Below are 282,240 nucleotides of genomic sequence, written 5' to 3'. Positions count from 1 at the left end.
TAACGGTAGCAGAACTGACACAAAAATGGATGTTTAGGAGCATCATATCACTGCAGCATCGTGATAAAAACAACGCTGCTGCTGCTGCTGCTGCCTCGAAGAGGGTTGATAAAAATGTTTATCAAATAACAAACGTCAGTCCTTGGAGGCCAGTGTGCTGCGACTTGGTCCAACACCTGAATCAACCTCAGCAACAAATGACTTAATTATTTTAACCAGGTGAGTTGAATGTGAAATGTCAAATAGCTGCATCATGCTGGTGAAACATCTCTGTGTTTCACAAGCAAACCCACAGCAAAAATGAAGTTCCTGTCGTGATCCGGGGGGGCTGTTTCAGAAAAGGACGATTACGAAATCCAGCATCAGAGACAAAGCCAAGCTAGACATCAGTTCATCCTGGCTTTTTTCGTTTCACTAACACCAAACCAGGCTCAGAAGCTGCGGCTATGTCGAGCCAGGCTGAATTAATTCAGGTGAATGCGCATCAACAGATTTCTTCGAGGGAGCAATGAGATCGATCACAGATTCACTGATGCTGCTCTAAATGGAACGTTTTGACAATTTCATGACAAGTCCACTTAAAACCGCTCTCCCCAGGAATGTCTGGCTGCTGCTCCTGCTGGTTGAGTGGATGGCGACAGTAGACAATCACTTGCTTTGTGCCGTTGACTTTACAGCAATCCCCCAACCTGAGCATGCTTGTACTTCAATTTTAAGTTGACTCAGTCTGTGTGATTCAGTGGGCTGTGCATTTTAGACTGAACACTGTATTGCTACAATAAACTTTGCCACATTTTCCGGTCTTTTCGGGCAGCTGTTGTCTCTTGCTTTAATTAAGTCCTCTGTTTTCCTTTCATTGTCACAAACACCTCCGTCTCTCCTCCTCCATCAGCTCTGCACACCACTGTGCTTTGGTGTTTTATGTTGTTCAGATGAACTGATCATCTGACTGAACAAACAGAAACAAATCATTTGTCAGTTCAGATGGCGTTAGCTTGAGTGCGGCAGGTCTACGTGCCACTCCAGCGCAGTAGTTGTACTGAAAATCAGGACTGTCAGTCACAGCACTTGTTCTTTTTCGGTCACCTTTCGTCTTAATCTTAAAAAAATGACAAGAGCAGACTGTGCTTCATGAGGAAGCTAAGGTCCTTTAATGTTTGCATCAAAATGCTGCAGATATTCTATAATCTCTTCAGCCATCATTTGTTGAGGCAGCATCAGAGCCAGGGACCTAAAAAGACTCAACAACCTGATAAAGAAGGCTGGTTCTGTTCTGGAACCTCTGGAGATGATGATGCTGGTGCTGCAAAGAAGGCTTCTTCATAAAATCAGTCCGAGGCTTGTTCAGATTCGTTGTAATACAGACTGCTGCTGGAGATCTTTCCTGCCAACAGCCGTCACTATCCATATTAACTCTTTCATTAAATGAGCCACAACAACACTTAATCCCCCTTTGGCATTAGTAAAGTTTTTTTTTTATTTGAATCTCAGCACATCTCATTGACATGTTGATGCTAGAGATTCAGATGAACTGCGGTTCCCACCGCGAGTGTCTCTGACTGTGTAAATTACCTCTCTACTGGGCCAAACAGGCAAGCCTGTTGATTAGTTTGAGCACTGCTGCCACCTAGTGGCTGGAGGCTTGTTTATCATTCAAGCATGAATAAAGGCACACACACACGCACCCACGCACACACACACACACACACACACACACACACACACACACACACACACACACACACACACACACACACACACACACACAAATTAAAAAGACCTCAACATAAAAGGAAAATAGAACAGAATGATGTATCAGAGATATATGGAGAACCATATAGCTTTGTGACAGCTATAAAGGCAAAGTGCAGCACAAAGAATTTGTCCTTAGGTTATATTAGTGATGTGTGGGCAGTAATGTTATTGAGATAAATTGATAGAAAGCATATTAATCTGGAAATCATAATAATCATAATGGGGGTCTGATCACCCTGTCCTGATAGAGATTTCTGGAGAGTATCTGCTCTCTGTCTACAGCCTCCTTCAGGACAGGACTTGTGTTTTATAAGCTTGTCCTTCTGCCAAGTCTCAACTAAAGGAGTAAAGCAGATTTATACTCACAACTCTGCAACCAAACAGAACTTACTCTGAGTTTTTACCAATCAAAGCTGTCTTAAACAGGCCCTAGAATAAGAGGAGAAGAAAATGTCGCTTGGACAAAACTACTGTCTGTATTAGCTTTTGAAATTAGACTGAAGTGAAGATGCCGAGGAAATCCACAGAAGAAAGCCATGTTGCCTTAATACCAAACTCAAAGTAAGAACGCCATTTACATGGCGCTCGTAGCCACATACTGCACACAAAACTTCATTATTTGTGCGTCAAACAGCCCATTATCTTTGTTCTTACAGGAAGCTGTTCATCATTTTCACAAACAAGCACCTTTAAAATCCAGTGTGGTGAACAACTATTAGAAAACAAACAGTTTTTTTTTGTTTTGTTTTGTTTTTTTTAACAGATGGAGCGAAAACCGATCTGGTGTGAAATTTGCTTCCCCTGAAAAAATCAGTTCCTGCTCTTGGGAAAACACACTGCAGCCAAATACAACAGTCTTCACAGACCACTGTTGTTCTAAGTTGGACAGGAAGATCTTTAGACTTGCATGTGTTGAGGGATTAAAGAAACGGCCTGCAGAGAAGCAAAGGTGTTGCAATCAAGTCAATTCATTTGTGTTTTAAAAAAAGCCTGGCGGATGACTAGCCTCTGTACCCGCCCCCACAGCCAATCAATCAACAGTTGACAACAAACTTGATCCTTACACTGAGAAAATAGGATCAATATCAAAACATGTTTAATAAACCAAGATGCTCTGGCTGCTCCGGGTGAGATTCAAGCTGCTCCTTGTGGAGAATTAACCGTTCTCCATGTCGAGCTCTTGATGTCTGAGGTTACAGAAGTCGGTGAGTTGAATTCATGACTTCCTTTTATTAATACCAAAATACAGTGGGACCATTTCACATGCCACCTTTTAAGAAGTAGTGAGTCAAAATGGCCCCCCAGAAGGGGTTGTGATCTCCTTGGTTACCTAAGTTACGCCTCAAAGAGGGCGTTGCCTCACGCCGAGTAGCCTGTAATCTTATCTTTGAGGGTGTTTCATAACATGTAATTTCTTTTAGCTTCAGCTAAGCAACTAGCTAACAGAGAAATAGGGAAAACGCAGAATAATTTATTCTCAACATCATACCTATTGTACATAACCTGTACAGGAAAATCGAACTTAAAAGCTAATCAGCAAACAGAGCTATGAGTCTTTGTCAGCCTGGTTACAGTGGGATAAAAATGAAGGACGTATTTTTTACTATTACCAGCACTTGGTTTCTGTTTGAAAATAATTTTCTCAATATTGTATAATTTATACTATTTTAGGCAAAGAGAAATTTAGTCCTAAATGAAACTGTCCTGAAGTGTGTTTTGAAGTATGGAGCCTTTAATTGAAACCAGGATGCTGGCCTTCTGACTGGAGCTGAGGCAGCATTACTGCACAGTGCACTCAAAACAAAACACTTGCTAATTATCTTATAATTGGTGTTCACAACAAACTGTGGCTTTGCAGTCATTTGAGCCAGATGTTTTTGTAATAATGAGGACAAGCCTCTGTGGATTTGGGCTGAGCCACAGACGAAGCCTGACGGTCTCTTGTGGTAAGGTGGATGGGGGAAAACTAGCAGAACAAAAAGAGAAAATGGAGAAGGGAAAAGTAAAGCTCAAGGCCAGAAAGCAGACTAATTAGTTATAAGCAAAGGGATAAGAAATTAAGTGGAACCAGCAGTGCCACACTGTACCAAAGAACAGTAAACATGAAGAACAGCCTTTAATATACTGGGAATATACAGACATTTCATAAAGTTACCAGATTGACCCTGGACTTGTTTAGAGAGAGTCAATGATGGCCAGTGGTTGGAAGGAACTAGAGTAACTAAAGTTGTGTACCTCATCAGAACGCTATGTTCCACTTGTGGCCTCTGAGAGAACAGCACAGGGGGCCAGGGAGGGTACGCAAAAGGGGAACTGGGAAAATAAATTGAAATGTAACAAGGAATAACTAGAAATAAATAAGTAAACATAATAAACCTAGAATCACTAAGAAGAACTGAACTAACAAAAATAGAAACAAAACAATTCAAACTAACCAAGACCTGACATCACTCCCCGCATCCTCAGGGCAGATTACAGACGCCAATCAAGTGTAAAACCAAAACAATTCAAACAACCCAGACATTGGTAAAAACATCACTTCCTCAGTAGAAGGTTTTATTATTGCACATTTCTGGTGTTGCTGTATAAAGAATAAACAGCATACTATGGTAAATGAACCCGAGTTAGTTAAAACTAATTAACACATCCCATTTTCCTCATGAATCAATTCTTTGGTTTCAATGGTCAGAATTCATACTGAACTGTGACATCATCACTTCCACGGCTCTACTTTTATGTTTTACAAGTTTCAGTTTCACCATTTCATCTTCCTCTCGGTTTTGGTTGTGTGTGTGTGTGTGTGTGTGTGTGTGTGTGTGTAGTGAGTTGGTCTATGTTTTTTCCAGGATGTGAAGCATCTTGCTGTTCAGGATAAACCCAGTGCTGAACTTTTATGCTTTCAATTGTTATTTTAAAACCTTGGCCTTATCAGGCAGATATGAAAAATAACAACCAAGACTGAACTTTCTAGCTATAATTTATATTTTTCTCAGTAAGAGAGTGGTGCCCTGATTTAGTCATTTTTAATCTAAATTACTAATTTTATTAATAATTGCCATAAGCAATTATCATTTTTCATAGCCAAAGTTAAAGCTGCTGGAAAACATTTTTGGCTCCATGGATCAACTTCCCAACACTTTTGGTTCTGCTTAAACTAGGGAAATGTTTGTACTAATAAAGTAATGAATACCAAATAATCAATAATTACATAAGTCAAACATTTATGCAAATTCAGATTCATAACGGTTTTGAGGTTGCCACAACATGTCTGGTTTGCAGAATTCTGAATCCCAACAAGTGACAAATGGACACTGTGCTGGTTAGTGACTTGATGTTTACTACACAGGAAGCCAAGGAGAGTTGACACAGGAAATGAAGAAAACCAGCTCAAGGTGAAGGCTACCGGACCGGACCACCTCCATCCAGCTCCAAGCAGCTCGATGCTCCAGTGACTACAGCTGCATAGGTTATTTAGAAGCTTACCGTCTATTGGATCGTAGCCAACCTCCCAGACCATGTATGAGGAAAATTGACTGCGGCACAGAGTTGAAGCATGACCTTTGTATGGAGGCCTTTCCCCTCGACGTGGCTGTCGTGGGTTTGAGTTCCAGATGCACATCCATCTCTTATAACCCACTTTCCTGTCTGACAACTGCTAAATAAAGGCCAGTAGCGCCAACAAAATCTTTAAGAAATGATACTCAATTACAGTATTTGTTCCCAAGAACTATTCTTCAGTACATTACTCAAATAATTTTACCATTTGTTATACATATGAATAGGACCCATTTACATTTTTCTCACTGTGGTTGAAATTAATCTGTTACTTGATACGATCCAATGCAGGCAATAATAGATAGAACCACAGAGGCTCTGCTGACTGCTGACTGCTGACTTCTGTCTGTTTTACATGTTCACAGGTCAGAGCTGTGCTGGAAGCCCACAACATGTTAAACTGGTGGTTTTAATGTGTTGAACAACAGTTGTATCTTGTGGCAGGACTCAGTTCTGGAGCCCGGTCATAGACATTTCCCATGACTTCAGATCCCCCGGGGTGTGTGGAGTGGAGGTTTTGCATGTGTGAGAAAGAGTGTGTGGGTGGGTGGGGGACGTGCACAGACCTGCCTTTGAGCTAAACTGAGTATTTTACTGAGAAAGAAGAGCTGGATTAAAGACAGACTAGAAAGATGAGATTATTGTAATGCTGGGATGAAAGGATCCACTGACAGGAAGTGGAGACATTCTGAACTGCTACATTTGGTTAAGGAAACAAAGTGTGGGATAGTTTTTGCTTTTTAATTAATTTTGTGTATTGTGCTTATTTAGTGCACACTTACCAATAGATATTCCTATTGCGTATGTTTTCACATGTTGGTAATCCGTTGCAGCAGACATTCCTGGAAGCCTCCCAGTGGTGGGATGTCTCAGTGGGTGCACAACTTCAACATGTCCAGTAGTGAAAAAAGCTCCCATAGAGCCACTAGGCTCTTAGTTGATTGTCATCTGCAGCCTCATAGTTCAGCTGAACTTGGCATTACTCCCTCCAAACCTCACTGACAAACAGTTCAGAGAAAGCAAATGTCTGACGAGAGGTCGGGCTTCGAAGAGAGTGGCTGGCCGGCACAGGAGTCTCAAAAGAAATTAGAATCAACAAAGTGCGTATTAAAACAGTTTTAACATCTCCTCCTTGTCTGACTCTGGCCTCCAGTCATCCATTAACAGAGTGGCAAGATCTGAAAAAGAGTTGGCAGAAATAGATTTAATCATTTTCCAAAATTTGCGTACTTCATTTGAATCATTTTTTTTTTAAATTTCAGATAGATAACATGAACTTGTTGCCTTTTTGATCAATGCAGTGCATTTATTTTGTAACTGGCAAAAAAGCATTCGGCTTCTATGTACCACAAATCTGGAACAACCTTCCAGAAAACTGCAAATCAGCTGAAACACTGAGTTCCTTTAAGTCTAGACTAGAAACCCACCTGATCAGAGTTGGTTTTGGACCTTAATAGATGCAACATTGACCAACATATTTGATGTGTAGTCACAATGTTTGTTATGTTACTGGTTCCTCAATTGTTGACTGTAGGCTGTTTTTTTCTTATTTTTTTTATTTTTGTACTTTTAATACGTAAAGCTTTCTGATATGCCTTGTTGCTCAAATGTGCTATAAAGATAAGATTGATTGATTAATTGATCCTTTATTGTGCAACAAATGGGAAATTTCAGAGCAGCAAAGTGACAGGCAATTAAAGCATATATTCACCCAAAGATAAAATATTTAAATAATCACATTAAGAACATATGATACAATAGTAACAAAAGCTTCAATATGTAAATAATGTCATTATAAATAACATACTCTGATCCTAGCGAATGTGCAGTAGGATCATTTAAGAAATGTAGCAAAATGTGCAGAGAAGGATGGAGAATCAAACTGTCAACCCAGAGTACCACAGCCAAGTGTTTATTATTATTATTAATATTGTTATTATTTACAAGAAACTGTTCTCTTTTGTCAAAGTTTGATGTTTTTTCTTTATTCTAAAACCTAAAAGCAGAATTGAAGAAATAAAAATCTAATGATCAAATCTATCCATTTGATACTTACTTTTATGTAAAGTCTACTAAATTCTGAACGACGTAACAACTGTGGTAAAGTAGATAATTCAAACCTCAGTTACTTTACAGATTCTCTATAAAACATTTTTGAAGGTCAATTATCATTTGCAGCTCTAGAAAACATGACATGTTCTAGAGAGCATAACAGAACTGAGGGCAAAAATGACTCTTAAGTGTAGAGGTCCATCAAACTTTATTCAAACAGGATAAAAAAAAAAAAACTCCTTGAGATTAGAAATCTTTTACAAGAGTGTCGTGGCAAGTGACAGGACTTTCCCCACTCATCTGGCGCCCAGAGGCCTTGGGAGAACATGGAAACTCTTCACCAAAGCAGACAAGCAAGTTCAAATGCACAACCTTCTTGCTTTGGGGCAACAATGCTAATCAATGCAACACCACCCAGCCCTAATTTACATAAGACCAATTTTATTAATAGTAGAGACATTACAGCTCTGAAAAAAAAAATCTCCTGGTAAAATTAACAGTTTGAACTATTTGAAATCAGATTTTTCTGAAAAAGCCCTGATGTGAAGATGCAGTTTGACATCTACTAACACTGGTGCTCCACTTACACTTATCTCTCTGTTTAGAATCTAAAGTGGAATTTATTAAATTAACATGATTTCTTTCAAAAAAAGATTGTCCAATGTGCAGAATCTGCTAATTGCTGTGTGTGCAAAGTTGAATGTCAATAAAAAGCTCCAACGTAGAACCGTTTCCAAAGTCTCTGCAGCGTCTCACACTGAGAACAGAAGGTACTCTTTTGTCTCACAGGTAAACAAACTTGGTCTGAGTGTTTCCTTTGAACACACAAAGGAAACACTCAGACCAAAAAAATAAATAAAAAGCACAGTGTTAAAAACCAGCTTGCTGGCTGGAGTAGCTGTCAAACAACATGGAGTGCTCTCAGGTTCAACCCACCTTGGCTTATCATGAAAGGTTTCCTCTGTGGCATCCGCTTGGAGGATATCAAAGACTGTTTCTGGTGGAAATCCAGCTCGAAGGACAGCAAATGGAAACAGGGAACCTTCACCGTCCATACGTTTCTCTCCTTGTTTGGCACGGAGAGTGTGCATGAGGAATAGCACAATACGATTTTGGAAAAAGATACCCTTTTCCCACAAAAGGTGAATAAAGATTGTGAGAGAGGCTCCTCTGCAGCTGGTTCCCCCCCCCCCACTACACAATACATGTTCCTACAGGACAAAGATTTCTATGTTTGTAAATGGACTGTGCTTCTGTAGTTCTTTATCAGATCCACAGGCTGTCGCACACTCTGTACCCACCGCGCCCTCTGACCTCCCACCAGCAGGGAAGGCGGGTCAAACAGTTGTGGCAGAATATATAGATTTTTTTTCTAACTTTTATTTGACTTGGTAAGTTGTGTTTAACACCGACCTGTTCAGATAACATCAAAACATCACATAACAGAACACCGCACAGCAAAAACCAGAAGAGTATCAAAACTACCCATTAATAAATGATTAAAATCGCTCTCAATGCGTTCTTCTTGAAATGACATAATGTTGAACATCTTTACTCATTGATTTAATTCGGCAGTTTACAGATAAAATCTGCTTTGACTTGAATAATAAAATATTATCTTGAAAGTTTAATTTATTTGTCCTTGTAGAGTCCCTAGGGCCACATAAAACCTTACGGAGGGCCGGATTTGGCCACTGGGCCTTTGGTTTGACAGTGAGCTGAACACAGGAAGGATCACAGTAGGATGTGGTGAGAATCTGTGTTGAATCCACGCTGCACTTGTAGTGGGAATAATCTCATGTTGTTGCCTCAGTGTTCCCTTTACTTTAGCTTTCCCATGTACTTATGTGGACCAAGCAGCTGTGTGTGCACAGACATGTTCTAAAAGCGCAAAGGACAAGAAAACCTCTATAAATCCACAGGCATAAAAACAAAGTCAATAGATTCAGTGAATTCTAACACATAATTACCAGGCTGTTTCACCTCTGTAGTAGCATGTGAAATGTAAGGACTGTAATTACCCACATGTAGACCTATGGAAACAGAACATCCAATAATGTCAGGTTACTGTCTTAAAGTACAGCTACTGCTGTGTAGAGACATGAATCCGTCTTGGCTCATGCTAAGGTAAGGTAATTTCATTTATATTGCACATTTTTAGCAACAAAGCAGTACAAAGTGCTTTACAGGAATTAAAGGGAAACACAAACAAAATTGCAAACCAAAGGAAAGAGCAAAAGAAGAACAATCTAATATTGATCTAAAGTATGTAAGATACATAGTCCTGTTCAGGGTTGTTAAGTATCCTCTGGTTTAATTCCTTTTCTGGGTTGGGAAGTCTAAAATGTAGTTGCTAAGGTAGTTTTTTCTGGATTCCAAGTTCTGATCCCTGTTCTGGGTTGCTAAATACGTGTAAGTAAGTAAGCACAATAATTAAAGTACACAAGTGCATATCTGTTTATTTTCCTTTACAGCATTTCCTGTTGCATTCCTGCTAACATTCAGACGGACTAAAGGCTGATTGCATTACATAAATTGCTTGATGTAAGAGCGGCAGAAGAACAACAACAACAACAAAAAAAAATGGTTGCAGCTTTGAAGAAATGCAGCACAAAGAGAGTAGAAAAAGAGATGAAGGGGAGTGAGGTTAGTCATCAAAGCCTTTTCTGCCTGATTTTGACTGGTTACTTTGTTGTTGGAGGCCATCTCCAATAGTCTCTTGTTCTCGTTCCAGTGAAAAGGAGGAAAATGGCAGTCTTGTCTGAAAGAACAAATCCCTTGTTGGATCAATACCGAGTAGGCGACATCTATCTTTGTGAGCCAGATTTCCAAATGAAACAGTCATATTTACCCAAGGCTAAGCCTACCCTGATGTTAACAATAGAAATGACAGCACATTTTCCTGTCTAATGTCTTGATGTGTATGAACTATGTGGATAATGTGGAAGCTGTGTGAAGCTTGCATTGAATAACCATGTTTGACTACACATCAGTTGAAAGATGGTCATGAATGTTAGAAATGTAAAGCTTGTAAAATATGTCACTCTCTGAAAGCTTTGTGGATTATAAATGTTATTTCCATTCTTTAGTGTGCAGCATGTGTATTTATTTAGTTCTCCAGTCATTACTCTGTTCCTGTTAGCACCTGTGGCATCACTTTTGTAGCACCTGTATGGATGTATGTGCTGCACACCTTGAGATTTTACTTTGAGTAAAAAAAATTAAAAAATAAATAAACATGCATATAATAGTTATTATAATTATCACTTGTGAGCTACTTTTTAATGCAGTTTGAAAGACTAAAGCTAATTAAACACAAAACAATGTGGATTGGGAATCTTGTCAGAGTTTGTATGTATGCAGATAAATTGGTTCTATTATTTGGGTATTACTCAATAAAGTTCTCAAAAGAATTTCCACATCTGAAAAGCCAAATTACTATAGGACATTTAACAGGGAAAATGAAAGCTGTCCAAGGTAAATATTGCCAGGTCGTTGACTGAGGTCCCAGGAGAGGATACAGAGAGTTGTTCTTCTTCTTTACTTTGGATTGTGCCAACAGATTTGGGGTGGTTTTCCATCTATGACTATTGTGCCATCCAGCATTGAAACTACCTGGAGCATTCCCTGCCTCTGTCCTCACCATCCATGTTTTCTTCCTCCAACATGGATGTAGTGAACACAGAGTCTGGCAGGGATTGAGGGCCTTGTGGATCCTACATAAAGGGACAGGAGAGATCTGCTTTGTGCACATATATTTATAGATCTATTCCTCATTAAAGTTCTAACGGTGCGTTCACACCAAACGCGATTTAAGTGTCGGGTGCATCTGGTTTACTTTCAAAGTCTATGTTGATGCACATTTCACATGTTAAGCGCTGTGCGATTGAAGCGTTTCAATTATTTGGACTGTTTGACGTGCGTCAAGCACATCCGACACATCAGACGCTGGAGATGAAAGAGACAGAGACTCTGCTTTGTGACAGTGGCGTGTGGTTGGTGTCCTGCCAGGAGATGTGGGCAGCGATACTGGTTTGAAGGTCATCAAACTGGACTAAGGTGGGATGAAAACAATGCTGATCGCAACCGATAAATATGGTGCAAAAACATCCAACCAAGTTAAAGGTAATCTCCAGGCCCATCCCAACAACAGCTAAAATGTGATGGCAATCTGACCCGGAGGAATTCTCTAAACAATACCTAAAGAAATCTTCTCCTGCTTCCATGAATACGAGCTCTAAATGGAGACCCATTGCTGGCAGAAGCTGCGTAACCAAGAGAAGCAGGCTGTCCTGTTTACCTGCCACGTGGAGGTTTCTGTCACCTTCTCAACACAAATTGATGCTGAAATTGGTCCCAAGACCCCAGAGCATCCTGCTTGCACAGCCGAAATATAAACAGGCCCACTTATTATGTTTCCCCTTCTCTGCCTCGTTTCATAATCTCAGCTGTGCCTTCAGATGTATGTCAGATGTAGGTTTATCCTCCTACATGCACACCTTGACAGATTACTTTATGATATAAGTAAATAAGATTCCAACTGGCTTCACTGGCTTACAATTGTTTCTGCAAAAGAGTAACAAGATGAAACTCATGCCCATCTTATGAAAATGTAGTGAATGTCTGTGTCTGCCAGTGGTCTGAATGATGGTGAAGAAGGAAAGGAGGTTGAACTGGTAAAGCATCCATTTTACTCGCCACTGATTCGTCAGCGTCAAGTCTCTATTATTACTCTCTGGTACTCCCACTGTCCTTGTTCTGTCTGTGCAGCTGCAGTTCTCGCTGCACTAATCCTCGTCTCTTCTCTGGGTGCTGGAACGCCATCCAGCTATTTAATCACAGCCCTGAAACAAACTAACATCTGTTTGGCTGCTGGCCTGGACCCAGCCGCTGCCTCCTCACTGCAAACTCCGCCATCTTAACCCCCTGGTGCCCAATACAAACACAAGACTACGCCAACAAGCCAGCTGCAGAAATCCATGTTCTAGGATGGAGTTCAATTTTTTTAAGGAATTTTCTTGTATGTTTTCAAACATACATTTTACAGATGTGACTTTTTGTTATTATCATTGTTTTAAGCTTGTAATCTTTAAGATGGCAGGTGTTCATCATAAACATGTACGTAAAGCCTTCAATTCCAGAGAGACAAACTAAAGGTTTTTGAGTTGTTGAAGAGAATTATTTATGAAATAATCAATACGTACATGCATGTGGATGGCATATTCTCAAAAATGTATATATGAATGGCAAAGTAGTTTCACATGTCATTTCCATCCACACGCTGACGATGGCAAGCTATCAGAGAGTAGCCACAGCTGCCCTGACAGAGGAGTCTTCCTCACATTGAAAATGATGGAGGTGGAAGAAGTGGCAATTGAGCTGGTGCCTCACCAACTGCAGGACAAACTCCTACCGCCATCGCCGCCGTCACCCAAAAGGCTTAGAAAGTCTTACCACTATCAGAGCTATTCAGGAAAAAAATGTACAGCCCTTTAGTCCAAAGAGCTGTTGAAATGTATAACCTTTAACCTTCTCAGGAGCATGAAATCATCTGAATTTCTTTCTCAGTGGATATTTAATGACAGAGGTGGGTATGGAGCACATAAAAATTAAGTTTAAGCAAAAGTAGCAATACGTTACCAAAAATATTTTTACTCAAGTGAAAGCAAAACGTAGTTGTCCAAGAAATGACTCAAATGTAGAAAAATACTTTGTAATAAGGGCACTCAAGTATTAACTGGTAAGAGTACTTGATCATAACATCTGATTCAATGTTTTACAATGACGTCATCAGACAAACTAAAAATAATACGAGGAAATGCAGACATTTTAAAGACTTAAATAAAATAAAAAAGCCCCACAAATAACATAATTACAAAATAACAAATTTTGAGCATTTTCAAACCAATTTTCTTCAACATCAAACTAATGAAACTATACCATTTCTCCAGACATTGTTTATTTTGTCCCCTAACTCCACTGTTCTTTGTCTTCTCCTTCTTCTTCTCTTTGGGTTTTCTCATCCCGCCACAAACTTACTCTACTTGACAGCACCAAAGTATTGTAGCATTAAATCCAAGCTAATGCACTTGCAAGCTACAGCTTAGCAGATACTGGATTATTTGACATTGATCCAATTCCAAAATGGCACAGACAAAGAGAAGGTTAGTAGTTAGTTCTTGGGTTTAAACTGATTGGGAGAAGACAGGATGACGCTGAACATGAAGGTCTTGGTTCTTGTCGCATGAAAAGGGCAGAGAGAGTAAATCTAATGTCCAGGAGGGAGACTTAAACAACAGGACAACAAGATCATGCGTTTAGCGTCGGGAGGCCGAAACACATCAAGTGTCGAATAGTCATCTAATGCTGGTCTCTCAGTTGTAGTTGGAATCGGAAAGTTCTGCCTTCACAGTCGTAACAACGGTCGCCCAAGTCAGATTTCCTTGTCTTCGGAGGGAGTCTAATGAAGGAACTCTGACTACTTCCAGTTATCACTTCTAAGGCTCATTTTGTGTCTGTTGAACCACAGGAGTTATCAACTGGAGTGGAGAAGTAAAAAAGTTTACTTAGCATTGCTTTAGTGCAAATTAAAATAGGTTTTATTTTACAAGTAAAAAAAAGAAAAGAAAAGCAAATAACGTGCCACAAGATTGATAGATTTGTATGGATAGCAAAATAAAGAGGTAATCTGACTTACTTTCATTATGATTGTGCCAGCAATTAATTTCTATAGGACAAAATGCAATATCAGGGTTTCTTTGAGTCAAAAACCACATCCTCCAATGCAAGTATTGCTGCGAACAACTTCATTGGAGTGTCCCAACATTGGCGCTGTTGCCCATATTTACTCCCAGAATAATGAGAAACAGACACTCTAAGCGGTCAGACATTGACCGCTTACAGTAATCTAAACAGGAAATGAGCAGGCGGTCAGACAGTAACCACAGAGAGCGAAACTTAACAATGATGAAGAAGGTTTTGAGGGCTGTCTTCTCCCTGATCTTGTTTGTAAAGTCCCAACATTTAAATCACCATATCTCCTTTATTTTTATTTTGATCACTATCTGTTTGACATCACCGAAAAGCTCAGAATGCACAGTATCAGAATTTGTAAATAACTCAAAATGCCCCATGGGAGATTAGTTCCCAGTTTTGTCATGTCCATTCACATGTTTTACCCAATACCCACCACCTGAAACTGGAACCAGTGTGAAGGCCCCCACATACTCAGGCGTACTGATTATCTAAAATTCTCTTGTGAGAAATTTTTTTATTTCACACAACCCTCATGAGAACTACCACGTTTGATTAACTGTTTGGGCGCCTAGCTCTGTTTCTTCTCCATCTGGGAAGCCTTAACTCGCCTCTCAGAGTCGGGCAGAGAATGTCAGTCACACGTTGAGTCAGTGACCCGCAGCCCGGAGCAGGGCGGCATCCTACTGTCCTACTGCGGGCAAATCAGGGATCCACTCAATAAGCTCTGTCTACTATGTTCCAAAAGCACAATTGTGATCGGTGTAATAATTTGTGCAGCAATCGAAAATGAGCACATACGCGATCATTATTCCTTGCCGTTGTTCAAGAAAAAATAAATAAATAAAGTCAGACTCAACTTATCAGACCACCTCTCTGCTCCGCTGCTCATAAAGAAGTCTGGGATGATGTCTTGTTTTTTGCTCTTATAATTCTGCATAATTCGCCATGTTAATATTTCCGTGAATATATAAAGCCTGTTGCCGTTAAGCTTTTTCGCTTACGTGTCTATCACGTCCGTGACAACTTTATGTTGACTGGTTATCATGTTGATGTCAACTTTGAAACGTGAACTCATAAAACCCTTTTTCTCAAACTTATCAGCCCGGTGTCACATGAAAACCAGTTTGATGTGAACACTGTTTCCACCGGGTAGTTTAATGTGTGACACTGAATACGCGGTCATAAAAGTCCAGCGGTGGTCCGCTTCGAGTCCGCGGCCTGAAGCGCGTCCGAGTATGTTGAGGCCTCAACTGCAGAAACTTCAGCTGGAATAAAATCTGTTGCTGTTCCCAAAAAAAAAGAAAAAAAAAAAAGGAAAGGGGCGTTTACACCCAGGACATCTTTAGGTAATGGGTGGAGAAGGATGCTAACATCTAGTTTATTTTGATATTAGCTTTATAAATATTTTGTGAATAGTGAGACCACCAGAGGGAGCCAAACTTTGGGACTTTCTAAATATATTCCTACTAACAATGAGCAAACACTGATGATTATTTTCACTCAGTGAGCGAACTCCTGTGTTCTACTCTGCGCTTTAAGCGATGGTCTGGGAAACATTAGTGTCATTTTCATCAGCTTGTATTCCTATTTTCCCTGTTTGCTTCCTTGATGTTACATCACAGAATTACTTCACTGCACAGCAAGCTGCTGCGGACCAAAACTGACATAATTAAAAATAAAACCACCAGAACTATATGTATTTTGCTTGTCCTTTTTCTGACGCGTGTTTTCATCGAGGAATGTATATTTTCCTTGAACATGCATTTTTGTCAACAATTGCATATATTTTCCTTTGCCTTTTTCTTATACAAGGTTTTTCGTCGGGACATTTTCTATTCACTGCTAAAGTAAAAAGTGTCACAATAACACCATTCAAGAAGTTGCCTGTTTCATTTGCTAAACGGAACAACTTTGAACTTAAAAATGAGCAGTAGAAATCAATATTGTAAAGTGATGCAATTCTGATATCGGATTAACTTACACAGAATAAACATGACAGTCCTGCACTTTGGAGATGTTCCCCCTCCTGTCGCTGCAGAACAACATTTGCATCTATTTGCTTAAGGCAGCAAAGTTCTGGTTCTGGGGATGCAGAGCAGACCAGAACCAGAAGACCTGAGTGATCTGGTGTATTGATACAACAACAACAGGTCATTAATGTGTTTTGGTGCTAGCCGTTCATCCATCCATCCATCCATTATCTGAACACCCTTCTTCCCTAATGGGGTCGGGAGGGTTGCTGGTTCCTCTCCAGCTGCGTCGAGAGGCGGGGTTCACCCTGGACATGTCGCCAGTCTGTCGCAGGGCAACACAGAGACATACAAGACAAACAACACACTCACTCTAGGGAGAATTTAGAGAAACCAATTAACCTGACAGTCATGTTTTTGGACTGTGGGAGGAAGCTGGAGAACCTGGAGAGAACCCACCATGCACAGGGAGAACATGCAAACTCCATGCAGAAAGATCCCCAGCCGGGAATCGAAGCTAGCCGTTCAGTGATTTACTAACAACAGTAGTCTGTTCTCTGAGCTACAGGAAACCAGTGTACAGACTTAAGAACTGAGGTGATGTGCTCTGTCTTCCTGGTTTTAGTGAGAATGTTAGCAGCAGCATTCTGGGTCAGTTGATTAACTTTTTAAACAGCTGCAATGTATGAGTTAATGGATAAGTTTCTCTTGTCATTGCTGGGACATTAGTCCTTTAATCATAGAAATGTTCTTCAGGTGATTGGATGCCAAATTTTCACATAAAATTATAGAAGTTTGAAGCACAGAGCTGTAAGGAACAGATGTGTGTATTGAGTATGCATCTCTTAAGATATTTTGTGTTGCTAACCCATATCTGCTATGCAGAGGTTGAGGCTTCCAGAGCTTTAAGGATAAAAATACATAGGCTACACACACAGACTTCACTATGATGAGTTGCGTAGCGGTTGCAAATTGCAGCTTGGGGAAAGTCTTTCCTTTTTGCTTGGCATTATCCCTCTTTAAAAAGAGCAGAGAGAAACAAGCGAGTGGTAGGGAATTTTGGGATTGTGAGACAGTTTCTTTTTTCTAAGGATCTGGCCTGACCATGCATGCATGGTGTCCTTGGATCTGGACCTCTTCAACCTCCAACCACAAAGCTCTTTCTTTTTCCTTCCAGAACCTTGTTTTTTTTTTGGGTGTCTTCCATTGACATTTGTTCCTATCTGACTTCTATTTTTCTGCCACTGTATATGCTATTATTTTCCCCCAATATAGGGTTGGGATTTTTGGCTTGTTGTTTACTATAAAACAGCCAACTGTCGTGTCATTGGTGGTTGAGTTTGACCCAAATGCAGCAACAAACAGACGCAGCAAGTAGACTTGTTTTTCTAATCTTTTCAATAACTCAACCACACATCTGCTGAGACCGGGTGGAGAGGGTGTCAGACTTCTGTTTCCTGGGAGTTCACATGACGGATAACCTGGCCTGGGATGAAAAGACAGCACAACTGGAAAAGAAGGCCGAGTAGACACTCCTGAGAGTCCTCAGGAGAAACAATATTTCTCAGAAACTGCTGGTGTCCTTCTACCGATGCTCTTTTGAAAACATCATCTGCTATTGTCTCTGGGGAGTCTTTCTTTGTGCTGCTGTGCAGCTGGAGAACCACACAGAGACTCATACAATCAACCCAGAGGACCATCATCTGCTCTCTGCCTTCTCTTGGAGAACTCCACAGATCCCACTGCCTCAGCAGCGTTTCAATAGACTCCTCTCTCCCTGGTCACGATCTGTTCCAACCCATCTGCTGCCATCTGGCTGCAGAAACAGTGGGAGAGAGGCTTTTAGGTAAAAATAGGTAGGTTGATTATTCTGTCACGTGATATTAGTGTGTTAAAATGTTCAGATTAACCGCATGCGTTAGCACGTTGACTTTGACAGCCCTTGGTGTAGATACAATGCTTGGTAACAGAACTGTGTGCTGAGCCCACTCCTGTGGTGCCTCTACACCCTCGACTGTCCGGCCCACAACGACAACCACATCGTTAAGTTGCTGACGACACCACGGTGATCGGGCTCATCTCACAGGGTGGTGAGGCAGAGAGAGTGTTCAGACAATAACCTCACTCTGACCACCAAGAAAACCAAGGAGGTCACCATGTACTTCAGGAAGCTCCTATGTATATCTATTTATTTCTGTGTGTATGTGTGTCCTCATTATGTAAATAACTTTGTAAATATCACCATATTTATGTTTATATTGTATATATTCCTAACATTGTTTGTCCTGTTTTGGAGCTGGCTTTAATCTCATTGTTCATGTGCACAGTGACAAACAATTCAAATTCTACATTCTACCTGTTTTCTGCTACAAAAAAAAAAAAAATTATAAAAAAAACCAAAATCTGAAAATTATGTGCATTTTCATTGGCTAGAGTGCAGCAGGAGGGGTTTGCAGAACTGCATGCTTATTTATATCTCATGCTTACAAAGTTAGGCAATGCAATTAATTGTGATTAATCACAGCTCCAGAGTGTTATTAATCTGATTACATTTTTTAATCGATTGACAGCAGTACTGCCTACGCTAGTCTATCATCAAAGAGATTACTAGTGAGGTGCTGTTCAATATACTCAACCTTATCTGTCACTTGGACAGATAAGTGTGTGTTTTTAAATGAATATCATGAAAGTGCATTGAAAACCGCTGTTCATTTCCTTGCATATTCTCAGGACCCTCGTCTTGTCAGGCCTGAAATTATTAGAGTGGATAATCAGATAAAAACAGGATGAAGGCCCACCATCAACTCGCTTCCCGTGTGAATTTAAACCCAAGTCCAAACTCTGTCCTGGGGATCCCCCTCACAGCAAACCGCACACACACACAAAGCTCAACAAACTCTCGCACCGCTCACCCAGATCCCCCAGTCCCTCTTGCTGCTTTCCTCTCTGACCCCTAATTGCTTTTATGCCTTCATTCTCACAGTGTGAGAATTCTGACAATCTGCATGAACGAAATTCCAGAACAGCAGCAGGATATGGAAAAAGCACATATGGAAGCAGTTTGCCTTTCCTCTGAAAAAGACTGGGGATGTTAAGTTTTATACATTTATTCTGAGCAGAAAATGATGTCACTGGTATAAGTCAGGAGCCTGTTTTCACTTATTCCTTACAGGAACTTAAATCCCTGACGTTTAGACCTGACTGTGGTGTTCAGGGATTTATTTGCTTGTCTCCGATTTCTGCAGGTCAAAATACCCGGTTTGCAAGGGTTCTGTCACCTCATGGTGATTTCTATTCTGTTTGTGATTAAGTGGGTATTAACATGAAGCCACCTGTCAACCAATCCACTTTAGTCTCATTGATTACTGCAGCAGTGTCTCAGTCTGCCTAAAACCTCAGACAGCTGCAGCTCATCCAGAACGCTGCTGCTCACATTCTCACTAAAACCAAGAAGACCAAGCACATCACCTCAGTTCTAAACTCCTTACCACGGCTCCTGTAGCTCAGAGCGTAGACTGTAAAATATTGTTGCTAGTAAGAATGGCAGACGTTTAATGTATATCAGTGCCAAGCCATTGAGTGATTTAGAAGCTGACATTAATCCTTTAAGCCTGGGAAGAAGACCAACTTTACAACTGTCTTTATGTGGCTCTGAAGGTTCCCGTTTCAGTTCATCATCACACCCAGAATTTGGACCAAATTGCTCATTTCTAAATGTAACAACCAAATTTGTGAGCTGACTCTTGATTGTTCCTCTTTAGGTCCAAAGATAATAACTTCAGTCTTGTTTCTGTTCAGCTGGAGAAACTTGTGGCTCATCCACACATTTATCTGTTCTAAGCATGCATTTAGTGTATGTATGGGTCACCTGGTAACAGTGTAAGGTAGAGGTGTGTATCGACTGCGTAGTCTTTATAGCTACTCCTATATTCAGTTATGACCTGAGCCAGTGGGAGCATATGCATGTGGAATAGGAGGGGTCCCAGGACTGATCCTTGGTGTACCCATATGTGAACAACATCTGCTTTGACATGAAATTACCTACCGAAAGAAAGAAATTCCTGTTATGTAAGATTCAAATCAATTAAGTACTGGACTGCACAGTCCTACCAAGCTCTCCAGTCGTTTCAGTAATATGTCATGATCAACATATTACTGAAAATGGACAAGTTTACTATTTGAATCAGATCGGATGAAATGACAGGCAAGACTTTCATGAGGAAAGTTGTGGATAAATGATCGATGCAGCAGGTTGAGGATCTTAATTTGTTTGTAATTTATTCTAACCTTTTGTCGTTGAGTGGTTAAAGTTTTCTCATTTTCTCTGCATTTGTTTTGTTTTCTGCCACAGCATGGACTGGATTTGGTGTTAATGTGCAGATCAACCCTCTAAAATCACAAAATCGGAAAACTTGATGGATCAATGTTTAAAAATGTTTGCATTTTTTCCCTTCAAATTATGAGCCGTAAACTCTCTCTCTGTTTTTTCCCTTGTTAGGGAATTAATTACTTTATTTGCACACTCACAGTTGACATTATGTGGAGGCCTGGACAGTGTTGAACAGCACTTCAGTTGTTTACATCTTTTCTAGTAATCAGGTATAACAAGCAAACTTTTACACACATATATAAAGTTTTCTATTACTTTGTTCACATTCATTGCCTTTATACTTTGTCTCGTATTATTATCTGGAAAGAGAGAAAGAAATGAAAATTATTGTTGGATGGATCAGTCTGTTATTCCAGCTCATTCTGTTGAAACGGGACCCAGCCCTCGTTCAGCTGGAGACAAGTGTATATCCACAGTGTGTGATTACACTGTCTCCTCTACCTTTAACTTACTGAATGCCGACTTCATTTTTCTTGGATGTAAGTGTGTCTCTCATGGGTGCAGAAAAAGGCTGGGAGTAAAGGCTGATATCTTGCTTGCAGGAAACAGATCCTGGTCTCACGCTCCTGCCCTCCGGGGCCATTTTCTCTGTGTTGCCCATCAAAAAGAACCACATGCTTTGCCTGAGTAGCAAAACCGGTGTGAGGAGAATCACTGTCAGAGAGTGCAAAAATGGACTTGGCGTGTGTTAAGATTCATAAACCCGGCGAAATAGGAAAAAAAGCATATTGAAGAATGTGTGAAGTTTTGTGAATTTATATCCAGTCACTCTGTGGTCCAGTCAAAGACCGCATACAATCCGCTGGGTTTCCCGTGGCGGAAAACCTTTTGTACTGATCTAAGTAATAATTACATTGTTCAATGATCCGTTGAAATGTATGTTTGACTAAAGTGAGTTGTTTTGTTTTTGTAAAGTGCCTTGATTTGACCTGGGCCATGAATAGGTGAAGTATAAATAAAATGATTTGAATTAAATAATGGATTTACTGTCAGGATCTGTGCTATTTTGATCCTGTGACTCTGAGTCTCTCCCTGGTATGGAGCAACACACCTGCAGCTCGTTTGATCACCAACCAGGGAGGATATTATATATATATAAATTTAAGCCCAGTTGGATGTGGGCCAGTCTGTCAGGGGCTCTAGGGCAGCTTCTTCTCCTCAGTCCACCCCTAGTCCAGTCTGTTGTCTAAAGGACCTCTGACCTGTCCAGTTGGAGGGAAAGAAATGGGGACAAAAAGCACAGCGCCCCTCGTCAGCCACCTAGAGCCACCTCGAGCTCCTGCAGTCTTTCGGCACATTCCAAGGACTGTGGAAAAGCAGAGTGTTTTCATAAAGAAGGGGGCCCCTGAGATGCAGCTAGAATCCCCTGCCGATCTCTCTCTTTTCACTGAAAACACAAAACAGTGCAAGCAGCCTCTGCAGGACCCTGAAGGAGGTATATTCCCCTCCATCCAGAATCTAATGGCCATGAAGAAACTTGGAGGGCTTTTTTTTTTTCTTTTTTTTTTTTTTTTTACGACAAGCATATCTCTCACTAAATGATGTAGAAAGAAAGCAGGGCGGTAACTGTGAACAGGATGAGTACGGGCAAATGGATCATCAAACCGGCTTGACTTATGTAGCCGTTTTGGAGTTCACATTCGCAATTCTTTCTGAACAGATTAGTTGTTTTCAGCCCTGTTATTGAATTAAAAACTCACTGTCCCATGGTGTTTTCCTGGTTTTTATTGTCTGTAAATAATAAGTGATTTATTGTTCATCCTGTTCCAATATATATCAGATGCGTTTGATGCACTGTGCAATAGATAGGAATGTGTTTTGTTTCCCTGCGTGAACTTTTTCCCAAGGAAGGATGTATGTATGTATGTATGTATGTATGTATGTATGTATGTATGTATGTATGTATGTATGTATGTATGTATGTATGTATGTATGTATGTATGTATGTATGTATGTATGTATGTATGTATGTATGTATGTATGTATGTATGTATGTATGTATGTATGTATGTATGTATGTATGTATGTATGTATGTATGTATGTATGTATGTATGTATGTATGTATGTATGTATGTATGTATGTATGTATAAACTGAGACTAAAATAAAAAAAAATTACAAAAAGAACTGCAGTTGGTTGCACTGTAAAAATTACTTGATAATAAATACTGTCTGGAGGGGATAAGCTGAGGCTTTCAAACTTTCTATTAAGTAGGGGAGGGAAGAAGAGGGGCAGAGGAGCTAGTATTGTTGAGAAGTTTCTACCACTGAGTAAAGCTCAGTGCCACCGCCGTCCCTTCGCTGTGAGCTTTTATTTTGTGACTTGGTCGGGGTTTGTGTCCGACAGAGACAGCAGAAGCTTTGCCTATGGGTTTACTTCACGGCCTAGATACACGAGCTGTCATTGCTTTACTGAGAACACCTAGAGGAGAAAAACCATCAACTGAGCAACTGGGAATGAAAGCCAGACAGCTTTGCAGACGGTGCAGACATACTCTGAAATAAGGTTAATCTACCTTTGGCAGCATTTCAGCAGCCGTCAGTGTAACAAAAAGCCGCAGCTTATTCACACAACCAGGCAGTGTTTGCTTTATTTTATTTATTTATTTATTTATTTATTCCCAGTTACTCTTTTTACATCTAAAATGAAGAAATTACTGAAGAGGTTTTTAATTTTTTTCCCAACATAAGGTTATTATTAAACCATTGAATACAGTTTAATAGTTTTGTTAGACACCATGGTATTACACATTATTTACAATGTACTAGCAGCAGAAGGGTGCATAGTTCTCATAAACTATGAGCTGAACTGTGTAAATTCATCCTTAGCAAAAACTAGTTTTAATATCGACCAGGTTAAAATTAATTCGATTCAAAACTTGAATTCCCAGAGGGAAGTCAGGTTTTCTGTTTTCATCCAGTTATTGTATGACTGTGGACAGGAAGGATCTGCTGTAGCAGTCACTATTCCAGCAATTATGAAGTCTCTCTGACTGAAGTCACTGTTGTTGTTTAATGCTTGGGGTTGTCCATAATTTGTTTTTGATTTTATGAGGAATCCACCTTTGAATCATCATCTCCAGAGGTTCTGTCCCAAAACAGAACCAGCCTTTCTTATCGGATCACATTCGTATCGGTGGTCAGTGCTAATAATACTGACGTCTTAGATGAAAATACTCATCTAACAATTTTCTGATAATTGCAACCATGTGTGGTTGTCCATATATAATGTTGGCAATTAAGTGAGTTAAGACAGAAAATACTTATTTAGTTTAAGCACCATAAGCTTGATCAGATAAATATTCAATTATATTTCTAAAATCCATCCCTGGTCTTCTTTCAGTCATTGGCAGGAATATCAGAAAGACGTTTCATGTTCCAACTCCTCTTCTTTGTCCACAACAAAAAAATAAAATAAATAAAATCTGGCACCAAAAACTACTGGGCTTCTTGATAGTTTCCACTTTTGGAGCTTCACAAACTTTTACTATCTCTGTTGCTCATCCCCATCTAGACATAACGAGCAGACAGAGCATGCACCTTGGAAGGAAATTATGTGGATCTTTCTTTTTGAATCATCCAAAATCTATCCCTAAGAATAACAGTGACAATATTTTTTCATCTTCACTTAGATGGTGTTTTTAAGGTACTTCGTCCTGAGCTGTGTTACCTTCACGTTCTTCGATTAAAACACAGCATCATTCAGTTCAAAGTTCTCAAAAATGTGAACTTAACTCATGAACGGATTCACGCACAACACTACAGTTGCATGCAGTGGTTTGAGTGCCTTTGCACTGGATTGAAGCCATGGCATCTTTCCAGAACACTCAGGCTTTCTGGTTCTGGTTCTGCTCTGCATCCCCAGAACCAGAATCAAACATGGAGAAGCAGCATTCAGTTCCTACCACAAATCTGGAACAAGCTTCCAGCTGAAACACTGAGTGCCTTTAAATCTATACTGAAAGCCCACCTGTTGAGAGTTACTCTTGGTAAATGGAACATTGACCAACTTATTTGATCTGAACTGATGATTTTAATGATGGCACTTGACAAGATGTCAAGTTTCACAATTGTTGACGGTACAATGTCCTTAAAATGTTTGTGTGTTTTAAAGATGACTGCCACGTTGCTAAAATGTGCTATGCAAATAAACTTTATTGGTTGATTGATGACAAATAAATTAAGAAAGTCTTGGTCGAGGGTTGAGAACGTTGGTGGTGGCGTGGCATTTACATGAAGCCTGTGAAAGCTGCATTAATTTGGTTGATTGAAAATTTGAAGCAGGATTGTCGGTGCTTGCCTAAACGTGTTGCTGACACTGTTGGGGACAGTAATATCAAGAGCAAGGAAAAACTTGACAGGTACATAAAGTGCAGCAAAAAACTTTGTGAAAAAAGATTAGAGTTCCGAAAATGAAACAGTTCAGACTAACTTTGTCAGCCAGAATTACCAGTGTGGCCACATTTCTTTATTCCACAGCCAAATTTATTGCTCTATTGTCTCTATATTCAACTCGTATTTAAATAACTTGGACAAGGGGATCTGGATTGATAGATTCTACTCTAAAGTGACTTCAAAAAGCAAAATTGACATTTTTACAGTTATACATGTCACGACAAAGTGACTTTAAAAAATGCTGAAACATGAAATTTGTTTTAAAATTTCATATGCCAGCCTTACTACAAAACACTAGTCAATCAAAGCTGTCCCTGTGGGCTCATTGAACAGGTTACAGTCTGGACCTCCATGAAGACCTCACACCGACAGGCCTCTGTGTTTTTCTTCTGCCCTCTATTCTTCATTATCTAATTCAAGTGTCAGTTTTCAGCCAGCGCCTGTGTTGACCCTTTTCTCTACCATTGTCAGTGCTCAGCAGGGCAGGATGCCTCCTACTTAATCGTTGATCCAATTAATTTGGGGAACCTTTCTCTGCCTCTTTACAAGACTGATGGCCGCTGAATAAAAACGAGCAACAAAAGGCGCAAATGAACCCGGGGCGGCGCTGGTGATTGACACTGGTGCCAAAATGCCTGTGTGCTGCCTTTATGCTGGATAGAGTTATGAAACCTTTGCAAAGAAAGGTGGCCTCGATGAAAGAGATGAACATGTCTAATTAACTTTTGTCACATAAAAGTTTCCAACCCCTCACAAGCGTCTCGGCCCCCTGCAGGTTTTTATGGTTTTTGCCTCCTGGTAGGGTTTTTTTCAGACTGGTGACACTTATTAAGCTGATGTCATTTTATCTTTGTGTCATGAGGACGCACCTGGTGTCTCTATGCAGCATCATGGGACACATCGTGAAACACTAGGCTGACATACAGTAAACCATCACACAGTAGTCGTATTCTGCAAGAAGGTTTCTATAATAAGTGAGCCTTTGGTCAACAATTTTTACATTCTAAATAATCATACTCCCAACACCTCATAACATGCACACAGAGAGTGGTTTCCGTGGTAAAGCTCAAATCTATGCTAATTAGACTTCGCCCGCAATCAGCTCTTTATAAAGGCATAGATTTTCATTAAGATGATTAAAGGCATTTTTCCACTGGCAAGTTGCGCACCAAACGGTTTAATGGTTCTGCTCCAGAAGTGAGCGTCTACTTTATACGGTCTGCTCCTCCTCACAAAGTGTAGGACGTGTTTGGAGCAACATGTCCTGGATAATAAGATGAAAAACAGGAGACGCTCTAAGTGTGTTAAAATTCTGATGACACAATATTAAAACAAAATATTACAACAAATATTAAAACCACTACTGCTACCAGTCGTATGGCTATGTTGACAATGAAGGTAACCTCTCATGAATTTGTCTACAATAATCATCTTCAGACTGCTCAATTGTATTTATTAGCAGCACTCATTACTTTAGTAGTTTTGCTTGATTTTGAAGGCAAATCTAAAATAAATTGTCATCAGTTTGTAGTTGTAGCTCCAGATTGCCATTGATTTAGACTTTGTGTCTTAAGAATGGCAACTTATTTTGAAAATGTCAAGTCTGCTTTACACAAGTTGGCAAAATTTAGCAATTTGCCAATTATTTTATTCGCTAAAATAATTTAGTTTGATATTCTACTTTCAAAACTATGGCTATTAAAATTGTCATGAAATGTTTGTGATCTTTCTTAAAAATCATCATGAGGAAATTGATAATGACATTCTTGTCATATCACCAACTCTTATTGCATTTATAAACCCTTTATGCAGCAGCATAATCTTTTATTTTGGCTCCAATGATATGCAGGTGAATTATTGGTGGACTTTTGGTTATTAAAACTCAAAAAGAAAACATCAAGGAGAACAGATATTTCTACAGCATGTGAATAAAGCTGCTTGATAATCCCTCCTGCACTTTCAATTTCATGTAGTGGAACAATTAATACAACTGTATGCAGCTTGTCAACCCACCTACAAACAAATTCACCCTGAAATTGCAGAGATGGGAGTAATTACGCAAACTCACCTGCAGCCGCTCCAGGGGAAGCCACAAGGGATGAGACTGGAGAGGATTTGTAATTTTGGTAATTCTGCTTTTATTTATCTGGATTTCTCAACTACAGGTCTGTGTGTAAATGATTTTGTTGTCTCGCCACAACCAGTGAATAGTCTATGTGTAGTATATGTTAGCAAATAAAAAAACATCTAACGGGTTCTATGTTAACTGGAAAACAGACAAGTTGTAGGATAAAGTAGTGACAAAAGTGTGACCATACTTGATTGTTATGGTAAAAAAAAAAAAAAAAAACAGAAAAAAAAAAACATGGGGGGACTCCTTCAAGGTAGAATTATAAATTATTGTTTTCTGGAAGTTTGATCGATATTAGAGGAGCATAAAACTGAATGCTGCTTCTCCATGTTTGGTTCTAAATCAAGAAGACCTGAGTAGTGAAACTACAACATGTCTTTAATGTATTTTGGTGCTAAGACATTTAGTGATTTATAAACTAACAACAGTATTTTAACGTCTATTCTCTGAGCAACAGGGAGCCAGTGGAAGGACTTTTGAACTGGGCTGATATGCAACAGTCTGATTTTTGGACAGACTGTTGCAGTAATCAATGCGACTAAAGCTAAACTCAAGGTGTACTCTACGCTTGAGTACATTGCTTTTGTTTGTGCACTCTGTGATAAGAAATACACAACTGTGTCGAGCTGAAGAGCGATTCAATCAGCCACTGAAAACAACTCTGAGCGAGGAGTCAGCAGAATGTAACAATTCATTAAATGATTTGAGTACCTTTATTATTAATTAATTGTCTGGTGTTCCAGCCGTATATTTATTTGTGTTGTTCAATGCTCTCACTTCCACCAGAGAGTTGTTTACGACTGCTAAATACTATTAGCCTAACACAGGGGGGCATACATAAACATGTTGATATCCAATATTAAAACTGAAGTTATGACAGTATTTGCCAATAAAAAAAAAGACCTACATCCTAGCACACTGAGGAGGTGTAATTGACTAGTGGGGACGGTGCAGTGGTTGATACTTCATGCTCAAAACTTGGGCATCAAGTATTGAGAATCAACTGTAAATCTAATTCTGGGAGAATTTTAATGATTCTGCCAGAATCATTTGAATTAGAAATTTCAAATGTGGAGTTTTGATTCCCGGTCCACCAGCCAAAGAAGCCACCCAACAACAAAGAAGAATCAGCAGGACGTGCGTGTCCGGGCACCAACAGTACGCAGCTGTGATTGAGTGATAGTTTCTTAAGAGAGAGCAAAAAGGATTTTAGTGAAACAATTAGATTTTTCTTTTTTCAGTTCATTCAGGAAATAGAAGGGACAGAAAAACAAAAGGATTTCTTTCCTGTTTTTGTGTGGATACGAGGAACAGAGAGATACAAAATGCCGTTCGATCTTAAGGCATTGAGGCTTTCAGTTCAGTTCAAGAAATGTGCATAAACAAGTAGGAACCAAGCCAATAAGAGCCTTGTAAATCATGCTAGATATAGTTCACAGTATTGCACAATGTGGTTGGAGAGAGGCACCTTTTGGAGAGTGGAGCCTGTGGACACAGACACAAAGGAGGTGTTGCATTGACATACAGCCTGATGGCAGCACCTGTCTTCCTCTGAGAATCAGCTCTCCTTTAACGACACCGAGACCGTTAAAGAGGGCGGTCAAGGCCCAGCACACAGGCCTCATTTACTTGATGTGCACCCCTGGAAAATGTGAATATATCAACTTACTGTATTGGAGGCATTACACTGTAGGAGTGGAAAAAAAACCCAGCAAAATAGAATCGAATCCTAAAAGCCATTTGGAAATTATGTAATTTGATAAAGCCAGTAGGGCGCCTTAGCAAAAGGCTCCTACAGGAAAATAATCGGCATCTTGTCACTCAGCAAAGCGTCAAATGTCCATTTAAACTTGCATGTAATGAATTGTAAAGTCAAATTTAAGAACTCAATTTCAAAGAAAGTTTGGTTGCTTTTTCTTTATGCAGTCCATCTTAGAGGAACAAGGAGGTGATTTCAATCAGCTCAGCTGGTTTTAAACTTATTTTGTGGCCACATGTCATTGAAGTATTTAGACTTGTGTGGTTGTCCAATTCATTCAGTCTTATTCTTTTGCCAATTTTAGATCCCTACATTTTAAAACATTGTGTTATTTTGCTTTGAGATGTGATAAATTTAGTGTGCTACTTGGCATCAGGAAGCATTTTCTTAATGTCTCCCTCCATGACTTGCATCAGTGAGTAACAAAGCCCTGAGGCAAATTATGAACCTTTACTTCATTTCTCATATTTTGGCTATTGCTTTCAGTTTTAAGTCATGGTTTGAGTTTGGGCAACAAATGTTTGAGAGCACATTTTCTTAGTACATGCTTAAAAAGTCTTAAATTCATGCATCTAAAATGAAGAATGTCTTAAATTAATTTACAAAAATAAAGTCAGTTGGTCTTACTTTTTTTTCTTGGCAGGATTAGTTAATCTCATATAGCAGTTTTATTTTATTTACTATCTCATGTAGTTTTATTACTTGACCCTCGTCAGGCAAAAGTTTGAGTCGTGCTGTGAAATCATGACTTTCTGTGACTCAAGGCAGCTGACTGCTGGCTAAAGCTGCCCAGACAACAGTGGGCAATGAGAGTTTTTGGAGGTTTAGTGGACTTTAAACACTGTGGTCAAGCACCAGTCTCATCTGTTGATACTATAGAGAAAAATACAGCTGAGAATGAGAAGAAAATAAAAATGAGTACAGAATGGTCATTAATGTCAACTACAGTAAGAATGAGACACGATGTACTATTTTAAATGCCTGCCATCTTTCCTGTATAGTTTCGTCGTGGAACAGATCTTAAAATTCCTTCATAACGGCCTTGAAAAAAGACTTAAATTTGAGTTGGTGAAGCCTGCAGAACCCTGTAGAAAGAAAAGAACCCAAATGAGTTTGGCATTTGCTGGTGTTCAATTTATATAAACCTATTAATGTGCTTGTCTCTTTTGTCTTGTGCCAAACCCTAAGGATATTAATCTTTATTCTGAGAAACTCTCTAGGTCTGATGAGAAAAAAATGTTTAGAACAATAACTATTGCTCAGTCAACCAAGGTTTAAGTCATTTCCATTCAATTCAAAAGTACTTTATTAATCCCAGAGAAAAAAATCATTGTTGTAAACTCATATAATTTTCGTTAGAGAGTTGTTGTAGTTCTGCAGTGGACTGGCGACCTGACCAGGATGGACCCCACCTTAATGTCCAATGGAGACCAGAACAGGACCAGACCCCCTGGTGACCCTGCAAGGATGAGCAAGATAATGGATGGATGGATGGATGAAGTATCTCCTGTAGCAGTCTGTGTTGGAGAGTTACCAGTACAAATAGCTTTGCCACATTGGAAGTTGAAACCTGTCCTAAAGTCAGACACTGTATCCAGTTCCAGGATTAAACTGGATAAACAATAAACTTATTGATTACAAATATCTTAAATTGTTGTGTATGTGAATAATCTGTGTCCTCTGACAGGTGCCTTCAAACAAATCTCTCCTGCATTGTCTGAACTCAGTTCAAACTATTTAAAAGCAATTCATTCACTACAATCAGATGCACACAAAGTGTAAGCACAATACTGACCATTCTTCTGGTAGTTGAGTTATCATTTGCTGGGATGGAGTTGTAATCCCGCTTTAGAGAGCAAAACTACTGACAAGAAATTGATCATGTTTCTAGTTGCTTTGTCAGAACGGTAGAAAGCAAGAAGCTTAGAACGTAACTGAGGCCAAAACAACAGATATTCCTGGGTACATTTATAAAATATCAACTAATGAAAATTTGAATAGGACAATTTGGGACGCACTGCAGAGTTCAATTTGCAGAACACTTTGATCAGGCACCATTTGTTAGGAGACTCATTTCATGAGGGGGTGTAGTCAGAACTGAAATTGATTTGCTTCACTTAACCAAAAAAGGGGGATTAAATAATTCGAAAAATAGGTTTTGAAATCCAGGGTTGCTCATGTCTGGAAGTCACCCACTCATAATGAAACAAGCCAACTGACGACAAATTAAGCTGGAGGGAGGAAGGCAATTGTAAAAGCACCACGAGAACATTCGCCCACTAGCAATATTCAGATGCCATGCTTGGAGTTGATTGATGTCACAGGTTTGGCATAAAAAGCAGATAGGCGAGTCCGTACGTTACTTCTCCTGTCTGCAGGAGAGAGGACTGAGAAGTCCGTGTTCAGCTTTTTCATGTCCACTCATGTGGCTGTAATATCTGAAACCTCGGCCTTGAGTAAATGCTAATTTATTCAAAAATCTCCTAATAAATGTTTTTTTTTTTTTTTTTTCGAACGTTCTGACCAAGAGATGTTGTTCATTAACACTGAAAAATGCAAAGTCGGTCCAACAAAACATCAGCCTGTGAAACCCAGGCATTAGATCAGGGGCAGCCTGCACTTAAATAATTTAAGTACCGGTACTCTGGGAAGGTTTTCAAAGCTGTCAAAACTTCAGGATTCAGAAGTAAAGGTTATTTGACACAAAAGTAGTGTACCGCGATTTAAAAATCATTACTAGAAACAATAATTACTAGAAACAATAATCAGAATGAAGCATTTTTCCTGAAAGAACCTTTACGTGACTCGCATTCAGTCATCTGAATATTCAACATTCACAAATCAAGATGGCTGATAACTTGGGCTTTAATGTCTTGACACAAGACAGGGAAAGGTTGGAGTCAGAGCTGGACGGTAACAATGTAAAATCTACATTTACTTGGGTTTGCAGTTACAGTTGTTGGGAATTTGTACTTTGGGTTTTTACATGTGTTACTTTCACTCATGTTTATTTTAATGATAAAATATTATTCTTTTCACTCCACTACATTTCTATTGTTTTCTGTTACTTGCTACTTCTGTTGACTGTGTCACTTTGTTCCACCGACAGACTGTAAAATTACACACCACACCCGTTTATGGTAGGAGAAGATATGTAGATTTATTTTGCAAGGAGAATAAGAGGAATCATTTTCTCCTACAAGTGTTGCTTTGCACATCGATGTATATCATTACATTACCTATTAACTTCTATGTTGCTAGTGAGGTGCACCTGCAGGCGCCATGTCAACAAAAACATCCCGTTCCAGTGGAGGATGAGCATGAGTCTATCACAAAAATGTTTATACTTCTCTTATTTCTAATCCAGTTTCTAAGAAATATAAATGCTGACATTGTGGTGTAATCCGTCAGTGTCTTCAAGATCCCAATTCAAATTCTAAAGTAGTGTATTAACCCCAGAGGGAAATTAAATGTTGTTGTAACTCATTAATTCAGACTCTTCAAAGAGTTACTGAAGATGGTGACGGCTGTTGACAGGAGAGATCTTTTGCAGTCGATGCTGATGCGGTGAACTACGCCTGAGTGTGACTGAGGAGTGAATGAACAATGCAGAAAATTATAAAGCAAGTCTAAGAGTCTAGAGAAGCACTATATAAGACTAATGGATTATTACATATGTGGAGTTGCTGATCTGTTCCATATAGAATCCATTTTTCCTAGTTATTATTGACTATAATTAAGTGAAATGTAAAAAACAAACAACTCTTTTTTAAGTACTCTCAATACGTATGTATTTCTGAAAGCACATACTGCAGGAATTTAACTTTAGTAATAACTTGATCAGTATTAGCACTGAAACAGAGTACTTTATCTACGACTGGCTGGAATCAAACTCCAACCCTTCCAGTTGTTTGAAGAACACAGAGTTACAGTTTTCAAAAAGGGAGTCCGAAAATTAAAACAACTTCCAGGATTCTTCCATGAAAAGTTGATATATTCCCACAGCCTGAAGTTTCATTCTCTGAGCTTCAGGAGCGATTCATAAGATTTCACTTCTGGCTGAGCGGTGGCATGTTGTTTATCGTTCATACCTTAGCATCTACCATGCAGCTACAGCATAAAACTCATCAATAATAGTGATGTGGAAATTAATGCTTTAACGTCTTATATTTCCAAGGAGAAGCGTGTAAAGACTAAAGTATATTCAGATAATAGATTTTTCTGTAATCTGAGAATTTGTGGATAAACTGGCAACAACCACCAATAATCTCAGGAGACTCTATGTGAAAGGACAGAGCAACATTTAATCCAATTAAATGTGCATTTGCAGCCATGCTGAGGTTTTATCATAAAACTCAATGATCAAGGGTGGAAGTAAGTGTTGTAAATCTTGGGGGGGGATGACATGATTCATTAATTTCCAAACTGAGCACTGTCTGCCATTGCCTGTTTTGTCCTTAGTCATAAAGGCAGTCATGTAGAGGTTACTGCTGCCTTCTTTATATGTCCAACTCTTGAAGGCTTGTTTCCCTCCCCTCCCTGGGGGTTGCACTAATTTCCGTATGTCTTGCTGCACCAACCAATTAGCCCGCCGCGTTAGCAAGTATGCGCCACACAGGGGTGAATATGCCTCAACCTGCCCCTTCGATTTTCACAATCGCACCAAGGCCTCATTATCCCTTTTCGCTAATAGCAAGTGCTTCTTCTGCATGCTTGTTTTGCTTTTGCTGATTGTTTACATTTAATTATGTCAGCTGGTGAAGAGACGGCTGAAGCTCAGCAGGGAGTACAGTTTCCCTCACAACTAATCTGACCCTCCACCTTCTAAAAGCTGTGAGTTGGTTTGCAGCTCTGAGTGCAAGCTGGCTGGCACCAGCCGACGAGCGAATGATTCATCCTGGAAGCAGAGAGGTGGGCAAATGGCAGCGATTGCCTCTTAGCGGTTCATTAGACAGCAATAAGGTGGAGCATTAGCCCACAGCTATAGGATATTCATGGCTGCAGATTCGACTTAGCCCAGCATCTGCTTCTGCTGCTCGTGTCAAAGTCAATCTTTAAACACGCCAAATCAATATGCCAGAGATAATCACAAAGCACTCAAATCACCGTCTGACAGCAGGCTGAGCGAATACAAGATTCTGAGAGGGTCTCATACTCCTAGAGGCCAAACCAAAGGTTACTGTGGGTAAGTGCTTGGTTTATTTTATCCACATATAGGTCAAGAATTTAAAAATGTCAGGGGAACATCGAACCAGAAGTCATCATTAAAAGATTAGAAAAGCAGCAGCGGTGTTAAAACATACAGTACTGATATTTTCAAAGTGTGGCATTCTGTTTGCTAGTATAACTGCACTTAATGCACCAGTCCAGGTCTGGACTGAATCAACACAGCAGGGTTGGGTTAACGTGCAGCAGCAGTGTTCAAACTAACATGTTCAGCCCAGTAGCCTACAGATGCACAATGGTGTGCAGATCTGATGAAGGAGCACAGATGGAGATGTTTGCGTCAGTAAAAAGAAAAACAGAGGAAATAACTGAGAACCACCGGGCAAGAGGCAAAAACAAGACTACTTACTTATGCTGGTCTCCAGCTTCAAAGGAGGATTAAAGCAACTAATATCTAATGTTAAGCCTACCTAAGAGTAAGTGGAAAAGAATAATGCACAACCTGGATAACTGAACAGGTAAAATTTCAGCTTACATGAATAGTTTGTCTTCCATACCCACACAATCTGGACAGGATACCAATCCATTACAGGAGCACACAGGACAGACATTTGGACACACACAGGCCATTTAGACTGTTGGCGTTAAGCTGGAGTACACAGACTGAACCCACACACGCACAGGGCAAACATGCAAACTCCTACATACAGTGGTTCAAAATTGTAGCCTGTAAAGGCTTATAAAGCTGTTTTCTAGTTAACAAACAGGGTCACAAGGTTTAAACCTTTTGCTGCCTTTTTAAGCCTTGAGAACGTTTGATGTTGCGACTGTCCTTGAAACGAGAGCACCTGCTGATGTCAACTGTGTCCTTAGACATTTAAAGTGTAATGAAACGTGACCACAACAGCAGAAAGAGAAGAAATTAGGACAAAGCATTAATTTTGAGCCCGTTCAGCCCATTGACTCAGAAATTGAATCCTTAACTCAGAGGGAGGAAATGTGCACTCGAAGCAGAGCAGAGCAGAAAAACCGAGGAGTGAGACACCAACTCAGAGGAAGGGAGCACACTCCATTAAATCAATTAAGTCTGCATGCTGCAGGAGCCTGGCCAGCGGGATAATTATTTAGGGAGGGTGATCAGAGACTAATCTAATGATGATGCCCTTTGCTACCCATGACTAGACTTGATGAAGCAGAGCTCCTGCGGGACAAGGCCCTGACTGTGAAAATGAGGTAACACACACACACACACACACCCACACACACACACACGCCGGCATGTGTGTGTGTGGGTGTAGGATACAGAGACACACCTCCAGAACCCAAAACCCTGAAGAAATGATTTGTTCCTACATTCAGCCTAAGAAGATGAAAATAATAAGATACAGTCCAGCACTGTGCATCTTTATATGTAGTCAAAATCAATTCAGTTTTGGCTTCTGTGACCTGACAGGTGACTCAAGCTTTGTTCCTGGAGCTGATAACAAAAGAACTACACGATACAAATAAATTAACTAGAGAGCCGGTTGGGTGGAGCGTTTTTACAATTGAAGCAGACAAAGTAGCTTTTGAACTGCACCAACTCGTCCCATACTGTGGAAACAAGGCATTCCTTAACACTGGCATAATTGATACAAATAAACACTTGAAAACTACCAAAATATGTCAGGTTATGTCTAGTTCACACAGGATTTTTATGCTGATTTCTAAAACTTATAACGACACCCAATAATGAGGATGGTAATCTTAAGAAATATTCTTGCTTGGATAGAGAAGCCAGAAATTGTCCAAAGGTAAGACTAACAATACTTCCAAAATAAAATCACTCTTGTAGAGGTAAATAAAAAAAAAAAAAGCATGGTGGACTAAAATTACTCCTAGTACATTTATTGAAAAATTACCTAGGTAATTGTAACTAGTTACTACCCAACTATTGTCGAGAGCTGCTAACAGTTAGCATTCTCCCAACGTTAATAACTTGGGTATGCTGTCTGTCAAACTGACAATACTTCGTCAATGCTAATATCTGCTATGCTAATAACAGACCTTCACACCCAGAACTAACATTGATTCCCTAACCAAAGTACAGACAAGTCAATGACATTTCTTAGCATATAAAAAATATTCTGTGTTTCGATTATTATATTATATTATATCACAGGATCTCATAGAACAAACTGAGCGTGTAATTTTGGTCACCATGACATTACATCTTAACCAGTGCTTTCATCAGCCGGCCCCAGGCAGATCTCTGTGTCTCTGCTGTGCCTAAGGTTCAACAGGCTCCACCACCTGCTGCTGGGAATGCTATTGACGTTACCACCATGGCCGCTCATGTGTCTACAAGGGCCTTTCCAGATAATTAATGCAAACATGTTGCATGTGAAGTGATCCATTGATGCTATCGTGTTTTATGTCACAGGGATACACACATTTCTTTAATTCTACCTGTGAAATCTATATTTGCTTGGCTTGAAAATATCAGTTTGATCACTGTGTGGTGTTTCCAGTCCTAATTAGTGCTTCTCAACTGCACCCCCACAAACCATGCCGTTAAATTCACCCACTCACACACACGCAGCAATACAAACACAGAAAGCAGAAATACAGACGATAGTCCCGGATAGTGCTCAACAGCAGAAGGTCCAGGTCTGAGAGAAAGAGGTTCATATATAAGACATTCATCTGTTGTGGTTTAGGAGACGTTTATCACCTTGAAGGTGAAATTAACCCATTTAATCCCACCAGCAACAATTGTTGCCAGACATTTTTTCTAACTTCTGGAAGCTCTAGAAGAATTGTTTTGACTTCTAATACCTAATTGAAGTATTAAAATAAAATAATAGAGTGTCTAATCCAAGCAATATCAATTTTATGTATCTAGTGTGAAAGGTCACATGACCAGGCCTCTTTACTTCCTGCCTGTAATGCTTGAGTTACACAAACCTGTACAAGAGGAAGTCCGCAAAAAATATTTAAATAAACAAATAAACATTTTGAACATATGTTCTTTAAAGTATCTTCTACTGACACATAAAAAAAATGTTATACTTTCATCCATAATTTGATCATAAGAAGAGTGAACGTTAGCATGGCAACAGTTGTTGCTAACATAGCACACAGCAATGTGCTATGTGTCAATGTTTATTCTATATGCCTTGCTGTTCCCACACAGCTTAAAACTATAAGATGTTTTAGATTTTCTAGGCCTGAAGGAACCTCAAAATGACGTCTTCTACATCCCACAGTTGAAATCCTCCTCTAGGTGATCCTTTCCACAAAATGTGGCCTCTGCACTGAATGATCGCTACAAGATGACGCCACGCCTGTGATTCATCCTTAAAAACAGAAAGAAAACTCATAGAGTTCAGCAGACTTTTTATTTCTAAATGTTTCTTCGGGATTGTTCATGAATTTACCAAAAATAGTGACTGACAGCTGGCAAAACATGCAGACTCTTGAGTTATGATAATAGTTCTGTTATGTGTGTGCACAAAACTGGTTCTTCATTTGAGATATTTTATTTCAAAGGAGATTGAATTGCACATGCTAAATAGATTTTTGATTTGATTCTGAAGTTGTAAATTCTAGATTATTTAAGTTTGTTGTGAACCTCTGAAGCATTGACCTGATGCCAACATGTCATCGTGGCCAATCTCAGAGCCCTGAGATGTTTTAGGTCATGTGGATTTACAACAGTTCTTTGCAAAAGTTCAATTTATTCCCTATTTCTTTATATTTGCTTCTGGGCAGAGAGATGTTCTCACCTATTTTCAGCTCAGACCTTGAGTCTGACCTCAACAGCACATTGTGCAATCTGTGGTTAAAAATGTCAAGTGGAAACTGAGTCTTCACATCTCCAGCAGATAATCTCTTTCTGAAAGTCATCTGTTTATGGAACAGCAAAAAAAGAAGAAAAAAGTACACATTGTCCTCTATTAAATGTCAAGTTTTCTAATAACAGTCCTTTGTGATTACCTTGCAGGAACTAAAATTAACTATGTTGTTGCTTACGCAGTGTTATGTTTTGTTTTTTTTTTCTTTTCACAAATTGATCAAAAGAGATCAGAATTCAGTGACATTTTGTGACGACTACTAAGAAAAAAAAGTGTCTGAAGATTAAATTTAATTAGTTCTTTGCTGTTTGTTCATGTATTTGTAGACATAATAGTGGTTCATTCTTTTACCCCGGAATAATGTCATGGAAAATTTTACTTCTAGTTCCTTTCTGTTTGACCTTTTGTTGTCCCACCTCTCTCTCTTTTTGTTTTGCTCTGCCAATTTGGTTCCACTTTGTCTTTGTACAGCGTTTCTCTTTATTTAACACCCCTTTGGGATCAATAGAGCATTTTTGCATTGAATTTGAATTGTTTTGCATATTTGAGTACCATCTTGTTATGAGAGGACTTGAAGACTGAGTGGAGGCCCGTCTGCTGGTGGCATCGGACTGAACTCAGCATGTCACAAAACAATAGTTTGGGGTGAACTTGTATGGCAAAGGATTGTACATTTTTCAAACTTTAACTACATAAATTCCATGAAATAAATCAAAGTACGTAGAACACGACACCTCATCTTAACCGTATTAGGCTTAATATTTCTGAGAGAAAATATGGAAAACTGTTAACCAAGATTATTTCATAACCTTACGAGACTGCTGGAAGGGAAACCTGAAGAAACGGGGCTGACTGGAGACCAGCGATATACAGGCCCCAGTTTTTGGCTGTTGCAGTTAAACCAGGGAGGATTTCTGCTACCTTCACCAATGGCTTTAAAGCTGCAGTACGTCATTTTTGAAAAATGCTTTTACATATCTAATGCTGTCACTATGCCGTGAACGTATAATATGAGACATGTTAGCATGGCCACCGATGGCAGATAAAGTTTTTTCCGTAATGGTAAGTTGTTTCTCCGCCTTTAACAAATTGAGCAGCGTGTACACAAGCATGATTGGCAGCTCTCCTCCTGACTCTGTTGAGTTGTTTCTGACCTGGAAGCGATGCATTTCTGCAGACTGCAATAGTACTATGATACAAGTGGAGGACCTTAGTTTACTTGATTTTTACTATGCTGTCATGAAACAGTGACAGTTTTAACAAACATGTAGAGAATAATATTTCTTGTAGAAGATTTATGTAGCAGCTTTTAGGTCAAAAACAAATTTCAAAAGCGCTTTCCATCACCGTTCGATAGGAGTCTGTGACTGTCCACAAGCTTTCCTGTTTATTTCTAATCATGCTCCCTGATCCAAAGATCCCTTGACTTTTGCTTTTATCGCACACTTCAGCTCCTCTTTATGCCTGAGACACTTCTGCCTCATGAGAAGACTGAAAATGAGAGCCAACTTTCGTCAGGGAGAGTTCAAAAGCCGCCCTCTCCCTGTCAAGTGGAAATCGCCTGGTGGGATCATCCTTGGCTCCTTTAGGGATATCTGTGCCGAGAAAGAGAGAGAGAGAGGAAAGGACCGAGAGCAGAAACAACACAATGCATTTACTGTCCACCAGGAGAGGGAAGGACTTAACTGAAAGGCACACCAGAGACGAGCGACATCAGTGAAAGGAAACAACTGGATAGACAGAAACCACACTGGTAGCTGTCATAGTCTGAATACGCTGAAGGAGCCTCCTATAGTGACTGACAACATCAGTATTCATTCTGTACCTCATTTTGACTGCGAGACACAGAAACTGAAGTAAGTCACTTTGACTAATAACTGTAAAAATTCTTAGTGACATTTTATTCCGATTAGAAAAGACTTTCTCTAACGATGCAATCCACCACCCTCTTTCAGCTTCTTTCATCAAATTCTTCAAGATAATTATACACTTTAAAATTTTCTGCAGTAAAACATGGAGGTTTTCCCATCTGACTACTTCTTGGGACCCAGCAGCAGGATGTCCAGGAGATTTGCTGGAGCTGTTGTTCAAGAGTAATTCGTCCAGCTTTAGACCGTCTTCATCCAAAACTCACAGTCTGCATTTGTTGATGGGCTCAGTGGCTTGAATATTTCCGAAGCTCTTACTCTCAATTTTTAGATCATACCTCAGATTTATTTTTTAATGGGATTTAGTGGTAAATAAATGTGAGATTGTTATAGTGGTGGATGGCCTAAATGTTGTGTTTAAAGCTTTCTTAGACTTGGAGTTGGTTTAGTCAAAAAATGAACAGTCCTTCCCGGTATGGTTGTGGTGTTTTAGACCAGGGATCCTCAGATTCAGGCCTTCAGGACCAGCATATTGCAGGTTTTAAGACTCCTCTCTGCTTCAACACACAAGAGTCGAATAATCAGGCCATTAGCAGAACTCTGGAGAGCTTGGCTCCAATCAAATCCACGGATTTGATTGGAGTGTTTGGAACCAGGGACACATCTAAAGGTCGCAGGACACCGGACCTTGAGGCCAGGATCTGAGTCCTGCTTTAGACCTTGTGCTGAAACAACACTACTTCCCCATTACACTGTGCTGCCTCTGTATTATCAACCTTTGCGTTTATTTCAGATCAGTATTCAAAACCTCAGAAAATATCCTTATAGAAGATCTTTATCAGACAGTTCTGCAAAAACTTTTAAAGAATCTGTTCCATGTTTAATTTCCCTCAGAATCTCAGAGAGACACAGCTGAAGGCAGCAATTCAATCTCAAACTGATGCTGTAGTTCATAGTGTTACTTCCTCATTGCGTGTGGCATTAGGCGATGTGAAAAAGAAGGAAATTATCTCTAGGATGTTGGCTTCTTGGCGTAATTCAAAAGTATATACTTTGAAGCAGAACACTTGGATGTTTCAGAGAAAACGCTGCACTTCAAATCTAGGGTAAAATAGAAACGTAGTCTACTGCTGTATAAAAAGACCCTTTGTCAAGATAGAACATTGTATATTTCACCATTAATACAGGAGAATAAGAATAATCCTAGAGGTTTCTTTATAGTGCAGTTTCCAAACTTACACAAAGTCAAAGCTCTGTTGAGCCATCGATTCTTCCAGCTTTCAGCAGCAATGAGATTCTTCTTAACCCTGGAGCGATCTTAACCTTCTGTTTACTCCCCTTGTCTTACAGGTCAACAATGACACGCCCTACTAAACCCTAACATAAAGCAAATTAATTGAATTTTAAATCCAAAATCTATTTCGCATGAGGAAACAATCAGTTATTTTTCAATTCAACTCATTTTTTTCATTCATTTTTTATCATGTATTTTTGTTATACAATACAACAGGATTACACACTTTTTTCTTTCTACCACAAACCAAGTGCTGTAGCAGTTTTCTTTTACATGGTAAAGGTTTATTATTGTGTGCGTGTGTGTGTGTGTGTGTGTGTGTCCGTGCGTGTGTGTGAGTCCTTGTGAGACTCTCCTCCTGAACAGCAGGTCTCTGCTGGAGGCTGAGGTGAACCTGCTGTAATTGTAACACCTGGCTTCAATAATCTAATCACCTGCTTGGGTTCTTGCTGGATGATCCTTCATCACCTGTCAGTCAACCTTTTCAGGGCAGACTGAAACCACAGCTTGTCTTTCCTCATCGAGTGCAGATCTGTTTACCTTTCGCCAGCTAATGCCTGGCTTCTCTGTAACACTCAGGTTTAACCTCCTAACTGGTTTCCAGACCGCCTTCCTCTTTCACCTCAGGAACTTCCCTCACACGATTTCCCACAGCAGCGTCACTGACCTATCCACATGCCTGCTCTTCAACATCTCCGCTGTTCAGGAAAAGAGCTCACTAGCCATTTGTTCTAGAACAACAAAGACTCTCCACCAAACCCAGCCATCATCCCTCTCTCTACCTGGATGGTCTCCCCCCCCCCATCAATGTCCAGACTCCAACACTTAGCAGAAAGCTTGTTCCAATTCTCCATCAACATTTGTCTTCAAGAAAACCTCCACTCTTGTTAATTGGTGACAGCTGAATGAAAGGTGGTGTGTGTGATCCACACCGCGGTCAGAAACAAATGCAGTTTGCAACAAGCACATATGTCACATTTATGGTTGCACTAGTTCAGTGGTCCCCAAAGATTTTCTTCTGGGCCCCCCTATGGATTATAATAAAATCCCCCCCAAAAAGAAAAAAAGAATCAACTGGACACACATATCGTTCAACCAGACATAAACCTATACAAAAAAAATTCACAGAATGCAGCCGCACATTATATCAGACTTATTGAATAAACTATATATATATATATATATATATATATATATATATATATATATATCCCTGTATATATGTTGTATTCCATGTCTATCAAAGACATATTTCTTTGTGAGCTATATGTTCTTTCTCAGGGAGCATAAGTTGCATGAAAAAGAATTAGAAAATATAATATTTTATGAACATTTCGATTCTCAAAATCACTATGTTAGCACCTCAGCCTATCTCAGTAGATCTAGTCACTAAAATGATCAATAATTAGCTATTAATAATTACAGTTATGTAACAAATAAGAAGACAGGAACAGATATAAACCATCCATCCATTTTCTGTTCACCCTTCTTCCCTAATGGGGTCCGGAGGGTTGCTGGTTCCTCTCCAGCTGCGTCCCGGGCGAGAGGCGGGTTCACCCTGGACAGGTCGCCAGTCTGTCGCAGGGCAACACGAACACATACAGGACACACAACCATTCACACACACACTCACACCTAGGGAGAATTTAGAGAGCCCAATTAACCTGACAGTCATGTTTTTGGACTGTGGGAGGAAGCCGGAGAACCCGGAGAGAATCCACGCATGCACAGGGAGAACATGCAAACTCCATGCAGAAAGACCCCGGACCGGGAATCGAACCCAGGACCTTCTTGCTGCAAGGCAACAGCTCTACCAACTGCGCCACTGTGCAGCCCTCTAGTTTGACCCAATGTTATCTATTTGCCACTTGAATACACCAGACAATAAAGTAACATACCAAACTACACTGATTCATGTCGGGCCACTCAATGGAAACTATAAATATACATCTATCAAGTATAATGAAGGATTTCCAGGACTTCTCACTGTTTCCTAAACATTAGAAACACAAGCCTTTTTGGTGCTGCTTTAATAAACTGAAATCAGTTGTAATTGACCTCAAGTGGAAATATTAAAAAGAATGAGAAAAGGACTGATTACCAAAATACAGAACTGCTCTGATGCTGGGAACAGAGGCTGTGTGAGTCAGTGTGATTAAAGGATTTGCTGCCATATGCACCACTGTCTCCCCTCAGCTTCCAGGTAGCAGGCGGGAGCAGCTCCTCCAACCCTCAGCAGTGGGCTGTCTGATCGGCTTCCAGCCTCCCACTCTCCCTCCAGGAGCAACGAGTCAACCTCCTCTACGCAGCCCAATTTAGACGCTGCTAACACCGACACAGTGGGGGAGATCTGTCGAGTCGTCCTCTGGAGCTTTTCAAAGGCTCCCTCCATCAAAGGCCTGGATAACAACCTGAAAATGAGGCAGAAGCAGTGGGCAAGTCTTAGCAGGAAAGAAAAGATGCATGTAAGAGTTGGGGGATGAGGGGGGAAGGAAGAAGAGGAGAAAAATTAGAGGATAGAAAAGATAGAAATTAGAAAACACTGGGAAGTTTCACATCTTGAGATAGCTTAGTTAAATTCAAGAAGTCCTTTTTAATGTGAGAGGTTGAAGTCCAGGGGGAAGAAGAATAAAGGACATTATATCATGAAAAATCTTTTCTTTTACAAAGACAGGGTGCTGTTCTCCGAAAGACTGCCAAGCTATAAAGGATAAAGCATAAAACCTTTGTAGAGAAAAGCTGATTGGGATATTTATTACTGCTCTCAATAAATATCACAATCTGACCCAACATTATGCATTTAATCCCTCATCATTAATCAATATAGCTAACTTTCTAAGCTTGAAATATAACTATATCATTGCTGCTTCCTAGCAACAACTCACCCCAGTTTCTGCTGTCTATATCTAATTTTTAGTGCTTTGTTTCTCTGCAAAAACTACTGGAACTTGCGCTGCATAATAATCTAAAATGTATAATATTGGTCTAAATGGTGCGCACTCCACGGTTTTTAAAAGTAACAAAATAAGCTGGACAAACAGACAGGGCAAAAACAGGAACAGGAAAAGGAAGCCCTCCTTAATAACACTGTACAATATTGTCAAACCTGTAAGAAATGCTTAGAACTGCACCAGGCTACAAGACAGATTAAACGCAGGCAGCTGTAAGCACTCATGTCTGAACAAGGGTGCTAAAAGAGAATGAATACCAGACAAACTGGCAAGAAAGCAGTTACAGGAAAGGATTTTGTCACATCCTTTTAGATACCAAGACCATGACTGGAGCGTAGGAGCACAAAGCTTGGCAGACAATCAAACAGAGGTCTGTTCTTTCCTGACAGATACCTTTGTTTGCTACCTCTCATAGATTTGGAAGCATTGAAAATGTTTGGCTGAGGAGAGCTTTAGAGAAATTCACCAGACAAGAGATTAAAAATGAAAACCATAATAAACGCACTAAAAAGATTTAGACTGTTTTTGTTGTCGTGTCGTTTCAGTGAGTAAATCCCCACGGCAGGGATGTCAGCAACGACAAAGGTGTCTGGATGTGGAGAGAGTTCGATGTTCTGGGATTACTTCAGACATCAGTTCAATCTGTTGAACAGATAATAGACTTTTTGGGATTGGGTTTGTTACCGGAAGCCTCTGCTTTACCCTGGAAAATCTATTCACAGCGGTTCTCAAAACAACTGCAGTCGTGTAAGAAAAGGCGCAGGTAAAGTTTGGCAACCTAAAAAGTGGAACCATGGAAAATCATTTCTTTGGCTCTGTGTTTCTGCTGCAGGATTAGAAGTGTCTGTTGCCTCTCTTACTTTTTGATGTTCTACGTTTTATGAATGTGCAGGTTTCGCTTTGAGTGGATAGATGGAGAATGTTTCACAGATATACCAAATGTTGGCTTTAACTTGGATTATAAAAAAAAAAAAACAACAAAAAAAAACACGTTAACATTTGATTTACATTCAGAACAAAAATCATATTGCAGTTGATGGTGGAAAGTTTGGCAACTTAAGTGGAGGGACACTAGAAAAAAGAAAATTAAAAGAAAGAGGGGTCAGAGGTAGTTTTACATTTAGTACTGCTCCAGTGTGTCAAACATTTGGCTCTAGAAGTGAAAGAAATGGACAGGAACAAAACCTGCGGGTGTGATTGGCTGGATACATTCATGTTTGTTGCAACTGTCGCTGATGATCAGATAGGTTTTGTCCTCCACTATGTGGTTTCAGCAGCCCTCTTGGCTCCTACATGATCTGTTAAAGATGAAGAGCTCCATCAGGAGACTCCATGAGACCACAGAGCTCTGTGACGTTTAATAGTTCTCGATGAGAAATGGTGGACCGATAAGAGGCCGTGCTGAGAACTCTCAGCACGGCAAAGTTGCAAACCATGTTTTACATGTAAAAATTGCCACAACAAAAACAAGTAAGCATGTAATTTCAAGTCATTCACTGTTAAAAAAAAAAAGTTGTTCTCTAAGAATAAATGAGAACTTTCAGATTTGTTCACAAATGGCAGCTTTTGTGCGACGGAGTCATCAAATTGTTCCATGTCGTTTCGAGGAGCTTCTCTTTTGTGCGTCACCTGATGTCTCCTCTTCCTCTGTGTGCTTGTGGATTTGCTGGACTCACTCCAAGCTGTCACCTCCTTCTGCCATTTCAGAAGCACCACCTGTCACATACAAGCCGATTTCAATGTCTAATCAGGGCCATTCACTTTCCCCCAATGACTCACGCTGAAAAATCATAGTTTCAGAGGCCTCTTTTCAATACCAACTGCGGATTTTCATAGAGCTCCACGCGCTCATTACCAGAGCTTGAGTGCAAGCTGGGAAATCAGCGGCCTGGGTCAAAGCACTTTGAGCAAAGAAGGCAGCTCTTTGTTGTTCTCTCTTTCTCTCTCTCTGGATACTCTGGATTTGGGTCTGGGTGCACACAAGGTTAGGAGATTAGCATACAACATCAGATGTGCGATCGGAGGCGTCCAAGAGGCTGCTCAGGTCTCAGCTTATGCATATATGTACATGTGTTATTAGCCTACATGTCTTTTAGGTCATGTCATCCTGTGTAATGTTGCACTGTAGAGTACAACATCCCACCTGTCAGTGTGTGGAAGTGCCACTATTTCATGGTATAATATGTAACATTGAAAAAATAAAAAAAACGGAAACAAAAGCTTCAATACACATTATTTCAACCTTCCTTTCACACTGTCAGATCTCCACGAATCAATAATTTGGTCTATATAGGAGGATAAACTTTTGTACTTTTTATTAAATTATTTTTATAGATGTTTTTACATCAAAGAAGCTGCATTATGCAGTGAAGATCAATATCGTAGCCCTACAGCAGCTCCTCTGTACAAAAGGCTGGCGACCTTACCCCACCATCTGTGGTCTTTGCTTTATTTTTCTGCAGTTTCTGCAAAAAGAACAAAATGACTCTCAGACTGAGTCTCATCATAGAGACAATTTGAATTGTTTACTTTCAAACCACTTGGGAATAAATTTGTAATTATGTGGCAACTATAAAAACTGCCTGACTAAGAGGTCACAGTGGTCATTAAAAAAAAAGCTTCCTGCTACGTCTATGTCTACACATCTTTTGTATTTCAACTCAGATTAGTTGTCTGTCAAGAGGAGCATTGCTGCTTTGAGCATGTGTGTGTGTGGGTGGGTGTGTGTGCATGTATATGAACCACAAAGATATGTAATTTAAGAATAAATTACTTACATAGTGCTCCCTGCTACCTTACCTACTGCACAAGTGTCTCTAGTTAATGAGATTAATAAAGTATTTTGGAACTGATTTGACTAAATACCAGTAAATTTTGTTTTTTATAAGTGGCCTGTAAAGAGAGACCTTTCAGAGGCACACTTAGAAACAAAGGTGAGTGAATTTGTCTTGGAGATCTTCTTACTTTTGAAGATATTTTCAGCACAAAGCTCATATTAAATGTTCTGTTATTGTGTTTGACGATTGGTGCTAGTTGTTGTGGTGCGATGGACTGACCACATGTTCACAGCTTACAGTGTTTTGCTGGGATACTATTTTAACTTCCCTCCTTTCACTGAGAATAAGATGTTACATATTCTATACAGAATGGTAGCGTTTTCTTACAGTAGAATATATTTTTACACCTCTGCTTTTCCTTTGCACAAAAGATTGCACATAGTTAGTCTTAGTATATCACAAGTCGAAGCATCATTCAATCAGTAGCATTGTAATTGTAAATATCTAGCTGCGGGCCCTAAGCCATGGTAATAAGCCATGGGGGGGGGGGTGCGCAGTAGAAATGAGGATTTATGATATGAATGGTGATGATGTTAGTGTGCGTAGTGACACAATGGGGCCACATGAAGAGAAGGAAAAGATCAATCCCAGAGGGGTGTAAAGAAGTCAGTCTTCATTGCTGTTAGGCATCACAGATCACAGCAACATGAAGCCCAGATTCATGTTCACCCAGTCAAGTTCTTCCTGGATCACTCCTCCACTAGGAGTGTCCCAATCAAGGAATTTTCAAAGTATGGATGTGAACCTAAACCCGACTACAGATACCTGTTTTTGATCTGCTGCCTAGGATTATGTTTATGCAATAGGACCTGCAGCCTCCTTGTGCACAATCCCAACCTATTTTCACATTAAGGGCAAAAATATGATTAATGCAGTCAACCTTAGCCATGCGGCTGCTTCTTCACTCAATCTTTCACACAGTTTCCACGATATAAAACCAACCAACCTACCACTCTGCTGCTCTCTGAAGGTCCTGCAGCGTTTCTAGCAGCTTCTGCTGGGCTCACTTTGGACTTGGAGATCAGCGACCCTCTCCTCTCTAGTTCACAACATTATCATTTTACATACACAAAGAGTACAGATTATGGCTCTTACTGTGAAAATCTGAAAGAAATGTATCTCAGGTAACTTGAGGTGCCTCCTGTACCTCAAGTTACAGGAGGTTGATAACAGATGGCTGTCCATCTTCTTCAGGTGGGGCGGTGAATGACTGCTCAACACTGAAGGTCAGGATGAGTTCTAACCTCAGACTTTTTCACATCACTTTTTATGCATATACACATTGCTTTTTCTTCCTTATCCAGCCTCCTATGGCAAGTGCTACAGCCATCCAGGTTGGAAAACTAAACCTCCAACTGCATTCTTCCGCTCTGAAATCCGTCTCCACCAAGTCCCTGTCCTCTCCATCCCTCTGCTGCCACTGTTCACACTTCCATCCCTCCCTGAGGGCCATCAATAATGCAGCAAGCAACTTCTCACACAGTGTGCACACCCAGAGTACCGTAACACACACATGCAGTGTTCAGATAACACGCTGTGTGTGATTTACAGACAAACACTGTACGAGGGTCCTCCAGTGTGGGCCATTATCATGCAGGCAGGCGCATCTGCAGACATCAATAAGTGAGGTGGGGGTGGGGGCGAAAGGGTCTACAGGTCAAGGCGGTGGGGTGCTTCACACATCAGCAGGACTCCTCTCTGACTGTCACAGCCTTTCACAAGCAGATCCGAAAACAAACCTTCCACCACGGCTGTCAGTCAGTCTGCTGGCGGCTGAAGAAAAGAGCAAGGGGCTTCAAAGGGACATGTGTCTGAACAGGAGAGAGGCCAAAGAGCAACTCCAAAACATCCACAGACGTAGCACTGCTTAGGATGGTGTGAAAAACTGATCTGGTATGTGAATCTGAAGATCGGAGGGGAGGAAGGTCCAGTTTGCATAAAGGAGTCGAAAAACATTTGCCATCACAGTGATGCCCGGACTGCACAACATCTTCTGGCAGCCAGAGTTCAGTGTTTGTAGAATCAGATCTCTCACCACGGATCCAAAATGTGCTGAAAAGCAAATTACAAAACAGCTGGTTTATCACAAGTAGATGAGTCATATTAAATTATTCTCTAGGGTCGAGAAGAAAATGATGTCAGGAGGAAAAAGGAAGAAAGCAGGGCTGCACTAACAGGAGAAAATGACTGCAGTGATTCAGGGTGTTTACGTTTCAACACACAAAATGAAAATCTGTCAACAGTCTGATTAGACAGCAGCGGAGGTCATATTTAATAATTAGCATAAAAAATAATTCAAATTAAGACAATGTTAATAAAAAAAAATAATCCAGGTAAGAGATACACCATTTAGCTTCCCATGAAAACAAGGAGCTGAATTTACACACAACACCTGCGTACAGCAATCTTTTATTTTCAGCATAAAGATTTCTATGTATCAAAACTAAAGACGTTACAATGTCATCAACCAAGCAACATATTAGTTAACCCAGTTCACTGAAATGGGTAACAAAAACAGGGAACGTCTTTAACAGTGAGGAGGCTGCTTCTTTAAATAAGCAATAATCTTTCTGGCCAGTAATGAACTACAGGGTGGGCCATACGTTTCCATACATAGGAGAATGTAACATGTATATTTCTTTTATATTTCAGATACCCAAGAATATGTGTTTGACAAAATAGCGAAGATTTGAAATTATACTGATGGCTGGATCGGGACGAAAACAGAAAACATGGAACGAGCTTCACATACGACACTGTGGTGAAATTTATTTGCAAGTTTCAGAAAACTGGAAATGTTGCAGATGAACCATGAAGTGGTCCAAAACGTGCAGCGATTACACAGAGTCCCACAAAATATAATATAAAATGTTGATCTTTTCTGGAAACTTATGGCCCACATTTTCACTGTTCATTTTGTGTCAAACATGAGCCAATCTTTGGACTAGGACTAAAAATGTCGATATTCCACTAAGAAAAGCCCAGAGGTCTAATCCCAGAACCTTCCTGTAACCGTGTTCCATGTTACTTTTGATGTGCATTATTTAGGTTACACCACGGTCAAATGGAGCAAGTCATGATCATGTCACTTACGTTAATCCGGATGCCTACATCTAAAAGCTGCTTTTGCTTTTTTGGGATCAGTAGAAGCAAATAAAAGGTTTATTACAGCATATTTGGTAGGTTTGTATGAAATCCGGGGCAACACCTCTCAATGTCCAGTGAGCGCTGAACCCTCACTAACCATGTACAAACTGTGCAGGACGTTCTCCCGTCTCTCCCATCTTCAAAGCGTTCAACAGGGTGATTAAAAGGTACGCTGTAGGAAGAAGAGAAGGAAAAGAAAAAGAGTAGCATGCAAATTGTGGAAGAAATGGGAGAGAAAAAAAGAGAGTCAAGGTCAAAGAAAATCAAAGTAATGAATGTGTAGATTTAGCCTGAATGATGGAGGGAGGAACCAGACTCTGAGTCTGTAGTTTCATGTTGTGACACATTAATTATAATTTCAAATTCTGGTGCATTGATGAGTCTTCAGATGAACAGATGGGACTGCTGGGGATGCTGAGAAGTATTTTTGACTTTTTTAAGGCAGACTGGGACATTCTAGTTTGTAGCCTTCCTTTATAATGAAAAGCGACTCTCAGTGAGGAGTAGGCTCCCGTTGTTCACTTCAAAGAGCCAGCTCTTAAAGCTGGAACGTTGGTGACCAACCCATCACTAGTCTGCTGAGCTTTTTATACAAACTACCTCAGAGCAATGCTCCTTAGAGCAATGTTGAAGGCCGAGGCAGAGCGTATTCAAATATATTTCACTGTGATGAAGTCGGCGTGTTGGAAAGAGCTTCGTGAAGAAACAGACGTCAATTTCAAGGGGTGAAATTAGGAAGTTCATTTTAAAGCATTTCCATAAAAACGGAAGGTAACAGTTTTTGGTTGTGCTGTGAAGTGGCACCATGAGCCTGGAAAATACAAAAAAAATCCCCCATTAAAAAGATTTTTCAGCATTCACCTCTGTTATGGAATGCTTTTTCAAAAGGTGTCGGAGTAATTAATATGTAGAAGTCAGACTAGTTTCATAAACTCGCAGTGCAGAGGCTTCTCTGAGACCCTGCCTGGTGTTCAACCTGTGAGCAGCTGGCTGAGAGGACGACCTGACCTTTGACTCTAAGGAGCGTAGCTGACATTTCAGCAGACGTATGCTTTTTCTTTGAGAGAGAAAGATCCGTATGCCATATCCTTTATTCATCAGCGTTATCAGCTGCACCAACATTTTTTTAATCTTCAAATCTCAACTTAATTTGATAACATATCTATTCACTCAGAGTTTTATTCACCTCATCCACGTTCTCACATCACTATTCGCGCACGTCAGTGAGGGTCTGTTCTGTTTGGATGTGCTGCTGCTCGGTGGGACGGGATGGGGGAACCTGGAGGTTTGGGAAGGAAATCGTGGGGATTTGCAGCTCAATCTGCTTCGGTAGGCACTTCCCCTGCCTGCCTGCCTCGCTGTGTGACTGAAGGCTGTGGATGTGCCGCCTCACTGCAGCTGACAGGAGCCGCCTGCCATAAAATCAATACAAACTCCTTTCTCTCCACTTTCGCGCGTCTCTGCTGGCGGCTTCTCCTGCCGACACTAAATCAATGAGTCCTGAAGCTGATTAGCAGGTTCAAGCGGAGGTCATTTCACAGAGTCAGTTTTATTAAAAAAACAAAACAACAACAACAACAAAAAACAATTACCCTAAACGTATTTACTGTAACGACTCACTAGAGGCAGAGGAATGCTGCTGTCGAGCTTTCAATGAGCTTTCTGACTACAAATAAAAACAGAAACGGAAAGACAACTATTTATCTGTATTTTAATGTTTGGTTGTTTTTTTTGTCCACATTTGGAGACACACTGTAAAAAGAAACAAAAAAAAAAAATATTTTAAATTGTAAAATACCAACAGTTAAAGACTGTGACATCCAAAGCATCATATCTGGGTTTGCTTGAACGGGACATGTTAGTAGAAGAAACCTTTTCTGAATGGAATCCTTGTACTGTGTTAAAATACGTAACGGAAAAACTTTTGTTTTTACTTTTGCATCATAACAACAAAATGCAAAAATCTGCTTGATGGTTGTTAGTTCTGTTGCCCCGTAGCAACAAAGTCCTGGACTTGACTTCCAGCCAGAGTTCCTGCCGCACTGAGTTTGCATGTTTTGCCTGTGAATGCATGGATTCCCTCCAGGACCTCCAGCCTCCTCCTGCAGTCTAAACGTGGCTCTGGTAGAATATTTGGTCTCTCAAAATTCCCCTCAGGGTTAAATGTGTGCATCGATGAATACACCAGGATGCCTGTTCAAAGACAGGATTTGACACACTTTGGATGAAATAAGAATTGAATCTAAAGTGACTTTGCTTGTGGCTTTTTTAGAGCCATAAAAATATGTCTAATCTGGCCTATTTATACACATAAAAAAAAATCATGACATGCATAACTTATTATAACAAAGAATGGTTACTAGAGTGTTCAGAAATATTTTAGAAACATAAAAATTCAATTCCACATCCTGCAGATGTCATTGTCTCAATGTGCCGAATGACCTTTGACCTCATTTGATTATTTCATCAATTAGGCCAAATCAGGTGAAAATGTTAGTATGAACAAATCTGCCTCTGAGAGGACATTGGCCCTGTTCCACCAGACCTGGTCCTGAACAAGGAGTAGAGCCCTGAAAATATGTAAAGACGTGATCATGTTGAATTAATAGGTACAATCATCTTATTGGGCAAGCATTCATTTGATTTAGTATTTAGTTAGAACAACTCATTTTGTTTATGGCTAAGTACGTGCTCAAACTACATTATTTTCTTTTATTTTATAGATTCCTGTCTTGACAATACCCTTTTAAGAACGACACAATGCATGAGGGGAGTTGAAAGTTCATGACCTGTGATTATATACGGAAGGAGAGAAAACTACACATGCTGTATGCTCGAACCAGGGATTTTGTGTGACAAAGTTGTACAAAAGCGAAAATATCTATTTTCAGGTTTTTTGTTTAGTTCTTTTCAAGCATGCAACGCTTTGGTGCATGTCGTGAACTCCAAAAGGACTAAGTAGAATTTTGTGTGCTTTGGAGATGAGCTCATCTATTTCTGCTGAGTACTGGAAATGTTTAGGAATTATTTATAAACCCCGCAATACTGACGGAAAGAAATTAAAAGGAGTTCAGAATAGATTTCATACTAAAGTTCTCATTGTGCTACATTGAATCCATCAACAGTTATGATTTCTAAATTATATCATCACCCCATGTGGCAGAGTCCTTTTATATGTTACAAAATGTCAAGGAAAAAAACCCTTCAGGATGTGAAAAGGAAGCTAGGGGGGTGTGAGATTTCCCTTCCAGTTCTTTGCTTAGTTAAAGGTAAAGCAATCCTACAGCGCCCCCAAGTGGTCTTCCATTGCCATTTCAAATGTTAATGGGCATCTGCAAGATTACCATTTGGCTGTCGGGCATGAAAGCAGGAAAACCTTCTCCTATTGTCCACAGTCCTTTTCATTTACCTCCACAGTCTAACACAAACAGCTCTTCTTCTTATGGGGCTCAGGGTTTGGGCCTCGGTTCTTACGCTGCATTAAATATGAGACCACATACACATGCAATCAAACACATTCAGGAATTTTCAGATAAACTCTGCTGGGCTGTGGTTATTACATCTTGTATTGACTTGTACCATGTAATTTTCAGTGATATATATATATATGTGTGTGTGTGTGTGTGTGGGTGCGTGTGTGTGTTTCTATAGTTTCTCAGTTCTGTTTTTGTTACCCTCTTTCTGCAGGTGTAGAAGCAGACTACACACTGCAGAAACCGCTGGAGACAGGGTGTTGTTTTGTATATTCTTCTTTCTCTCCTCCAGTCATATCTCCATTTCCTTTTAACCTTTTTCTCTCCTATCCTTTTTTTTCCCTCCAGGGGGTCTTTTTGTGGGCTCTAGTGTCCCTTATATGAAAGTAGGATGACAGGAAAGGGGGAAGAAGAGGGGGGAAGACATGCAGCAAATATCGCCGGGTCCGGGAATCGAACCCGCAATGGCCGCGTCGAGGACTCAAGGCCTCCAAACGTGGGGTCGCGCTATCCCCTACACCACCACAGCACGCCCCTCTCCTATCTTTTTCATCCCCTACTCTATTACATTTGAACCCAAAGCAATTTCTAAAGAAATGTTAGATTATACCAAGCGGAGCGTTAAGTCGTAACATTCCACTCATACAAGTAAATCTGTTGGGTTTTAGCTTGGCACTCAGACAACAACAATGCGGGACAGGACATGTTAAAAACATAATACTAATAAAATAAAACCCAATGGAGGAAGGTCATACAAATGCAAGTTACTATTACATTAAAGTGGCTTAAATAGCTTTTTCATATGTGTTTTATTTCCTGAAATACCAAAAGCTGAAACGTTTAAATAAATAAAAAAAGGGTAACAGTCCAATATATTCTGCAAGGAATTAGCATGTTTTTTTTGTTCATGTAAAGTTTCACTAGCTTCCTCTCACCACTGTCCATAAACATTTATCTTAAGTTAGTGAGTTTCTGAGGTCTCTCTTTAGAAGTGTGCGTCCAATCCACCTCCTGTCTAATGGCTGCTGGAGATGGGCAGCATCTGAACACGCTGCCTGGATGAGCACTTATAGACGATACTATATTCCTCAATGTTACTCTAATTCTTTGTGTTGGTCTTCAGCATTTTGATTCCCACCAACTCTTTCATTCTGTGTGCCACCGAGTCTCTTGAGCTGGTTTATGTATCCATCCATCCATCCATTTTGTTACACCCTTGTCCCTGGTGGGGTCGGGAAGGGTGCTGGTGCATATCTCCAGATATTTCGGGCGACCATCACAGGGCAACCATACACTCACACATCCATACCTACGGAGAATTTAGAGAAACCAATTAACCTAACAGTCATGTTTTTGGACTGCAGGAAGAATCTGGAGTACTCTTCTACCCAGAGAGAAACCAGCAGAAAGATCCCGCGCCGGGAATCAAAGCCAGGACCTGTTGCATGCTCAAACTTTGAGTTTGAGTAATTCTTATTTCTGTCTCAAATTCGAATGCGTGTAGTTCATGTGAATCAGGAATGGTTTTCCATGGTGTAGTGAGGAATAACGCTGCACACTTTAAAGGAGGAAGGAAACTGGAATGTTGGAAAGTTTATTTGAACAGTCCGAGGGAAAACAACAGTGTTAATATGAAACACTGAGCTGTGGTGTGTTAGGAGAGAAGAACTGAAGTGTAAACAAAAAAAAAAAACTAACCCAGAGAACTTAGTACTTAGAGCAACTGTCATCCTGAGGTTGCCTCATTTCAATGATCTCAGGGTGTTCTACAAAAATACAAAAAGCACTAAGTAAAAACATACATGAGTGTTAGTACAGAGGAACAGGAAGCTAACAGGAACAGTCAGCTTCTTCCTGTCTGTAACGCTTTTATTACAGCTAGGGTGAACATTTGCTTCATGCTTTGCTCTTATCGGAGCTCTCCTGCTCTGCTCCCTCTCCTCCGCTCCTGAAACGCCGGTGAAGCTCAGATGACAGCACCGAGCAGCAGGATTTCTGGGAAACAGCAGAGGAGCCGTGAAGAACAGCAACGCCACATGACCCGACTCCGCCGCATGAGTCTCTCTGCCTACCTTGCCGTCTTTAGCTCGGCTGCGGGCCCTGGACAGGAGCTCCAGAAGGGCCAGCAGCAGCCCCACGCCCAGGCCCAGTCCAAGCAGCAGGAAGAGGCAGCGCAGGTCGTAGGGCTTCAGCGCGTCCGATGCGTGTGTCTCATCAGAGCCCATGCAGCTGCTGGCCCACCACTTCTCCCGCAGGTGCGTTAGCTCCCCCGACTCACTAAGCTGGAGGATGGCGATGGTCAAGTTCTTCACCAGCGGAGAACCTGGTGGGGTAAGACGTGGGGAGGAATGAGAAAATGAGAGGAGCTGGCGCCTGTCTCCAGAGGTCACTGGGTGAAAGCCAGTCCATCCCGAAACAGCTGCTTCCAATTAGATTCGGTTTTTCAATTCAGAAGAATTAAAACATTATGAAGGGTTGTCTGCAAAGATAAACTGGAGACGCTGAGAATGTGGTGTGAAGTAGCCAAAGTGACTTGCCGTGTAAAAGTTGCTGCATGTTTTGTGAATGCCACTGGATCCATTGGATCCACTGGACTGGTCTGAAAAACAAACTGTAACCCCTGCAGCACGGCTCCCAACTGGAACCGAAGCTTTCATGATTGTGGAGAAGATTATTTAATTAGGAATTGATCTGATTAATCTAAAAATTTGAGTTTTAAAAGTATTTCAGAGATATTTCATATATATATATTTTATATTTTTTTTAAGTTACTCTCATTTCATTTGGGTAAGATTATTTCACACTCAAACCTGTTGTAATTTTTACCATAACAAGTTATGGTATAATAGAGTTTACTTACTCACCTCAGCTCACAACAACAGCCTGCCACATGCATATTAATATCAATGTATCAATACTAATTATGGCTTCATCTGATTCAATGTGCAATGTGATTGAACAGGAATAGGTTTTCTGTTCTTCACCCAGCAGTACAACGTGATGCTGACAGACGCAGACGCCTCACCACGAGGTGCAGCGATGCTGTATGACCTCATGGAGATGACCTCCTGGGCCCGGGTCAGCTTGCAGTACCGAGCCACGGCCAAGTCCAGGGACACAGCTTCCCCGATGAAGGCGAAGCGCCCCTCCTGAGCCAGGCGAACCCCCTCCTGCATGCTGGACACGTAGCTCTTTTTGCGCTCCATGTGCTGGTGGATGCGCCGGTACACGGGGTGGATGGAATTCTGGGGAAATAAAAACGAGTCATTTCATGTGGTCAGCCAGTTAAAGGCGTCGGATCCGCTGGCGGACGCCGGGGGTTCTCTGTGCCTTGAAGAAGAGCATGGTGGAGCCGTTCTCCACTGTCCCGAAGTCGATCACGTCCTGGTTGGCCAGCTCCTCGAAGGTGGTGATGGAGGTGTGCTTGCTCTTGTTGTGCAACACCGAGTTGAAGTTGACAAAGTAGCAGGCGAGCAGCAGCACCGCAAATATCCACCAGATGGCGGCGACGAGCCGCCCAGACAGAGCTTTAGGGTGAGGCCCGGCACCTGAGGGGACGAAAGACGGGATCAGCTCTCCACAATCCGGCTTCCAAAAGCAGGAGAGCTTAGAGTTGACAAAAAATGTTTATGTTTAACATGGGATTGTTGTGTTTTTGTCTAAATCTGCTTGACATTACAGCACCACTGGCTGTAATGCCACACAGGCAGGCAGACAGAGGGGAAGGAAGCGTGAGACTCCCCCTCAAACAAACATGAGAACTATATATCTCGCAGAAAAAAATCCTTGGCCCATCAGAGCAGAGCAGACTGGCTGCCAACACGTTGTTTTATGAAAGAAAACGTCACTTTTAGTTTTGTGGAGAACAGAATAGAAGATCGAGAGACTGGGGTGAGAACCACAGAGAACTGGGAGATAAAAAACAGAACCTTCTGGGTTCTGAAACTGTGCAGTAATAAATTCGAACGACTCACAGGATATGAACAAACAAAGCAAAACTGAGGAGAATTTGAAGATTTTTTTTTTCTCCCCACGAGTCTCTTTGTAAGATCTGATAAAAGTTGTGTTTTACAACCGACTGGTACAAATTTTCTTGCATTCATTTAAAAAAACAATAGTGTTGATAATATCTGTAAGGATATCTGTAAGGCGTGGCTGCTCCTGCGCCTGCTTGATGTCCAGTGTTACCTTGCAGGGTCAGCGCTCCTGTGATGTACCAGAAACTGTGCAGCAGAGTAAAACTGTGCTCGTCTGCTTCTGGGTCGGCCCACTCCATGGGGCTGATTCTGGGAGGGGAAACATGACGGGCGGTGTGGTTAGAGGGGCCCAAATCTAAACCGTTCATATTCACGTAGCTCGGAGAAAACAATTAAATCCCTGCTTTAAATCCATTAAAGTTACAGAGAAATGTTTCTTCTACATTGTTGGAATTTGCATGTGTGATGTTATATTTCGGTTCTACTCAGATAAGCAGAAGACAAGGAATAAATGAACAGACAAACAGACAGAAGGATGAATGGATGGAGGGACGGAGGGGAGCAACCAGATAGCCGAATACTCGCTGATTTGTCTTTTTCTCATTTTATGTTTGTCTTCTGCTTAAGTCTTACATTCTGAAGTGAGATATTTTTAAAAAGTCATTCCCTTGTTTAAGTTTTGTACAGCCGGCACACGCAGACAGGTGTGTCAATTCTACTTGACACACCACAGGCTGGTGTTTGCAAAGGACCCAATCCATGAGGGACATTCATTTTCCTTGGCCCTGACTGGCTGGATCCCCAAGAGAGGAAATTAGGAAGTGTGTAGATGTTACACTCCGACAGTTTCTGTTGTGTGTGTATTAATGCTTATTAATGTTTTCATTAACTCATTATGTGTTTCGAAGTAATATAATAGTAAAACATTCCCACATGTTTGTGAAAAGCTTAGCCTCACCAGAAACACTTTTGTCCATTACAATGCAGAGTATATATAATTTTTATTTTATTTTTCTGAACATTGCATCTTTTGTTTCTTTGTTTTTAGGTTGTGGCCTTTATCGTACAGTTAATAGCCAATAAAAGGATGGATGTGAGAGAAGGGGAAGACGTTATTGAGGCTTATGCACATGCTCAGGACGCTCCACCACCCCGCACCCTGAACATTTTCAAAGCTGAAATCAAAAATAATGTTTGCAGCGTTCTGTTTGGGAGTTGGACTCACCTGCCCACCAAGAACACACAGAGTCCTGTTAGCAGGAAAGCAACGAGAACACCGACCCACATCTCTGTGGAGAACGGGGACAGCAGGCTGAAGGAGTGGTCCTCAGAGTCTGCGCTTTTACGCATGATGAAGCTGAGTCCAGTTTGGATGAAGGGCGTGGTCATGTCCACGAAGCGTTCTCTGACAGCAGTGACGGTCAGCGGGGCCACGGCCAGATCAGCCTCCTGGTACAGATTGCAGCAACAAGGAGAATCACAATTTCAGGACAGGAGGCACGTCATGTCAGCCGAAGTTCCCCAAGTTCTCTCAGTCCACATTCAACCATACGTTTCATACTTTAATGGTAATAATAGTTGATTGTAGCCTGGATTGAGTAGAATTGTCTACTCTGCTCAAGGAGATTCCTCCCACTGAACTGGATTTCTCAGGTTCACAGGTTGCCTTTCATCCTGACCAATCAGCAAACAGAGAGAGGATTTGTAAAAGATTAACGTCAATTTCCAAACTGTTTAAGAATTTTAGGCTTCCTAATTTTAGTTTGCCAAACTAGGGTAGGGTTAGGGTTAGGCTAGGCGCACATTGGAGGAAGTGAACATTGTCGCTCTTCCAAATATTAAGCAGTTAAAATTTGAGCAAGAGGAATGTTTAAAATATTTTATTCCTGGTAAAGATATTGTAATTGTATTCCCCACGCGGTTGTTTCTGGTAACATTGAACCGGCGCATTACATACATCATGAACAATCATTATAGATTGGGTAACATTTAAGATTTCAACACAGTCCCTCCTCCAGCAATCTATTGTTTCTCAATAGTCGAGGTGTCCAGACTCTCAGAACCAAATAAAGCGTAGAACATGGGGCTGATGATTACCAATGGTTGGAGAAGAAACCATTGAGGGACAATGGTGGCTCAGGACATGTGAGTTCAACCTTTAACCAGTGAGTTGCTGGTTTGAACCCCCACCCATCAGTCTGTTGAGCTGAAAAATACTGTGTGTTATGAGAACAGATTACACAACTATTTATCTCCACGGAAATTTCCTTGTCCAAGAATCATTTCAACCTGCTGAACACACAGAAGTGCACAGTATCCCACAGAAGCATTGTCAGTCGGTGCATACACCTTTTATACAATAGATGATGTCAAACCAAGTTACAGGGACCGGTTGAAAAAAAGGAGGGGAGAAACCTCTGGTTTGGACTTAGAATCCCTGCGTTGGAGGACAGGCTAAACCTGGGGGTCGTTGTTCCCATGCAGTGTTGTTTCCCATAAAACACCTGCTGTGTTTTAATCTTTACCCATGTATTCATTCCTCATCGAAACCAAGACTTCCATACTTTCCCATCATTTTGACATCTTTAACTTACCCCTCTGATTACTTCTCCAATCATGCCGTTCCAGTTCCCAGATGAGTCCATGGCTCCATACCTGCCGTCCTTCACCAGGTGGACGTTGTACCTGAAGCCCAGCTTCTTGGACAGCTCTGACATCAGGTCAATGCAGTAGCCCTCCAACTGGGAGCCTCTGCTCATGGCGTACGGCTCATCCTGGGAAAACGGAACAAGTTGTATGCGGTAGATCGCTGTGGGAAAGTAGGTCATAACACGGTACTAAGAGAATGGAATGTGAACGGATGAAATATGAAAATCAAAACAGAGAAATACTTATCTCTGAATAAATGTTAGTTCCATGTAGGGAATAATCTGACTCAAATGGGGATTTATTTTTTTTGGGATGTTCTTTCTAAATAAATATAATACTCTTGATGTCCCGTGACACCAAGGACCTCAAGCCTTTTTATTGTAAGTACTTCATTTATGGAACAAAAGTGTTGCCGTGTCTTTATTTCTATGTCTGAGTTACTCATGCTGTGTTTAAAGCTGCTCATATGGCACATAAGAGGTGCATGAGTCATTTATTCCTGTACACCTTCATACATATTAACATTTGAGGCATCCATTGCAAATGTTAAGGTGCCCAAATCTTAACATTTAACAAAGTAGAACTTTCCAACTCAAAATTACAACCGAAGATGCTTTTCCAGTTGAGTTTTTAAAACTGATCGTCATGTCTTGAAAAGCGCCTCTGACTCTGCATTACACAGCTACGTAATGCTGAAACGACATAGCTTATAGCAATATATTTAACTGTACCTGGGTTAGTTTTTATCACATTCAATGTTTGGTGCTGTACAATCCTGTTGGTGAAGATGTAGTTGGATGCCCCCTAAGCTTTATGTCATGTTCATTTAACTTGTTTATGGCGTTTACACGTTCTAAAATGTGAGGAGTGAATATTGTGCTCAGTCACTATCAGGCTGCAAACACTGCAGACAAAATGTCATGCATAACTTTGAGGTCAGGACTGATGATGAACCTCAGACTTTCCCGACTGGAATTGTAGGATGATCATTTCCTGAATTGCAATTAGACATCCCAAATTCCAGAGGCATTTCCTGTTTAAACACTGGGAAAACAAGGAAAACATATTTTTGTCCAAACTACCACTGTGGTGGGACATTCCCATGGTGTTTATATTCGCATAATAATGTTTGAATAGATGAATCTGGTACAGCTCCACACATCTCTTCATACATGGGCTGATTTCTTTTCATCTTGTCCCACAGTGTGTTTGAGGCGTTGTCTTAAAATACATGCACAGATGTGTCTCCGACTGAGAATTAACCTATAGAAAACTTACAATGCTGTGTGGCTTTCCGGAACCGCTTAAAAACATAGTAATCCCAATGAACGTAAAATCTTTATGTTTGAATTTTGAAATATGACCTCTAGCATAACGTCAAAAATATTTACATGACTAACATAAATTTGCATAATTAATCCAAATTAGGCCGTGATGTCATTGACTTTAGGAGAAGCCACTTTTGTGCCTCCTCCAGGCGTTCATGCTCAATGAAAGGTGGAGAGCAAGGATACCTTTATAGTGGTGATGGATAACTCCTTGGCATCTGGAATGAGAGGGACAAAGGTAACAGGGTGGAGTTGTGATGAAGAAGCATGGTAATGCGGTTGTACATAAACATATGCAGACAATGAAAGGATTTAGAGTTGCCACTTGTTCGGCTGATGGGTAGCAGCTCCTACGGAGCTAATGAAGCAGATCGTCGCTTTGAGCCGCGTCATGTTCTCCTCCAAGCCACAGCGGTAAATTAGCCAAATGGCCCCGCAGAACAATGGCGGTTTTGTTGGAGGTTGTTTTGCAGGAGATTTCAGAAAACAGCTTTATGCTGAGCGGAGGGTTGAGAGGTACAATGAGGGGGTTGACCAGCTCCCCCCCTCCGTGTGGGGATCAGACTGTGGACCCATCCTTCTTGGGCCCCTGTGTAATCAGAGCAGGGGATGGGGGGGCTGCGGGGGGCAAGGCAAACCCAGCCATTTGTTTTTGTCGCTCATGTCACTCCTAGTTGTTTTCATTTAGCCATAACTGACCAATGGCGATACGGCGTGTCCAGCAGGACCTAACATGTGCTGCCAGGGTCGGTCGGAGACGGGAGCGGAGGTGCCAGGGGCGCGGGCCTTTCAGAGCTGCATGCCGTAACAAAGCCGGCCTGGCTGGATCTCACACAGCCCATGACACTCTGTCAGCCTCCTCCGGAGAGGATGGCAGGACGGAAAATCTGCCGAGATGCCTGAGACATCCGGTCGGGTCCAGTCCGGTCCCGTCTGCCGCTGACCCCCTCCACCTAGGGTTAATTGATTCATCGCAGCGTGGCAGCAGCCCCTCCACTGGTGAGAAACAGGACTCTGCCACAGTGGACGCTGCGCCCTCTGTGCTTTGATGGGACTCCAGCAGTCCAGTACAGCCAGTGGAGTAAAGGCTGAGATTGATTTGGGAGCGTGACCCTTCCTCGTGGGTCAGCCAGAGCAGGCTGGCACAGATTCAGGCATCAAGTGTGCAGAAACATGACTGCAGGAGGAAGTGATGATGTCACTGCCTCTGTGAGAAAACTACCAGGCAGAAAACACAAGCTGAAAGACGGGTGTTAAAGGAGAGCTTTACTTAAAGCTTCCATCGTATAGAGTGGCAGGATTGGTACAAGAGAATACAGTTTAAATTAAAGAAATTGATTTAAAGGGATAGATTTTAAAGGAAATTTTCCTTTCATTAAAACTTTTTAAGGTTCTAAAATTCTGCAGTTTGCTTAGATGGCAGCAAATTAGTGGATCACACGGTTATTTATAAAGCACTTCAATGCAGAAATATTTATGAAAATAGAAATAATTTAAAACGGAATCATATGTTGATTATTTTTGAGCCAATCAATAGACATGAAATAATTGTGGCCTATTCCAAGGACAAAATATCTGCTGACCATCCCTTTGAGTTTATTTCAGTGTACGTATAATAAATCACATATTTAGTATAACTAGCAATCTTGAGCAGCACATACACAGGGGTGATTGGCAGTGCCAAGACCCTCCTCCTGGCTCTGATTGGCTGATTCTGACTGAGCGGTGAAATTCTGTTGGTGGCAGTAGGACCACAGGGAGCAGGTGGATTTTTCAAACATGATCTGCCTTATATTATGCTGTCATGACATAGTGAGTTAACCAATATATTTCTATATTTAACAAATACGTAAACAAACAAACAAACAAACAAACAAAAAAAAACCTTCTTCCAAACATTACCTAGTGCAACTTTAGCAGAAACTGTAAATGTGTGTTATGTTTTTTTTAATGGCTAAAACATCATTACTCATCATTCAGTGAATAATGTAGAGGTAGTCAGAGAAGAATTATCTCATCATAATGAGAAGTGCAGTAGAGGTCCATTTTGTTTTTCAGCTAGTTGAGTAAATGTAACTAGTAGTTACTCCTCCTCAGATTTCAAACAGGAGGAGTCTCTCACAGCCTGTTTTCTTTCAGCCATAAACAGAGAAGTTTGGCGTTCTGCCCTGATAAACAGGCGAAGCATCGACACCAACTGGGTTTTCATGATGTTCCCTAACATAGAAAACCCAACCATCCCAACCACTCCAGGTGATAATAATCAACCTCCTCTCCTCCCACTTCAAGACAAACGGGTTTTTTCCCCTCAGATCTGATGGGTGAAGTGGAGTTTTTCTCACCTGCAGTGTGGCTCCACGCAGTCATGGCGCTCACACAAACCAAAGCCAACACCGCTCTCATGTTTCCACAGAGCTGGAAAGAATAGGATAATGACTACGGCTGGGTCTCACAATAATTAATGAAAACCACTTCGGTGGCTAAATGGCCTTGCATGGAGCTACAAAGGAGACCTCTTACCTAATTCCTGCCAGAGATGATGAAAAGTGGGGAGTTCTGTATGAGGAGAAATTCCAGGTCCTGTCCGAGGCGTGTGGGAGGAACTGGGCGCAGCAGAAAGCAGTTTAGGGGTTTATATGGTGGGTCCAAAGAGGGAGGAGATCAGACCCAGGATCACAGGAAGCCGAGTCTGAGAGAGATGAGGAGGTGGTTCCACATGTGCGCAGGCAGACTGTTACCAGTTTGACCAGAATATTTTTGTCTTCAGTCAATTAGTTCAACATCTGTTCACAGTGCTTGGCGTGTTAATCTGTGGCGCACACATTTTGGGATTAGTAGGTTTGAAATGTCAGTCACAACATGCGGACTTTGGAAGGTTACACAACGCAGTCTGAAGTTGTCAGGGTGTGTGTGTGCGTGTGCGTGTGTGTGTGTGTGTAGTGGAGGTGCTGGAAAGTTCAGGAGCCCACCACTCCTGGAGAGGGAGTGTGTTGCAATGGGTCCTGGTGGACCAACAAAACCTGCAGATGGAGGAAGATCCAACAGACTAAATCACCCCCATCCTCATCTCCAAGACTGAACACAGAAAAGCCCCTGAACAAACATTTCAACTGAATGAAAGTCAAGAGGAGAACAGCTTGCTCTAGCTTTCATCTCACTGGCCTAAATTACAATCCAGCCTAAAAAGTTCAGCTTCCTTCCAGTTCTCCAACCCCAGGTCTAACAGTTTGCTGCATTATCTGCAGAAGTCCTTCTTTTTTTTTTGGAAGAGAATCTACCAAATCTGTCCTACAGCTTATGCTTACAAACTGATTTATTTGCTCAGAGCCTCTGAGAACAGGCAGTGGTTTCAGCCTGAGAGCAGAAAGTGCATTCACTCCGAGACAAAAACATTCTGTCAGGGTTGAAGTGCTAGACGGGGCCTTGAGGTTTCAGTTGAGAGGCCAAGTCGTGCCAAATTGTCCAGATAAATACGGCTTTAAGAGGGGCTCGGTGGTTTTCCTGGAATCCTAATGAAGCCGTCTTTTGTGCTTGTGAGCTGGCAGGAGCAGAGTCTGTGGCTCTAAAACAAGCATGTCGTGCTTCACAAAGTCCTACGGATCTGAAGAAGGCCTGGCAGGGTCCGACAGAGCGCTGGAGGTGGCCGTCAGCTTTTCACACCACCAACTGGACAATGGATGAAGCTCTGAGTGACAAACCAGTGTCCTGAGAAAGCAAGGAGGGGCTGAGCCGAGTCTGTCCGGATTTCAAGACTCGGGAGAGAGGAGACGATTTGAAATTCTGTTTATCAGAACTCCAGCTTCAGTTCAAAGGTTGGTTGGACTTCTTTGATGACTCATACAGCGTCCCCAGATTTCTAATGATTTTTTCTTCATTGTTTTTATTATTCATTGTTCTTTTTTTGTGTTTTTGTTTGTTTTCTTTTTTTTTAAAAACCCAATGAACTACAATTATTGGATAACAGGAACATACAGTAGCTTGCAAAAATATCCATACCCCTTTTCCATATTTTCTCCCATTACAATAAATATATTTTATTGAAATTTTATGTGAAAGACCAACACAAAGTGGTATGCAATTATGGAGTAGAAAGACAATTACACATGATTCCAAATATGTGTAGTGTGCAAAAACAACCAATTGCCTTCAGAAGTTGCCTGATGACCGCTAATGACTAATTAGGATACATATTAATACATATTAGGATATGCACTACAGTTTACCAGGCATTTCATTCATCCTCATCAGCCACTTGTATTGAAGTAATTTGAATCATGTAGTAATTACTTATGCCATTCATTTCTATGCCATCTTTCCAGGCATTTAAATGGTCAATTGCTGAATCTTCACATTGGTGTAGTATGTGGAAACCAGTCCTGCCCCAAAGGAAATTTCCCATAGCTCTAAAATCCTTCCAGTGTCTCCCTGTAGCTCAGAGAATAGACTTTAAAATACTGCTACTGAACGGCCCAGAACCAAAATACATTGAAGATCTGCTGCTGTTGTATGAACCTTCCAGACCCCTCAGGTCTTCTGGTTCTGCTCTGTATCACCAGAACCAGAACCAAACGAGGAGAAGCAGCATTCAGCATCTATGCACCACAAATCTGGAACAAACTTCTAGAAAACTGCAAAACAGCTGAAACAGAGTTCCTTTAAATCAGGACTAAAATACTGCCAGTTTAGAGTTGCTTTTGAACCTCAAACATATTTGATGTGTATTGATGATTTTAAAGATGGGCTCCTGACAAAATGTAATGTCTGCTATTGGTTTTCATAACTGTTAACTATACGATGTTTTTGTGAAGTTTGCTTTACTGAAACGGGCTACACAAATAAACTGGATTGATTTATGTGAATCAGGACGTTCCATCCTGTGGTAGGACATTTACAAAAACCGAACATGTTGATTATTCTAAAAAAATAAAATAAAATAAAAATAAAAATCCTCAAATCAATTTATGCAATGTTCTAAAAAGTCTGAACATGGTGAGGAAGACTGACCTTTTCTTGATACACAAGAAATGATTACAAACATGTTTTTTTGTCTCTAAACGATTCGTTGAACTTGTTCTTTTTTGCCCAGTCTCTTTGTTCTGGAACATTCCTTGCTCCTGTGGGGGGTCTGTTCTTCTTTCTCCCCTCCTGCTGCAGAGGCTGGGAGGAGTGACGGCTGCTAAACGAAGACCCAAGCAGAGGACATAATTGGAGCTGCCAACACCAAGGCCAGAGGCTTGTTCATGTCAGTCTGCATCAGCCTCAGTTTAGCTGCTCCGTTAATGAATCCTCCGGCTTTCTGGAACTCGGGCAGCTTCTGACAGATTAGACACAAATGAAGCAAATGAGGTGTGACGCGTTCAGTGTTATCCGAGTTTTATTCATGTCATAATTACACATTGTTTGAACTCAATATTGTCTTCAGAGTTTCTGCTCAAAGAACTTGGACGGCAGGGCAAACGGAACAAACGAGATCATTCCCATCTTCCTTTAGGAGCACGGAGAAACGAAAACAGGGATTCGGACGCGATGCCCTGCTCGCCAACACGAGGTGATCCGAAAAGCGGCTAAAATCTTAAATCTACGTATAAAAACATTGGTAAAATGAAGGAAATCAGTAGTGTGCTTTAAAAGGCATGCGGTCAATGTAAAGGGCCAGGTCGAAGTGGCTCAGTTAAAGAACAGGGTGTCGGCGCCTGGACATGCCACAGACTACAGTCAACAGAATAGGAGCTCAGTCCGGTTACAACAGAACGGCCAGAATTAGTCCCTTAAAAATCCACATTTTTAATCCTGCATTGAAAAACCGGGCCATCTTTTTCAGCAAAGACAAGACTTTCAGCATCAAACGGTACATTATTCTTCATGACATGCTATCATGTTCAAAATATTGCTAATAGATGGATGAGTTGGCAATGCCTCCACATAAACAATCTAATTTATATCTAAAAAGTTCAAGCAAATAATAAAAAAAAAAGTATTAAAATCCTGTTCTCTAGTATCTATTGCTACTGTGAGGTCATGTCTAAAAAATACAGAAACATGAGAGCAGGTCAGATTCAACACAAATATCTGTTAATATATTATATAAAAAACCTTTCACTATAGTCCTTTTTCCAACTTCCACAGGGCAGAGCTTGTTCCTTTAAAAGAAACTGTACCGGGGACGGGGATGGTGAAGAGAACGGGGTTTGTGTGTGTGTGTGTGTGTGTGTGTAGGGGTGGGGGTGGCAGGGCAACCAAAACCTTCTGCAGGGAGACAGTGTGACCGGTGAGTACAGTATTACAGTAACTGCATCCTCAGTGTGTAAGCTTGAACCAGGAAGTGAGCGATGGGAAGGTGAGCAGAGGGGGCGGAGCTCATCCCTGCCTGCAGTTCCTGCAGTGGAAAAGCACCTCATGGTTTCGACAAGTAGTGGTCGTTCGAGATTAACTGAGACGGATCAGATGCTCTGCTGGGTGACACGGTCTGTTTTGAGAAACTGGCAGATATGACATGTAAAAAATAAAAAAGAAAAAGAAAAAAATCGGAGGAAATGGATTCAAATCAAGTTTCTAGCTGCGTCTCCCACCATCAGTTCCAAGTCAGAGCTGCAGCCTGAAGAACAGTTGGGCGCTGTCAGCTGTCATGGGGGGCTGTATGTGGGAGGGGGGCTCCAGCTGACTCAGCAGGTCCAGGCTGCTGCAGGGACTCTGGCCCACAGAGCACGCTCCCTCTGGGTTCCCCCGCTCCTCCATGGGACCAGCTCCACTGCCAGTGCTCTCAGTGCTCCCAGCACAGCTGAAGCTAGCACTCCTGGCCTGGAGCAAACCCTGCAGCCGCTTCCTTTCCTGGGCCTGTTTGGCCCTGTTGGCGATGTAGCGGACCCTGCTCTGGCTCCTGGATGAGGTCCGTCTCACCAGCGCCTCCTCTGCCTCCTGCCCCCCCGCTTCACCGGCTCCGCCCTCCGGGATGAAGTCGCAGGGACTCAGCGGCTCCACGTCGGTCAGCCTGCGCAGCTGCTCCGTCAGGTCGCTCTGCGGCCGGCTCCTCGGACCGCTGCCCTTACGGAGCGCATCTCTGCTGGGCCGTATAATGAAGCTGCGGCTGATGCTGCGGTACTTGCTGTCAAAGTTGCAGGAGATGTCCTCAGAGGTCAGGTCTCCGAGACTCTTTGACATGGACGCAGCTGAGGTTGCAGCACCACTCGGCCTTTTGGGCGACGCCTGCTTGAGTTCTTCCATGTAAAGCCGGCACCAGGTGTGCCTTCTTTGGGTCAGTCTGCCAGGTGACTCATCTGCACCATTCTGGGCTGGCTTCAATGGGCGGGGCTTAAGCTCGTCTTTGGGACAGCTCCTTTGCTGAAGGTTGGGGTTGGACTTGCTCTTGCTGACCCTCACCGCGTCGCAGGGAGCCGGCGCGGTGCGGCGGCAGTCGATCCGGGAGGCGTCGCAGCCTTTACTGGGACTGGGCAGAACACCCAGGCTCCTTCTTGCCAGGTTAGGTAGAGACAGGTCGATCACCGTATCGTTGGAGGAGATGCTGGAGGACGAGGACATGCTGTCTCGGTGGCTGCCAGGCTCCAGTTTGATCCAGAGCCGGTCGTTCATGGTGGCGTCTGTACAGACCTCTGGTACAGCTGACTGGGCCGGCTTGGCTCCCTCCCCCAGAACGTGCCCTTCACTCTTTGCCCGTCTTACTGGGACAGGTTGTGGTGGGGAACTAAAGAGAGCTCTCCTGGCCTGGGGAGGCTGAGCAGCTGGGGGCCCCAGGCTTCCTGAGGGCCGTGTTTCACCCGGGGGCTCTGCTCTTTGATGAGGCTTCCTTTCTCCTGGAGCAAGAGTTTCTGGGGTTTTCCTCTGTTCTGGTATCTTCTCCTCCAAGGCGCCTCTTGTTGCCTGGGCGACTCGGGGGGACAGAGACGGTTCAGTCATCTCTACAGGACTGTTGGAAGGGAAAGAGGTGGAGGCTTTAAAGTCTCTGCTGACTTTAGTGGCACTGTGCGCTGCGTCGTACAGAGGACTGCTGGCTGTAGAGGCTGAAGGAACAGCTAATGGTGGATGCAGCGGTGTAGGAGTGGAGTGATGCGGTGACAGGCTCTGCTCTGGACTGGAGGCAGAGCGGATCAAACAGCTGCTACTGGGATTTCCCCCTTTCAGTGAAGGAATGCGAGGAGGGGAGCTTGATTCCTGCACCATGGAAGAGTCTGAGGAGAGAGCAGCAAAGAAACCTTAGTAACCACATGGAGTGCATCATCCTGTTCAGTTTAATGTTCTCAGCCAGCTTTCATCAGTGTAATGCAGGGGTGGACACTCCTGGTCCTTGAGGGCCAGTATCCTGCAACTCTTAAGAGTCTCCCTGGTTCAACACACCTGAATCCAACAGCTGAATCACCTCCCAAGTGCAGTCAGGTTCTCCAGAGTCCTGTTAATGACCTCATTATTTGACTCAGGTGTGTTGAATTAGAGATGCATCTAAAGGTTGCAGGACACCAGCCCACCCCTGGTGTAATGCTATGGTATGTAATCTTAATAACACAGTTTTATTTACGTGTCTGCATGTGTTTTGATGTGACCAGGAGACGGAACGTCAGCAGAACTATGACAGTACGCCATGTGTTCCCCGTTTCTCACAGTCGGGAGCTGAGATGTAACGCTAAGAGCCGAGGAAATGTAATAGGATGGACCCGCTTCGCGCCCCAGCCTATATGACCCATCACAACACAGCTGGAAAACCTCCTGCAGAGTGACAGCAGTGAGAATGTTGCCAAGTTCCCTCCAAGCATCACAACACGGTCCAGATTCCTACCAGACGAACAAGCAACTAAACTGAAAAAGCAGCAGATTGATTCTACATTTCAGTTCAGAATCAATTCTTAAGGCTGTAATCAGTGGACCAAACAGGTGGTTCTAAAAAAGCTAGCTAGTTTTTAATACACTACATTTTCAAGCTTATTCGGGCATCCAGCTTCACAAACCCTCTAACTTAAACAACATGTGATTCTTAATCCATATGACAGACCATTTGGTCATTCCTACAGAAACGCACCTCTTGGGTCAGACACTGATGTTACACGGATGTCTAAAAGGCCTTGCTCTGAGTTTCTGCACCAATTAATTACAACGTTGTTCAGTCAGGTTGAGGTCAGGACTCTGTGCTGGTCAATCAAGTTTTTTCACACTAAGGATCTCGATTTGAGCTCTGGTGTGTAGAACATACAGTCAATAAGGCAATTCACCAAATAAAACGGAATAATTTCACATAAACTTTGCATCTGGTAATTACAATGAGTTTCTTCTTACGGCTAATGAAAACATGACTATGAACATTAAATCTGACCAATAATAATAATAAATATAAATATACATTAATACAGAAATGTGGATCTAATGAAAAGTATAATAAATACTTGCTTAAAGTTATGCATAAAAAGTACTTTGAATCTAAACCAACAAGCCTCGTCAGAACATATTCCTTCCAGGTGACTCCAGTTGTGTCTCTATAGTGAAGCAATTAGAGTTTCTCTCACTGGAAATCAGGAGTTCACACCCTAATCCTCCCTGAACCGAACTTTATAAGATGCATCCAGGAAAGTGTGGTTCACCTAGCAGCTGCTACAGAAAGATTCCTTTCTGATTTCATGCAAATTACCACTTTGTGGCCGAGTTCCCAGTCTGTTAGAATGAGAGTTTTTAGGTTGTGATTCGAAAGTGAACCATGTCAGTAACTGATCTCTTTTAACTTTAGAAGTGAAGAGCATAGACATGTGTTTGGAACTCCATTTTCAAGACAGCATATCAGTTGTACCACTGATAAGAAACCCATCATTCTGACATTAACATAAACCATTTGACGATTGTTATTAAAACTGGAACTGTGCTGTTGTAATAAATATATTACATCAGTTATTAGTATGTGTGTGTGTATATATATATATATATATATATATATTACATATGATGTAATATATTACACGGTGCATCAGAAGATTGAGTTCTTACTTTATTGCTTTTCCCATTAGAAGCAGAATATATATTTTTTCCAATGTTGCAGCAGTCTGTAGTGTTTCAATTAAAGTGCAAACAGTTCTACATTTACTGTTCTTATGAACACACAAGAAATGATTCACAGGTGAAATAGTGATGAGATGTAAATGGATGATGCCGAGGAGAAAGAAACTATTTGAATTTCTGTATTAGACTGCAATTTTTCTGTTTTTGTGAATAGCAAAGAGAGATTTTAAATATAAAAAATACATAACATGAATGACTTAATTCTATCCTTTAGACAATAAATAAATAAATAAATAAACTTGAGGAACAAGCTCTTCATCTCATTTTTGTTAGACCAGTGAATGTGCAGAGAAAAGCACAGAATGGAAACTTTAATGATTTTGTTTATTACTAAACTGTAGAAATGCAGAAACGGTCACTTTCCAACGGGTTTAACCAGATCACATGGCTAAAGCTAGCACCGCCCTGGATTTAGTCACTATGCTGATTTGAAAGGCTAAAGCTTCCATCAGACATTAATTTTAGCCACAATTCTGAAAATGGACACACGGTGTGTCCATTTTCAGAATCGTGTCACACACCCTTAGATGGTTTGGAGAGTATGGAGGAATTCATTCAGAATGGCTTTGTTCATGGAAATAGTGCTGCAAAAGAAAATAAATTGGTGTAAATGTAAAACCTACAGAAATTCTGATGTTATTAACTTGTTTAAACTGTCTACATGTTGGCACATTTGTGATTATGGTGCTGAAGCTTGCAAGAGAGGAAGAACTCTACACCCCCCGTTTCCATTAAAGACCACCCAGTTACTGAAAAACACCCACTGTGAGCCCACCTCGCCCCTTTAGTACAGAAATCTACGGAGGGTTTGTCCCTTTTTCTCCATCAGTCTTCTGAGTTAGTTTGATTGTCCTCATTCTTTAGGAACCATTCTTCTGTTTTTATTCTTGTTTAAGGCTTTTTTTTAAAACTCCCCCTGAGCCCCCCAAAAAGGAACAAATAAATAAATCCCATCCCCAGGAGCAAAGGGCAGATGGAGAAAAGATGGTTGGTGTCAGAAAGGACAGTGAAGTGAAGGTGTTGCAGTACTGCTAGCATGCATGTAGTGAGTTTACCTGGCTCTGGTCATCCCCTCAATTCTGCACTAGGAACAGAGAAAGCGTGCAAAGAGGAACAGAGAGGAAAACAGGGAATTATCCAAACTGCAACAAGAAGGAGGAAGAGAAGCAGGCAAGCAGCTTGTAGGACAGAACGTAACTCATCAGGACACGTTGCTCTCTAATATCATGAAACAGAAACTGGGTCTGGAATAGGATTACTATAACATACGGTAAACATCTGCCAACATCATATGACTATTATCTACTCCTACTCCAGCGCAGCCAGAACATTTCTAAACGCATTCTGCTTTCCCCAAAAGAGCCATTTGCATTTAAAACATCTCCATCACATGATCTACCAAGAGGCAGAGGGGAAGGGGGGGAGCATCAGGGTGGAACAGCTGGGTCCAACCAGAACAGCAAAACAAGGAAATTTATCATGTGAGCAGGAGGTTTCTCTTGGACGCAGAGGAAACATCAGAAACTCGTGACTCTCAGCTCAGCCCTTCACACAGGAAACCATCCAGGACTCCAGATTATTAGAAACTGTAGAACATGGAGGTACCATGAGGCTCAGGAACGTTACAATTAAATAGGTGGGGTGAAATGAATAGACTTCCAAAATATACAACAGCTGAACCACTGTTATATTAAAACAACAAAAATAAAGCTCTAGTGTGAATGTTTGAGTTACTAGTCCACATTACTGATGCCTTCTCCAACAACCTAGATCATTTCTTCTATTATTGTTCTGGATTTTTATTTTGGGTGTTTTTTCTTTATAGTCTCAAACAATAAGAGTCCATCACGGTAGAGCTGGTAGAGTTCCTTCAAGGCTGGACTACTGTGATTCTGTACTATCAGGAAGTCCATAAAATGCTGCAGAGAGACTTCTGATGAAAATTAAAAAGAGAAATCATATTTATCCTGTTTTACCTTCCTTTCATGGGCTCCCTGTTAAATCCAGAGTCAAATTTGAGATTGTCCCTCTCGCATATAGAGCCCTTAATAATCAGCTCCATCAGCGAGCACTTTGCTCTCTGACTGCAGCTTCCTGCTGGTTCCTAGAATAGGATGCAGATCGTTTAGATCTCAGGCTCCTATCCTGTGGAACCAGCTCCCAGTTTTAGTTCAAGAGGCTAAATTAGGAGCTGCATACTTTAAGTAGACACCTCATTTTATTTAAAATAGGGGGAAAAAAATGTTCCCTTTTGATAAAGCTTTTAGTTAGCTTACAGGTTAGCCTGAGTAATTCTGTAGTTATGCTGCTATAGGCTTAGGCTACTGTAAACTGAGTAGTTTATTTCTCTCTGCTACTTTCTTCTTCTACTACTCTCCAATTTGTATTACTGTAACTTCCTGACTATTGAGCACACCTGACTATAAGTACACTTCCTCTCATCTTGATTTTTCTATGTTAAATTTAACCTACTAACTTTGAAAGTAAAAAAAAAAAATGTACATACATAGGCTGCATCGGTTTCTAAGATACAACTGTCCATGTTGTAACATGAGGTATTTACACTGATTTATTTTTTTAACTTTAAATGAAAGGAGTACGTACTGGAAAAAAAAACAGAAATATACTAGTGTCTACTACACATCTAATGAAAAATACAGTAGTACAGCAGGAAAAGTAATTAATAAACATCTTCATCTTCCTACTGTGCACTAAAACTACTAAAGTCTTCGTCTTTAGCATCAGAACTTCACAGTCAATCTCTTTTTCGTTGTCGCTCTCACTGTCTCTTTCATTAAAGCAAATTCTATCGCAAGCTTGTGCCGTCCTCTTCATCACACAGCAGTCCAGCCTTTCAAAACATGTTGGTAAAAAGCTGCGTATTAGCTGCAGGTGAAAACAGCTTATAGTCCACAAAATGTGGTAGTTGCCACAGTCATTTCAACTGTTGACGTCATGTTTTCTTAGTTGCTTTTCTCTCTTTAGAAGCTACAACCAGTCTGGTGTTCTGCTTGGCTGTGGTACCTTCCAGGAAGGTTTTACTTTTCTTTAAAACAGGAAGTCTTGCAGCCTCTGACGGTTTGCCAGTGAAGTTACTATTACTGACTACTTGTCGAGAGCAGAATGCTCAAGCTGAACACATTTTAAGTGGAGCTGAGAGCAGGCCTGGAACAGCCCACTTCACCCTCTCAGAGAATCTCATCTCGATTTATCTGATCTGAGACTGGATTCAATAAAGGCAGGCCTTGGAGATGCCGTCCCACAGCATCACACCATCTCCACCAAAAACTGCTTGGTATTGACAGAAAGAATTTTTCATATCTGCAAACTCGATTATGTTGCTTAATCCAGATGTGTGTCTTTTTCCAAATGTGTAGATATTTAAGCGAGAAGAAAGCCTTCAATATTACAAAATATATTTTCAAGAGACACTCTTTAAGTGAAAAAAAAAAACCAAAAAAAAACAAAACAATTTTGCTTTATGTGCCAAATTAAAAGAATCTAAGTAAAAAAATCATGCAGTAGAAACGATCACGTCCAGTAAATCAACATACTGCTACAGCTGCTGGCTCTGCTTTTGTTCAGAACTTTAGAGTTCTGAATAAAATCTGAACCATCAAATCACTGGGTTCACAGAGTTGAGAATTAAAGAGCAGCAGAGTTCTCTGCTGGCCGGTGAAACAGATGTCTGAAAGCTAAGCTCTGACAACGACATCAAACTAATCCCAGTTTACAAAAAACTTACCACTGTTCTCATCTGTCGAGCATGTTGGTAATGTTAGGAAGGGGATATTTACAGAAACAAACAAGTTAATTATTAGAAGACTGTTGGAATAAAATATTTGACTCAACGAGAACGGTGGAATGAAGAAAAACAGAGTACTATGACTACAACCACGCTAGACTCATGTTTACCGCCATACTATCAGGGACACAATGGGTGAAAAGGCTTCTCACTACCGAGGACTAAGGTTTGGCCTACATCCACAACCAAACATCAACTCCAAGTCTATAATGGAAGCTCGTCTACAGCTACCACCAGGTTGGCCTCAGGCTCATCTTACCAGCAAAAAACATGGGGGACTTATGGTGCAGCTCTTCCATTTTCTGGGCAAACAGGGCGTTCATCTCTCGCTGCAGGGTCCCTACTGCCCTCTTGCGGCTGTTGAGGACAGAGCGCGGAGGCAGCATGGGAGGCGACTCCAAGCTGCTCAGACTGTCACAGCTGCTGCTGTCGCTGAGCAACAGAGCTTCACTCGCAGTAAGCGCTTTTAATGGAGTGGTTGACGAGCCACAAACAGACCCGTAGTTGGCGGGGGTGGTCTGCTGCCAACATAGGCTGGTCCTACAGTCCGGAGCCATGCAAGGTGCTGGTGTAACAGCGTTAGGGGAGCGCCTGCGTGGAACGCTGCAGGACCGGATGCTCCTGAGATGAGCTTGAGGATGAGGCCGGAAGTGTTGGGGGCCGAGAGTCTGTCTGGCCTTTGATCTGGAGAACGGGGCAGTACATAGGACAGCCTGAGGGGGGCACTGCAACTGGGCTTCCACGCAGGAAGTGGCTTTGGACGGAGGCTGCTGTAAGTCAAGAGGGGCAGCTGCTGTCTTGGTAACTGAATCTTGCTGAACTTGTCTCTTGTCTGGGTCTGAACGAACATTTCTCTCCTGTCTGTCTGCGTCCGTCTTTCCAGACTTGCTTTTTTGTGTTTCCTCAACCTTTCGTTCAGCTTCGGGACTCTCCTTGGAGCCAATCACACAGGTGATGCAGTTGGAGGACATCCCCACCCTACCTGAGCTACTGAGAGCCACTCGAGCAAACACGCCTGGCTTCATGTCCAGTGGCTCATGAAAGCGGAGACGGCTGGCCCGCTTTAAAGGCTCACTCATGGGTCGGCGCTGAGCAAGAGGTGAGCTCTTACCTTGGCTCTCCTCTGGGTGGAGAGCTCCGTTCGTGTCAGGACAGTCCCAGGGGCCCTTGGCTCGGTGGGGGTCCACCGATTCCCCGATGTGATGCTGTGGAGAAGGAGTGAACTGGTAGGATGTGGCCGCAGATGCCTTGTCTCTGTCCTCAAACTCCCGCTCCTCACTTGCCCCCTCCGAGCTGTAATCTTTGGTGTCGATGGCGAGCTCAGGGAAGCCCTTCTTAACTTTGGGCTGGCCTCTGGTGGGGGCGCTGGCGGTGCGGCGCAGGAGGTGGGCACCGAACGGGTGCTTACGGCTGGGGTGCACAACAGCATGGCTGTCCAGGGAAGCCTGCTTTGGGTTTCTGTGAAACAGACCCTTTATACCACCGGCTGCTCTGGCCTGTGGAAGAAACAGGAAGTGGTGTAAAACATTGAATCAAACAGAGGCTGATGTTTCCACATGTGAAGGGACTCACTTGTGTTAGAAAAGAAAAAAAATACACAAGCAATTTTAACACAGTAAGCATGCATGTGCATATTATACACACACACACACACACACATTTACAGAAGAAGCATCTGTAAATGATCAACCATACAGCATTGTGCAAAAGTTTCATATTATCCCACATATCATTTTTTTTTCCTCCCAAACCATTTATCTATTAAACTGGTCTTCATCTACAGTTTCTCAGGCCTTGTGATTTTCTTTCAAATGTTTTCAGCCTAGTATTAGACCGGTGTCTCAGGATCCTTGTAGACGAATCATCTCGGCTACATTCACACAGTAGTAACATTGACACCAGTCTGAACAACTCAATTCTGATCTTTTCACCCAACAAAATATCTTGATTTGTGCCACTTCCGTATGTGGAACTAATTCAGGTACGCATCCGATTGTTTCAAAGCGTCTGCAGTCTGAACAGTCAGGTCTCTTTTTACCCAAATTTTGTGTCACTGATGCGAGACAGACGTAATACCAGCTGAAAATGATAATTATGAAAGAAGTTTGTGTCACTGAAGCACATCACGTCCCAATACCCCACTACTAGTTCCGAGTACAAATCCAAACAAACTTGTCTGGCTGCAGTCAACGCTCCACTACAGGCCGTTGCTATCAGCTGTGCCGTCTTCGTTTTAGCTACCTTCATCTTTTTATGAGTTTGTGACGATACTGTCGGCTCTGAATAAACTTTAAAATAAGATTCATAGATGGCTCCATCCATCACTACTTCCACAAACGTGAAGGGGCAAAAAAATAATAAAATACAAAATCTGATTTCAGCAAGAAAAATCTGAATTGAGCCTCAAGACGTGCTGTAAGTTCTTAGATTTAAGAACTTCTGAACAAATGCAATCCCAACGATTCCTGGATGAACTAATCTGCATGAACAACATTTTTAAAAAATTAAAAATGGTGAAGAAAAAGTGTGGTATTAATATTAATCATTGTTATTGGACTGTAAAATCTGCTGACCAACTTTAACTCTATGATAACTTGATTATTGCACATCGGAATTAATTTTCCAGCTGAACACTGTCTGTTTGTAGAACACCAAAAACTTGTCTGGGAACTAGAAAATGCTTTCACATGCTACATGTTCAGGGCCAGTTCACATTGACAATGAACACTTAGACAGTTAGACAATGATGGAAAATGCTTCTGAAACTCAGTAGGAGATGAATATTACAATTGAGCAGAGCAAACACAAAGGAGTGTTAGTGGGATGAGGTAGAAGGTGTCTTTCCAGCACACGGAAGAGCAGATTGATATCCAATTGAATAAATATTAGTTGAAATTAGATTCCAAAAAGAAACTGCTGTAGATCAAGGCTTTGCTGCAGAGGGAGAGCTCTGAACTCTGCTTTCTCTTTCTTTCTTTCTTTCTTTAGCCCAAAATATCTCATGAATGAAAAGAAATATATGTATTTTTTGTAGAGGACATTTCCCTTTCTTTTTTTAAATACACATATCAAAGTGTCTGACAACATTACTCAAGAAGCATTAGAATAATAAAAAATGTTTGTGTAGAAATGCACCTACAGTGTGTTAAGAAGGTATTTGCTCCCTGACAGATTTTTTCCATTTTTGCTTTTTTCCACACTGATGATTCATTAGTTCATTTCTCCTAATGACCTAATTGTAGTAACAGAAAAAGATACACAGATGAAAATGCCATTAAGGGAAAATGTCATGTGAATTACCCTGACCCTAAACCTAATGTCTGCATCAAGCATTTAAGATAAGTAGAAATCCGTCTTTTTTTTTTTTTTTTACCACTATAGACACATTCTGGCCCTCTTTTCTTTGAATATTGTTTTAATTTAGCCACAGAGGGTTTTCCATCATGGTGTTTTATGCAACCACAAGTCATGCAACAAGTTCTCAAATGGATCACCGTTGTTCCAATAATGTTTAGTCCAATAATATATAACAGCTTTCACTGTGTTTGTTTTAAAGTCCTGCTAATGGTTTGACAATGTTACCCAGACTGAAATAAGTCAAAGACTGTTTCAGTTGTTCTTAGGAAATTTTTTGATGACGATGTGATGCATTTCCTTTTTAGGCCTACTTTGTGTTGGCCGAAAGGTGCAATTCAAATGGTTTCTTGATTCTACCAGTCTGGTAGTGACCAGGTCTGGGACAGTGAAATTGAACTCAGCATTATGCAAAAAGTGGTTAATCGTTCAAAAGCTGCATTTTGTATTGACTCATTTTATCTTTGATTAAAACTTACTTGATGATGTGAAACATTTAGATATGCTAAAAAAGTAAAAACATGAGAAATCTGAACAAAATAAAATGCTTTTTCACACCACTGTACAGTGTACACACAACAACTTTATTTGAATGGAATGAATAAAAAATCCAGGAAGATGGTGAAAAAAAAAAGTAGATCCAGCCTGTCAATGACAGTGTGGTGAATCATGCTGAGTGGAAGACCAGGGACAAAATGCAGAGGCTGAGTGGAATGTGGATTAAAATGAAGACATTTTTATTTGATTTATGTTTTTTATAGCAACAAGACTTTTTTTGTTTTTACTTTGTTGCAAGAAAACGGCTGTACATCATCTTCACATCAATTCTTTTATTACAGTGACTTATTTTAAAATTATCCTAGTATTAGGTTGTTAAATTTACCTAAGGCTCCAAGTATTTCTTTAGTCAGACCAAAGGAGCCTGATTTTAAGCACGTATAATGTAACTGGCCAGGTCAAAAGCATAAACACGTCTACTAGAGAGTGTTTTGAAGTACTCTGAAAGTGTGGATTCTAAGCTCAAATGGATTCTAAGCTCAAACATAAGCAAGTCAAAAATGTAATTAAGACGATATCAAGATATCAATGTTGGCACTCAGAAAACAAGATTTGACTCGTCGGATTTGGCTCTGACCGTTTCTTCCGAAGCATTTTCCAAAACCTGTTCTGTAATATGTGGTTGTTGAGGTAAATGTTAACTTGCATTACTTTGTAATAACCCCATTTTAAAGAAAAGATAGGACTTTTTCTTTGAGAGGAACCAAATTTTCAGGGTCCATTCACTTCGAACAGCTTGAGATTTTCTCGAATAAGTAAAAAAAAATTAATAAAAATGTTAGACAATGTTTTCTTTCGGACTGAAGAAAACCCAACAAAAATTATTTTATTTTAAGTGAGGAGATACACTTAGTCAGCAGGGGCAATGAATGCTAAATGCCTCGTCACCATCGCATTACACTCAGCACAGTCGCAGTAGTGCAGCCCCAGGCCAGGCAGATATTTATCTGCATGTCAGTGGCATGCTGTGTGTTGCAATAGTCTCCAAAAAACAAACGTTGTGCAACTCGCCCCAAGAAAACTAAAAATATCCCTGCAGACATGGATTTCTCTGATCATATGGTAGTCCTGACCATTTTAAAATCTCTGAAACTGCTATTTAAAGTATGGAATGGTATCTTCAATAGTTGAACTAGTGGGTTTACCAAAAAATAAAAAAATAAAAAAATAAAAAATCCCTATTTTCTTAGAAATGAATGATTTCTATCATTTTTTCTTCCAGTTCTGCTCTGCCGACTTGTTCATACATTTGCCGTGGCGCGTCACTTACACAACTATCTAGAATAAAGGTTCAGGTATATATAGAATATTCAACAATAATGATGCTAACAATTTATATAGTACTCATTAGATTTAGTGGCAGTAATGAATCCATTTTTTTTCCAACTTCCATGAGACAGATAGAGAATGGCAAGCACCACACTATAAAACCTGAGTTTTACTTAGTCTCTAAAGTTCTAATAATAAAATAAAAACAAAGACTAACCGTGTAACAATTAACTACGTAACTATCCTAACCCTTGCCAGAAGGGCTGTGTTCGTGGTGCTAGAGATGGTGTAATGGTGGTGTGAGATTTGGCAGTATTTGAATCTCCATCTATGCTGAGTGAAAGCTGCTGTTTTAACTGAGTGTCTGGAGTATTTTAAAAAGGACCTTTTGATGTGTCATGATTACCAGCTGGTCCTGCCCAGTTTCAGAGCTTGTTGTAAATTTCACCTTGATGTCAATTAATTTTTTAGTTGAGGACTAAAAGTGAAGACAGCCAAACAGATTTCTTGAGATGGTATTTCTAAGATTGGATCTACTCAAGGGTAATGAATGCAGCCAGTTCAAGGCTTCATAACTCATGTGCAGCATGAGTTGGCCTGAGTTCCTTATGCAGGAATTTGGCTGATAAGTGTTTTGGGTGGTGGATTATTAAGGTGGAGGTTGTAGCTCATGCAAGATGCCAACTGGAGCTCACAACACCTGAGTTTTAAGGTGCAGCTTCAAGGCTCCTAAAACTGTCCTGCCGTTAGAGTGTGGTAAGAGGCGGTTCCACTGAAATCAGAAACAGACACAGGAAGAAAGGGAAAAATCTGAGAGAGGATGAAAGAGGGGGGGAAAAAGATGTGGGGTGGACCGAGACAGAAATCACAGCAGGAAGCACACAGAGACAGCAGAGAAAAGGAAGTTCAAAGCGAGGACATTGTGAAGAACAAAGCGGTCATTCACAGCATGGCTGGAGACAACTGAGAGCATCCAGACAAACCAGACAAAATAAATACAATGAAAAGCCAAACTGTGATCTAGTGCTGCTTTATATACTAATATTAAACCTGACACTTTACTTAAAAAGAAATAAGTTACCATTCTTCAGTCTACCAAGTTCATTGAGTGTTGAGTGCAAAACTCTTGGCCATTAATCAGAAAGCATCCAATCACTCCACAGACCAATCTATAAACACTGAATGAAAACTGAAGCAGCAGAGTTTACAAAACATGTTCTTTTAACTGTCAAATCTTTGGCTGTGCATTTCTTAAAAATCCAGCAGACAGCATGGCCTGATTGGTTAGAAAATGTTCCCCAGAGCATTCTCTGCAGGTCAACTACTACTAGCACACAATCAGGTGTGAAAAGACCCAGGCCTGCGCCAAACATAGAATTAGAGAAGAGGACGGCCTCCTCAGGAAGTACCTACCTTACCGGTGATGTCATTCACAGCCACATGAACAAAAATGGAAGCTTCCTCCATACCTTCCAGGTAAACGTGGCGATAACCTGCACACAAATCATTAATTCTGAGGAAATACAAGAAATACAGAGTGGCGTTGAAGTCAGCCTACTGCATTGTATCAGCAGATTTGTATGAAAAAATGATGTGGTTTAGGGCTCCAGTGTGTGATGCAAGCATTACAGGGAGCTAGTGAGGTCCAGACCAACACAAATAGTGGCTACCTCATTTCCAACCATCAACACACACTGAACCAGAAGCTCTGAAGAGCTTCAAGACCGAACAGATCACTAGACTTCAGCCAAGTGTTCTCTCTTCAGTAGCAGTTATGCTATTGAGAACAAAAAGAGCATAGCACCAGCAATGTTTCACATTTTAGGAGTATTCAGGGAATTATTTCATGGACCATGCTCTACAGCAGCTCTGTTGAGGTCCGCTTCATGAGTCATGTGATTCTGGAGTGCCGGCTTGGTCTTTGAAAGCCTAGATGTGCAAAATGTCACTGGCTTGATTTAGGACTTATGTCAGAATGAATAGAGGCAGAACAGAGAGGCTGGGTTGGGCAGGTTTACATTTATTTTTTGCACTGTCTACAGTTTTCACCCGGTTCATTTGCCCCAGTTTTACATTGTCATTATGTCAATGAGCTATTCAGCAAAAACAGAATCATGCAGTTCAAAATTCTACAATTCGTTTTAGATGGAAACTTTGTTTGGTTTTATGTGTAAAACATCAGTTCTTTTGCCAAATTATACTTATTGAGATTTTACACTGACAATACAATCAAGTACGAGTAAAGTTCTTCTATAATTACTACATGATCATAACATACAAGCATGAGCTATTTTTAGGGTTAAAGTAATCCAAAATGGGTTGACATTCTTACAAAGAGAAAAAGCTGTACAGTCTTTCTCTTTGCAGACAACAGGCTTGCTTATACCTACAAAAGAACATTTTGTTTAATGAAAATGATCCTTTTCAGAGTACAGCTCTAATAGGACCCAGTGTAATCTGCTTTGAATTTTATTTTTAATTATGTCAAAATATTGCTCTTTCTTAAACATAAACTTGGTAATTAAAAGAGCTACTGTTTAAAATCATTTTCAGAGACTGGAAGTTTGGATACTGATCTCTTTAGAGAGATAATAATCCAACCATCACAACAGAATTTAAAAAAAGAAAACACTATTTGCAGACAACTATCCATTTGTCTTTCCATTAGATAGTAGGTCAAAGAGAAACATTTTGAACCTGGCTTTCAGAGATAGATCATGCTTTAGCTAAAGGTCATTGTCTCTGATTCCTACCTGGCAGCATGCTGTGGAACGCAATGGTCCGCTGTCCGATGAAGTCTTGGCCGATGGGGTCATGATCCCACACAAGGAAACGCACAAGGGCCAGCTCCGGCATGTGAACCGTGAAGACCAGAGTCTCCTCCCACATTGGATTGAACCCTGGAAGAGCCAAAAGTGAGGCCAGGTGAAGGTGGATGTAGAGGTGGGCAAAGGAAGAGATGGAGGCAAGAGGAGTAAGACACGAAGAAAGGTGTGAAAAATAAATGGAGATTATGAAGGAAAAGAGAAAAAAGGGTGCAGAAGACAAACAGAAAGTGAGCTCTGTGCTCATTCATTATTCAGGATCTTGTGCCTCTCAGTCAGAGACAGCAGACTGAGAGGTGCTGTCGCTGCACATTAGGCTGTGGTATTCAGTTCTACATCAGGAGACAAACATGCAGTTCCAACACTGAAGGTGAGAGTCTGATTCAGCAGCAGCACCACAAACAGGTCAAAGCAGAGCTCCTCTGTCACCATACACACCGTCACACCAAACGGGATATTTATGCACTAACACAAGCATTAACTGGAGCACGCAGAGTGATAGTATGCTAGGATGATCAGGTGTGTGGTTACTTATCAGTCAGCAAACAACTCACCGTTGTCATCCACCACTCTGGTCTGCTCTTTGCAGCAGTCCACTGGGAGGCCGATGATCTCCACCTCCACAAATGGATCGATAATCTGACAGAAAGATGTCACACAGCATTAAAGAGAGAATAGAAAAACAACAAAACCCCTCAATAGAACAGACAAACCAATGATATTATTAACACCGTTGCTATGGAGACAGAATGTGCACAGGTGGACAGGTTTGACGTGCGAGATCTGAAGGAAAATTACTTTATCAATATCCTCTGGACAACATGTCTCTCTCTCTTTATTACACACACACACACACATATATGTATATATATATTATATATATATATATATATAAATAAATAAAAGCTAGCTAGCCAGGTGTAAGCGTATATCAGTAGTCAGTTGGGAGTAACCTCGACTCAAGTCTCAAGTCATAGAAAGCAAGGAAGATGTCTGCATGTCACAGAAGCGGTGGCGCACCACTAAAACTTTTGCCTGACAGAAAATTCCTGTGGTAAAAAAATATGACATTAACCTATCAGAATATACAAGTTTAAAAATTGTGCCATGACAAAACTTAAAATCCTGTGAGTCACGAATTGAATACCAGCCTACATTTCTTGAAATGAATTCAAGATATTTGCAGGCCTTAACTTTAGATACATTAATTTAGGACTTTTTAAGGATGCGAGAGCCCTGTGGTTTATACACAGTTTTAGCAAAAATAAAGTACAACAGTATAACAGTAGCTCTCCACTGCAGCAATGACACGATGCTCCTCACTACAATGCTTCCTCTGTTTGCTTTCAGCCGCTGCAGGCGACTCTAGAGCAGCAGCGGAATCTAGAGGATGAATACAAAGTGCTACAAAGATGAGTCTGACTGATTTGTGTCCATATACACGAATCACAGCAAACTCTGTAATTTTGCTGTGAGTTGTGCATAATGCTGCCCTTTGGAGGTGGCAGGGAGGAACGACCCCTACAGAGCAGTAGGAAGGGTGTGTGTCTAGTAAACAAAGAAATCAGGCCCACCTCTCCTCTGTCTCCCAGCATTGAATCTTTGGGTTTGGGCAGCTGTTGTCCACTGATTATCTTCAACACCAGCTGTTTCTTCTTGCGGCCTGGCAGGGGGTCCTCCAGGTTTGGGTTAAAGGCACCTGAAGCGGGTGGGAAAGATTTGTTCTAAAGCTCACACAAAACAGTACTGATGAACCCACTGTGAAGAAGTGGAAAGGTTACGGAGCACATGCAGGTCGAGAGTAAACTGCCTGAAGGAATATTTCCTGAACAGACCTACACACATGCAGGCGGGTTTGAGGATGTAGCCACAGTTGCCATTGCTGTAGAATTTAGCTCTGTTGAGCTGAAGGACCCGCCCCTCAGACTGGTAGTTGAGAGCAACTGAAATCAAAATAATGTAGAGTAAAATAAGATCTTTGATATTACACTGAGGAGAAGAATAACTAGATAATGTGTTCAAGGTTGTGGGAGCAGCAGAAAGCAAATCTGAAAATGTGGTGCTGTTGGCTGAAAGTCCATATTCATCCAGAATGGTTGGCTGAGCTCTTACCAAGCTGGCAGCCGGTGCTCCAGAAAGGCTGGGGGTTGAAATTAGAGGAGTCCACCCGGTATGAGGACGGGTAGATTCGGGACAGCTGCCGCTGGTTGAACTGGATGAAGGATGCAGCTTTCTGTTGCATCAGCTGATGGGCTTTGGTCTCGCTCAGAGACGACACCTGCCAGCTGCAGTTAGCTGCCACACAAAACAAACATCTGATTCGCAGAGAACAGTGCAACTCACATGGTTTATGTAGTTTAGAGGCATGAATTGTAATCCGCTTCTTTACAGCTGAGTGGAGTAGTTTTGAACAGTCAGCGTCTTTCCTACAATAAGAGTCTAAGGTTTCAGTTTGGTGAATCAGAAAGAAATCGAGCTGTTGTTAGTATGATGACTGCTTAGTGAAGATACTGTCTACTCACAACTAACCAAAAAAAAAGCACAATAAATAAATCCAATTAATGCAATTAAATGGTGTGCACAGCCTGCATCAACTGGATGATTTTACACTCACCTTGGGCCTCAATATCATATAGACCCACAGAGCAGGTGTACTTGACCAGATCAGACAGGGCTCTAGAGAGCTTCATGGTCTTCTTCTTTCTGTGGGGCCAATGAAAGGGTTAAAATGTTTGAAATCAAAAAGAAGAAGAGTTGATCAAAGTGCAGCCTACACATTAACCAGAAAAGGTTGCTTCAGCGTGTGCAGCTGTGACTTGGTGACTCAGCATGATCACATTTCTCTCAGAGACCACGGGAGTTAAAACAGGCAATGTAAGAATGGCCCTTGCTAGTCACCGTCAGTGCGCGCAGTGTAGTGAAGGTGTGTGTTTCTGGGAAACATACTTGTTGTGGTGGGGTGGGGCTCGAGAAGCGCTGCTTGTGCTCTCCTGGTCCGTGTCTGTGTCTTCGTAGCTCGAGGCCTTCTTCAACTTTGACGACTTTTTCTGTGAAAACACTGAGCAGTGGACACAATTCAATGAGTTGGTGTTTCCCACACCTTTGTTGGTGTTTAAAATGCAAGTTCCATTTGCATTTTAAGCTTAAAATGCCAAGAGTTTGCAGGGAACTTATTTGTCTGAACGTTGACACAAACTACTTCCTTTGTTGTCATTTCTAGACTGACTGAGGAGTTCGGAGGGTGAAACATCAGGGCCAACCTTGCGCTTAGAGAAGCTTCCGATGAAGGAGCGGCTGGAGCGCTTGGTACTGCTGGGGTTGGTCTCATCAGCTGTGTCTGTCCCCTCATCACTCTTACCCTTTAGCCGGAGAAGAAAGACATTTTCTGAGAAGCACTTCAAACAGGAATGGAGAAGTCCTGAAGGAACCAAACAGTCCAGGACTCTGTTCAGATCCTGGTTTCACAGACAGCATTACACAAACATCATGTAATATCAACAGTTTTTAAATAGTCACTCTCAATGACATGTCATGCAGTCATGTCACACCTGAAAGGAGGAAGTGGTGCGATGTTAGCCACATGGTTGTGGTCATTTTTCCTCATCGGCCGTTTATTGGTCTCCATTTATTGGGCAAGAACTCAAACTGCTTTAAGCCTTTGGCTCAGACTTATTTTGTCTCAAATCTAAAAGCATTAAGAGACATTTCTCATTACAGAGCTTATTTTAGAGCTTACATAAAGAACTTACTGCAAAAGTTTGAATAACCTAAATCTAAATACTGGTTACATTCAAAAAGTACAAAAAAAACCCCACTAAATAAAAGTGTATAAAAGTCTGTTTTTTTGTAAATAAGTGATTTGCAAAAATTCAATGGTATCCGCATACTTTTGAAAGGTAAGTCACCCAAAACAGGAGAACAGTACTGGTTTGCAGTAATTAGGAAGTGGGAGAGTAACTGGTGCTTCACATGTTGTCAACATAAAAATCTCCAACAACAGAAAAAAGTCGCAAGATTTGTCGCTCGTCGCTTTCTTAAAATATGTCACTACAGGGGTACCAAGCAAGGGTACAAAGTTGGCAACCGTGTTTCTTCTGTCCTCACCACACCTGTTTCACCTCACTCTCCACCCACTCTCCACCACACCCCTTAGTGTCTCCTGGCTTTGAATTTAGAGGAATTACTATAAATCTGTCAGGGCCAGGGTTTTGCTTTTACAGGGAGAAGGCCTTAGTTACATGTTAAGGTTTCAAACGAGTGTGGGAAGACTCAGTATTTTACTTTAGTCTCCCAATATTTTCTACATCTGTTATAAATGTTTTTTTCAAACAACCTTCTGTTTCTTTAATGTGTTTCAGCTGAGGAAAAAAAAAAAAAAAGGTAATTGTCATGAGTAAATGCATAAACCAGTTGACTGACACCACTCACCTTTGTTCTCCATAACAACAACAAGATGTCAGACATTGCGACCTCAACATGATGATCCTGACTGAGTTAGCTGGGTAAATGACAAGCTTGTCCTTTATATTCTGTGTTTACCTTGATGTCACTCTTATCCAGGGTCTTCCCATTTGGTGGGAGGCCAGCGATGGTGAAGCTGTCTGGATCCTCCCGATCTCGGATCTTGGACTCTTTCATCAGGTTGTCCAGTTTTTTTTTAGCCATGTTTTCCACCTGCTTCCTGTTAGCTGATGTCTGCGGGATAGAGCGGCGACTGAAGGTTACATAGTGAACGACACTGTATGAAAATTATTCATGATTAAGCATAACGTTCAGATTCAGTCTGTAAATGTTTCCTCTTAAACAGAGAACAGTACATTCCCACTGCTGTGTCCAACAGATGTTGCTGCAGCTCTGGCAGAGGTCGACAGATTGTCAGCCTCCAACGGATAAATCAAAGGCTGTCTTCACAGACACAGCTCTAGTTTGAGTACAATGCACATGCACAGTTCAGCCACAAGATGGCAGATGTGATCAATAATTCACAAACGTCAAATCCACATGAAATTAAGTCGGAGGAATTATTTTTACATTGCATAAATGTTTCACTGCAGTGATAACAAGATCATTTCATTGAAACGTTTGAAAGAATTGTTAGCTGAATGCTGCATTTTCTTCTTCCTATAATAAATGCAATGAATCCTGGAAAAAAAAAATCTTCATCCATTAACTGAAAACGTAACAGCAGATCCTCAGAGGATTATCTGTTCTGATGCGTTTAAAAACCGCATCATTAAATCGGCCTACTTCTTTTTTTACTTTTCACACTGAGGTGCTAAATTTAAGCACTTCAGTAATGTCGCTGGAAAAAGATTAAAATGGTTTCTCTTAAACAAGTGTCGTTTCGGTCGGCTTCATGTGTCTAAATGGTTCCTTCTGAGGAGAGCTGAGGCAACGTTTTGACACCCAACAGCTTGGAGCTAAACAGGCAGGATGAGAGCGGATGGAGCATGACTGAGATGACTAAAGATGAAGTCTTTGATACGATACCTTCCACTTTAAGGAGTTGGCACATGTTCAGGAAAAGAAGAGAGGACAAAAGAAGAAGAGAGGAGAGCAGGAAATAAGACCAAACAGGCACATAAAGGAGGACCAAAGCCAACCAACAAAACACTTTCAGCAAAGCTCGATACTAACATGAACACACGGCAAAATTAATGTTTCGTCTACTGAGCACAGGGACACGTGGACTGCTGGAAACAGACGAGAACACGGAGGCTACGTACGTCTCCGTTCATCAGCTTGCAGTCGTCCTCCATCTCATCGGCACTGTCCTCATCCGACACGTCTCCCTCCTCTGCGTCCTCGTCGATATTAGGCGGCAGCTTCTTGCCCTGCAACGGAAGTGAAAAATATATTTGAATAAACAGATGCAACTGTCTCAAGAGCATTTTGACACATTATGTTAGAAGAGGGCACTGTTCGCGAAAGTCCAACACTGAGTTACTGTAGAGCACTGACTTCACTTACACAGAGAGGAAGCCAAAGGAGAGCTGAAAAGGGTTACAGTCATAGCGAAAAGTAAGCAGACCCTGCTTTAAATCGAGGGCAAAGACGAAGCTAACATGGAAAAACTTGTAAAACTAGACAGCAGCACTAATATCAAGTAGTTGTTTACTGTCTGATTGTATTTTCTGGACTTTCAGACCACTCTTCTGACAACATTGCTTCCATGCCCCGGTTTTGTCCGTCTCTAAAGTGCCAAAAAGATTACAGGTTGCCTCAGATTTGAGTTGAAAATCTCTGCGTGCAAAGGAATCCATGAACCAGCCCCAACTTAACCGCTCCACCACCATGGCAGTAATTTGAAGTCTTTATTCTTTTAGGTTTAGTTTAATTTTAACCAAATTTTTATGCTGGGATTTAAAGTCAGTTGTAAGGCTGTGTGCAACAGCCGTGGTCAACTGTCAGCTTCATCAATGGAGAGCCTGGAGGTTGTGGTTCTGATGGACTCAAATAAATCCAGATATGTTAATTTGTCTTATAGAAATTCATTGCTGGCACAAACATTATGATAAAGACTCAGATCAGCTGATTATTTCGCTATACATATAACCACAATCATGAAATCCTGAGAAGTAAAAGGATGTTTGATTATTTAAATTAGGGATGTGGAGCAATGAGCAGCAGCCCAGTCCTTTTTCTCCTTAGTCCTGCAGATGTCATCTCTGGCTCAGAAATGGCAACATGTGTAACTCATTTACTCTCCTCTAAGCTCTCGAATTGACTTTTCTTCACAAGCTCACAATTACAATTTTCCCTGTGCATCTTTTTCTTCTGCTTAAATTTCTTTCCACTGAATGTTCCATTAATATATTTGCATACAGCACTCTGAAATAGCCAGCGTCTTCAACAATGACACTGTGCAGCTAACCCTCATTGTTTCAGTGACTGTCACAATAAGTGTATAAATAAATATTTACACACGTCTTGTGTAAATAAGTATCAATCTCCTTCTTTATGCAAATTAACAAAGTTTTTAATAATACTTATATTTCCCTAGATGCACCTGTGTTTTCTCAACATAACACAAATGAACAGATGAGATGAGTTACAGTTTGGTTCAACTGCACACAAGCCCTCTAGGAGGAAATGTCCTTCCTACAGCGAGGCAGGTTTCCTCTCCTCTCTCACACACTCCTCTCCACACTTCAGTCCGCTATTCTGCCTTTGATTTTACAGTGAGAAGATCAACCTGCAGATAAAACGGAGGGCTGTCATAACAACCTGGGGACCGAGTTTCCGAACTGTGAAGAATGTCAGCGATGGAGGTCGTCTAAACTCTGTAGCATCTAAAACATCAAGATTCAGACTTCACCTTCACCAGGATCTTGCCCCTGAGAGATTCTGGAGAGGGTAGTCTCCCAGACTCCTCTGCCTTGACGCTGGATACATCTAGTTTGTCCCCGAGGATCTCCACCATGTACTGGGCCATCTTCTTTTGCTGAGAAACACTGCAGTGGTTCTCGATGGACAGGATCACCGGGTAGCTGAGGAACGATAATGAAAGGCTGGATGGGTGACAGTTCAGGATGCAACAGTCAGCTAATGCTACCACGTGTAGCATAGTGCTATTATGTAGAAGGTGTTGGAAGAGCCAGGAAAAATCAGCTTGATTCATGTCGACCACTTTAAACTTCTTTTTGCTTCTGATTTGACCTACTTATCTAAAGGATTTAAACTGGGTGGGATTATTGTTACAATACGGGAAATTTAGGAGAAAATACTAATATGGGAGAAAGCAAAACAGGAGACTTCGCAGGTATTATATAGTTTCCAGTAAATTCTGGTAAAGTTGGTCAAATTGTAATTTCCATCGCAATGAGTTATCAAGTCCAAAATCATTGCTACCAGAATATTAGAAATACTCCTATTAACAATGATTTCAGTAACAGATTATTGTATTTATTCTAACAATCTGCTTAAAAAAACTTGACATTTTTTGTTTAGCCACTTATGCCTTTTGATACAATAATAGAAATACATTAACAAATGCATTTAAATAAATTAGTAACTTGCTTTTTAAATATAATAAACCTTTTATTGTCTATGATGCTAAAACAAAGAAGACTATAGTAAAGATGAATTTTTTTTAATTAAATGGATTTTTTTATATACTTCAGAGAACTGAAGTTTTGTCTTCAGTACTCTGTGCTCTTGCAAATGGCTCTTTTTGAGTCTGTGTACTCCAATTAATCAGTAATTAATCATCCAATCAATCATCACTGTAGGATGATGAGTTTTATTAGTCACCTTACCTTTGCAGAAGTCATTCATTCTTGTTACCGATCAATGCTGAAGTATTTGTCATGTAAAGGTGAAAGTTTAAAAAGAAAGGACCCTCACAGAGTTCGGCTCCTTTAAAATGAACATGAACGGCTGCATGTTGGCGAACTGAGGTCAGATTTTAAACATGTAGTATCCAAACATGAACTCCCTCATACTACTGTGTTCACTGTGTGGAGGAACACAGTGAACCATAGCCACCATGGATATGGAACGCCAGTGTGTTTTTGCATTTCAAAGCCTGTCTATATGCAGCATTACCTCATCGTTATGTGTTGAGTATTTCCAGTTATGAGACACATAAATAAACGCTGGCAGGATAAACCGGAATGGGCGCCTAATCTAAGGCAATGGGCAGCATAATCACGTTTCACTGTAAGCAACACACTTCATTAGTGCTGGATGGTGGTGCAGCTGCCCTGCAGCAAGGAGGACCTGTGCTTGTGTGGGTGATTGTGTGCTTCCTCCCACAATCCCAAAACAAGACTGTCAGGTTATCTAAATTGCCATTAGCTTTGAGTGTGTGCATAGTTGTGTTGTCCTGTGTTGCCCTGCAATGGGTTGTCGACATGTCAAGCGAATTATAGGAGAAAGTCTCCCCACCTTCCACGATGATAGTGAGATATAGTCAGTGGACAGACACATTTTAACCATCCTCTCCAGACGGTGTCACACCATCACTGTAGTGTCAGGTCAGTGTTTTGTAGGCACAACCGATTTAGAAGTGAGCACTTTGTTGGATTGAGGCCCCTTAAATGTGTTTATTGCTTAGATTTAAATCTTGCTTCCAGAACCATTTGCTGGGGCATCTGAGGAATTACAGAGCTAAGGTGTTTTTAATGATCATGATCATCCATATAAACCCTCAGCATTTGCATATTTCTTTCTGCTCTGACTCCAGTTGCAGTTGGCCTGTTGAGAACCATGTGTTGTACACAACCGCAAGCAACAGCTATTGTAACATTTCATTTTATTGATATTGCTACAATCCATAACAAATGTCTTCAGGCATGTTACAAAACAAATGGATAACTCATTCCAACCATACTGTATCACATAATAACATTTAAATGCAGATGTGGGTTTCAGACACCATTTGAAAGTCACTAAAAATGTTCATTCCATCATTTACGCATTTCTCAGGTCCTCATTTCCTAAAATGAGGACTCTCTCATTGGATTCATGTTTGCTTGTGTCAGAGTGTTGATGGTGAATTTACACAAACATGATACATTTGGCATAATACTGTTTTCGACCAGCGGGATTTATTTATGCTAACTGTCAGGACTGAAGTGAGATGCCCAAAGTGAAAGTTTTCAACGTTGGATCACAACGCCACAGTGGAAACCTACAATGTACAAAATACATAAAGTTTAGTACTAATTTTATCATCATTATAAGCTTAGGTCAATAAACTTGTAATTGTTCTTTTCCAGACTTTTATTCAACATCAAAGAAACTAGAATGAAGACTGTTGTGAATAATTGGAATTTAAAGATGCACTATTGTTGAAAGATTAATATTGGAAATATTAACCTAATATTTCTAATATTAGAACACCTGCTTAAGTTCAATTTCTCAGTCATTGCAGCAACAGAAACTTTTTGTTGGGAGAAGGAAAGTTTAGCAACAAAATATCGAGATGTTAGAGAAATAGATTTGTTTCTAAATTACTCTATTTTCAAAACAAAATAGTTCTTCTAGCCTAAAATAAGGACATTAATGGAAAAAAAAAAAAGAGTTTGGTGGCCCCATATTACAATGTTTCATAAACCTAAATAAGTTGGTTAAGCTCCTAAAAATGGATGACTCAAAGTTGGCTGTATGGTCAAAAGGTGGACAAATCAAACACCTTATTTAACCATAAATCAGTTCATTTGTACCTTAACTTGTACAATAGTCATGTTATAAAGGGTAACATGGCGTCAAAACCTACTATGTAACCTACCTAGTGATGTTTCTGACCACATCTTTTTCTATTCCACTAAAGGAGATAATTTGTAGTTAAAAAGGCACCAGTACCAACTTAATGCATGTGAGAAATTGTTTTTCTAAATACATTATAAGCTAAGTATGCACTAAAAACGATGAAAATGAAAATCTAATTCAAACTGAAAATAAAGACAGCATAAATGTTTAGATTAAAAATGTAAATTGATTTTTAACTCGATTGCCTTGACTGAATAAAATCTACCGGTGAAAAAACGTAAGTGAAGGGGAGAATTTATTCTGGGAGAATTGCATAGGAAGGCAATGATCAGGTTAATGTCTGGATAAACAGCATTTCAAAAGTTGAGGCACAGCAAATTATGAGTCTCGGACACAATACCGAGTACAGTGAACAACTCTGATGGTACATCCACTGGTATATTTCCATCCCTGTCAGATGGAGGATTTTTAGTCCAATCCTGTCTTGAATAGGCCTGTCTTTATTTAGCACCCTGGAAAATCCAACTCCTCTTTGAAGTGGTACCAGCCATTCACTCTGGGCCATTTTAGCCAATTATCTGAGGAATATGGAGTCCACAATCATCCTTTTCAAAAGCATATAGTAAAAGGTGAAGATGCACACAAAGGCAGTGCTTCGGTATCCTTTTCTTGAAGAAACAAGATCTAAAAATAGAGTCGTAAAAATTGAGTCGGCGTGCAAATCAATGGAATGATTACCTTTTGATGCAGCGTCAATAAAAGGAAGCAAGGTGTCTGTGTGAAAGCTTTCATTTATCTGTGCACCGAAAGGTGGAGAATTTCAGGGAGTTACATGAGCATCTCTAGTATGGCTACAGTCTAAAACAAAAACAGGGAAAATAATTAGTTACAGCGAAATAATAACTACAATTTTCTCCATCCAGAGGCCTGCTGGGATGTGTAGTCAGAACCAGGAGTGGTGGTACTGGGATGTGATGTGCTTCACTGACTCAGACTTCTTTCATGAGTTCATAATCATAATCTGACTTCCCTCCTCTGCCTTCTGCTGGTAAAGAATTATGACACGTCTCTCATCAATGAGATTAAATGCAACTTGACCGTTCTGACTGCAGACGGTTCGAAAACAATCCAATATGTATCTGAATTAGTTCCAATTAGAGGCACAATTTGGACTTTGGGGGGATGAAAACTCTGGAAATGGCCCATTCTGACTGCCATGGAGAAGTCAGATATACGTTGCTTTTGGGAAAAAAAAGCAAATTTGATTGACATTTGTCTGCTGTGTGAACAAAGCCTAAATTTATCAGAAATGCGTTTGAAAGCTAATTCAAAGGTTGCTACACAACTGTCATGTTTGCATTAGACAGTTATTGGCATACAAGTACATTTGACCTTCCCAGATAAGAAGAATGTGCAAAGTGTACTGGACAAGAGTAACGATCCGTCGGATAGTTTGTTCTGCTGGATACGATCAGCACGTCACATTTGGCACAAGATTTCACATTTCACATGTTGTTGACTTCAGAACAAAACTAAAATGGTCTTAGTAAACAGCAGTCTGAAGTCTGAAATGTTTGTGTGAACCAACAGAAACCTTTGAGAATGGAGCCGTCTCTCAGTATTTCACTCTGTACTGAAGTCAGTTTAGTGCTACAGGGTACAGAGCTGTTCTGTACCCATTCAACTGTGTTCCAGTGCCAGGTCTAAAACAAGTGGGACTTATTTATTGTTGCCTCAAGTCAACTACTAGTATTAATATCTGTGAATAGTTATGCATTTCTCTGTGTTTTATGTAGTCAAACACTGTAAAGATCTATTCATAAATGGTTGTGCTGTCTTTTGTGACAGTTTTGCTTTTCAAGTCCCTGTCGTTTTTACTATTGGTTTGGCAGGTGGACTTTGAGATTAGAGCTGGGGGTAGAAATTTGGACTCGGTGTGAAGTTCCAACTGATTTTTTTCCCCAACTTGAAACAAGAATATTTCTATTTTTGAGTAAAAGTGGAATGAAGCATGATTGGTAATGTTGTGGCTTCACATGGGACAATATCAGTATGTAACTAAGCATCATCTACAAAGAAATGGTAACGCATGTGTAAAAAATCCCCCCCAAAAAACAGATTAGCACTTCAGTAAAAGCATTAAAAATTAATAAAAGCAGATTTACAACTACGTATTTTTAAGTGGTTTTTAAAAGACCAAAATATAACAAACAAGTAGAAGAGACTTCCAGAGTCTGGGGGGGACAATCTCCTTTTGGTATGTGGAACCATAAATAGGAGCTGCACCACTTATGTCTAGGAGATGAATAACTATTAAATGACAGGTTTTATTCTGAGAAGTGTGGGATGTGGCAAGGTTCCTAGTAATTTGAACAAAACTTCAACACAAGAGAGACAAAAACACTGATGCCCAGAAGCAAAGTGCATATGTAAGTACTCTGAGAATGTCTTTCTCATTCAAATAGATGGCATGAGGAGATAAACCCTGATTGCCTTTGTTGTTAACATAATGAAGGTTAATACGATTTGTATCAGGAGCAACAAGCCATGTAAAAACTTTTTCTTTTTCTTTTTTTTTTTTACTATTCCTATCCTGGTACATTTTTACTAAATAGTTGAAATGACAAAACACCCAACAAGATCAGACTGCTTTAAAACCGAGTCTAAAAGTTCAAAGTGGAGCAGTTTTTATTCATAATCCTTACAGTGCAGCATGGCCAACAAAAAGCAGCTCTACGGTTAATCCGTTCAGAAAAAGCAGGACTAAAGTATAAGGGTGAGCTCACCGTAGCTATAAACAGAAATCATGGCCCCGGGGAGTTAGCAGTCGCTCACGGAGGAATTTGGTCCATGTAAAAGTGAATGATTGAATTGTTCTCTAAGAACTGATATATTCACAAACAAATAACTGTAATTAGCTCTTACAAGGGAACACAAAATTGAACCGATGTGCTCGATGTGGAAAAAAACGAATATTTTAAACTGACGGGGTTTTTTCTGCAGCAACTTCTCCACCTTCATAATACATCAAATCCACCAGAATTGAATTTGAAATGATAAACACAGCTAGTATCCAGCTAGATGAATATTAACAGAGGTTTTTTTGCCATATTTATGAAGCACGTCTAATGAGCCCAAAGGCTCCACACTAATGGACAAGTTTAAGAAAAAATGACATGGGCCTGACACATGCAATATAATAAGTGAAGACAGTGAAGTGGAACAGACACCATAAATAACTCGTACCTTCACGATTTGATGCCTGTGTTCTCCATCTGATGCTAGGTATAAGTCAATAGTTCAGGAAGCTTACAGACAGAATCCTAAAAATCAGGATACAGATTTTTAATATCTGCTGAGAATACATAAAATCATTGGAAACAGATGTATTTGAGCAGGACCAAAGTCGAGGACTTCTGATCAAAAACACATCTGAATATTTCCCTGGATGGCTGAGAGGTTATCATTAACAAAAGCTACCAGATAACAAAAACTAGAATTAAGGAAATATTTTTGTTAACTGAAATAAACAAAAAAAATTGACTTTGCACAAAAGGGGAAACCAACAAACTGTAATGAGCATTCCCCAAACCAAATTTTCTTTTACTGAATTTATATTAAAAACGCATTTAGTTTTTGTGTGTCTCATTTGTATGAAGTCTGGTGTCTTGCGGTTTTGCTTGTTCTACTGCATTATTCCAGCAGAGGGCAGGTGTGTAAGTAAAGTCATCTTTCTTGGTGCTGGTCTGTCAACAGCTAGCCTCGTGTCAGGAAAAGTCAGGAGAATGCACTAGAATCCAATGTGTGATTACGGTGAATATAACTGTGGAGAAAAGCAGGAGTCTTATAGTGGAACCAGATCAAATTTGTAGAAAATTAAAACTTTCATTAAAAAAATAAAATAAAATAACTGAAACAGTGTTGAAAAGATGTTTGCTAATTACTTTAGAATGACATATTTACTCATTGCATCGTTACATTTGCTGCCTTTGTTTTGTCCATCTTCTGTCCAGCGTTTGATACTAATCTGTATTAATTTATCCATGTTACTCATTATATCAAGAATCCATTTGCAATTAATGATTACATTACTTTTGATTATCAGTATTATCTTGTTATTGTACATGATGTTCCTTAGAACAGAGTGTTCGGAAAATTAGGTTCATTTCCTGATAATGAGGCAACAAATGTCTGAGATGATGAACAATCGTTTCTAGGAGTGCAAAAACACTCAGCTCACATGTTTGGACAAGGCATACACAGTTCTTTTAAGCAAGATAATTTCCTTTGTTAGAAAGGCGCCGACATGCACATTTTGTGTATCTCTGTTCTTTTTGTTAGCAAATAAGAGGCCCAAATGCTTGTAATTTCTGTCTTGACTGTTCTTTATAACAAACTGGACGCTTCTAACACTATTAGAAACTAAAACTAAGGATTTTCAAAAAGCAAAAAGCTCCCAAACTGCAAAACAAAACTGTGGTCTGCTGCTCTAACCGTCTATAAAAAGTTCATCTCATGTTTTGATCAGAGGAAATCATTCGTGAAACATCCCTCCGTACCCTTTAAGCACTGAAATATTAACTGACAGCACCGACGCCTCCCGATAAACATGATTATCAGTGCCAGACAGCCACGCTTCACGCTTTGTTAGCTACCATTACCAGAACATGAGGAAAAGACACGGTGAGCTGCTGAAGTGCTCAAACTGCCTCAAAGTGGATTTACGGGCCAGGCGATGAAAGTTTCAACGTACTCTGTCTTGATGAAGGCGTACTTGTTGATCGTCTCGATGACGTCTTTGAAGAGGATCTTGGAGGTCAGGGTGTAACCGTGGTGTACGATGGGCTCTCCATCCTGGCCGTCCCAGCAATCGACTGCGGGAAAATGACAGCACAGATATATAAATTTGGCTTAGCCATTCAGTGGCGATGTTCGTAGCTGATGTTTTTGAGCCTGGGAATGGTTCCAAGGTGAAAATAAAAGAGCTTTTAGGCCTGGGAGGTAGCAAAATGTAAGGCTTTCATGTAACGTTTTGCTATTCAAAAATATATATTGAAATTTGTTTTATTGCCTTTTTACTCTTAGAATTGAGTTTCTTCTCGTTCAAGTTCTCAATTTTGCATTTTCCACCAATCTGAACAGCAATTACAAACCAATCTCCTCACTGGAGACAGAGGCGCCTAATGATTTCCATTTGGATTACATATTAAACGTTATATGAGATAAAATGTCACTTTGCACAGACACTCCATTAGATCCAATCAGACTGTTTCACATAAAACAAGTCAATATGGCCTCCATCAGTGCATCAATATACATTTAGAGCATCACACTGTAATGTTTAGAAGCAAAAGGGCTGCTTTGCTTCCCCATCACAAAACACTTCTTAAACTGAAACATAAGCTAAAAATGGCTTTATGCTCAAAGTTTCTCAGTTTTCTTCATGATTTTTAACCTGGATAAAACAGATTGGTTATAACAAGTAACAGTGCACATGCACTGCCTCCAACAGAGAAAACTCTGAAAGATGCAGAAACTATACAATGTTTTATTAAAACCTGGAAGTAAAGAGGAGAACCCTCATCTTCCAGCAGAGGGAGCTGCTAAAAACAAACCTGAAATGTATTTATATGAACAGCTTCTCTATCTTTAATCATCATATGAGTGGGACTGAGTGTTGGATGATACAAATGTAAAGTGGGAAGGGGTTCAATTATAGATCTGCCTTCAACCTGCTACAAAGACAAATTAAGTTCTAAATCCTCACTAGACACAACACTCTTTGTTCTTCTAGTCCAACGCATTTGGAAGACAACAAGGAACGTTCCCACACACCACACTTCCACTGAATGAAGGCAGACTGTGGGGGAGATAAATGCTAAATACTCTGAATTTAGCCTTCAGTATTTGAGTCTCTAACAATCACAAGCACTATGGCAACATAATGTTTGCAGATTAATTATCTGCTCTCCTGAAACACAGATCTCATATTACAAGTCTGTAGCCATAACATTCTAGATTTTGTTGACGCAATAAAACTTGTGTCTTTATTCCAAAACAAACCTCAAATAAGAAAAATAAAAGATGCAAAACATTTTAACTGGATATGTTAATTTTGAATGAAAATGTGGGTTAATTACAATGTAAAATATTGTCCCTATGTTACGGTTTCCAGCCAAACAGGCCCACGAGCAGAAGCAAATCTTCTCCCGTGCTTGCTGCAGAAATAAGAAATTATTATTATTATTATTATTGTTATGATAGCTACCTTCCACACAGCGACAGCCTGCCTGCAGCACCCAGGCATACATATCCACCCTGGACTGGGACATCAGCTGGTCTCCCATCAGGTAGGTGTTGTGCGATGAGGCGATGAAGTAGTTGCACAGCGGCTGGGTCATGTCCTGGTTCACATTGTAGTGCTCTGGGTTGAAGATGTCCCCAGCTGGACTGCGCATGTAGTTTGTAAAACCTAGGAAAAAAAATCTAATCGTTTCAACTAAACTATTTGTAAATGTTGGAAAGTTCTACAGGCAGGTGCACAAATTATCATCATGGAGTCTAACGTCACTTTCAATATTTCCAAGGTGAACTTTTAATAGGAACACCTTTCAGGCAGAGCTGTTGCAGATTCTGTCCTATGGTTTTATAGTTCATAATAAACAAAGTTTATTTATCAAAGCTGTTCCAGCAACAGACCAATAACCAGCGCTATAAAAACAGAACCAATGTGAGGTTCCAAAGCCAGAGAACCACATCTCATCTCTTAAAACATCTTTTCAGTCTGGTTTCTGAAAACACTACACTGTGACCTCAGTGTAGTGTTGATTTTGGGCTAATATTTAATATTTTGGGCTTCCATCATCTGAAGACAGCAACGGTGAATAGAGTTCAGTAAGACAATGCCCTCTGCTTACTAATCTTTATTAATTTAACACAATGTAGGAAAATAATGTAGATAATTTTACTTACAACAAGACCTTTTTCCTATGAACTTTTTCATTAACATGAAGGAATTACTGACTTAAAACATAGTCATATATCTTGTTGAAAAATTACTTTTAAGTTAGTTTTGTCGTATTTCAAATGGACTAAGATATCTGTGCTAGAAACTGAAAAACAATACCTAATGCAATTTTGTGTATTTGCCATATATATTTATACACATACATATATATATGCTCATATATACATATATATATGCTCATATATATATATATATATATATATATATATAAAACTATTATGAAATTATTATATATATGAAACTATTATGAAATTATTATATATATGAAACTTAAGTTAGAACCAAAACTAAAACAAAATGACTACATGTAAAATTCATGTATATTTACCATCAATTCCCAAAACGCCCTGCTTTTGATTTTCAGAGCACGGCTCAAACTTGTTGATGATCTCCAAGCAGTGGTCCTTGGTCACCTTTGTCATCTGCAAAATGAGGAAATGCCATCTCTAAAAGATCTATTATTCTTTTGTTTCCCAAGAGAAAATAAAGTTGTTTAAGGTGCATCCATGTCATTGTTCCATCCATCCTGACTGGTAAAAAAAAATAAAGTCAGCCTGGTGCCTGGGAGCTGCTGTTTGAAGCTGATGATCATTAAAGAGGAGTGGCCAGTCCTCTGGCAGCACAGACTCATTTGTCACCTTGTCAAGGTCAGGATTATTTATGTGGCACTTTTAAAAGCAGGTTAAAACTGTGCCAAAGTGCTCTACAAAGACAATAACACAATAAAATAAATTTAAATTAAAACTTTAAAAAAATCACAACAGAAAAGTTGCAGTATTGGGCCTCAACTAAACACCAACAAATAAAAATAAGTTTGGAGTAGCGATTTAGACTTTCTGACCATCAATGTGGTTCCATCACACAAAACATTCATTCTACTATAGAGCTCTCAGTAATCTAGAGGAAATGAGCCCATTCCCATCATTACTACAATCTGCATCAAAGGGTCGCCAACTTAAACTTTTGATGATGGCAGTCAACTAAATGTAATGTTCATTACAGGTTTCTCAGTTGGTGACTGTCTTTTTGTTTTTTTATGACTTAAGGCACTTTTGAACGGCCTTTTTGATAAAATATACAAATAAACTTGATTGATTGGACGACTGATTTAGCCCCTGAATGTAGAGCTGAGAGCTTCCTGAATTTAGAAAGAAAGCAACCTCTATGAGGTTAGACTGCTAAAGATGCTGGTTGTTCAGAGCGACTTTTCAAAGCATATTCAGTGGAAGGAAAAGGTCCCACAGAGGAAGCTGCACCTTTGAGAGGATGGCCAAGCAAAATTACTTTGAAGACTTTGGTGATGGGACATTGCTTGGTCCTGGTCCACAGGGTTTTCTTAAGTCCACAGCCATCTAGCTGGATAATTCAGAGTTACCTATGCCTCCTTCTGCTGACAAACAATACCCAGATGCTGATTACATTTTCCAGCAGGACTTGGTACCAGCCCACAGTGCTAAATGTACCAACAGCTGCTTCATGGTGTTCCTGTGCTTGATTGGCCAGCAGACTGGCCTGATATGAGCCCCACAGAGTGCAGTCGTTAGGCTGTTGTCAAGAGGAAGATTAGAGACCCCAGACCCAACAAGGCAGATGAAGGCAACAGATAAAAGCAATCTGGCCTTCCTGCATACCTACACAGTGCCACAGACTGATCACTTCTCTGCAACACCACACTGATGCAATCATTCATGCAAAAGGAGCATTTAGTGCAAAGAAGTCAACAGACTTTTAGCATCAGCTTTACTTTCTGAAATGACCTTTCCAAGATAGTCCGATTTTCTCTGATGTCCCCTAAATATAGGAGGCTTTTGTGTACTCATTTACAGCCACTGTCCATCAATATTGTAAGACATTAGCAAGCTTTTCACTACCATAATGAAAGCACATGTTTACCTTTTGCTCAGTCTCCAGGAAGCGAGTGATGTCATCTGTGTCCAGGTGGTCTTTGTGGTTGCTGTAGGTGAGCATAAGGAGGTACAGATCTCTGCGGGTCGACATCATCTTGTAGAAGGAGCAGAACTCCTCAAACCCCAAAGTTCCCTGTTTGTCATCTGTGTCTGCCTCCTGCAGCAATCATACAGCAAAGTTGTTATCCCACCAGTTTAACATCCCAGCTAATGTTTTATGTTTATCTCCATAGACCTAGAACACAGTATGGCTGGGGTTCTGCCAAAATATAAAGTTGGTTTCCTATGCAATAATTTCCCCAAAAGACATCAACAGTTTTAAGTAATTTCAAAGTTCATCTAATTTATAAATTAATTGCAGTAAAAAAAAAAAAACCAGGAAGAACTGTAAAATACAACTCAGTACATATATAGACTCATTATCTAGTCTTGATTGATCACTGACAGGTTATTTTGGTAAGACTTAAAAAGGAGGTTTTCTCCACTTGTCCCATCTGTTCCCTGACTTGATATCAGTAAGTAGGTATTTTTGGACTATAATCATAAGCAACACATTACTCTACACTACTCTTCATGTGATCCTGCCCATAAAGGGTCCATATGCCAAATAACACTAGAGGCAGCCACATACTGGACACTGCTGACGTCTGTGCCAGCTGGAGTTTGGAGTCCGAGTAGCACAGAGTGGTTAAAAACAAGAACACAACCGATCCAAGAGCAGCAGCTACTATGTGTAATCTGGCATGGCTAACTCCTGCAGACCCAGAGCAGGCTTGCGGAGGAGTTTCATTAGCTGAGGGCTTTAGTTGTAGTTTACATAAAATGTGTAGATCATACAACAATTTTGAAGAATATACTGCAAAAATGATCTTTACATACTTTTCCTGGTGGGCGGAAACCTTCCAACGAGACACAAAATTTCTTTCAGACTGAAATGGAGAGACTGGACAACAGTACTGCTGAGATATTTGCACAGCTTGGAGCACATCGCACATAGATGCTGCTAAGTTGTGACAGTCCAATAACAAAGTGACAAGCACAGCCCAAGTAGATATTTTCCACGAGTTAACCGAGATGTTGCACTCTCACTTTGTTCTATTCTGGAATACGGGCAAAATTCAGTCAGAAGTTGCACTAAAAGGAATGAAAGGCATAAAAATGTGTTCATTTGCATACATATTTACAGTTATTGTCACTCAGGACACATCATGGAGCCAGCAGGATAACAAAGCAGTGGAAGCACAGCTGGGGAACACCCACAAAGCTTCTGAGCCTTTTTGCTTCCACCATGTTTTATGCATGAACTTAAGTGCTAAGAAGGCTTGTTCTTTGGGAGCGTTGACAGAGGTAATAATTCACCACTTAGCAGAGCTGCTGCTGCAGCTGCCTACAAAGTCTAACTGACCCTTGAACATCTAAGCTGTGGATGTTACTTAGTGCTGCAAGACCATGTTTCAATTGGTCACTACAACAGGCTACGCCACAAGGAAAATCATCATGGTGACCCAGGTGATGAATTTGACCAGGTTTATTGAATTCTTCTGATATAACTTAAAGTAGGTCTTTGAATTATTGATATGTCTATCAGTTACAGACCCGGTTCTACTGGTATCAAGTGGCTCCAGTACCACAGAACTTTGTTTTCAGAACATTCCTACAGTTTAAAATTCTTCAATCTCCAGATAAAGTGGCAAACTGACCTGAGTTTTCTCTACCAGCAATGAGCAGAGCAGCACCGCTCTCTCACACCTATTCCTGTGCAGAGTGCTCCTGCACATGTTCCTTCCTCACAACACATGTGTGCAGTATGCCTTTTAAAAACGGGAATAGTACTCTGCACAATATGGCCTCTTAAAAACTGCCTGTACATGTAAATTCAGCAGGGGTTTTCCTAGATTGCTACGGTTTCAGCTGAAATAGTCACACTACTTGCAACTGAAGCAGAATTTAAGAAAACCTGAACTAGGAATAGCTGACTCTTACTCACCATGCAGCCATCAGTCAGAATCATACATTTTACCAATAATATCACAAATCAATTATATTTTAGCAGTATAAGGAATTGTAGCTGCTCTTGTGTTTTGAATAAAATGTACATAAATTTTACTACTTTGTTTTAAAGGTCCAGTTTCCTTCAACAAGCTAGATATGTCTGTTGCCTACAAAACATGTTCATTACTTTTAATACACAAAATCATTCTCAGACATTTGAGATTTCACCCGATCAGTTCTGCCTGTTTTGAGCTCATTAAGGAATGCACCGTTTTAGAGCTACATGATGATTATGCAAATAAGATGCTGGTGCTGGTCATGCACTCCTAACTCGGTGTTTACATTAGCACCTCAGATACATGAAAATGCCTCCAAACAGATGAACAGTGACACAAACATACATCTTTGACCCTGAAGCAGAAGAAGAGGAGCATCCTGAATAACCATTAACCCCCAACCACTGAAGGATTAAATGCTGTGGCGCTGAAACACATTTGGATCGTTATTAATTCAGACTCTGAGGATTCTGCTTCAATGGGCTGAAATGTGAAGTCCAGCAGCTGACATCAGCACAATGATTCAGCACACAAAATGTTTTTTTCTTTCCCCGCAAACGTGACCTTTTTTAAAATGTGCATTTGCGAGGGTTAGAGGAGAAGCACTTCTCTCAACAAGCAAAAAACCCCAAAATAAAATAAAATAACTCAGTGTTGGCAATGTCCGAGCGTCCGACATGTTTTCACAAACACTGCATCACTATAAGTCCGACAGTAAATGCGCAGATATTGTGGATAAAGTAACATGAGACACAGGACTAGCAGAGGCTATTGTTCAGTGTTAGTTTGTACTAAATGTCAAATGATGTTAATGCTGAGCAACAATACAAAACACACAAGATGTGCTTACATCACCATCATCTGCAGAATTGTGAAGAACAGTAGGGACACAACCTCCCTTCAGTCCAAGTATTTTGGTAAATCCTGCTGTGTAATGTTGGTAGTTTTCAAAGGACTCCTTCCTAAACTACAACTTTCTTTGGCCATTTGGCAAAAATAAAATGAAGCCACACAGCTCTGTTCTCTGTGACTGGGAGAAAATGGACACATGCTCTGTACTGCAGCCGATAGCAAAACTTTTTTCTTTTCCAGCGGCCATTGTGCAGCAGTAACATAACATCTTCTTGTAATGAAGATTACAAGAGGGGCTGGAATTGGCTTGGGGTTACTAGATAGTAAAATTTTCATGCAACAATTTTGAAATTTTAGAAACATGCAAAAAGTGAATTTTGCATTATAGTGGACCTTTAATGTGGTCAACTAATGAGAACAATGAAGGGAATATGTGAGGGAATTACCACCAGGAGCAACATTCTAATCTCAAATTAGCCTAACACTGCTCAGCTCTGCTGTAAAGCTACTTTTGCAGCCATTAAATTAGATCACAAAGTAACTAGATTGATACTTTTTTTAATTCTATTTTACATTTCTTGAATTGCATATCGTTGCATATTAGTTTACATTATGGCAGAGCCAATCTACAGAGAGGTAAAGACTTTAATAAGGTTAAGCCAAGAAAGTAGCCTAGTGACTGCAAGCACACAAATCTGCATAGATGTCCACACACACACACACACACACAGAGCCAGATTGGTGCCCAGTGCGTTTACACGGCATTACAGAGCAGGCCATCTGTGTCCCAGGAGCAGCATATGGAGAACATGCTCAGGACACTGGTCTTAGGGGAAGCCAACTGGCTGCCTGCTCTGGAGGAAGAGGGCTAAAACAACATGTTTAACAGGTCAACATGCTAATCCCTGTGCTGCGTGTCAGCCAACATCTGCAGCAGTCAGTGTCTTCACTGATCATTCACAATCTGTCTGGAAGGAAGTACTTATAGCAATTTCAAGTCACTAAATAAACCCCTTGACGTTAGGAGTCAGTCACTAAAGTCCACTGTTACTGTAGCATCCTTTAAGAAATAGATAAGACATTCAAACAAAACTGAGAAAATAATTAGGAAGCCTGACTATGTTTATGGTCCTACATGCAACCCTAAAGTTGAATGTAGGACTGTAGTTCTGCGTTCCTGAGTCCTACACTCAGAGACACCCGTTAAGAAATAAAACATTATATGTATATGATATTACTTTACAGCTTAAAGTAATATCAACATTAAGATGATGTTAAACAAGTATTAAACCAGCATTTCTGCATTACAATGTGCTTTATTGATCTGATGTATTCTACTCTTCAATTGGTTTTGGGTTTAAACTAAAACTGATCATAATAAAACAGAGATGAAGGCTTGTGCACATCAGTGCAAGTGTACTTGTGATGGCTGAAACTACAGCCACCCAAATGAGGTAATATTTAATCACACAATAGGTCAGCCATTCTCATTACATTTATATTTGGATTTCTTTAAGTTTAGGATTTAATATACAGAATAATTTGGTTTAAGGAAAGGCATAACACTGTATTCTGGAATAAGTGCGCACATTTTAGTTTACACTGTTATGTTCTGCTGGATTTAACCTTTGTTTGTTTTTAAGTCACCTCAGTGCTGGCTGCTCCAGTCCTTCAGGAGAACAGAGGTGGAGAAGGGGTGGAGCCAGCCTATTGAAACTGCAAATTGGTTTACACCACTACTCATCAGCAAGAGGGGGGGAATGGGATTTTCCTTTGTTAGTTATAGTTGGTTTTTTGTGTGTTTCCCCCTTTGTGTCTTCTATGTGGCCTGACCAGCCAGTATTTAAGTTTCCCCTTCTGTGTGTTTCAGGAGGTCTGTTTGTTAACCTGAGTTGAATTTTGTTACTTTGACCTCTTTTATGGGCCCAAATTTGTAATTTGTTCATTATTGACCCATGTTCGTTGTTTTGGGTTCAATAAAAACAAAAAGAAAAAGACACTTTTGAATCTAAACCTGTGCTTGAATCTCCTTCGACTGCTCAGACCATCACAGTACTAAAACTAGAAAACCAAGAATTTTAGTGTCCACTTTTATCAGTACCTTGAACATCTGTTTGACCTTTTGTCGAGGCAGGTTGACGTTGAGCTTATGCAGAAGCTGAAGAACCTCATTGATGCTTAAACTCCCGTCGCTGTTTTTATCAGCCTCAGTGAACGTCTGCTTCAGCCACGTGACAAAACTCTGGTTAAGGACAGCTGAACAAAAAATGTGATGCATCGATTTGAAGAACAGAAGCAGCAACACAAAATGTTCCTCCAATGTACATTTTAGACATGTTAATAATGTGGGACGAGCCTCATCGGTGTTGCAGTAGCTCTAATTGATGACTTGGTGAAGGATATTGATCGCGAGTGCGTTGCCTCTTTGCCAAGCTATCCTCGTCACTGATCCCGGCCATCAGGTACTTGAGGCCAGTGATCCAGGTCCGGGCCTCCTCTCCTGTTCCAGATACCAGGTCAAGGGACTCCATGTGTTCACCGTAATACAGACTGAAGCAGCAGTTTGGGTCAAAGCTGCCATCTGCATACCGCTGGAAGATCTCGGATTGCTTTCCCTCACGGACCTCGCGGATGGAGTCAATGGAGACTGAGAAAACAGGAAGTTCATTTTACTGAAAATGATAGCCTTAATACAAAAGCAATATTTTTTTTTAAAAAAGGAGACACTTGTATCAAAACAACATAAAAAAACCCTCAAAATTAAACTAGGTGGATCAATGGCCCTCTTTAATGTTGGCTCTAGAATATGGACACACCTTGCAGTAAAACTGCAAGATACACTGCTTTCTAATTGAATTTTAAAAATAACCTCTGACCTCTCACTTAAATAAATAGACCATGTGTGGTAGTACCGGACTAGCTACAGCTATTTACAGTGCATCAAACAAGTCCCAAAGTGATTGAACGTTATTTTATTGCCATTAAATATCAGGACAGTGTTACTGAAATATTACAGCAAAATTGACAGAGATGTTCTCCTACAAAATTATTTTATTCACTTACAAAAATCAAACCAAATCTCTGGTAAGCTGGCGACTTTATGAAATTCTTGAAGATATTGAATACTGATACTGATTGATACTGAATCTCAATCTTACCTGCAAGGCCGTTTATACTGCTAACTTAATGCCATCTCAGCCAGACTTTTATGACCCTAAAGTGACCCACATGCACAGAAGAACATTGACGCCACACAGCAGTGCACCATTTACAGAAGTAATAATGTGAGCAGCTGGTTATGGACCAATTTTAGAGTTTATTCAGCAATGGGAAAAGACAGTATCTGTACAAAATCATAAGCCCAGATAACCGCAATGGCCAGTAGTGGAGCACTGACTGCAGCTTCTGTACAGAAACCTGTTTGGATGTAGAGTCGGAGCAGGACTGGTGGGATTGGAATGGAAAGCGCTTCACGTTTATAATGTTCAGCAATTGTTTACCTCCTGATTTACTGTGTCTGGCTTCTTGTGGCGCAGAATTCGGACACGTTTCACATCAATGACATGAATGTCAAAATGAGACATGGCCATTCTGATTGCTGATGCTTTGAAAACTAATGGACACTTATTGGATTTAGTTCCACATATGGAAGTGGCACAGATCAGATTTTGCTTCTGGAGAAAAGATTAGAATTGGGCTGTTCAGACTGATGTGAAAAAGCCGGATCGAGGTCGCATTAGCCTGCTGTCTGAACGTAGCCTTACTCACTCATTCTCGCTAACCTAGCAACAACCTGTTGAGTAACTTGCACAGCAGCAGATTCAAGTTTTGTCAGCGGCTTTGAAATAAAAATGGCCTGTCAATGAGTAGTTATATTTACCTATATGAAACTCTTACACTGTGCTGTATCACTCAGCCCTATTTACCAGCACAGTGGTTTTCTCCACGTTATTCTTTTGCTGAGTTATCTTTCTGGCATCTATAGTGGAAGCGCAGAAAGAAAAACCTTTCAGAGTGGTAATCACAAGCACTTTGTTTTAAAGTCTTTAATGAGGTCATGGTGTTAACACTTTGCATTTTTCAAATCCTCTCTGGGCTCTAATAATTGGTAAATATCCAGATTTTCTCAACCATAAAACAGCAAGGCTGACTTTTTAGCCTTGTTCATTCATTATCCTCTGATGCAGCGAGAACGTCTGCTCACAGACACATTTAGAGGACATCAAGAGTCTTAATGAGTTCGAACCAGCCCCCCCACCATCATTTACTACCTCAATTTAAAACAAGTCTGCAGTTCTACTGGTGTGCCAGTGAAGTGTGTGGGTTATTTTTCTGTTAGGGCTGGTGTGTAAAACACTATTTGGACAGATTAAAGCTGATGAATAATTAAACTGACTTAAGAAGCTTATTATTCCCAGGACTACAGAGGAGGGGGAACCACAGGAAACTGATCCCCTGAGCCCCCGTGGGATTAAAAGTACTTTTGATATTTTTGTGTATTCCTATGCAATATTATCTTATAACTGTACAGCCATAAAATATGCCACTGCTTTGGTTCTGTGATTTCACACTGCCTCCTCTCTAGAACAAGAAATGTTTTGGTTTGGTGGTCTAAAAAAAATAGGAGTTTGTACATTTCAATGCTGTCTTTGGTGATTTCCATTTTACTTTTCTTTTCCAATTTTGTTTTCACATATGAGGTTGAATGTGTTTTTTTATTCATAATCCCCTTATATAGTCATAATATAATATTCTCTTTGGATTTTGCCTGATATGAAATTAGTGTTTTATGAAGCACCGATTCCTGCTCATCCAGATGTCTAATAATTTCCAGATTATAACTTGTTCTTAAAATTTCTTATTTGACCTTAATCCATTATTGAGAAATGTGCTGTTATACATTTAAATTATATTACACTGCTTTTGTAATTTTCTTTGGCTAACTTGGCCCCAGATTCATAGTAGTTTTTGTTTGGTATTTTTTCACAATTCTTGTAAATACATTGCATTAATTTTATTTTTTTAATATTTTGAGCTTTCACTACGTTCCAGTTTTTGTTCTTGCTTTGTCTCAGCCTCTTCGGATAATCTTATTTGTTCTCTTATCATTTTAAACCTCATAACTGTTTTTTGTGTCCCAGACTATTTCTGGACTAACCTCTCCATTAAGGGTTTCTTTTAGAAATATATTTATGTCAGATTTGATTAGTTCTGTAAACTGGAAGTCATTCAGTCATATTTAATCTCCACTGTGTATTTGTGAGGTCCTCATCTAATTTTAAATTTAATAATAGGGGGCATGATCATAGAGGTCAGTGTTGCCCATCTCACAGTTACAAACCCTATGGTAATCTTTTTTAAAAGCAAAAAATTATATATTTTAGAGTATAATGTATGTGCATGGGAGAAATTAGTATAATCACGGCTTGTTTGATATAAACTCATCCAGATATTTGTAATGCCGTATTCCAACATGAGAACTTTAACTTTCTTTTGTAAAGACGTTTGGGGAATTTGATTTGAAGCCATAGATAGAGTCTTGTGTCCCCTCCACAGATAAATATACCAGTTGATTAAATCAAATAGTTTTTTTTAGAACATGAAAAGTCGCTGCCTGGTGGAGCCGAGTAGATTTGGATAGCTTTCCTTTAATTATTACATACAAACTGCATTTTGGTTTTGTAAGGTGAGGAATACTTTCACATTGTACGACACACATAAAGAGGATGTGAATCTCCATCTGACGGTGTGTGTGTGTGTGTGTGTGTGTGTGTGTGTGTGTGTGTGTCAAACTTTCTATTAATCTGCTGCTCCAAGCTCTCAACAGTTAACAGTGACTGATGACAGTATCTCCTTCCAGAAAAGGTTCAAGTTCACATCCTCAGGGCCTCAATGTAGACATTTATGACAGGACGGCATATAGCAGCACAGGGAGAAACTACACTCAGCCTGGTTGCATGGCAACAGAAGTTACCTGAAGTTTCCCATGCATATGAACGCTATGGCAAGGCCCTGACCCTACGGGAGCAACCCATTTTACATCTACATCACTCACTCTTGGCCTTCTCGTTCTTGCGTGACGGCCGCCAGCGGATGCAGGACTTGTGTTCGTCCAGGTAAAAGAACCGCACCAGTCCCTTGGAGCCGCCACGGAGCTTCACCATCTGGGTCCCGATCTGCATCGAGCTCATGCATTTCTCCACTGCAAGAGAGAACACGGATGGAATGAAAACATGGTTGGAAACTCAAAGGGAAACTGTTGGAGTGTGTGGTAGAGTTATTCATGCATTGTTTGTGTACGTTTTTTTATTCTTTTATTAAATCCTCTCACTAGGATGAACACACAACAATGTAGTGCTTGTTCACACTCAAGAGTCGTTCTGCAATAAGGAAGCAAATGATAGTAAATTGAGAGGCATTTCTTCATGACTGCTCCACAAGGCAGAGACAGACACCAGGACAAAGCAAACAATGTGTGCAGATGTGAGGATGATTCTGCAACCCAAACATCCAGAACTGGTCATTTCCTACAATAAAATCGTACTGTTGAAAACACAGATTGTCTGGCAGGAATTCTGCAGGAAGCATCGTGCATGAGCTGCAGCGGGGCTCCAACAGCCCCAGGCTGCAGTTACACACACTGTGACCAAATTATCAATTATCAAGTGTCTGTCACATCTGATCAGACACTTCCCCTGCAACATGTATGAAAGTAGGCCACCTCAGCTGCACACAGGGCTGACAGGCAGCTGACAGACAGAACATTCAACTAAACAGTCATTACTAGGGAGAAGGTGTGGGGAGAAGCATTGTGTATTTTCCATGCACATTATGCTATGAAATGGCACAATCAAATAACTATGTTACCTTCAGCTGCTGTTATAAAAATTCTGCATCAAATCTAACTAAAAAGAAATTTGACTTTCCAATTTGAAACCCTGAAATTGGGCCTCTGTCGCTTTAAGAAGCTCCTTTTCTTTCCGACATGCTGTTTCTTCAACATGTCATTACAACAATGTTTCTTCATTAAGCCTTAAAAAAATTTTCTTAGGCGCTTAACAAAGAGAAGTAGTTCATAGTTCCACCAGCTGTTTGCTAACTTCTGCTGCGCTAGTCTGGAGGAGCGGAGTGGTGGCGGATCAGGGGAGGGCGGCTCTGTGAGGCAGAAACTCAGCTGAGACTGCAGCTCCAACAAAGAATTTAGGCACCCCTGAATGGTTGCCATGGGAGATTCAAGAATTTCGCAAACATGCATGAAAGAACAACTAACAAGTAGACTAAACAAACCCAACTTATACTCATTTCTTCTGTAGATGGCTTTAATATTTTCAGAAGACTTCTGACAATGTCAGGATGATATTTTCCTATATTCTCATAAAAACTATCTTCATTGGGAGGTGTCCCATGATCAGTGAGTTGCCGGTTTGAGATCCCAATTTGTCCCTCTCTGTCATTGTGTCTTTGGGCAAGGCACTTCACCTGCCTTGCCTCCTGGTGGTGGTTATAGGACCCGGCGGCGCTGATGCAGGGCAGCCTCAACTGCCAGACTTCCCCAGGAGAGCTGTGGCTACTATCCTGTAGCTCACCACCATCAGCGTGTGATTGAGAGAAGAACTGAATGTAGAGTAAAGCGCTTAGAGGTCCTGTGGACCTAATAAATGGTAAATACAGGCCATTTATAATTTAAAAGTCATCATGAATACTGGTTTTTATCAGCAGTAAAGATACAGAAAAGTCAAACTAAAGATATTCGGTCCCATTTCTCCTAAATGCATATTACATGAAAAGTTCAAAGCATGGCTCTGACTGAGCATTGATTTGGCTTTACTGCACATACACTCCAACCCCCTCCCTCAGGGTATGGTTAATGTAGTCCAGTCCTGTTCTCTTGACCTCTGCTAGTGGATTCCTGCACAGGAGTTTGTTAACAGACTTCACATCAACAAACAGGGCTGGCTCATTTAAACGGGCAGGACGTTGCTCCCTGTAGAATCCCACTCACATCAACTGGTGTGTTAGCCTTCCTCCCACCTGCAGATCTGCTGCAGACTGCAAACACCAACATCAACAAACAAAAACGGCATGCTGTAAGCTGAGGATTTCAGTGCTGCACATTTTATTACATTGCCTTTTAAGAAACAGTTAAGAGTTTTATGTGTCTCTTAGAGGTTTTAGTAATTAGTAAAATAAAACATACAAAACATAGAAAAAAAGATAGCTTTTATCTGAAGCAAATGTGATAATGGTTTAAAGGTTTGTCATGAACAGCCATGAGGTTTTGTTACTAGAGATGTGCAAGTCGTGGTCCTGCTGACGCTAATTTCTGAAAGGTTTTGAGTATTTATCAGAACTGGGATTGTTGAGAGAGTTATTTTAACTCTGAACAGTTAAAACAACTGTAAACACAGCAATATGTGTTTAAAACGTGCCTGTTGTTTTAAACACGTAAGCGTGTGTACATGTAAGTGTAAATGTAACTGATATTACTTTAGCATTACTATTGTTTCCATGAGTTTTAGGATCTCACCCAAAAATAAAAAAGTATATGCTTAGTTATGGGCATTCAGGCCAGCTAGAGTCCACACAACAGACAAAACAAATCATCAATATGTATGGTCCGAACACTTCAAAAGGTAATATATAAGGTATATTAAATATTACTTTGACCAAATTTATGAAAACTACATATTTTAACATTTAAAGTTTCTGATGGGCTATATCAGAAACTATTTTTCCCCCTTTTTACACAAAAGCCTTTTCAGGTGACCGCGTGTTTGTGAGCGAGGCTGTGGGAGTATGAGGTGCCATTCACAACAATGACTGGGTGGGTTTAGAGATTATTTCTGGTATGAACATTACAGTCAGAGGGGAAAAGTGAAATGAGAATTTACAATCCAGAAAGTTAGTCTGACTGCAGGGGTTGGTGGTGTATTTTCAGTCACAAAGTGAGGCAGTAAAAGCTATGTTTTATTTTACATCTCCCTGACCTTTATGGAGGGGAGCTGTGGTGGGGGGCAGCTGCTCCACTAGCTCCATTGTTCAGATGGACGGCTGCTGTTACATTGTGCAAAATCAAAGCCCGACGCTGCAGGCATCCCTTTAGATAAAAACACATCTACACACACTTCACGTACACTGTTCATGAATGTGCCTGGTCATTCATTAAACAACAATATTATAGCATTGAAATGCTGTCATTTGGTATGGCATAGACACTTCACAATATTATTCTGGAAGGTGTAGTCTGATTAACTTGTGCTGAAATTATTTTTAGACACTAATGCATTCAGCTCTGATTAAAAATAGCTCTTCTACTTTACACTGTCCCACTCAACCCAAGCATTCAGTCTGAACACGGCATCAATGTTTAGTCATTTGCTTCCAGCGTGAGAAAAGCCAACAGAGCATCAAATCTATAAGCAACTAAACCTTAATGATTTTACAGCTTGTGCTCATGCCAGATAAATGGAACACGGCTGTGAGAGAGCTGGTATTGTTTTCAAAGAAAGAGTGATTATCTGTGCATGCCTGCTGAATCCGTCCATAGTGTAACAGAGCCAAGGATTTGCACTTGTTCAGCCTGAGAGGAAGCAGCAATCCATGAAATAAGCTGCTGAGAGGGTTTAGCTGCAGCGAGCCCATCCGGACCCCGCGGGTTGTCGGGTCAGAGTTCCATCCCCCGGCCTGACAAGGATATAAACAGCCTCATCCGTATCGCAGCAGGGGCGGGATCCTCACCTGGATGTATCACCAACTCACACCAGAACCAGAGCACAACTTTGTCGAATGCTAAGGTCAAACAACTCTTTATTCAGTTTGGAGAGAAATGAAGAGAAAGTGTCTGTTTTTAAGAGACTATATTGTTGCAAACATTTCCGTGTTTCTATCTATGACTTGATTTATGTGTTTTTCAGTAGGACTGGGCAATGAATCAACAGCACAGACCAGATCAATATCAACAGAAAATACGTCCGATAGAATGGTCAATAATTTCACTGAATTCCGAAACAGAACTGCAAAGCATTCTGGGAGATGTAGCTAGAGGAAAGGATATAGTTACTCAACCTTTCATATCCAGCTAGCTAATCAGGTTTGGTGGCTTCAACTCTCTCACTGACTCATTGGTTACTTAGCAACAACCTGTTGAGTAACTTGCACAGCAGCAGTTTCAGGTTTCACAAGTGCCTCATAACTGCTTCAAAATAAAAACAACGGCATGGAGTGAAAGGCAAACATGAATAGAACAGCCGGAGAGGAAACTGGATAAAACAGGAAAAGTTATATCACCAGTTTATCAGGATTTAATATATTTAAAATAATATCTTAAATATATCTTATGGTTATGCACATGTGGTGACTGGATTTATGAAGCCTGCAGACAGAGGGCGATCCTCTCTGGCTGCAGAGAGCCTAGAGAGATTTACAATGTGGTGCTAACAAAATGCAGCACACAGAGAAATTAGAGAAACAAGTTCACCTTGTTCAATAGGAATTCATGATGAAGCCATTCTAATCAAAGGCTGGGACTGATAACAGAGGAGATCATTTAAATAGGTTAGATAGTGATACAGTCAGGCTGAAAGATGCTGGTTTAAACACTGCAGCAGCAGCAGCAGCAGCAGCAGCAGCAGCAGCAGCAGCAGCACGCATCAACACCTGGTACAGGTGCAGAAACAAAAAGTGCATGGGAATTACATAAAAGATAAATAAATAAATAAACTCGGCACAGGCGGGAATCTGGGCTTGTTGCCATGGTTGCAACTTCAGATTTACAAAGTGAAAATGTATGATATATCTGGAAATATACATCCAGAGATACATCTGGAAATATGCATCTCCATATGTATATCTGGAGATATATATCTCAGGATATATATCCCCCATATATTTTCTAATATATTGGGCCCACATATTGGAAAATATGTGGGCCCACATGTGTTTTAGAGCATGAAAAATTTCAAATCCACACGTAAACATGCTTTTCATGCGACTGTCATGATTCACATGTGAAAATTTGTGCGCACCATTTGTACATTTTTCGTCATGGTTTTCCATCCATCCATCCACCCATTGAATGGATGGATGGATGGATCACATGTAAAAAATAGGAGCCACATGTGAACCCATGTGAAATTGATGGACTGTTTCTGTAATTCCATCAGAACAAGGAAAAAATCTGATTAAATTGATTGAGGCTCATTGCTAAATACATATTTCAATAATAACAGTATTATTAATGGAAGCCCCAGAAGCAGAAGACGGTGAAATTGTTCAGGATGGCTGTGTCCACTGATGATGAAGAAATGTAGAGAAGAATAACTTCTGGTTGTCAAAGATTTGTTTGTTTCCAGGTTAGCTCTGATGTTACAGTGGAATACATATTTGACGTGCAACATTAGTGTTTAACATGCAAATATGATATGGATGCTGTGTTTGGAAATGGGAGTTTGTTTAAATGACCCTAAATGTTCCACCGCTCTGTAACCTACTTGGTAAAGAGGTCAAGTGAAGCACAGACGGCAGGTGGTGGCTCAGAAACACAGCAGAGGTCAGAGGTCAGAGAAACAACTGAACGTCTCTCCATGGCTGACCTACTGCCACTGGGAAAATGTGTGCCAAGGAGGTGGAATTAGCTCCTCGCCTCTTCTGTCAGAAAACCAGGTTAAGCAGGCGAGGAGGTTGTTGGCTCAGACCTTATGTCCCAAACAAATACAAAAACAAACAGGGGATTCTGTAGGATCCATGGCATTTTTGCGGGCAAACAAAAAGTGGTGAAGATAGTTTACATCTTTAGGACACAAAAAGAATGTCACTATGCTGAACAAGTAGCGTAATTAGTAACCAGGCTCCTGTTGTCAAGAGGCTCCATGTGAAGATGCCAGTTATGAGTCTGTGGTTAAGATTAGCACAGAAGTGCTGCAAAGTCAGTGTAACATCATGTGGTACCCTGTGACTTCAACACCTTCCCTACACGGCTGCAGTGGGAAATTTGCAAACCGTGGAAGTGTGAAATGTAATCTTTATAAAGCAAAGCAGAGCAAGTGTGCTGTATTCCAATGTGTCAACTCACTATACCAGACGCTGCAGTTTAATACTTATGCACTACTTTAGTTGCAGCGTAGTGACACTTTTCTGTTGCTAGATGAGAAAGCGTGAAAGGCTACAAGAAAAAGGATTGTGGATAAATGGAGGTGAACCATGACACCTTCCTCAACCGGGGAAAATGTCACATTGCTGCTAAATTTCAGGTTTTATTTCTGTGCTGGCCATGACCCATCAGAGTCAGCTGGTATTATCCGTTCTTTATTTCAGTGGAGATTTTTTGTCTAGAAAGAACAAAAACTTTATGTGCAAAAAGAATCTGTCATTCAAAATGGCTTCAGAGGTTTTTTGAGTTCTGTGAAATAATAAAGGCCAACTTGGTGAGTGAGATCTGAAACCTCAGAGATGACTGCATAAAAAAGGACTGCAGAGCAAAATGGGAGTAAATTGTGATCAAAAACATAATAACATTTAATAGTAATATTTAATAGCTATAAAACACTATTTCTGGACAAATTCCATTTGTCACAAAGTCACCTCTGACAGCTAAATAAAAAATAAACAAACACATCAAAATCAAATCCAATTTCTTCCAAATCTTCACAATTAACTTAAGTGGTAAAATTATTCATTAGTTGTCCAGTTTTGCATAAACTGAGACCATAAGGTGATGAAGATCTACGTCTTTCTGTCAAACCTCATCATGTCTCCCTTGCTCAGCACTCTCGCCTGACCCAATGCAGTAGACTGGAGACATGGAAAAAATGAACCTTGTGAAGACTAATTTCTAGCAATATTCAGTTAAAACTATCCTACTCTCTGACTCAGCTTACCCATGTAGCCGAGACGCCATTTGGAAAAAGCCACAATGCTGGTTCCAATCCAGAAGAACTCCTCCAACACACGACCAACAGAGGCCTGTTCCTGCTTCTCACAAGCAATCCCATCTTTCTGCTTCTCCTCCTCCACGGAGAAAGCCCCTCTAGCAGGGGGTCCGGGTTTGTCTCCGGTAGCTGCTGCCGCAGAACGCATCAGGGCTGAAGGTACCGATCCAAATGGACTGAAGCTGCTTCTCTTTGCTGTGCTCATTGCACTACAACAAAGGGTTAAAATACTGCTGTCAAAACCGGCAGCAAGGGAATCAAAGTAGCAAACGGTATCAATTAAATCAGTAAATAAAATCTTTAGGTAATTCTCTTTCATCTAACTAAAAAAGCAACAACAAAGTAACAGTTTTTTCCGGGGTTTAAAGGAGACCTTAGTAAGAAAACAAAGAAAAATCCTTTTTGACTCAAAATGACATCAAAAGTTGGTTGATCAGCTTCCTCCTGCTTATCTCAGTTTCCTTCCACGTCAAAAACAAAAAGGATGCAGCCGGTCATATTTACAGCCACCACTGGCCCATATAACACACACACAGTTTGGTGTGAGACACCAGCAGGTCTGAAAAAATGCTGGCTGCTCATGAGAGAGACAATTCTGCATTAACAACACAAGAGCACAAAGCACAAAGGTAACTGTGCAACATGTGTTGGGCAGGCAGAGATCCTAAATCCCTCTGATGCAGTAATCCTGGTCTGGGAGATTTACTAAATGTGTTGAGTGAAACGCATTAACCCACAGAAAATGAGACAGCAGGCACAGGCGGACGTGACAGGCCCCTGATTAGATGGAGCTGCTTTTCTAGTTAAAGGCCAATTAAAAAGTTGCTTACTGAAGTTCCACCTGAAGGCTTGGTGATGAGGAAAAGCTGGAGTCTGATGTAATGTTGAAAGGTAGAGCTTTTTATAATACACTTAGTGTAAATGTATGAATAGAGGGGAATGGAATACTACTGGAGTATGGAGGACCAAAAATGACAAGATGAAAGAGGCAGTATGTGTTTTCCAGCCACATAGTGCCATTTTGTAGCATAATCATTAAACTACGTTACCTTCAGCTATTATAAAAATGTTGTATGTATATCAAGTATGACTTAAAAGAAAATTTACTTTGCAATTTAATAGCTTAAAATTGGGCCTCTGTCTCTTTAAAAACTCATTCTACTCTTTCAGGAAGTCCTCACAACATGGCTCCTCTATTAACCCTTTAATAATGTTTTTATCAGCGTTGCACTGAGAAGTAACTCCTATGTTGAGCTCAGCAGGTGCACAGCCACACCAGGTATTTGCTAATTGCTGCTGGCACGTCTGTAGGAGCTGAGAGGGAGAGAGTTGTGGGGGAGGCCTGCTCTGTGAGAAAGGAGCTGCTCAGAAGACGAGCTGCACCTCCAAGGAGGAATCCACCCAGGCGTTTTGGGCTGCTGAATGAAAGGATTTGTCAAACATGCATGAAAGAATCAATGCAACACTCCAGGTATGTTTTGGATGAAGACATAACATTGTAATGTGATGCAAAGCTCAAAAAAGTACATTTAACACTACACTGTTGGTTTAAGGATAATAGCAGAAATGATTATATGGCCCAAATAAATCAATGTACTTCAAATGTAATTAATTTTAAAGAAACTTTGCCAAATATTTAGAATTTAATTCACCTTCATATTTATTTTTTCAGGTTAGCGCCAACAAATGTTATATTTAAGCACAAATGAATCGTTTAATTTTTTTTATGTTTCTGAAGTCTTCATTTCCATGTGTTCTTTTTACATTTTTCCGCACACATTCATCCAGCGGCCCATCATGTTTTTGAGTTAAAAAATGTTTCAAGTTGACAGGAAATTTGAAAATATCAATTGGTAATTATGTGTTATTGAAAGACTGGAAGATTAATACCTGAACATCAACTGTAAAGCCTTAAAAATTGCTAACATTTTAAAAAGATTTAGTAAAATAAGCAATGCTTAGCCTAGTGGGGGCACAAGTAAGGCCTGGTGGCCCTACTTGCCAGGCTTATAATACACTGAGGGAAAGCCTGCCTGACAGCTACCATTCCCACAGTCGTCACACAACAGACAAAACTTTAAAAAACATGTGAAATAAGGTCTTGACAGTACAGTGAGTTTCTACTTTTAAATCAGCTTCCATGTGAAACAGGAGAAAAAGAGCTACATTGGTTGCCTGTTTTCTCTCATTGAACATCTTGCTTTTTCCCCATCAACCTTCATTTACTTAAAAGTGGAAAAGGTTATTTTCTTTTGAATACAATTATACTAATCAACTTACATTGTTTACATGACATTACTTGCAGTTCTAAACGATAGAAATGGTAAAGACACTGATTTATTGTAACAATGTGATTGCCTTTTGGGAGAGCTAATCACTTTGTAACCAGAATGAACTGCTTGCTGATGGATAACAAAACCAGGGTTACTGAATTGAACAGTAAATACAACGATACCCCCAACAGCTCAACGGAACACGATTAATTTGTCAAACCAACATCTAACACAAGCTTTGTTCCAAGAAACCGTTCTGAAGTTTGCCTTTATTTTGGTAGGGTTTCCAAATGAAAACTGAGATGCTCTCAGTTCTATTTTTAGCTTGATGATCTTCCCTCACCTGTCTGCATACATCTCACAGTCCTATGTGAGCTCCACATAAAACAATCCTTTCATCCGTCACAGTGGGCTCACTCCATCTCCGAGGCTGCTTTATGATCGGTGAAAACTGAAAAATCCATCAGTCTTTCACTTTTCTGAGAAATATTTTCTCTCTCTCTCTCTCTCTCTCAAACGCACACACACACACACACACACACAAAATAATGCTGCTATTCCTGGACTCAAAGTTCAGACACCTGATTGTGAGATTCAGCAGTCCGAGCACGAGGAGAGCGTCAGACGCTGTCAGACCTCTGCTCCTTTCTGCTTGACAAATAAATATTGAATATGGAGGAGCTTTAGCCGACAGCTCCCAGACCACCAGCTAGCTTATTAAACGTCCAATCAATCTGTTAAATGACTCTGAATCTGCACAGTTTTACAATCCAACACAGATGACATACATGTATATGTCGGCATAAAACTCAAGCAGCAGAGGACTTCCTTATCAGTCAAACTTATTTGTGACATTTCGTTAATTTTCAAAGATCGGTGATCAACTGACATGTGAAGTCAATTTTATCTCCTGATCTTATCTATAGCAAAGGTCAAATAATCAGACACTGTCCTCTTCTGCTCTGCTGTGAGAGAGCTTTAACTGCTCTCAACATGTCATGTCTGCATGTTTGCAGTTAATAGTCGCCCCCACTGTTACCAACTCAGCAACTTTCTTGCGTAATTTAGCAACATTTCAGAAAAACAGTGATACCAGCCAAAATGGGGATCGGCAGGTTCAAGCTTTTAAAAGATTGGTAATCTGTGATCAACCAGAAATCTGCAATCAGTGCAGCTCTATTTGAAAGTACTAGTATAAGAATGGCAGAAAAATAAACGAAACAAAAAAGCCTAATTAAAGCGATCATAAACAGCAGAGCACAGATTCTAGGTGAGGCAGGCAGTTCTCTTACCTCATGGCAGGGGGCGCTCAGGATCCCAGACATTGTGGCTACACAACTGCAGAGTAAGAGACAGTAACAGGGAGCTAGTGATACAGTAAATAAGGGAAGCTACACGCAACGAGTCTACATGTAGCTTGGCTAATACAGAGAGAGAGAAAAAAGTGGTTTTGAGTTGTACTTCGATGGGTTTCCCTTTGCTGTGCAAAGTTAATAATATTATTAATATAATTATATTATAATACTAAATCAATAATATCTGTATTTTCAATTTTCATTGAGTTGACGGAATTATTCTACCTTTGCAGCGCGACTGTGGATGACATGTGAAAGTATAGTCTTTTTGCCCTTCAATGTTGTCCGCATGCTCGAAATTTCCACATGTAAACAATAACATGCAGGGGGTCTTATGATTTTGATAAAGGCAGTGCCTCACCAGCCATGAACCTCACGTCACATTGGCACACACGCACACTGAGCATACCACTACTGAGGCTTAGAGCGCTTTCCCCAGTGCAAACAATCTGCCTACCTACAACCTACAACAATCTGGAGTTCATCTGACTGACAGGCCTACGGACACATTCTTCTCCAGATTGCTTCACTTATCACCATTTCTGCATTACTAACCCTATAAACACTCATTAGCTTCCAAAAGTTTACCAAACAGTCTTCATGAAGAGGTTTCAGTCGGAAAGCTAAACAAACTGTGTTAGCTATCTGCGGCTGAATATTATCAACAGGACCTCTGAACCGAGTTTTGCTTTTTTTTTTTTTTTCGCTGGCGGAAGTCGGGGTTGGTAATGGCGGACTCACCGAAGCCTCTAGGACGCCTCCTCCTTTTGCCGCTCCTCTCAGGAGCGTACCTCAGACCGCATGTTTCAAACAGCAAGTTGGCTCTGCCGTGAACCCTCTTACGCACTCTGGACCAGGTCACGTAGATGTGGATCTTGGAGGATCTCTCCTTCAGGTGCCAGAGAGTAAACGGTTCATGGAAGCTCGTGAGTTCGGGCGTACCCGTCTGATTTTTATCAAATAAATAAAACATTTAAACAGATGAAGGTTCTACTGTGTGCTACTGGGTTTATTTAGAAAGTTCGGGTTTCGTCCATGTTCGCCATGTAAACGTTAACCAAACACCTGACGCGTGTCAAATCCCACGCACGTGCACGCACTCGTGTTGCTTTCATGAAAACTCTGAAAAATTTAGATTCTTTGCCAGTTCCCGAACATTTCAAGTGTGCCATTTAATGATATTTTAATGCTTAAAAATCCATATTTCTAATAACAGAATCTTGTGCAGCCTGCTTTAATGGAGAACTTTGTACATTTAATAATTTATTTGCTCTTTCTCTTGCTCAAATAAATATGGCAGTGTTAACCATCTGTTATTTGCCCCCATTAAGAAGTGTAAAATACACTGGTTTTAGATCAAAAGTCTGGGGTTAATTATTTCGTACAACATAGCTATAATTAATCTTTTCAGACTGAATAAATGTTTTTGTCCATTTTTGTTTGTTATGAACTACACTGATGTCTCTGGGACAAAATGCCAATTTATTCTTGTCTCTGCTCATGATCATTTTGTCCATTCATTTCACACATGATGGTAAACTATGGAAAATCCCTCTGTTTTTATTTGTGGAGATAATCCAGTCTCTTTGGAGAGCCTTTGCATTCAAAATAAAATAAATGAATGAATAGTTTTATTAATAAATTACTAATAAATAAATAAACACTGCTTTGTGTTAAATGGACCTTTGAAAAACCTGTTGCCCCCCTTGCCTGTGGTGGAGCTGCACCAAAAACCGCTCAAGGAACCAATACAAAAAAAAATCTGAAGAAGACATTTAAGAAGGACGTTTCATAAAATGTGAACAAAATTGGGGTGGTGTCAGACTTTAGTGGTTATAGGATTTCTCCACAAAACATTTATCCCACTATCACGAGCCCATTTGTTTTGGTCATATTTAACCAAATGGCTGGCAGTATAGTTTTCTTCCTTAGAATGGTCTTTGGACTGCTTGCATTCACACATGCATTTGAATTTCACTATATTTCACTTCAACCGAACAGAGACCTAGACTTTTAGGCGGACCACAATTCAGCATCTAAGATTAATTATGCATTCCCTCCAAACAAACTGGACTTTCAATGCAAACAAACTAGAGTTTGGTTGAAGCTGACTAAACTGGGCTGGTGTGAATAAACCTACAGTTAGAGAGGTTTGGGAAGAAACTGCTCATGTACCCAGTGTAAGTCACTAAATCAGGAGTGCTTCGGAGGGTTTTCTTGTTCCAGTTTGGGTCTGACTTTGATTAAACAAAATAAATATGTAGACTTTGCCTTCTGGTCTAGCATTAGTGTTCGGAAGCACATAGAGAGACATTGGAGCAAATCCCAACTGAGATAGGAGAAAGAATGGTCAAGGCTGGTACCAAAATCTAAACATGAAACATGGATCATGTAAATTCCCCACATTGCTGTCCTAATAGCGGCCAGTGAAGGCTAGTACCTGACAGATTTCCACATTTCCTTAATTCAGCATTTTGTGAGACTCCAAGAAGTTTCCATGGACTCCAAAATATGGCTCAGTTTGTTGCATTTTACAACCTTCTTTCTCAGAGCATTATAAAGTTCATAGCTTGGTACAACAGGGCTCAATATATGTCCAAAACATAGAAGTAGGTCAGTGGAAAGTGGGCCAAAGCCCAGGTGGCCAATTTCCAAGTGTCTCTTTTTAAGGTGGTACCTGTTAGTGTGATAGTTAGAGCAGTCTGTGGCGTCGCTGTGCCGTCCATTAAGGTGGACTCTCTGGGGACTTTGGAGAGTGATTACAGCTGATGGCAGGCAGTGGGAACATTTCATTAGGAATTCAGACATCTCTACAGTTTGTTGTACAGGTGGTATCCCTAAACAGGGACCAACCTGCACGTTGCAGCTTTGGATGCAGACAGGGCTCAGGATGGGGAGCTAAAGGATCACAACAAGGTCCTGCACAGTTGTTGTATAACTGAGCTTTAAAGAAGCCAATCAAGCTTCATGTAAGCTATTTTGGAATATTTGATGCAGATTTGGATTTTAGATCCATTCATTGGCAAACTCAAACCTTCCATTGTTGTATTTCATGTTCTCTTGCTTTTACACAGCAGCTACATACACAGTACAGAACGCAGCTTGAGACAGCAGGTGTGAACAGCTGTACTTAAGGTTGTCTACTTGCATGTGAATGAGTTTGGGCAGATATTAATACCAGAAACAGGATGTGGCATTAGTGTTATAGATAACTTTTAAAAAAAAGTTCTTTTATTGCAGTAACATAACCTAGAACAGAGAACCTTGGAGATGGATGTTACCTCTTCCCTCCTTCTCCTCACTGCCCATGGTAGCCAAATGAATAGTGACTATGAAAGGTTTGTGTCTGAGTCAGGGTAAATTTATTACTTCAATTTAATAGTCGTCTGTATCTAATTAAATGTTTTTAAGTCAACATTTTTTGTTTAAAAAAAGGACAAATATTTCAATAAAGTTTTTAGCATCTCAAAAACTTTGAACTGTGACTGCAAATCCCAGAGGAATAAAAGATGAGGCTTTAAAAAGTTGGAATAAAGCCTCCAGGTAGGCTTTATTTTCATGAGATGACAGAAAAGTCCAATAGTGGATGGAATTTTATTTAATTGCTTACTTTTTTTCTCTTTTAACTAAAAGCTTCAATCCTCTTGGAGCCTGCTTGGAAGAACTCCTTCTGCTTCTTGATGGTTGAGATGTGTTTAGTTCAGCGCACAGAGGTGCTATATTTTCTTGCTGTCTGTAAAAAGTTATTTTTATTTCTTAAAAGCCCAACTGGAGTTTTCAACCGGCAAAACAAATGAGCAAAACGAGACTAATTTTGCCAAAGACAAAAGTATGATTTGTTTCATCATGTAGCCTCGGAGATCAGACAAACTGCGAATAAAATGATATAAATTCAACACAGATTATTTTCATAGTCATGTTATTTTCACACCTCTTTTAATAGCCCATTTTGCACTTGCACTTGGTCTGATTTTAGGCTCCTGCAGGCTTGACACTAATGAAATCTCTCCCAAGCAGTTGGACGTAAAAACAGCTGGAAGAGGAAATAATGGGATACAATAAGGACGTGCATGATTTAAACCTTGATTTGTGGACAGTGGCTGTGAGGAAAGACTCCTGGAAGCGCTGTCCTATGTGTAACGAGAGCGGAGCTCTGCAAAAACCTCATGCCTCCGTGCTAAGATTCAGGGTGAAAGCCGCACTGAGAGATGCACCAACAGTCAGATGAGATTTACCTCCAAAACTGCTTATTACATCCCACAGCCAGGAAGGAAAGATGGAGGGAGAATACTTGCTTTCTGTGGGTTTGTCTTCAGCATAAATGTGTATGTTTGTTTGCGTGTATGCGTGTGGGCGTGCGCGTGTGTGTGTATGTGAGAGAGAGAGAGAAAGAGAGCAATCAAGTCCCCGTTTGCAGCTATAAATAACAAGAAGAGGATATTACATTTACCTCTGCATGGGTGCAGACATATTAAGGCCAGAACAAGCTCAGTCGGTGGAGTTTATGATGCCCCTGTGCTCTTAGTGTGATTGCTGCTTATTGAATGGACGAGTACAGCAGGCAACAATTGGATGAACATGCAGGAAGCTGCATCGACTACGACACAATGTGTCAGCAAAGCATTCAAAACAACAGGCAACATGAGACATTTGACACTTTTTGTGTCCTACGGGGTTTTTTACCAGTTGACGTAACGATTTTGACTGAAATGGATAGAAAAAACAGGGAAGAACCATTAAGGTTTAGTTCCCTGTTTTTTGAAGTTACTTACATCCCTAACTTTGGCTTCACAGAGCCTTGGCAAGGGGTTGGCGTCAAACTCTGATTTGGCCACTAAAGCGCTCATCTGTGTGATGATGTGTGACAAAAATGAAGCAGCTGACCACTCAGGCTGACAAAGTCATTAGCATATTAGACATATTCTTCAAAGAAAAGGAGCAGCAGGAAGAAGTGACAACAGTTCTTTCTCTGAGAGCTACATTACCTACTGGCTTCTGCACACAACAGAAAGTTAAAAGTACTTCCCCTAGTTTCAACTTCGGTCTTCAGTCAGAGGCTTCTTAGGATTCGCTGAAAGGCCGATACAGAAAATCTTTCCTGCCCACAGCCGTCACCACCTGCAATTACTCTTTGACAAATTTGAATTACTGTAAGTTACAATAATATTTAATTTCCTTCTGGGATCAATAAGTGTTTTGAAGTTTTAGTTTGTTTGTTTGTTTGTTTTTTTCAAGTTTTCTTACACAATGCTTTCTACATTTTTGGTGAGATATTCAAACATTAACTCAGCTGTCTTTCTGTCAGGTTGAAAATGGAAAAGTGGCAAAGCAGATGAGATGGAAGGAAGAAGGCAACAGAGGAAACTATTTTTTTGACAGTCAAACTTATTTTCCCTGAGCTTTACTTTACCCTGGCTGGATTTTTTGTTGGTTTGCTAACAGGCTAAGATCCACCGATATAAAGAGATATTTCTTTTCTTCACACTGTCTTCAGAGATTGATCAGCAGCGTATAACAACCTACCAAAATTTGCACCCAAGCAGTCATGTCTGATTCTGACATTGCGTTTCAATTTTCAGAGTAATAATGAACCTTTCCTGCAGGTACAGATTGCACATAATTTGACTATTCCATACCAGCTAAAGGTTTAAAATAGATCTTTCTGGAGAGAAAGATTTCATGTTTTACATTGCAAATTTTTAAAGAATTTAAACATTTTATCGTCCAAAGAGGTTCACATATGTGTTTCTTTGTTGTGTTGCAAAACCCACCCACGACTCCTCAGTGTAGATAAGGACGTCCATTAGCCAACAAGCAAAAACAAGAGAGGACAATTCTTCTGCCCACACAGGCACAAGCCAAGTGAGAGAAGCTTCGTTCTGCCTACTTTCTTCCTCATCCTCACTGCCAGCGGAAAATGATGGAACAGCATATTTCTAATCCATTTATAGAAGGAGCCAAGGTGGGAAAAATGTAATTAAGGCAGCACTATTTGCGTCATATTTGTGAGGTGAAAACAAATCCAGTTGCAAAGACTCTATAACAAATATTTTGGAGATATTTTTTAAATTTATTTTCAAAACAGCTCTTGAGCGGGCCTTGGTTATATGTTCTGTTCTCTCAGTTCCTGGTGTCGTTTCCTTAATGAGAAGCTGGAGCCGCTCCTTTCGGATGCTGCTCCACTCTCAGAGGAATGCATGCTAAACTTCCTCCTGCAGTCTTCTCTTCTTCTCCAAGCCCAATTTAAATCTGAGGCCACATGAAAAAAAAAAAGGCTCTAGTTGTTTCAAGACTGTGTATATACATAGAAAAAAGAAATCTGTCTCTTCACATTTACACTGCTCAGACTCATTTTTGGGTATTGTAGAAAACATATGCATAACAGTTTTCATTAGTCACAAATAACGTTCTCACACAAACCGAATGCAACCAAAGCCTGGGGCTCACACAGCAAATACCGAGCATGTAATACAAGGAATTTCCTGGAATTTCCTATCTGGTTAATCAATGTGTTCTGCAAGAGATCTTTGCTGCTGCATTCTCAGGAGTGCAGCAACAAAGAAATTGGGCTTGAATTCCTCACACCAAGGTGGTGAGTGACGTTGCCAAGAGTTATGGACAGTTCCAGCTGTTATGGGACGTTAGCGGAGACGCTAACCAGGATAAATAAACTGTCACCTCGAACACTGATGGCTTTCCTCTGATATTAGAAACACATCCTGGAGCGGATGTGACTTTTACAAGAAAAGAAACCTTCTACACCCTAAGGTGCAAAGTCAGCCCTCCAGAGAAAGAGAGACAAGTTTAATAGGCACAGGAGGAAAATATAATAAAAATATAAATGCAATTGATGATTTAATAACAAAAATAAAATCATTTAGACTGGAACCTGTTTATGTTCTCTACAAAGTCACTTTTGGTTATGGGATTGATTGACTTTGCTGACGCAGCATAATTGGCTGTTTAGATCATTTCATGACTAACATTTATTCCCAGGCCTTTTAGGGCATCATGTCATCCTAAATCTTAAAATATGTTCTCAGTTGGACATCCTTTGTATCATGAGTACAGTATTTCTATTCAGTGTTTCATAGGGTTTATTTACTCTATAAATACTCTATAATATAATAAATACTCTATAAATACTCTATAAATTGGTAAAAATTACACCGTTTGAATCTAAAAGAACCCAAAAAAGCCCTTTATTTTTATCTAGCAGAAATTGTTGTTATTTTGTGTTTTTGTGCACATTTCCAGCACTTTTTGATTTCCTGTAAGAACCCACATGTCTTGATGCTGCTGAACTTCCCCACTGAGGGACAAGACAGGCTATTTCCATTTTATTCTACGTAACTTAACTTTTACCTTTTGGAATTAAAAAAAGCTGTTTCTTTAAACACACATTTTTAAAACCGATTCTCCTCTTCTAAACCTTTGGGTTTGTATTGTCGATCCCCCTGGATGAGGGCAGGACCCTCATTCGGAGCTCCAGAACCATCTGATCATGCCAGATGGTGAGCGCGGCTCAGAGGAAGGTGACACTCTGCTCCGTTCGGCGTGCAAATACCAACCAGCACTGATGGTTAGAGTCTCTGCCAGAGCAACATTTCTATCCTTTGGCAATTTGTAAACAAAGACTTGCTAAGGGAGAAGGGACACAACTTTGAAACTTTTATATCTTTCATTTGGACCTTTTTATTTTTAATGAAAAATGATAACATATACATACATTCACAAAGGCAAACAGAGTAAATTTGCTTTTGTTATGAATCATTCTGAATGTTTGTGGTGTCCAATGTTAATATGAGTTTAATGTAATACTGTAGTTGTGAAGAAGATTTGCCTGGTTCCGCCCGTCCCTGAGGTCAGAGGCCTTCAGGGAACGTCACAGTTCTAATAATCCAGAAGGAGGACGAGCATGCTGAAGCCGTATGTAATGGTGCAGGTTTGACCGATGCGTGCTGTCCATGAAACCGAGACGGCGTCTTCGCCAGCTCCACTCAGGAAGAAAGCACAACAAATGATCAAACTTCTTCTACAATTTTACAAATAAACTGTGCAATTACGGGTCTTTCTACAAATATTCAAACTGATGGCAAAGGTTCTTTTTGAGATGTGATCAAGAAAGTTTGAATCTAAAAGAACCAAAAAAGGAAAAGAAAAACAAAGGCCTTTATCCTTGTTCAGCAGAAATCCTGACATGAAATAGGTCTCCAGATATTTTCACTTAATGTTTTTGGTTTTTTTTCTCATGAGACACATTACTGTATGCAAAGCGGGGCCCAGGATGAATGGAGATAGGGACAAAATCCAATGAGCAAAATGTTGAATTTACTAGCTGGAGAGGAGGGAATTGAAAAGGCCTGGAGGAGATTCCTCTGGAGAGCGATTGAGATCACTTTCTAAGAGAGAAATAAACCTTAGAGAGGAGGCAGCAAGTAAGAAGACGGACAGAGACGGGATATATTGCCTTCAACTGATAGCTTAGCGTAATAGATTTGTTTAGCTTTATTTCCCCCCATTGCTTTTCGTTTATCCTGATCATTATTAACGGCCTCAGCTGGAGAGGCTGTCACTATACTGATGTTCAGTCAGCTTTCCACAGAAGGATGTTTGCAGGGCAGGCAAAACAGGCAAGAATTAACAGCATAATGCTTCATTTAGCTAAGAACATTATTAGAAATAAGAAACATTGGGCTAACTACAGAAGTAAATATGTGCCATCAGTATTTAAATTAAAAATGCCTCTGAAATTTGAATGTTGTATATTTGTACTTACTTTTTCAGTGTTCAAAAAGATTGCAATATTGAAAGAGCTTTATTGTTTTGTGTCCATAACTCTTCGCCTTCAGTACTTTATAGAGCCACCTTCTGCAACAGTTCCAGCTCACACTGGATCAGTCTCTGACACCTCGCCACATCTTGCCACTGGGATTGGCTGGCGCCATCGCAGCTCTTCTACTTCATCTCTCCCCGCTAATATTGACTTCATTCCATTCCTGATTGCGGATTAACTTCCAGATGTTGCAAAAGACCAATGGTCATTTTTGATTTTTTTGTTGGAATTAAGACTTTCTATGCTGACAGAAGATCCAGGTATTGTTGTCAAAGCTAGGTTTGCCCATATCACTGAGATAGAAAGGATCTGACAATTAGACAGTGAAACACTAGAATCTCAAAGCATTGCCTTATTCTAAACTAATCCATCAAATAGACATGGAACAAAATGATCAGCATCCAAAGCAGGAGAGATCTTTTTCCAAATGAACTCCCTTCAATTCCACTCTAGTGGGCACATAACCTGTATCTGACAGGTGCTGCTGGCCATCTCCTAATCCTTTGATCCTGTGTCTGCACCCTAACAGGAACTACTCGGGTTTTCTAGTTTTATCACAGTAACATCACTATCATTTTACATCTGTTACAAGCGAGACAAAAAGCTGCAAACACCTCAAGACCTGCCTCGATGACTATTATTCCTGGTTCTATACACACGGAAACTTTGCTAAGCAGCAGACATTTCATATTCTAAGGAATTTTTCTCACGTTCGTGATAATGAGACACATGCACTTGGAGCTATCTTGCAACTGAATCGTGTCCTTGAGTTCAGAGTCCATGCTGTAGCTCCGCTTAACCCTCTTCTTTGTCAGACCGCTTTCAGGAGCCACGGATTGTCTCTTTAAATTGAATGTTAAGTTGACTTTGAATGGCTGAGATTTCAAGTTGTGGTGACAAATCAACTTGTTTTCAGCTGCAAAGACAAAGCCAGTAAACAAGAAGCAACAACTGCAGTCCTTAGAAACAACATCTTTGCATCGTGCAAGTAGACATGGGCCAGCTATCCAACATTAAGAAAGTCCCATACAACATCGGATTATCACCAGTGAAAGGCACGACAGAAAAACTAAACCAAAATGTTCAGAAAGAGATCTTGAGATTGAAACCTTGACAGCCAATCATTGAACTCTTTAGGAGAACTGATATTAAAAGTGCCAAAAGCAAAATGAATGACTTAAGGTGCCAAATTTCCAGGAGCTAAAATATAAAGCACAGGAAGAGATGTTTACACTTCACACACCGTGTATGAGGCATAAGGAGGTCCAACAAAGTGAGAAAAACGATACAAGAACAAAAATTGTGTCAATAAAATCCTGCTTTGCTTCTATTTGGAGACGGCCCTCTGGCATTTCTGCCCTCTGACCCAAAATCTAATGTGACATTTCAACAATGGCAATTTGCAGAGAACATTTCCCCCACTTCCCCCCCACACACACTTATGCATGACCGCTTACAAAAACAGGTCATATCTCAGTTAAACCAATACTTAGCTTCTTTCATTTTTGTAAAACAAATAGTGAGACAACAGTTATTATTTCTGTGTTTTGTGCAGGATGAGGTGTCGGTGACAGAGGCGGCGGCCCAGGGTGCCAGCTACTGAAAGCGGCGGTGGCGCCTCAACGCAGAGAAAGAAAGGCAAAAATAGAATGACATAATTAACAGCAACAATTTTCAACTGTGACTGACACAATACACTCATGCTGTATTGAAGACAAAAATTCAGAAATCATATAAGATCCTGCACGTTGTGCCTTTAAAGTTGTTTCTCATTTTGGTGGAGCTCCTACCACAGCCAATTATATCTGCCCCAAAGGAAAAGTACCTAAAGAGGAACTATCTAAAGTCAGCAGAGAGCTCCAGTCATTACAGACAGATACTAGTGATCAGGCCTGAAATTTGGGAGTAGTGATGGACTCTGATCTGAACCTTCAGAGCCACAGAAAGACAATTACATAATCGGGCTTCTATCACCTGAAGCACATTTCCAGCATTAAAGGACTAACGTACAAACAAAATCTAGAGAAACTCATCCATGTGTTTATGTTTAGTGACATTGAATACTGCAACAGCATCTTCACAGGTCTATCTAAAAAAAATCAGGCAGCTGCAGCTGATCCGGAGCGCTGCTGCTCACGCTCTCACTAAAACCAGGCAGATGGCGCACGTCACCCCATCACTGTGGCTCAGAGAATAGACTTTAAAATACTTGCTTGTAAATCACTGAATGGCTTGACATCACGCTAAATTTTCCACCCTTCCAGATCACTCAAGTCTTCTGGGTTCTGTTCTGCTCTGCATTCCCAGAAACAGAACCAACCACGGAGCAGCAGCATTCAGCTTCTATACACCACACATCTGGAGTAAACCTCCAGAAAACTTCAAAACAGCTGAAACACTGAGTTCCTTTAGATCAATGCTAAAAACACACCTCTGTTGTTTTCTTTTGCACTTTGGCTCATCAGTTGATTCAGCATTTAAGCATCATTATAGTCCATAAATGTGTCTCTTCTTATGCTCAACAATGAATTTTTGCAATTTGGTGATGCTAAAGTGGAGCAAGGCTATGTTCGGTTTGTGCGGTGTTAGGGTTATAACTGAAGTCACGACAAAAACAACTTGTTGAACCATCGACAAACCCAAAATTAATTATTTGTTATGCTGTGAACAGGTAAAATGGAATAAACGCTGAATATTAAAACAGCAGCTCAAAAACTACTTCATGTCATTTCTCTTCAGTCGTCGGCCTTTTCTACCTCAGAAATCGTTGGTTTCTTCACCTTCAGGCTGACAGACAGATGTTCACAGTGCAAGGGAGGTTTCCGCCCAGGAAGCAGGCTGGTTTTATCACAGACTGACTCTGACTGGAGTGTGTGTATCTGCTGGGTTTGACATGTCCCTTAAACTCATTCTAGAAAGACATGTGCACAATGATAGAGCAGACCTGCCACAAAAAAAAACTTTTATTATACTACAAGTCTCATTTATACTTCAGTTGATACATCACAGTCCGCAACTCAAAACATTTGAGATCTTGTAATAATTGTGAAAAATATTGCATTTTTTTTTGTAATTTCAATGAAAATGTATTTCTCCACTTTATTAAGTTTAAAAAAATCAAATATTTGATAAAGTCAACCTGTCAAACAGGTGAGCCAGCCCAGCATGGGGAAAGAAGAGTTCAGCGAGCGAAAACACGCGGCAAGCCTCCAGTGTGTGGCTCCGTGTCTGATTATTGCTCTCTGCAGTCCTTTCTGCTCTGCTCCTGTGAGCCAAGCTCATCCAATACTAATACCTGGCGCTATGGTTACGGAGGCTTGGGGAATGATATGGAGAATCAGAGGGAACGCGGTGCAGAGGGGAGGATAACTTGGTTGGTCTTGACGGGGAGCTTGAGAGACAAATAACTTCATTACTCCTAATCTGGTCCTCCTTTCTCTGTCTGCTCTGTTCTTGTTTGCTTTCATTTCTGCTTCTGCCTCACAATGTTTGGGTTGAACTTCTAGCAGAACATTTTCAGATCTACCTACCATAAGACATCAGTGGACTCTGGAGACATAAGGAGTTTGGGAAACAAAGGGACACAAGCCCCTGAGGCTGAGCTGGACTGTGGTATTCTCTGGCCCCTGATGAGCTTCAGTGGCTCCTCATCCTGAACTGCCCCACTTCGCCAAAGCTGCATGCAAGTTAAGAGAGAACGCCGGCTCCTCGCTCGTCTTACCTTTCTCCCGGCTCAGGCTGCGGATATTCCCAGGATCGTCCATTGATGTGTTCCCAAAAGTAACAGAGCTCCATGTGTTGCTATAACAAGGACAGAGGGTTTGACTTCACCCTGACTACCATCTGGAGAGCTGCTGCTGTCAGAGGCATGCCTCCCCCTCTAGGTGCCATCATTCTGGGTGGGACAGAAAAGGCTACCTATCTTCTCTTCCTACTCTCAGCACAGTCTTCCTTCTCCGCCTGCCTTTTGTCTTTGAGTAAGCTCATCCTTAAGTGCCAATGTGGTGGGAAGCAAAGCCAATAGTGTAATCTTACACACTACTTCTGCCTCTACTGTACAAACTGAAGGGAGGAGAGTAGAGGGGAGGGGAGCGAAGGGGGAGTTGTCGCCTGAAGAGCTTTGGGAGTGCAGTCGACCACTCAGCTTCAGTACGAAAGAGGAGGGAGCAGCGCTCTGCGCCGATCACCTGGGAGAATCCTCAGAGGAAGAACGGAAGGAGAGATGGGAAGACAAAGAAAGAAAGAAAAGCAGGGAGGGAAACTGAGGACGAAGGAGGAGAAGGAGGAGATACGTCCGGAGGGGAGAGCAAAGGGAAGGGAAGCAGGAGAGAGAGATGCAGCGGAAGGCTATAGGTGGCTGAGATTCGCGAGATGCAGAGATCAGCAGCGTGTGGCTCGCATGTTTTATTCAGCGACGAGCTGCTGGAAGAGAGGAGCAACCAGGCAGGGATGGGTTTGTCCCAGCAGGGGGTCAAGAGACAGAGAGAGGCGACGACTGTATCAATCTTTCTTGACACTAAAACCTTTAAAGTCTGTCAGATTCGCCACGGATTTCCAACAACCTCAGTTCATCTGAGGCCTTTAAACGGATCGGAACGCCACTTTTCCTGTTCACACTGTGCAAACGTGATTCAATTCATGTTTCTCACCTTCAATTTTAAGAAAAATGTGATTCAACAGTACAAATTGCTGCATAATATTCATTTAAATGTGCATATTTTAAATGCAGACAAGTTTTGACTATTTATGTAAGAAACTCAATTTTATCATTTATTGTGATTTCATCGTCTGAACTTTAGCTTAGTGGTTACCTGGCTGTATGCAAAAACAAATGGTTGAAAGTTTTGTATTTTACTAACATATTTTACTCAGCGGGCAATCTAAGAATGGAGCAAAAGATTAGGGTGATGGCAAGGAGGCTGTCCAAAAACAAACAAAAACATGTAAAAGGTTGCTGGGCAGATTTATATACTTTAATGCCAATTATAAAATTTTATTGATGATTAAAGAGGGATAGAATAACTTACGGGATGAGATTTTTAATACAATATAAAAACGCAGATCAATAATTTTTGATAAATTTTTGGGTTTGCTATCTTTTGGTCAGTGCCTGTTTCAGATGCCGCCAGAAACAAACATCCTGACTGAAAACCGAAAACTCATCAAAATCTGCCAGCGCTATGAAAGGGCAGGTCTCCAGTCCATTATATGGAAACACAGAGACATCACTGTGGGATGTCAGCAGAGTACCCAGAGCAAACCCACACATGAGCAAGTGGAACCTGCATGTTCCACAGAGACCAGCTCCGTTTGAAGGCAGGATCATTTTGTTGAGAAGAACAGCTCTGTGGTGCCATTTAAAGAGTTAGACGTAAAATACAAACTTTTGCATGTGACATTGTTAAAAGGGGATGAAGTCTTTCTTGGTGATTTTAGTTTATTATGTTTATTTCTAGTATCTAGTACCCTAGTTTAATTAGGTTCCTTATGTCTAGTTATTCTTTAGTGTTAGATTCACCTCTTAGTCCCTTGTGTACTCTTGCTCGCCCCCTATGCCATATTCTCTGACTCTGCCTTGTGCTCTCTCCCTTTTGTTTCTCATTTTGGTAACCAAGCTCCCCAGTATATATATATATATATATATATATATATATATATATATATATATATATATATATATATATATATATATATATATATATATATATATATATATATATACATAAAACTCATTCCCAGTTCCTTTTTGCTGGTTCCTCGTGTTAAATCCTATTACATTCCATTACTTCCCTGTTTTATCCTGCTGAATTTTTTTTGTTCTGTTTTTGTTTGTCTTTGGCTCCCTGTGTTCCCTGTTGTTTTTGTATTTTATTTTTTTTCACCAAAACATTCTTCATTTACAAGCAGCCTCAGCCTTTCTGCATTTGGGTCCAAATCAACGAACATCATGACAATGTGATCACCAGAACATGCTAAATGTTGATTCCCTGTCAACATCAGTGTTTGTGGGAGATTTCAGTTCGCGTTGTTGTCGTTTTGGAATTAAAGGGGGCGTGGCTTAAACTTCTAAATCTTCACCTAATGGTCACTGAAAAAGAGTTCAATACAGTTGTAGTTGTTGCACACCTTTCATGACATGTACTTCAGATTCTGTTTCCCAGATCAGATGAAAGGTGGCTGACGTCATCCCTCCTTTCACAACCACAGACTGAACAACTGCAATTGCAGCTCATAGAGGCTGCGGGTTTGACTGCAGTAGACTGGTGCCTATTTGCAATTCAGTGTTTATGGATTTTTTAAATATATTTTTGAAATTGATATTGAAATTGATATTATGTTGTGACAACATAATATAAGGTGGCCGGTGAAAAAATGTTGCTCCCATTGCTAACTGGTCGGTCAGTAACAACAAATCAGAGTTAGGAGGAATATCTTAGTACTGTAAATCACCCAAGTGTATGTGCCACTCACAACCTTTGCTCTGCTATACTACGACAGTATAGCAGTACCACAACAAAACCCCACCATGAAACTTTGGGCTAGTTAGCATGGCCACCGATGTAGTCTGATCAACGGTTTTTCTGAAACAGTCAGTTGTTTCTCCACCATGAACACATTTAGTAGCACATACACGGTTACTGGACAGCACTAAGGCATTCGTCCTGGTTCAGATTGGTTGTGGCTAAAACAAATCTTAAAAGGGTGACTTGGATGTTTGTCTTTGTTAAATGTTTATGTAGTCCTGGACTCTCGACCACTTAACTTGATCAAACTGTGCTTCAAGAGAAGCTTTAAATTTCTTTTTTTTTTATTGAAGACTTGAGGAAAAGAAAGCAGTTTTAGTTAGAATGTAATGGCATAATTTATCATCGCCAAGCTGCTTCTCTAAATATGCCTCATAATTTGAGTGCAGAATAGCTGAATCAGCTATAGTTCCTCATCAAACAGAGCGCACAATTTTAAATATTTTCAGCAACATCTAACTCTTTCATGAATAATACACGCTGTGAGCTGCCTCCCCTCATGCATGTTTCATGAAAGCAAGAACAACGAGCCTTCGCTCTTTTGTTCATCCTTTTTCTAAGTCAAAGACTCTGGGAGTCCGGGAGTTGACCATAAAGTTGAGTCGGAACCAGAAGTCAAACTTCATCTGTTACGTCGCGTCTCCTTCGTACATTGGCATGCGACACATCTTGATGATGAAAGGGTTTCCTCATGCTAATCTTCTGAGTTTCACTCCGTTGTGGAATCTAAATGACAGTCAGGGTCAGAGCTTCTCTGACACAGCAGGAAGTTGTCCATGAGGAGGAACGTCATGGTGAATAGATGTAGATTAGCTCACAGTTCACCAGGGGCTCAGATGTCTGCATGCTGATATTTGCAACAGTGCCTCTGTGGGTTTTTGTTGAATATTTGATTTAGTTTACTTGTGAAAGCAGTAACAATCTTTGGTTTCAAAATTCAATTCAATTGTCAGGTATGGTTGACCCAGTTGCTAGGTGTGACGCTCTCTTGTTGAGACTGTAAATATGGTTCTTCTTCTTCTTCTTGTTTAATTGTGCACAAATTAACATATATATATTGCACATAACCTTCTATTTTTCTGTCTGACATTCTTTTTAAAAAGTAAAGGTCTTGAGCTAATTTTTTTACAAACCACTTTTTTCCTTTGATTGTTAGTTTTTACATTTGTATGAGTTGTGTTTTGATAGCGCTAATCTCACTCACCTACCTCTGCTAACAGATAATTGAAAACATATTTTTTTTGCTTTGAATTTTCCTTTGTTTTCTTCCAGTTTCTTGGATTAGTGAGAGCATTCTCAGCTGAAACTACAGAGTTTTTGAATAGCTTGCTGTAATTTTAATTTTGTTCAATCAGCATGGAAATAAACAATACAGCTCTTAAAATGCTCTGGTTTTTCAGCCTTATGATTAATGTTTGCATAAGTGACCATGAAAAACACAGAAAACAACAAGCTTTAGTGTGGGATCTGCTTATTTATAAAGTGTGATGGTGGGTGCCGAAGCCCGACTACTTGAGAATCCCTAGTACAAGAAACCGTCATGGCTTGTCACTTATTATTTCCTTTTTAACTGTAAAAGTAATACATTTCTAACACGCTGTTGTAAAAAGCCTTAATTACATATTTCTAACAATTCTGGGAGCAATTTATCTTCATTTACTGCCTATATCCAAAGGAAGACAGGCTAAATAAATAAGTAAATATTGACTCGGGATCAGTGTGCATAATACTTGCACACTGATATTTGCACACTGGATAGTACAATATTTCCAAGGGTGTTGCAGAATAGTTATGTTTATGTCTTGGCTCTGGGGAGAAGTACAAAGAGAAAGGTAAGAACCGATCAATCCCTCGCTGTGAGCCTCGTAGAAACACACCTGGCCTCTTTCAGGTGATTCTTTCCACCTCCAAGCAGTGCAGCTGGTTATCTGCTCAGCTGCTGTGAAAGCACAAGATTGATAAAAAAAATTATAATATTAAAAGCTGCGGAGAAACGATGGCGAGAACAATGGGAATCAATAGGTCTGCAGGCCACCACAGCTGGCTCTTTCAAGCCTGATAAGAAACTCGAGAATGTCTCAGAAGCCGTAAAGACTGGCTGCCACCGCTGGCCGCTTTGTGCTTCAAATGTACAAAATATTGAACTGAATCACTCACAAGAGAAGGTCAAGCATTCAACTCAGAAACAAAAATGACCACTTTAATTCAAGTGGATGTTTGGAAAGGACGTAAATGTTCTCCTGCTTTATTTTCAGGCAGGTCAACTTCTGGGTATTGCTGTGGAGATGTTGTTCAGATTCTGGGCCCAGACTTTCTTCAGGACAAAACTTGTAGATGGAAGGTGACGCAGCTCTGTGAAGTGGAATCCATTCAAGAAATAGAGCTGAAGACCTGTTAAGCAAACTGGCTGGTGGATGTTATTGAAGTGGATGGAGGAGGGGCTGGGAGTTAATAACCTCAGCTGGATGGGGCAGCTGCGTCCTCACTGGATGTCTTATGCCATGTTTCTCCGCCGAAGCAAATAGAAAAGCCATTTTTTCAATCTTCCAGAGGGTCACTTGGTTCAAACACAAAAGCTTTAGTTGAATATATAATACTAAATTGGGTTGTGGGACTTCAGCAGCTGCATAAGGAATGACGCACACCTCATATCCAGCAGGAAGATGCACTGCAGTAATGAGCCGGAAGTCGGGGGGAGGATTTGTCATGCAGGTTGCACTAGGTTTGGGAAGATTCATGCAATTTCTAGTTAATTTATTGTTAATCTATCAGGTTGTAATTGTTCTGTCTTTAGCCACATCCATCCATCCATCCATCTGTCAGTTTCTTGATGTTTTGATGGGCAAGACCTCCAGGCCATCTCACTGAAGGAATGTTGCCTTCAACTGTGCCACCATGCTGCACATTTTAAGTCCATTTCATTGTGTTTTGTCATGTCGCAATCAGAAGCTTATAAATATTTTAATTAGAGATTAATGTAGCAAAATGACAGACTCATTCACAGTTGCTGGAGAAAAAGAGAAGTTGTTTAATTTTTTTTCACAAATACAAGTCATAAACGTCATTCAGATCACTCATCTACGTTGCAATGCCACCTATGGTTTTGATATGCACAGTAAGTCTCAGAATATCTCTGTAACCGCTTGGCTGGGTGACTTTCCTCTCACTTCCAATGCAGTAATGCAGTATTTTGTGTTGCGTTGTCACAGAAAGCTAAAATAAAATAGAATAAACTGGTTGCAATATGAAAAAAGCAGAAGAAAACAGGCGTGTAAATACTTTTGTATGTTGTCTTTTTTAAATTTTTGTCAACTCTTTTTAATTAAGTAAATCATTATTTATGCATTGCATACACTAACACAGCCCATAAACAGCCGATGATGACCCTCTTACAGATTTACTAGTCAGAAATGCTCTGTTATTCAGAAGAGTTTAATGATCATTTATTGACCAGTTATGAATTTGGGTAATTTGTAACACTTGGACACCGATGGGGGAAGATGGAAATGTATTAAGAGGCTTCCAAACTCAGGAGCATCAGAAACATGGAACAGTGCCCTCTAGTGACAGCAGCTCAGCCAACTGTCAGACATCCCGGTGAAATCACTGATCAACAGTGACATGGGTTCTTTTCTTTACACATCATAAATACTAAACCCACTGGTCAAACCGCTCACATGCGAAGCATTTCTTCTCACATCATGACTTGATATATCAGTCTAAATAATTCAGTAATTTTGCTGAGCGCTTGTCATACAGCCGAGAATATCTTGAACCGCTACTAAACATCAACGTATAAACAGTAACAATAAACAGTAACAGTAATAATGATGATTTTAGATTTTTATTCTTTTTCACTCATTCTGATCACTATTTCAATTCAAGTCAGATCAATTCAAGTTAAAAATGCTGTATTTATGGTAAAGAGAAATCAAATATTGCCATCCAAGTATCTTCAAAGTGTTGCTATGGATGGTAATGCTGTGGGCAGGAAGGGTCTCCAGTAGCAGTCAGTCTTACGACATCTGAAAAGATGAGACGCTACCCAGCATTTCGGATTTGTAAAATCAATACCTTGTTGCCATGGTTAAGCATTAAAAAGTAAAACAGTGAGAGCAAAACTCCTTCCTTTGGCACAGCATCATAAATCAGAGGGAATAATTGTCCAAATGTGCAATAAATCAACCAAAAAAAGTTATGAACTAAAGTCTAGAAACGAATCCAAGTTCCAACGTACTGCCACCATGAGCTGTGCACTTCTAGAATCACAAGAAGTTAGTAATTCACCATCAGTAAATGTTTATTATTTGTTGCTCTTAAGGCTCAAATAAGATTTTGTCTCAAATTCCTCCAGTTATCGCTTTGTGCTTCACATGTGCTGTTAATGCTTCCTGTTTCTCTCTCTGTCTTCTGCTTGTGTTTTTGTTTGGCTTTTTTCACTAGAAAAACGTACAGACCAGCTTGCTAGTGTTGGAGTTTGTCTTTAGTCATGCCCTAGCTTCCATGCCATAGATTCAACAATGCGTCGAAAATTTTCCTTGGAGATTTTGGTCCATGTTGACAAGATAGCATCACACGATGCAGCAGATTTGTTGATGTGCTTCTCTTATGTGATTTTCCTCTTTCCACATGCAGAAGGCTCTCTGTTGGATTGAGAACTGGTGACTGCGAAGGCTGCTTGAGTTCAATGACCTCAAGTTCATGTTCAAGAAACCAGTGTGAGTTGATCTGAGCATTGTGACTCGATGCATCGTCCCGTTGGAAGTGGCCATCAGAGGATGGAAACACTGTGAGGATGGGCAAAGTGAACGACAATGTTCAGTTAGTCTTTGGGGTTTCATCTATGTTCAGTGAGTCCAGAATTTAACCCCCACACCATGACGCTCCCACCGCCAACCTCAAGCCCTGAAGAGAACAGGAAGCACAGTAACATTACTGCTACAGAAGAGAGTGAGACCAAGGAGGGGTACCAAGCATCTGCCCTCTCTGGGTAAGAAAGAAATGCAGACAGGAAGGGAGTGTTGCCAGGGAAACAGACATGCCCATTGAGAGGGAATGTTGTGTTGCCAGGGAAACAGATATGTGCCTTCCGCGTGCGGTCAGGGGAAAAAAGTGGGCCAGTTAGGAGTTTGGTATCGCACAGATCTTGCGTTTGCTGAGACAAATAGTCCAGATAGGAAGAACTGACTGGAGGACTCCCTTCATAACTTTTAATAAATAAAGTTTGATATTGAGCTTTTCAAGTTGCCCTCTTTATCTTCAGAACCTGGCCAAAGTCATGTTGGATCCAACATCTCTCCAGTCTGTTAGGTGTGAACTGTTGCGTTAGCTTTCTGTCCTCAGGTGAGAGGCATGCCACCCAGTAGGGTCTTCTGCAGCTGTAGCACATCTGCTTCAGCCGTCAATGTGTTAACCATGCAGATGGTATCTCTTAGTTGTAATAAGTGTTTTTATTTTTTATCTTTTAAGTTACAGTGGCCTTTCCGGAAATTCTGAAATCCCAAAAAAGGATTTTCAAAGCGCAACACAAATAAAAGAGAGAAGCAAGACGAGAAACAGAAGTAGAGAATACTAAAATAAAGTAAAGAAATCTGTGTAACTCTGCATAAATACTACAACATAATGAACTGTAATTTATTTATATGTTTTAGTCCCATCCATGCCCTGGCTGTAACCTTTTAACGCTGCTCTCTGGAGACAACTTGCTTAAACAGCCGTTCTTTAATCGAATCTCCTCCCATGAATGAAGCCGTGATGTCAGCACATGTATCCCCTCCACCGAGACCCAGAGAAAGCAGCAGCTGACTCTGGGTCACAAACACACTTGGTGTTTTTCACCATATTGCTTCTTTGACATATTATCCATTTTTCGTATGGGCATTTTTCCTCCATCAACAGTAGTTAGATTATAAAAGCGACAGGAAAGCTGCTGAAACTGGAGGTCTGTTGATACCTGCAAGCGTTATAAAAAAAATCTGATCTGTGAAGACCTGGAAGAGGCTGCCAGTACTGCTCTGCTCTGTTTTTGTACGCGGCAAATCCAATTTTTTGGTCTCGCTTCGCTGCCAACGCAAATTTAAATTCCAGGAGGGAAATGTTTCCAAAAATACGAGCACGGTCACAGAGATACTCCTCCAATCGAGCTTGGCAGGGAACCTTGATCATGCATGTGATTGTATCTAAAGGCAAGGCTGGTTGAAGAAATTAACTTGTTCCCTTTGGGGGAAAAAAGTCAGTTCAGAAAATGTCCCACATACGACTATCTCCGGCTGAACCAACTGAAAACTCAAACCAGCTTTTATTTAACTTATTTACATCACAGATTCAGGTACAGAAATTTTTTTCCCTGACTGACCTGTCACTGCACACTGACAGCCATCTTGCGCCCCCCTTGCACTCTGGTGAGCTGTCCGCGGACAGTTGAGACTTCGTACTCGAGGATACTGATTGCCTAAAACTCTTTGAAAATTTCTTTACTTCCCACAATTTTAATGGATACTGGCAAGTTTGATAAGCTAGTTGGGCGTCTAGCCTTATTTCGTCTCCACCAGGGAAACCTCAACATACCTGTCAGTGCGGGACAGAGAGTGGCAGTCTCTCTGTGCGTCCTTGCGACTGGGTGGACTGACTCGCCACTCCAGGTGTTGTACCAACTGGTCGATTCTTTACTCTACAATCACTTTTTATGTGGCTAGTTTTCCAGTCGCAATCATGAGACAAAACTGATTTTCCAAGAAGATGAAAGAAGAGGAAGTAGGTGAGTTCCTCGGATAAAAAACATACAATTCAAACGATCTTTGCCCCCTTTGGTCATTTATCAAAGGGGCTTTCCAAACCCTGGTAAAAGTTACTGTAACGGCTTTGTGTGGTGCAGTGTTTAGTGCAGGCGCCCCGCATACAGAGGTTTAGGCTGTGATAGTCCTGAGTTCGACTCCCTTCCCTGGTTCCTTTGCCCCACACCTCTGTCTCAAACAAAGGCAACTATTGCTGAAATTATTCTTAAAAAAAGACTACCTGGATCATGTGAAGCAATGCGCCGTAATGTCGAGCTCTTCATCCATCCAACTGATCAAGTCCCCATCCGTGTTGAAGGTTCTAACCTGGCAACTGTGCGCTCTTATAAAAATACCATTTGACATCATCTGCATATCGATTCATCCTGAGAAGTCAGAGAGCCACCGCCCCAGTGAGTCAGCGCGCTTTGTAATAGAAACAAAGCTAGTGTCTCTTGACGTAACGTTGTCAAAAATACAGAAAATACAGAAATCCACAAACAGGAAATCAGAAACATCCATCCATTTTCTGTTCACCCTTGTTCCTTTTGGAGTCTGGAGGGGTGCTGGTGTCCATCTCCAGCAAAGGTTTCAGGCGAGAGGCGGGGAACAACCTGAACAGGTCGCCAGTCTGTCACAGGGCAACACAGAGACATACAGGACACACAACCATGCACACACACTCACTCACACCTAGGGAGAATTTAGAGAAACCAATTAACCTGACAGTCATGTTTTTGGACTGGCACTGTGAAGCCTGAAATCAGAAACACTGTTTGCTAATAATATTTAGTGGAGGGCCATGACGGCAGCAGCTGCTAATCGCTTTCTCTTGACTGAGCAGAGAAAGCAAATAAAGCAGTTAATGAGCACCATTGGCATCATTAATATGACTGGGATCAATCTCTACGGGACAGGAGCAGTTTCCATGTTCCCACACACCCAATCATGCTCCCACTCTGCACCATGAAAGCTCCCAACCTGCTGCTATCAGCTGCCTCTAAGCTCATCTTTATGAACTCAACCAAAGTGTTTTACGGTTGAATGCTGCTGAGAAAGCACATTGCTGAAAAGTGAGAAGCTGGAGAAAGTAAACTGTAGCAGTTGCCACGCAGCAGGGGTGGAGAACACACATTTCACCTTGAAGACTGGCAGTAGGAGGTGCATAACCTCACATGGTTCTCCATCTTGAAACATATTCTCTGACAAGAGATTAAGCAGCTTTTGGAAGATGCAGGCCGGCATGGCAACCGCACAAAGGCCGTATGACATAAATCCGGACATGTTTGGTTTTGTGAAGTATTTATTCTAAAAAGAATCACATTGGAGCACATGCATGTCACAGATGGTACATAAAAACCAAACTGTTCAATGTTCGGCCACAACGTGAAAGACGAATCAGGTGTGTGTTCGCACTAAGCAGCAGGAATCACCCCATGCATTCACACAGACAGTCCTGAGATCACAATATTGATTTCTTTCATGCAAGGAATTGATTTATTAATTTATTGGCTTACTGTGAAGATGCAGGTTGAAGAGAATGTCATTATCCACATTATTGACACGATGTCCTAAAAGACCACTCAGGGAGGACGTAACCATTACTCCAAAATCACCTGAAAAATTTATTTTAGAGTTTGAAAAAAAAGAGTCCTGTGGTCCGACGTTAAGCATGACAGGGTGAACGCATCATGTTTTGTGGAAGTAACTGGTGCACGTTAAAATAAAAGCTTTAGTGAAACCAGAGCAATTACAGCCACTTATATCTGGTAGCTGAACAAATGATTGGGAAACACATCTGGTCTAAATAAAGAAAAGCTGTGCTCTAATATTTGGACTGTTGGAAGAGGACTGGCACACTGACTATATTCATCTGTCAAAAACTGTACGGTGAACCAGTGGTGTTTCATTCCTCAGAGAAAGGCCGGTCCACACAGTGGAGTGTCTGGGAACCGACATGCTGAGGGTTGCTACCACTTCTCTTACATCACTGATGACTCTACTCTAATCCAGACAGAGCTATTACCATTAACAAAGGTGTCAGCATGTGCCTGGAGCAGGCTCACTCTCTAAAAGCATCAGGCTTTAACACACAGCAGCCACATACAAACCAGACTCCAGCTGAGATGAAAACACTTTTGGACTCGTAGCGGTTATTGACAGCTCTAGTGAATGAGTGCTTCATCACACACACAGTACTAAATGTTCAGTCAGTGAGGGAGTTTTCAATTGATTCAGGGACATGATCCAAACAGGGTCTGGATCAGTAACAAAACAGTAACTAATCAAATAGATCCAACTGGAGTGAGGGATAAGTGACGAATATCAGCGTCAGCACAGCAGGCTGCTTCAGATTATTAGCTGAGAGTTATTCAACTTAGCTCTGAGTCAGAAACAATTTGACATTTTTATCTTAAGAAAAAAAAAATACATATTTTTTTTTGTTGTTGTTAAAACACTAAAGGTAACTCATCTTCTCAGTGGCTGACACTACAAGACTTGGTGAACTGTAGCACCTTTTGACTGGAAAATCACTTGAAATGGAGAGAAAGAGATTCATGTTTGAGGCTGAAATGGATACACAGACCTGGTTTGTTACGGTAAAGATCAAGCTGATTCAAAAAGTACAATTCTCAACTTTTCTGACTGTCTTTGTTTTGACTCTGACCAATGACTTATGGGTTATGATCAAAACGATAACTAGATCCAGAATACAAGTGGCTATAATGAACTTTGTGATGTGGCTTGATGTTGTTATTACATCATGTTCTTCATGATTCGTGCTCATTTTACCAATTTTTTTTTCAATTTAAATTAAAAAAGTTTGAAATTCCAATTGCAATGGAACTCGAATGTTGTTGTTATGTTGACAAGTGACTTGACTGAAACATTCACTTCCTTGTGCTTCCTGGTCTTTGCGGTCAGACTCGAGCAGTTCAATATTCTCAGTGTTTGTGATATTTCATACATGTTGAATCTTTGCCTGGTCAACCACAAAATCTGATCAGTTGCAGACAAAAACAGAGCTGAAACGTCTCAGAGAAAATAAACACAGTTCACAATATAAATATTTCTTTTCACACTTGAAAGGATTTCTTCCTCCACATAATGAGCTGCTGGGAGCAGACACAGTGATGCATGCACTTTATTTTTAACTATTGAACAGATAAACTGGAGTTCTATTAGCAAATAGTGGATATAGAAACTGCAACTGCTCTGTTGAAAGATTATATTCAAAGGGATCTCTTACGCTGAGGGACACACACACCCACACACCCACACACACACACCCCACTCTGACAAACTAGCTGAGTTGGGGAGGTTGGTGCAATTTGCACTACCAGGGCATCCAGTCTGCAGAATTTTTTCAGTGAAGCACTTGATCAACCAAGCATCAAATTGCCACACTCGCATGTGCTCATAGAGTGGATAAAAATGATTTTTAATTTATTTTCAACAACACCACAGGTAGAAATGTCTCCCCCCCTTTCTCTCATTTTCACTTTGTATTCAGTGAAAACGCTTAAGCAATGCAAAATACACAAAAACATTCAAGTTGGATTTACTTCCAATTTCTGACAAAGCAAACAGGTAGACAACTAAATTGTTCTGACAGAAGCAGATTTTCCTTCCAAGTAATGCAGCATTGCACTTGGTTTCCAAGCTTTCCTAAACTTTGTGACTGTTTTCAGTCACCATAAATACGCTGTTTATGAAGAAAATATGTATTTTCATCTTTCATCTTTAAATTGCCTTTTCTTTATTAAAAATAGGGAGGGGAGAGGGGAACTGTTTCTTATGTGAGAATATCTCACATGAGAACATAAAGAGAAAACACATAACTGAGGCACAACAGTACAACAATAAAGAGCATAACCTGCCACCAGTGTGTAAGAAATAAAAAGATAGACATGACAGTGGACATTAAAACGGTCCTACGTATACAGTGAACCCAGCATATTCATAAGGGATAGAGAACACAGACTGCCCTCTAAGAATGTATAAATCTGCCTGTGTCATGAATAGGTGTGGTGTGAGGTGAGGCAGACGCAGCAGACCCAGGTAAAGTGCGATGAAAGAGGAATTTAATGATGAGTAATCCAAACACAGTCCACAAACAGTCCAAAACACCGGGCAGCACGGCCGAGCGGAAGCCAGGGCTCGACGCCGGTAGCAACCGGTTATATGAAGGACTAAAGATGCACTCAACACACTGACGACAGAGACAACTTAGACACAGGTGACACTAAATACACAGAAGGCAGTCAGGGAATGAGACACACCTGGGAAGCAATCGAGGAGAGACAGGACAACATGGAGACTCAGACACACAGGAAACTCGAAATAAACACACAGAAAAACACAGAACATGACAGCCTGCTTTAATAGTTCAACCACCAGATATACCTTAGTGCATTAATGCACACAGTGGTCCCTGTTTCAACACTGCAGCAGAAACTAACATCTGTGGTCTTTCTTATCTCTACTTGTGAGGTTTTAGCCAATCAGCTTCAAGGAAAATGAATTGTGTTCCTGGATAACATAAAACTAAGACATCAAGTAACTGAATATTTAACGTACTCGTTGGAAACACATCTAAATGTATTTGTCTACAAAAAGATAAAATGATCTTTTTTAAATTTAGGTCTAAACATGAAGTTACTGACTTTTGCTTCAGAAATCAACAAGGTCTACTTTTCTAATCTTTTTTTTTTTTATAACTATAATTACTTTCACCAGAGGAGCAGCAGCTGCTACAGAAAGGAGAGAAGATCTACTAAACGGCCATACATGGAGATATATATAATGTGCTGAACTATGACTCATAACTGATATGACAGAGCAGAAAAAATATTAAGGATTTCTGTTTTTAGCTTCCTTACTTCTTTTAAACATTTGCATTATGTTTTACAACTAAGTGTGCAGCCAACACCGATGTTCCTGCTAACGGCCTAATTACACATGAGCCGGTAGCGACGGGCTTGTGGGTCATATGAGGTTAATAACCTCAGAGCTTCTATCAGCCCGCAGAAGATGACATTTACATTTCAGAACCGAGTGGCCTTTGTCTGTAAAAATGAAACCTATGATAGCATTGGAGAAATCCCAGCAGAAAAAAAAAATATTTTTCTTCTTCTTCTTCTTCCTTTTTTCTTCTATAAGGTAGAAATTCTGCTGTATATTTATATGCTAAATAACTATCTCCGACTTGTTTTTTGTGATTTTTAATTGTCAGCTTTTCCATAAGCTCTTCCGTCAGCATTTCAGTGAAATATTCAGAGTACTTGTCAAGAACACAGTTCAGAATCTAACCTGCCAATAAGAGTCAGAGAGTCTACGCTGCTGGCAGCAGCTTTGTGAGGAAACACTGAGATTATTTTACTCGGCATGTCCAGAGGGAGCAGTTCCTTCTGTGCACTGTGCGCATGGCAAAGTGCGCATTTCATGCAATGATCCATAGCTGTCAATAGTAAATGAGGGGAAACACTATCTGGTCCTGAGCAATGACTTCTATCTGCATAGCTTCTCTAAAAAAGATAAACGGATGCCTGATGGGACTGGAAGGCAGCCTGTCAGCAAATACTCTTCTTGTGTATTTGATTAACTAAGCATTGTTCTCCTTATTTTGAAAACCTGATATATTCTCAGGAAAAACTGCAATTAAACATAAAGAAGGTACAGACAAGACTGTTGACCTCATGACCCCAACACACGGAATACCCATAGCAGCATCTTAGCATGAAGCTTATTGAATCAAAGGGAGAAATACTTCACACACTGGAAGCAGCTGTCTCTACTAATTGTGATGATTTGGATGGGGTGATGACAGGATAGTTGATATCTCATCTAACAAGGTGAGGCTTCATTTCCAACCCATAGATCCGACCTGGGCATTTTGCAGTCCGTGACCTTTGACCTTTGAGCCATTTCACCAAAGCCACTTTGTAATGGTTGGGCTCAATAACAATATGTTTCTGTCACCATGTCATTCATCAGATATTGTACAAGTCAGTGCTAAAATTGAAGCGTGCTGTTGATGTTGCAGCTAAAATAGTTCATTTCATCAGAACAAGAGCACTGAAAGGTCAGGACACTTCAGCTTTAGATTCACCAGAAGCAGGGCTGAGGATTTCAGACAAATGATTAGAGGTGAAAACATTGCTGTTGCTTGTGCCTAACCTGGCGAGAACCGATTTTTGTACCTTGTGAAATAGCAGCAATCTGAAGAACAATGATAACAAGTGACAGAATGAGGATCACAACATTATGAGCGGACGGTACTTTGACCATCGACATGTCTCACCTTTTCAAATGCCAAGAAAACAGAACTCTGTTACAGCATGAACCTCTCGCAGACTAACATCGGATAACACATGTTGGCTCTCAGATTTCTCTACCTGATAATAAACCAGACATCCTCATTGATGATGTAACATGGATGTTGAAGAGACAAACATTGTGCTGCCTCTGTTTGTGATGCATCCACATAGTTACGTTCCTGTTTTCCTTTCTTCTTCTGCCTGCTGATGTCTTCTGCTCAGCGCTGTATGTAAATTAATTCATGCTGGTAAATATTCATGTATCCCCTACAAACGTCACCCAGTTTAAGTGCATTATGGGTTTTGTAACACATGCTGGGGAGCGTAGAAAAATCAGATCAAAGAAAGGAAAAAAACAGGCCAAATGACATGTTCCAAAATAAGTACTGTGCAAGAAATGAACAAACTATGTAGGAGTAATTCTGTTATATTAATTCTGAATTTATTTTATTTTTTTAAAGTGTCATTTCTCTTAATCTGGCTTTGCCTTTTTGGACTTTTTTTAAATCCTTGCTGGGCACCTGGGAGGATTTTTATAGATATCTTTTCCATTTGTACAATTGTTGAAAGAATCTGTTTTGTTTACACGTGGGAGTAGTTCTCAAAAACTTCAACTACAGCCTGAAATTCCAGATACAGTAAGTTGAAAGGACCTGCGAAGGAGGCCAAGCAGGAGCAAAGAGGAGAGAGGAGGAGAACAAAACGGGCTCCTTGGGAAACAAACTGGAAGAGTTTCAAGCACTAGCTAAGATCCAGCCGGGATGCAGTATTACGTCCTGCACATATTCCCAACCGAATAGGGAGGAAAGTTATGACAATTGTAAGGACCCCTGATCAACAGGGGGCCCTCCACAATTTATTTATTTATTTTTTGTTCATAGAAATAAAAAATAAAAAAATGGGGCCCTGCCAATTGCAAAATGAATCATATGGTATTTTTTCAAAGATTGTTTTCAGCAGTAAAAATGTAATGTTCCCACTCCCAGACCAAAAAACACACATCCATATCTGCCCTGAACTCTCCTGGATCTGCATGAAATGGTTCATTTCTGCTTGGCGCTCTAGACAGTGACGGTGTTCAGCAGCAGTCAGTAGAAAACAAGAACGACTGTAGGAGTTACTATGCTACTAAGAAAAATGATAAAGTCAGGTTTCCAAATAAAAATTAGAGAGACGCAGACAGAGAAAAAGGCAAGAGTGTCGATTTGTAACCCATGGAATAATATTGACCAGTAAAGTAAAACTTAATTTTTGATGTTTGGGTCTCTCCTAACCCCTCCAGTCCCAGCTCTGTTATCTTCGTGGTTCATGAGCTGATCGTCACATAGGACAGTCCACTGGTTAAAGGGAACTGCAGTAACTATCATCTGAAATTACAGTCATTCTTTCTTGCAGTTTCATATCCTCGGCGGCCCAAAAATTCAAGCCTACTGAAGCTTTATTTGTCCTGAGCTTCAAAGTTATTAAATAAATCTCCTCAGGCTTGAAGGAAATTTGTTCACTCTCTGTTTATGCTACTCACAGTTGGAGTCCTGTACTACAGAGAAAATATTTGGATGAATTATGTTCGACTCTAATTTACCTTTACCTGGATCCTGTGAACCTGCTTCCTCTCACCAAGGAAAATTAATGAGCAGATAAATCACATTTGCCACCTCCTGCTGGGCTCCAGCAGGTTAGAAGATGCTCAACAACACCAACTGGGCCTAGTAACTAAACTACGCCATGGATTCTGTGTGACATCTGAAGGGAAAGCAAAGGATTCTTCATGCTAATAGTCAAGTTTTTTCTCTGCAAAAAAACAACCAGCTCTACTGGAGCTGCTGTGCAGGGGCTCCATTAATTGGCCCTCAGCTGCAGCGGCTGATGGCCCCATCAGAAAGCTCAGAGATGGAGCACATTACTCAGCTGAAAACGAGGTGCAGCAAATGTGACAGAATATGTTGTATGTTTGATAGGGGGACAAAATGCTTCATGCTTTAGGAGAGGAGATGTTGTGTGGATTTCACAAGACGCCAGTCTGACAGAACGTGAACTAAACCAAAAATAAAACTTTTTTTTTTAAGATGTTCTTAAAACTAAACATTTTAAAAAATGTTTTTTTTTATTTATTTTTTTCACCTTTTTAAAACATTTTTTGCTCTTAGTTTTGGTCATCAAAGTGACCAAAACCTGATCTAATTACTAACTCTACTAGACTCAGGTTATTTATAATCATATCAATTCCATTATCATGACAGGAACCCAGCTGGTCACATCTGGTAATTCAATTATCAGAGTGGGCATGTGGTGAAGCGGATGGATAATCACAGGGATGTTGGTAACCACCATGACGGTATTGTTTAATGTTTTGTTTGCATTCATCGTCTCTAATCTGGACAACCACATTTTTCCCGTACACCTGCAAGTCCTGCAGCCTGATGTTCACTGATAGACATTCCCTAATTCATCGGCTGTGGTCCAGGTGGGAGAGATTCTGTTTAAATGTCCACTTCTGATTCCCAGGTCAAAGGCCAAGAACAACCAGTAATGAGCAAATAATTTGTTTAAAATTGACTTAAATTTTTTAAGAGCAAAAGTAACTAATGTTGACAACAGCTGTGATTTTGAAGCATGAATGCTTTGAAGTTTTTTTCTTTAAACTTGATCAACTTAGCTACTCTTCATGATTTCATGATAAAGTTTTTTTTTTGTTGTTTGTTTTTTTACATGCAACAGTAAAGAAACTAAACTGAATGTTTAGCTGGGGACAGTCGTAGTGGAACTGTTTACTTTGCTTCAAATAGAATGGTGCTCATTTCCTGAGAGTGAGAAAGTGAGTTAAACACCATGAAGGGGAATGAAGAGTCACTGCAGCCACAATCAATCACCCAACAATGGACTGCAAATTTGGCCGGGCAAGCTGGCCTGAGTGGTTCTCGGGGTTCCAGAGAACCAGATCCTACGGAACCGAAAGGCACCGTATAGCTGTTGGCTGAACCCAGTTGATCGTTCTCTCAAAGCATATCTGTACTGGATTCTGATTAACCTCCCTGTGAGTCCAGGTCACACGGTGGTCAGCAGCAGGACTGTACCACTAGTAGCTGTGCAGTAAAATCAACTGGTTGTGTCAAAGTGTTTGTATTTTCAGATCAACACTAAGACTCAGGCAGAACTTATAAAACCTTGGAAATTCCTTTACTTAGTGAGAAGTACTGACTGTAATTATGTTATAATGATGTCTTCATGGTAGAGATTATTGTTCCACAAAGACGTGTGTACACACCAAGGACACAGGAGGACACCGATGCTTTAGCTGCATTCAGAACCTGAACAGAACCGTTCTGTCAGGCTTTCACTGGGTTCAACTCATTCAGCGCTCTGAGCCCGAATGCTCTCTGAGCCACCTCAGGCTTTGTGTTCTGATTCACACAATCCTTCATAAACGCAGGAGAGGAATGTTATAACAATTTACCACAGATCAAGTTAACACAAAGCTCGCTGCTTTAGTCTTTCAAAATCACAAGCTTTCATGAATGTTGATCTTATAGAAAAATGAAGGTTTTATGTCACAGAGAGTGTGTCGCAGTGCAGATGGTAAACATCTTTTGTTATTTGAAAACTCAACCTTGACGGCTTTCTGGAAGCTGGGTAACTTTTCTGAATTTTCCTCATACTCACACAAATGGGAAGAGTGTGGATCTGCAAACATGACCACACAGCTTAATTAAGCCCATCCTGACTGAAAAGAGAAAGCCTTAACTGTAATTACAGTGTTTAGAGCTGATTGAATAGTTATGCATTCAGTTAGACTGACTGTGAATCATGAAGAGCTGAAATTAAACTGCCTGTGTGTCACTTTCAATTGGAACATCCAGCTCATCCTCCCACTACTGCTCATAGCTTACAGCGAGTTGGTGTCAGCACTAACGTCGTCTGGTATGGATGGGTTATGGTGGACAAAACGAAGCTACACCTGCCTTGAGTTTTGGTCTCTGATTTGTATCCTCTGCTCCCTGACACACACACACATGCCGACACACGCACACACACACACACACACACACACACACACACACACACACACAAAACAACAAAATAAAAAACTTTACTTTTCTTAAACATGTTTGGAAAAAGTTCTTCCAGCAGATGAAGCAGGAACGTTGGTTTTGAAGTTGCACAGGATGAAGTCGTAACTGTTTAATGTGAAGCTCACCCCAAAATCGACTTTTTTTCCCCCCACTGTCAACAAAACAGACATTTGTTTTTAGCTTAGGGAATGCATCAGATAAATAAATCTGACTTGATAATCCGGATAGAATCTGTGAGAAAAAATATATGTGGTGTATTGAAAATAAATTATCAAATGACATATTGGCAAGTTTTTTTCTGCTGCAACTGGAATGAAGTTCATCATTCCCACAATTATCACCTTCAAAACAGTTAGTGCATCTCATTTTGCAGCAGAGTGGACGGACTGGCTGGTTGTTTGTTTCCGACACAGCGGTGTATTTCTGCAGATGGCAGTAGATCAGGGGATCATCCTACGTCCTGTAGGTTAGCTGGATGGATTGTCATTCCTCTCTGGGACTTAATCATGTTTTCTTCACCCACTTCCCATCAGTTATTGATGCTCAGAATAAAATGGAAACACTCGCTTAAAATATTGAGAGAAAATTAAACATTTAAAACATCGCAGCACCATTATTTTTACTTGATGACACGTCTGTTGGAGTCACAGATGTCACCAGTGTCCTGATTGTTCTGCTGTGGAGTCGAAGCTGCCACAAGTAAAGCCTTTTGAGAACAGCTCTATCTGGCTCTTAATGACCCTGGCAAACTCAACACGCCCAGCGTGGCACGGAAAATTAAGGTCTCTCATCTCCATGCCTCGGCAGCCAATTACGCTGTGTAAATAGACTAATAGGCTTCGGCGAATTCCCCGGCTCCGTGGTTGGCCGACTCGCTCACATTTCGCCCTGACCAAATATCCAAACTGAGGATGAGGTCATGAATATTAAAACTCCACAAAAGTAGATTTGTGCACTCAGAGAAAAGGAAGCCAGGAAGCTGCTCTTCGTTCCTCACTGTCACATTAAGAAAGCAGTATCGATCTACAGCCCATTAGGAGCAGAGAAACCTCCCGTACCACCTGGGACTGATGAGACACACGTTTCACACTCAAACAGATCCCGCCTGCTGAAATTGTGTGTGAGACACAAAGATGCTGATGTTGAAAATTATATGGACACGAGGAGATGGATAAAAACACACTAATTAACTTGGAGGAACTATTCAATTCACTGGTTTCCTCAGCGACTGCCAGTCTGTCCTCCATACAGCAGAGGCAGCTACATGAGCTCTTCATCGGTTCCAGTTCAACCTGCATGAAATAAGGAAGTGGTGCGCGAGCAAAGGGATGCTCAGGAACCCAGCTGCTAGTTTAAAATGTAATTGGTCTCTTAAGTGACAAGAGCTGACAGGAAGTGGATTTATGAGCAGAGAAGAAGTTGTCAAGTCAAATAAAATAAAAAAATAATAAAATAAAAAAACACAAATGGTAAGAATGCAGCGTTTAAGCCAGACTGCATTCTGCTGCTGAATTTAATATAACAAAAATGCCCAATTCTACATGAACGGATGACTGATGTTGTTTTTGTTGTAACCAGCTTCACTGTTGTGGTGTTTTTCAGTTCCAAGGTTCTTTTTTTGTCTCCAGCTGGTTTATGGGGGGAAAGAAATGCATCATTGTTAAAACCAGAAAAATAAATAAAAAAATTGTGATTTTTATGACGCAGTGCGGTTCAGCTTCCAGCTTTTCAGTTTGAATGAGGAACTTCTTTCAACCTTTTAACAACACCGTCCAGTTCAACCCATAGCCAAACTAGCACCGTTTTTTCCCATCCCACTTGTCACAGTGTGACTTGTATGAAAAGTGAATTTATTTGAAGGCTTTTTATGCTTCTTTACTGGGAGCTGTATGTACGTGTATTTTAGGAGAAATTTGCATTAAACAACGTGTTAGTCCACCAGACTTTCCTGTTATAAGCCATATCTGAGCAATAAATCACAGGACTCCACATGTAGCTTCCATGCTGTAACTTTGGCAAGAAAATCACTTTTGGCCAAAAGAAATTAATTTTTAGGAAGGTGGCGATTTGCAAACTCTGGCCATGTGGAATTGTCAAACTTATAGTCTTATCTAAAATACTGCATAGAGCTAAAAAAAAACAAAAAAAAAAAACAGTCTTCTTCTCAGCTGAACTCTGAGTCTGTAGTGAGCTGGCCTCAGAGAGCCTGACTGAAAGTTGCATCAGTCCAAAGTTGTGGTTGCTGCTGCTTTGGATTTCTTGCCTATAAGAAATTCAACTTCTGGCAGCCTTGCAGCTGTCTGACAAAGCTCTGCAGCACAAAGGCAGTCTGAGCAAAATCATCTTTCTGTTGTGTGTATTCCATTCAAGTACATTGCATTTGACGGAGGACGAGTTTAAACAGTGACCAATTTGAGACTTATGACTTTTACAGTGGTTGCAGTTTTTTGAAAATGTCTACTCCATAAATGATGAATCTGTTCTGAAAAAATTGACACTAAAGAGGAAGCTTTTCTAAAACAATAACAAGAAAATAATGAGCCTGAATCCCTTATTGAAAATAAAAAAGCGAGCTGCAGACACTTGGAGTGAACCAGAGGCAGAAAGTCTTTCATTACAAACACTCAGGCAGATTGTTATTTGTACTGCGTATTCACAAATAGAGCGTGAATCGTTCTCCTGCTGCTGCCGTTCAAGGTCTGCAACCAAACAACAAACCTTTCATTAAAACAATTATCAAATGATTATTTTCATTTATGGCTTAAGAGTTTAGATATGTTTGCATTTAAAATCAGGAGATTTTGGCTTCTCAAACAGCTACTATTGTCCAAAATCTTTTAATCAATCAATCAATCAATCAAAACTTTATTTGTATAGCACATTTCAGCAGCAACGCATTTCAAAGTGCTTTACATCAAATCAAACACAGAAACACAATGCAACATAGAATCAACATAAAAAAAACAATATCAAGTCAGATTCCGTCAATAAATTTGCAATTGATTACGTTTCAAATACAACTCTAAACAAATGGGTTTTTAGTTGAGATTTAAAGGAAGTCAGTGTTTCAGCTGTTTTACAGTTTTCTGGAAGTTTGTTCCAGATTTTTCATAGATGCTAAATGCCGCTTCTCCTCGTTTGGTTCTGGTTCTGGGGATGCAGAGCAGAACCAGAACCAGAAGACCTGAAAGGTCTTTAACAAGGAAACCATGCCTTTGTAATATTAAGTCAAGCTCTATGGCATTTAGTTAACTCTTGAAAAAAGTTTTGGATTTCAGAGAACGTGTCTGGCTTTATTATGTTAACTTATTTCCTTATAGTTATTGTTTACTCCCCTTAGTTTTGACCTTTTCTTTGGTTATAAATAGCATTTTTAATTTTGATCATCTAAAAATTTCTGCATTCCTGTCTAAATGTTTCTCTCTTGCAGCGACGAGCCTCCATATTGGTTTGCTCTTCAGATTTATTACTTCTGCAGTTCTTTTCTCCAAGTAACGCTTAATTTGAACTCTGGCATTTATTGTGACGTTGCTTTTTCTTAAAACTATGAGAAGCAAGAAACTGTTTGATCTGATGTCATTTTGTCATATATTTTTCACATATTAGGTATCATGAGTTCACGTCAGAATGCATACTGAAACTCAAGAGAAAGACCATATGGTACGCAGCTTGGATGAAAGCATCCGGACACTTTAAATTCCCCGTTCACAGTTGGAAGCTGAGCAGACTCTGGAAGAAGACAGAAGTTCAACGGCTCGCTGCTCTCAGATCCCGGCATTAGGACGGCGTTCCAAGGTTTCTAATCCCAGAAACAACTGATCCCACTCACACAGTGTTCCTCCAGAGAGCGGTGGCATGAGCGATGATGTGACGCTTCCAACCACGCCAGGGTGAACTAATTACAACATCAAATAACAGACCTTTATGTCCTTTAGTCTGGAGAAATAACTGCTGAACCCTAGGGATTTGTCCTATAATTTCCACTAGAACACCCGATCATCATAACTGGAACCATGGGGTGGAAAAAAATCCATGTAATCACTCTGACTGCTTTTAAGGACAATGAAGTAAAATTGATGCAAGTTGCTCCTAAACCAGCCATAAGCAAACTGGGCTAAAGGTTATTGTTAACATCTAAATAATTTTTTTTCAGTTGCACTCATGTAACAACTTACTTCTACATTTTATTATAAGTAGGAAATACGACTCAAAGTCAAATGCCCATTTAGCAAGTGTTTTAAAAAGCAAGTTGTTAATGGAGAGAGTTATTAGAAGGTGAAAAAAAGACGTTTAGATGCCAGCTTGGGTCCGTCTCCCACCAACTTCAACACAGATAATTAGATCAAACATGAATTCAGTTCCCTGTACCTGTCCTGTAAATAGGACAACAAACCCAGCAGAAATGGATCTCTCCTCTCCACCTCAGGTTTCACGTAATACATAAGCCAATAAGTTGCAGCCAATTAATTTCCTGTCACTCCCAATACTGGAGCACAGAGCAAAACAGCAAAGTGTAACTGGTGTCACTGGGGCCAAAAAAGAAGACAGTTTTGTTTCTCAGTATTTGACTGTGACCTGAATGTTGATTTTATTTCAGGAGGGAAACAAAGAAATGCAACAAAGAGCCACTATATAAAAAAATATCTCTTGAACAGGAACGACACGGCTTCACCTTCCTGGAGCATGTGGATGTAAAACACCAGCTCATTATTAATTCTGTGATCTCCTTTAAACACAGCTGCACTGATCTGCCTTTTTATTTAAGCATGATCAAAACAAACCATGTGTTGCTTAATTGATCGATCAGTGCCTCCTTTGCATGCTGAACACTAATTGGATTTAAAATGTACTGCTCTTCACTCACTTTCTTCATATGCTGCTGATAGAATCATTCCTTGATCTTCTCAAAATGTCTGTGTTTTCCAAAGCTTTGAGCTAATCTCAGGTTTTAGCAGTGTGGTTTTTGTCACACTGGACCAGCTCTATACCCTCAGCAGGGTCTTGCAGAAGCTGCTGTAATTTATAAATAATGTTGGCTTGACTGCATCGGCTTTTTCAGCTCTGTGTATTTCTCTCACACGGCACACCACTGCCTGCCTGCTGGTGACGATGAGGCCTGTTAATATTCATCTACAGAAAAAAAAATGTCCCTTTCATCAAATGTTATGCTTAAAAGAAAACAGACTTGAGAAGAAGTAAGCTCCGTTAAATGTTTTCATAGGTCGTCAATGATCTCGGTGAGTTAGAGCTCAGGCTTTCTAATGTTGCTCTTTGGGAAATAAAAAGTTTCAATTTGGGTCAATTTAGTGCAGGTTCATTTAAACATTCCCTTCAGCAGCGTCTCATTTAAGATCATAATGGGACTGCAGCTTATTAGGTGCAGATTAGTACTGCAGGGCAAAGCAAGGGTTGATCAGGGTTCACAGAACGCAGGAATGAGAGTCGAGAAGCACAAAATATTCACCTCCATGTCTGTGTTTTTACTCAAGGACTTATTTCAAATGCTTGTAATATTTTTATGGTAAGAACTTCAAGTTAGATGATAAGGGCCTTGTGTTTTTGTCTAATCTATTGAATTATTTTTTAAATGTTTTCTCTTTGCACTTCACTAATGTTGAGCTGGTATTTCAGAGTTGTCTTTGGAGTCGGGTCTGAGGAACAGATCTGCTGCTGTTCAATCCACACGCTTCCTCCTAAACCGGAGAAAACTTAAGCCTGTACGACTAAAGAAAGTTGGTGTTTACGCCTGAACTACCACGTTGCCTCTTCACTGATCATCAGTTCCCTTTAGAGCTCGACTCAAACTCTGGAGGCCATTTCAGATCTACAAAGGGTAGATGCCAGCTCTCTTCTTTGACGTTTTTGGGATGGAGAGCACAATTTCAGGGGAGTTTTCAGAATAACAAGCGGAAAATAACTTGGAGATTGAAAAGCTGCCAGTTAGCGTGCCATGCTGCAGCTGCGAGGATGGATGATTCCTGGGGTAAAACCATTGAAAAGAAAGAAGTCATTAAAGAAGGGAAAGCTGTGATGACACTGTGATGTGTGGGGCTTGTGGAGGAGCTTAGTTCCCATGTTGAACAGCTGCCTCCCGCTTTGTCGTGTGCTCTGTAAGCTCTCTCTTGCTTTGTGTTTTAGCTGTGGGGGGGTTCATCTTTATAACGGCATTAGGCCACGTCCGTGCAATGCTCTGCTCTTTGTTCAGCAGAGCCAATACAGATAAAAGTGTTTCTGCACTGCTGTAGTTCTTTGGCCCAAAAGCTCCAATAAGACTTCATTTTAGACCTTACACTCAGACGTTGTCTGGAGCCTCTGCTTTCTGCTCTAGAAGTCAATTTTGTTCTCCATGGGCTTTGTGATTTAAAAGAGAAAATTAACATTTACATATGTTTAGCTTATAATGCTTTGTGTGCCTTGTAGCTTGCTTTTATTCTGTTTTATGTATTTATTTAATTATTTTTTGACTAAGTAGACGGTGCTTTCTTGTTGACCTCTGCTGGCCAAACTAAACCTTTGCTCCTCGTTTCATTGAGTTTGGGGATAAAATACAAATACTCAGTGTTTCACAGCATTATGTAACTTAATAGTCACTGGCTTCATCAGCACTGTAACAAGAGTTACATAACGTTTTCCACATGGTAAAATCAAGCGAAGGTTGTTGATATCGAGTGTGGAGTTACTTCTGCCCGGTCAATTATGGATACATAATGTGAAACGACATGAAAAATGAAAATCTCTTGGGTGTTAATGTCGCCACCTGAGGCAGCACTGCAGTTTTCGGACTGACAAACTGCCCAGCGAGTCGTGAAAAAGAAAAAGAAGGTTTAATTCAAAGAAACATTTCTTTCTTTTGGCCATTTATTTTGTTATTGAATTGTTTCATGGCCCCATCGTTGCGATGCATCACGGTGTTTAACACTGCCTGTCCGCATTGCCCCTCAAATTTGGAGCAGAGCTAAAGTTGGTCTAGTCAAATCAAACGTTTGGGTCAAGTGGATCCTTTTAAAATTTGGCGGATCTGTGTGGTATATGTTCTATCTATCTATCTATCTATCTATCTATCTATCTATCTATCTATCTATCTATCTATCTATCTATCTATCTATCTATCTATCTATCTATCTATCTATCTATCTATCTATCTATCTATCTATCTATCTATCAATTCATTTATTTGGCATTAGCTTAATTGGTAATGTTCTTACTGTAGTTCTGCTTTTGAACATGAACTTTCACAATTCTGTTGTGAAATGGCAAATGCAAATATATATATATATATATATGTATATATACACACACATGTGGCAGAGGTTCAATTAGTTTATGAATATTTAACCAGGTATTAGTGGGAGTGGATGAATATGATGCAAAGGTTAAATCTGCTGTGGATTTCTTCTGATCCACTCATGATCAACGTTACACATTCCTGCTCAAACGTGTGTGTAACTCTGACAGAGTGGATTAGAAAAAAATCCACATTAATTTCAACCGCTGGATCAAATTCTCATTAACATAAATTGGATTCTGTTTAAGAAATACAGCCATATTCTATTCAGACTTTGTTTGTCAGATTAGGAAAATATTTTGAAAATAACAGACTTTATCAGCCATTAAACAAAGTTTCCATTAAGCTCACATTTCTGTATGTGTTTTCTGTGTGTGTTTTATTGGTCTAATGTAATATTCTAATCTTAAATCTCTTGTTTTTCTTAACTGTAAGTGGAAAATCAGCATAAATAAAGGCATGAAAACATCACTGTGTTGTATTCAAACAAATGTTCCTCACTTAGTGAATGTAGTTAGCAGAAATACATTGACTTTTTCAAAATTATTGTAATGTATTGAATTACATAAAAATACATTACTTTACTGGTTTAAAGCAAATCATTAAAAAGTACCACATATTGTTATATTATTTAGTTACACTGATTATTATTATTTAGCTATAGTGTTATATTATTTAGTTTAAAAACTTGCTGAAGTCTTTTTCAGTGAATCATTAACAGTTATTCAATTTAATGTATAATGTATGAAAAAAAATCTCCAAGCCGATTTGTTTTGTGCAACAGAAACATAATCAAAAGATCGAGTGGTTAAGAAGAGCTTTCACTTCCTCAGATTCCTCCTGCTGAGAGCAGAAGAACATGAGAGACACAGTGAAGGTGGAAGCCATGAACAGAAAGTGTTCACCAGATTCATCATGTTTTGGTGGTGCGACTCTCTCCTCGTCGCGCGCAGCCCCCACTTCTCTGTCTTCTTCTTCATCACTACGCCTGCCAGCACCCAGAGCCACACACCGGCTTTATTCTGCCCCCATCTTCACCTAACGACGGAGTCTTCAGGATCAAACACTTATTTTATTCACGGTGTCGTCGCGCTCAGACTAAAAACACACAACACACACTCTGGCACTGATGCTCTGCCCGACTGTTCCTCATTAAATTTGGATTAGCCGACCGGTTGGGTAGAGAGTAACATATTATCTACTCTAATTCAGTTACTGAGAAGTATACAAAAACAAGCAGAAGTTCACAGCCGTGATGAGAGACGCTCCACAAAGTATGGCAAGCATTTCCATATTCTCCTGAGTTTATCTGCAAAACGATGAATTTCCTCTCCTTTATTATCTAAAGTTTTCACCGTGGATTTTCAGTTCAGCAGGATTCTCTCTGTTTTGAGGAGTTTGTCCAAATTTATTCCAACTTCAATTTTTTTTTTTATTAATATGTTCGAGTTGCTCTCGAGTTTGTGAGGGGTCTGAAGATGGAACCCTTCTTCCTGTTCCTCCGGTTTCCAAATCAGTGCAAATATTTTCTTGCCTAAAGGCTCCATTTGCAATGTGAGCTTTGAAACCACATTTTACCCAGCTCACTGTATTTTTGTGAATGGCTTCATAGTCAGCTTTGTGTTCAGCACATATTTCTATTTGATCTAAAAGAGTCTGTCAGGAAGCCTGGAAGACATTGAAACAAAGACAACATTCTGTTTAAAGCAGTCAAAAACCATAAAAAAAAGAGGAATTGCATCACAGATATAGAAAAATTAAAGCTACATCGACTTAGTCAGCGTGTCCAGTAAGAGAACAGTGTAAATGTCTCCATTTTCTTTTCTGAATCTTTCCTAGCCGGTCCTATCCAGGCCTCCAGTCATTGTCTCTGATCCACATGGATCAAATTTTATTTGTATAAGACATTTCAGCAGCAAGGCATCTATGGCAAGTATTTCCATATTCTCCTGAGTTTATCTGCAAAACGATGAATTTCCTCTCCTTTATTATCTAAAGTTTTCACCGTGAATTTTCAGTTCAGCAGGATTCTCTCTGTTTCGAGGAGTTTGTCCAAATTTATTCCAACTTCAATTTTTTTTTTTATTAATATGTTCGAGTTGCTCTCGAGTTTGTGAGGGGTCTGAAGATGGAACCCTTCTTCCTGTTCCTCCGGTTTCCAAATCAGTGCAAATATTTTCTTGCCTAAAGGCTCCATTTGCAATGTGAGCTTTGAAACCACATTTTACCCAGCTCACTGTATTTTTGTGAATGGCTTCATAGTCAGCTTTGTGTTCAGCACATATTTCTACAGTATTTGATCTAAAAGAGTCTGTCAGGAAGCCTGGAAGACATTGAAACAAAGACAACATTCTGTTTAAAGCAGTCAAAAACCATAAAAAAAAGAGGAATTGCATCACAGATATAGAAAAATTAAAGCTACATCGACTTAGTCAGCGTGTCCAGTAAGAGAACAGTGTAAATGTCTCCATTTTCTTTTCTGAATCTTTCCTAGCCGGTCCTATCCAGGCCTCCAGTCATTGTCTCTGATCCACATGGATCAAATTTTATTTGTATAAGACATTTCAGCAGCAAGGCATCATATCAAAACACACAAAAAAACATGCAAGTCATGCAACATGGACTCAACAATCAAACCATGACATTAAGTCTAGTGCCATCATTAAATTTGTTATCGATTACTTTTCAAATAAAACTCTAAACAGGTGGATTTTTAGTCGAGATTTAAAGGAAGTCAGTGTTTCAGCTGTTTTACAGTTTTCTGGAAGTTTGCTCCAGATTTCTGATGCATAGATGCTGAATGCCGCTTCTCCTCGTTTGGTTCTGGTTCTGGGGATGCAGAGCAGAACCAGAACCAGAAGACCTGAGAGATCTGGAAGGTTGATAAAACAATAGCAGATCTTTAATGTATTGTCGTTTTATTATTATTATTATTATTATTATTATTATTATTATTATTATTATTATTATTATTATTATTATTATTATTATTACTTAGTGATATTTTTGGCTCGACTTTTGTTCAAAACATGAAACAGGAAAACCTGAAGTGTAAACAAACAGGCCCCTCCACCCCTGCCTGTGTTGCTGCAGTGCGGCGTCCTCTGTCATCAGACAGGAAAGGACACATGTTTTCTGTTTGACACACAGTGATAAAACAAGCCTGGTATCTGGAGCAATTTCTGCTGTGTGATATGAATATGATTACTCTAACTGGGTTATATCTTGAGCTGTAGTCATTAACATAGCGGCATCAAAGGATCTGCAGTCGCTCCAGTGTACATGCTTTTTGCCTTGCAGTAACAGGAAGTCCAAGAAGAACCCAGAATTACTCCACACAGTTTACACCTGCATCAACTATTTCATTCATGGCTTTTTGCAACACAGATGGACACAGAGAGAGAGAATAAATGCTAAATGTTAGTTTGTCCCTGCACTGCATTTACTCTAAAAACTGCAGCCGTTTGCGTCACAGAGAAAAGGGAGTAATTATCTCTCACCCTGGTGGATGAAAGGGAAGAAAAAAAACATCCAAAGCTGCTCTAAAGAACGAAAGTAAAGGTGCCTCAAAGCTCTGACCTCTACTCATCCAACGTGGTCTCTACGGACAGCCGTGGCTGCGCTCGGATTATTTTTATACGAACAAATAAAGTTAGAAGCAAAAAAAGAATTTGGGTTAAATGTGTGAAATGTTATTTGACCAGTTTAAAGAGTAAATGTCTCAGCGTCGGGTCCAAAAGACTCAATTTGATGTCTATGTTGTTCCTTATATTTTTAACCCCATTGTGATTACGTTTAATTTCATTACCATTATCAGTGTCTCTGGCATGGTAGCTTGATTTTAAAGTTTGCTCCAAATCCTTTCAATTTCTTTTTTCTTTTTTCTTTTGAAACAAATGTCTGTGGGTAATAAGTACGAGGACAGCCACTCTGGTCTCCATCGTCTTCACCTGATCTCATAGAGGTGGGTTCTTGTTACTGTGCCAATAAGAAATATTCCCCCCTTTGGAGGTTTGACCCTTTTTATTGCTTTTACAAATCAATCAGGATCAACAAAATTTAGATTTTAGTTGACAAGAATATTCACAAATTAATATTTACATTTACCCAGAGACACACTGACTGCACTCAGCTGATCATTGCTCCACTGAATATTTATGCTATTATTTATCTTATTCTAAACATGTTTATTTAATTGTTTTTCTGCAGAAATCAGTTTTCATTTTGACATTAAACAGGTGTTTTTTGTCCTTCGCTTTTGCCAAAAAGCCAGATTTTGTTGATTAAGATAGATTTGTAACAATAGCAAAAAGCATAAAACATCCAAGAGGGTGAATACTTTCCATCTCCACTGTATTTCCCCAGCTGAGAATTATGAGTCAAGGTGCCCTCATTTCCCCGGCAGGTTTGTTGACCCGTTTCCTCTGCCTGTCCTTCATAAAGTCCCCAAATCGCTCTTTCCCAGTGTCTCTCATACTTTCATAAAATCACATTGAAAGTTTGCAAAGGCGAACTTTTCAACTCTAAAACGTCTTGGTATGTTAATACCAACAAATATCTACATAACTGTTAACATCCCGCCCAGTAACAATGGAGAACGACAGCTTTTAGCAAAGACTTTTGGGTGATAAACATTAAAATAGCATCAACTAGCAGGTAGAATACAGCTCCAGGAAATGCTCTAATCTATGGTCAACACTCAAGGCTTGATAAAGATTTGTTAGGAACTCCACAATGAATTAATTATTTGATGACTTTTTCATTCAGAAATTCTCAGCTCAAAGTAGAAACATGTAACGCTAGATTTCTATTACATTATTTATCCACTGAGGAAAAAAGTGTCCACCAAACTGGACTGGACTCGTCATGATCAGTGGTCGGGAACTACAGCACAACATTCCCCTGTTTGGGAATCTCTTAAAGAGACAGAAACATGTCTGTCTCTTTAAGAAGCTCCTACTCTTTTAGACTCTGTGCCTTCAGTATGCCATCTCAACAGTACTTCTCATTATGCTATTTACATGTTAGGACTTTTGATAGTCCATATGATATGCTCAGTAGATGTGCAGTTCCACCCAGTGTTTGACTGATTGGCGCTGCTGCTAGTCTGGAGGAGTTAAGTGTGGCAGGGATGGGGGACGGGTTCTCTATGACTTGGAGCTTTGTGGAAGTAAGCAGTGCTTGGAATACACTTATGATCTTGAATATCTGAATGGCTGCTGTGGAAGATTAAAGAATTCCTCAAACATTTCAGCAACATTCCAGGTATGTTTTTGATAAGAGAATCCTGTCATAACATGATATAACCCTCAAAAAATGTAGATTTTATTTCATAAACCTTCTTTAAAGTTCTTCATTTCACTTTTTTTCTGCATGATGAACTGTGTGGCTACACATTAGTTCTCTCTACTTTATTTCATGGACCCCCTTTATAAATATTTCAGTTTTTTTTCTCAAACGGATCTGGCGTTAATGTCCAGAATCCACCGGCAAACTGCCCAATCACGTCTTCCTCCTGTGAGACACAACTTCCCCGAGCTGAGAAACGTCTGCCTGAATTCATTTGAGGCCTTAGTGAGACATTCGTCGGGGCGTTTGAAGGTTGGAGCGAGATCAGGGCATTGAAACGGGTAGCATGGTGGAGCGGGAGGTGCACTGAGGGTGGATGTCTCCTGAAGGCCCACTATCAACCTTTGCTTTAGTAATTAGGTCTGTGACGTGCAGCGCAGACCAAGCCCACCGTGAATTCAGACTTGTCAATTTGCACTGATGTTTGGGTCATTGCACACACCGCAGGTCACATTTTGCAAGATGGCAATTAGGAGAGCAGAGAGGAAAAGGAACTGTGAGAAGATAACAGCCTGGCAGAGGGATTTTGGTTTTGTACCAGACTTATTAAATATAACCGCATATTTTTCAATGAATCAGTCCACTGATCCAACAGATTGTTTTGCTTTGAATCCAATGTCTCTGATGAGTTGGCTGAAAAGTCGTTTACTTGACAGCAGATGACTGATAGGAGCTGCACCGACACAGGTGGATAGAAGAATCCCCAGTTAACGTCCCACTGAGACTTCAGTCTCTTCATGACACTCTGTGAAATGGTTACACATTCTTTCAAAACTGATGCTCTATAAATTACATAGATTGTAGAACGAGTTCTAAAATTAAGCCACTCATTGTGGCAGCATGTTGGAGTAACTCTGTGAAAGTTTTATTTTGGTCTATTTGCAAAATGTTGTTAATTAGTTTTGTTGACAGCTTGCGTTCCTTCTGGTTTTGGATGCTCTGGAGTCAGCGGAAACTTTGCTCGCATATTTTTTTTTTTTTTACTTTTTAACAGTTGACTTGATGCATAGCAGAGGAAACATAGTATTATTTTTGCAGCCAAGGAGTAGCTGATTAGCATCTCAAAAGCTAAAATAATACCAGAACTCTGACCCCCAAAACCCAGAGGAGTAGAAAATGCAGAGAAGGACGAGAAAGCAGAGAGAAGGAGGAAGTTCAGATCATCTCTTCCATCCATCATAATGAACCAGGATTATATTCCTGAGTACATCTCTCCCCTTGGCTTTCTAACCAAACGGTCAGGCAGAGATTTAAAGAGGAGCAGCAAAAGCTAATGAGGTGGTTTAGCAGTGCTTGCTGAAAATTGATGCTGTTATCCAGGACTTATTATTGTGTAATATTATCTTTACTGTTGAGCTGTTGACGTGTCGTGACAATCAGAGTATCAGTCAGAGACCTCTCTACCAGAAATCCTGCCTGCCTACAGCATCACCATTCACAACGATGCTTTGGAGATACTTCGACGATATGAACACTTAACTTTCATTTGGGACAAATAAAGTATTTTTCAACTGAACTGAATGCAAAGTGGCAAATTAAGAGTCGGCATCACTCCAAATCCCCGGCTCCAGAGCTGACAGCTGCGTGTTCTGTGAAGCCAAACTAGACAACTAAAATGTTGTTTCCTCACAGGGCAGAAATTATAGATGAGGGAACAGATGAATGAAACTCACTGGAGTAACTCCATACATACAGGAGCTTTGTTCCTCTTCCAGTCCTGCGGTCTTACTCAGGAACCAAGCAGCGGCTGTGGATGATGCTGTCATATGTTGAAACACAGCATGGTAATTTATGGAGTTTAATCAAAACCACTGAGCATAACCAGAGGGTCAGGATGCTGGCTGTACTTATCACCTCATTCAGAGCAGGTCAAAACGTTCAGTAAGATCTGGATTACCTCACTAATATCCACAAATTCAGAGCTATCACAAAGCTGAAATGTGAAACTCAGCACAAACAAGTAGAATAGTATTGGATGCTCCGTACAGTTTTGATGTTGTAGGGCGTTTTTGAAGGCATCCATTGAATAAACAGTATGAAAATATGTTTTACAGTCTGGATAGGTGCAAAGCCAACAAATAGTAGGCAGGTCAGATGTTGTTTTCAGAAAACAGTGGGACAGATCACCCATCACCAGGTGTGAACATTACTGATGAAAACTGGACAGACAGATTTTGTAACAGTTCAAACAGGATCAGCACTGATGCTGTATGTAACACTACTGTTCCACTTTATCGTGATCAATGGTGTCTGCAAGCTACGCCCAGTTCCAAACACCTACATGCCTTTAACAAAACTGTTCCAAGATCAGTTGTGCTTATTAAAATAAAAAATATATGTAAAAAATATAGCCACTAAAAGATGCAGCTGGTGTGGTCCCACTTTGAGCCACGGCTGTGACACACCGAGTCTCACCGCAGCAGACCTCCAGCAGCAGCAATCTGAAGGAAGCCGGTGGATGTTAGCCTCTCTGTGTGAGTGCGAAGCTTTTATTTATCATTACTGGGAGCAGCTTGAGAACAGCTCCTCAGATCAGCCATCAGAGGAACCGTGAATTTGGACTTTAATGAAGCAGCTGACTAGCAGTGTCCCACAGCAGACCTTAGAGATAAGCCATTTAATGTCAGCTTAGACTCTTCCCTGTTGGTGGTGCAGATGGCTTTAGCTGCAGAGCGTCTCCTATTATCTCGGCTTCAGCTCCCGTGGTTTAATTCAGCTCTATTCCGTTTATTTACAAAGTGCCAACTCACAGTAAATCTCAGCTTGACAAGACTGGCAGGTCCAGTTCAGGTCGTGATCTTTGTCAATAAAACTTTGAGTTTTATTTTTGAAAAACTTCCTTTCTTGTTATTTCTCTGTTTCTCTCCTGACTTCAGTTACCGTTTGCTCCATGCGTCACGTTAGTCATAATTGTTGTTCTCTCTGCAGTCTTGGGAGAAAGACAGTTTCTACAAGAGCCAACGCAACACTGGCGAAATGCAATGACAGCCAATAATCCCAACACGTGTGTCGACCTCCAGTCCTTGATGGCCAGCTGTATCCTGCACTTTTTTTTTTTTTAGAAGTGCCATTGCTGCGACATACCGCAATGAAATAATGAGGTCATTAGCAGAACTCTGATAAACTTGCCTACATTCTGAGGTAATGTTCGTCTAACGATTCCAGTGTAATGGACCAGGGGCACATCTGACATGACTTGAACAAGTTGAGTCCAACACTTTACTTCCAGATTGTTCCACCGTGAAAAGACACATCAGTGTGTTTTCTGTGTATTGCATAAGCAGAGGAACAAAGGGAAGATTTCGCTGTCAGCGTCCTTTTCTGCTTCATTAAAATCTCCCAGCCGACAGAGAAACTGAGCGTTTTAGTCAGTCACATCTTAACATCTGTTGGCCGTTTAATATTTTCCTTTCAGCCCAATGCATGAGGGGAAAAGAGACACCTCCTCCCCTCACTCCCTCCTTTTGCCCCCCACCTCCCTCAGTCTCTTCACAGCCTGGGCTCTTGGCAGCAGCTCTCTTTTACACAACATCTGGGGCGTCCCAGTTTACTCTCTTAACATTTCTGCTGGGGGAAAGCTAATGGAGATGGTCTCTGGTGGAGTTCTCTTTCTCCACTCCCCTACACACACACACACACACACCCACACACCCACGCACACACACACACACACACACACACCTGCACACAATGCAGTGGAAATGAATCCCTGATGAACCTCTGTGCCACTCCCCAGACACACACACACACACACTGTGGTTTGCAAACAGCCCTGCAGGCCTCCCTGCAGACGCAGCCTCCACAGCATGGCGGCTTCCCTCACACAATGACTTCTGCTATTGGTGGTTGTTTTCCAGTCATTACTGTGGCTCTCTGTGTTCATCTGCCTCTCACAAATGCATTTCTCACCCAGCCATTTCTTTTGAATGCTTGAGAAGCTGTGTGAACAGTCTGTCCTGGCATCTGATGGAGAACGCATGGCGCATGATGCCACCTGTCAAGGACTTCAGGAGCTGCTATCAGCAGTGATGGCCCAGACTTTGGCAGAAGCTTACAGTTTCTTCCTTTTGTCACAGCCAGCATTCACCACTCTGATCTTTATTTATCAAATTTTCTCAGGATTCTCAGTGATAGCAGTTCTGGGGGAAAAAAGCACAGCTGCCAAAAGGAAACGGATCCCACCACTTTGAATTGGAGTGAGATCAGCCTCCCAGGTGCAGCATGGAGTGGAGCGGAAGTTTAGTTCTCCTCTTTTCACAACTGTTGCGTGGATCCCAGGTTTGCTTTTATAACACTGTGAAGCTGCAGCTCTCTGGAAGCAGTTTGAGGGGCCTGTGTTTTCAGTTTGGGAGGAGAAAAGGGCATGTCACAGCGATCTGAAACATTTTCATCAGACTCCTCGGCTGGACGGCTGAGAAGCACACACCCAAAGGTGGATGTTTCTTTGTGGAATTGAGTTGGAAGCATCGCAGAGGAGAAACGTTTCAGACACTCTGAAACTTTTAGCAGGTAGAAAAAATCTCAGGGTTTGCTGTTCAAAAACTTTGCAACTTTGTAGAAGTTTTGAATCTAGAACCAAAACTAGGGCATGATTCTGTTCATGCGTCTCAGATAAGAAACCAGCAATCTTGAGTTGTACAACACCAGCCCAGCTTCCCACCCCCAACATGTGAAATGTCTGCTAGCACTCTAAGACAACAGGCTTCTTTAAAACAGCTAAAGAGAAGCGACTTATTCAAACGTAACACTGTCAGTATTGTCCCTAATTGCTTTCCGTATTGGATCATCAATACAGAAGTAAGTAAACCTAGCTTACTTGCACATCATACTGTTCACAGCGGCATGGGGATCAGAACAGTTTACTGCAGAGCATAAAATGTCACCAGAATCCATGGACTAGGAAAAGATTTTATATGAAGAGATGAAGTGAGGATCGCTGTCATCCAGCTGGAACTCCATGTCCCATCAGGCCTGGGAATGCCTCGGGATGAGCTGAAGGACTTCTCTGAGGAGACAGATGTCTGGGGTTCCCTCCTAAACCTGTTGCCCTGGCAACCTCATCTCAGATAACTGTAAGACAATTTATGCAGCTAGTGGCAAATAGTCTTGCTATGTAATTTCAAGGCTAAATATGTAAATATTTTGCATTTCTTAGATTTTTATTTTCGGAATCATGTTTTGCTATGTAAGGTTAAAAATGCATAAGAAATAAGACAGAAATTGAAATTTTCAGCTTGGATGGAGCTTAAACTCAAATCTGCTGTTGTGGATGTTGATCGTTGTTCAATAACACACACATAAATACAGACTGTGGAAAAACCATACAGTTCTGGTTCTGTTGGACCTCAGTGCAGCATTTGTCACTGCAGACTGACATATTACTGAACAGACTGGGGAGCTGGGTAGGACTCTCCAGTCCAGTATTCAATTGGTTTGAACCTTTTTGTATATGTAACTTCTCACTGAAGCGGAGCACGTTGAACTGCGTTGGTACCCAAATGTGCTATACAAATAAACTTGACTTGAGATATGAACTTTTGTGTGCACGTATTATTATTATTTTTTTAAAGGAGAGCATTTCAACATTCATTATTTTCTATTAACTAACGCATGTTGTTTTAGAGAGACCAGAAGATCCACACGAATCCCTAAAACACTAGAGGAGAAACATTTGGGACACTCTGGAGTCTGTGTCTCAAATGTCAAGGGTTTGAGACACAAACCCAAATCCTTCAGCCATTTGGTTCCCAGTATTTATTATATAAACAATGAACGAGCGGAGAACTCTCTCAAACTTTTCCTCGTGTGTTGGCATCTTCTTGCCCTGAGCTTTGTTTGACCTACAAGTGGTAACTCCTGTTTGCAGAGAATTAGATGGCCGAAACGTGAGCCATTTTCTCAGAGTCTATCCGCCCTGCCTGGCGACTGTCTGAGAAGCCAGGCAGACAGTAAGGTCAAACATGGAGGGCGTCACTGACAGAAACCTATCAGTGACTGTTAATGTAGCTGGTCTATGTGACTGTGTGGCTGCTTTAGAGCATGGAGTTCAAATTCCACATTTTTAAACTAGTTTGTATCATCATGTTTTTACATCTTAAAGGAATTAAAATGAGCAGATGTGAAGAAGAAGAAATGATTCTCAATCAATGCGATGCTTTCCACTGGGGAGCTGTTCACCCTCCGGTGCTGAAACCTCACCAGAAGCATCAATATGGGAAGTTTTCTTCAAAAAGCAAAGTAGTTTTTCTTTGTTTTCTTTTAGTTTTTGTGCTTAATTGGAGACCACCAGAAGACTAATGTGTTGGAAAAACTGATGATTTCTATGTAGTCCATTAGAAGATGTAGGTTGGACCCTTTCATGAACATAATCTCAAGATGTCGGATGATCGTGCAGGAAGACAGATCATAATATTTGAGGCATCCGTACAAACAGATGCCTCAAAAGCACTTCATTCGTATCAAGTGGTGCTTGTGAACGCTTCACAGTCCCATTCAGCTGAGATCTGAAGCTCCAAAACACGACATATGTAGCAGGATTCATCAACACTGCCTGACATGAACCACAAAGAGCTTAAGAACTAAGTAAGAACCAGTGTTTGTATTGAATATCAGCAGAAAATATTGTGTACAACCACAGCTCTACACCTTGATGAGAGAATGTGAGCTTGTGTGATTCTGGTGCTGATCCAAAATGACATTAATGTTGAAGCTCAGTGTTTTTACAGGTTTTTTTTTTCTTAGCTCCAGTTCTTTTAGGCTTGTGGTGGTGAGAAAAGAAAAGGACCGGTTCTAAGCAAACACCAACAGCGCTTTAGCACTGGAACTGCTTAGAAAGGTTCTTATGTTGCTTCTTTCAGATGCTGTGGCTCTGTTGACGTCCTCAGACCAACAGAGCCACAGCGAGCTGCAGGGCTTTCCAGCGGACTGTGAAGCAGCCAGGATGAGAGTTGGCTCTCCCAAAGATGAAAGCTCTGCTACACATTCAAAAAACTGGGAAGTTCAGAGTCCAGCCTCTGCCTCATAGGACCAACGTTTCCAAACCCGCTTATTAAAAGTGACTTTGGACTTGTTTTTTATTTTTTCTAAAGTCTCTTGCTTCAGAAGGTTTTTGACATGAAGTTGCTTACTTGGGTTTGACTTTCTTTCCAAAAAGAAAATTATGTCCAAGCACAATAAAGCAAAACACCAGTGGTAGGTAGGTGGCAGTGTGTGGTGAAGTAACCACAAACACACCGTCTTGAATGCGTGTGGTCACTAATGGTTGTCATGGAAATGCACTGTAAAACACTGTGCTCTGTTTGATAAAAGATTTCTAGTGAACACGAATAAATTCTCATCAACTTGTCATTTGTGCTCATTTTAAACGTGTGGCGTAAAACTTTTGGATAAAAAGTTTTTGATAACTTAATCTGTGTAAAGTGAGTAACGTATCTGAAAGAACTTCGGACTGTAAAGGGTTAATAACGCTTAACGTTCAGGAAACCCTCCACTTCTGCTCAAGCAAAACCTGCGAACCGAAGAGAAAGCTTTGAACGTTTGTGCAACTGATTTCAGTGTTGGGAAATAAAACATGTTCTGATGACACCATGTTTCTATAATGCATGTAGGTTAACAAATATTATGCTGTTGTAGGTGATGTAGGCAGACAAAAGAAAATTGCTGAGGATAACACTTCAGATCACTTCAATAATATTGTTCACCTTGGAAAAGTCTTGACCAAATAGATATTTGAAGGCAGTTGGTTTATATGTGACATTAGAGATTCCCCAGCAAGATTTGTCACAATGCATTGCACCACCAACAGCAACTGATTAAATCACTTTTTTTATTCATTTTAAGATTTTTTTAAGGCAAAAATACTCTAAAGCTTCATCTTAGAGGTCGGTTTGTCTAGAATGATCTCATACTTTCAGAGCAGTGCAGCTCTTATAAGCTAGTTTTTGACATTTCCATTTGTTAAACTGCACCATGAGTGAGTTGTACGCTCATTTCCATGACCCTGCTCTACACAGCTTTGCACATCATTGATTGTCTTGATAAAAAAAAGTGAGCAAACTATCACTGCTTTCTATTTTTTTAATTATTATTTTTCTTTTGTCAAAGCTTGAGTAGAAAAAAACTAAACAAATAAAAAGCAGGAGCCAGGATTCAAGAAATGCTTTCTGAAAGCATTTCAGATTTTGTTGTGAAGTTTACTTGTGTGCTGCCATCTCTGGATATGAAGGTCAACTGATTCCAGCAATCATTTCATTTCTGTCCTCCGTCTTCATGCTGCGTTGCACCCAATCAGTCCTACATGAGCGCATTAAGTTCTTGATTTGTTCACTTGTCTTTTCATCAGTTCATCTTGACAATTTCTTTTTCCCCATTGAGTCTCAGATTTTTATCCACTATTGCTTTGCAGTGTTCATCCCATTCTGTAAGAGTTCGTTTAATGTTAATCTCACTCTGTTAAATAAAGCTCTAGGTTCCGGCTGCCACTTTTAAAACTTAAACAGAAAGAGGGGAACAGCTTGTAAAATACCGACAATAATATTTAATTAATTTTTTCAGCTGAGCTCTGCTCTTATTCGCACTCCGTCTTTTCATAATTGCTTTTAAACAACTTGTAAATAATATTCAGACAGGCGTCTCTTTTCTGTGTGAAGTAACAAGCAGAAATGTCAATTAGTTTAGAAACCAAGCCAGCCTTTTTGGTACCAAATTGAAGATGAGGATGTTTTTTTTTGTTGTTGTTTTTTCCAACAATAATTCCACGGAAGACATTTCATAAAAAATGCATAAACCCAAGCATTTTTTGCTAAATAATGAATAAGCCATTGCTAAGTACTCCAAACAATAATCATCAGCGCTGCAGGTTCCAGCTGCTTGGCGGAGCATCTTTCAACATATTGGTTTTGCTTTTTATTTTTTTTGGCTGCTATTAAACGGCTGGAATAAACTCTGATAGACCAAACAGCAAATACAGAGGAAGGAAAATCCACCTGAGGAGATAGACAGTTTAAAGAAAATGATGCAGGAAAGCAAAGCAGAGCGTGAATGTGGCACATAAGGTGGTTTCAAAGGATTGTTTCAAACAAGAGTGCTTTCTGCACCTGCTGAGGGCTGAAAAAGACGACCGGTTAGAATGAGAACAGACCACATGCATATTTAATCACGACACAAGGCATTTATTATGAATTAAACCCAAAGTAACACGGTAGAAGGACTTGAACATGGAAAAGATATTGCTAAAACTTCAAGTTTACATCGAAGGTAAATCCTGAGCTTTTCCCTCTGTCAGTCAACAGTCCTGAAACAGGATCTTAGCGTGAAAACATATTATTGGCAATAAAAATACCCATAGCTGTCAAAGCAGATTGCAATAAAATTTATCTCCTTTTCAACAACTGTTTGACTTTAAGAACTAAAAAGGCCCAAATGCCATGTAGAAGCTGCTGAAAGTAAAAAATATATATATATATAGTTTGCAACACTGCAGCATCTGAAGTGTTTTCTAATTAAAACTAGCACAACCTGTTCTCAGGCTGCTCCAAAAGTGTGTTTAAGTCTCTTAACTCTGGTGCAGACAAGTTCCCAGCTCTCACCACTAAATGTCAAATGAAACTCCACTGAAGATCTTTCTGGAGCTCTTATGAAGCACATCTTTGAAACGGAGACGTTGAGATTCATTTATTGGGATTAATTTCTGCTCTGTGATCCGACCTTTACCGAAGAAACAAAATATCTGTCAAAGAAAAGTTGGACACCACAACAGAGAGCTTTCACTCCACTGCTGTGAAAAACATTTCCATCTTACATGGCCTTGATGACTTTATTAGATTTTCACTATTACAGCTACATCAGACCTTCAGCTGTTTGGCTTGTTTTTGGCTTGCAGAGCTCAGTGGATTCAAACAAAAATTCAATACTTATGTTTATGCTTTTGACAGATGGATTTATCGAAAACACCTTATAAATAAGGATGTAACAATCGACTGAATATGAAAGCTGACAAGAAGCTGCACTATTTATGCCTTAAGAGACTGTGCAGTGTAAATGAAATGCTCTAATATTATTATATTGGGCTAAAGAAAGCAGTGGTGCATTTGCTCTATAAGAAGGAACGAAACATTGACAATGACTCTGTTCATTTCATGCACCTTTGAAGTGTTAAAGTAGAGTTGAGTTTAAAAAGAAAACAAAAAGCTGAGAAAACTAGTGAGCCATTTTATCTGTAACATGAGATTGTGGCAGCATGAGTACTTTGCATATAAATTAAGCCATCTTTTTAATAAAAATCTAAACCAGGAAGAATTTTTTTTATTATTTTTTTTTTTTTTTTTACAAAATCCTATTATCCTTTTTCTGATAGATTAGATGGCCAATTACACCGGAGCTCCTGTGAAGCTGCCAGGATGTCAGAAAAACAAGAAACATCTCAAATGAAGGTCCTCAGTTTGAGAACAAAAGGGTTTCTTTTCCTGTTTAAACCAACATTAGTATAATCATTTCCATTTTCCCTTTTGGCACAAACGTTGATACAAGGTGAGATATTAAAGCTGCAGTATAATAAGATACCCTGTGTGTGCTTTGTCTGTCATTTTTGTCTCATCTCCCATAAAAGAAGAGTATAGAGCCACAAAAGCCTGTTTGACACTGAAAATGAAAGATTTACAGAATCGTCCTATGTTCCATATGAATATGCAGACAAATAATAATAATAATAATAATAATAATAATAATAATAATAATAATAATAATAATAATAATAATAATAATAATAATAATAATAATAATAATAATAAAGAGGATATGCTAAAGTCATCTTATTGCCATGTTTGTACTTTATGGTTGTTCCTGTTAGAGCAGGATTCTGTGTATCTTCCTTTCTACATTTTCCTTGGATGAGAAAATTGTTGTTTATAGATTGCTGATATATCTATCTTTTTTTTTTGTGCAAGATTAAAATCTCGAAGTTAAGAATTACATTCCAGCAGAGGTCACAAAGGACTTTTTTTGTTGTTACATAAAAAGAAATAACAGGTAAAATGTTACATATTTTACCTGTCATTTAAAAAAAAAAAGATAATAATGACATATTCAGTTTCATTTTATTGTAATTCGGTTTGTCACATGTAAATTATTCACTATGTAAAGTAGAATTGCAGTGCTTTGGTCTGAATTCCTCGTCATTGGTTAAACCCTTGGTTTACGCTGCTCTGAAGTTCGTTTTAGAGCAACTCAGTCTGCTATGTTTTAATTTTTTTATGTGAATGAGACATTTCTCGCCCCGACCCCCTCGAGGTTGCAGTACATTCCACTTCAACCCATTTTGTTGTTTCATAGCGGCAATTATCTACCGGCAAAGAAACTTTTTATTCCAAAGACTACTAAAGATGTCAACGACGGAGGACGAAGCGCAAAGGTGTTAACCCTCAACATCCGTACCAATCAAACTATCAAACCAATTACCAGGACATCATTATCAACACACCAAATGTATGTCTAAAATAAGCTTTCCTGTCATTTCAGTGTCATTAGCAGCTAATGACACTAAAATGATGTGTTCATCGTTTCTGTAGAGAAAAGGAACAGACGCCTCAGTCAAACAAACTATTTTGAAAAATCCCTCTTGATTCTGGCAGGGGCTGCTGAAACAATCTTCCTCAAGGAAGACAGACTGATGTGGGTACATTCCCAAGAAAAAATGTAAATTAACCAGACACTTAGAAACTCTGATGATGGGGATGATATAATGAATCGTGTGGATTAATAATTGCCAGAACCGAACATTTTGTCTTGTCTACCTACAACTACTTTTTGTAGTCCAATTGAACTACAAAGCTGAACTGCAGTGATTTTGCAATGATTGGACTACAAAATCACTGCATGAAAAATAAAATAAAATGGCAAATAAAAAAAAAACGATTCATCAGTTTAGCAGTTCCACAGCAAATGCAGTGATGTCATGGCCAAGAAAACGTTGTAGCCATTAAACAAGACAGAAACGGAAAGCCCAAAAAGAATGTAAAGACATGTACGCAGCGCCGGGAGAAAATAAATGTACATTTTTTACGCTCTGCTAGACATTCAAAGCACACAACAAAATGTATTCAAGGGCTAAAAAATTGGGATTTTGCATGAGATGTCCCCTTTAATATTCAACAACCTGGACAGAGACCTCACATTATGCCATTATACATCAAGCAAATGAATGCACTTAACTTTTTCCCCACATCTACATAAACATTGAAATTAAACATCCATCCATTCTTTTGCTAACACCCTTGTCCAGTGGGGTCGGGAGGTGCTGGTGTCCATCTCCAGCTAACGTTCCAGGTGAGAGGCGGGGTCACACTGGACAGGTCGCCATGTCTGTCGCAGTGGAATTAAACAATTGTACTTAACTTGTATATTAAATGTGGGATTATTATACACTGCATCAGTGGGGCTTTTTTTTATAAGTATGCATGTTCAAAGGGTTGAATTCATTTAGCACTTTTCTAACAATACTGACAACTCAAAGCACTTCAAACACACACACACACACGCACACGCACACACACACACACACCCACACACACACACGCATTCGTACACTGATACGCAGATCAGTGGGGTTAAATGACTTGCCCAGGGGCACATCAACGTGTGTCAGAGGGCAAGCTGGATTCAAACACACAACATTTCAAATCCAAATGAACTCCAGCCACCAACGCTCCGTTTCGTTACCTAGAAAATCTTTGACGTAAATAGTCAAGTTCCTTTCATTTTGTGAAATAGTCGCATGAATTTCAGTGAAACAACTTTAAGATGCAAATCCTTTGAGGGGAAAACAGCTGGTCACAAATACAAACACATTCAAACACATGCTCAGTGTCTCTTCAACATTTTGTGGCGAAATATACGATAAGAGCTAGTAACTGGCATTGTAACACGACAAGATCTGCTTATTAGCAGAGTTTGGTCTCACAGCCAGATAACTGCATGTCTTCATCAAGCTGCTGATGCAATGCTCTCCTTGAAAGCCGTAACTCACCAAACTATAGAGATCAACAATCATAGCATGATGAGAAAAACACAAGTGAAATATTAAAAAGATCACACAGTTTAGCAAACATGATCATTTGTTGTAAAAGGTTCAAATAGATTCAAACAGCTGAAAAAGATTTACTTTATTATTCATAAATATCTGCCGAGTACTCCTTGATCCAGAATGGATTGATTTGGCATTTTTACAACCTGGGCAGTGAAATGATGAAAGAAACAACTTAATAATCTGATGTGATACAACTTCCTCATTTATCAGACACCCAAAACAGATTTCCTCCCAAAGTTTCTCCAAGTCGTTATCACATCAATAAGAAGCTAATTAAAAATCGCAGCAATTAGGAGAATAAAGACCTTGATCTGCTGGATGTCTCACCTGAGGGATGGATGCTAATATAATAACTCTTGTATAATGAACGAAAACATGAAGCTGAATCCAACTGCAGCTATTTTTCACATTTGACAACTTGTACAGAATAGCCACTCGGATTAAGTGAAATCTCACACTTAAAGCCCAACTTTGGAACGGTACACACAGTCTGCCAAACAGCAAAACAACAAGCCAACGTCGAAAACCTAACACACACTTTGATGAGGGATGAAAAGCAAAAAGCAGCAGCAGAAAACATCAGGCTGGAAAGAGTGAAAGCGTACGTACTGAACCTCTGAGGCTCCATCTCCGTGCTGCTTTCTGCCGAGACGCTAAAGCAACTGACACCAAAGAGACGGAGAGCAAGGACTAGTACGCTTCCAACCCTCTCCCTGCAATCCCTCTCTCTCTCTCTCTCTCTCTCTCTCTCGCTCTTCCTCTGTCTCTCTCTCTCTGTCATGTTAGTGGTAAGCCATTTTTCCCTTTTTTTTCTCCCCGCATCTCATTTTCCGTGTGTGTAACGAGTCTTCCTCACCTTTCCGCTCTCCATCTCCTCTTTGTCTCCAGCGTCAGCAGCCATGCTCAGCAGCTGGCTCTGAAACTACCAGCTCCATAGTGATGATAAACTCTTCCATCATTTTGACTCACAGCAGCTCTGTTTTCACCATCAGAACATGGGATTTGTTTTAAAAAAGACAACAAACATATCATTCTTTATAAATACCAATTTCCTATGGAATTATCAGAAGTGTGATCTGGTAATAAACTTATTCAACATTAGGAGAAAACTGATGGACAAAAGGGTTGCTTTGCTTGAATCACACATCCTCAGACGGATGGGAACTGTTTACATCATGGCTGGAATCAGAGCAGTGCTGACTTTTCCAGACTCATCTCAGTTCGTATCTCTTATGCAGCAGCTGGCAAAATGAAGCCAAATGAAGCCAAATGAAGCCGACTGTCTTTGTGGTTTCTGATGATCAGGACTACAAACCTGAATAAAAGGCAAACACAAATGCAACAAATAACTGGTTGCAATGCAAAAATGTCAGATTTCTGAACATAATTTAACTGCCATGTGAGAAAAAACAATTCACCCACTTTGCTTTATTTATTTACTTTTTTTTTTTTTTTTTACAGATTGTCAATTTTTAGAGACCTTCCTTTTCATGTTTGAATAATTTGGAGCATGCGGGATCAACTGTGTTGCATGTATGACTGGACTGAAATCACCTTTTTTTTTTGTAAAATGTGTTGAGATGACGCGTGATGAATTAGTACTGTGTAAATAAACTGACTCGAAACAAATAAGCGTAAAATGGCGACGTTAAAAGATAATGCAGAAAAGACAGGAATCAGACAGGTTTGCGGAGATTCCAAACTGGCTCCAGAAAAAAAAGTAAATAAATCTTATTAGCTCTCATTTCAAAAGAACTTTTTGTTATTCACAAGAACATTTGATCAAAAACAGTCCCCTAGCAAAGAGAACAAGCTAAGTGTAAAATATGAATCAGTCTCTTCTTAACAGTGTTATATTCATTGGTTTCTTCTGGACGGACTCTTGGATTAATAATGGAACGCCTGAAAGGTTCACCACTGCTCCATGGTTTCTAAATGGACATGAATAATGGCTCTCATTGTGGTTCTCTTGTGTCCCAAAGTCTTACAAATCACTTTCCAGAATGATATCTCATCTGCTTTCAATTCCTTTAGGCCGGGGCATAATGTGTTGTTTTATATAAGCTACTTCATGAAGTCAGACTCTTTCTGGAGGCTTTATGTCGGACGGCAGTCAGACCCTCATCTGTTACATTTCCTCCATTCTGCAAATATATCTGACAACAATTTATGGCTTGGACTTTTCATGAGAAGAATCTGTGGAGGACGCTATCCTGGCATCGCCCATTCTCTTGATAAAAGATTAAAGCAATCAAGCTTAATTTGAACTGGTAGATTGCCTGTAATTAGAGCCAAATGAGAGTTGTGAATTGGGATTGTGTAAATTAGCTAATTTATGAGGTTCAGACCAGCTGTTACTGTCAACAGCACTGCTGAACATGAAGTGGACATTAGGTAAACATGAAGTAAGGATGTTCACAACCACAATGACCCCAACAAACATCCAGGGAGCTTAATCTGAGACAGTGAACGTAGAAGCACCTGGTTGTTCAGCTGAACAATAAACTGGACTGGAGTCACAACACGAATGATCTTCATTGGAAGGGTCAGAGCAGATTTTACCTGCTGAGGAGACTGAGGCCTGTTGGACTGTAGGGGGCTGTGTGTACTACACACAACATATATATATGTATATATATATATTTTTTTTTTATTGGTGTTTTTTTTATTTGAAGTGTGCTGATAAGGTGCCTAACCTTTGCTGCAGTTTTTGTGCACTGAAACATCCCTAGCTATTACTAATAATGCCTTTACAGAATCACCATTGTGGCTCTTCGTCCCCTCACAACTGACTCTTGTGGGAAATGCAACCCATGAACATGCAAACACAAGGTTGGGGGACCTAGACTGAGATTTGATGTAAGGCGTTATTTCTTGATGAAAGTAAGTTATTAGGACTTAAGCTTGGTGAAGCAGATTCTCTACAACCCAAATGTTTTCCTGGGTCAAAGTGAATGACAGGACTTAACTGTGTTTTACATGTTCGTCTTTAAACGCTCCAGTCCTCCCGGTGATTATTATTAACATTAATCTGCACGGCTGAATGAAGCTGAGAAGGTCTATTACGAACCTTATTTCCTAATTTAATCAATCACATGACAGAAACCAGTCAGCCCTGAACGGCTTAAAGAATGTAGAGCAAATTGACACTGACTAAAGACGACGCCATGTTCACTTCCCAATGGGAATGCAGGAACAATTGTATAATTACAGAAGCAGCAAATTATTTTAAGACTCATTCACAGCCTGCATTTCTATCAGCCTGGCATCTAAAGACATGGAGGAAAAGAGGCACCTTTAGACTTGTGCCACATCTTGAAGGAAGCAATACTAGCAACAGATGAGGCAGAGAAATGAAAGGCTGCAGCATTCCTTCACAAACACTACAATGTCGGGATATGAAGTGAGACCGTCTCCATGGCAGGATGCCACAAGGGCCCGAAGAGACAGATAAGTCTCCTGTTTTCCTGTGTAATCCGTTACCCCCGAGGTTTTCTGACAACAACCTGCAGACGCCCAGAGGGAGCGGGGTAATTCAAAGCACCAACTAAATCTGACACTTTCTCTGTGACTCAGTCAAGCTGCATTTAATCGCAATGTTACGGTGTGCGTCGACTCCCAAGCAAGCAGAAAACCCATAAGGGGGAAAACAAACAATCTGGCTTCAGGTTTGTTCCAACTAAAAGAAGAAGCAGAATACGCTAATGTTCTTACTGCAGCGGAACCCACAGAAAGTTCAAATGCGTAGAAGAAATGCAATGTGTTTCAACAAAAACATATACCCTGAGGAAATGGCTGAGCTCAGCGCTGTCGGCTTGTATCTAGGATCGACATTTAGCTCCATCGAAACCAGGAAAGTCCTGGAAATGGCTCAGTCAGTGCTATCTTCAACAACCAGGCAAACTAATTCATGCAAAATGTCGACGAATGGAAAATCTACTGTGCTGTGTGTGATTGTTTCAGTGTGAGAAAATGTTACAGAAATGCAAATAAAAGCTCTTTCAGAGCAGCTGTCACTGTGTTCCCCACTGACTGGGTGAGGAGGGAAGGTGCTTGATTCCACCTCCCAGCACAGGCCAGACCCTGAACCCAACTTCCCCTACAGATCAAATATGCATGTGAATATTACTTGCAGTGATGAAGGTCTTCAGGTGGACTAGAAAAAGCATATATGTAGTCTACCTTCCAGAGGCTTTTCTGTGAATTATTCCGACTTGCAAGATAGAAATCATGACTTCATTTTTTATTTTTTTTGTATTTTTTTTGGTGGACCTCTCCTGAATTTCCAACCATTCAAAAGTAATGATTTAAAATTGTGTTTACTATGAAACACCCAACTCCAAGTCTAGAAATAAACAAATAACTAACTAAATGAGTAAATAGTCATCAATATGAACTGTCTTATTTGCCCCTAATCTGTTGAATTCAGGCGACGAGCTCCAGCTGTTTCATATCACATCAGCCTCACCCTCCACAGAACATATCAAACACACTCCTCCAATCGGAGCCGCTTCGCTACACACACGTTCTGCTGCTGCTTCCTTCTCTTCAGCTGCCTCACCAGCCCAGCGTCCAGCTCTGGGCTACACGTTTGCAGATACTCTGATTGCTTCCTGGCGTACTGGACGTGAAGCGATGGGAACAGTGAAACTCTCAATTCAGAATCCTTCAAATACAGAATAAAAGCTCATTGCCATCAGCTCTTGTTTATTTTTGTTGTTGTTGTTGTTGTTGTTGTTGTTTGTTTTGATTGTAACAGAGGAAGTACTTGTGTTTCTTTGAGTGTGTGTCCACTAACACTTCATTTGGTGGAGGCAGATGAGATCCTCAGTAATGCAGCAAAATGAACGTCTGGAATCAGCGGCCTGCTGTTGTTGAATTATAATCTACAGCATTGTTTGGTTTATTTGTTATTTATTGTTGCTGGAATACAACAGCTCGGTTAGCTCAGTAGTGACAGTTCTGCGCTCCAACAAAGAGATTATAAAAAGAGAGGGAAAAATGACTTACTCTGCGCCGATTACAGCAGAAAACCTTCAAATTTCATTAGACCAATGAACATAAAGATGACAGGGAAGACAAGCAGTCAGAGAAACAGTAAAAACAGCTGTGACAATATTCATCTTCTTGATAAACCTGCAGTCAGTTCACATTTAGAAATACACCCAGTCGTTGTGGAAAGACCAATTTATTGTGGCATTTCTGAATTGATGATAATTATTTTCCCTGGATTTGCATGAGTCTCTCTTCATATTTCCCTTAAATTAGCTCTCATGTGGCTCTATTGTCCAGACAGGAGCAATGATTGGTTTTTACTTTGCTCTAAATGAACAGCAAGCAGAGGAAAGACGGACGACACAAAGGTATGCAAGCTTTTAACTCCGATTCTGAAAACTGATTTCATTTCATTGTGCGGCGTCAACTTTCAAAACAATGTGACGCTCCCGATCTCACACTCACACACACACTAATTCCTGCACTTGACGTGATTGGGGTCACAGTTTACTTTGTGTTTACCTGTGAATGTGTGCATAAGGTAAACTCTTGAGAGTCGCTGATTTCGTTCCTCTTTAGCTTTGGGTTGACACAAAGCGACGAGCAAAACGACCGCCGTCATATTTTCAAAGAGGTATTCACATTTGCATTTGAATCGTTGATTAAGTATGCTACTTTCGCTGTTACTTTCTCTGAATAACTATAGAGTTTCACTCGTATTTGTTTAAATATGATTAGTGAGAAATCTGCTGCGTGCTTTTGTACTTTTGAGGTCAAATTTAAATAATTTTAGAACCTGACAAAGATCAGATCATTTTTATTATGTCCTGACACATTGCACTGCATATCGTTTTTTCACCATCATGTTATATAATTATAAAATTATAGTTTTAAGAAAAGTGCTGAAGATTAAAGAACTATTTCTAATACTGATTTCTTATTTTTCAGGCGCCTCATCTAGTGAAGAAGGCTTGTGAAGCGATGCTGAGGCGAGCAAATGAAGTGCTTCTGCTGCAAGGAACCTTGATCTCTTCCTGTGTGTTGAGATTTTGTTTCTAAATCAATGCAGCAATAAACAAATATTTCCTTTTAGCATGAAGCTTTAGAGCCAACAGCAGAGGAAGTCACCGAGCAGTCAGGAGGGTTAGGGCCATGACGGGCAGAGCAAATGTAGAAACTGGGAAATCGTGACATAAAATCGAATGTCATGTTTTATTTATTTGAAATGCACTAAAACACTGACTGGAAAAATATTTATTATATACTCGTAAAGCCCTCAGGTTTTAGGAAGTTCCTAGACAGAAGTTGTTGAGTCTGAATATCAATTGCTCTGGAAATGGAAATGCAACTGGGTGCAATAAGAGCGTGATCCAACACAATCCTGGACTCCCTGAACGCTGACGGGTAAAAACTCACAAACGTTTCAAGTTCTACTGTCCTCATCATTTCCCGCGGCTGATAACTAAGGACCTCAGTCTGCCGTGGATCTGGATGAGCTGCAGCTGATAACAGAGTTTAGACGAGGATTTCATGCCAGCACAACACAACAAATACATAAAGCATGATCATATCTGGAAGACCAGAAGGAGTCTAATGGTTCGGTGTATCAGCCTGGTCTTGTTCTCCATTAGCATTCACCTACAAATACTTCATATGCTGCTACACTGCAAAAACAAAACATCTTACCAAGTAGTTTGTCTGGTTTCTTGTGAAAATACCTTATTACACTTAAAATAAGACAAAACTAAATTACAACTAACTTTTCAGAAACATGTAGGAGCTTGTTTGAACTCTATAATGTCTAAATAATGAGTTTTTAAAAAATTCCAATGATCCTAAAAAAGAAATCTCCAAACAACCAAATCTCTTTTGTTTCAGGCTGGAAAAGAGCTCAAGGGTTTTCTCCAATTTTGGGTATCATATACGCCTGGATGGTTGCTCACAGCAACGGGCTGGTCAGATTATGTATTCTTCTCTGGGTCAGGATCTTGGGTTGTTTGTGTTGTTTAGGGTTTGTTCATTTCTGTGTTGCTTAGCTTCTATTATTTAATTAAATAAGCTGTTTCTGTTTTCTTTTGCTTCAGTCCTTTCTTAGTTGCTCCAGTTTATTTATGTCTCTTATTTAATTATTCTTTATTGTTAGAATAATTTTTCAGTCCCCAGTGCAGATCAGCTTTGTTCTCTTCTACCTTAGTTCAGTCTTTTGGTTACTTTGGCTCTTTATATCCTTTGATTTGTTGGTTGCTAGTGTTAGATTCATATTCCTAGTTACCCAGTTTGTGCGCTCTCTCTCTCTCTCTCTCTCTCTCTCTCTCTCTCCCTCTCTCTTTCTCTCTTTCTCATCGACCTCCCCAGTTTATAAACAACCCATTTTCAATTATTCCTTTCTGGTTTGTCCTGTAATCTCCCCATTATTCAAATGTTACTTGCTTGTCAGCACCCTGCTGTTGTTTCTCCTGGATTTATGTTTTTGGCTCCCTGCAATTCCTGTGGTTTTTGTCGTTCATTTTCCATTACACTTCGAGGATCTACTCTATGCCTCTGCCTGCTGAACTTTAGTCCACCATCACAACACACATCATGTCATGACATGACATTAACCTACTGGAGAAAACATCACTGTCTACAGAAACTCATTAAAAAGATTTTAAACCAAGAGTACGTAGAGGAAACAATGTATACAAAAAAATATATATATATATATTTTTTTTTTCTTTACAGCTGATGTTTCATTTTCCTAACTAGGAAGACAAATGTTAGAGCATTACTAAGACGAGGAGCTCTTCAACGTTTCGAAGCAGCAATCGTCAAAACCACGATCCTGCTCCCAGCATTCATAATACATGCTGCTGCTTGTGTGAGAAGAACTTGGAGCACCGTAATATGAAGGTGCAATCGGGGACAAATTCTCTTTTCTGTGCTCAGATGGCAGATGCTACACATTCCCTCCAGGCCTGTACAGAACACTGGAAACATCCTCTTTCTTCTCCTCTGACGTTGGTTTCTGTTTAAGATTTCACATCCGACCTCAGTTTGTTGCTCGTCCTTTCTGTCTCCCCTTATTACCCTCAGATATTTTCATGGGATTTACCACTACTGTTTTTTTTTTACTTTCTTCCATCTCTATTTTTATTTTTTTTTCTGACGTCATTTTCACACACCGTCAGCAGTATCAGTCCAGTATCAGTCCAGTATCAGTTCAGTATCAGTTCAGTATCAGTTCAGCTCTTAGCTTTTTACATAGTTGGGGAATTTCTAAATGCAGCTTTCCTCCTGAGTCTTTATCCCTTATCGGAATAATTCAATCACCTCAGAGATTAAACATGAACTGAATGGCTTCGCAAGATGCAAATTCTTTAATGAGCTTTTATTCTGTACAATTGAACTCTAAAACAAATCTGCATTAGTACGAAGCCATTTTGTCGAAGCACATTTAGGCTTCTTTGTTGGGAGCATCTCTACATCCAACAACTTGTCTTGGCTTTCTTCGCCTGCTCAAATGTTCTCCAAGGATCTCGGATTGGGAGGGACTCTCTCTCATGTAACCCCATTCCAAAATGGCTGAAAACACTCAAGGTTTCCAGGTTGGGAATAAATAATTCTGTGTTTTCCTTCTATCCTGTTTAGCTAGTAGTAAAGCTAAGGGAAATGACATGATAAGAAACACAAATGAGAGCTGGGATTAAAGGATACAACACACTAGGGAACGCCCTCTTTATGGCGTAGATTAGATAGAAGCTAACAAAAGAAATGGAAAACTTTTGTTGCCATTTTGTTCTGCTAGCCCTTGAGGATAGCATGAACAATGGATCGGTTGTATTTTGGTGTTAATAAATTAAATTCATGAATCCAACTTCTTCAACCTCATACATCACGAACTCAGCATGGAGAATGGATAAATTCTCCACAATATTCATGCAGATTACGAGTATTTGGAACTTCATAATGTTGTTGATCAGCACAAAAAGAACCACAGAATGATGCTGCCAACACCGTATTTCCCTGCAGCTGTTTCCTTTCTTTCTTAATGTTGTAACAAAAATATCTTTTGAAACTGTGGCCCCGAAAGTTCTGTTGGCTCATTATTTTCCTGCATTAGACTTCAAATTTCTTTTGATCCTTTGTCTTCAAAACATGGTTTTGCAGAGAGCTTTAGCTTTAAAAAGGTCAGAAATAAATATCTCTTGAAACCCCAGAATTGACAGATAATTTTATTTAACCTGAAATATTGAACTTTGCCTGTTCTACAGGAAATATGTCCATGTCAGATTTATTCAGAAGGCTTTCAGACACAGATATATCAAAACACTCGCTGAATGTACCTTTGTCTTTGTGTTGTTTTATGTTGTCCAATCACATTCATTTTCAGTTTAATTCAGTCTATTTATGTGGAGCCACTTCACCACACATCATTTCAACACACATAAAAATGTTAATTCAGGTTGTTGATGTTGCAATATGCCAAATGTATCAAAGGTGTCAAACAACGCAGTCGATTCCTGTTTATTATTGAGATTGGTTTAAGATGTTTTGTATCTAAGGAAACCCAGGTTGCATCAATTCATCGACCAGCACCAGTCACTCCTGCTGGACTGCTGGATTTTATTATTTCTGCTAAGAAAATGTCAATATTATCAGCAAAATATATATATATATATATATATATATATATATATATATATATATATATATATATATATATATATATATATATATATATATATATATATATATATATATATTGTCAAAAACTGCATTGGGCCACAATAATCCACATAATTTACTGTAAAAAAAAAAATAAAACACCTCCCTTAAACAGTTTCTACCCCGTATTTCCATGTCCTGGTATTCATAGAAAAAATTCCCCCAGAGATCAGCTTCGTCAGACTATAATTCAAACTTGGAAGCAATCTCACTACATGTCCACGGCCGTGGTAGAGAAAATGAGGCCCCTGGTGGATCCTGGCCCTGTGAGCTGGTCCAGTGACAGCAGCTGAAATGAGGCTGAGCTTTAGCCGCGTCCTCCCTCAGCAGAGCTCCAAGCTTCTGCACACAGATAAAGTTCAATAAATTCATTGCTCTTTCATTAAAATGTATGCTGGCCAGGATTTTGTTTTCACGTTGTTCAGGCTTATGGTTGCAGGAAGACTTGTGATACTCCGGTGAAGGTTGTGTTTCATTTTAAAGGAGTCTGGGTTTGCATGGTGTGGCAGTCTGCAGTGAGCTCAGGCTGCCTGCGTGGACGCCTCCCTTCCAATCACTGGAGAAAAAGGATTTATTACATGTGACTGACAGCCAAAAGAAATCACTTGACTCTCTTTTTTTTTTATCAGCTGCTACTTTCAGACATGAATGCGCTGAAATAATTACTGTTTCTTCCCGTACCTGTGCTTGACAGTATTTGTTTAATAAGCCAAAACATAAAAAGTATGAGAGTCTGTCTGGTTAGAAAACAGGGAAATGTTTGAACAATTTCTCCGCTTGAAGCCTTGAAACTCTCAAAAGAAAACTCCTTTTAGCAGCTTAAATCTGGATTTTAGATATTTTCAGGCACTACAGCTCTAGGGTGGCTCAACGAGGCGCATCAGTCAAGTGACTATTGGGCCAAAATCCTACTCAGGCGCCTGAATATGAGGTACAGGTGAGTTGTGATTTCACCGTAGCAGAGTTGCTGTTTGGACCAGTACGTCAGGATCATGATTTTTTTGCTGTTTTGGGTTTGTTTTTTATTCCTTCATTTCTATTCTTTGATTAGATCAGCCATTTTTCTGGTTTTCCGTAGTTACTCTAGTTTATGTTTTTTTAGGTCTATATAGTCGCTCCTTGCTTGTTAACAATAATATCACTCTGTTCCCACATAGAGCCAGACTGAAGTTATCCTGTGAAGGATTTTTCAGGAGGGTTTTCCCTTTAGGGTCTCGCCTGAACCTCAAATGAATTTGCTTCACTAGATCTGTTGATGCTCTCGCTCCCCAAAGGATCGACTAGAGCAGGTCACGCAATGTGCTACGTTAGGTTGTCCATCGTCTCTTGAGGTTTGATATGAATACATCTCATTACTGTTGATATATTCAGGGAACAATGTGGAGCAGAAGTCTGAATAAGAGTCATTATTGGGTTTTTCAGCATTTGAATGATCCAGAAAATGTTCAGAATCAAATCAAAAATGCATTACTATGCACAAAATCAACTTTTTGGCCTCTCAGACCTCTTACCACTGGTCCTCAGGGTCCACTGTCCTGTTTTAAGCGTTTTCCTTCTACCGCAAACCCGACTTATATAAATGAATAAACAGACTTCAACAGCTTTCAATGGCAGTACCAAGACATTCGCATTCTGGGCTCAGCGTCACAGTTCAGAGGAAAATTAAACTGTGCAGTAAAAAGTTGTGGGACTTTGCATTGACATGGAAATTCACTGGTTATGATGACACGCTTTTACATTTAGAAAATAATTTAATGTACAAAGCAAATGAGAAAATTGAATTGCTATCTGAATATCAGTACTACTGTCGTGACGTGTTCAGGTAAAGTAGGAGAGATGATGTGAAACTAGAATCAATCAATCAAAACAACCCAGGTCCTGACAGGTACAGGTTATCTCTGTGTCCTTTCAAACAGGCTTATGAAACTCCAACTGTTTTGTGAAATACATCACAGCAACAGAATCCCAATCTTTTTAACGCAACAAAATTTCAGTTTGCTGCAATTTCAACCATCACTATAAATAGAGCGGCGTCCGGAAACGGTTTATTGCTGCGGTCAGACACTGAGGGAAGCAGCTCATTAACCCTGGAGCTCTTCATCCAGAGAGAAGGCAGAGCGACGAATCTCATCCAATCAGCCTTTCATCATGAGAAATCTGAATTATTTAATCACAGCTCTGTGTTTTTTCCTTCCTTTGTCAGATTACACTGAGAGGGTTTTAGGATAGCAAAGTGTCTGGCTTAAAAAAATATCCGCTTAACTGAGGGAGTTGCACTGCCTCCATCTGGCTGTTTTTGTTTTGCAACACATTTAAAACTCATTTCCCCACCCTTTCTCAAAGTAATGCAACATATTCAAGTTAATCATCTGAAATCCTACAGATTTATTGCAGAAATAATAACAATTAAAAAAACAATAATATTTTGAATTAGTTAAAGGAACAATGAAGAGTCTGGTCATCAGGACAAAGTTGCTTGGCTGCACCTATCATAGAGTTCCAGTCCTGAATGTGGAAGAGAATAAAATAGAATATAACTTATTGATTCCCAAGGAGAAATTGCTTATTAGTTGACAAGCTACTCCATCCATGGTGTTAAGTGTTAATAAAACAACATTTATTGATAGAAATGTTAATATAAACAAGAAGTCACTTGAACAGAAATTAACTCTGTTGTGCTTCGGTACAATAACCACAGCAAAGTGTTCAATTCAATATATTTGTTGGTTTGTTGTTTACATTTCAAATAAATCAGTCATCAACCTTTCGAGAACCGAATGATGCTGCAATCAGAAAGCTTGGTTATAAAAAGACAAATACTTTGTGTCGTACATTTTCCATTGTAATGAATTTATGTCTGTCATAATTTTGCCCTGATGTTGAGTAAAAAGTCTCCATCGGCCTCAGGCCAAATTTGTATCATGTATGGAGAATTTATTTGTTCTCCCTGCTGAGTTCTTGATGTCTGAGGTTGAAAAAGAGTCGGTGAGTTGAATTCATGAATTTCATTCATTAATACCAAAATACAGCCAGTCCATTTCTCATGCTAACTTTAGGAGTTCGTAGGACAAAATGGCATCAAACAAAAGTTTTCCATTCCCTTTGTTAGCCTCTATCTAAGCTACGCCATAGAGAGGGTGTGCCCTAGTGTCCTTTAATCCTAACTTTCATTTTCATTTCCCAACATGTCATTTCCTTTAGCTTTAGCTTTGCAACTAGCTAAAAGAGATAAAAGGAAAGCTATTAGGAATGTAGGAATTATTCATTCTCAACACATGACTTTCAGGGCCACACAAACATAATCGGAAGAGCAAAAAAAGGGACCTGCTCAGTTTTCCGTGGCTGGTTTAGATTAAAAGATTTAAGCCTGTCCCTCTTGTGAAGCGCATTGTGGTGGTTGTTTATTCCTGCCACAGAAATGAACCAAAGGCCACAAAGAAGGCTAATTCTGTGACATTCAAGCACAAAGCAGAAGGTAAGACGGTGAACCGCTGACTCACACAGTCCCATAGAACACAACAACAATTAGCAATTAACATGTAAAATGCCTTTTAGCTCTATTATGCTGAGTTAGATAGTCTAGGTCTGAAAGAAAGTACTTTCGGCACTGCTCAGCTTTCCGTGGCTTCGTTTCGTCTGTGATCTGTCAGCAGCAGCTCCTCAGCACACAGCCTCAGACTGACAGGCGACCAACGGCGCTGAAACGCGGCAGATGGATTTTAATTACATCTGAAGCAGCATCAGCCTGCAGCGGAGGCAGCAGTTGGACGTTTTGGGACGGAGGTAAACACTGCAAACGTCTTCAATCGCTCTTCACGCGCCTTGCAGACATCACCTCCAACCAGAACCAGAATGAAGGATTTCACAGATGTGCACACAGGGCTTCAATTCATTTTTTTTTTTAAAAGGATGATGAAATTAGATAGTCAATCAGTGAAGGGTGAACTATTCTTTACTTATTCTTCTGCTGCTCACCCTTTTCCACAAGCTGCTGCATTACTAATCCCTTCATCACCTTTAAAAAATCAATTTGTAATCATTCAGATCAATAATAATCCCGGTTTCATTTTGTCGAATGCATACTTCTTGCTAAATGCCAACAAGTATGACAATAAAGTTACATTTAATTTAGTTTAGACATGAATAATAATTTGAATCCCTTTTACTGTTGCACCATACAAAACAAAATGTGTCTCCATATTTTTCTATTTTCACTTTTATTTCCTTGATTCCTTTTTCACAGAGAGAGTCAATAAATCAGTCACAGAATAATAAAGTCCTGACTTTACTCTGAGAATATTGAGAATAAAATTTTTAATATTGTTTATTTATTTTTGACATCACAGAGCTTTGCCTTGAGCACAAGGCAAATATTAAAATTTCTATAGTTTTAGAGTAAATATCTAAAATCACCTTAAGGGTTGTGAACATTTTCAGAATGCATACTTTTTGCAATTTAGCAGATTAAAATGAAAGCAGACAAAAGCTCTTTCTATTTCTGCTGGTTTTCTTTATTCCTTTAATTCGAGTTATTAGATTCCTCCTTGTTAATATTCTCCGGTGTTCCTCTACCTACAAACCCCATTTGAAGCCAGAATGGGAGTGTTGGTGTATTCAGGGCATGCTCTGCTCTCCCTGAGGTGTCCCTGCAGCAGGACTCCACATCAGACTCTCTGACTGCTGCTGACTGACATTTGTGTCCTTTTCAGTCATGCAGACAAACAAAGCGATGCGACTCCAACAGCAAGAAAATCAGTCTTTCCAAGGACCACAGATGCTACTTCTGCCTCCTTGACCTTTGCAGTGATTTCATTATTTAGGCAGCATTCAGCTCTCCAACGTCTCCACATATTTTGGCCTGATTAAGCAGCAGTTCAGGGTTTTACTTTATATTCATCGAGTCTCGCTGATGCACGCGGCTCTTCTGAACTAATGGTGCTGTGAAATCCTTGATGAAACTAAAGGTCAAACTACTAATCAGTTCTTATTTGTAGTTTAACGTGACGATGCTTGTTCACACTGACACAGAATGTGTTTTTTAAAATGTGTTAAATTCATCTGCTGCATATTAGCATGGGGCCTGCTGTTTAGTCAGCTGATGGTTGTATTTACATAATCAATTCTTTCCAGATACTAAATCTGTGAAATCGTCTAAAGACGGTTTTCAAAGGCTGTTGAATAAAATGACGTATTAAGGACATTGAAGATAGAAAAAAAAAAAGTGTAAATCATTGCCTAAAAACTCTGAAATTTTGAGATCAATTTCAGAAATTGTCTAGAAAAAAACATGGAAATTCAAAAAAGTAAGATTTGTCTTTTTTTTAGAAATTAATCTCAAAATTTCTGATTATTTGGCCAAAATTGACCCTTTTTTGGGTTTTTTTTTTTTAATCTCCATTGACCTTAATAGTATTTAAAATAGCTTGAGTTTATATTTATCTAAAACCAGGAAATGCACTGAGAGACGGCAAAGCCAATTCTGTCTTCTTAAGAATTCATTCAGATTGAATGAATTGACTGAATTCAATAGACGGTTAATTAGGAGGCTTCTGAATTTGGTGTGTTGAACAGGGAAGATGTTTAGACGGGGATCTTTGAACAGAATGACAATAGAAACTTAAGAATATTGCCAAGATCATCTACAAACCTCTAAGTAGCAGGACATCAGTGTTTATGAGCATAAAGTGCTTTGATATCACTTGGTAAATAGTAAATGATCTGTATTGATGCTTTACCTGGTCTGAAGGATCCTAAATTCATACACACACATTCACACTCTCATTAAATTATTCAAAACATCAGAGTGATTATTCTTGCATGGATGGTTCTGGACAGGAGAGAACAGGGATCGGAGCCCCTGTACTGAAGAGACCAAATCAGTTTCTCGTGATATTATGCACACAGGTACATTGAGATAAGAAGCTCCTGTGGACTCAGTTTGGTTTCAGACACAGTTAAACCCTTCCCTCATACCAGCACAGTATGTCAAATTGTCAAATGGCTGAAAAATATGCATTTCTTCTTATGAGTGAAACTCACAAAAACTATTGCCAGTCTAAAAGAGCAGCATTTGGGTCACCAGTCAGGCTGGAGTCAGTCTGCTGTCTTCCCCGACCTCATCTGTTTCTACACTTACATTAGCTTCATTATCACAATCATTTGGAACTTTATCTAAACATGAGTGATTAGGGCAGGAAAGCCATCGCAGAGGCTTTTGGAAAGACCGAAACGATGATGCAGGTACAAACATGTGTTTGTATTGAAGAAAAAAAGTAATTACACTCACATAGACCATGCTGCCTTGTTAGCACTGTCTTTGCTCCGGCCAAAACTGAAATAAAGTTCTGCAAAGTTCATATTTGTAAACCGCAAGCATCCGCATCCACCAGACGGCCCTCGAAGCTTTTCAGCTCTGATTCTGACCTTCTGAGCATGAATAGATTTTAGAATCTTTCCAGCAGAGAGCATCAGCAGCCCTGACAGTTCCTTGACCTCTTGACCTCAGCACACAGAGAGAAACGTAGAGCCCACAGAAATACACAGAAAACAATCAGATGCATTCAGAGAGGGAGAATAGAAGCGGCGTAGCTGATGGTTTTAGGAGGTCCGGTTGCCTTCATTCTTGTGATAACACATTCATTAGCAGGAGGTAGATGGTTCAACTGCAGCTGTGGAAAAACGTGGATTAATCCAGCTTCTTTAAGAAAACTTAAAGAAAATAATCAGAAATAATAATCAATAATCTTTGGGTCAGGAATGAGTTCATGCTGCCTGACTGTGTCCAGATTTGTTGTTTAGGCAGCTGAGATTGTTTTGGGTTGGTTCTCCTCCCACATTACAGACAAACTTGTCTTTAATTCCTCTCATGGGAAAAATAAAAAAGAAAAACTTCTCATGGAGGGAACCATCACTTCAGAAGCTATTGGCATTAGAGAAAAGTTAAACACGATAATTTTATCGTTAGACAAGTGGTCGGCTCCAGGAGACAGAAGCATTCACGTTAGGAGCTTCAGCTTTCTTCAACACTTAAAAATCCAGTAACTTTAGCTTGATTTCATCAAGATGGCTGCCATCCAGAAAGCTACAATACATCTGGTATCTTCAACATCTGCTCCATGATGTAGAAATTATTCGCCGCAACTTTAAATCAAGCTTTTAAACGCAACAAAAGGCTCACTAGGTGTTGTGTTAGTTTAAACATTAGCTTAAACAACAGCTTGAGCTCACCACAACACTCAACTTCACAGGTCCACACACACACGCACACGCACACACGCACACACACACACACACACAGAAAGAGAAAGAGCTTCAGCACATTGTCTGGCTTAATTAGAGAAGCGAGCACTTATCATCACACTCAGGTCAGAGGGGCAAACACTCACCAACAGCAGTGAAGTTCCCAGACAGGAAGTGGCTGCAGGGAAGGCTGCTAGTGCTCACAAAAGAGTCTTCATCTGTTGTCATGGTAGTCCTAGATTTCAGCGACGGGTTGGGCGAGTCGGTCACCATGGCCATTCTAGCCGCCACAGATTCCATAATGGCTGATGTACAGAATGACTGGCAGCTCTGTGACACCGGGGGGTCAAACGCTGTTATCAGGTTGGAAGTGTGGCAGCTGACTTCACACCCCAAATAACCTGTCAGCACATGTGGACAGTGTGATCCAGTCAAAATGTCTAAAGTCACTCAAGTCGGAACCCAGCAAACACCGGGTGGCGCTTTCAAAAATGTTCTCTTAAATCTGGAAACAAGGTGGAAACAAAACGCACATGGGGGTTTCTGATGTTTGAGGCAGGATGAGGAGACTGAACAAGTTTAGATTTACCAAATAAGTTCCAAGGCAGGTATTTTGAAATGGAAAATATGGAATAGAAAAATTAATTCTCGGAGCAAAACATCCCAAACGTCATCCAGAAAGTGTTGATCCATTTTTTGAACTTCTCCATTGAAATGCTGATTCGCGACCAAATCAGTTCCTGGAGAGTCCTTTCAGATGACTGTTGAACATCGTCAGTAAACTTGGTCCAAAACTGGCAGCTCAAGCAGTTCCCTTCTCCTACAAATGAAACAAAACAGAGTTCAAAATGAGACATTCTGCAGATTGATTTTTCTTAGTAAAAACAGCATTTTGAATTGAGTATCACACATTTGTTTCCCTAACTCCAACTCATTTTGCAAAAGTAAATGTCAAGGAACTGGAGACATTTCTCTAGTGTGTTGTGACGTCTGTTTCTCAAAGAGCCCTGGATCCCTCCGAATACAGACCAAATTGCTGGACGATGCTGACAGAGGTTCCAATTTTCCACCAAATATTGACTTCTCCAAAACTAAAGTATCAAGTCTGTGATTCATAAATGTGTCTCAGAAATAGTTTTCTTCTATTCCACACTGGAAACTGTCCAACAACTAATTCCAAATCCATTTCTCTCTTTCAAGGAAGTCTAGCCTTTACCTGATTTAAGGCCTTTAAATTGTTTGTTGTGTTTTTGAGCTCAATGAAATTTGAAAATACTGGTATGCTGATGTAGCTTCTCGGCTACACAGAATGACCCAAAGTGTTTAAGTAGAAGGTAGCTGGACTTCACAAGTTTACAGAAACATGTCCCTCACCTCGCCACGTCCAGTTCCACCTTTCTAACAACTAAAACAATGACGAGCTTTCAAGAAACATGCGAGGAGTGATCTGCTATCATCTCAGTTTATTTCTCAGAGACAACAGGGATACAAAATGTCCTAAAGTCCTGGCAGGGGATAACATCATTTGGGGGGGTTTTTTGTTTGGTTTTTTCTGCGTCTATTTTGAACAGACAGTGGGAAGAAACAGGGTCTCCTCAACCATCATGAGGCTGTAGTGGAAATGAACTCTGAGTGGAAAGCCGCACTTCACCTGAGATAGAAGCTGTATGGATACAGGTGTGCGCTTGTGTGGAAGGTCCAAACAGCTAACATTCATGGACACAGAGCTGTGCAAAGGCCATCACATGCCTCTGCAATAACAATAATCGTGGCATACTTCCATGCTGATTTCCTTTTAATTGAAAGCCTTGAGGCAGTGACACAGATGCTTCCTGAGCTTCCACGGACTGTGATATACGGGGTTCCGGTGCTGCCGAAATTCGTGGCTGCTGTGTGGTGTTACTGGCTCTGTGCAAAATACTGAAAGACGGAAAGCACCTCATGACATCTGCCCTTAAATTACACTAGATTGAATCTTATAATCTTAGAACTGCCATCCATTATAGTCATGGAGCTAAAACTATTTAAAAGGTCATCAACAGAGGCTGAAGGCAGAGAGGGTAATGATGCAAGACTATGTTAGAAAATACGTGTTGTTATCATTAATGCAAAGTTTTCAAATGATCTCTTATCAACTTTTATTGGCGCTACCAGGGAGGTGTTTGTCTTAATCAGGACACAGTTTCATCAACCACATCAGTGTTTTTCTCAGACTTTTTAACCTAATCAAATCCAAAATATGTCCTTTGTTATGGTTTGCTTCTGTTACATGCAGAAAAAAACTGAAGGTTATCTAGCAAACCAACACCTCTTTCACACTTTTTGCCCTAATTGATATAAAAAATCTGACCAGATTGAGGAAAATCCGTACACAAAACCGGACAGGTGTAAAGACCTGGATTGAACACATATTCTCACCTCTCCAACATAAGCTTCCTCTGTCTACCTACCTTCCTGCAATCATCCTTCTGGAGAATCTGCCGACACAAAGATGAACACACGAGGACGCAGCTGCCTCCCAGAGGGAAGGTTTCCAGTAAAGCCACACCATGAGACCTGCCACCCTGCTACCGACTAGAGAAACGGTGGACTATAATGCTTAAATGATGTGTGGTGTGGGTGTCAGCTAGAAGTGGAAAGTTGGCTGGAGAACATGTTGGGATTTGTCACAGGGAGGTTGTCCGTCAGCGTTCAGGTATGGGCACGTTTCCTGCCGGAATCCAACACACACACACACACGTTTGCGCAGCTATCTTTGCGGGGACTTTCCATTCATTTCTACAGCCTAAACCTCACCCTTACCCTTATCCTAACCATTACATACCTAACCCTAACCCTAACCAAAACTCAATTCACACCTTAGTCCTAAATCTGACCCCTGACCCAAAACCAGCGTTTGTGGGCTTCGGTCACCACAAGGAGCAGTTGGTCCCCACAATGTATTAAAAACAAACACACACACAGCCCACCTGGACACAGGACTGGTTGTGTGTGTATGCGTGTGTGTGTGTGTGTGTATGTGTGTCATTCATGTGCAACACTTCAGCTTGTTTCCTCTGGTTAGATATTTTTTTGGTGCAGATGTCAGTCTGTACCACACAGCTATTTGAGTAAACAAACACACACTGTGATGCAATGTGTCCTAAACAGCAGTAAAATGTTAGAGAGAATTATTATTTATTGATTGATGACTGTTTGATTAACCCAGGCTTGAATTAAGATGATGCACTATGCAGTGTAATGTGGGCTACATTGATAACTTGCAGATATTTTGGAGGCAAACCTGCTGTGATCCAAATCGACAGCATCTATCCTACTTTGGTTGTAGGATAGATGTTTCTTCTAGGAATTATTAGTTCTCCAAAACCCTGACAGCTCAGGGTTCAGACCAGGAAGCTTAACATCACAATCATTGAGTTACTGGAAAAAAAAAAAAAAGGAGCAGCCATTTTTCACTCACATTTCTTAATTCATCCAAGGCCAAAAAAGAGCAAAACGTAGTTTTTCTCTTCTAAACTGTAAAGCAGTACAACAGCTTCTGATGGTGCTTACAATTCAATTTTATCTCAGTTATCACATTTCTTACCTGATTGAGAGTTCACAGGACAAGAGCACAAGTCAGATTATCCGCTCTCACACACAAAAACAGCAACACTAAGCTACTTGGGACTCGGTGTTTTGACTAAAGACACTTCGATGTGGTGAAGAAAAGCTGCAATCAAACCTCCGGCCAGACAGAGACCTTCTCTTCCCACCGAACCCCAAACTATACACATCCCCATGATCTGTTTGTGCTGCACAAATCTGTCTTTCCTGGAGGATTATTTCCATATTTATAATTGTCAGATATTAAATGCACTTATGTTACTTTTGTACATTTTCACCACATATTTTGAATAATATATATAAATATATATATATATATTTATATATATATATATATATATATATATATATATATATATATATATAAAAGAAAACAGATTAAACATGCTTACATATTTTTGTCAAATGTGTCATTCCTTTGAAATCAGCAACTGGGTAGAAGTTTTTTAAGTCTTCAGCAGGGTTTTTTATGGAGATTGAACAAGGCTTCTTGGGAATTGCTGGCACACAAGAGCTCTCAGGACATTCAGTGTAAAAGAATCGTTAACCAAAAAGCTTAGCTTGCATGAGCTATACAGATAATTGATAACTGCAACTTGGTTAACTTTGCGTCTTAGATTTTTCCACACCTCTTCATATAAGCTCTAGATCATCATTAGGGGAAGAAGGTTGCGTTATTTAACTACCAGCGGGATGCATCATTTCCAGAGAGATTTCCAGGCTGCTGTAATGATTCTTACACCACTGGCACATGTTTAGCAAGGCTGTTACGAAGAGTAATGGCTGTCATCTGGAACAAAAGCTTCTGAAGCTCTTGGGTCAACACCCTTTTGTTGCACCGTGTAACAACTTCCAGGCAAGCTCAAGCATGGTCGGGCTCCTCTGTTTCACAACCTCAGCTCTAACTAAACCTACACGGGGAAAGACAGTTTGACATTCATTTGATTTGAGAAGGAAATACAGACATACCAGCACCATACAGCCTATTATAGCCTATTACCTACAGTCCTATTAATCAGCCAGGATACTGATAGATTCTGAAAGCATAAGAGCTTTAGAATAATGTGTTGGGGGTGCCGTTGGAGGGAGAGTCAGCCAGCTTTAGAGTGTTTCAGCTTGTAGCTCTGATTGTTGTGACTACCTGCTTGCACACTCACTGTTTTCCTAAGCTGCAGAGAAATGAGCAAGAGGCATGTGCAGACACACACTCACACAGGAGACACACACGGGGATGAAGTGAGAAAGCTGCTAACTGTGTTTGGATGATTAGCACTCTGGCAGATGTTTCATTCATTTGTTTACAGGGCTTTACATTTTCTCGGTCAGCAGTATAGACTGGGTATTAAATGCAACAATGACTTCCCAATTCTTCAGCTGAGTCGATTGTTTGAAAAGCACAATTAAAGAGTCTCAAACACACGCAACGGGGGTTAAAAACTTTGGATTTTTTCCATGTTGGTTCTGTGGAGCCTTAGGACAATAATCATCCTCCAGGCAGTATGTATCTGTCAGAGAAATGTCTGCCAAGAAAAACATGAAGAAATGTCTGTAGAGAAGTCAAGATTTAGTCGGCCACAGTCTTTGACACTTCAGCTCTCGCTCCTCGCTGGTTCCTCCGGTTAAATCCCGTTACGTCCATCTCACCATATTTCAGCTTCCATCTCTGTCACACCGACGACCTGTATACCTTCCTGTCGTTATTAATTAACCTCTTTTGTCCTTTTGCTTTTTTGCTCCTCAGTGTTCATCATCCTCTGTCCAATATATCAACTCTAACTCTTCTGTCCAAACCGTCTCAGCTTTGACTGGATCTACTCGCTCTAAAACCTTCTGCATGCTGGAGCTCACTGAGCTACAGCAGACTAAATGTTTCTATCTCAGCAACAAACAGAAGGTGGCGCCGTCCTGGTTAAATGAAGCCTTCAGTCAGTTTCCTTCTGCAACTCAAATCCACAGAGATCAGCAGTAACAGGTGGCTTTTTCCCCTCTCTGCCCTTTTTTACCAGGTAAGGTTTTTGGTTTCAGTGTTGTTAAATCCCCACTGACTGACCTGAAAGCTGCTGCAAACCAACTCCCAGCTGAAGAAAAAAGAAAAGAAAAAAAAAACTCCACAAAGGGACACAGAAGCGTCTTTTCACATCAGGTCACACCAGAGCTTTGAGCTGCCAGAGCTCTGGTGACCGTCTCCGTTTGGTTCAGAAAACACGCAGAATACTTTCAGTTTGATTGAGTCTTCAGACGTGTACGTAAATGTACTGGTGCAACAGGAAGGAATATATTAAAATCCTAGTAAATCTGCAGAAAAAAGGAAAAAGAAATTGCACAATTACAATAAAACTGACAAAAGCCAAGAATAGTATGATGTAAGGACTCAATTGCAGGCATTTAATCACTTGTTCATTCTTTTTAACAAAAAATAGTTTCCCTTTACAGCAGAATGAAACATAAATGTATGACTGCTAAAGCTGCATATCCAGTCTGGATAACCGAGGACAGGGAACAATCAAAAATCCCCAAAACTCATTTTACTGTTACTGTTTACAGTATCAGACGTTTGACAGCCAAAGGAAGTTGTGTCAGAAGTCAGATGTGGTTTTATTCGCCTGGGGTCAGAACAGTCTGCAGTGAGCAAAGTGCATCTGAAAATGTCAAGCCAACTGGCGAGCAGATGGACGAAATAAAAAGTAGGAAGGATTTGATATATAAAAAAATTACAATAATCTGCAACACTGAAAAGGTTGTGAAATGAGCCTAACACTTATCGGAAAAGTGTAGATATGTGTGGTTTGGAATAAAGTTTAATTATAATTCCCTCTAATATGTAGAGAAGAAGAAGAAAATCCTGTGCCGTCTCTGCATGTCAAAGCAGTTGTCATGTTTGAACCTGCAGGAACTTTCATCCTCGCTGCTGTTTCTTTTCACGCCTCAGTCGTGTTAAGTGCTTGCACTTCGTTTAAGCTCAGTAAGACTGACTGTTGTGATAACCGCAGGGTGGCGGCACTGCAGTTTCTCAATGGACTGACAAAATTAGTGCTGATGACAGATACATGGAAAGCCTTGTGAAAACATTTCTCAGTTTTGGACTAAGCAAAAGCTGAAACAGCCGACTTAGAACAATATGTTGTGATTAAAGCAAACTGGAGGTGAAGATTCTGCAACAGAGGAATTATTTAAACTGCTAAAAGCAATGGAGGAGGAAGACTTTGTGACTTATAGCTTCAATTGGTCATTTTGTTTGCTCCATAATTCATCTCCTGTGGTTTCTACTCTCTCATTTTTGAATTTGCATTTTATTTATCTATAATATACTGATAATATATACTGAAGCCAGACTCAATCCAGCTGGATGCTCTTGTACAGTATTTGACTGGTGTGAGTGTTATTATCTAGAAAATAAAGACTTCCTTGTGTCAGTTATTACAACTAGAAACTAGTGATTAGGCCTTAAATCTGGGTGCACTGATGGACTCAAACCTGAAACGTCAGGTTAAAAAAGTCAGCCTTCTATCAACGGAAGAATATTTCCAGGATTGAAGGATTAATGTCTAAGATCCAGAGAAGATCTCTGCTTCTAGATCTTCTCTAGATCTTGGACTGTACCACAAATTCATAATTCATTGATTTTAAAGAGGTGGATTATTGCATTTGACAATAAAGATACTTCAACTCAAACTAGTATTAAACAAATCACACAAACAGAAGCTAATGCAGCATAAACTTAGAAAGAACAGCTTGGAAAGCTCTGTGATTTACATAATACACCTCAGAGCTTTATTATTTCAAAAAACGTTCTGAGTTTTATTATCTCTGAGCTTAGTTTTCTGAAACCTAAGAGCTAATTTAGATTTTTGCTTTAAAAATCTAAAGCAAACCTCCAGTTTGCTTTAATCACAACATATTGTTCTAAGTCGGCTGTTTCAGCTTGCTTTAGATTGCCTGACTGCCTGATCATAAGCAGCCTCCTGAAACATCCCGTTTTGGAGGAATCATACAGACATAACCCCGTCTCTGCAGCAGCACGTGAAAGTCCTATCGGCACACAATGCTTGTTTGTTTTATCTTATGGCCTAATAAAAGTCAGATGACAGGACGCCGATGAGGTAACCTCACACCGTCTGCATGGAGGATGCAGAGCAGGTCTGCTCTTGCCTCCAGTTCACTGAAATAGGCGACTCACATTAAGCCAGGGGCTACATAAGATTTGCAATGAATACAGGCACTGTCTGCATGTTATGACTTTCCTGCCTCTGGGTGCTGCAAGAGAAGAAGTCGGTGGTCTAACACAACATAATTACTCAGGATGTAAAAGATGCACTTGAGTGAGACTCCGTGATTCATGCGTCTGCAGTGGCACGTGACCAAAGAGGCAGAATGGGAGGATAAAACCTTCTAGACATGACTTCTTCAAAGTTAGAGATTGCGTTCCATTTGTGAAAGTTGACGATGGGAGTTGTGGAATTCCTTGACAAACACTTCATGAAGTGCAAATAATCTGGTGTCCAAGCACACATGAAGCAGACAGGGAGTTTTTAGGGGCCATCAGATCAAAGAGAACAGTGCAAATACTACTGTTACCGCAGAGTCATCACTTTGTCAGAGCTTATTTATATTTTCAGACAACTTTATATCGTCCTCATGATTATGACACCTGAGCTGAGGTTACGTGGGCTCAAGATTATCTGGTAAACACAAACAGGAACTACCTTAGAAAACAGCCATCAAGAATGAAACGCTGGGAAACTGGGAGGCTGTTTTTGTTTTTCTAATCTGCCAGCTACAGCAGATCACTTACAGAGACATTTTTCGTTTCATAAAAAGCTCTGAAACAAGACTCCAGACATGGAAAATCCCAAGATATACCTGTAACATCATGGCTCTGGTCTGATTGGCTGCACTCTAAGCTTAGTGAAAAGCATGCTGACGTTCATGTCATAGTTTTACTTTTATTCCAGGTGAGTCGTCATGAGATTCCAAAACAGGAACGTCAAAGAACAGAGACCATTCAGCAGAGCCTCAGAGTGGACAGCATTCAGCCTAAACCTCAGCATGACTTGTTCCGTTCACGGTGGGACTAAATGTAACGGGCTCGGAAAAAAGTTCAGAACAAAACAACAACTCGAGTCCCAGACGTGATGCTTCATGTGAAGCAGATGTTCCTGAGGTCATGAGGGAAACGTCCCACTGCCAGGTGTTGCGCTTCTTCCTTCTGTCGGGTTTTGTAGGTGCATTCGTTGTTGTTTGTTCGTGTGCCAGAGAGGCTTGCTCAGGATTTCCCTTTTGCCAAGTTCCCAAACAACTGCCCACCTTCACACAATCCACAACAGTTTCTGTACTCTGCTAGCATAGTGTTGTATAATACAATCTCTTCAAACAGAGGTGTTAGCAGCGGATGTGAAAAAGTCAAATTAATCAAAAGCAAGCAGGAACATCATTTTATATGAAATTAGCAACAATAAAAACAAAGAAAAAATGTATAAGTGAAGAAGTGTTTTTCTGATAAATCTGATGAAGATGAAAGCGATGTATAATTTCCTTTTTTGTTTGTTTTTCTCCATTGACTGTAAACACAGAAGAGAATTTGAAAGTATTCTTCTTACATATTGTGATAATCAATCTCTTTCTTATGTCAGAGGTCTGATTGGACCACTTTCCTTCCAGACTGCAGGATTACTGCGGGTTCCTGGAGGCTCTAAAAGCAGAATAGGAGGCAAATCTTTAGTTATCGCACTCCTCCATAACCAACTCCCAGTTTTATTTCATAAGGCAAACATCCTGTCTTAAAACATTCATTTTTGATAAAGTTTATGGTTAGACTGGCTCAGCCCTACAGCATTAGGGCTGCTGTGGGGCAGCTTGAGCTGCTGGACAGTTTATTTTTATGACTGTTTTTTCTCATATTGCTCTCCATTTATATATTGTTCATAGTCATTGTTGAGATTGTCTTTATGATCCGTGTTGTTTGTTTTATTTCAGGGATTATTTCCTTAAGCATGTGTATTTCCTCTTGAAAAAACAATGGCAATTTTACTGAGATTGCCAATGTCAACCTCTGTTTTTTCTGGCTCAGCACCTCTCTTTAATAGAGTCCAAAATGAAGGAGCTAACAAGGGAACTATTCTTGTGTACATGAGCGAGAGACAGAAAGAAAGAAAGAAAGAAAGAAAGAAAGATTATGATGAATTAATTGGAGGCATCCAAAAGGATGCAGCATCCTCAGCCAGCCAGATACCAGCTGCTACCTCAGAAACACCATATGAGACACCATCAGTAAAGCTTGCTATGCAGGCTGAGCCTCAAACTGGTCCCCCAGCACACAACCCATTAGACTGACACCAGACAGAACTCTGAGAGACTAAACCAGGGGTCCCCAAAGTGGGTCCTGGAGGGCCGGCCTCCTGCATGTTTCAGTTCTCTCCCTAGTTTAACGCACCTGGATCCAATGACGGCTCATTAGAAGAACTTTGACATGTTGAAAAGGTTCTTGGTATTACCAGGGAGAGAACCAAAACATGCAGGACGCTGGCCCTCCAGGACCCACTTTGGGGACCCCTGGACTAAAGGGTGAGGGGATATTACTTTTACCTTTCCTTCAGGTCAGCCAGCTCCAATTAGGTCAGGAGGGAGGGACTTCAACAAGAGCTGCTAGCTTAATCCCAACAGGCAACTTTCAGCCTGATACATCCACAACATCAAGGTCACCCAATGGCAACTAAATGGTCGGTTGCCATTGGGTGACTTATGATCTGAGCACCCACAGAATCAACTCTACACCATGCAATCAGTGGGGTTTCCTGTGACTACATAATCAGCTGACTGTAATTACACACAGACAGCATGGAATTGGAGCTAAACGCAACATCATCATGGATTTAACTGGAATAAACTGGAATTTTAGAGTTTTACTCTTCTGTAAATAGGCGTGAAGAAAATATCTGTTGTAAATGTGCGATATAAATTTAAACTAAATTGAATTCAATTCTACAATGAAGACATCATCTTTGGAAAACAAAAAGACTTATTGTCTAATTACAGCGTTGCATATCCTCCAAGAGCAGATTTGCATCGAGTCGTTGACTTGGAGCATTCTCTCCTACTAGATCAGCATGTAGATGATCGATTGCATTGTGTCGCTGACTTTGCACCAATCCCTTATCCTGTGCATACTCCCCATTAACAGGAAGAAACATCCTGCAGAACCAAAGCAGTGTGTGCAGCCATCTGACACAACTGACCATGATCTGTGTGAGTTGCTAAAGCTTCATTGATCAAATGATCTATTGGCAAAGATGAAATATTCCTCTTGTGATCATGTTGTTATCATAGAACTGACAGAAGCCAACTAACTGTACATAAAGCACTGCACCTCCTCTTTAGTCATAAGCTGTGATGAGTTCCAGCTTAAACTTGACATCTTCCCAGACAGCAGCTGTTGATTTTGTCTTATGCAGGAGTTGTGTACCAAAACTTGGTCACAATAGCAGTATATGCTAAACATCTGCAGAGAATCCATTGGTCCCTCATGGACAGTTCAAACCTGGGACTCATTGCCGCATTCTATTAACTATTGAGGAATCATCAGGGTAACGTGATGAAGCATGCAAACCTGTTCCACAAATCAGTGAATTTATGAAATGTGCCCCCTCTGGTGGTTTTTCTTCAATCAGTCTTACTCCAGAAAGTCCCAACATTTAAGATGTTTGAGCTCAAACTACTTTAGAAAGCATTCAGTCAGAGTCACGTATGTTTGCCTTTAAAACTTTCCCAACAAAATCAGTTTCTGGAGTTGACTGTTGTCTCTCTGACTAATACGTGGATTCTCTTGACAGCACTGTGTGGCAACGCAATCACTGTTTCCCATTTGATCTGTATGTCATTTTACAGCGTTGCTCAAACAAAAAAGAATTAAGTTACTCATTCAGCAAAGAAATGTATGGAGTTAACTTCCTAGCACATGTTTCTTGATGAATGGTTGTTTCTTATTTAGAAAATAATTTACACCATTGACATTTGTAACTTTATATGTTTAGAAGTCTGTTATTGTTATTCCTCCTTGTCTAGCTGTCGATGAGCTCAAAGATGGTGAATAAAACACCTTTACACTGAGTCATAAACATCCTAGAAGCTGAAGTAACTGGCTTACCTTTCCTCAACACGACTGCAGCAGGAGCTCAGGTATACGCTGCAGGTATACCGCTGCTGTGATCAGGAAAGCATTCTGAACCCTAAGGCTTTAAGGCAGAAACCTACATGCCATTTCATACTGATGTCAACTGGATTGAACACAGAGATGAACCCGAGAGCCTTACCTGTAAAATCACAGACTGTTCCATGGACGGTTTATTCCAAACACTGAAGCACTTCCCACACCTTCCACCTTTCCTCTGCAGCAACTTACAATTAGCTGCCAAGTTGAAGGGAGGAGGGAAAGGCAATCCGTTGACTCCTCCCCCCTCGCTCCGAACAAAGTTCAGCTTCCTGGTGAGAGGGATGGACGGGGTTGGGATCCAAGGGTTGATTCAAGTGCTCTGAAAAGTGTCTGCAACAAGATAGGAGTGGGTTTATAATGGGATGGAGGTTGTAATACACCACCCTGGCAGCTCTGACAAGACAAAAGAACTGGTTCTGCAACTTTCCAAGCAGATCTCAGCTGCTCTGTTTCAGCTCAGAATGAATGTATGAGTGAATTAACAGAGAGGTGAGCAACTACCGCCTGGCAACAGGTTCAGAAAGCTGGGCTGTATATCTGTAGAGCATTTTCTTATTTTATTTCACCCCATTGATGTTTTTACTTTATCTCAAACTGATATTAAATCTAACCCCCTGCTTCATGACTTACATGACTTGGTTTAACAAACACAAGTATTTGGATCTTAACTATTCTTTGATGGAGCAGAGACACGAAACAAAACGTTCAGGCAAAGAAAAAAGCTTTACCGTTTCCTGCAGAGGAAAGTCTCTGTGTCTCTGTGTTCAGTCCAGGTGAGATGTGATGTAACAGTGTGTTCCCTTCATACTCCAAGCTGGGGAAAGTGAAATTTGACCAAACTTGGATTCTCCATAAAACCTTGACGTTAAAGCCAATATGGCAGACCATCTCCCCTTGGAAATTGCCTCCAAACTTCTGGAGTTAAATCATTTCTACTCACCAAGTCACTTCATTACTTGTTTAATTGCTTGTCAGCTCAAATGGTTATGGCTAATCACTGTTTGGACTCAGACATGAAGGACTGAGCCAGACCTTCATACTGAACTATGAGATTACAATATATCTTTGAATGAGTTATTTCGTGTTGTATTCTTAGATATTTTGGTGCTACCGTGTGAGTAATTCACAACATATTTTGCAAACTAATCTCATTCAACTTTCATCTAATTTGACCTCATTTCCAAATTCCTCTGAATAAACCTGTGACATCATTGCATCATTTTTAATTGGTAATTGGTTTTATTCTTATTTTTGTTTTGGATTATTTCTGTTAATTAACCTTTGTAGGAAAGTTGTCGTTGTTTATTCCTCACACGTCCAGAGGCTTACAGTTCAAGAATGTCCGTTCTGAACTTAATCCTTCTTTGTTGTTTAATGCCTGAACCCTCTCAGGCAGGTATTCTAAAGCAATAAGTTAGACTGAAAACTATTTGGTTAGTTATTTCCAGATAATCAGGAGGTGACTAGTAATTAGTAATTTTGTTAATTATTCCTTTCAGCATTTATTATTAGTTATTCACAACCAAACAAAACATTTTGTTACACAACATCACATTATGGCAAATGATTAAAAAAAAAAACAACAACTCTTCCATAAGAAGAAGGAAGTACGTTCTCTGTACTTCCTTTATGCCTGAATTCTCACACCTGACTGAATCTGACCAGTGATCATCCTTCTAAGTAGCTTATTGCTAGCTTTAATATTAACACTGTGCTGCTATGTACTGGGATTAAATTCAATTATCCCTAATTCTGCTCATTTGGATGGTTATTAACATTTATATTTGCTGTATGTGTTACATTCCAATGAACCGACTCTCCCTCATTTAGCATCTGGAATACAGCAGTCAAATGAGAGCAAAACAAAGACACACAAACAGCCTTTAAAACTGCTAAAGTGATTTCATCCACAGTTTGACTCCCTCCCCCCAACCACCACCACCATCACCCCTCTTCCAAAGCTACAAGGAGTTCTCTCAGATGTTGTTCATGTTTCATTTTGCTCCTGATTTAGGGTGGGGGCTGCATGTCTTATACTGGTGGGTGGGTGGTTGGGGTAAAGAATAAGAGTTTTCAATTTTCTGTGGAAGAAAATCACTAATACAAACAAGAAACAGTCTGGTGTTTCCCCAAGAAAGATTTTGGGAAGTCTGTTCTGTCAGAGCCAGATGCTATTCACACTCGAGTGCCGGGTTAGTGAACAGGTAGGGGCAGTGAAAACCCCTCCAGTGTGTACTGTTAAAGGGTGATACAGGGGGACACGAGCGCTGGCTCTGCAGAAAACTGCTGGAGGCCAGTTAGTTATCAGCTAAATCTAAGGAGACATGAGGCGAGTCCTTCAGCAGTAAGCAGCTTAGAGGCAGCCGGAGAGAGAGGAGGAAAGCTAAGACACTGACTTTCCCATGGATATGCGAGAGACGTGAAAACAAAGGAAAGGTTACTGAATTTTAATTTTGCCCACCGGTGTCCTGGGAGAACAACAGATGAATATAAGGTACATGTGTGGACATGAGGCCACTGAATGTCTAGTATGACTAATTATTTTTAACACTTTAACCACCCACTCCCTTCCCAACTGGAGGAAAAACCCTTGTGATTCTGGTGAGGTGTTTTCTGACATTGTTTTACACAACAGCGACCAGAAGGCCTGAATACGAACAGCAAGGGAGTCAGTTTATATCTCACAAAAAATTAAACAAATTAAAATATATAATATAGTGCATAACATCATATAAATGCCCAGGGTCTGCTTTGTTAAACAATTTTTTTTTTTGTAATGTATGTAGCATGTGGCCAAAAATAACTGTAAGTTTCTCATAATTTTGGTGTTTTTGAAAATCAGCAGTAAATTAAATTTGGACGTGAATATGATTGTGAATCCTAAATGCCATCACCAATACAAACAGATGTTTTTTTTTTGTGTTCTGGTTATCGGGAAACTCACTGAATGTTTTCCATATAGGCTGAAAAATTATCATTTCACTAACAAATTAAATGAAATTCCCTTCCAGAAATAAGTAGGTGTATACAGTCACTAAGAGAGAAAAAAAAAAAAAACACTATCCAGTGTTAGAGGCAAAAAAGAAAAATGACGACATCCACAAATCGAAATTGAATGAAATATTTGGCAGTAAATCTCCAGTTTTCCATGTACGTCCAGTAGATGGCGGTAATGCTCTTTAAAGCTGGCACATTGCTGCCTAAACGGAAATAAAATTTTATTAAATACCCTGTATTTATTGCAAAATGATACAGGAAGTAAAGGTTGCCTCGACATATTTTATTTTTTAAGACCGTGTAGTGTGTACGATAGCATATAGGTTTATTATTATTATTGTTATTATTATTATTATTATTATTATTATTATTATTATTATTATTATTATTATTATTATTATTATTATTATTATTATTATTATTATTATTATTATTATTATTATTGTTATTAGTCTTATTTTACTGCTCGTTATTTGGTCCACACTCCTTACTAGCTGGTGGCGGTAGTGTTTCCCAAAGCTGCTTACCAACCGCCAATAAACAAAAAGACGAAGAAGAAGTCAGGAAGTGACGTCAAACCACTCCGCTGTGTGTGGATACAAACAGGAGATTCTCCAACATGTTCGCCCCGCTACACGGGCGTTATGCCCGGAGGACCTGACTGTGTTGCAGTGAACCTTCCTGTCTGAGGTTCGGGGAAGATGCCTCTGGCTCCTGCAAACCAGGCCCAGCTGATCCGGTCCAGTCAGAAGGATGAATTCTACCGGAGCCTCCTGAGGAACAGCGCTAACGAAGCCTGCCAGAGTGTCGCAGGTAGCAGATCTCTGGCAGTTTCTCCTCGGTTTGGATCCAGAGCCAGGAATCCACGGAAAGATCAGGACAGTAAAACTGTCTGCTTTACTCAGAAAACCCATCGGGTTGGTCTGTCAGTCTGCCCGCTTTCCTGTTTTTGTAGAAGGAGCAACAAACGTTTTAGTTAACTTATCTTTATTGTCTCTTTTGGGGAACATAGTGTAGGACATTCAAAAGGGAACATGGCCTTGCTACGTGAGCGGTACCTTGACTTGATTTAAATGGATCAAACAGAGATATGTAACATTTGCAATTTTATTTCTTGATTCACATCCTTTCTTTCATCACAGCGCTCCAGGACATTACAGGATGTCTGTAAACAGAGGGGATTTTGGTCAATGCTGATGTTTGAACAGGTTGGCTGATATCTGGTGTTTCATGCCGAGTTGTTTCCACTTCAGTTTAATTCAGAGCTGCTTTATTCACCTCAAAGGTAAATGAGATATTGTCATATTTCATATTATCCAAGCACAATCAGAGTCGTTGTGGATGGTGATGCTATGGGGAGGAAGAATCTCCAGTAGCAGTCAGTCTTCCAACGAATTAGAAGAGGCCTCTGACTGAAGACTGTGGTTGTATGGCAGTCTCCCAACTGTCATGACATGGTAACAGCTCAATATCAGGCAGCAGAGACGATGTTCCACAGTAAAAATGTTGGTTCTGATGAAGCTCTGCTAATCTAACTAATTTATTTTTGCTGCTCTCTTTGCTTTCTCTCTCTGTCTGGTTAGAAAGCTGAGCAGAGAAACATCGGAGTCGGGATTTGACTCTGTTTTTCATTGTGATACATGGAAGAGATGGTTCGAACTTGGTCCTCATTTTCTACTTCTCCTGGATTTGGGGCCACAGTTTACGTTTTTGAGCTTTGAGATGCTCCCGGGTGTAAATACCCGCGGGGACAGATTTCCCCCCACATGAGATCTCTGCAGTTGGTCCAGCTTCTGGGCAGCATCTCTGACCAGCGGTCTCCTTGTTCACCCTGGAAGTTTAGTTGGACAGCCTCGTCTTGAACAGCACTCTGTGAAATCTGACTTACGATGCTGTTTGCTCTCCATTATTCTTTCAGCCGACCTCTGATGCAACACAGAGGAGTTGGGTTGATACTGAGATTAGATTACACAAAGGTGGACTCTATTTAGTCATTAGCCATCATCAGGCAACTGATGGGGGGGATGAATACTTTCGCACACCACAACTTTCAGTTTTTTATTTGTAAAACATATTTTGAATCATGCATAATTTTCTTTCTACTTCACAAATGTATGCCACTTTGTGTTGGTCTTTCAGGTGAAACTTCAATGGAATATATTTATGTTTGTGGTTGTAATGTGTCAAAATATGGAAAAGTTCAAGGGGTATGAATACTTTTACAAGCCGCTGTAGCATTTCCTTACAGTGTGTTTTTAGCTGGTAATTTCCAGATGAAGAGTTTTGGTTTTTTTTCCCCCTCTTTTCCTGCAGGAACCAAACACTGGCTGGACTGGAGGAGGGAGGTAGAGCTGCTGTCAGACTTGGCGTACTATGGTTTAACCACGCTCTCAGGTCATTATTGAATTGAAAAGTTGAGCTCCAACCTCATCGAATGACTGAAGCCGGTTAAACGGTGGATCCGGACTGTGCGCAGGTTATCAGACTCTGGGAGAGGAGTATGTGGGGATCGTCCAGGTGGATCCCTCCCGGCGGCAGATCCCGTCCCGGGCCAGGCGCTGCCTCTTCGTCCTCTGTCACGCCTTTGTGCCGTACCTCCTGGAGAAGGCCCTGGTGTGTCTGGAGAACGAGCTGGAAGGCGGGCCGGAAACGCGGAGGCGCCAGGCGGCGTCGGGGGCCTGGAGCCTGGAGCGCTGGCTCAGGGGGGCGGTGCAGAGGGCGGTGGGGCTGCTGACGGAGCGGCAGAGGAAGGCCTGCCAGCCGGCCGTGTTTGTGATCCAGCAGAGCGTGGCCCTGCTGCACCGACTCCATGTTGCTCTGTTCTACGTCAGCAGCTCCTTCTACCACGTGTCCAAGAGAGCAGCTGGAATCAGCTACGTAAGTCAGACCAGACACCGACTGCCCACCAAATACTTTCCATCAAACAAACAAGTCTGAGTCAGAACCAGGGAGCATCAGTCTTGTTGATTTCCATCTATACATTAACACTAGCATTCAGTAAATTATTGAAGCTGAATGTATTTTTTCCCCCTATTACATTCCCTATACATTAGGAGTTCGGGAACTGCAGTTATTCTGGAAAATCGGCGATTACCGATCTTTTAAAAAGCCTGGACTGCCGATTCTGATTTTAGTCAAAAGCACTTTTTTTAGTCTGAAATGTTGCTAAATATAGTAAGAAAGTCGCTGAGTTGGCAACAGTGAGTTGACTATTAACTGTAAACATTGGGACATGACTAGATGGGCGGGGCTAACAGTCAGACCAAAGCAAAAGAAAACGGCGGCTGATTTTAAGCCTTTGTTAAGGTAGATAAGACCAATACTTACATGTGAAGCAGATAGGCTTCATATGCAAGTATCGGTCCATAATTAAGGAAATCGGTTAGTTAGATGAACTGTTCATATTTTTTACTGCGTGAATAAAATAATAAAAATGCAAATGGAAAATCTATTTTAGATTTTATTTTATTGAAATTATATTTGACATGCCAATTTTTATTTATTTATTTTTTTCAAATTAACATTCAGTTGTTAGTTTTATGTAATTAAATATTCAACTGGAGGTTGAAAGTACTATCCATATGATTCCATTTCAATATATTTCCTCCTGAAAGAAACTACTTCAAACTAAGTTCAGTCTTCTACTGCTCCTTGTTGTTTTTGAGGACGTAACTTTCAATGTTTTCAGTCAGATGAAACCAAAACAGCAATACTTATGAATTTCAAGATGCTTCTAAGATCAGGGAACTAAATGTTGAGTTGTCAGTTGTGTGTGTGTGTGTTCAGCTGTGTGTGACAGGGCCGAACGCTGATGACTCGTCCATCAGGAGAAGCTACCGGTTGCTGGGTTGCGTATCTTTTCTCCAGCTGCTCGTCACGCTGAGTCTGCAGGTCAACAACCTGAGGCAGAGGCAGAGAGCCAGGCAGGAGTGGCAGCTGTACAGGAGCCTCAGGTAGAGCGCCACAACACGACACGCTCACTTTCCTGGTTAAAACGATTCTCAGCCATTTTGGAGCTGCTTTTAGGTAGAAATGTGTTAATCTTTCTAATTAACTGAAAACATTCTTATAAAAGTCCTTCATAAGAGCCTCCTGTGTGTGATTAGTCCTCGGCACCCAGTGAGCTCCGCCTCCACGCCCCGACCTGCGCGCTGCATCCTCTGCCTGGAGGCCCGCAGGAACTCCACCTGCACCCCCTGTGGACACCTGTTCTGCTGGGAGTGCATCGCCGAGTGGTGCAACACCAAGGTCAGTCTCTCTGGTCAGCTCCAGACCTGATGGACGTCACAGCTAACCCACCTCCATCAACCGTCTGATAACAAACACCAACTTCACTTCTTCTGCTGTGAACTCTCCTTTTCATTACATGAATCAAACATTTTATGTATGTATAAAACAGGAAATATATATATATATATATATATATATAGATATATATAGTTACATATATATATATATATATAGTTACATATATATATATATAGTTATATATATATATATATATATAGTTACATATATATATATACAAACAACTGATCACTTAAAATGATCAGTTGTCTTATTCTGTGAACTACTGACAACATGAAAAATGTTGTATTTATTTGGGGAAAACGAGAAATTACCAAAATAAAGAAAAAGATGCAGAGCCTTTAGACCTCAAATAATCTAAAGAAAACCAGTTTGGATTAATTTAGTTCATAAATCAGTATTTGGTGTTATAACTGAGAGGTTTTCAATGCAGGGGCCTCTTAATTTTCTCCAGAGCTGTCTATACCAAAGAATCATCCGGACGTGTGAGGATCAGTTTTATGTTGCATGTGAATTTAAAGGATCCGCAGAAGGAAAAGCAACTGAATAAAGGTTCAAAAAAGTGAAATAAGGTCCAAATGTGATGGGAAGACATTTCATTCTGCACGATATCAGAGAAGCTTGTCATTCTGTCGCTGTTTCTTAATCTTACAATGACAATATCAATCACAATTAACCTTTATTTACAGACACTTTTTGTGTTAAATGTTAATAAATAAATGCAAAGATAATCAAAAGTCATCTGATTGAGGTCGATCTCTGCTTAGATCTGGGAACATTTTCAATAGTTTAATGGTTGTGCTGTGTGACATTCACAACAGCAATAAGATGGAAATAAATATTGTCTACAGAGACGTCATAGCAGGTTCTACGACACTGAAATGTGTGTGTGTGTGTGTGTGTGTGTCTGTGTGTGTGTGTTGTGTGATCCAGGCGGAGTGTCCTTTGTGTCGGGAGAAGTTCCTGCCTCATAGACTGGTGTTTCTAAGGAACTACAGCTAGACGTGCAGCTGGAACACACACGGCTGAACTGAAGCTCATCCTAAGTTGTGTATTCAGTCGTCATGGAGACCAGAACCTTCCAGCCTGCTGAGACTTATCCGTCTGTCCTAAAGAGAACGGGGTATGTTTGGATTGTATCAATCAGATGATGTAAATGTCAATTTCTGTGAATTCCAGCGGTGATTTAAGTGTTTAACTTCATCAGATCATTTCTTCTGGTATGTTTTGTTTGAATATTATTTTATGCACTCAATTTATGCTATAAGCATGTGCTTATAGTCAGCAATACTGTTTAGAAAAAATACTGCATGGATGATGAGACAATTGTTTTTAGCTTGTTCTAGTTCTAAAGTGGACCTTTTTTGGATCTGCTGGAAGTTCAGGAACTGAGAAAAATTATTCATGAAAGATTCTGATAAAAACACGTAATTTTTCTTTGACTAGCTAATTAAAAGATTAAGTTGTCACGATCTAAAGGAATCGTAAGGATTTAGTTTGACGGATTGTTCTTGTGGAATATTTTCGGCGTCATGGTAACGCTTCTGCTCCATGACGGATAAACTCAGATCTTCTTGTGTTTTTGTTGTGAAAAACATCTAACATTTCAAATTCCTTTTTAACCTTCATGGAAAACTCCATTCTGCAGCTAATAATTATCATTATTAAATAAGAGAGAAATTTATTTTCTAAAAGTGAAATGTTTAGTTTCAAATAAGATTTTTTTTTATGGTTGAAAATCTTTTAATTTGCAAGAGCAATGTACATTTTAAATAAATGAAACCTTTGTACTGTGACTCTGGTTTAAATAACATTTCCACCATTTTCATGAAATCCGTTTTGATTTGTATTCTCTAATAGCAAAGATGCTGACATTGGCCACAAGTACGCCAAATATGATTCTACCTGATTTGAATTTAATACCTACAGTCAAGTCCACAATTATTCATACCACTGGGAGGCTTGGCATTAAAGTAATCTTTCTATTTTACCAAAATGCTCAGCAGTTACAACTAGGGCCCGATTGCCGTTTTCACAAATTTTTGATATTTTCTTAACATTTAAATGATAAAGCTTTGATTGACATTTCATTGAAAATTAACTGTCAATCAAAGCTTTTTTTTTTTTTTTTTTTTCCTCGAGCTGATCTTTAATTTACATTACATTATGTTTTGAGCAATCCAAACAGAAACCAACTTCTCGGTCAAATCTGAGATTACTTAATATCTGGATCATCGAGTGTCTTTCAATGTGTTGGATATGAAGGCGAATAATAAATAAATAAAAAAAACTCTTTTGAGCCAATAAAATGGCAGGTGGTGTTAAATTGGCTCGACTTGCCCATGAAAGTCAGTGTTTGGTTCTGCAGTCCGATCCATACGACTGCAGTCTGGTGATGTAAACACACACCAGAGTCCCCAGTAACTTCTGATCCCGATCAGAAAGCATGGGAATGAAAACAGGAGGCCAGATTAAGTGCAGAGTAATTCATTGTCAAATAGCAGAAAACAATACACCAGTCACACAATACATACCAAGTAGTTTAAATATTGTACACTCAGCTTCCCAAATCCCATCCGCCCCGCTCAGACGCAACATATGTTACATGCACACATGAGCAACTTCTGCCAAAAATAAAATAAAAATAAAAAAAAAGAAACACTCCACACAGACCCACATGCCATCCTGTCCCAGAGACTTAAAATCTCAGCCACACGTTTTTCAGAAATCATTCCAGGTGTTGTATTGCTCTCAGGGTACATGCTGCTGTTCGGTTAAAGCCTGAAAAGCAAGAGCTCTTCAACAACACAAGCAGTTTAAAAAATAGATTTATATTTATATATATATATATAATTAAATAAAAATCTCCACCACATACTTCTCTAAAACATTGTATAATGTGCTGGTTCCCATCTAAACTCTACCTGAACACACTATTGCGCAACTTATATGGAAGACCATTCCTGCTGGACTGGATAGATTTAAAAAGTAAAAAAAAAGAAGAAGCAGTTGGAAATTAGACTAAAAGATACACCTTTCTGTTAGCATTGTCTCTTTAAATATCTGGAAACATCAGATTGTCACCTCCTAAACATTTTTCATTTCGGTTTCTTTGTCGCTTTTTATGTGGGGAAAACTCAAAAACATTTGACAAAAATTAAAAGCTTTTCCAACTTCCTGCGTCTGCTCGTGTCACTGGGCGGAAATGGGCTTCGACAGATCTTCACCTCATAACTTAAAAAGTGTCAAAGTCCAAATAAAACGAAAACATACGTGGTCCAGGCTTCATTTACAGCAACAAATTTAAACTCCTGTGAGTAAAACTAAAAATCAAACTGCAAAAATTTACATTCATTTGTAAAAAAAAAAAAATTAAATAAGACAGCATATTGGATATTGTGTTCACTGGAAAGTTTTCAGCCCTGTGCTACTAAAGAAACATCCAAACTAGATCTTAGTTGCTGTGCTTGAAGCGAATGCTCCGGAGGATTTCTTAGGAACAAACCAGGAACATGTGCAGATTCTCAGAGAGGCGACGCGACAGCTCGACGCAGCTGGACCCTCAGCTGGACCCTCAACTGGACCCTCAGCTGACGTCCCGGCTAGCTAAGCAAACGTGAGCAGGTGGAGAACGACTGCAATGCTGCGAGCAGTAAGAGGTTAAAGCAGCAGAAAGAGGGCGGGGATTAGAGGAGAACCAGGAACTCTCTGCATGTGGAACCAAAATTTTTCTTTAGGGGCTTCATTTCACATACAGTCACGCTGAAAATTATTAATATGCCTGAAAGATTTACTGGTAGTTCTTAGGTTTGCTTTATAATTGGAAACTGGCACAGGCACTTCCTACAGCCGGGTCACCAAAATGGGAAATGAAATAAAAATTTTTACAGTTTAACAAAAAAGAAAAACAAGCTTGGTAATCCACGGAAAAGCCTTTACTGGCTCTTTTTGTATTTGTTGACCAGTTTCTGCGTGTTTTCGCCTCCATCTGTTTTGGAATTTTTAAGGGTGAGCTTCACATCTTAGAGGTTGGCGGTCCTCTGCTCCATCACCCTAATCTGTGGTTCTGTCAGATTCACATCCGGTTGAGACGTCCAAAAGATCGTGTTAAATCAGAACCTGCCAGGGTGAGTAAGTCGGAGCCTAACTGGACGTGTTTCACTTTTTGTGGTTAATAAAACCCAGCAATTCATATCTTAGGTCAAAACAAGTCAAAGTAGATTTTTTTTCTTCTTAAATCTCTTTACAGGTTTATTAATTAGCTCCAATTAGCCATTTATCAACGAGTCAAATGAACTGTTTTAAATTAACTGAATCCCTCAGATGACTTGTTGGAGAACAGCGGGGTCGGTGGTGTGTGTGTGTGAGAGAACGTTCTGCTGGGAGAGCTTCTTAGCTGGAAGGCAGCCAAGCCGTTTCCTAGGCGACGAGCAAGTCTAAGATGTACGTTTACAGAAATGCATTCACGTGTTTATAAGCCAATCTGGGATCTGATGTCACTTCATGAAAGTAAAGAAGAATGGTAGAAGAGTATTTATCTTTTTCTTTTTATTTTATTGAAGCTTCTTCAACCAGGACCTGAACTATGAAAGCCTCTCGTTTCCATAGCGACGCTATTAACCACTGCCCAATTTAAAATAATGAAATCCCCCTACTTATTATTAAAAGGTAGTATTTTTAAAAAGCTTTTACACAATGCAGGATCTAGCAGGCTGGGTGAGGTGCTAGCTGTGCTGGATCTTCAGCCACTTCACCTAGGGGGCTGAAGTTTACATGCTTCAGCTCAAAAATGTAACAAGACCTTGTGTTCGTTCCACAAAATGCATAATACGCCCACTTTTTGCATTAGTTTAAAGAGCAAAATCGTGCAAATCTGGATCCTAGAAAAATACAAAGTTGGAAGTTTAGGGAAAAAAAAAAGTTCCAAGAGGAAGATGGAGCAGAAGTTCCTTCAGTCTTTGGTTAGGTGATGTTGAGAAAGAAACGAACGAGGACAGAATCCCTGAAGAGCGCCCGGTTCACTTCAAAGCGATGACTCGATACGATGTCTGAGCTGATGAAGCCCCCAGAGCGAGGAGACGACGCTCCCGTCTGGAGGAAGAGCCCTTGGTAGATCCGAGCCAACGATGCTGGTACAGAGAGGGAATGTAATGATGCTGGTTACCTGGAGACAAAAAGCACCGTTCCCTGGTGCAGAGGAAGAAAGTCAGACTCATCCCAGTTCAGTCTGTGACAACGGGAAGTGGAGAGGTACCCTCAGAAGCTTGGACTAAAGTGAAGGCAGCAAGTTTCCATGAAGGTTCCTATGGAAAGCAATGAATGAGGATGAGCTGCGTTGGTTCTCTGCTGGCTGCTGCTCTGATAACTGAGCAGAGGTGTGTGTGTTTTGACACACACACACACAGCAGCAGCATTCCTTCAGGGTTCGCTTCCAGCCAGTCATCTCTTCCCTGACTTCATGTAGGATGGAATGGCTCCTCGAGCCGTCAGACCCTCAAAGCGCTTGTAGGTGTAGTTGATGAAGACCCAGTCCTTGTTCTTCAGGTCAGCCTCGCTGTGATTGGACACTTGGGTGGCTGAAGGAAAAAAGAAAAGATAACAAAAACAAAGGGTGGTGAGTCACTTTCCCGTTTGGGAGCAAAGCGTAACGTGGTAACCAGAAAACGGGAGGCTTACTAGTTGGAGTGAGGATGTCCGACTCGGGGAACTCGTCGAAGTTGGACGTGTCGTCGATGCTTTTGATGTTTATGGTAATGGCAGCAGGTCTTTCTCTGCAGGACGAGAGGAGGAGAGGGTCTGCTGACTGGGAGACACGGCTCATCTGAGACGCAATCAGATTAAACGAAACGCACAGAGGACTGAAAAACGTATCGCCACAAAAGGGTTTCATATGAGGCCAAATCCAGAATTGTTCATTATTTTCATGCAATAAGCAATAAATCGATTAATAGCATGTAAGGGTTTCATATCATCATTTCTATCACGTCAATAGAAATTAAAACAATTTCTCTTGACATGATTTATTGTTTTACTCTTGTCTCTCTCTCTTTCTACCAAGAACTGGATGATAAAAGTCGCCAGCATGGTGCTTCGGCCTCATCTAAACTTTTTTTTTTTTGATGGGCAATTTGTTTACAGGAACTTCATAATTCATTTATGAAGCATGGCATTTGTTGTTTTGTTTATTTTTATTTTCGACTTCTTGCTTAACCCTCCCCTGTCTGATGCCGCCCTGGGCATGTGCCAATCCAGCCCATTTCAAAAACCGCAATTGTACTCACTTTTTCAAAAAAAAAAAAAAAAAAAAACAAACGTGCGCACGGTCTTTTGAAAACGTGCATACATTCTTAATGCGCATACAGCTGAGAAACTGTATTATTGTCTCAAACTAAACATGTCTGAAGATTCTCGGTTCCTGGGTTTTGTGTAGACGTCCACACACAGGCTAATGGAGCAACACAAGAAAGTTGAAAAAGGTTCAACTTTTCGCTGTCGTTTGTCATCCATATCTGAACTGAAGGAGGCAGCCCTCCATGGGAGAGAGGCTTTTAGGTCAAAACAGGTAGTTTGATTAATCTGCACTATGCAAAATTAACACGTTGAAATTTGCAGGTTAATGCGTTCATGTTGACCGGCCAAACAAAACAAACAAACAAATAAAACATAAGACATCCATGTATAAACGGCAAAGTCCCAATTATACTGAATAACTGGAATTAAGGAAAAAAATGGAGCCTGAAATTCTGAACATCAACATTCATTTCGCAGCCAGCTGTCCTACCTGATGTGGTCGTAGTCCACCCCCTCAAAGAACGGGTTGGACTTGATCTCCTCCACCCGGGCAGCACCAATCCTGTGCTCCTCCTCACAGCAGAACCTGAACACGCACATCTGATCAGCAGCTGGAACGCTTTACGGCACACTCTTTCACAAATCAAAAACTCATTATTCAGTAGAGGTGATGCAGAGTGAATGTTCTGTTCCGCCTGCCTGAGAATGAGGTCTTTAGCCTTCTCTGAAATTGGCACTTCTGGGGGAAAGGTGAGCGTCTCTCTCCAGTTCATCACCTTCCTGTAGGTCTCCTGAGGCGTCTCGGAGCAGAACGGAGGATACCCTGCAGCAGACCAGCCGCACGTCACATAACACCCCAACAACACACTGGCACACGGCGGCAGGCGGCCCCAGCATTACCGATCAGCATCTCGTACATGATGACACCAAGGCTCCACCAGTCACACAGCTTGTTGTATCCGTTCTGCATGAAGACCTCAGGAGCGATGTAATCTGGGGTTCCCACTGTGGAAAACGCCTGAGGGAGAGAGAAACGATTAAAACACATTTGTTATCACCCATTTCTAGTCTAACAGCAGGTCAGATTGGAAATGGGAGCGGAGGGAAACAGCTGTAACTGAGTAATGAGCCAGAGTTTCCTTGACATTAGCATGAAGACCCTCCCTCCTTCAGAGAGCAGAAACCTGCTCTGCTTCAGCAGAAACAATAAGACGCACAGACAGTATTCTGTGGTGCAATTACCATAGAATACTGTCTGTTGAGTTCCTTCTTTGAGTAATTTGGCTTCATATAGTTCCAAGGAACCCGAAGGACCTCATCAGGGTCATAGATATTCTACAGCTTCAGATTTTAGATGTTGGGGTTTCCCCTCCATCGCTGCGTAATCGAAAGACAGCGAGAATAAACTGTGTTCTGTCAAAATGCGCTACCTGTCGATCATCGCTACTTTCAGGTGATCCGATCAGCTGCTCTCAGCCACTGGCTAATCACAGCATGACTGTTTACACATTATTCTGTGCGGTTCTTACTTGACCTCAAACATTGGTTACTTTCTCACACACACACACACCAGTTCAGCCTGGAAGTGTGAATAATAAAGTGAACTTGATGCACTGTTTTGTCACCAGGTCCAACTGGATTTGTATGATTGAACTTAAGGAGCCTTGATATGATGTGTTGAATTTGTATAAATAAACTGAATTGACTTTCCTTTACATTCCACAGTGCATAGGAATGCTTTAATTTTTTGTCATATTACTAGCTATTATTACTATTAACAGATCATTAACATAGTAAACAATCTGTTAATAATTCAGGTTTTGCTTTGTAAAGCAGAGAATTGGATCAGAAATCTCTGCTCCAAATTGAAGAAAAATAAAAATCTATCTGGTGAGAGCTAAATCTCATTTTCGCAACCACGTAGTTTTCTGTGAAGCTTTAAAAGACATTTGGTGGTTTGGTTCAAGACAAAATAATATATAAATGACGTAGCATTGCTCATGTTAGCAGGTATTTACATATTCTTATAGACAGTCTAGACAAAATACCACTTCCTGTAACATGCAACCAAAATGTAAATGAGGTGTAGTTAGATCTGTTCAGACCTACCAGCTGCCTCCTGTTCCTCTTCCAGGTCTCGGCTTTCCGCTTAGAGTTCATGTTCTGAAAGGCTGCACAGACAAAACATCAGTTTCTGAGGATCAACCTCACTATTAGTTAAAGGACAAAACAAGTTTGTTTTCCTTCTCTTCGCCTTGTTTGGCTAACTGAAAGAAAATAAAAACTTTTTTTGTTTTTTAAATCAAGCTTATGATTAAATTTTTCTCTTCCATAACCCATGAGAGTGATTATTAGCACTGGCTCTTCTACAGTTGCCAAAAGCTGCAGGACAAATTGTCTAACACAGGGGTGCCCAAAGTCGGTCCTCGAGGGCCGGCCTCCTGCATGTTTTAGTTCTCTCCCTGGTTTAGCACACCTGGATCAAATGATGGCTTGATAGAAGGCCTAAGAAGAACATTGACATGCTGAAAAGGTTGTTGGTACCACCAGGGAGAGAACTAAAACATGCAGGATGTCGGCCCTCGAGGACCCACTTTGGGCATCCCTGGTCTAACAGGATCAATCTAAAATGTTTTCAGAATGACTGCAGAAAGCACATAAAGCAAAGCAGCCACTCTGTTTACACAGACAACACTAGAAATATAAGAAAGCACCTGTAGGAACATTATAGGAAATAGATGAGGCTTATTTGAATGCAAAATTTTATGAACGTTGCCTCTTTGGACAAGCTGAAATAAAGCCATGTTGTTGCAAATTTTGTTAAAAAATAAATAAATAAAAGTTAGAAAGCCTTAAACATACTCACCTTTTGAAAAAGTCTGACAAAGGTGACAAGTTACCACTGTTCACTTAGTGTGTTTTGTCCCTCACTACAAACTCACATTAAATGATACACCATGCACAGACGCAAGCAGCTGAGGATGCAATGACGGCGGCGGCGGCTGGAAGAAGTAAAGTGAAACGTTGCCTGACTTTGCTTACTGAGGTCACTGGGCAGGCTGTGATTCAGGTTTTTGTAGAAGTCTGTGCGGTGAGCCTTCTTCAACCCGGTGCACAAGCCGAAGTCCGACAGCTTCACGTGACCCTGAACCAGCACAGAACTCTCCGTTAGTGGACGAATTACAGGTGGGGTTAGATACGAGTCACAAGCTGGAAACAGCAGAGCTGCACATTATATCAGTGTCACTGTATGCATTACACATAATGCGAAAGGCTGTGTTGACCATAATAAGTGTTTAAGTAGCCAGCATCCAGACTGAGTGTGCCTCATATGCCTGGTGACAAGTGGCTGAGCTCTACAGTGTGCACAATTATTAGGCAAGTGAGTATTTTGACATTTTTAGAAACACTTTCTCACTTCAAGCTGGATTAACTTTAATATTAAACATAGCAGACGATGTGTATCTGTGTAATGGGACGTGGCGTGGCCTAAAGAGATCAACATCCCATATCAGCACGTCTATAATTATCAGGCAGCTTCTTCTCCTCAGACAAAATGGGCAAAAACAGAAGACTTAACCGATTCTGAAAAAACACAAGTTACCAAAAGTCTCTCAAAGGGATGTGGGGCTACTGAAACTGCTAAAGATATTGGGGTTTGGTCACAGAACCAAACATTTTGCTGTAAATTGTCAACAGGGTGACAAGAAAAGTGTTGAGGAAAAAAAATTAATGGGCAAGGATTCCACGAAAATCAAGTGTGAAACTATCAGGAAGCGAGGTCTCTGTCGAGGTTTGGATTTTACCAAATCGCTAAGGTTTGCCTGTGATATATGCAATGCACCCGTTTGACGCAGTGAGAGGCTTACCAGAAAATAACTGCACTGTAAACCACCGTCCTCCACTGACAAGAGAGAAGAGCCGAGCCAAACAGAGCGGCTGTTTAGGCCAGCTATAGAATGTCATAAATATTCTTCTTGCTCTGACTTTAATGCTTTATTGTTTGGACAACATCTTCTGGTCAACAATTAGCTGTGAGGAAATGCCTCCTGAGGAAACCAGCTGATTGAATCAGATCCCGGACGCAGGCTGCCAGGAAGCCATCATCTTCTACTTCCATCAAATCCTAAAACTCCAACCTACCTGGAGTAGCTACCTGAGTGAAGTCACCCCCACCCAACCCCCACCTTGTTCAATCATGCACACTGTCCTTCTCCCCAGAAAGCCAAAAACTCCATTTTATTTTCTTAGACACTTGTGTGCGAGGCTTATCGACATCTGGATTAACCAACAGCATTGTAGTTGGAAAGTAATAAAAAACAGTCCTCAAAAATAAGACTTGATTAATAATTGTGCACAGTGCATGTCTGCAATGTAATCAAAGTAGAAAGACATCAACACTGTATATTAATTTGTTAATTGCAACAGTCACTCATATAATCGCATTTTGCACATTTTCCTAGTCAAAAGATGATTAGTTACAATCCTGAGGAGGCGATTCAAACTGAATAAAGCTGAGGGCGTAAAAATTACAGACAATGTTTCAATTCTATTTAAAAGTATTTTCATACAAGGTAGACATGTTTGCAGAAAATGCCCATAGAGACATTGGTGTTCCTTATGACTCTATACAGAAATGCTGGTAGATAATGGCTGGACTGGACTCACTCTGGCGTCCAGCAGCAGGTTGTCAGGTTTGATGTCTCTGTGGATGAAGCCCAGCTGGTGGATGGAGTCGATGGCCAGCACCGTCTCTGCAATGTAGAACTGAGTGGCTTCCTCTGACAGAGTGTCCATCTTCATCAACAGAGTCATCATGTCTCCTGCAGCAGACAGGAGGATGCAGACATATCCAGTTACGTCTCTTCTTCCCCTCAACAAGTCGAAAAACCAAACTTTGAACTGAAAATGCAGAAGCTATTTCTTTCTCTGAATGAAAGATTGCTTTTAAAATAAACATTTACTTAAAAATTAAATTTTCTATGCAGGATCTATTAGTCTTCAAGAGGACAGGAGTAAGGAAAGTAACTTGGGACGTTTAGTCCCAAATTTTTGATGTGTTTATTATCCCTTACTTTACTTTTCCCGACTATTATTGTTGCCGTTATTGGTTAGTGAGGACTCCAAAACCATGTTCAGAACTACATTTAGCGTCATTCAATGCAGAGCATTACAACTGAGTCGGCATTCCGTTTTTTGTTTTTTTTTGTAAGAATCTTCACAAAGTTGTACCTCCAGGGAGAAACTCCATGATCAGGTAGAGGTTCATCTTGTCCTGGAAACTGTAGAACATTTTCACCACCCACAGGCTGTCTGCTTCCACCAGAATGTCCCGCTCAGCACGGATGTGGCCCACCTGCAGGCAGCCGATGCTTCAGGTAAACCCAATTCGTGCAAAGGAGCATACCTGAGTGTGTGTGTGTGTGTGTGAGAGAGAGTGTGTGTATACCTGTTCTTTCTCCAACATGTCAGCTTTACGGAGTATCTTCATGGCATAGACGTGCCCCGTGTCTTTTTTCTGTACCAGGCGAACCTGCAGACAGAACAACACAAGTGATGATCTGAAACAATTTTGTGAAAACAAAATGTCCTTTCTATAAGAGACTAAGCTGTTGCAGACAACAGGATCTCAAGAATAAGTTGCTCAGCATGCTGATGATGGATCACAGCAACTTTGCTAGTATAACAAGAAGTGAATGTTTGACATGGGGAAACCCTGCACAGTACAGCCCCTATAGAGCATGAGGCCTGTCCACACCGACTCTCTACCAGGGTGCAGCTGCTAAATACTGGTCAGAAGGGGTGCATTCCATCGTTACTCTTGTTTTTTGCTGGTCTTTTAACACATTTCGTTCTTGAATCTTTTGTCACAACCTACATTCACTTAAGAAGTAAAAATGTACCTCTCCAAAGGCTCCTCTGCCAATGACCTTCAGGGACTCAAAGTCCTCCAGTCCCAGCCGAGTGCGTTTTAAACGCAGGAACTCTGTTTCCTTCCGGGCATGCTCAGAACGCCGGACACGTTTCTGAAAAACGAGCACTTTCAGAATGAGTTGTGTTCAAACAATTACTGGCATGCCTGATACACAGAGCCTGGAATTTTTAATGATGAAAACTTTATTTGCAATTGTCCAAACCAGCATAAATTAAATAACCCTTCGCAAATTAAAATACATAACCGCACCAACACAAAAACATTCCTGCCACTATCTTAGGACATTTAGAAGAACGTTTGTCAAATTTACCCACCGTCTACTTTAGATGAAACTTGAATGCCTGTCCCATCAGGGATTCATACTCTGATAGTAATAAATGTATATTTACAGCTCAGATGAATGACCAACGGTGAATTCATCCGAGTTGTGTTGTAGAGTCTCACCTCTTCATCAGCCAGCCCCTCCTGATCCATCACCTTCTCCAGCTTCTGCTGCCTGTAGAGATCAAGTTTATTTGTATAGTACATGCTTTACACCATAAAAGCACAAGACTACAGAGTCATAAAAACAACAATAGTCTTTTAAAGTCTATTCTCTGAGCTACTAGCACCAGGAAGACAGATGTGCTCTATCTTCCTGGTTCTAGTGAGAAAATGAACAGCAGCACTGTGGATCAGCTGCAGCTATCTGACAGATTTTTTTAACAGATATTTGAAGACTCTGTTGCAGTAATCAATGCCTCTAAAGAAACCCATGGATGAGTTTCTCTAGATATGCAGAGACATTAGTCCTCTAATCCTTGAAATGTTCTTCAGGCGATAACACATCTATCTGTTCTACTCATCTGCTCAGAGCTTGAATGGGTTCAGTCATCTGGTGACATCGTAATGTAGGATTGTTTATCATGTGAATAGTCATGATAGCTAATGTCCTGTTATAAACTGAGCTAATGGGAGCATGTAGATATTAAATAGGGGAGGTCCCAGGATCGAGCCTTGCGGTATCCCACATGTGACTTCTGTCCGGTTTGATGGGACGTTACCTGTCGAAACTAAGAAATTCCAGGGTTTTTAAAGATATATATTTATTGTTTTCAACAAAACAGCAGGACAGTTATCAGGAGACATTGACATACAAAATGTCAATCAGTCTGCTAAGACCAGTCAGTGTGGGCTGATGCTGACAACTCGGGGATCTTCTACGTCATCTTCATCTGTTGATGGATCCAAAATTGCACTTGGACCAGAGAGCCCAGTACTCTCTGGTACTGTACTCTCTGTATTACATACTACTGAAACTCTCCAGCAATTTCAGTAATATGTCATGTGTCAAAAGCTGCACTGAGGTCCAACAGATCCAGCAACGTGGTTCTTCCTCAGACTTTATATGGGTGTTTATGTGGGTGTTAAAGAACACTTTGTGTCTTCCCAGACCTACAATTAAAGGTCTGGGAATACTCAGACCTGATCTCAGGTCCATCTCTGATGTCACGACTGACACAAAATCTTCTTCAGTCTTAAGTTCTGATAAAGCACAAGTTCATTCATCTTCATTCCGCCTCTTAGGTGTAGATCTGAACTTGCATTACACTGATTCTTTCTGTTTTCAGATTTGGGATCATTCACTTGTTTTGGGCTATTAGATGTATTAATCGAAATACACTATGATAATTGGCCAAACGTCAATATTTTTTAAATAGCTCATAGTTTTTGGTTTTTTTTGATGAAGGTTGTTTTTAGCAGATGTTAAAGCCGTTTGCTTCCAGCCTGCAGCAGCCTCCACATGTCGGTCATGTTCGGCCCCAGTCACTGATCGGGTTTAGAAACTCATTTGAGCAAACGTGTTGTATAAAGAATCTGATTGGACACCAACTGATCTGGATTGTCAAAGCGGTGGACAGAGTTATGAAATCAAGTTAAGCAATGAAAAGCAGAGGATTGGGAAGCTCTGTGTCAATTCTAGCTGGTTTGGCAGCAAAACAAGCCCACAGCATCAGCCCTCCATCATAAAGCATTAAAACATTTTACTTGTTGCAATGGCTATGCACACAGTTTCTGGGTTTTTCACTTGGTGTGGAAAAGATAAAACAATAAAAATTAAACAACTAATAAATTATTATAGCACATTTTTAAAGCCTCTTTCAACTCTCTTAATACAGCATCACTGGTTAGTTCAGGTAATATCTACATTTTGAAAAAAAATAAATTCCTTGCATGTATTGCAGAAACAAAAGCCAAAAGGGATGACGAGCAGTGCACTCTGTGATGCAACCTGCCAGAAGAGGAAGCAGCCCTGCCCTTACTTCATCATGACATAGCCCACATCCTGATGAAGCATGTTCCTCGTTTAAGCTTAAAAAAGCAAAACAAAAACCCAACTCTGTTTTTTTTAACTTAAGATGGGTTTCAATAGAAATTGTTTACATGTGAGATTTTGCTAGAACACACGAGCATCATGTGCAGAGCTAAAACGTCTGAGTCTCACCTCATCTCCCTCTCCTCATGCTGAGCAATGAGGTTACTGTAGAAGTTCTCCAGGGTCACTTTGGCCATGGTGACCCGTTCCTTGGTGTGGTTACTCATCGAAGCACACGAGCTCTGGCCAGTCATCGCCATACTTCGTCTGTGAACATACAAACGTTCAAGAGAGGAGAACAATGGAGACCAGATGTCTTCACAACCACAGCTTTCATTTTACAATTATACTGGCTAACAAGATAGATTTTTAACTGCACAATGAAATAATACAGCAGTTATATTTAGTATACTGAGTTTATTTGAATCCTATTTAAGTCCAGGACAACAGACACGCAACCAGGGATGCTCTCACTGATACCCCAAGGGCAATTTAGAATATTTAGTTAACATAAAAATCATGTTTGGACTGTGGAAGGAAGGCAGAGAACTCAGAATGGACAGGGAGAACATGCAAACTCCATGAAGAAACTCCAGGCTGGGACTCAAACCCAGGACCGCAGTGCCCTAATAAACACTGCGATAATACCACACAGGTTTTATGCCCATTTTCACTTTTCCTGATTTCATATTTTCGAATATAACCGCAACCGTTTCAGAAAAAAATGTGAAAAAAGTAATAATTTTGGTAAGACACAGTGGCACTTGAGACAGGTGTGAACACCTTGAACTATTCTGCTTTTAATACCATAACAAAGGAAGACAATAGAGGTCAGTAGGTATGTTTCTTTGGATAAATGAAATATTAGCACAACACCAAACCTGCAGAGAAGTATTTAGCAACAAATTGTTGGAAAATGTAGAAAGGTTTCAATCAGGGACAGCTAGCCCAATTGGTTTCAGATAAGCTGAAAGAAATCCACTTGTATGATCTGCTACGAGCTTTCAGTCCTATTGAATGTTTTGAATTTTGGGAAGAATGTTAAGCAGATGCTGGAAATGAAGCTAAGATCTCGAACAGACTAACAAGGGTAGATAACTCTGCATTAAATCAGACATTTTGACAAATGTTTAAAGAAGGAGAAGTGGAAAAAAGCTGGTTAGAGTCAGAGATGAAACAATAATGTTACACAAAAATTAGGAAATCTTTTTGTGCAACACCTGCTGCTAGCTCCATCCCAGAGAGATAAGACGGGTTCACATGCAAACACAGAAACAAAGAGGTAAAAGACAGAAAATCAATACACCAAATCTTTTAAATTAGTGGGTTCCTAAGCACTTACAGAAATTAAAACTATTAAAAATACCCAGCTTCCTTAAACAGGAAATACAAACTTATTTTATGACCTTTTTTGGAAGCTGGCAGGCTTCTTAAAAGAAAACTGAAACCAAGCTAAGTCCCAGCTCGATGATAAACTAGAGGAAGAAGCTGGGCTGCTTTATGGAAACAATAAAACTGATCCAGCCACTCTTAACAACACGGAGCTAGTTTCGGTAGCAACGGACCAAAAATACTTCTCCGCTAAGTTCATAAACGTGAATTAGGTAGCAGTTCAAATCACCATTTGACGCCCTTTAGCACCCTTAATCATATTCAGAGACAATAAAATGTATATTTTCACAAACTTCCAGGTTCAGAAACCACTGTCTTTACCTGCTAACATCAGTTTAGCTAGCTAGTTAGCGTCTAAAGTTCCTGGCTTTAAAGTTCACAGCAGGCGTAATGATGATTCCGGAAAGGCAATTCAAAATAAAACCGACATGCAAAGACTTCAACCTGCTTTCCTAATTTAGACCATTATTTTGACAGTCTCCAAGGGAAGCTCTGCGTTTATTTCGGTTAACTGCAAAAGTTAAAGTTCTCCGAGCAAACAGCTAAGTGAAAGTTAGCTGATAAACGTTAGCTACCCAGTAGCACACCTTGGAAAACAGACAACTTTTATTTTTTTCGACAGTGAACTACTTTAAAAGTTCATCACGCTAACTCGGAGCGCCTTCCTCTTGTTTCTCCATGGTCAGGTCTTTGTTCGCTTACCTTGATCGAAGGTGCGGTATCGGCTCTCTCTCTTGTTCTACTGATCGTCAGGGCGGCGATCGCCCGGTCTTTGAACTCAGTAAGACACCTAGCGGCTCCAACCCGCCCTTTCATACGATTAAAGACCTGACTTGTCAACACTGACTTGTTAGCGCAACCTCTACTCTGTTTCCTGTTGGGGCAATCGAAAAGCATGTAGGTTATTCAACAGGAGACCCATGCCGTTGTCCTCAACAGCCTTCCCTGATAAAATTATTTTTTACAATATCCAAATATGCTCAGGAATGGCACATAAAATCCCAGTTTAAGATAAATAAAAAAAATCAAGATAAAGTGAAAAACATTTTAGAAAGCAAATGCCTGTCAGAAGAAGCTCTGTGTTGCTCCAATTAAGTTAACAATTACAGTCTTCCTAAAACAGGCCAAATGATTTGAGAGTGGGGTAAGATTAATGTTCTACATTATCTGAGTTCATGGCTAAGCTTAATCTCACGATTTACATCAATAGTTGTCAGAATCTAATATACCGGCTAGGGAACTAAACCTTTCAAATAATTGTTAATATCACTGATGCTGACTTTGTTCACACGCACATTGTTTTGAAGGCCTCACAAAGTCTCTAAGCAACCAAAAAGAAACGGTAAACTAAAAGATTGGAAGTCAGAACTTTAACTGCGCACCACTAGAGGGCGCATGTGTACCAGGGATGATTGTTTGTTCAGTCGAGCTGCACAAACGATCAAAAAATTACCTTATTGATCTCCAGCAGTCAGGCAAACAACCAAAAACACAACACACACACACACACACACATATATACCTAAGGGCCATTGCAGTTCAATTAAATTAAAAAATACCTAATGGATCCCAAAGGGAAATTAAATGTTGTTGTAGCTCATATCAATCTGATGTTTGTCGAAGAGCTGTTGTAGATGGTGAAGGCTGTGGGCTGGATTGATCTCATGTAGCAGTCTGTTTACAGCAAATTTGAAGGAGCCTCCGACTGATGACAATGTTGTTGTTTTTGGGGGGGAGTTTTTTAGGTAAAAAGGATGTTCCGGGTTGTCAGTAGTTTTCTTGATTTTATATATTTTTTTAAAATAAATAAAAAAATTGGAGGGACCAGTTAAGCTAGCAGTCATGTTTTTGGACCGTGGAAGGAAACACGTTGGGAGAACCTACACATGCAATCTCCATGCAGAAAGACTCCAGGATGGGACTGCCAAAGACGCAACAGTCCTGCCAACTGCTTCACGGTGAAGTCCATGACCCAATATGTAGCTATATGCTTACATAAACTGAAAAGTGATTCATAACATTTTACTATCTTGAATAATAATAATTAAAAAGTCAAACTTAATAGTTTTATTGAAAGGAAACCTTCTTATTTTGCTATTTTATATTGAATAAAAGGGTCCAGATGATAGAGCTGGTCTACCTTCTGAGATGCTCAGAAGGAATTAAACCTGTTTCCACTCAAACCAAACCTATAACAGTCTTCCTCTCTTGGGCGCTTACTGCAGTTGTGGAACTAAGTGACCAAAAGCAGCTTACATTTTACTTTATTATCAGTTTTATATCAGACGAAATTCTGCAATGTGTCAATTCATAGACATTCATAGACATAGAGATCAAAAAAAGTCAGTTGTTAGATAAAATTTGAGACTCTGCTCAGTTGCGAAGAAGCAGAAAACATGAGCTGCTTTCTTAAACTGAACTCCTCAAGCCTTAAAATCACAGCAGGAACGTCAATGGACTTAAACTAATCTTTATTGGAAATGATTTTCCTGTTCATCAGCACCGCCATGGAGGCCACAGGCTGAGAACACCACTCTCCCATACACCAGTGTTTGACACTGTGAGTAGCAGCAACACAGTCATACAGTATTCACACTTTGGAACATAATTATTTAAAAGCAAACTTAAAAATAATTACAAAAAAAAACACAGTGCAATATTCACATCTTTTCCTATGAAGGTCTTGAAATACTTATATGTCTATACATATTTATATCTACACCCAGAGTCCCAAAGTGTCAGCTAGTGTTTCTTTGTTTTCTCGTTTTTCTTCTTCTGATATTCAGTGATCTTTCTGTGAAATATACCTGCAAGAACAAATGACAAAGTTTCTGTTAGTGCGGAGCAGAAATATACAGCTGAAACTTTAATCATTAAAACGTATGATATTTAAAGTAAACCACGGTGTTTCTGAAGTGAAAGATCACCCTTTTCTGTTAGCTCTGTCTGACAGCAATTGACTAGAACTCCACCGAAATGTGATTCAAGCTGAATTATCAACCATTTACAACATAGTAAAACGGCTCATTTTAGCCAAACACTGCAGGTTATGGTTCTGATTGACAACTTTATCAAAATATGAGTTTATTAGATCTGGATCCTCAGCTTAATGACTTACGCAGATACATCCTTCAATTTGATCATCTAATACTTGAAGCAGCTATATCCTTAGAAATAAATGATGAAGCGTGCAGGTTAAGGTGACGTGTCTTCAGATCATTACATTGGCTTTCCATTACCACTGTTCCCATGTTGATATCAGAGCAAATTTTAATATTGGTGTGCCCTTAAAGCTACTAATCTATGACGGCGTGGAAATCTACAACAGAACAGAAAGAGGAGAGGGTCAAAACTCCTCTGCAAGGTACTGACAATGGTACAGAAAACACTCCTGGATCAAGAGATGGGCCGTTTTCACAAATTCCTCCTTTGTTTTGCTCATCCACAGAGTGAGGAGAAGGAGGCAGGGGAAGAGTGGGTTAGAGAGCTTAATGTGTGACTGTCATCCGTTAAGATGGACCTGTGATGAAGTAAGAGGGCCTTCCTGGATGCTCTGCTCTCACCTTGCTGCTGTCCTGACGGCTGCTGCTGCTCCAGCTCCTGTATGAACAGGTCAAACATCTGCGTCTGGATGAACTTCTTGACAAAGTGTCGAGTCGTCTTGGACTCGATGGCCTTGTAGAAGCGTCTTTTCTCAAACACGCCAGGACCGCCTTTTGTGTACTTGATGTAGGAGCTGTAATGGCCGACTGTCCTGACAAAGAAATGGAGGAAGGCTTCAGACACCACCCGGTTCACCTCCTCCACCTTCTTCGCCTCCTCTACATCTGAAAGAAAAGAAGAGAAAAGGGATGTAGGGATCTCCCGCGCCGACGCTCCAGTTTGACCTGAGTTTACTCACCTGACACCTTTTTCCTCTGACTCAAAGCGTCCAGTATTTCTGCCTGAAGCTTCGGGGGAACAATTGAATCCTCATCACCAATCTGCACAGGAAGATTTCACTAAATGCAGGGACTTAACAGTTTTGATAAATTACATATTAAGATAAAGCAGTTATTGTAGCACTTACAGTCACCAGAAAAGTCTTCTTCTTATTCTTCGATAGGTCAACCAGCAGTAGCTGTCGCAACAAGAAAGTTGAAGCTATGAGTAACTCAGACTGAGGAATCACTGAAACAGCACAGCTGAGTCATCTAGCTGAGTCATTAGGCTTTCAGAAACACAAAACCCTAAGAAACTTTTTGGTTGCTTACTTATTTATTATTTCTCAGGTATTTTATATTTTAAGCTACAAATGAGAAAATGCCACCACCACTGAGACCTCTGCTGTTTAATTGACCTACTATAACATGGATCCTCTAAAGAAAGTGTGTCTGGAGAGACAAACCGGTTTAAACAATTTAAATATTGCATTATATATTACCTTTTTTTTCTTCATGCTAACCCATAAAAACACGCTAAAGGTGTGACAAATTTCGAGAATACTCACAGTGTTACAGGAACAAAGACATAATAATATCAGTTTTTGTCGTCTAATCACATAATTATCAAATCAGTTTCCTGCCATTCTTTTGCCATTTTTATAGGGGTTTTTTTGTTCTTCAATTTTTTCATTAAATATTCAATATAACTCGACATTTAAAGCTCGCTGCGTTTTGGGTCCATCTATAAATTCACATCTTGATCATTAATTCTGAACGGATTCCTTCATCTACTGGATTCCAAAGTAGATGTAAAGTAGACGGCTCCTCTCCCATAATAATAATATTGTCATTAAACAATAATTGAGTCAGAAAATACTTTGGCTATTATTTCCTTATTAACCAGATGGTGCCCTGACTTGGTCATTATGATCTAAATTATTAACATAATTCATAACTGCCTTCAGCATCTGTCAGTAGTTGTTTGTAGCCAAACCAAACCGTGAGTTGCAGAACACTTTGTTCAGTGAGCTACATAAACACATGAGTAACACATTCAGGTTGAAAGATGTGATAAACAAAAGCGGACTCACGTCACTCTGGTCGGTGACCAGGTCCAGCAGGCGCTTCTGGACCCCCAGCAGGTAGGGGGTGGGCGCCATCACCACGTCGATCAGGATTTCTGGAACGATGGAGATGAAGGTGTGCTGCCAGGAGAAAGGATAAAGGAGGGCTGCTACTGCATGAAGGACCTGAGATAATGTGCTGCAGACAGACAGACAGACATCTTCATCACCAAATCTGATGGCACATCAGATTGCATTAATGTGTGCACCTTAATGCACAGCTGGATTTTCTAGTTTGCCATGATTGTTTTCACACACACACTTAAAGGGGGAGTGTTATGCATTTTTCTGCCACATAGAATCGTTTTAGCACAGTCAAGTAACTATGTTACCGTCAGTTATAAAATTACTGTATATGTCAAACATAACTCAAAAGAAATTTGACTTTGTAATTTAGCGCCTTGAAATTGGGCCTCTGTCTCACTAAAAATTCTGGCTCTTTCTCAAACTCCACCTACATGGCTCCTCTATTCGCTCTTTAACAGCGTTTTTACCAGCGTTGCTCTGAGAAGCAGCTCCTATAATGAGCTCAGAAGTACCAGTTGCTAATTGTGGCTGGATAGTCTGAAGGAGCTGAGAGGGTGAGTCACGGGGGGAGGAATGCTCAGTCGGAAACTTGGAAACTGAAGGAGCTGCGTCTCGAAGGAGGTGCTTGATCCACCCAGGCTATTGCACAGCTGAATGGTTGTCATGGAGATTAAAGGATTTTTCAAACATGCATAAAATAATCAAGGCAAAACTGCAGGTATGTTTTCCATGAGGGATTAACATTATAACATGATGTAAAGCTGAAAAAAAAGTCAATTTCACATTATAAAGATTCTTTAATATTTTTATAACACTTTTTTCATGACCTCAATACGTTTTATGCTTAATAAAGGTTTTGTCTGTATATGTTAGAATTCCAATTCAGTGTCATGAGGCCTTATTTTATCTCCAATGATAATTCATGATCAATTTTTTGTTTCTCAAGAGTCGAAACAATCTTTTTTCTAAAGAAGAAAAACTACCAAACTCCTCTGATTGGTTAATCAGCACCTCATGACGGCTCCTCTCCCATAATAAGAACACAATGATGAGATCTAAGCTGTATCTAATTCTGTATCGCTCCTTCATATTTGTAACACTGATGTTTTATTTATCTACCCTGTCATTTAATGCGGCACATCGTTGCTACAATTCCTTCCAGAGAGTTCTCCTCTCAGCGAGATGAGCCCAGAAAAAACTCCAAAGGGAGAAAAGAAGGAGCCATCCTGAACGAGGTCCACCTGTCCTGATAAATACCTAACACTGAAATAGTTTACTGTGTGAGTTCATTCACCCTAGTTCATCTGCAAAGAAAATGATCCGTCTCTCGAGAACGGCAGCAGCAAACACCTGCAACACCTCCTCGTCTGTCAGGCAGTGGAACAGAGTGCAGAAGTTGACGTGTTCCAGCCAAGAATCCAACGGTCGGGTCAAGTGTATGATCTGTGGGAGAAAACGCTGCAGTCGTTATTTAAACCACCACAGGTGACTCATTCAGAGTGTATATAACTGGATGAATCATGTGTTCACACACTCCAAATGATATTTCTTTTTGTATTTATGAATTATTAGTTATGCCTATCTCAGGTATTCAATCAGGAACTGTCGCTGGGTAAGTTAGATAACTTGATGAAAATTCTCATTTCCAACTGGGTTATGGACACTGGCCACACATTGGACCCCGTATAAAACTCATTGGCCAGTTTCAGGTGCAGCCTTTTTCTGTTGTTATTTTTTGAACATTTTGAAACGATAATAATGCAACGTCTGAGACATGCCCACAACACAACAGGAAGTTATGCTAAAACTGTTGTTTTTGTATTTTGTTGACCCTTCTGAGCCACCGTATGAACCAACCAACCATCAATTTGTATCAGCTAATGTGTAAGCCTACCAATAAAATGAGCTGTAATTTCCAAGAGTAAACTTTTTTTTTTGGATAGAGCAACAAAACCAGCTCTGGGAGCCCCTATTCTTCTACATTTGGTCTCTTTTATAATAGTATGCTTTGTTTTTGGGGGCGGGGTTTAGATACTTGGACCTCAGAATTCACCAGCACATTAGCAGCACAATGGAAGCAAGTCTTTACAAAGGCACAGAAGCGTGTGTGTGTGTGGGTGTGTGTGCGTGTGTGGGTGCGTGTGCGTGCGTGGGTGGGTGTGTGTGTGGGTGTGTGTCCTCCTTTCACTGCGGGGGCTGGTCACAGAAAGGAACACGATCAATACTTGAAATGGCTGTGAGATGCTGAAACATGGTATATGACCTGATGCAGACAAGGGTTAAGCTTTAGATCAGGAGCTTCTTGGGTAACACAGGACAGGTTCAGACAAAGCTGCATGTGAACACACCCGCCTGGAAGATCTTATATAAAAGTCACAGTGTTTTCAGGTTTGAAATGGAAATTGTTCTGCAGAGTTTTGCCATGAAAACAATCTACCTATTTAATCTCTTTATCTGTTTTGCTTCATGTTTTTCATGCTTGGAACTAAATCTTTCTCCGTCAAGATATCTGAACGTTTCAAACATAAATGTTACAAAAGGAGTTCCTGCATACACTAAGTATTTTAAGTATGTTGATTTCCATGACATTCTGCCTGCAATGCAAGCGCCTGACATTCAAGAATTACAGCCACGGTTCTGCCGTTGTGGATTTTTTTCAAACTCTTTAAACCCCTTAAAAAGTTCTCATTTCCAACTCTTTAAAAAGTTTAAACTTTTTAAACTTAAACCTACGGAACGTAAAACACAAAGCTGACATTATTTACTGTAAGAATCGGGATTTGATATCAGCAAATATGTAAAGAAAGTGTAAAGGTCAGGGCGGTGACGATCCTGACTTTCAGTTTCTGTTCCAGTTTGACTTGATTTGCAAGATGCCTGATCATGTGGCAGTTCAGTCTCCTCTGACATGTGCATGTTGATTCCGGATCTCGGCCATAACTTTGACAGGACAATGTTATCACAAGCTGATAACAGCAGAGCCTGCTGTTTGGACTTCTGTTTGTAAAACAGATTGTTTTCCCTTCAAATGACTGAGGACATCGTTTTCTGGCTGAGTAAGCGCTTAGGAAGTGAGCTGGTCAACACATGAACTACTGGTTTTATGTTGAAAACTTCAACATAAATCAGAAGAGCTGTTCTGATTCAGCCACCGTCCTGCAGAGTCGTGACGGGAGTACAAGAAGAGAAACAGCCCTTAGACATTTTCATCAGGAGAGGTGAAGTGCTGAGTTCACAGCAGGTGGGGGAGGGGGTGATTTTTTTTTCTTTTTTTTTTTTCTGACCTCAGTGCCCGACTCAGGAATGAAGCTCTTAATCTCCACTGTTTGTCCTGGAGCCGGGAATGAAGCCTCTCTCAGCTTCTGCATGAATGGGTAGATCAAGGCCATGGAGATCTGCCGACGCTTCTCCACTTCATCGAATATCTGCGCACGAGATGTTGTTACACACCACGGTTACATACTTTATGTGATGTTGCTAGGATCCTGTTTGTGTTTGTTGCTCCCACACAAGTTGCCAGGATCCGATACAATATATGATTCCAGCTATGAATGCTCTTCCAGGGCGAGTTGCACCGTACCTTGGAGAAGAGGCCGAAGCAGGCCAGCGAACTGATGATACAGAAAGCCTCTGGAGGTCGAGCTCCTCTTCCTCCTGGCTGTAAATGGGAAGAATTAAAGCGTAGGCATTTTTATTTGGCACTGGACGTATTTCCCAACAGTTTGAAGAGTTTAATCCTCAGACTCACCAGTAATCTCCTGCAGTATCCGTTTCGTCTACTGCCGTCGATCTCAGTCAGAACAAAGGAGAAGGTCTCACTGCATGTTGTCAAAAGGAAAAGAAAAAAAAAAAACTGTATTTGACGAAAACAGCAAAAACATAAATAGGAGACAGCCGGATGAGTTGTATTCACCTGGGGTACTCTGTCAAAGGAGCCCAACTGATGCCCTCTGGGAAACAAAACAGTGTGATTGCCTTTAAGGTCTTCTCCTCTTCCTCCTTCTGATATTTGGCCATGACGTCTCTCTGACAAGAAACCCACATGCTGTTATAAACACCTTCTATCAGACATCCTGTACTCACTTGAAATTCTTACAAGCGTTATGCAGGAGTTACATGCTTTCTTCCGGTCAGCCATCCAGATTTTAATCATTTGAACATAGCACTACAATAAAATTAAAAAAGAACAACTTGTTTTCTTCACTCAGGCAGGTTTTTGGTTTGAATCATTTTCCACCTATCTTAAATTTTGTAAATTAATACGCTGTCACTGGTGTATCTTAGCACCAATGTTTAGACAGAAGAAGAGTGTTCTGGGTTCAGAACTCTGTTTGTGTGATGTTTTTAAAACTAACTTTAAACTGGCATAAGAAATGAATAAGATTCCAATAAATATTACTTATAATATTATAAAGGATTTAATACATTAAATATTAACTTAAATGTTTAATATATTAAATCCTCTCCCATGTTCCCTGCAGTCACTCCTCCCAGATGTCCCATAATAAATTATCGTCATGCCTTGTTGACTGATAGACAAGCTGAAAAACTTGAAATGATCAAAACAAGACACATTGAAGGCATGGACCACCACATCAAAGTCATTAAACTGCATAACTTAAAAATTTGCTTTCATCATAAATAAACAAGATTATTTTATATATACACTGAAATAACTAGTTAGAAGGTTAAATTCTCAAACAAATCTCATGTTTCGTTTTCATTTACAATGATAAATAAAACATGATAATCAGAAGGTGGTAATAAAGTACTTAAATAAGTACTCATGTCTAGTATATACACTGTTACTTGAGATGAGATGAGAAAATTGGGAAAATAAAACAAAACATAAATTTCTCTTACAGTAGACAGTTGGTGTTGCAAAGTTTGTTCACAAAGTTATAAATTTAAAGCTTTAACAACTTTTACTGCAAACCTGTTTGAGTAAGACTAACACCAGTTCAACACTCTGACCCACATTATTTAAAAGAGCAAACCTGTGTAAACTTGGACTTCACTGTGTGACTGACCTTAGGAAACTGGTAGGTGATTTGAGGCTCATAGTTGCTGCCATCTTTGTTCTTCTTCAGGCTGACCACCACTAGATACTCAAAGAAGTACTGGCCACTGACACGGCGGGGCTGGATGGGCACATTGTCCAGGACTGGCAGGTTCTCCCTCGTCTCTGCAAGATCAGGCTCTTTGATTTCTACACAGAAACACACAAATATAAAGTGAGTTAGAGAGCAGAGAGGGAGGTAGGCTGATGTCGCCATCTGATGCCTGAACTAACGATGGCTAAAATCAGAACAGCTCCATTCTCTGCTTACAGGTGGAGGAAGATGCATGACTGGGGTGGATAAAAAGACCATGGGGACATAAAGTTGACGTGAAGAGATAAAGGATATATTACATTTTAGAACATGCTTTTCATCCACTTGAACGATACAGGCCATGTTAGAACCCCCATTTAGGGTCTTCAAGTCAATATTGACTAAAGTAGTTCTTAGGATAACAGAGCGTAAAATAGGGTTTCACTCGTCGATGGATGGATGACAAGAGGAACTGTGTTTATGGAGAAATTTAAAACTGAATCGCACTTTGAGCTTATTCACTACGAATGATCAATCAATAGATCGGGACTTGACAAAGTATTGCGAATGGCAAGAACACCATTGGGTTTCTTTGCAATGTGTTTGGTGTCAGACTTTGTATTTTTGTAATTTGTATTTCAAATGACACATCGTTACTCCACCCAGAGTTTGTTAGCCCACTAGTGAACGTTGGCCAAAATGTAGAGCAGCTTCAGATCCAGATTTAATCAAAACCAAAATCATGTTTCCGGGTCTCAACAGGGCTCTGCGTTTCTCACTGAATCAGTATTCAAGCAATGTAATTCTTGTCTGAAGGACAGAACTGGTTTCAGTCAGTCATGAGTAAATGTTCTTCATCTTCCACAGAAAAACACAGCCACTGATGTTGCTCTTTCTGGATCTGATCTTATTGATCCCTGCTGCTGAGCACTTTATCGATTAGTAAGTACCAACATGCCAGAGGATGAGGATGGCGTTCCTGAGCTGAGAGCTTTCAGGTGGATGCTGTGGTGGAACAGAACCAGAACCAGCAGCAGAGTGAAGCAGGAGGTCTGACATAGAGATCCCTAGTTGGTAAGGTATGTTCACATGTGAAGCAGTCAGGACTCTCAGCTTTGAGCCGAGTGCCTGAACAGGAACACTGTTAGTTCCTGCATTCTCCCTGAGCGCCAACTTTACCTGCAGGTAAAGATCTGGGCCAGGATGAGATCAATGAAGCCTCAAATAAAAGTTACTGGTTAACGTAAACAAAGTTACTTCAATAATCCATCTTTATAGACTTCTTAAGATTAACATAAAACCAAAAAAAACCTAAAAAACAGTGGTAGTCTTTGTAAAAATAAGCCACGTTTGTATTGTAGAGCAGGCTGCGAAGCTGCTAGTGGAGATAAAATGTCGGCGTTGACAGTTAAAAATAGGGAGTCCAAGGAACAGCTGCTGTTTACAGTAAATGCTACCAGTGCCACCTCATTAGGTCAAAACAAAAGCACACCTATTATAGACGGTGAGTCAGAGGGCTTGTGGACACCGTCAAGCAGAGTCTCAGAAAAACAAGGTGCACTACATTTTTACAGTATGTCATCTCCAGGTCCATTACCAACCCCCACTCACCGTTCACATGTCCTTTACTCACTTTTTTTGACTAATGTCCTCTGACATTAGGGCTGCACAATATTACAAGGTCTTGCAAAGGCGATAACATTGGCAAATATTACAATCACAATATCAGATGCGATATATGCCTTTTACATGCTTCCATCACTCTGTGACCTTTCACCTTTTCTGTATTATCCTTTGTGTCTGACGGGGGACTCAATGCACACAGTGAACAACTTATGAGCCAACAAATATTGGACTCCAAACAGTCCTTTGTGATGTAAATATTGCACACACTGATATCTGAGTGTGAGACATAACACTCTGCAGAAGTACAGGAGAAGAATACGAGCTCAGCACAATAAGAGATGATGTACCATTTAACCACCAACAGGAAGATGACGTACATTCTGACATGTTTGTTACACCACTTTCACAGCATGAACTGATTCCTACTCCTATACTGATTACATCCTGGTGTAACTTCAACAAAAACGTGGATACCTTTTTTTTTTTTAAAGTGCCGGTCTACTTCATGTGGAGATGACCTCTCTCTCAACTTTCCAGTTTCTGTGTGAGCGCACGCCCTAGCACTCTCCTACCTTTTAAGGGGTTTGGCAAAAAATCCCTCTGTGCTTTAAAAGCTACAGCCAATATTTTCCACATTTACGATTCCAACCGCCAAAAGAAAACAGGTGTAAAATCTGTAAAGGGCTTAAAGATGTTATAAAGCTGTCACTCCTATTGTTGCTTTTTCTTTTTTATATACAATGCACAGGAACAGTGTTGAACTGTGGCCGATCAGTTCCAAGTTACAACCTCTGACATCTAATAGGATGCATCCCAACACTCATTGCAAATGATCTGCATTCTGTGGGATATGGTCATTTGAATGACAAACACTTTTCCATTTAAAAGGAGTCACTTCTTTGCTTGAAGTTCATCTTAAGGAATTTTCAGGAAGTTCAGTAACTAATAGTCCTACGCCAATAAAAAACAGTTTTCCATTACCACTGAATATCAGCTCTGGTGGGTGGGGTCGTCATATAGTGGTTGGGGGGGTCAAGAGTCCAAAGATTAGCGCAACATACTCTGTATGCAACACAAACACAACGCAGCACTGGAGAACACATAAGCTGTGCTGAACATTCAACTCAATCTGCAGCTTTTTGTCAGACTCAGAAACTAAGTCAGAAAAGGGCTGTGGGTGGTGAGACACAACACTGCAGAACTGTATGGGAGACTGTAAGACACAACACTCTGCAGAACTGTATGGGAGAGTGTGAGACGTAAACAGTGACTTCACCCTGAGCCCAGCAGTGATCCACTGTCTTCCTTTCTTACTTACGTTCACATTTTCATTGTGAACGTAAGTAATCTGGTGGTCATGTAACAGATTTTTATGTTCATGCAGATACCACAATGTCATGAATCCACAGTACTCAAAGTTATCATACGACTAATGCGTTCTCTGAATGAAATAAAATAAAATAAGTTTTATTTTCAATTGAAAGTTCCTTACTTTGGCACTTAGGCATCATTTTGCTAAATGTGGTTGTCACAGTGACTGCTGCTGCTTGTACTTCTGGCTGTTCATACATGGATCTTGTCTTTGCAGACTGGCATGGAGGTGCACCTTTCACCCACTCCATGCACTTTAGACTCACTGAGCCCATTCAGCCGCTGCTTTACTGAACACTCTGCTCCATACTCAGAGAACAGGCTAATTCTGACTTCCTGCACTCTGGCATCAAAGGGAGGAAATACAGACGAAAACCACCTTTAGCAACATCAACAAAACCAGACAAACATCCACTTGACATGATACTCACTGTCCTTTCTGCCTTTGCGGAACGATGGCCACATAGCACTGAACCGCTTGAGGGCCCCTGGTCGTCCATCATTGTCCCCTGGTGGTGTTGCACCTACGAGGAACAAAAAAAAAAAAAAAGCAGCTCGACAACACCGAAGCCGCACAGCAGCTTCGCCACGCTTCCTGTGCGGCTTTCAGCACTCAGACTGTTTGCAGGTAGTGCACCTGAACGCGCTGCACTGCCTTATGCACCAACAACCTCTAACACGGGCGACTGTCACAAAGACGTTGAATACCAGTTGGTTCATGAAGGATTCCCGAAAGATGGAGTCACAGTAAAAAGAAAGCACATTTGAAAAGTTTTCCACAAGCCCGCGGTTCTGGAGTTTGCAACTTTTGCATCTAAACAACTAAGGTTTTGTGAGGTTGAATTTAATAATTGAAGTAAATTAATTCAACCTTTAACAATTGAAAAATTAATAATAATTGAATAATCTTAAATAAAAACAGCTCACATACCTATACATAGTGGATTTATTTTATTTTTTTATTACCATGAAAAGACTCTAAAAACATCAGAAACTCACAGCGTTTTCCAGGCACATCGGCGGTGGCGAGGTTCTCTTTGGGCTGCTCACCTGCACCACAAAAACAGTCTGCGGTTAGTCAGGGTCCACATTTAACACACCCATCCTCTCACATCCCAGTTTTATGTGAAACTAACTGACATGGTCACCATGAGGCTACAGCCAGGCTGCAGATGGTTGGGTTTTCACTGTGAACACCTCCTGGCCTGAGACAACGCATTATGTTGCATTATGCAGAAATCCAGCATAACGATTGAGGCTCAGAGTATCTGTGTCACAACTGATGAGTTGTACAGTCTGTCCTCCCTTTGCCCAAGTTGAGAAAGACGCTGATTGGTCTCCTGTCCAGCGTGTCTTTGTGTTGCCCTGTGATGGATCTGTGGCCTGTCCAGATGCACATGAAGATACGGCTCACAATTAACTAGACCAGGACTGAGCTTGTTTGGGGACTTAATCACCATGGTGACCACTAAAACGACTAATCATAAAGAGGCTCAGGTTAATAAAGTTTGGCTCCAGTCAGTAATCCTGCCTCCTGAAGAACCGAACAGCAGACAATCTACACGGCGTGTAGATTACTGCGCAGCTGGAAGCACTGCTCTGTTAGAAATGCTTTCAGGTAAGCAGAAATAAAATCAAAACATTTTTTCATACTAGATACAATTTCAATCTTTCAGAAAAGGAAATTAAAAATGCCTGACAGTATTTTCAAAGAGTTACTTTTATTTCAATCATTCCTCCTGTGAGTTGTACAGCAGAGTATTAGGGCCGGGCTATGAGCATTTTTGTGTAATCGTGAGGATAAAGTCACTATATTTGCAGAATAATAAAGACACAATTTTACCCGGGGAATGGCAGGGAAACCCCCTCCTGAACAAAGAAACTAGGATCTTTTGTATCTGCTAGGTGATTCCAGAAGAACTTGGCAGATTCCAGTATCTTTCCCAAAAGATTTTAATTGCACACATAGAGAGGAAAAGCAAATAATCATTTAATGAAAGGAAAAATATCTGCATTATTCTTCTGCTGATCGTCTGACGAATCTTGTTGGAGAACCGCCTTGCCGGGGCTAATATTTGATCTTTCTCTAAACTGTTTCAATGTTTGTTTCATAGATTTAACCAAGTGGATGGGAAATAACTGTGTCAACAACATATTTAAAGATATAGTAGCTGTAAGAGAACGTGGAAATATGGTAGACACACGACTGCCATTGTTTGTTTCTATACCTAAATGATTCTGGGATGAAAATGGGCCAGATAACAGGTCCAGATAACAGGTCCAGATAACAGGTCCAGATAACAGGTCCAGATAACAAGTCCAGATAACAGGTCCAGCTCAACTGCAACAAACCTAAATTAATGAGTGTTCGCTCAGGATTGTGCACAGCAGAGTGGAGCAGTAAATAACACAAGAACAAGCATCATACCAGCTCCCGGTTGCCCAGCGACAAACCTCTGTCCACACTGTTTCTTCACCACTCATCTTGTGAGCGCACTGCAGTATTAACAGTCTGCTGAGTCGTCTGTTTACTTCATCCTCCAGAGAAAGAATTTTCATTCTTGTGTTGCTTTCAGGTGATGCAGAAAAAAATATATAACATTTTCTATGTGAATTTGGGTGGGAGTTCATTTCCAACACAGTTTACAGTTTATCAGAACAGGTCTCTGCAGCTTCTCACAGGCGAGAACTGACATGCAGACATGCCTCTCATGCATAGCTGCCTTCAGGGAAACATGGGAAACTACAGCATCTGAGTTTTACTTACAGTGTGAATGTATCAGCACACACACACTCTGTATAGATTAGCAGTGTGAGCGGAGCTGCATTAATTTTACCATGCTGTACAGCTGCAGATGCAAGGAGCGCTGGTGTTAGCAACTCTTTTTACAACCTAAAAGTAGGCTTGTGACTCGGTGACTAATTTATTGTCTTAGACATGTTTCAGGGAGCAGATGTGGCCTTTCTCTACAGGAAAGGCAAGAGGATTGCAAAGAAACATGTTTTTCTTTTAAGGGTGAATAATTCCCCATCTTCTACATTTATCTTCTCCAACATCAGCATTGTGAGGCAGGCAAAAACTCAACTCCTTAATAAACGGCTTAATTACTTTCAGTTTGACGTGACTCAAAGACTTTCCCTCGTTGAGCTTTCCAGAGAAAAGGGGGATAATGGAACAGAAAGAGAAAGCTTTCAGAAAGACTCACAGTCTGGTTTATCCTTCGAGTTTGCTCCAAAACTAAAACCAAAACAGACCTGAATCTGTCAGGTCTGTTCCACTTCGGCTCGCCTCCGTTTCAGTTCTGCTTTCTGTCGTTTTGAGAGGTTTACACAGGTAGTCTTACAAGAAGACTTGTTGGAAATCGGTGCTACATAAATAAACTTAAATGTTTTGAATAAAGTCTACCATCACAGTCGGGGATCTTCCCTGGGCGCCTGGTTATTTTGTACATTTACAGTTTAATTCTTCTGGACCCGACATTTCTGGGTCCCCCGTAGTTAATTTCTACCGACCATGTGTAGGTATCAGGTAGACTTTACAAGCAACAACTTGAAATCATTTAGAATAATCTACACTCAGCTCTTACGACTTGCTGCTAAACAATAATAGCATCACCCTTTATCATATTTCATTGGAGCCAAACGGTCTGGAGGGTCAGAACCACAGTCAACGGAAAATAGCAACTTACATCTATAAGGATTGTCAAAAAAATGGTCTCGATATAATCAACACTGGAAAAATGAATTATTCAAACATGCTTGCGTCAAAATCAATACAAACAGCTTGTTGTTGGCCCCGCCCACCAGGTCATGTCTGCAGGTTTGCAGATAACAATCGTCATCCCCCACTGTTACCGACTCAGCAACTTTCTTGCTATATTTAGCAACATTTCAGACAAAAAAAGTCTGTATCGGGAAAAAAAATTTTGAAACAAGCTAGCCCTTTCTGCTGAAATATTACCTTCACAGACACAAACAGCAAACTGGCGGCGTTGTGTCGGCTTTCCAGCTTTGGCTCAAGTGCTGATCTGACTGTGTTGGTCTTTAAATAAGTGGCCTGCTTGGTGTCTACATACTCCAGTTAACGATAAATCAATTATTTCAACAGTGGCAAACTAAACTTAGGAAAAATGTTGAGAATATATTATTTTAAAGCATCCTCTCACTGTTCAGCTCACAGAGCACATTCTTTATTTTGAGATTAATAAAAAAACTGGAAGATAAGAAACCTGGACTACAGCCTTACTACCAAGTAAGTCATTTCACTTCAAAACTTTGTTAGCACATCCTGCAGTTTGGGTTGTGCTGAAGCTGCTAATGCAGAGTTTGTTTTGACAAATTACTTAGACATTAGACATTTGGCTATACACACAAGCAGAGTAACAAATCCCACTGGGTTCCCTCTCCCCCTGGCTCACTCTTTGCTGAGTCTAAGATCCACCATTTTGCTGGCAACAAAAGGTGTTTGCACTCTGTTGCAACAATGTCAACATCAACAGCAGTGCTGCTGCTTCTCCACCCACCAGTTGCACAACTCTGAATTTCAGCAAACACGAGGAAACAGTACAAAACTCAGAAGCAGAGAATGCTCTCTCCCAGGTCTGATTTTGAGTGCAATTCCTCTTTAACAAGCAGGCTGGGATCCTGCTGAGCAGTCATGCTAACCCTGAATTGTGTCTCCTCTCAGCTATGAAGCCAGTGGGTGGAAATAACAGTCCTGAGTTAAGAGCTCCGGGCCTGAGGCTCCTAAACAAGTTTCAACTGAATTCTGTTTGAAAGCTTGAACGCAGCGCGTCACTCCTTCTCAACAAACTGAAGTCCAGATTTGATCCGAATCTGCTGGTGGATCTGGTCACTGGGAAAGTTTGGTTTCATCATCATGTTCTTGTGTCACCAGATCTAATCTAAAAGGGATGGCGTGGTTCTGGTCACACAGGTAGGAAGGAAGGGATCCAGTCGCTCCTCTGATGTCAAATATTAATATTAATAATAATAATCCTACATTTCCATCCAACAGCCAAGAGATGGTGATTGAGTTAGGTCTGCAGACGTTACAGATGCCAGGCTGAAATGACAGATGTAGAGAAAGCCACCATATCCGTCTGCCCTGGATCTCACTTAACATCACGGTGCATTTTAAAGCAGCGCAGTAAAGAAAATAGAAAAACAAAGATTTGGGTAACCGTTCAGACAGGTAACAACTAAACATCCTCTACATTTACACACACATCTGGAAGCGCCAATAATCAAAAACACTGTTGAAAATCCACCCAAGTAACTTTTATGGGGGACTTTTTAAAATTATTTCGCGGGATTCCCACACCAATAACACCCCGACAGTTTCACAGCAGCTTTAAACTCACTCCATCTTTGCCTAAAGTTCTTCAGCCCCACTTCTTTTCTTCTCCGCGTCACTTCACTCATTGCTGCTGAGGTCCACCGACACGCCGTTCACCTCTCAGCGGCTGGTCTCTGACGCTCCACAGCGACAAGTCATCGTCTCCATCCCCGCTCAAACCACGCATCCGTCCGGTTTCGCAGTCAGAGCGAGCACCGCAACGATCTGTGGGGAGCACGGCTCCTCTGGTGCGTTCAAAGTCGGGCGGAAAAACGAAAACTCCGCTCTCCAGATTGTTCTGCAGAGCTGATGTTGTTGTTCACCGATTTAAGTGCAAAGACTCGATTAAGTAGAACAGTTATATATATATATATATATATATATATATATATATATATATATATATATATATATATATATATATATATATATATATATATATATATATATATATATATATATATATATATATATATATATATATATATATATATATATATATATACTCACTAGGTTGGAAAATATGTGAATTTTTTTTTTTGCATAATTTTACACAAATATTATTCCAGAATCCATTCACGTAATCTCTTTCAGAAAGTGTCTTACATTTCTATGTATTTTAAAAACCTAAACATATATATAGAATGTTTAAAATTACAGCAAATTTCCTACATCAAAAATCAGAAACTAACAGAGTAAAGATGACCCTCAGTTCAGAATGCTGTTCATGTGCAATAAACTGTGCATAGCAGTTTTGCTTAGAAGAGCTACAATAAGACATAAAGCAACACTGAACTGAATATGGTTCCAAATATGCTAAAAGTATGCAGAATTACATATGTTTAGTGTAACTGTGATTATCTGGAAAAACCAAGTTCTGGTGCAAATATATATGACATAGCAAGAAATACTTATAACTTTGCTGATTCATTTTAGTGGTGGGATTCAATTAATTTGTTTAATCAAGTTTATTCCACAATCTGTAATTAACTAGTTACTTTTAAATATATTTTAAAAATTCTATCAAGAAAGTAAGCAACATTTTATTTCATTTCAAAAATCCTTTGTGCTGCTAAATTATTGAATAAAAAGACATATGAGCTCAAAAACAAATATACTCATTGCTTTTAAAATGTTGATTTGTTTCTTCAACCATCAGATTAATGTAACATTCAGCTTTCCAGTGTTTCAGGAAGCCCTGATCATTCATGGGACAGTGGACGCTGAGCGTTGGGGACGTCTCTGCTTTTAGTATTGAGATGCTATTTTAGGCTTGAATAGCTTTAGCTAATAAGCTAATTAACATTAGGTTTGTGTTCTAAACCACTAAAAGGCATTCCATGATATCTGAACCTTTACTTTCACTGCAGCCACTGTGCAGTCTGGTTTGATGTGAACATTGCTACAATTCACTACAATGTTGCTCTGGACTTTTGCCAACTTCTGTGACGTTTGTTATAATGTAATCTGCAGATCAACCCTTGTGGACGCAGAGTCACAGGGAGAAACCAGTTTCATCAGAGGGTTTGGAGGCACCTCAGCACGTCTAAAACTAAAATCTTAGCTCTGATGATATTCTGTTTTTCTCAACTAACACACCATCCATCCATTTTCCAACACCCTTGTGGGGTCAGGAGGGTTGCTGGTGTCTATCTCCAGCTAACGTTTCAGGCCCTGGACAGGTCACCAGTCTGTCACAGGGCAACACAGAGACATACAGGACACACAACCATTCACACACACACTCACACCTATAGGGAGAATTTAGAGAGACCAATTAACCTGACAGTCATGTTTTTGGACTGTGGGAGGAAGCCGGAGTAACTCAAAAACCTTAAACTCAAAAAGTTTTCTTATCACAACATTTAACAACCCACACCGAGTCATTCTTTACAGCTAAACATGAAGCTGTTTACGATGCTGTCTGTGAACCATGTGAATTTATCCTTCATTAAACTGTGTGTGTGAGCTGCCTGCAGAGCTGTGACCCTCACTGCTTAGAGTTCTCACAAACACCACCTGTTGTTAAAACAGCATCTATAATGTAGGCTGCTGATATTAATAATATTTATCATATCTGTTTGCGGGGATACTGCGATAAAAGCGGTGATTTGTGCAGCCAAGCTGTCACCCTGCTCTGTGTTCCTCTGCAGACGACAACAGAAGAACTGTTAAACATTTGCAGGAAGAGACGCTGCTAGTGGCAGGAGGATGTGGCTCTTACGTCGCTCTCTGGCCTCGGGGAAACCGGGACGGTTTTGTGCTGTGTTTTAGAACCTGTTAAGAATCACTTCACTGAAAAATTTAAATGGCAATGTTTACATTTTGCGACAGACATGGCGACCAGTCCAGTGTGACCCCGCCTCTCCCGGAACGTTAGCTGGAGATAGACACCAGCACCTCCTGACCCCACCAGGGACAAGGGTGAACAGAAAATGGATGGATGGATGGATGGATGGATGGATGGATGGATGGATGGATGGATGGATGGATGGATGGATGGATGGATGGATGGATGGATGGATGGATGGATGGATGGATGGATGGATGGATGGATGGATGTTTATATTTCAGACAGTCGTACATCAGGCCCGTGTCAGCTGTAGTTATTTGTAATTCACATTTAATTATTACTCTCATCATCCCGGGTCCTGCTTGAGAAAAACAGTAAAAACAGCCTCAATCTTTTGATGAAAGGTTTTCTTACAACATTTGGTTTTAAAATGGATCATGACATGCTGCCTGGAGAAGCCCTCCGTTACAGATGCATAAGGTAGAAAAATATTGTGTTAATTCCTGTTTTTGAATGTGGTGAAACTGTTTGGTCACTCTAATTCTTTTAACTTGATCTCATTTGAAGTTTATGTGACAATTCTCTATTATTCTAATGTCTAAGCACGCTAAAATGCCTGTTCTCTCTTGCTGCACTTTATATTTGCATTTGTGTAACAAATGGTTTTTCTCAGCATGCTCTTCTCTGGCCGAGTCTCCTCCTCATCATGTCAGACTGCTACTCCTCTCTCTCCTTTACTGATAAATGAAACATTTAATAACATAGTGATTTTGTGGCTTTGATGGTGAGGGTGTGGCGATCGAAGGCATTTTAAAGCCTTTGGTTTAGTTACAGCAAGTTTTCTGATAAAATGTAATCTCATATCTTAGCTTCTCTTCACTGGGTCTTTGTTGCTAAATATAATTTTAAAAAATTCTCTTCTCACATACAACGCTCTTAATAATCAAGGAAGCTCCGTTATTCATCTGCCATCTGACTGAAATGCAATGAAGTTGTTTGTCTTGTAGTGCCTTGAAGTGGCTGGTGAATTGTGTTGTGACGTAGTTTTGTTTATGGACAGGTTTTAGTAAAATACTGCACTCCTCAACTTTCCACTATGGCATTGGCAGTTGCTGTTTTACACACCAATCGTTTGATGTTTCAACACACACCACTGCATGGATTTCTTTAGAATTGAAGAAAACAGGCTTGTGTTACTTTGGCACAGCTCTTTGTCTTAAATGAATTTCCATAACTTCTGTGATTTGGTCATGTAATCCTTTCCCCATTGTTTATTTTTAGAGAATTTTGGAAAATCATTTCCTTCAAAAGTAAGGAAATGAAAACATTTCGATATGTTTCTGTAACCGTGTCTGCTGGGTTTCATCCAACCCCTCAGACTGTGAAGGACATGCACAGCATCTGAGGCTCTGACACCTATAAGATCAGATATCCACTATCTCTTTCTCACGTGATGAGGTTCAGTCAACAAAAACAGGCGTTTTTATTTCCCTGACGAAGCAAAGGCAAATATTAGCTTCATACGTACCAAATTTTTTCAGCAGCTCTTGAACCCGACTGACTTCTGCAGGACCCGCTTCGTCTGCAACCGAGACGAGGTTTGAAAGTGAGAAAATACGCAGGTGTTGGCTTTTCTTATCGTAACTCGTTAAGCATTTTTGCATAATACAGTCATTTTCAATGAATTTTCCTCATTTGTCAGATTAAACGTACCTTTGGAAAATAATCTGGTCTGTTCAACCGGTTGGCGTCTGGTAGGAGATTCCACAGGATCTGCTGTAGGACAGGCAGACTCAGAAATAGTTACCTCCCATCGACCATCAGATTGCTCAACACCTATAATAACCCCACAAAGAGTGCATGAAAACGCTAAATTATTTACATTTATACATTTATGTATTTATAGGCACGATTGTGGTTTTCCTGTGTTTTTTCTGTGCGACAACATTTTGTTGCCAGTTTCATTGTCGGGTCTTTGTGTTACAATAATAACATGAGTCTAAGTCTAACCTTTAAGCAGGTATTAAATATGCTTTTCATGAAGCCACATTTCTGTGTTAGAAATTGGTCTGAAAAACCTAATGTCATTTCTAATCTTAAATCTTGTGCTTTTATTAGCTGTAAGCAGAAAATCATCCTAGTTAACAGAAATAAAGGTTTGAAAATGTCACCCTGTGAGGAATTAATCTATGATATGTGTTTCATTCAATGAACTGACTGGCTTCAATAATATTCTGATTTATTGACTACGACTGTATGTTTCTGACTGATGATTCTGTTGTCAGTCAGAATAAGTACAGGATGAACTGAAGGCCTTGAAATGTAAAATTGATTCAGAAAGTCTTACTGCAGGACTTTGTCATGAGGCTTAGACTTTGTCAACACCACTGTCACATTGCTTTGCCTGGTTGCCTACAAAGAAGTGTGTGGTCTCGATGAAGATTGTCAGTCTGTGTCTAATCTCCAGTTTGTGTCAAGACTTTCCCATATGAAACACGTGAATCTGGATTTAACAGAAGTTGTAAGGTAATGCACAGAACAGAAATCTGAATAGAAACTTATGTGTTTTGTTTAGGTTTAACTTTAAAAACAGACACATAAACAAAACCCCCACAATTATCGAATATTGCTTACTGATTATTTTATATTTAACAAACTCTCAGTTTGTGTTTGATTGTTGACGTAGTTGTTTATTTCATAATAATTGGATGAAACTCAACCACAACTGAACCACTTCCCTGTCCCTCTCTATGTTTTACTTAATTTGACATTTTTTTGCACAATGAAGCTTTTGTATTTACCAACAGGCGGTTTGGTCGCCTCCTCTTGCTTTCTTTCACAGACTAAACTCATGGAGGTCTTAACGACCTTTCATACAGACTTGATAAAGGAGGCTGGTTCAGTTCTGGGAACAAATTTCTGGATTCTACGTGAAGTCAAGAAAAACATGGACAACCCTGAACATCTTCTTCATGAACTCTTCAACAACTAGATAATGTCTGAAAAAAGTGTTATTTAAGAAAAGAAATATGGAGGGAAGTAGGTCAGTTGTTTGACCTTGGCAACCAAAAATCACTCAAACATGTCCCACACAAAGAACAGAGCATTCAGTCTGTTACAGTTTTATGTACTTAGGGTTAATATTTACAGTATTTTGCGATTATTTAGAAGCGTTTTTTGTGCTGCCACTGCTATTAGCTAATCTAACACAGGGGTGGTAGATTAGTTCACACTTTACCGTTTCTGGATGATTCTCGAGCTGATGAGAAAGATCTCAACCCCCTCCGGCGCTCAAATCCACCCTCGTCCTCACTGTTGTGCCGTTCTGTAAGAAAAAAAATCAGGTTTACAAAAGGTATGAGCGAAGCTTTTACTGAATAACAGAACATCAGCATGATTGAGCCTCACATTGATCCACTATCTTACTTTTGATACGAAGAGATGAAAAACTGAAAGATCTTCGAGTGTTTGGAGAAATAATTTGTCCACTTTCCTGAAAGGATATGAAAATGTTGTTAGGAAAAATGAAAAACAAAATATCAAAATTAATTTGATGACAACCAAACAAATACGTATGAAATATTTTAGCCGCCCTTGCAGGAGTACATTCATTAAAAATAATCACACACCAAATAATTAGTAGATGATTGTTAAGTACTTGATAAAATTGTAGATGTTTCTGTCCAGGTTTCATCTGCTAACAGTGATAACTAAATAACTAAAAAATTGACTGCTTCAGAGCCAAATAAGAAATGTTTTTAAATATAATGGTGATACAAAAGTGTTTTTTATTATTATTATTTCAACTATATGCTTTGTATTCTTAGTCTTTTTCCATGTCATTGTTTATAGAAATTGTTCATCAAGCTGACTAGAAAAAAGTTTTTCTTTTCCCTTTGCAAACGCCCGATGATCATGGTGAGGAATTTCTTTCACCAAAAACTGAAAATAACCAGAAATAATTAAGTTACAACAACATTTATTTTCCCATTGAGAACAATAAAGCGTTTTTGAATTTGAATTGAATTGATGGAGTTCCTCTCATCTTGCTCCTCATTCCTTAACTCCATTGAGGATTTTTTCTCAGTCTGGAGTTGGCAGTAAAAGTATGTGAACCTTGTCTAGTCTCTATTTATTTCCCATAATTACAATTTACAGTTGTGCTCATCAAAACTTTGGCTATAGTGTGTCAAAATATCCCTCCACAGAACACAATTATATTGACAACATGACTAAAAAATTTGATTGTCTTATCCACAAGAACTTGTCATTCTGAAGATCTGAATGATGCTGATCAAATATTTAATGCTGAGAGACGAACTGAGGGTTTTGAGAAAGAAAACTGGCTTTTACAGGTAATCCACGCTCTTTTGCTGCTTGTACAATTTTGAGAAAGCAACTAACTGTTCTGCAAATGTCGAGAAGGATTTGACAAATGCACTAAAACGACTGAGAAGAGCCGTAATATCATGAGTAGTATCAAGATTAGTTTTATTCCTTTCATTAAATGTTCCACCAAAAGATCACAAGCGTAATATCGAATCAGATCACGAATGTATCATAAATCAAACGCGATGAGGTCATAACAATTTCAGCTTTGTTCAGTTTGACACAGTCATCTCAGGGTTTATAAGGATTTAGTGGCTCGTTCTGATTTTGAAAATCTGCCACTACTATAGTTACTCATTTATTCTGGAAAGTCTCCAAAAATAACTGGACAACCAGCAACGCTTCCGTCTCATAAGGCTTGTAGAGAGCGAGGCTTTTCTGTGCCGACCTTTATGACTGTCGTAATCGGAGGATTTCTCCTGAGTGCGTTTCGTAAAGCAATAATTTTGGGTTGGAACTTGTTCATAACGCAAAACCATTTCTTAACTGTGCGCAAAGAAACGTCCCACATTGTGTTTCACTGCAGATGCGTTCACTCTGAACTGGATTTCTCAGCCAGATTCTCAGCCGAAGGCCTGTGTTGTCGACATTGTAAGCGAGCCTCATCGGTTCTGGATGCGAAGACACTCTCGCTGTTTATAGCACAGAAATGACAGGACGCGTCCCTGTCCTCTGGGAAAACTCCCCGGCGACATAAACCTCTACTCTACAAATGGAATGCGTCAACGGAGAAACGAAGAGCTAGTGCAACTCAGAAGAAAAGCAAAGTGTTTCACTTAATTTCTCATTCCCTCCCCCCTCAATTTAAATGGTTCCAGTTTGCTGTCCAGTGCATCAATGACCATTCTTGGGAAAATTCCTCTCCGTGCAGGAAGTGATGAGTTTTGTGTTTCTTATTTGTTTTGAATGAATTACTGAGCGGAAGGTCTGAGAGAGAGGACTGGATAGTAAAGGACAACCGTTCATTATTTATGATGCAGTGATCCAGATGCAGTGTTTATCGAGTGCTGCAAATGCCACCAAATTATTTTTGTTATTTAAACAGAATAATATCCCAGCAGTCATTAGTGACAGTAGCTTCAGGGACCTATGATCCATTTCTCACTGATTACTTTACCTGCGGCTTGTTGTGATTTGAAATTAGTACAAAAAACGACAAAAATGAGAACGTATAGGCTGTGATGATATAAGGAACTGGAATTGAACCTGTGGTTTGAGAACAGATCAAATCCACTAAATCAGTATTTCAGGACAGACTTTAGTTGTTTCAATGCCATTTTTATGATTTTTACTTTGAACCAAAGAAGCCAAGTACTTCAGAGCAGCTCTAGGAAATATCAAAAGTAACTTTCTGTCATCTAAAAACTCCTTCCTGATTGTCTGCAATAGATATTATTGCTTTAAAAAGTCTGTAAAGAACTAATCTTGAAATGTTTCAGGAACTTATCGCAGTGGTTTTGGATGACCAAAACCTTTCAGAAAACTGCTGACACTTGCATATTTACACAAGCAATTATCTGCCTGTTGTTTGAACAAATAAAAAATAGTTTAAAAAAAACCAAAACACTCCAGTTTCACACAACACTACTTCCCTAAGAACAGTTTCATGCTAGCTGTGTTGCAGTGCTAATGCTAGCTTTTGAATGAACAAAAAAAATTGACTAATTAATTTGTTCTTTTTTAATCTACAACTATTTTATGGCTTTTCGCATTTCTGTTGGTTTTTCTACTTATGAATGCATCTCTTGCTGCTCCCACACAAAGCAAATGTTAATTTAAATGTCTGTCTTTCAGACACACAAATACAGACCCAATTCCCAACGACAATCCTTTCAACAGATTTTACATTAGCGGATTATCTTGCTGACCCTCCAGTGCATTATGGAGCTGTAGCGTGGTACAAATGGTTAAAGCTCATGTGCAGTAGACTTGGTTTACACTTCCAGACTACATTTAGAAAAGTTAGGTTTCATCATAGATTTTATCAAGCAGGTAAACGCAACATTCAGTAACTGAGGAAAGCTATAAATCATCCACGATCACCCAGAAATAGGAACGCTAAACTCGTCTCCCCAAACTCAGCAGCTACAAAGCATGCTCTTGTAATTGTCACCGCAGGAAGTAAAAGTTGTCAAGATCAAAGTTCTGTGTTCCTCGCGTCATGTGATACAGGGCAGGAAATGTCTGAAGGTGTCATTGATCATAATTTTAGATTTCTACAGCATGGGTCTGTTTTCGCTATGACAACCGGACTAAGTTTCTAAAGACAGTAATGCTGCAGGCTTACTGGGAGGCAAATGAACAGCCTTGACCTCTAAACACTGTGACCTATGAAGGAGAATACTCACCACCTGTGCTTTCCCTGAAGCTTTGTCCATTTGTCCTGTGTGTGCAGAGGAGACAAACGTGTCCACTGGATCCAGAGAAAATGCTACAACCGTGGCATGAGTCTGCTTTTATCTGCTCAGCAAGACACATGTAGAGAAATGCATGGGACGTGCAGAGCTGTCTCGAGTGCTAATGAAGAGACAAGTGCACACGCATCAGGAAGTGCAGCTGATGAAATGTGCAGTTTGTGGACTTCACTCTGATGCCAGGATTTCCTCTTTTAATGTTAAACCAATGCGCCGCGTCACAGCCTGGGTGTGTTGTGAGAAAGTATTGAGAGGAGAAAACCTGTTGAGCAGCTTTTGAATCCAGTTGGGCGAATGACTGCATATATAATAAACAATAGTCTTTATTCACCCGGAGGCTGGTTCTTGTTCGCATTCAAGCAAGGTGAGCAACTGCACCATTCACTGTGGGCAGCCAGGTTAGGAGACGGAACAGGTAAAAAGTTTCCCATTTCACAACATAAAAAAAATAAAACAAAACAAAACAGAGCTGGCCCTCCTTCCATGGGACACACACAGAATGTGTAAACAACACACACCCTGACACACAGGAATACTTGTGCTGCATATTCATTTACCAACACAAAATGTACTTTTGAGTAGATAGTTGAATTACTCAGCTTTATGTCCATTTGAAAGAATCTGTTCTATATTTACTATAACGCTTTGTGTTTGAAGCCACTAATTCTGAGGCATCTTTCAATTATTATGTGTATGTTACAGTTTTGTCTTGATTGCTGTGACCTGCTCAAAGGAACTGATCCACTCAGTTTTCATCAGCAGGAGATAATAGATACCCCCCTTCACTCTGATTTGGCACAGTAAAGACAAACAGGTTATTCCAGGGAGGGGGTGGTAAATGCTTTACTTTGGTCTATCAGTGTTGGGGGAGGAGCTGAGGATCTAGAGGTGAAATCAGAGAGCGTTGAGCAGGCAGGCTCTTCTAAAGCTTCCTTTTAATTAGTGCTGAGGAGGATGAAGGCCCAGGGGGCAGGCAGGTCAGACTTTGATGGATGTGGTGTTCAGGTTTCAAATCATGACTAAAAACATGTTTAAATAATTTACTTGAGTCATTTTTGTTGCAAAATCTAAAAGTGTTTAATTTTGAAATGAAGCCACTTGCCCCGTTGCTCTTATTCTAACCCTGGATGTAACAATGACAACAACCACAGCATCAGCAGCACTAATTCAGTCGACAGCAGTGGGGTTTTTATTTGTTTTGTTTTGTTTGGGCTTTTTTTAGAAATTACTTTCAATTAGCATCCTTGGCTTAAATGCATTTCATATTTTTGTCAACGTGAACCATTTGTCTCATAAGAGAACCATCCTCATTAGACAGCCCATCATCCAAGGTCGCATGTTGGAGCCGGCAGAAAATTGTCCAACGGCTGCCTTTCTTTTATCATTTAGTTAATAACTGTGGATTCACAAACACCATCATTTGAGCACTTTAGCACACGTTTATGTGCAACAAGGTGCTTGCATAAAAAAAGAAAGCTTGCAAAGCTGCAGAGACACTTTGAAACAAAGCCTGGCAACTGAGCCTGTGTAGTGTTTTTTATTTTTTTCTTTTCTGACGCTAAAAGTGAAGATCGTATTCGGCCAAAAGACAATCCTAAATAAACAAACAACAAGCCCAGCTAATCCTCACAAAGCTCTGCATGAGGTGGGATGTTCAATTCCAAGTGATTCTCCACGTGTCACCGCTGATGTCATTCCTCTCTGTCATCGCCCCGACACGTTGCTGCAAAATACCAACACAGTCATTTCATAGAAGTTGTTAAGCTGGTGAGCATTTGGTCAGTGGCATAGCGTGTTGCTGCTATTTCCTGTATTCGTTCTCATGTTTTCCTCACCCTGTGCTTCTGCATTATGGTTTGTTAAACTGCAGTATCACCATGTAACGTGTTAATACCACATTATTGGGCTAAACAGTGTTTTCACAATGCGATGGCCCGTTTGTCGGCCGTTTGGTCGACTCGTCACAAAAGAGTTTCAGTTACAGTTGTGACGCTTCCTCTCTGATCTGAGGTCAAAACTGAAGTAATATGGTTACAGTTACAAAAACAATGTCAGGGCTGACATCAGCATGCATTCCTTGTGTTTATAGTTTATATTGAGAGCACATGTAGCTGTCCCTACAGCCATTAGACATTACACTTTCAAAACCAGTCTTGAGAATGATTTTTTAAATCAAGTGAAGAAAGCAGCCAATGAAACTGCTTAAGGTTCATGGCAATATTAAATGAATATGAGTCACATTGTTATTCATATCAACGATGTTATATTTAAAAGTTATCTGTTAAAACCCAAGGTGTAAATGATGGTAGAAAAATACCTGATCAACTGTAACCTTAACTCCATTTTCAAAAGTCCTAAGATAAAAACCAACCTAAATATGAATCTTTGAAATTACAATAGACCAAATTCTGTGTTTTGTTTTTAGAAACTGTTGACATGTTGGGAGTGCGGCAGAGACAGGGACATGAGTGAAATCCCCGGATATTTCCACAAACACCTTTGTGAAACGCAGCATGATGATGACATCACATGAAGTGTCGACAACACCTGAAGGTGGAATCTAAGTGGTCGCCACAATAACACTGGCAAACCTTTTTGGTCAGTTATTTGAAAGGAAACCAACTGGTAACATTTCAGTATCTGATCTGCATAAACAAGACTTCATCCCTTGGATGACACCATCGTCTGTTACTCACAAGCACTGCTAATCCACCTCCTTTGCTTTGCTGCTGCTTATTAACTCTCTGCTTGAACGGTCAGAGAAACACTGGAGTCAGGGTTATTATCCTACAACCATTTTCAGTGAAACACATAATGCTGCAGTCCAATCTTGCAGCTCTTGTTGGGCTTGAGTTCATCTGATTTGCTATCCAAAGGTCTCACTTTGCCAACTGTGATTGATTGAAGCAACGATTTGAACTTCGTGTTTCTCTCTCTGCTTTTTGCTCCTGTTCTGTCTGTGTCTCCTTCCAAATTTATGTAGGATTCAAGGCTGTAGAGGACTTTGTTTTGTTTTGCTTTGGGGTTTTTTTAGCTTTTGAGATCTTGATCCGCTGCTTCTTGCTGAAAAACACTTTGTTGTCATGGTTACACATTATAACAAAAGTGAGAAGTTATCAGAAAAATTCCTTCCAGTTGCACAGCATCTACACCGGAGGAAGCAGTCATCCAGAAAAGCAATGTTTCAGGCAGAAAAGGAGGAACCGAAGTTATTAAAAATAATAAATCAGAATGAAAGTAAGAGAGCTACTCCAACAGGTTGCCATCTTGAACAGCACAGATATAGAGTTGCTTCATAAATTGTGGAAAGCAAATTTTGTTCCTTTGAGTTTGCAGTTCTGCGACAGACTGGTGATCTGTCCAGGTTGAACCCCGCCTCTCCCCCGGAACGTAGCTGGAGATAGACACCAGCAACCCTCGTGACCCCATTAGGGACAAGGGTGAACAGAAATAAGATGGATGGATGGATGGATGGATGGATGGATGGATGGATGGATGGATGGATGGATGGATGGATGGATGGATGGATGGATGGATGGATGGATGGATGGAGTTCGCAGTTCACTGAGAAGCCATCTGAAAGTATCAGGGGAGGGAAAATGAAGCGAAGGGAAACAAAGAACCCCTCCAGATTCAGTCCATGTTCACAGGGTTGGGACAAGGATTTGATTTATTGTGAAGAACATCAGCACCACCAACATCCTTTCAACACAGATGTAATAGAAGAGCATCTTCAGTCAGAGGCTTCTTCAGATGCAGTGCAGTACAGACTGCTGTAGAAGATCTTTCCTGCACCATCTTCAATAACTCTTTGAAGAGTCTAAATGAAGGAGTTACAACAATATTTTATTTCCCTTTGGGATTAATAAAGTCCATCCATCCATCCATCCATCTTCTTCCGCTTATCCAGGGTCGGGTCGCGGGGGTAGCAGCTTCAGAAGGGAGGCCCAGACTTCCCTCCCCCCAGCCACTTCCACCAAGGCGTTCCCAGGCCAGCCAAGAGACATAGTCCCTCCAGCGTGTCCTGGGTCTTCCCCGGGTTCTCTTCCCGGTGGGACGTGCCTGGAACACCTCACCAGGGAGGCGTCCAGGAGGCATCCTGACCAGATGCCCGAGCCACCTCAACTGGCCCCTCTCGACGTGAAGGAGCAGCGGCTCTACTCTGAGTCCCTCCCGGATGACTGAGCTTCTCACCCTATCTCTAAGGGAGAGCCCAGCCGCCCTACGGACAAAACCCATTTCAGCCACTTGTATCCGCGATCTCGTTCTTTCGGTCATGACCCAAAGCTCATGACCATAGATGAGGGTGGGAACGTAGACCCACTCTACCCTTTTCCGGCTCAAGACCATGGCCTCGGATTTGGAGCCGCTTAACACTCGGCTGCAAACCGCTCCAGCAAGAGCTGCAGATCCCGGTCCTTTTGGACCGTGATCCGCAAAAAGCAGAGATGCAATCCAAAGGCCACCAAAACGGATCCCCTCAACACCCTGGCTGCGCCTAGAAATTATGTCCATTAAAGTAATGAACAGAATCGGTGACAAAGGGCAGCCCTGGCGGAGTTCAACTCTCACCAGAAACAAGCCCGACTTACTGCCGGCAATGCGGACCAGACTCTGACAGCCCATATCAAGGAGCCCGGTACCCCATATACATACATAAATATATATATATATATATTTATATATATATATATAGATAGATAGATATAGATATATATATAGATATATATAGTATGTATATGTATATATATATATATATATATATATATATATATATATATATATATATATAGATAGATAGATAGATAGATAGATAGATAGATAGATAGATAGATAGATAGATATAGATATATATATATATATATATATTTATATATATATATATAGATAGATAGATATAGATATATATATAGATATATATAGTATGTATATGTATATTTTTTTATCTTGAAAATTGAGTGAATTTTATCAAATATAATATCTTGCCTTGATTCTGAATGTAACTCTTGAATACTTATTAATTTGTTTAGATTTGTTTGAATCTAAATAAATTAAAATCTTCCTCTCTCTTGTCTCCTCAGTCCATTCTAAAGCCATTAAAATTGCCATTAATTCACCTACACTGTCAATTTATCTGTTATTCTTTAATTTCTCATAATATTTAGATCTGGAATTACAAATGATATATCTACTTTATCATTTTAACCTTTTAGAAGCATCTGTATATATTTCTATATACTCTGAATATATTCTTTCTATATAACTTTCCACCTCCTTCTTTTCTAACTGTCTCCCTTTTTTCAGCAAGGGAGACATGGGGGTCCAAATGGGGGACCTCTATGGTCCCCCATTTGGACCATGGGGGATCTTTGGACCCCATCATGGTCCAAAGATCCATGATGGGGTAACAGGAATCACAACCACAGGACTAATTAGAACGTTTTCTCTTACTTCATTGATAATTATCCATCCAAAACTATTAATTTGTTTCTTTTCTTTTTCTTGGCAAGGTTGCAGCGTAATATGTGGAGGAAGTTCTAAAAATAGCCTTTGTCTTTAGGGAGCTCTGCCAAAGAAATCATTTTATTTAATGTTTCTACATTGAATTAACATTTGTTTATATTTAGATTTTTTTTTTTAAAGTTAATTACAAAAAATGTTTAAAATAAATTGCTTTATGTATAAAACTCTCTTCTATGGTCAAAGTTCAGAACTATGCGCAGACGCCTGCAGGATTTTATCGTAACAGAAAATTTAATGGTAACTCCGTTGTGAAAAAGTGTCCAATCCTTGTCAGAGTGTTTCCAGAGCAGTGCGTCAAGGTGAGTCCAACTAGTTAAATCCTTTCAACCTCTCTCACCAACTTTGGCCAATTTAACAAACTATTCCCTAGAAAGGAATTTCAGTTTGTTCATAATAGTTACTTGCAGATTCATAAATCGTTGTGGTTATCGCTGCTTGTACAATTCCCAGCAGGGCGTATTTACCTGCAAAGCAGAGGCCATCCACACACATACGCCACCAACTATTACAATCATCAGTACAAGTCTCACACTGTCTTGATTCGTCAGCAAACGATTTAGGCTCCTGGGCCAAAGTTTGAGTGTGAGTAGATTTTGTGGAAGAATCTTTAGCATGCCTACATTCGCATTTTAAAGTTCGTGTTTCAGATAATGTTTCATATGAAGTTTGAAGCTGCTCTACTTTATGAGTCACAGTTTCTGTCTGAGTCCATATTTCCTTTGTTTCAGATGTCCAATGTTCTGTCTGTACAGATTTGTCGGCAGCATTTTCCGGCAGTATTTCGTCCTGCTGTTTCAACTGAAGTTGTATTTTCAATTCCCTATTTGAATTTCTCAGAGTCTCTGTCAATTCATACAATTCTGCTATCATGCCTTCAGATTTTGCAGTCAAAGCAATATATTTTTGGTTCTCCTTCTCCAAATTTGAAATCTGTTCCATAAAACTGTCGCATTTGAGTTTGAAATCTTTAGTTTCTTCCATCAGTTCTGAAATTCTCCTCTCATTTTTTTTGTTTTCTGCTTTCCATCTATCATTTTCTTCTGTCAAAGAGAAAACTGTCTTTATTCTTTCTTCTTCAGTATCCATTATGTGATCATTAAGTGTTGTTAATCTCAACACCTTATGTTTCAATTCAGCTATGGTGTGTTTAAGATTGTCTATTTCAGATTGGTGTCTATTTTCAATGTTTTGTACATTAATTTCTCCATGAAATATAACTTCTCTTAAACGTTCATTCTCCTGCCTGTATTTTAAACACATTTTCTTAAGTCCTTTCATCTCCTCAGACTGCTGCTGATATAAATATTGATATGTTTCACCAACCTGATTGTTTTCCATTCTCACCGTAAAACTAGCAACAATCCCCACTATATGTGTCTTGACAGAGAAAACTTTTCAATGAATGCACACAGTATTCTGTGTTAGTGACTTTACAAACATTTAATGCGTCATAATGACATCCGGTTCTGACGATCTGTGCTACTTTGTGCGTCACGATAGCTGTCTGCTGCGTACAAAGCGTGTTCTGGCATCGCTCTGAGCATGCGCAGTGACACGATGTAGGCTTGATAGTACGAAGAACCAGCGCCATGGAGATGAAGAGAGTCAAGACAGCCACTGAACGCGGTACCGGACCGTGTAGCTCTCAATAGGTCCAAACATCTCAGCGCTGTTAGTCAGTTTGAATGTTTTCTGCCACGTCACGCAAATAAACTTCTTTTCTTATTTTCTCCCACAACGCCGGTAATTATTGAGCAAGAATGAACTGATTCCTTCACCATGCATTTTATCAATGCACTTTTAGACGCGACGGGGATAATTATCAACGTTATAAATTTATAAAGAAAAGAGACTAACACATCGTGGACTAAATCAGAGTCTATGAAATACACTTTACATAGGCGTGTCTACAGTGTTTTATAATAACGTTATGCACGTAAATATAAAAAAACAGGAGTAACAATAACCATTGTAGTTTCTGATGCCCTCTGTACATGGTAGCATGAGACTGCTATAACTCATCGTCTGTGCCAGCAATTAGACCTATTACAGTTTACCTTCAGATCTACATTCTACAAAGAAATTTATATATTTAAAAAATCCAGTTATCACAGATGGAAAATTAGCTCAATGGACAGTTAAATTAATTAAAGTTTTCGAACAACGTGTAGCTGTAGATGTTTTGACTGAAGACCTGGGATGAATTCTTCGTTTCTGTAGAATAATGAATCTATTTTTCCAAATGTAAAGTGAGTATCTGGATCTGTAACAACTTATTGTGATTGTAGCCTGACAACTTTTGTAAAACTGGAATTCACTCATCATTCAATTATCATTTTTAGCAATGAGCTTGTTATGCCGAGAAACGCATGCTTGCCAAAAATTGCATCCCCTGTCGCGGGAGCGCGCATCGCTCTAAACTCTCGCATATTGAGGAGGAAACGGACAACACCATAATATGACCGAAGAGGAATCTTTTAAAGATATTCGTAACATTATCCCGTTTCTTAACAATGTAAGCCCTAAAACGGTGGGTTTTATTTCACAGATTAATTGAAATAAATACGTTTTTTACACCTTTATTGAGTCATGTGATTCGAACGTTTTTCAGTCAGTGTCTGAAGAAAATGCTCTCCGCAGATGGTTTGAAATTTCCCGATTTTTCTTTTAACACCATAATAGCTTAAAGTATTACAAAACAGAAACCCGTTACGTAGAACATTTTATATCATCCTTAACTGTCTAGTCTATTAATGTAGAGGGATGCATTTTAATTACTGAGCCTGCCAATATTTGTATCCCCTGTCTATCGTCCTGTTGATATGAAACGTATAGCAGCAGCTCAGAGAATAAGTGTCATTACGTAGAAAAGGTGAAGTCCCTCTTAACTCTTCATTTCTTCAAGTTAGCAGAGGGATGCAATTTTTGGCATAGCAAATTATTAGCTTGCCAATATATGTAGGCCTTATATATTTTCCACAAATATAATTCTACTGATACAAAACTTATACCAGCAGTTCATAAAACAAGTGTGATTATATAGAAAAAGCAATTTCACTCTTAACTCTTTATTTCTCCATGTTAGCAGGGGATGCATTTTTTTTGGCAATATGGATGTTATTCCTTCCAATATTTGCATGCCCCATTCGTGAACAAGATCCCGAGACACTTGAGCTCCTCCACTTGGGGCAGGACATTCTCCCTGACCTGGAGAAGGCACTCTTAATAAAGTATGTTTTTAATTAGAAATTGAATTTCCTGTCATGTCTTTGCGAACAGCTCAGACACAGAGAAATTGTTTAACTCACTGCACGAGATTGTCACTATGGTAACACCACAGGCCAAAAACAAGTTTGTATATATTGTATATATTTGTATATTTTAAAAAGTAAGCTTGTTACTTCACTGAAATAAAATCTAAATAAGTCTTAAACATTTTGAGACAAATTTTAATTGATCTCTAATGAAACCATTTAATGGTATTCTCCTTCTCAATAAGTAAAAATAAACATTTTGGATTAGCTGTCTGTGCTAACACTGTGGCATTTATTGGAGTCCCCTGATGGTTTGGAAGCCCTCGGCAAGCGGCTTAGTTTGCTGGTGCTTTGGGCCGGCTCTGCATGGACATCTGATGAGATATGATGTTCTACTAACCTCCTGTATTTTTTCTCACACGCTGTTTTAATGATTGTGGTAAATGACTTTTCCTTAAATTTTCTTCCAAAGTTGACCATCATTTGGCGTTGACCACCAATGATCAGGTGGTGCCAGTATTTTCAGTCAGTGCATCCAACCTTACAATTGATGTAACTTTAGTAAAACTTTTTACAGCCAGCACTGTATCGTAAAATAAGATTTTTTTATTTATTTTTTTTTTTGCGCATTCGCTTAGTGAAGAAGCAACTTATCATTCCCAGCAGTGCTGTTTGTTCCAACCTGTATTTATTCAGTATGTCTAATAATGAGAGATTCTTTTATCTCTTAGTAATCTGACACCTCTGTGTCATGCAGCTGCTGCCACAACATCCTGGAGATCGTGTTGCTCTTCAGTTTGGTTGCATCTCTGCCAGCTTCACCGAACTTCTTCTTTCATTTCCCAGTCAGAGAACGAGTGCCTCTAGTCTGAGGTCTTTTCCTTCTGTATGATACTGTGTGAAGCCATTTTAAACGATGGACGCAAACAAAGATTTGACTCACTTTGTCTGGTTGCTATTTCAATCTGTATTGTCGTGTTTTTATAAGATCTAGGCAGAAAGAAAGGAACTGATGAAAATGAGTGGTTGTTGCCACTAACAACAGGTCAAGGTGTGTTCCTGTCAGCTTACAGGCTGCAAGCAGGGCAGGGAAGGTAAAAAAGAAAAATGAAAAAAATAAAACTTTATCTAGCTGCTCAGGCATGTTGAGGCCTGCCCAGAGGGTAGAGCTGCATGGACAGGTTGTGTCAGTATGAAACCAGTACAGTCGGAACCAGTACAGTTGCTGGAGCGACAGGGTTCATGACGCATGGATAGAGTCTGGTGAGGGAGAACAAAATGATGATTCATTCTACACATTCTCAAAACAACAACTAGACACTCACACAGAGCTACACTGTGATGCTGTGCTGGATATTCTCAAAGAGGATGAGTTTTCAGTCTTGTTTGAGAGATGTTTTCATTGCCAAATTGGTTTTATAGCAACAAATAAAAAGATTTTAACTGACTGCAGTATAAGCCAGTTTAAACATGTTAGAGCCTTTGGGTCTATAGTTGAAGCCGTCTCAATTGTCTATAGTTTCTTAGTTAAGACATCACTGCAAAGATAGAAAGTCAATGTCCAGGTGTTCAAGAACACCGCCACCTGTTGACGCAAATGGAGATATTTTTCCTGAAAATGAACGAAAGGGATATATGGGAACTGTGAGCACAAAAAATATCAAAACAAAACTATATATATATTGTTACAAAATAAATAAAATCATATATATATATATATATATATATATATATATATAATTTTGAGTTTACAATTATTGAGTTTACAATTTTAAAGATTTTTTTGCCTTTAAAAATCTTTTTTAAAGAAAATCCTTTTAAAATATTTTTTAGGTAAAAAAAAAGTTTTTACCTTAATAATGTTTACTTTTCTGTTACCTAAACAGAAGTTTTTTGTTTGTTTGGTTTTTTAAGGTAACATAAATCCAATATGAAATGACAACATGTTTTTTTTTTTTTTTTGGATAATATTACTGGCTATTGCAAATAAATATTCTTATTTTTTCTTCATCTTGTTTTATTTATATTCTGCCATTATTTAGTTTTTAGTTTTTAGTTTTTTTTAGAAGTTTCCTTCCTCCTACTTTTAAAGTCCCATCTATATAGCACAAAGGATATTTTTGGGAGGCATATTTCCTGTTATATTCTGCTATATTTATAATAGAAAATCAATTACCAACTGCGATAGTGACCTGTACTTCTTTGATATACAGTCACTGAGGTTAAAACCCCCTCATCAGCACTGCAGATTCAACATCATTTTCCCCACATGGGCTCCAGGGATGAGGATGACAGGGAGAAGGTGGAACGAACACAGCATTGGTGTTGGTTGGCATGGCGATGAGAGCAACAGTGTCATCCAAACTGCATAAACTGATGGTGATCCTGTCAGAGGCTTTCACTCAGTCCCTACATATTATATCCCTTTGATATTTTTTGCAGGTAGAAGCTGCATGCTACGCTTTTGCTCCACTTGTGGTAGTTGTGCCCTCTGGTGGTCATTTCAAATATGGAATCATTTATGTGTTCACAGCTGGAATGTATTTTGTCAAGGAAGCTCCCTTTACAGAAGATAAAAAGAAACCAGTTATTCAGCCTTATCGTTTTTTAACTTCAGAGAAAACAAACAAAAAAAATCAGTCCTCAGTTTGTTGGTTGTCAACTTTAAATCCCACATACTGCTATAAACCTGGACATCAGGCCCAATGTACAAGTCAAGCACGTGGAATCGTAAAGTAAGTTCATATTTCAGATTTGTTTAAGTCCTGGAGAGACTTCAAGTCAGAGGCTAGTATTGCATTATGCTTACGTTAATATAGTAACTAGTATAATGCATTTTACTGAACCTGAAGAGCGGGACAACATATGACAAATAATCAATAATCGGCATCATTTTTCCTACTGACTGTCTTCAAAGTTATATTCAAGCCATGTAATTAACATTAACTGAAATTTCCTTCCATGAAAAATCTAGCCCTATTCAATCCTTTCAAATTTAATCCAGTTCTGATTCTGTCAGATTATTAATTGTTTATATTGAGATTAAAACGAGGAAAAAGGAAGTTGACCCAAAAATCAACAAATGTTCATTTTAATGATAAGCTAGCTAAAAATTTCAAAGCTTTTTTTAAAAAAAAAAAAAAAAATCATGACATATCACTTACTAAGCTTCATTTATTTCGACTCAGCCCTTGAAATCCCTCTGCAGAAGTATATTATTTGGGATATTACAAATAAAAAATTTGTAGGATAATAAGTCAAGCAGAGAAAGTTGGTGAAAACCCCACAGATATCCCAAAGACAGAGTTATCTCTCCCTCCAGGCGCTTCTGTCGGTCAAACTTACAGTGCGGTCCAGATTTGATAAGGAGCAGCTCAGTCCGAGATGCCAGTCAGAGCCACACAGTCTGGACATTTACAGAAGCAGGTCACAGAACAAGAACTAATCACAGAGTCCTTGCTCCACATCCTGATGCTTCATCATGTTTCCATCATCCGACAGCACAACACTGTGCACACCACAGATAAAGCTCTACATGACCCTTGGTGAAGTTCAAACATGGCATCATATCAGACAGTCGAGTCCACTTAGTTTTGTTCTGGATCTTATCAAGCTCACATCACTGGAGATTTGGCTTGTTGGGAAAATTTCAACCAACAAACTCATGATTCCAACTGTTTCTGAAATTGCTTAATTTAACGACGTGTTTAAATGAGTTTTGCTTTTATTCAGACCAAAGCCATCATGAGGAAACCATTTTACTCAAAGCAGCATAAATGTTTGAATGTTTGCAGAGAAGCTGAATGCTGCTTTTCTGTGTTTGGTTCTGGTTCTGGGGATGCAGAGCAGAACAGAACCAGAAGGCCTGAGTGGTCTGGAAGGTTAATGTAACAACAACAGATCCTCACTGTATTTTGGTGCTAATCTCTTCATTGATTTAGAAACTAACAATAGCATATTAAAATGTTTTCTCTGAGCTACAGGGAGCCAGTGGAAGGACTTCAGGACTGGGATGATGTGCTCTATCTACCTGGTTTTCATGAGCAGCAATGAAGTTCTGCATCAACTGCAGCTGTTTTTATTTTATTTTATTTTATTTTATTTTATTTTATTTTATTTTATTTTATTTTATTTTATTTTATTTTATTTTATTTTATTTTATTTTATTTTATTTTATTTTTTATCCAGACCTGTGAAGATTTTATTGCAGTAATCAATGTGACTAAAGATAAATGCCTGGATGATTCTCTCTAGATCTTGCCGGGATATTAGTCCTTTACTCCCAGAAATGTTCTTCAGGTGATAGAAGGCCGATTTGGAATCGTCTTTATGTGGCTCTGAAAGTTCAGGTCTGAGTCCATCCCTCAGATATTAGGGCCTGATGGTTAGTTTCTGGCTGTAATAACTGAAGCTGGGTGCTAAGTGTCATTTTTCTTTAGGTCCAAAGATAATAACTCCAGTTTTGTTACTGACCAGCTGGAGGAAGTTGTGGCACATTCATCTATAGATTTCTTCTATAAATCTGCTCAAGCTTTTCTACTGTAAAATTTCTACATTTTTAATTGTAGAAAAAAAAGAAAAGCAATTTCCATTTTTATTAATTTATTAATTTTTGTCTTTGTGTGCTGCCATTCTTGGCTATGTCTTCCTTACAGAACAATGAGATCAATGGGATAAGCCTGGTTAGATAAACCTTATTGTCATTATTTCCCTCCTTTATGTTTCATTCATGTAAAAACTGTCTCTATAACAAGTAGTGACTCTATCAGCCTATCAAGCAGAAGTTTAGCTGAGGGAGGTTTCGCAGGGATAGGCTGACACCTACCGAGCTAAAGAGCATGCGTCTGGCTGACTGTCCTGAAGGTCCAGGATGTGGCGAGGAACACACAGTAAGCCGTGTTTACCTTGGTGTGGGCCTAATGAGGGGGCAGTGGAGTGGAGCAGGTGTTGGAGGCCAGGTTTTCCCACTGCCTCCATCAGACACCACAGACACGACAAGCTGTAGCCTCACGCAGGAACAGCATGTGAATTCAGATTAGACTCAGCTTTTGTTTGACTGCTGTACAGTACACAGCCAGTGTTTTATTTAAATATAGCCTCACCACCAGTTTTATGCTAAACACGTCTGAAGGTGATCGGTCCTGCTGATTTTTAAGAGTGCCATTAAAATTATTCTCTTGTTTTTTTCTTTTTGCAAACATGAACAGTTTGAGTGTGTTTCCATTGCTAGTGAAGCTGATATTCCATATTTCTGGTCATGTTTGGTCCCCTTTTGGTTTCTCCAGCGTGTATGTTTGTATACCTCTGCGTTTTTGTTTCTACTTTTGAATTTCAACCCTTCCCTGTTTTGCAATGGCACCCCCAAACATGAGCCCTGGCAGTCCAATAGAGCCCACTGCACTGGCCTTCCCGGAGAATCACCTTCTTCAATCAAGACTTATATAAATAAAGAATACCTTATTCTTAAATTCATCTAAATTTAAGAATGTATTTATTTATTCTTGAATTCCCTGGTTATAGGCATTTTTTAATCTATATTCAAAAGTTATTGACCTAATAATCTTATATCTTGCTGAAAAGTTACTTTTAGTTAGTTTCAGTGAGTTAGAATTGTTTCATTTCAAGTGCACTAAGATATTTGCACTAGAAACTAGAGAAAAACACTTGTTTTCAACATCACTTGGTTTATTTATGTCAGCTTCTCCTTCAGGTGGGCAAAAATCAGATAAAGTCACTTCACAAATATTTGTCTTTAGCACAGTTCATATTCAGTAGAATACGTCTATGTCCCCAGTCCTGTCTTTTCTCTTGTAAACATGATAATATTGTACATTTATTGATCCCTTTACTCTCCAGATAGATCCTTATAATGGTCTGATATGCCTGCATGGTTGCCCTAATAAACATTAAATGGAGTATGCAACAGAGGGATTATTCCACTGTAATCTGCCCTTAGATGAGAAAGGCAAACAGACTAATTGTTCTGCTGGCCTTTTTGGAGTTTTGTGCAAATAACACACACGCACATGCACACACACGCATACACACACACACAAGCCCACTTTCTCAGTGTTCTCTTGACTTCACTAGGAATCTGCGAGAAAGCAGGTGTTCATACAACGTTTGACGGGAACTTTTTCGGTTCCCGTGGACAAACTCCACCCACATTGAGTGACACTCAGCAGAAGTGGAGGAAAACATAAATACTCTCTGCATGAGTCATTCATCTTGATTTTAATCAGTGGGTCAATTTGACCCTGAACAGTACACGTGTCTCAAGTTCAATTATAAAGATCATCCATTGAAAAAAAATCAAAATGTTACATAAAAAGTTTGACAAAAGATCAATTTCAAGGAAATTATTGTTTTTTGTGTGTTTAGGTTTTTATCAGTGGACATAAAAAATGTAAATTCCATTTTTTATGTCCAAATGAGTAAATGAGTAAGTTGTCGTCGATAATCCTTAATTTGTGAGAAATAAAAAAAACATCACTGCACAAATATTGATTGAAATGGTTTGTATTGGAGTTAATAATCAGATACAAAAATATTTTGGAGGAATTTTTTGGTTTCTGACATATTGCATGACTAAATACTCCCTGGGTCAAATTGACCCATGAATATTATTGATGTACTTCAGAAATGAACTTAACAGGTGGGTTTAAAAAAAAAAGACAAAAAAACCAACATCCTTTTAAATAGAATCTTACAGCCTGAATGTCATGTAACATGACATGTTACATTTGGTCATGTTACATTTGGCAAAGTCTCCAAAACCGAGACTTTGTCTGTTTTAACAATCATGACATATTTCCGTCATGATTGTTTAGTCCATATCAGTTAAATAAGTTTGTACTGAAGTGACTAATGTATTTTTTGATTCCAAAACCAGATGTTTATTATGAAGCTCATGGAAACAGAGGGCCTTGGATATTTTTTGTTTTATTGTCTTGTTTTGTGTGCTGCAGCTGAGTTGCTGCTTCCAGATAAAGGATTTGTGATGGTCTGTGCTGAATTCTGCCCTTTTATTTGGCATCTCCTGTTTGCAGCTGCTCTGCTGCAGATGTGACCCTGCTGACACTGCAGCAGGAAAAAGGAGAGCATTCAGTTCATCCAGCAGCCTTGACAGAGAGATAAAGGTCTGCCTCAGTGGACTATCACAGACACGGACAGGTGGACCTCCTGACACGCTGTACGCAAACCTAAACTGCAACAAAAATGCAGAGAAGCAGTGGAAGTCAACATTGTGTCAGTGCCGAGTGAAGACACTTTAGACGGGACTGGATTTGGTCCAATTCCCAAGAAAACACGTTTAAACAGACTAATGCAAAGACAAAATGTTTTTTCTGGATGTACAAGTAGAAAAACACTCAGTAAAGAAGACCTTGTTCATAATAATTAATATATCTGTGAGTGAAGCAACACAGAGACCGACTGTAGTTTCAGATCCAAATTCAGTAACATATTTCTTAGAATCAGAAATGTCAGAATGTCTTCTGAGCACAACTCTAGCTCTGGTTTCCAAATGTTCTCTTAAAGTTACTGAGATGATGGCTAATGGCTATGAATTATGACAAAACTCTTCTTTAATAAGAAACTTATCCATTATTACATGATATTTCTGTTGGTTTGAAACAAATCATCGAGACAGCAATGTTATTCTGTATTTGGATTCATAGTAGACAGTTTGTGTGCGTGTGTGTGTGCGTGTGTGTGTGCGTGTATGCGTGTGTGTGTGTGTGTGTGTGTGTGTGTGTGTGGTGAAACATGGCTCATAGCTGCAAGGAAACATAAAGAATTGGACATTTTTTAAAATAATTTTTTGCACTTTAACTTGACTGCCGGGTCAAATTGACCCGAACGGTATGAATGTAAAAAGTAGACGCAGGTGGAGTTACAAATGTGTATAGATTTTCAATTTATATGCACAGTGCACCTATTAAGACAAATAGAAAAAGTTTCATGCAAAAAAAATACTTTCAGCTATTTTAAAAACATTTTTAAAACGGATCAATTTGACCAGCAACATAACAGGAAGGTTAAATAAACAAACAAAAAGAAATGAATTAAAATCAATTTCAGCATTCCGACCTCTGTCAGATTGTTCTGGTTGTTGTCTTGGCTATTTCAGAGCTTTTTCTGTTTGTTCGTTTGTTTGGACTTCCTGCTATTCTGACTAATTCATTTCCTCTTCATCCTCATTATTTTAGCATTATTTTAAGGATCTGGATTCAGACTCAGGTTTTAGGGACTGCTCATAACTTCCTTCACCTTGACTAAAACATCAGGTCCGTTTCTTTTGGTGATGCAAAGTCTTGGTTTTGTCTAAATATATCTTTAGACCCAAAGGGTCAAGTTTGGTTTTATCAAATCATGACACATCTGTCTTGTGATCTTCCTCCTTTGTCCAAAGAGGACAAAGGAGGTTTTTTTATGCAAAAAAAAATATATACCAACCCTGTGAATACCCTTGTCTGTTTCGGCACAAGATGCTTTTATGCTTTCAAGTTAGCTGCTTATTTAATAAAACAAGAGAAATATCTAAAAGACCATCACAGAGTTTAAACTAAAAGCCCTCTAACTGTAACACAAGCCCCTTTCAGACTATCAGAAAATAATCCCGCCTCTGTTCCAGGAGCTGCAGGTGACCTTTCCAGGTGGTGGTGTCAGAGTGTATCATTCTACGACATGAAAGGAGTAAAACACTTTTAGCCTTCTTGCGAAGCACAGAGGGACTCACTTCTTCTGCTGTTATTGCAAAACAAAGAAGGAGACGCACCGCTTAAAAGCCGAGCGCTGCAAACTGATGACGCCACTGACACAGGCTACACTTTCCACTGAGCACAAAGCCTGCTAATCTCCTGCCATAAAAATATTGTGTGCAAAATGTTACCAGCAAATAGCTGAAAAAAACAGCAGCCTCTTGGCCATGAGAATCAAACGGTGCGTGGGTGTGTGCGTGTGTGTGTGTGTGTGTGTGTGTGTGTGTGTGTGTGTGCGTGGTGGGGGGTTTGCAGCATGGCTGCATGGGAAGAAGTGGGAGTAAATATTGTTATCACGTGTGACGCAAGCTGCCCCAAGAAGAGAGTTCTCCACACTTCTCCTTATCGCTGCCCAGCTGCAAAAAGCTCTCTGAGCACAAGAGCTTCATCTCTGGGCTGCTGGCTGCAGTCAGCACTGATCCCCAATGAATTCATAGAAACGAATGTTATCTGTTTTCACATTAAATAGTGTTGTTGCAAGAAGATTGTCTGTTTGATAGTGAGAAAAACAACAACAACAAAAACAATACTAGTTGATCTGGTCTGTAATAATGAATCACATTACCAGAATTGGGTAGTAACTAGTTACATTTACTCAACTATATTTACTTGAGTAACTTTTTTGAAAAAAAAAAAAAAAATATGAAAAAAACAACAACAAAGTTTTAGGAGTACTTTTACCTTGCTGTACTTTTAACTTTTATGCGAGTCATTTTATTATGATGTATTAATGATATTCTAAAACCTCTGGATTCTCTACCCATTGAAGGGAAACAAATATTCTCCAGACACAGAGATGAACCTGCAGTTTCTGTTAGTTTCCAAAGTTTTATACTGAAAGAAACTGATTTGGAAAAAATGTTCTTTTGCCTGGTTTGGTTATTTTTTGTTGTTGTTATTTATAGGACACGTGAACTGCACAGACACACGCCCACACACGCCCACACACACACACAACACAAGTTACACAAACAAACAAAACCCACCCTCTCACATGCTCACACCTTCATAATACATAAGGTCAAAGGTCATACCAACGCCGGTTCACATTTCATTATTCAACCTGACTACTCTACTGCCAACCCTGATTTATGAAAATCAATCACATATTTACGATAACATCGACAAAAATGGTTTAAAGTGCTGGCACGTCTAACCGGACATCTTTGTCATATGGTGGGTCTGGAATGTTGATGTAAGATATAAATTTAAAAACAAAAGAAAAGATGAACAATAAAACAATAGAATCTACTTAACTTGATGCCATAGATTAATAACTAAGACAAACCTGGTGAATTTTTTTTGTTGTACAGTGCCTTGAAGCAATATTTGTTGTTAATTGTCAATGTAGAAATGAACTTCGTGTCTTTGGACGTTCCTCTTCAGCTGTCGCTACAGCTAGTCATCTGTCAAGTAAACAATAAATAAAGGTGTGGATTATTTAGGGTTCAGATCTTCAAGGTGGCTCTGCAGAAACAGACTGTTTCTCTGACAAACACAATCAAAGTCTCACAGCCTGAGAAGTGAAATGAATTAGAATATTTGCATTATTGTAACCTCTCTAAAAAATGTAACATCCATCCGTCCGTCCATCCATTTTCTAACAGGCTTATGCCTGGTGGGTTTGTTGTCTGCAGCGGTCGACGGGTGAGAAGTGGGATAAAATTAATTATTACTGTACGTGTAGAAATATATTGCTATTCTCATATTTTATTTAACTTCTTTCACAGTTTGTATATAAACTACTGAGTTAAGCTTTGAACGAATAATGAGAAAACTTCCGAAAGGTAAAAATTAAAACTTAAGTGTAGAATCAATGGACCAATCAAAATGATGCAGTGATGGCAGCTCAACATGAACACTGAATGTTAAGAACCAGGTTTATTAGAAACGTCTGAGGCTTTGATTCTCATATGATCTTAATTCCTGTTGGGTTGAGGTATTCTCTGTTGGATTGAGGTATTCTCTGTTGGATTGAGGTATTCTCTGTTGAAATCTTTAGTTCTAGTTTTCTGCTTCAGTTTAAAGGATTTCTGGATTGTACACAGTAATCAGACTTCGGTGCAGCTTTTCAAATTGGCCTCTGTTCTGGAATAAATCTGGTTATTTGCACTTAGTTCATGACTTCCCTAGTGGAAAAAAATATACTTTAGTATATTTCAAATATACTTACATTTGTGTAAGTACATTTTAAGTATACTAAGTATTACCTTTACTACCTATAAATATATATGAAGTATACTAACAGCCTGCTTGTACCAATTTTGACATTATAACTTTAAACATCCTTAAATATAATTATACCACAATACACTTTTAAGACATTTATTAAATAAAAGTATACTTTAAGTGAACAAAATATGTATTTCCCCAAGTGTAGATATACATTTGCTCAAGTGTATATTTAAAAGATATTTTAAATATCTTTAAAATACATGTTTTAAAGGTATTTAAAAGACATCTTTGAATTTTTAAAAATTCACTTAAAATTCACTTAACACTTACTTTGAGTTATTAATTTCAGTATGTTTTAAATTGCATCTCAGTGTATGGTTTAGGCTGATAAAGTATGCCTTTTAGGTGCCTTAATAATCTTTTACTATTTTTGTTAAAATGTCAAAGAAAAAAAAAATATAACTGTCCTTATAGTGGAACTTGCTCAAGTATGTCCAAATTTAACATGCTTAGTATGTTAATTTTTCACCAGGGTTTGGAGGAGCATTTACTTTTTCACATCAGTGAAGGTAGATTTGACAAAGCTTTCTGCTCTTGATTTTCAAAATGTTCATGCTGAAAACAAACGTTTGCTCTATGCAAACATGGTCTGACTTTATGACTACAAACCTGGAGGTATAGACTTGACATAAATATCAACCAATTCAATGCAACCGAATAATTCAACATTTTTTAAAGTGCCTGGACAGAAATCGCCCCTTTTGACCTGTGAAGGCTGCTAGTGAAGGCAGCGTGTCACCACTGCCCTCCCGACGCCTCCTGAAATCAAAACGATGTCGTGTTCTGCGTCTACTCTGCATCAGCCCGGCTCTCCTGAAGCTGAACTCTGCTGACTGGAAGCCCGGTGAGATTCCAGCTGCAAGTTCAAGTTCACGCCAGGTCACTGACAGGCTGCCTCTGCAGGAATGCTCCAGCTGACACATGGATCACTGCTTTCTGCCAACAATTTGGAAGAAGATTGTTTTTATTGAGTGTCTCACCTCTAAATCAGTGGACGTTTTGGGGTTTGAGGGAAGCCGTCACACAGACAGCCACGCCGTCACCCGTTGCCTTGCCTTTATGTTGGCATAAAGGTAAGGTCGAGACACAGAGGTGAGGCAGAATTACTTTCATTCTGGCAGATTTACTGTTGATATTTAATTCCAATATTTATTAACCAATGACTACAAAATGTAATAATTAGTGATAATTCATAGTATTAATCACCAGGCAGCTTAGGAAAGAAAGGATTTGGGGATTACTCGATTACTACGATTGTTGTTGCTGCCTGTATACAGCTGAAAAGTTGTTAAAAAAATAAAAAAGTGGTAAAACTTTCATAAAAGGTGAACAGAATAAAGGTATATGGTTAATAAATGTCATATAATTATCTCCAGGCCACCAGTTTGACTTATCGAGGAAATTATGACTAAAACCCCTTAATGAAGTTCCTTTTTCAGCCCATTTTCCTATTAGTATTATCTGGTATTAAATTAAGGCAGAGTAAGATAATCTAGAAGTGCAATATAATATTTGTGGTTTTTATATTGCATTGCTTTTGTAAAAGGTAACAGTTGTAATTGCTGCTGTTTGCACAAACTAGTCCAGTGAGTGATTTTGACCAGTCACTGACGTCATTTTGACTTTTCAGAAGTCGGCTTGTGTCTGTCTGCTTGGTCAAGGAGTTGATGCAGAGTGACTGGTCTTCTGCAGGGAGGATGTTTGCTGCCCATAAACTCTCAACCAAACCTGAGAGCTGCAGTGTTCTTCAGTTGATCGTCAGCTGCAGCTCATGTTTGTAGCAAGCTAGAAATGTTCTGCCTGTCAAACTAAGTTGTGTTTGGTATTTCTATATAAGACATTAGAACAAATTGTCTCCAAAGACTGAGTTGAAATCCCCTGGGTTTAGGAACCTTTTTGTACTGAATAATAAAATATGGCGCGTTACGGAGAAACATTTGGATTCAGGACAAGTAGTTGGAAAACATATTACATGAAGTCCAGAGAAAGAATCTCAAATATCTCCAGAAAGGGTCCTGACCTCTTAACCATGAGGACATTTAAAAATAAATAAGGACGTTCAGCTGCTTGAATCCAGACCAGGTCGGAGAATCTGCTCCTGGGATTCTTTAGCTGATTCTGTTTTCCACTGAACTTCATTTCCTACAGTTTTGAGGCCAAAAGAAAAATACAATTATTTATCTTTTCTTTTGTGGAGGCCATCTGAAGGCTGACCTCAATACTGGCCTTCGCACCGTCTGAGCAGTCAGATACTGACAGCCTTCCACAGCACCTACAGCCTTAACCAGAGCAGCTGGAGATGAATCCACCTCTGGATTTGTCTTTCTGTAGAGGCTTCAGTCAGGTTCCCACCACAGATCACCTTCCATTAACTGATGATGATTTGGACAGCGATGATCCTGTGTCTTTCATATTTTTGAATGCATCCATCCTTTAGCACCTTGATCAGTTCTTCAACTTTTTGTTTGGCTTAATAAGGGTTTGTGGAAATTGTCCGTCATTAGAAGACTACTTACTTTTAACCAGTTTCATTTTCTTTTTAACAATGTCATCACATTGTTTGCAAAAAAAAAGAAGATAAATTACAAACATGAGCTGGTCCGTTCATACACTTAAAATGATGCCCTAATATGGCAAAAGTGATGTGACTGCTTATGTAATCATAACCCCAAGTGTTATCTTGGGCCTATCTTCCTATGTCAAAAACTAGATTCAGGAGTTACGGTTTATATTTGTTTAGTCAGTTTTATCAAATCACTTTAATTTAAGCACAATAACAATGGTGGTCAAGGTTGAATTATCTCAGCAGAAAACCCACGAGCTGCTGCAAATTCAATTTCTATCAATA

The 282,240-nt window shown here is 40.1% G+C and overlaps 5 protein-coding genes across 16 annotated transcripts; 1 reads left to right on the top strand and 4 right to left on the bottom strand.

The window, feature by feature from the left end:
• Positions 1-54,913: 54,913 nt before the first annotated feature.
• Positions 54,914-63,967, bottom strand: si:ch211-251b21.1 (uncharacterized protein LOC571720 homolog). Its single transcript, XM_044097080.1, has 10 exons — positions 63,810-63,967; positions 63,632-63,704; positions 61,476-61,507; positions 59,907-60,086; positions 58,538-58,761; positions 57,524-57,621; positions 56,666-56,883; positions 56,361-56,580; positions 55,408-55,658; positions 54,914-55,330 (listed from the first exon to the last, which is right to left on the bottom strand). The coding sequence occupies exons 2-10, from the start codon at positions 63,690-63,692 to the stop codon at positions 55,232-55,234; spliced, it is 1,383 nt and encodes a 460-aa protein (XP_043953015.1). The 5' UTR covers positions 63,693-63,704; positions 63,810-63,967; the 3' UTR covers positions 54,914-55,231.
• A 1,999-nt stretch (positions 63,968-65,966) lies between these two features.
• Positions 65,967-208,920, bottom strand: plch2a (phospholipase C, eta 2a). 4 transcript variants are annotated; one of them, XM_044096794.1, is made up of 24 exons: positions 208,842-208,920; positions 197,076-197,749; positions 111,255-111,401; positions 107,603-107,846; positions 107,301-107,430; positions 102,286-102,456; positions 100,721-100,814; positions 99,634-99,837; positions 98,119-98,239; positions 90,469-90,640; positions 88,877-88,984; positions 88,641-88,646; positions 87,690-87,845; positions 86,411-86,509; positions 86,097-86,197; positions 85,765-85,853; positions 85,263-85,445; positions 84,986-85,093; positions 84,725-84,849; positions 83,705-83,789; positions 83,079-83,225; positions 81,739-81,818; positions 76,256-76,640; positions 65,967-69,472 (listed from the first exon to the last, which is right to left on the bottom strand). In XM_044096794.1, exons 2-24 carry the CDS (start codon positions 197,227-197,229, stop codon positions 67,872-67,874), a joined length of 4,710 nt encoding a protein of 1,569 aa, XP_043952729.1. In that variant the 5' UTR covers positions 197,230-197,749; positions 208,842-208,920; the 3' UTR covers positions 65,967-67,871. The 4 variants fall into 4 exon arrangements, with proteins under 4 accessions (XP_043952729.1, XP_043952901.1, XP_043952821.1 ...); XM_044096966.1 differs by lacking the exons at positions 197,076-197,749; positions 208,842-208,920 and adding an exon at positions 180,601-180,631; XM_044096886.1 differs by lacking the exons at positions 197,076-197,749; positions 208,842-208,920 and adding an exon at positions 134,311-134,861.
• A 3,303-nt stretch (positions 208,921-212,223) lies between these two features.
• Positions 212,224-219,933, top strand: pex10 (peroxisomal biogenesis factor 10). The gene is made up of 6 exons (XM_044096617.1): positions 212,224-212,551; positions 214,052-214,132; positions 214,215-214,615; positions 215,525-215,691; positions 215,845-215,986; positions 216,980-219,933. Exons 1-6 carry the CDS (start codon positions 212,440-212,442, stop codon positions 217,046-217,048), a joined length of 972 nt encoding a protein of 323 aa, XP_043952552.1. The 5' UTR covers positions 212,224-212,439; the 3' UTR covers positions 217,049-219,933.
• On the bottom strand, positions 218,518-232,913 carry stk38a (serine/threonine kinase 38a). Of its 5 annotated transcripts, none has more exons than XM_044096167.1 (14): positions 232,667-232,913; positions 230,758-230,895; positions 228,717-228,768; positions 228,241-228,363; positions 227,787-227,870; positions 227,570-227,693; positions 227,006-227,160; positions 225,371-225,482; positions 224,447-224,508; positions 223,238-223,355; positions 223,037-223,160; positions 222,828-222,923; positions 221,723-221,817; positions 218,518-221,622 (listed from the first exon to the last, which is right to left on the bottom strand). In XM_044096167.1, exons 1-14 carry the CDS (start codon positions 232,834-232,836, stop codon positions 221,486-221,488), a joined length of 1,590 nt encoding a protein of 529 aa, XP_043952102.1. In that variant the 5' UTR covers positions 232,837-232,913; the 3' UTR covers positions 218,518-221,485. The 5 variants fall into 5 exon arrangements, with proteins under 5 accessions (XP_043952102.1, XP_043952177.1, XP_043952255.1 ...); XM_044096242.1 differs by having other exon boundaries at positions 225,380-225,482; XM_044096320.1 differs by having other exon boundaries at positions 232,723-232,911.
• A 1,561-nt stretch (positions 232,914-234,474) lies between these two features.
• LOC122819170 (DENN domain-containing protein 2D-like) lies at positions 234,475-259,799 on the bottom strand. Of its 5 annotated transcripts, none has more exons than XM_044095710.1 (18): positions 259,553-259,799; positions 256,242-256,308; positions 256,054-256,140; positions 254,529-254,651; positions 254,344-254,397; positions 246,184-246,234; positions 245,616-245,708; positions 242,125-242,303; positions 241,008-241,120; positions 240,843-240,912; positions 240,675-240,752; positions 240,379-240,519; positions 238,389-238,537; positions 237,035-237,206; positions 236,090-236,140; positions 235,922-236,003; positions 235,584-235,847; positions 234,475-234,827 (listed from the first exon to the last, which is right to left on the bottom strand). In XM_044095710.1, exons 1-18 carry the CDS (start codon positions 259,580-259,582, stop codon positions 234,763-234,765), a joined length of 1,869 nt encoding a protein of 622 aa, XP_043951645.1. In that variant the 5' UTR covers positions 259,583-259,799; the 3' UTR covers positions 234,475-234,762. The 5 variants fall into 5 exon arrangements, with proteins under 5 accessions (XP_043951645.1, XP_043951732.1, XP_043951815.1 ...); XM_044095797.1 differs by having other exon boundaries at positions 254,529-254,591; positions 259,553-259,795; XM_044095880.1 differs by having other exon boundaries at positions 254,529-254,588; positions 259,553-259,795.
• Positions 259,800-282,240: the final 22,441 nt, after the last annotated feature.

Source organism: Gambusia affinis, linkage group LG01, assembly GCF_019740435.1.
Source record: "Gambusia affinis linkage group LG01, SWU_Gaff_1.0, whole genome shotgun sequence".
NCBI classification, from domain to species: Eukaryota; Metazoa; Chordata; class Actinopteri; order Cyprinodontiformes; family Poeciliidae; genus Gambusia; species Gambusia affinis.
The sequence above is the reverse complement of the archived record's forward strand: the minus strand, read 5'-3'. Positions and strand labels throughout refer to the sequence as shown.

Excerpts from the sequence above, each read along its gene's own strand:
- si:ch211-251b21.1 (XM_044097080.1), bottom strand. The coding sequence starts at position 63,692 with ATGAGAGCGGTGTTGGCTTTGGTTTGTGTGAGCGCCATGACTGCGTGG. Across the intron at positions 56,884-57,523 it reads AGGAGCGCTGACCCTGCAAG|GTGCCGGGCCTCACCCTAAA; the intron begins GTAACACTGGAC and ends TCGTCCCCTCAG. Across the intron at positions 56,581-56,665 it reads CCACCATGCTCTTCTTCAAG|AATTCCATCCACCCCGTGTA; the intron begins GCACAGAGAACC and ends TTATTTCCCCAG.
- plch2a (XM_044096747.1), bottom strand. The coding sequence starts at position 122,726 with ATGTTTTATTTATTTGATAAAAATCAGACGGGTACGCCCGAACTCACG. Across the intron at positions 98,240-99,633 it reads AGGCTGTCGCTGTGTGGAAG|TCGATTGCTGGGACGGCCAG; the intron begins GTAGCTATCATA and ends ATTTTCCCGCAG. Across the intron at positions 83,226-83,704 it reads CAGAGTGGTGGATGACAACG|GGTTCAATCCAATGTGGGAG; the intron begins GTGAGTTGTTTG and ends TGGCTCTTCCAG.
- pex10 (XM_044096617.1), top strand. The coding sequence starts at position 212,440 with ATGCCTCTGGCTCCTGCAAACCAGGCCCAGCTGATCCGGTCCAGTCAG. Across the intron at positions 212,552-214,051 it reads AGCCTGCCAGAGTGTCGCAG|GAACCAAACACTGGCTGGAC; the intron begins GTAGCAGATCTC and ends CTTTTCCTGCAG. Across the intron at positions 214,133-214,214 it reads TGGTTTAACCACGCTCTCAG|GTTATCAGACTCTGGGAGAG; the intron begins GTCATTATTGAA and ends GACTGTGCGCAG.
- stk38a (XM_044096167.1), bottom strand. The coding sequence starts at position 232,836 with ATGAAAGGGCGGGTTGGAGCCGCTAGGTGTCTTACTGAGTTCAAAGAC. Across the intron at positions 223,161-223,237 it reads CATGTACGAGATGCTGATCG|GGTATCCTCCGTTCTGCTCC; the intron begins GTAATGCTGGGG and ends GGTCTGCTGCAG. Across the intron at positions 221,623-221,722 it reads GGACATCCTCACTCCAACTA|CCACCCAAGTGTCCAATCAC; the intron begins GTAAGCCTCCCG and ends TTTTTCCTTCAG.
- LOC122819170 (XM_044095710.1), bottom strand. The coding sequence starts at position 259,582 with ATGGACAAAGCTTCAGGGAAAGCACAGGTG. Across the intron at positions 237,207-238,388 it reads TTCTTTGCAGATGAACTAGG|CACATTATCTCAGGTCCTTC; the intron begins GTGAATGAACTC and ends GTCTGTCTGCAG. Across the intron at positions 236,141-237,034 it reads TGGTCACCGACCAGAGTGAC|CTACTGCTGGTTGACCTATC; the intron begins GTGAGTCCGCTT and ends TTGTTGCGACAG.